Genomic DNA, 284,933 nt, shown 5'->3' with positions numbered 1-284,933 from the left:
ACTCAACATTAAAAAATGTAAACTAATGCGCATAACCCGTAAAGCAACCTTTACTGCTACTTATAATCTTAATAACACACCATTAGAACTTGTAAACGCTTACAAATATCTGGGTGTGATACTTAGCTTCGGTCTTTCCTGGAACCTGCATGTAACTTACGTGATTAGTAACGCTAACCGCATGCTTGGTTATCTTAAACGTAACTTTTTCCTGGCCCCTTCTTCGTTAAAACTATTTCTTTATAAGACATTAGTACGCTCCAAGCTTGAATGTGCAGCCTCCATCTGGGATCCCGGTACTACCTACCTTACTGACTCAATCAAATCCGTTCAGAAAAAAAAAAATCCGCACGTTTTATCTTGGCTAATTATAACCGGACCGCAAGCGTGACATCAATGAAGGTCATTTTACTCCTACCCAGCCTCGCACACCGCCGCAGAATTACTAGCATTTGTCTTTTTCACAAAATATTCCACCACAACCCGGTTCTCAGAAATCAGCTGTTCACCCCACCATCATTCCTTTCAGCTCGCGTGGATCATCAGCACAAAGCAGGCGTTCCGTCTTGCCGCTACAATAAATATCTTAACTCATTTATTTCGAGAGTCACAAAAGAATGGAATCAGTTACCTTCATCACTCGCATCAATTGTTGATTGTGCTCTGTTTCGTAAAAGTGTTAGTAACCATGTTTTCCCCATAATCCAAGTTTTGTTCTACTGTTGTTTCATGTTTTTTTTTTTTTTTGTTTCTTTCTACCACTCCCCTCTGTAATGCCCCTGGCCCTGAGAGTAAAATAAATAAATATTGCCGGCGGGTGTCCGCCCTGGCTGTACCCGTTCCTCCAGTTGACCAAAATCTTTCTAGATGCGGCTCTGGCCCACACCAGTCTGTCTATGCTGGAAAAAGCGGTGGAGAATCCTGACGTCCACGGTGGAAGGAGCCTTGTCTCCATCGCCAACAAACTACTTCGGAAGAGTACTGCACCGTGACGTGTCCGGTGACTTCGGCGAACATTAACGATTGAATTGAAACTACATCTTTTTTTTTTTTTCCTACTTGGAATTTCGGATATTGGTAAACTCGGCATGAAGGTTAAACAATACTCTTAAAAAGCCCCGAAAAAAAATGTTTTTTTTCTTGTTTTTTTTTAACTATCTCATTGGTACACGCGTGTCAAAAAAACACAAAAAATATATTTTTAGAGCAATATTGACGCCTACACATTTATTTGAAAATCTGCGCGCGAAATTAAGGACCATCTTGGGCGTGAAGGCGAAGCCGATCCACCTCCCCTCCACGCGACTGAAGTGCCGAGAGAGAAAGCTAGTGAAAAGAAGGTGACTGCCGATTAAATCGCCGCTGGCGCCGTCAATACGGCTCTATTTTTTTCACGTAAAATTACTTTTTTTTTTTTTTTGACACGCGTGTCTTGATTAGACCGTTTTTAAGAAACTTTTTTTTTCTTTCAGAGTCCCTCATGTATCTGAAACGTAGAGTCCAAAATGATTTAATTAAACACGTTTTATTGAAATTTAATGTCTCATGAAATATTTATTTTGCTTAAGTAACACAACAACTATTAGCATATATGTTCATCCATTTACTTTGCACAGGCAGGCAGTCATGGCCGACAACTCAAAGAAGCGTAAGTTGGGTACGCGCGTGTCAGTCCGTCAGATTAGCCTCCTGGTCGATTTTTTGTCCGAGAATCAAGTTCTGGTGAGGGCCGCCACTAACAGTCCTCTGACGAAGCCAGAGTGGGATGATTTATGGGTCATTATTGTGGACAAACTGAACGCTCAAGGCCCGGCCATTGAAATGCCAGCAGAATAAAAGGGGCACTGCAACACTGGTGTGTGCCAGGCTCGAGCCTGGGCCCTGGACATAGTGTGTGCTGCTCGGCAGACCAGAGGTAGCATCCATCAAGTGCCATCCCTGAACGTGGAGCATGAACGCATACTGTTCCTCGTGGGATGGGACTCGTCCCGAGGGTACGGGTTAAGAAGAATGCCCCCAGGAGCGGACGCTCCGAATCCATCGCCGCAGTCCTCCGTGGCTTCACCTGCGGTAGAATGCTTGGAGCGCGTTACCGACTGGCGTGTTTAGCGTCCTATCCCGCCCATACACCAAAAGTGGTCTTCAAGTGGCAACAAACGACGTCACACAAGCCGGAGTGTCATGCTGTAGACTGTCGCGATCCTGGCGGTTGGTTTCATTTCATTTCATTTCATTTATTGGTACCCTCAGGGCCCGAAGTCATTACAGAGGGGGTTGGATTAAAACGTAAAAGGTAATAGAACACTCCAATCACGAATCAAGTTCTACTAGTATCAATGCAGCATTTTTAAAATCAACAGGATTAACAATTGTGGCGATGGATGTGCAAAGGTGATTCCAGTCAGCTGACGTACGAGGTATGAATGATCTGTAATAGGTATTATTGTGGCACTGTGCAATTTCGACTTCATGCATGTGATCATTGCGGGATGATATGTAGGATTGCTCCAAGATTGGGTTGTAAAAAAATTTTTCTGAAATAACCTTAATCAATAAAACTTTCGGCGTAAAGAAAGAGTAGGCAAGGTTAGGCATTTTTTCATAGAGGTTACACTTGATTACGATGGTAATTAGAAAGAATGAAACGCACAGGTCTATTCAGCACAGCTTCCAAGGCGCCGACGAGGCTCCCAGTGTTAAGATCCCAAACAGCAGAAGCGTACTCAAGTCTTGGCTGGACAAGTGTTTTATAAAAAAAAGTCTCAAAGTCGAAGGAGTCTGGAAAAAAATTACGTTTTGGATAGCCAAGCATGCGGTTGGCATTGGAAATGACGTGGTGAACATGCGATTCGTATGTGAGGTTAAATGTGATGTGAACGCCCAGATATTGTTAAGTGTCAAAACGCTCTAAAGTCATATTATTAAGGATATAGAAAGGAGGATCGTTAACTCGCCTGGAAATTATCATGTGTTTACATGTGTCAACGATTAATGGCAGGTGCCAAGTGTCACACCAACTTAATATGGAATCGAGATAATTTTGAAAAAATAAGATGTCAGATCTGTTAAACATTTCGCGGCATACAACACAATCATCAAATAAACGAATAGAAAAGATGACATTCAATGGTAAGTCATAATGCAAATGAGAAAGTGAAGAAGGCCAAGCACAGATCCCTGAGTCACTCCGGACGTTACTGAAGTTTTGGACGAGTCGGTATTATTACAATTTACAAACTGTGAACGATTAGTCAGATATGAGCGAATACACGAAAGAACATGATGTTCACTGTTACGTTTGTGAAGCTTAAGAAGGTGAGGTTTATGAGAGACTCTGTCAAACGTCTTAGAGAAGTCCAAAAAAACACGGTCAATCCGTGAACCACGATCTAGAACCTGATGAAAATCATTCGATAGTCTTACAGGTTGTGTCTCGCATGAAAAATATTTCCTAAAACCGCGTTCATTAACGTTGAAGAATGAATTAAATTCAAGAAATTCAACCAGATTCGACAAATTAGATCTAAGAAACCTAACCAGACTGTAGAACTACTGGCGAAAAGCGCGAGCGAACGCGAGTGTCGCTGTCGTCACGGCGTCCCAGGCGTCCCAACTTGCTGCTGCTGCAGCTTCCGTGGACTGTCTAAGTGAAGAGTGACCTGCAGCAGAACAGGCGTCTGCCACATTCACCACAGCTGCTGAGACACCACCAGGGTCGCGACCGGCGACAGCATGACACCTCTATGACGTCATCAGGCGGAAATCTAGGGACCACTTTTTTGGACGCGGTTAACACACCACTCAGAGACGCGTTCCAGGCACCCTACTTACGGTGCCAGTGAGTACTGCAAACTCCGTTGATTCATAATAGACACAACGCTGTGTTTCGACTTACTGAACAGGAATGTATGAAGCGACGCAGCACGCGTTTGCTAAATCGTTTCCAGGAAACTCTAGGCGGATTCTAGATCAATTGATGAAGCGATTGTCATATTATTATTACCCAAGAAAACTGTCTAGTGTCGGATGCTCGCATAACACCCAGAGATAATCTGAAGGGCTGTGAAATTGTGGTGGGTGTCAACTTCTTTAATTGCATTACACAAGACTCTGCGCCTAAAGCGGAAAGTTTAACTGGTGAAGTACAAGAGAAGGCCTCTGCTCTACAGGGTGCACCTCCTCCACCCTCAAATGGTAGGAAAAAATACTAAACTCATTGATTGCAGTGTGCGTGTTAATGTTCTTTGTGTTGTTACCAACGCATCAGCAGCCAGATGCCATGCCACCCGTACAGGCAGGGCCGTGTCTGGCGCTGACACTGCGAGGGACCTGCTGTCCACCATACGGGAAGAGCTGGCTGTGCAACAAGAACTGCTGGCCACACACCACCAATAACTGGTAGTTCAGAAACAAATGCTGAACGTGCTGAAGGGTATAGATGATTCCATAAATCGAAAGACACGTGTAAGCGTTTAGAAAATTGGAGCATAATGTAATTTATTCCCAATTATTGCTCTTAGGCCGACTTTGGTGTATCCCTCAGTTACGTTGAGAAAATTTCGCAAGTCAAAACAAAAATAATTCATTAATTCATTTAAATTGTCTAACAACGGCCGCGCCCTTCCAAAAATAGTGTCTGACACTAAAGTTAATGTGTAATTTTTGGAAAAGAAAAGGTATGGTAAAGTTTGTGGTTACCATGCCAAACCAAACCTGGGGATCTTTTGACGTGCAACCGAAAGCTCGGTTGCGCGTCACCTGACACCCAAGTTTAGTCTAACATATAAGACTAAAGGCACGTTCACACTCTTGCGACCGAGTTAGACCGAGAGAGACCAGACCGATTTTTAAGCCTCTTGCGACTTCTTAGGACCAGCTCCGCCGCAACGCATCCGGTCCTAAGAAGTCGCAAAAGGCTTAAAAACCGGTCTGGTCTCTCTCGGTTGAAGTCGGTCGCAAGTGTGTGAACGGGCCTTTAAGGCCCGTTCACACACTTGCGACCGACTTCAACCGAGAGAGACCAGACCGGTTTTTAAGCCTTTTGCGACTGCTTACGTCCAGCTCCGCAGCAGCGCGTCCTGTCGAAAAAGGTTTAAAGAGACACTGACAGGGTATGTATGCTCACCAAGGATTTTATTTGTACACGATATATGAGAGCCTAAGTATCCAGAAAATTGTACGCCTCCAAATTTGTACCTTTTTTTTTTTTTTGCTTTAAAACCCCCGATTGTGAACTGGCCGGTATGAGCCGCGCTCACTCTCTTCGCCGTGGTCACACTCCGCTTTCTATAGTTCAGACTCAACCACCAAGTGTAATCGAAGTCGTGGGTCATCGAAGGCACACACCCGATATAAAAATTGAAAAGAAATATAATACCGATTCTTCTGGCTTCCAAAAAGCCGCAAATATATTGAGTAAAAAAAGGAATGTGACTCCCGCCAACATTCTTCCCTCTGAATTACTTCTTCATCCTCAGTTCAGTTTAGGTTTCTAACTGTTGTGTTTTATGGTTTTATTCAAAATATACGTGACATTGTAGCAAATAATTGATTGCGTAGTCCTCTAACACCGTTATAAAGCGGCCGACGAAAAATAAGAGGTATATTTTGGGGTAGTTAGCTTCCCTGTAAAAGTCGGTCTTGTATCGTTCCCACGTACTCGGCTGCAAGTGTGTGAACGGGTCTTAGTTTGGGTGTCACAGATTACAAACCTGCTACACTGGTTTTAGGTGTATTATAAGGCCAACTTTGTTATGTACTATTATGAAAGTTTCTGAAAATCATTTTATCGTAATGATAGTTTGCTTATTCTGCACTCCACTGTGCAACAGTGAAGGTTTGGAACTCGGGATATTATATCTAAATTTCAGTTCTACAGAAACGGTGGTTGTAAAGCACCTTGGGGAAACATGACTTCACAGCTCAAGCACCAAGCTTTGAAGAAGTGTAAAACAATACATTGGTGGATGAGCAGTCAAAAAGCAAAACTTATAATCAAGAAGAATAACCGAATAGCTAAGTTAACAGCGTACCCAGATAGTCTATACTTGTCATTTTTTTACCTTCCCTTACAGTTGATCTTCACTAGCCTTCTATCTTAATTTCTCAGCGAGTATTCATATTTTCGTGTCATTAGCTTATTTCACTTGCTGAAATCGAAACAATATGATTGAGGTGCATACTGCTGGGGGATACCCGTCTCGTTGGTTACATGCAGCACTGAGAAGGCCACAACACAAGCTTGCAACTTTGAGCAGCGTTCTCCTTTCACAAGTGCTCATATAAAGTAAACGTCTCTCCGGAGCGTTGCATCCTTGTTGCTGCCATCAGTGCACGCAAGTTATGTACGGTAATGTCTTTTTTCTCGCTCGTTTTCTCCAGGCTGTAGAGGGAGAAGCAGCTGCAAGTGCACAGCAGTCATCTACTGTTACCACAAAATTTATTTCATTTTATTTCATTTAATTTTATTTATTTACCTCAAGGGCGTCTTTGAGGGCGCATTAAATGAGGGGGTAGGGGGTGCGTGTACTTGTAACATCCTAACCACACAATTTTCTAAATACAGTCGATGATATCACAAAATTATTGCAGTCAGCCCAACACAGTTAACAAAAGAGAAGTGACATCGTACGTACAAAATAGCAATTTTCAACTGGACGTAACTACGTACAAAGCTTTTTTTTTCATATTATGGGAAAACATAACGCAACTAGGAAAACAAGAAATAAGCACATACGTGTCCTATTCATACCATAGGCGCTCGCACGTTGCTTTAAATTCAACGGGATTTGTGTTAGTAACCATCTCGTCTGGCAAGTTATTCCATTCTGTAATCGATAATATTATGGCTGAAAACAAAGGAATTTGTGTGTGACTGCTACTGCTGTACCTTACAGGAGTAATTCGTTCGATGAGAACTATAATGTGCGGAATGACAATAGCTGTTTTTATATCACAAGTTACTATAGTATAAGTCATGAAGGAAACATATGCGGTTAATTTGGTGCCGGGTCGACAATGAAGTGAGACTCAAATTTGTTTTTAAAGCTGAAATACTAGTGTGAGGCGAAAAGTCGTTTGATATGAACCGGTCTGCTTTACTTTGGACAGAATCTAATTTAGAAGAAAGCTAATTTTGATGTGGATGCAATATGATACTTGCATATCCTAGTTTTGTGAGAATAATTGTTTTATATGCTAGCAGTTTTGTTGAAGTGGGGGCCAGGTGTAGGGTGCGCTTTAAAGGGACCATGAAACGATTCTGAAATCGAATTTCACCCACCGATTGTCGTAAAAGGTGTGAAAAGGAACACAAAAACACAAAAATAGGGAGCCAAAAAAAATTCTTCGCTATAGAACGTTTAAAAGAAAACTGGACTCTTTTTCGCCTTCTTTCCTTCGAAATCTTTCTGCCATTTCACTGCGATGCATCCGCGGCACCGCAGCACGTCAGCCGAATCCACGTCGTCTATTAGGTAAGAGCCTACCTCACCAGCACCGCGATCATAAACAATAAATAGCCAGGGAACGTTTCCTAAAAGTTTTGTTAAATAATATTCACATCCACATTTTGTAGCATAATTAGAGATGCGACGAAAATTGCCAAATTTGATAATGCTGAGAGCCAAGCGTTATCTATCGTGTGGTAAACGAAGCAAAAAAAGAACCTACTGCGCTTGCACAGTAGGGCCGACAGCGTCGCTCAGTTACTAGGTCGCGACGACCAACGAACGTTTATTTTTCGACGTGTTCTTCTCGCGCGTCCCGACTTCAAACAGCAAAAAAAAAGTAAAAAGTACTTGAAGCAGACTACGACGAACAAGAACGCTGGATCCACAAACACCCGAGAAAAGCCACAACGGCCACGAATCCACCGACCCCGACCAAGCGAGCTCGGCAGAATATTGCCGCGCGCGCAGCTGGCCAAGTAGGCGGCGCGCGCGTGGCCTAACGGTTATCGCGCTTGCTTTCCAACCTGAAAGCCAGGGTTCGATTCCTGGCCGCGGAGGCACATTTTTTGTTGACTCTGTAAAGTAATGTTCTGGTAAATTCGAGAACCGTGTTGCTTGTTCGAGGTCGGAATGTTCTATACGCCGAACCTTCCACGCCGATTATTCCAGAAGCCCACACGTGTACATAAGTGGCTCCGCGTGGCGATCTGCAGTCAGTCTCGCCCCAGCGCTCGATCCTGCGGTTTCGCCGACTTCGACGCCCGCGACGCTTTGTTATTATCTTTCGCACTCTTTTATTTTCGGCACAAGTTCGCCACATTAAACGTTTATTTCTTCCTGTTCATCTATTGTTTTTGGTCAACACCCGTGACATATTGGTGGAGGTGCGGGGTAACGCATGCCCGTGCAGCGTTCCCCTCCGAGGGTTCGCAGTGCAAGTCCGACGCCAAGCCCACGAAGAACCGACGAAAGCACTACCGAGATCCGGTTCAGTCGTCGCACCCAAGGCCTACACCCGGAATTCGGACTTCTGCCGCCCAAGACCAAGCAGCCAACGAAGCCGACGATGGCCGACCAGTCGCCGACCCCCGCCGCTCCTGCCGTCGTCTACCTGCCCGCCGCTCCCCGTACGCCGACTCCCTTCCACGGCGAGATCCATGAGGATGTCGAAGACTGGATCAAGCACTACGAGCGTGTGGCGCGGCACAACGGATGGACTGCGGAGCAGTGCCTCCAGAACCTCTACTTTTCGCTGGAGGGTACTGCGAGGCATTGGTTCGAGAATCACGAGGCTTCGCTTACGTCGTGGGACATCTGTGTGGCCGAGTTGCAGCGGACGTTCGCCCCGCTACACCGACGGGAGAAGGCAGAAGATCTCCTCCGAATTCGAACGCAGGGCCCCGACGAAAGCGTCACAAGCTTCGTAGAAGATGTCCTCCGCCTGAGCGCCCGTGCCGACCCACGAGCCAGAGACGACAAGACGCTGCGGGTCCTCATGCGCGGGGTGAGAGACGACATCTTTGGAGGCCTCGTGCGCAACCCGCCGGGCACCGTCGAAGCCTTCGTCACCGAGGCGACAAACATCAAGCGCGCCCTCCAAGCGCGCGCTTCCCACTACCAGCGACATCCAAGTGTCGCTGCAACCGCGCTGCTTGGCGGCGAGAACGCTCCTGGTACGGACATCCGCGAAATTATCCGGGAGGTCGTCCGGGAGGAACTCCGCCAGTTGCTGCCTGCCGCAAGTCGTCCAGCGACACTCTCCATTGCCGAGGCTGTGCGCGAGGAAGTACAACGGGCGCTTCAACCAGAGGTTCCCGTCACCACGGTGGCACCGGAGGAACCGGCGTTGAGCTACGCTGCCATAGCCCGGCGACCGCCGCAAGCTCCCCGCCAAGCCTCGGCGCCACCCCGAAGAGACGCCCCAACGCCGCAGTATCCCCGACGACAAGAAGATCAGGGGCACGTTCACCCAGACCGACCTGCGCCGAGAAAGACAGACGTCTGGAGGACGGCCGACCGACGCCCGCTGTGTTACCACTGCGGGGAAGCTGACCATGTGTACCGCCGATGCCCATACCGACGACTCGGGCTGCGCGGATTCCACCCAAGCGACCCGCGCCCCAGGTATGGTGAACGCCCTCGGGAGATCGACGAGTACTTGCGACGACCCCAGTCCCCCGAGCCTGCGTCCCGCCGAGAGTTCCGATCGCCTTCACCACGACGTCCAGCTTCGCCGATGCACCGACCCCGACGTGAAAGCCTGTCGCCCCTCGCTCCACGCCGGGGAAACTAGGCGCGGCAACCCCTGGAGGTGGAGTTGCCGAAGACGACCGACGCCAAGATCCTCCACGAACGTCGGAGGGAACCCACTCGAGCGCCACCGGAGACCGAAACGACGCTCCTGAAACGGTGTCCAACAACCTAAACGTCATCATCGACGGCCACGACGCATCGGCACTCGTGGACACCGGAGCAGACTACTCAGTCTGGAGTGGGAGGCTCTCCCGCCGCCTTCGAAAAGTCACGACGCCGTGGGATGGACCTCAAATACGAACCGCCGGAGGACACCTCATCACACCAGTCGGGAGGTGCACTGCTCGCGTCGAGATCCACGATGAGACGTGCCCTGTGAAGTTCGTCGTTCTGCAAGACTGTTCGAGGGACGTTATCCTCGGAATGGACTTTCTCTGCGAGTATGGCGCCGTCATCGACCTCGCTGCAAACCAGTTGACGCTTCGAAAGCCCGTCGTGCCGCCGGTGGAGATCAACATGACGTCAACCGCGATCCGTGTTATCACCGATCATGTGAACCTACCGCCGCGGTCGAGTGTTTTCGTCACCGTTATAACCGACGCAGCCATGCACGGTGAAGCTCTTCTGGAAGGCAGCGTCCAACTGCTCCTCGAAAAAGGAATTGGTGTCGCAAGAGGCGTGACGGATCTCCAAGAAAGACGTACAACTGTTCTCGTGACGAACTTTCGAGAGGAGCCGCAGCATTTAACGAAGGGTACCACCGTGGGCCACATCGAGGAGCTTCAGGCGCCAGCCGTGGTCACTGCAATCTCCGAGGAAACCTCGTCGCCACAGCAGAAGAGTACGACGCCGCCGCCGCTAAACATCGACCCCGAGCTCCCAGCTCCGAAGCGCCGGCAACTGGTTGACCTCCTCGCCGAATACAATGACTGTTTTGCCACGACATCGAAAGTTCGCCAAACACCAATGGCGAAACATCGCATTATTACTGACGACGACGCACTCCCTGTCCACCAGTCGCCGTATCGAGTCTCCTTAAAGGAAAGGAAAGTGATTCAAGACCAAGTCCAGGAGATGCTCGACGACGACATCATTCAACCCTCAAGAAGTCCATGGGCGTCCCCAGTCGTCCTTGTAAAGAAGAAGGATGGGACCCTGCGGTTCTGCGTGGACTATCGTCGACTGAACGCTGTGACGAAGAAGGACGTCTATCCGCTCCCCCGCATCGACGATACGTTAGACCGACTGCGCCACTCCCAATATTTTTCGTCGATGGACCTGAAGAGTGGTTACTGGCAGATTGAAGTCGACGAAGGTGACCGGGAGAAAACTGCCTTCGTCACTCCCGACGGACTGTACGAATTCAAAGTGATGCCGTTCGGACTTTGTACAGCACCAGCCACCTTTCAGCGCGTCATGGACACCGTGCTGGCAGGTCTGAAATGGCAGACCTGCCTCGTCTACCTGGACGATGTCGTGGTACTCTCACGAGATTTCGACGAACACCTCAGACGACTTCGAGCCGTGCTTCAAGCCATCAAGACCGCCGGCCTGTCACTCAAGCCAACAAAGTGTCAGTTCGCCTATAGGGAACTAAAGTTCCTCGGCCACGTCGTGAACAACAAAGGTGTTCTACCTGACCCCGAGAAAACCCGCGCCGTAGCTGCATTTGCGCCGCCGTCTGACAAAAAGGCAGTAAGAAGATTTCTCGGACTTTGTGCCTATTACAGGCACTGACACACCTCACGAAGGACGCCGTAAAGTTCGAGTGGACAGAAGAACACCAAAGGTCATTCGACGAGCTCAAACGAAGACTCCAGACGCCCCCGATTCTTGGCCATTTCGACCAGTTTGCTGAAACCGAGATCCACACCGACGCCAGTAACACCGGACTGGGTGCGGTACTAGTCCAAGTGCAGGACGGTGCAGAGCGAGTTATCGCATACGCAAGTCGGACGCTGTCTAACGCGGAGACGAACTATTCAACGACTGAAAAGGAGTGCCTTGCTGTCGTCTGGGCAATAACAAAGTTTCGCCCATATTTGTATGGAAGTCCTTTTCGCGTGGTCACAGACCACCACTCGCTCTGCTGGCTGGCGAATCTGAAAGACCCCTCCGGACGCCTCGCTCGGTGGAGCCTACGACTGCAGGAGTTCGACATGACCGTGGTGTACAAGTCCGGCCGGAAGCACAATGATGCCGACTGCCTGTCGAGGGCCCCAGTCGAGGCCGGTCCTTCCTGCACCAAAGAGGACGACGATGAGTGTTTCCTCGGCGCTCTGGATGTCAACGACATGGCAGCACTCCAGCGAGACGACCCTGAGCTGCGAGCACTCGTCGAGCACCTGGAGGGACAAGGAAGCGCCGTTCCGCGCGGTTTTGTACGAACACTGCCAACCTTCTCCATCCGACAAGGTGTGCTCTACAAGGAGAACTTTAGCGACAACAGCACGGCGTGGCTGTTGGTGGTCCCTTCCAGTCTTCAGGAAGAAATTTTTCAAGCCTGCCACGATGACCCGACGGCGGGACACCTTGGTTACAGCAGGACTCTTGCCAGGATACGCGAAAAGTACTACTGGCCCAAGCTTGCGAAGACTGTGCACCACTACACCCGATCTTGCCACGAGTGTCAACGACGGACGCTTGCTTTCCAAGCTAAAAGCCAGGAATCGAACCCTGGCTTTCAGCTTGGAAAGCAAGCGCGATAACCGTTAGGCCACGCGCGCGCTGCCTACTTGGCCAGCTGCGCGCGCGGCAATATAGGCCTAGCAGACACTCCGACTCGGCGCAGCGTTGCTTCAACCAGCGCTGCTTCAACGGTACTTAGCCAAGACCGTCTGCCCACGACCGGCTGGCGTTCTGAATGGAATATGCTCGCGCGACCCTTGTGGACCCTTCCCGTATTTTAGTTTGATCGCTGACCTCTATTTTAGATTTAGAGATGAGGTCAATCTCTTCCCCTTGTCATCTCCTTGTTTTCCGAGGCAGTGGTGACGAACACTGTCGCCGAAAAGGGACTCTTGTCGATTCTATCTTCTTGTTTTGTGTGATATAGAGCTCAACTAAACGCCGTATGGATTACCTTCGTAACCCGGTATGTATATTTTATTATTAGTATGCCATTTTTATTCTGACACGACTGCACCTCACTGTCGAGCTATAACAGTTCGTGGGAGCTACGGGCAATGCCGGTCCAACCTTCCTTTGCGTAAAAGATCGGTCCGGAGCGCTTACCAACAGCGCGATTACAACAGTTCCATTAAACGCGTGCGTCCGCTCCGAGCGTGAATAGGTATTTACGTGGATCTCGCTGACACTGTCGTAGTTCAAACGTATCGTTTTTAACATCGGCTCGCTCCAGCATCTCCGAGGCGGCAATTTGTTTCCGTCTACGTCGCTTTGTAAACGACTGACACGGGCCGTCTCTTACCAACGATGACAGTGGGGTTGACTTTGGAGTCTGGCAGAAGTAAAAAGGTCATTTCCTGGTCTCCTTAAGAAACCTAGAGATTTAAATGAGTTGGTGACTAAGCTGTCGATATGTTGTTTCCATGAGAGAGTTTCAGAGATGTGAACTCCCAATTATGTGTATATTAAAACAAATTCAAGTTGCTTCATGAGTAATGTCACGGGTGGTGACAAAAAATAACAAATAAACAGGAAGAAATAAACGTTTAATGTGGCGAACTTGTGCCAAAAACAAAAGGGGTACAAAGAATAATAACAGAGCGTCGCGGGCGTCGAAGTCGGCGTGGTAGCACAATCGAGCGCTGGGGCGAGACTGACTCGACAAGGTCGCGGGCGGCCTCTTATCTAGAGTGCGCCGCTATCTCGAAGATTCGGCGAAAGCGGTTCGAGCGTCGCGTGATCGGGGCGAGAATGAACACGCACTTTCTAGAAAACAAAAGCAGGGGTAAATGATAGAAGTTACGTGCGGTACATGAATAAACGGGAACTTTCTGGAGGACCGTGACCGAGCGTTGCTTTCTCAGCCTTGCGCGCGGCATTACTCCCCCCTTTAAAAGTTGTGGGCAACCTGGCGATTCCAAGCGGTTGGCCCAGGCTGCCCCTCCGACAATCATAAGTGGTCATCTTGACCACGAGGGGGCCAAGGGCAACTGGCCACGCGAGCGGCGCTCCGCCGCTGATAAAAGGCCGTCGCAGCGGATGCGCGGGGGCGGTTGGGATCGCGGCGCAGGCGATAGCGGTCATTAAATGTTTACGTGTTGCTGAACTGGTGTGCTGTGTCATTCTCCGAGACGGGTAGCAGCAAGGGAAATCCCACACTGGCGCCCAGACGTGATATGCTGCTCGTCTGGGAGGATGGCAGCAAACTGGGTTCGTTCTTACGTTTTACATAGTCAATTTTGCGTTCCTGAGTTTACCCAAAGTTGAGGGGGCGTTTCTTCGCAAGCCCACGTTCATCGACCTGCGCAAGTCTCCACTACAACACGATGCCGTCTACAGAGGACGCCGACAGAAACGTGAGTGAGGACGACCTTTTGACGCTCGGTGCACTCGCGGATAACGCCACCAGTGACATAAAACCAGACGCTAAGCCTGCAGTCTCAGTCCCGGTAGACGCATCATTCGAGGGTGGTCTAGCAGAACTAAGAGTGGCCATGACCATGCTTCTTAACATACAACGAGAGCAGATGATGCGCTCAAGACCCACTCCTGCTGGAAGTACGCCCCCCAGGGACTTCCTAAGGCTCTCGCTTAGCGTTCCGGTTTTTTCGGGGTACGCAGATAGAAAGTCAGTTGCGATGTTCGTCTCGGAACTGCGGGACTACCAAGCTGCGTCGGGAATTGACGACGAAACCGTCCTCACCCGCCTTTTGCCGGTTGCACTGACAGACAGTGCAGCACTGTGGAGGCAAAGACAAACTAAATTCACAAGTATGTCAGATTTTGAGGCACGATTTAGGACGGAGTTCCTGCCTCCGGATTACAGCGTGCGGATTAAGGACGAGCTGCGCGCGCGCACACAGCACCCGGAAGAGTCACTTATTGAGTTTGTAAGGGCTCTCCAGGGCCTGTACGATATCGCCGACGCCGCGGCACCGGACGCGGAGAAAGTACAACGCGCCATCCGCCAAAGCCACCCGCGTTTCCATCCCCATCTCAGGGGACGTACCTTTACGAATTTAGACGAGATGGCACGGGGGGCGATCACTATCCAGGCCGACATCCTCGCGGAACTAAGATACCGACCCCCTCCACCGCAGAACATGACTCTGGAACCATCATTTGCGTGGTCTGGAAACGCACGTGCACATAGAGTCGAGAGAGAACAAGACGATTCCAATCAGGCGCCCGTCCCCCGAACCCCAGATTCTTGTGCATACGAATCACGAACCCTAGACCCTCGTGCATACGAATCACGGAGGTGCAGCGGTTACGAAGGCACGCAATCACAACGCTACAGCCCCTCCATTGGTCAAGATGAGTTCTTGTCCTCTGGACCGGTAACGCGGAACTTGGGAGAGGCAGAAGAGAGCGGGACACCGCACGAAGCCGACGGGCGGGTCACGCCCCGTTGTTTTCGATGCGACCAGCCAGGACACATACACCGGGACTGCAGCGAACGGCAGCGGCCGCCTCAGACACAGGGAAACGGCTACGGCCGGCGGTGGTAAGAAATTTCTACTCTCCGCCGGCCGCGTCAAAAACACAATCCACGAGATCGAGTCGCCGCAGCCGCCTCCGGGCCTCCCGGAGGCTCACACGGGCTCCGGGGACTGACGCTTTTCTATCGACCCTCGGTGGCCCTCCATCACTTTTTCTTCCTCATAACACTCCTCGTTGTGAGACTCCCGGCGTGTCCGATTTTCCATGGACACCCGGGCGCCCAGCTCGCACCGTTCGCGGTGTTGAGACTCCCGGCGTGTCTGCTCGTGCATCGACAACCGGGCGGCCAGCTCACAACACTTTCCGTCATGAGACTCCCGGCATGTCCGCGTTCGCGTCGACAACTGGGCGCCCAGCTCACACCGTTCGCGGTCTTGAGACTCCCGGCGTGTCTGCTCTCGCATCGACAACCGGGCGGCCAGCTCATAACACTTTCACTCTTCGTCGTGAGACTCCCGGCGTGTCGGCTTTCACACCGACACCCGGGCGCCCAGCTCACACCGTTCGCGGTCTTGAGACTCCCGGCGTGCCTGCTGTTGCAGTGACACCCGGGCGGCCAGCTCACAACACTCTCCGTCATGAGACTCCCGGCGTGTCGGCTTTCACACCGACACCCGGGCGCCCAGCTCACGCCGTTCGCGGTCTTGAGACTCCCGGCGTGTCTACTTTTGCACAGACACCCGGGCGGCTAGCTCATAACACTCTTCGCCGTGAGACTCCCGGCGTGTCGGCTTTCACACCGACACCCGGGCGCCCAGCTCACACCGTTCGCGGTCTTGAGACTCCCGGCGTGCCTGCTGTTGCAGTGACACCCGGGCGGCCAGCTCACAACACTCTCGGTCATGAGACTCCCGGCGTGTCGGCTTTCACACCGACACCCGGGCGCCCAGCTCACACCGTTCACGGTCTTGAGACTCCCGGCGTGTCTACTTTTGCACAGACACCCGGGCGGCTAGCTCATAACACTCTTCGCCGTGAGACTCCCGGCGTGTCGGCTTTCACACCGACACCCGGGCGCCCAGCTCACACCGTTCGCGGTCTTGAGACTCCCGGCGTGCCTGCTGTTGCAGTGACACCCGGGCGGCCAGCTCACAACACTCTCCGTCATGAGACTCCTGGCGTGTCGGCTTTCACACCGACACCCGGGCGCCCAGCTCACACCGTTCGCGGTCTTGAGACTCCCGGCGTGTCTCCTTTTGCACAGACACCCGGGCGGCTAGCTCATAACACTCTTCGCCGTGAGACTCCCGGCGTGTCGGCTTTCACACCGAGACCCGAGCGCCCAGCTCACACCGTTCGCGGTCTTGAGACTCCCGGCGTGCCTGCTGTTGCAGTGACACCCGGGCGGCCAGCTAACAACATTCTCGGTCATGAGACTCCCGGCGCGTCTGCCTTTGCACTGATCCCCGGGCGAACAGCTTCCACTGTTCCCGGTCCTACGCTACCCGAAGCAACTGCATTTGAGTTGGACCCTAATGCGATTCCCTTTCAGCCAAAGGCCGGCCCGATCCCCAGCGTCAGAGCCGCTTTGAAGTTCTCAACACCAAGGATGGTCGCTCTTGATGGCCGGCCGCTAATGGACTCGCACCAGTCGACGGAGGTAGGAACAACCTCACTAAACGAGGAACCGACAGTGCTCATCCCAGCTGTGAGTAGAATCGAATCTACACCCAAGTCTCTTGAACCTCGTATGACTGTGAATGTACTAGGTATACCAGTAGCCGCTCTTTTAGATACTGGAGCAAACATATCGCTTATTGGGGATGCTGTATTTGCGGAATGTAACAAGAGAAAGATACATCTTCGGTCAGCAAACGTGAAATTGCAAGTAGCATCGGGGTCCGTACTGCCTGCTGCCGGCGCAGTCAGGTTACGAATTTCCTTTCATGGTAGAAAACGAAGACAACGGTTCGTATACCTCCCAGAACTGCCGGTGCCCATGATCCTCGGTAGAGATTTTATTGCAGCGGAGCGGGTTTTGCTCGACTTTGCCCAGGCTGGATATTGGTTGGGTGGCGAAATGAAATTAACGCCGTTTACCAGACGGCAAGATTGTATTCGCGGCCAAGCGTTCCCGTTAAACTTTGCCGGGCAGATGCCTTTACTTCCAGACAGCGTGCTCAAAGCCGTGCAAAAGTGTTCCGGTGAAGACAAACAAAAACAGAGGAGGTCTTTGATGGTCTTCGGGGGTCCTTCCTTCTGGGTCAGCAAGGGTCTTCTCAGATGAGCGAGCACGGGTCCGACGTCAGTACTTCCGGACAGTACCGATGCAGCCATGGGGGGTGGTCTGATGATGGGAGCTGCGTCGCCGCTGTCTGGCACGAGGAACTAGAAATTAAAAACAACATGAGGCCATGGCGCGGTAGGAAAAAGTAGCCGCGCACACGAAAGATGCCTGTCCCACTGTGCATGCGGGAGCGCGGACCATTTCTCTTCCATTTTTCAACAAGGGGAGGCGAAATCTGCAGTTCAAGGTAGGAGATCTGGTACTGAGGCGAACTCATCCGCTGAGTGATGCTGCTAGAGGCTTCACGGCCTCTTTAGCAAAGAGGTGGGATGGCCCCTACCGTGTTAGTAGCAAGCTCTCCAACCTGTCTTATGAGCTGGTGCATTGTGAATCTGGTGAAGTGTGCGGGTCTATTCATGTCGCCGACCTAAAAGCTTTCTATGAACCCGAGGAGGTAGATGTGTCGCAGGTTCCAGATGATGACTATCCGGACCACCTCTCGGAAGATTCCACACCGTCTCTACCGCGGTACAACTTGAGACGGCGGTGAAGACGACCGGGAGTACGAATTCTAAGTGTATTATCTTCATGCCCTCTTCGGTGTTTTGGGGGGGAGAAGAGAAATGGTCCGCGCTCCCGCATGCACAGTGGGACAGGCATCTTTCGTGTGCGCGGCTACTTTTTCCTACCGCGCCATGGCCTCATGTTGTTTTTAATTTCTAGTTCCTCGTGCCAGACAGCGGCGACGCAGCTCCCATCATCAGACCACCCCCCATGGCTGCATCGGTACTGTCCGGAAGTACTGACGTCGGACCCGTGCTCGCTCATCTGAGAAGACCCTTGCTGACCCAGAAGGAAGGACCCCCGAAGACCATCAAAGACCTCCTCTGTTTTTGTTTTTGGAAGGGGGGAGATGTGTGGGCAACCTGGCGATTCCAAGCGGTTGGCCCAGGCTGCCCCTCCGACAATCATAAGTGGTCATCTTGACCACGAGGGGGCCAAGGGCAACTGGCCACGCGAGCGGCGCTCCGCCGCTGATAAAAGGCCGTCGCAGCGGATGCGCGGGGGCGGTTGGGATCGCGGCGCAGGCGATAGCGGTCATTAAATGTTTACGTGTTGCTGAACTGGTGTGCTGTGTCATTCTCCGAGACGGGTAGCAGCAAGGGAAATCCCACAAAGTGCATCGCCCCAATGCAGTGTAAAACGAATCAAAATAAAAAAGAACGATAAACTAAAGAGTCTTTTGGAGCACAAAAGGTCCACAGTCCTATCGAGCGTAGTACGGCTTCAGGCGCACGACGTGGACGACCTCCGGTCGTGGTGGGCGGCGTGACGATGTTCGTGTTCCGTCGGGCATCACCTCGTAGTTCAGCTCGCCGAGGCGACGAAGTACCTTGTATGGTCCAAAGTACCGTTTCAGCAGTTTCTCACTGAGGCCGCGGCGACGGATGGGCGTCCATACCCACACCCTATCTCCGGGCTGGAAGTGGACGTCCCTGCGACGAAGGTTGTAGCGGCCGGCGTCGACGCGTTGCTGGTCTTGAATCAGGAGTCGGGCGAGCTGGCGAACTTCTTCGGCGCGTTGAGCAACCGCCTGGGCGTCGTCGCTTTCGTTGTCAGATGGCTCATGGGGCAGCATGGCGTCCAGCATGGTCGTTACCTTCCGACCATGTACCAGCTGGAAAGGGGTGAATCCAGTGGTCTCTTGAACCGCCGTATTGTAGGCGAACGTGACGTAGGGCAGCACCTCGTCCCACGTCTTGTGCTCTACGTCGACGTACATAGAGATCATATCGGCGATTGTCTTGTTGAGTCGCTCCGTCAGCCCGTTTGTCTGCGGGTGGTACGCAGTTGTACGACGATGGCTGGTGTGACTGAGTCGGAGGATTTTTTGGGTCAGTTGTGCCATGAAGGATGATCCGCGATCTGTAATCAGAACTTCTGGAGCGCCGTGCCGGAGGACGATGGACTCAATGAAAAACTTGGCAACTTCCACAGCAGTCCCCGAAGGAAGAGCTTTCGTTTCGCCGTACCGGGTGAGATAATCTGTGGCGACGATGATCCAGCGGTTCCCCGACGTCGAAGGCGGAAAAGGACCAAGTAGATCCATTCCGATCTGCTGGAAGGGTGCAGTTGGAGGAGAAATAGGCTGCAGGAGTCCGGCCGGCCTCGTCGGAGGTTTCTTGCGTCGCTGGCACTCGTGGCATGATCGTGTGTACAGGTGGACGGTCTTGGGGAGCTTGGGCCAGTAATACTTTTCACGAATACGGGCCAGTGTGCGGCTGTATCCAAGGTGTCCGGACGTCGGGTCGTCGTGACATGCTTGAAAAATCTCCCCTCGAAGGTCGGTCGGGATTACCAGCAGCCACGGCGAGTTGCTGTCCCCGAAGTTCTCTTTGTAGAGTACACCTTGTCGAATGGCGAAGGTCGGCACGGCTCGTGAGAAAACACGGGGTACGGTACCGCCGCGCCCTTCCAGGTGCTCGATTAAGGCTCGCAGCTCCGGATCGTCTCGTTGACGTCGTGCCATGTCATCGGTGTTCACTGCCCCTAGAAAGCACTCGTCATCATCCTCGTCGCTGCTGTCGGAAGGTGTTTCGACGGGAGCTCTGGACAGGCAGTCAGCGTCGCTGTGCTTGCGTCCTGACTTGTAAACCACAGTCATGTTGAACTCTTGTAGCCGGAGGCTCCATCGAGCGAGGCGTCCTGACGGGTCCTTGAGGTTCGCAAGCCAGCAGAGCGAGTGGTGGTCCGTGACTACGCGGAACGGGCTTCCGTACAAGTACGGACGAAACTTCGTGATTGCCCAGACGACCGCAAGGCATTCTTTCTCAGTCGTGGAGTAATTTCTCTCTGCCTTGGACAGTGTCCGACTTGCGTAGGCGATGACTCGTTCGGTGCCTTCTTGTACTTGAACTAGTACCGCGCCAAGTCCTGCGTTACTTGCGTCAGTGTGAATCTCGGTGTCCGCATCCTGATCGAAATGTCCAAGAACCGGAGGCGTCTGGAGTCGTCGCTTCAGATCGTCGAATGCCTGCTGCTGTTCCTCGGCCCATTCGAACCTCTCGGCGTCCTTCGTGAGGTTTGTGAGTGGTGCGGAAATCCTTGCGAAATCCCGAACAAAGCGACGATAGTAGGCACAAAGTCCAAGGAATCTTCGCACGGCCTTCTTGTCTGTCGGCGCTGGAAATGACGCGACGGCGCGAGTCTTCTCTGGGTCGGGGCGAACGCCTTCGTTACTAACCACGTGACCTAGAAACTTCAGTTCGTCATAGGCGAACCGACACTTTGACGGCTTGAGGGTGAGTCCAGCGGTCCGTATGGCTTGAAGAACAGTTCGGAGTCGTCGCAAGTGCTCGTCGAAGTCGCTGGAAAACACCACGACGTCATCGAGGTAGACCAGACAGCTCTGCCACTTCAGTCCTGCCAGTACTGTGTCCATAACACGCTGGAAAGTTGCTGGCGCCGTACATAGTCCGAAGGGCATTACCTTAAACTCGTACAGCCCATCCGGCGTGACGAAAGCTGTCTTCTCTCGGTCCCGTTCGTCGACTTCGATCTGCCAGTAGCCGCTCTTCAGGTCCATCGATGAGAAGTATCGAGAGTGGCGCAGCCGGTCTAACGTGTCGTCGATTCGGGGGAGTGGGTAGACGTCTTTCTTTGTCACCGCGTTCAGCTGCCGGTAGTCCACGCAGAACCGAAGCGTTCCGTCCTTCTTCTTAACCAGTACGACTGGAGAGGCCCACGGACTGCTTGATGGCTGGATTATGTCGTCGTTCAGCATCTCTTGAACTTGCTCCTGGATCACCTCCCTTTCTTTAACGGAGACTCTGTACGGTGATCGATGCACAGGGCGCGCGTCGTCCTCGGTAATGATGCGGTGCTTCGCAACGGCTGTTTGGCGTACCTTCGACGACGTCGCAAAGCAGTCACGGTATTCGGCGAGGAGGTTAATCAGCTGCCGTCGTTTCGGGTCCGGAAGCTTAGGGTCGATGTCGAGTTGCGCTGGCGACGTACCGTCTTGCTGAGGTGGCGAGGATTCATCAGTAATGGCGGCGATTTCGGCGGAGTTTCGGAGATACTCGACGTGGCCAACGGCTGCACCTTTTGGGAGGTGTTGCGTTTCATTCCGGAAGTTCGTCACGAGGACCACAGTGCGGCCATCCTGAAGTTCAGCTACTCCTCGTGCGACGCCTATTCCTCTTTCCAGGAGCAACTGGAGGTTTCCTTCCAGAAGAACTTCGCTACGGGTAGCTGCGTTGGTCACGACGGGTACGACAACACTTGATCGCGGCGGCAGATTCACGTGGTCGGCAGCGACTCGGACTGCGGCAGACGCAGTTTGGAGTTTCTCTGAAGGCGGAACAGGTGTCCGCAGCGTCAATCTGTTTTCTCCAAGGTCGATGACGGCGCCGTATTCACACAAAAAGTCCATGCCGAGAATGACGTCTCTGGAACACTCTTGTAGAATGACGAATTTCACAGGACACGTCTCGCCGTGAATTTCGACGCGAGCGGTGCACCTTCCGACAGGCGTGATGAGGTGTCCTCCGGCGGTTCGTATCTGCGGTCCATCCCACGGCGTCGTGACTTTTCCAAGGTGGCGAGAGAGCCTCCCACTCAATACTGAGTAGTCTGCCCCGGTGTCAACGAGTGCCGATGCGTTTTGGCCATCGATAACAACGTTTAGGTTGTTGGACACCGTTGCAGGCGCGTCGATGCAGTGCGGGGCGTCGAAAGAGTGGGAGCGCTCCGGCGTTCTTGGAGTCTGTTTGCTTCCGTCGTTTTCGGCAACGTCACCTCCAGGCGTTGCCGCACTCAGTTTTCCCGACGACGCAGGGGAGACAGGCTCTCTCGGCGGGATCGTGACGCTGGGGAGGCTGAACGTCGTGGGGAAGGGGAGCGGGCTTCACGGCGGAGAGACACACTGGGGAGGGCGAACGTCGGAGGTACTCCTCGATGTCGCGAGGGCGTTCGCCGTACCTCGGGCGTGGGTCGTTCGGGTGGAACCCACGCAGGCCCATTTGCCGGTAGGGACAACGACGGTAGATATGGTCGGCCTCCCCGCAGTGGTAGCAGATGGGTCGTCGATCCGCTGTCCTCCACACGTCGGTTTTCCTTGGCGGCTGCTGTTCTCGGCGGTCGTACTGACGTACTTCGTCGTTGCGTCGGGGGTACGCCTGCGTTGATGGGTCTCGTCGTGGCGCCACCGGGTAGTGTTGAGCAGTTGGCGACGGTCCTCGGGCCACTGCGGCGTAGGTCAGCGTCGGCTCATCGCCTGCGGCCACGCTGGCAGGAGTCTCCGGTTGAATTGCGCGCTGAACTTCTTCGCGCACCACCTCGGCTATCGACAGCGAAGCCGGCTGGTTGGCAGCAGGCAGCAGCTTCCTGAGTTCTTCCCGGACGACGTCCCGGATGATGTCGCGGATGTCCGGGATGCTGCAGTTGGACGGCGAGAGGGCAGCGAAGCCGGGGAGTCTCTGGTAGTGTGAGGCCCGTGCGTGAAGGGCACGTTCGATGTTGGTGGCCTCAGTAATGAAACCCTGGACAGTCGTAGGCGGGCTCCGCACGAGGCCCCCGAAGATGTTTTCTTTGACGCCGCGCATTAGGACCCGCAACGTTTTCTCTTCGGGAGCGTTTGGGTCGGCGCGGTTCGTGAGGCGGAGAACGTCTTCGACGAAGCTTGTCACGCTCTCGTTTGGCCCTTGGTGTCTTGCTTGAAGGAGTTCTTCGGCACGCTGTCGTCGCTGCTGGTTGGCAAAGGTGCGTCGCAGCTCGGCCTGGAACTCTTCCCACGTCGAAATCGACGCTTCGTGGTTCTCGAACCAGGTTCGCGCCGTGCCTTTCAGAGCGAAGTAGACATTCTGTAGGCACTGCTCTGGTGTCCACTGGTTATGGCGGGCCACTCGTTCGTAATGCTGTAGCCAATCTTCAACGTCCTCGTGGACCTCCCCGTGGAATGGCGTCGGAGTCCGGGGTGCGACGGGAAGGTATACGACGGCGGCGGCGGACGGGTTCTGCGACGACTGGTTGTCCATCGTCGGCCTCGTTGGCTGCCTGGTCCGGGGTGGCAGAAGTCCGTGCTCCGGGGGTAGACCTTGGGTGCGGCGACTGGATCGGGTCTCAATCTGGTCTTCGCTCGGTCCTCGGGAGGCTGGGTCCGGACTTGCACTGCGGGAACTCGGTGGGGAGCGCTGCACGGGCATGCGGGTACCCCGCACCTCCACCAAAATGTCACGGGTGGTGACCAAAAATAACAAATAAACAGGAAGAAATAAACGTTTAATCTGGCGAACTTGTGCCAAAAACAAAAGGGGTACAAAGAATAATAACAGAGCGTCGCGGGCGTCGAAGACGGCGTGGTAGCACAATCGAGCGCTGGGGCGAGACTGACTCGAGAAGGTCGCGGGCGGCCTCTTATCTAGAGTGCGCCGCTATCTCGAAGATTCGGCGAAAGCGGTTCGAGCGTCGCGTGATCGGGGCGAGAATGAACACGCACTTTCTAGAAAACAAAAGCAGGGGTAAATGATAGAAGTTACGTGCGGTACATGAATAAACGGGAACTTTCTGGAGGACCGTGACCGAGCGTTGCTTTCTCAGCCTTGCGCGCGGCAATATTGGCTGTAGGATTTGTTCAAATTCGTAGTAACGGTCATTTCTTTAGATTTGTCGGGGTTAACGGTCATCTGCCATTCTGAGCACAAGGAAGATATAGCATCAAGGTCATATTGGAGGACGTTATGGTCTGTCTGGTCTTAGATTTTCCTATAAAAAAAACAATCAACTGCGAATAGGCGGATAGTTCAGGTAATCGAAAAGGGAAGATCACTAATATAAATGAGAAAAAGAGGGGGGCCGAGAACGCTACCTTGGGGGACGCCTGAAGGTATTGCGGCTGAGTTAGATGAGGAATAATTCACTGAGACTGACTGTTGTCTACTTGTTAGAAACGAGGGTATCCATTTTATTACTACATGGTTAATCTGGAGAGGAGAAAGTTTTAGGAGTAGTCGTTGGTGGGAGATGGTATTGAATGCTTTGGCAAAGTCTATAAATATAACGTCTGTTTGTAGTGAGGAATAACTATTAAAGTAAGATCCTTGACAAACTCAGACAGTTGACTAGTACATAAGTGGTGCTTTCTAAAACCGTGCTGGTTGGGAAAAAAAAGTTGCGTTGATCCAGGTATGAGATAATATTAGAATAAATAACGTGTTCCATGAGCTTACAATTTACTCTGGGGAGCGAGATAGGTCTGGAGCTCGATGGATTTGATTTGGTGCCCGACTTGAAGATTGGTTGAACTCAGGCGAATCGCCAGTCACCTGGTACATCAGCAGAACTAAGAATTTTCTGAAAAAGAGCGCTGAGTATTTTTGTGGGTGAGTGCTGTGTCAGTTTTAGTAGTTTGGCCCAGATACCATCGTTTCCAGGGGCGCTATTAGAAGACAAATTTTTAACTACCTTGTGGATTCTATCCGGGATGAATACGATTGGAGGCACGCATATTTCCCGATAAGATAAAGAGGAAGAGGGCAGTGGAAATATTTCACGTGTAAAGACGCTGGAAAAAATTAATTTAACAAATTGGCCGTCTGGTCAGCACTAAGTGCCTACCCAGTCATTTAATAACAAAGGGCTATTTTAGCTGACTCAAAGTAAACGAAATTGGTAGTTAACTACTGTAGTACAAAAAACAAGTGTAGTCAACAATTTATGTTACTCATGAAGCTATGAAACTAACTGATATTGTTGGCAGGATGATAAAAACAATTGCCTAATATCGGTGTTTATGAGGCAATGATGGATGCCCAATATTGGCTAGGAGAATGTGATCAATATAGGAAAATATTGCGGAGGTTTATGCTGCTAATATGGGCTAGAAGTGGGGAAGAAATATAGGACAATACTAGGAAAGGTGGTGTAGCCAATATTGATTGGCTAGAGTAAGTTCACCAATACCGAAGAATATTGGGAAGTGGGTGTAGCCAACATTGACAAAAAAATGAGAATTAATATTCGTTAATAATGTAAAATTCGCGTTGCCCATATTGGCTAGAAAATCTGTCACGTAAAACTCCCGATTTCTGTAAAAACGGTGTCGCGTCGCGTCGGCAAACAGCGTAGTCATAGCAACCACCGCTGACCCTCTGAAGCCTCACAACTTCGCGCGTACGTCCTAGCTTCAGCGATGGCTGCTATCTAGGCGGCCCTCGACTCGACGCGACGCTGAAGAATCGAAAATGTGATGGTGTCGTTTAGAGCAGAAACCTTGTTCGGCGTTATTCGAACTGTCGAATATATTTTTCCTTGTGTTTTAGGACTCTAGAGGCTAGTAAATTCGATCCGAAAATCCTTGTTTACACACCGCAAGAACAGGAAAAGATGTGAACACCTTAAAGGTCGGTTTACACATATACAAAGCAACGTTGAGTCATAAAACAACGCTGATGCATCATGCAGCCCTGACTTGAACGTAACTTAGCACTGGCACAGCGCTTTATCACAGTTGTATCACTGCTATAGCACAAAGTCAGAACTGCATCAGCCAGGTGAGGTCTATTTCCAGCGCTGGTTATTCCGTTGTTTTCTCCATAGTCCCCCACCTGCCTCAGGATTAGCAAAACACACCAAGAAATCTCACTGAAGTAAAAACCCAAATTTTGGGCAAAGATAAAAAAAAATTACGCGAAGATACTGATTTTACAATTTTTGCACTCACCGTGTTCTTCAAACTGAGTCTCCACTCGCAACAATAAAAATGTGACACCACCGCAAGGCAGGGGTTCACTCGTTGAACCCCTGCCTCGCGGGGTTCAACTTTGTTCTCAATCGATTACAAGCAGTTTCATGGTGTCAAAGGAAATCCCTGAAAGCTCGCTCGAGCGCCCACGCAGCAGCAAGAAACAAATGCTCGGCATAGTTCATTTTAAGACTGCACGCTCGACCTACAAGCCTGCCTTCCCCTAACGTCATGGCACTGAAAAGCGCGGGAACATTTAAATGCTGGTTTTGGAATTATATTTATTTGCCGATTTCACAATCACTACTCTGAATTTCGCGATACTAGGTATCATACCGGAAGGAGTAAAGGCCGGTGATTTCGAAAGTTTTGGTAGCTTAACAAAGCAGCGGAGTACCCATTTAAGATTGCGGAAGACGTGTTTTTTTCCTGTGTTTTCCAGTTGTTTTTTTTGGTTGTTTGCACTTTTGGACACGGACACACATAGGCGTATGTACCTAAGGGCGGAGCAACATATAATGTGTTGCCGCAAAATTTAGCGGAAACACTTTACCGCTAAACTTTGATGTTCGTGCATTTTTGTAAGGAGCATAACGCTCAAGGGTCCAAAACCAACTCTATGGCACGTTTTGCGCTACAAATGGCCGGCAGCACCGAAACAATAGCGGACGTAATTTACGATGGTCTTCCTATCAGAATTTAGTACCCGTAAAAGTTGAGTAACATGAACACATAGACAACGCAATTCCCGTGGTAGGTTCTGCCATCGACAAGGAAGCGTCTTGGTATACTCTTCCGCCCTAGATAAAAGTTAATTCGGCGGCCTCGCAAGAGCTTTGACGTCATTCTTCTATATCCTCCCAGCTTTGGCGAGGCCTCCCAGAGCCCTTGAAATTTCGCAATTTCGGCAATACCTGATTTTTTTTTTTTTTTTTTTTGCGTAAACGGTCATTTTGATTTGTACGAACCACTGAGGTATCCGAGATGTGGAAATGTGTTCCAGTTTATTGCCTTCAAAAAAGAAAAAAGAAAGAATGAGAATGAGAATATAAAAATTCCAGACGCCTTAATCCTACGTATAAACCCAATATTCCCAGGATGCTTCTTTTGTCACTCCGTGTCTAGACTTTTTTATCTCGGTACTTACCTGACCTCTGGATAGGAGGCGCTGACGTACCAGCCGCAATTGGATGGCTTCAATTTTGTTGGTTTCGGTTTCAGCGCGCTCGCGGCTGTGTTGGTGTTACGGGCTTGAGTGGAGCTAGTTTGTGCATAGGATAAGGCCAGCTTGAACTTAGTAGACAAGAGATTTCATTTAATTTTATTTCAAACTTGGTTTGTATATGATTGAATCGGGCTCTCTGGATAAGAAGAAATGAAGAAGCAGATAGGTTCAAGAAGAAAAAGAGGCTTAAGGCCATAGTTGGTAGTTCAGCAGTATACCTATCTCTGTATATTTCGTCTTCCCTTCGTTATTTTGTTCTGCCTTTTTTTTTCTTAATTGTGTGATAAAATATGTCAGTTGCACCACTCAACCAAAGGAACAATGCTACTAAGCCACTCCGTGGACTACCTGGTGTTTTCGAGTGAAAATTCAGAACCTTTCACAAACACCTCATGATAGATCTGATCATGTTCGTCGTTAATTTTGGTCATAGTGGAAAAGCAGGTCTACAACCTGTGTGAACAATGTGCTGAATTTCTAAAAGCAGATGAACTCGCAAGTTTACTGCTGCTCAATGTTTTATTTTCGCGGACACCAACTTTTTAAAAATTTAGCAGGCTCGAAACTCCCATAATAACGCAGGTAATCTAAAAAAGAGTGATATGGTTTCGCCTTGATTTTTCTAAAGAAATAAAGTGCTCGACAAATATGTCAATGTCCATCCTATGACGAGGAGGAAATCGGCCATCCTCTCGGCCCTTGTAAAGCACTGATTAACATCATTTCACAATGCTCGCCAAGTAGAAAGTAAATTCTTTGTTATACGCCCCTTTTGCTTGCTGCGTGGTCGGGATGTAAGATAAGTGGCAGGCCCGTCAAGTGAAGTCCGACATTTATCTTCTGAGAAAATTGTCGAATGAAATGAAATGGCGCAAGAGAATTGATCTCCAACGAATGCTAAGCATCACTTCATGAACTTGTGTTGGCAACTTGTTATTTACTTGGACTGGTGCGCTTTGTACATTTTGGCATCACCAACCACTGAAAGTAGATGTTTATTCGGCATCGACAACAACGCTGCACTCCGGTGATTTCAATACAGCCTTTTTTCCTTGGCGTTAAATCAGGCCCCAGGTGCATTCAATTCGTGTGTGACAGTCTCTTTGACCCGGGAAGCCCCAACTTGTACGCTCAAATTAATTACTTTAATTAGATTTTGATAACCGAAGTAATTATTTCAAGCACCTGAATATTTGTAGACATGTGACCGAACAGTGGGTGTAGTTTCTTTGAATTTACAAATATATCCATCCAGCGAACATTTCTGTCGCACAACACGAAGAACATCTAACGCATCTGGGTGTACTAATATAAACAAACACATCACGTGATGTTAAGGTTACCATTATTTCGAGCATCAGATAAAAAAAATAGAAGTTAGACACTCGTCGCCTACCTTATATGTCCTGTTTTTGTGCTTCTTTTTTTTTTATTTTAATAAAGGCAAAGCACGATGCTTTCAGAAAGCACACATAGTGCCTTCATATGACGATTATTTCAGAGCAAACCAGTGTGGTCATAAGTAATTGACCATTGATTCCCTATGTGCTGTCCTAGTCACCTACATACTCAATCTGCTCAGTACTGATTCATTGTGTGCCCCTTCTAACCTCCTCACATGTATCCGGCCCGCCGATGGTGAGCATAGTGAAAACATGTCGTAAAATTAACTGCAGAGGTTATTCACATAATATTAGAATTGAGTTAAAAATTCACTGCAGAAGTTATGCACATAATAGGGGAATGCAGTTGGGTACAAAAATATAAGCAAAAGACTACGCTTTAGAAGGTAAGCGAAGAAACGCGATGAGAAAAACGAATACAGCGGCTTCGCCATGCCACGGAGAGGAGAGCGAAGTTTTGAGTTGAGGCCACCTTATAACGGCCGCGTCACGTAATTTCAAGATGGCAGCGCCAATGCGACGGAGGGTGAAAACGTTTTTAGTATACTCTTCATACTGGGGCTTAATTTTAATTTGAACATGTTTTTCTCTTCTTAGGAGCGTTAGTAGTTGGACGGGCTCTGGCTTCACCAAGCACTCGTATTTATCAGAGTCATTGGAAATGTGATCAGAGAATAATTGTCATGGTAAGTTGACTACCTAACGCAACTTTCTTTATTCCTTTTTAATATATTGGTTTTAGGGGTCATGTTGCAATTGCAGATTGCTGTCAATTACAATCAGATGCAGACCAATTGAAACAGTTTTCAAGAACGTTATTTTTATAATAATCAAATAATTTGTGTGATTTTTTTTTTTTTTTTTTTTTTTGCTTGATTGAAACAATTGCCTTTAAGAACGTCGCAAGTCCTGCACTCATTGAAGCTTCGAAGAGTGACGTAGTCGTATTAACCATGTCGTCACTATCTTGGCAGCACATCCTATGTGGGCGCACCGATGACACAAGTGACGACGAGATTTAAACAACTATGTCACTCTCTCACGCGTCATTGTAGACAGGACTCGATGCGCTCTTTTTGGTCCCAATTTTCAAATCTGGCGAAAAACGCGACATTCGGGTCATTAGTATCTCAAAAGCCATTACCTTTTCGCAAAATCTTTAAATTTGTTTGACCTCTAAACCGTCAATATTCCAATTTGAACATGACCACTAAAACTAGCAATTAAAAAGTAAATTAACGATTTTAGTTAGTTGTCAACTTAGTATGACGATTCTCCCCTCATATAATGTCTGCTGAGCCTGATAAATGCATTGTAAAGATAGAACGCGTCGGACTCGCATCCACTTTGTATATGTTAGAATAAAAATTAAACACTGTATAGGCTGGCACAAACGAATCTGACGCTGTAAAACGAGCCGGAAATATTGGTGCCTGCACATAAAAAGCTGAAACTTTCACCGAATGTGCAAATGTGCACTGAGCAGCTCAAATATACCATGTAACATTTCAAGGCAAAGTTGTTGTTGTTGTTTTTGTTTTTTTGTTTTGTTTTTTTGTAAACAAATTGGAGCAACAAACTTGTCAAAGCTAATCTCGGACGCGTTCGCAGACAACTGAGTTAGCAACGCTGTGCGGAGCGCAAGTTTGTCTGCTTCTTGCACAGGGTTGCGATATCGTCAGAACGCCAGGCTCTAATTGGTTGATTGAAAAAATAGAATGGGCGGACATCAAGACCTCAAGGGATAGTGGGCAGACCTCATTAAGGTCTACCCACTATCCTTCCAATCAAAGCCAGTCAGACAGATAGACACACAGGCAGACAGACAGACAGACAGACAAACAGACAGGCAGACAAGTAGTCAGGCAGACATTTGTTTATTTATTTATTCACTCACTCACTCACTCACTCACTCACTCACTTTACTTACTCACTTTACTAACTCACTCACTTTACTTACTCACTCCCTTTACTTACTCACTCACTTTACTTACTTACTTATACACTCACTTTACTTACTTACTCACTCACTTTGCTCACTCACTCCCTTTAGTTACTCACTCGCTTTACTTACTCACCTTACTTACTCACTCACTTTACTTACTCACTTGCTTACTTACTCACTTACATTACTTACTCACTTACTTTACTTACTCACTTACTTTACTTACTTTACTTACTTACTTTACTTACCTATTTACCCACCTACCTACCTACCTACCTACCTACCCACCTACCCACCTACCCACCTACCCACTCACTCACTCACTCACTCACTTCCTCACTCACTCACTCACACACTCACTCACTCACTGACTCTACTTTACTTTACTTACTTTACTTACTTTACTCGCTCGCTCACTCACTCAATCACTCACTCACTCACTCACTCACGCACTCACTCACGCACTCACTCACTCACCCACTCACCCACTCACTCACCCACCCACCCACCCACTCACTCACTCACTCACTCACTCACTCACTCACTCACTCAATCACTCACTCACTCACTCACTCACTCACTCACTTACTCACTTACTCACTCACTTACTCACTTAGTCACTCACTTACTCACTTACTCACTTACTTACTTACTTACTTTACTTTACTCTACTTTACTTTACTTATTTTTTATTTATTTATTTATTTATCTCGGCTCAGGAGAGCCACGGAGCCGCAGAAAGTCAACTATCCCATACCGTGAAGGTCTGCGGCCCCGCGTCCAGCGATGATGAAATATAGTATTGTACAAATGAATTTAAAAAAACAATTGTGATGATGGTTTAAATCGAGCTTATGGACGAAGGGGTTGATTTTCCGGTTGAAAAGGTTAAAATGCCTTAGACTTAGCACCGGTCTTCGTGACGGTGGTCTTCACGGGGCCGCCATGGACTGCTGACTTCTAGCAGGCCGGTCTTGACCGCCTGGCGAGGCTCCCTTTTTGCCCGGCTTGCAGACAAGCCGGCCGAATTTCTGGCGACGCAGGGAGCCCAGCACCACTATGGTGGGGCTCCAGAGGGTGGTGCCAGGGTTGGCCGGGTGGCGATTTTCACGAAAGCGGGCCCTGAAGTCTCGCGATTCCGGTCGAGATTGCAACCGAGCAGCCTGAGCACCCTGTCTATCGAAGACATTCTGTGTCCCACTGGTCCGCTGGCTCTCTGAAGATCAAAAATACACGTATTACGCTCAGCGGGCTTCCTCTTCTTTCGCTGTTGAGCTTCCGCAACGAAGTAGAAAGCCCTCACAAGCTGCGCCTTCGCCGTCGATGTCGTCACCACTCCTCTCGTTTTCGGACGACGAACGGTCTCTCGTTTGACGTAACGGGGTGTCGACGTACGGCTCGAAACCCAGATACCGACTGTGTTCTAATAGGCGACGGTGCAGCTCAAGAAGTTCGGCCATCTAACAGTTATTTGAGCAAAATACTAGACGTCAGATGTCAGTGTCGTGTTCCAAAATATACTTGATCTTACTACAGGGTAAGGGTTTTTATACCTTGGCGTTCTAAGACCTACCCGCGTCCAGCGTTTTTCAATACGTTCAACACGACCCACCGAAGTTACTTGGATTTATTTGGGTAAGATTTGGAAAACAGACCCCTTGACTTCCGTGCGTGATGTCATTATGGCGCCGCTATTGTAGCGGTATCTAACGCTCTAGTAGCTCCCTTTGAGTCCGGTCTACGTCGCCATCTTGCGCAGACAACGAATATTCTTTACTGGTTACTTATCGCGACGTGTTTCTAGAACTCAGAGGTAAGCTCCACGAAAAACTGAAATTATCTTTATTTCGCTAGTAAATTAATCCGGACGATAAAAAATTAACGTGGGTTATATAATAAAGGACAAGGATTCCAAGAATACATATAGCTCACGATTTCCGAAAAACGTCTTACGCCCCTTTTAAGGCTTGTTCAAACATACATAGCAGCACTGAATCAAAACGGAACCAATGCAGCGCTGACTTGAACGTAACTTCACACTGATCCAGCACTCATTAATATAGCGTAAAGTAAGCGCTTTACCCTACATGGTAGAGGGCCTTAGAGCGATAGACTAGCAGCTGAAAGTGACCCCAACTGGCCGCCGCCATATTGTACATTTTTTACCACTAGACACGTGATCTTGTCGTTTTACGTCTAGAGTTTAACGACGTACCGCGCACAAATGAATGATTATCGATCTTTAATAACAGTACCGACGATATAAGCTATGTCTCGTTTGTTTTAAGACCAAAATGTGCACGACAAAACCTTGGGCAGCTAAGCAATGCCTCCGCTAGATGCCGTCCGCCGCGGTGCTGTATTTTAAGTTTTTATCGAAGCGAGACACTGATCTCTGTTGCTCACAGTATTAAAAAAATAGTGTATCGATTTTTTTACGGCGATCGCATTACAAATATGGGCTTAGTTTAGTGTAAAGGCCTCAGGATTTGGTACGGTCCCTTGTCTAATGGTCAGAATTGCACAACATGGCGGCAGCCGAATGGGGCTGCTGCCAAGTTAGCTCGTTAGCTTTACCAGCAACGTTATATCCCACACTTCCTAATAGCGCTGAATTAGGGCTGTGGTGTCTGTATAAACAGGCCATTAAACGACATTTGTCGGATGTCTATTTAGGTTCGTTCTTGAGGGGTACAATAGCGATCCCGCATTCTTGTCGTGTTCTAGAACACAATTCGCCCAGCTAGTGAACCCGGCAACTCTTGTTGCCCAACACCATTTGTGGCTTGTTTTGGTTCCCGAAATCTTTCGTAAATCTAGCCCTGTCGCTCTTTTTAATTTTGCGCCGCTGTTCCAGCAATGTGACGTGGTCATCGGAAACAAAACGAACGACCAAAATGTTGACTGACTGTTCAACATGTTTTGTGGCTATCGCCACCATGTTTCCTCAATATGACAGCGCCTTCAATCCGCAAGGAGATTCCCTTGGACTCAATAAAATTCAGGAAGGTTTAATAAATATTTATCCTCGATGCTTGTGACACTGCTGTGAAAAAGGGACTGGGGCCTTGCCTGCACCAATTGTGATGCCTGCAGATGTTGAAGCTCGTTTTCTGAATCCGCCTGTTTAGGGCATACCTTCAATATTTGGCGTAGATCAAGTGCAGCTTATCAGCAATCATAATGAACCTCAAACTTGGATGAATCAAACAACAAAACAATCACAAATAACGTTTTCAAATTATTTAAGAGTTATTTATTCGATGTTGTATAACACTTGCCTTCATATTTGTCTTTGTTACCAACCTTTGTTTCTCTGCGCTTGAAAGTCACCAAGTCCCTACAAAAAGCATATGTCTCCATTCATGCTTACCGCGGAACGTATGGTCGGGTAGTCAAAAGCTGATTCAGTTTGAACAACGTAAAAAGCTGGTTGCTTGAAGCGAGAGGAAGCAATACCATCTGGAACACACGGACTGATGCAATACTCTATTTGCGGGGGTCTTTAACCTATAATAAAGATTTTTTATTCCACTTGCAATGACGTCAGAGGAGGGAAGGCCTTGTCTTCTACATATGTAGTCACTGACAACTTACGAAACTCTAGGGGGCGTGGTGGGCGTGGCTTATGCTAATTAACTCTTCCTGCTCCGTGATTGGTTGCTCTGCGTTCTTATTGACTGATGCTGCAATCCTATTAACGGCAGAGCTATAATGAGGTGCACGAGACACGCTATGCCCTGCGTTCCTTAGACCGACGGAGACTGTAAAGCGTATTGAATTCCCCGGTGGTCTTCTTCAGACTGAGAGCCGCTGAGGACTCGATGTAGCTAAAAAGGGTGGAAGTCGCAGCAACCTGGCTTGAGTTTACGATTGCCATATTTGGACCCGCATTCCATCGGCTCAAGGGCACTTATCATGTTCAGGCACTTACCACTACAAAGTAACACAAAGCAGACCACACAACGTCTCAGCAATCTCTTTATTATAGATATATATAGATATAGATATCGTATGTATATAATATATACTGTATACGCTCTTTCTTCAGGGAGCCGAAGCTTACCCTCTCTTACACAAGAAGCATAGAGTTTGTTCGCAAAGCACCCATCATAAAGGCCGACTCAAACTGGGCCAACATGCGACCAGCCCCGTTCGCAGACTTCAGAAGAACAGCATTTTCGTTATTCGCGGTCACGTGAACAACGGAGCCACTCAAAACGTTCTGGAGCCGCCGTTCTGAGACCTTGGTATCCCTGCTAAGCACGAACTGTTTGTAGGTTATCCTAGCATTCTCTAGACTTCTTTAGGTTTTCAATGGTTCTCCTCCACCCATTTTGTTTTGTTTCTGAGAAGTCACGTAAATACACCATTTCTAAGCTTAGATATTCATGTCCCAGCGAGCGATCTCCGCAGCCTAGTGCGTGCGCGTTCGTCGCTTTGGAAAGCGAGAAAATTACGCGGGATGAGCACAAACTCTAAACATGACACTAACCAGAAGCTCCTTCTTAGGGTTGTGTGTAGCCTTATTGTAGATGTATTTGTATTTAATGTGAATACGTCAATGCGTTGTTCAAAGTGTTTAATATTAATGTCGTCCCAACATCATTGCATGGTGAAATTGTGTTTTTTTAGCGTGGCCCATTTTGAGAGCAAATGTGTGAAAACCAAATCCCGTCCAAAACCGTTATAATCCTCTAATCTACCAATAAATAATGTCCCAGATTCTTATGTTTTTATCATTCAGGGCCAGATTATGTCCCGATATCCTAATGGTGGTAAGAAACAAAAGTATTTTTTGTGTGTAAAGCAATGGTCTCTGTAAAATACCAAAACAGGTTTGTTTGCTGCTTATTAAGCAGACAAGAGGTTTGCCAAAACAGCTGGCTTTGTCGTGCTTGCGAACAGCGTTGGTCGAATCGTCGCCCAGCGAGGCCCGGCCGTAAACACCTATGGTGTCTGTAATTGCTTCAGCGGGGCGTGTCGTAAAGGAATGTGCGAAGCGGCATAGCATTGCCGAGGGTAGAGAGAACAAAACAACAATCGAAGAAGAAGGTAACGCCAAAACACCACACAACCGCTTCGTCAACGCACCAACTCGCACTCAATGCACCTCTCTGCTCAAGCGCAAACAAATTGTGGTGCCAGCCCTAGGTTTAAGCGGGTAAAGAGCGAACGCGGCGCCCTCTCACTGTTTGGGATGAAAGCGGTCGTCCTGCTGCGCCTCAGTCAACGATGAGAAGCGTACGCTATGGATCCGGACTTTTAGTTCAAACATGTAAATAATCAAATTATAATTGAGATGTTTCACCTCAAGCCCCGTCGCAAACTTGTAGACAAGGAATACTGATAACGAAAACAAATCCCAAGGTCTATGGTACGCTGCAAGTCAACGTCAGTTGAATTGTATGGAAGCATACACTTTGCAAAGATGGTTTTCTTTTTTTTTCATTGGAGTTCTTATTGTGTTTCGCGAAGTAGTGATTGTACAATCTGTTGTGACCTACATCTAATATTCCGATCAACCGGCGAAAAGGCTGGATTCAACAAATTATTTTTCTAGAGCGCTGGGTAGGCACGCTGGTACGCTTCACCTTACTGCACGAAACGACAGAGAATTCTAAGAGACCCTTAAGACGCCGCGAATTTCCTGGGTTGAGCAAAACGGTTGTGCAGTATTTGGGCGCCTTTTTACGAAACGCGAGTGCGTTTCTACCAACGTTGCTAGATCACCTCAGCTGTCAAACTTCCAAGGAGACACAAGCCGTCCCCCCTCCCCCTTTTTTTTTTCTCTTGTCCCGACTTCCATCACCGGTTGACACTATCGCCACCCGTTTGCCACAACAGCAATTCAGGGAGCAGCCGCACCGCGCGAGAAACGTGGCGCTTCAAACCGTGGTGACGAAGTTAAGCGGAGAGGGGGGGCGCAACTCCTGCAAGTGTCTTGGAAAGTTTGTCAAGTGGCAGTATTTGGTAACGTTGGTTTCTACACTCTCTCGGAACAGTTACTATCACAGCGGTGTTAGGTATTGCCTTCCGATTTCCTCAAGACCGCAATAATACAGTCGCGTCCACAGAAGATTGACTCAGTGTAGCCTCACCGGTGCGCGCGCATTAAGTGAAGATGTCTCACTACCGAGACGATAAATGGGGCAAACCGGATTAGCCTAAGTTAATATCATTGTTGATAATTCATATGTACAACAGCGTAGTCATAAAAAGTAGCAATGCACTAAAGGTAAACTAACTAGGAATGTACTTTTATTAAACGAAAAGTACATCTAAAATAAATTTCTAGTATGTTGAATACAATGGTAACTTCGTGTTAGTGTCTGCCCCATTCTCCCTCACGCTCTACAGTCCTGTATGTGTTAAACTAGCACACTTTTATCTTTTCCTCAGCATAAATACTGAAATATACTTGCAACAGCTTAGCTGTCACTGACCTAGTCTTGCCCCAAAAGTAAACTAGTACTAAATTTTACAAACTATATTTATATTTGTTTTTGTGGGTGAATAATTAGCCGACCTTTAGTGCATTGCGTTTTGTTAAAAGCGAACGCAAGGAACCAAAGCCAAAGTGTTTGTTGTTTATACAGAGAAGTTATTCTGCCTTGGAATGGCGTCAAGCTGGTGTCTCTGGTTACGCAGGAAATTTGGCCATAGCAATACAACGGCAAATTTGTGCCACTTAACATCCATAAACCCCAGCGCATTAGTAGAAGTCGCCATATTCCCGATTTTTCATTTCCACCCTTCCAATGCAGGCCGTCCCAATCGGAAATATCAATCATCTTAAAACAAGCGTCCGATTTTAAGCAATCATTTACATCCGGGCGTGTTCGCCGAATCCGCGTTTTGTCCCTTTACAAGTTCTGCGCAAGAAACTTTAGATGGTCGCTCAGTGTTAGCTAACTTTTCTATCGCTGTAAGGACTGAATGTCCATTTTAATTTCGCCCAGGTTTTTATTTATTGTGTACCAGTATTTGACAAAGCTTATCATCGAAACAGATCTGAGCTAATTTGTTCGAGCCCTTTTTCGCCATATGCCGAACAGTCGCTTCTTAACACAGCGCAGGAGAAGACTCGCTCACTAAATATCCGTACGTTATAAGGTAAACTCAATTCACTAGTGTCTAGAGTAAACTATCGAAGCAACTAAACGAGTTCTAAAAGCAGGTTCGCAAAAATTGGCGCCGCTAGCTGGACTTTCCGGAAGAGTGTAGATTAAGTATAGTGCCTGGACGAGTGGCCCACTTCAAAAAACGTGGTCAGTGTACATGTCTATATACACGAGACGCCATCGTGAAACGAAGAGCGTTTCAACGCTCATCGATGGCGATTTCTTGGGCTGTGAAAGGACTGGCTTGTGTGAAATAGCACCCGTATGGATGAATGGAAAGCTTAGTGGTCCTGTGAAAGGGACGCTCAAGTGGCATTCGAGCTTGCGGCTGACGATGAACATTTGTTCTCGGTATCCTCTCAGGGCCGCCGTCATACTCGCGCGTTTGTGTCGTGTTCCATAAAGTTTGAAACAAATGAAAGAGGTCTAACAAGTATTGGCGAGGAGATCGAACTATGAGGAAAGCTTTGTCCAGCTTGTTTTCCAAAGAGGCCGGTGTTTACTTAATGCAAGGACTCGGACTTCATTCTTTACATCATCTTCCTTGATGAGGCACGCGACACAGATTGGAGACGATTGCTGCGTCAGCGTGACTCCTGTTCAATTGATGCTACAGTATCAAGTTGAACTGGTACGTACATGTTAGGTATAAGTGTCAGCCAGAACATAAACACAAACACACAAAGGATAGAAAGCGGTGCGTTTGTCCCCTTCTAGTCTTTGTGTGTTCGTGTTTATGTTCTAGCTGAAACTTATGGCTACCAACTAGTGCTTCACTGATTGATCATGAATCTGAGGCGAACGCTGACGCAGCGATAAAGTATGTCACCTAAGAGTTGCGTCACAAGCGCCAATAAAAAATTCATGTTGTCCTCTCCATGGGTTTAGTTCCTAAACCTAGCCGCTAGGGGCGCAACGGTCCGATCTCCTCTCCGATAGACCAACACGCGGCTCTGACGTCACGAGGCTGTGGTGGCGCTGCTGTCGCTTCTGCGCATGCGCAGATGGGACAGCCTCATACAAATCGCGTTTCTGAGCGCGTGTCGTGCCCCCTGTTGGTTGTGGGCAAGCGCGGGTATGTTTGTAAACGTCGCGTTGGCGTATAGTTTACAGAACGCGTTGCACTTGTAACCGTGGAAAGCGGATGGCGACTGCGTGGGTAACGCTGTCGAAGCGTGAAGACCAAGGGGCGCAATTCAGTCATACGCAAAAAGAAGTGAGTGCAGCTTTGAGATGTGCTTTGTGCACACATACATATATATTCAAGGTGGAAGCCGGCGCTGCTTCGCTCCTTCTCCTTACAAGAGCGTTCCACAACCATCGCTCAAGGTGGGGTGATTGTTCAAGAGGTACTCGACTTCATGAAAAAGAAAACGATACGAGCCTTTTGTTTCTTTTTGTATTTTGTCATCTTGCTAATCATAAGCGCTTGTCTGAAAAAAGAAATTCGAAAACAGCAAGGGCTAGCTTTCTGATAAAAATATGTCATTAACTTCGGGGTCTCTTTAAGCTGATGTTTCACGATCGATTAATTGAAAAGACGGTGCTGGCGGAGTTGTCTGCTGACCTTGTGTAGGCACCAAAGATGCGGAAGTAGCGACCTTTATTTTTTGTATTATTCACGTCACAATCACCCAAGGAATGTTCAGTTTAAATTTCCTGTACCACAAAGTTGGATGTTGGGTCTGTAAGATATTAACCTCGCACGGTCATAGCAACGACGTGAACACCAAATAATGACAGTTGCTTGCTTTAAGTTAGGTAGTGTACCTAAGTAGCACCAATGTTCGTCTTAGGGTGGGGTTACTTTTCCTTTACAATGTGTGGAACCAACTCGCTCGCAAATCAACACATTTTGAAAATGAGACCGAAGCACCGGTCAAAGCAAAGAGCACGCCCCTGCAAAAAATTATTTTTGACTTTTTATCGAAAACATATTGACTTCTTGTTGACTCTGATTACTTCTTTTGTCAAATTCACTTCCTGTTGTCATGGTCAACAGAAAGTTTGTTGATTTTGTGTTGAAACTTTCTGAAGATTCTCTTTGGCCTGAGTTAAAAGAAAAGCTGTTGACTTTTGATTAAATTTACGTCGATTTTTTTCTGCTGACTCCCTGTTGATAGTGTCCTCAGAAAGACTGTATACGTTTTGTTTACTTTGTTTTAATAATTTTCACTTGACTATGTCAACAGAAAAGTTACGGAATTTCTGTTGACTTTCTATTGAAGATAGTACATCTTGACTAAATGTCAAAAGTCACTACGTTTCTCAATAATCACTCAGAGGGTGAGAACAGTAAGGAGGAGCTTCAGTTGTCCCGCCTCCAGCGGGAGCCTTCTACCCTTGTCAACGCTTCAGCGTCTCGCGCACCTGGAACGCGGGCGTGCAGTCAAAGCACGACGGAAGGCATGGGGCGCGTGCTGGAGGCCAAGCGTCCGAAAGACACTCCCTATCGTGCTCACTTTGTAAGCGACAGTAGTGACCTTATTGACCCTATTAAACTAATCAACTAGTAAAAACAGCAAAAAAAACTCTTTTAAAGTAAAGAAACTACATTGACTCGCTTCGTTCTGAGTGGTGCAATGCAGAGAAGCGATAACATCTCTTCTAGGAGCCGTTTTGTGTATGTTGTTTTAACGACTGCGCCGAATTATTATTAGTTGCACTAATGCTTTTGATAAGAGATAAATTCCACGAACTTCCAAACATTGTTTTCATTTTAAGAGACTCCCAAGAAGAAGATCGGGAACTTATAACTCTAATAAGTGGTGAGGTGATCACCGGCCAAATGATCACCTTCAAAATGTAGGCTTTATAATGCTCTGGAGCAGTGAACGGGAATGCGATTATGCGATTCAGTTGGTGAGTGCTTCATGGTGTTCGGGTCTAATCTGTATTTGTGAGATGTATGTAGTGCGTTCAAATACGACGGACATCATTTCCTAACAAAATTTAAAAAAAAATATGGCGTGTTTTATTTACGTTATTTTGCGGCAGCCAATTTGGAGCAGAGTGGAATCTTAGAGCCGACGGAAAGTTTCAGACTTTTTTTAATTAAAAAATGGGCCAATCTTCAAAAGAATATCAGAAGATAAGCTAGAGAAAGTCAGATAGATAGCTGGCGACATTTACTATCCTCTGATGACTTGTCTAAACAACCTGTCAACAATGAACACCACAATTTTTTTTCTTTTTTTTTTCTTTTTTTTTTTTTTTTTGTAAGGGCGAGCAACAGTTCCCATTCTCCATTCAAGCTTACGTCCGGCAGAGTGCTACTGCTGCAGCACTCGTGTCTGATCTGTTCCCAGCCCTGCCCTCTAGTAGGCAACGGCTAAAATTAAGCACTACGGCCTTGTAATTTTGGAGCCTTTGGATCGGGCCGGGAGATATCCTTTTGCACAAAGAGAACGAAGAAGCATGCCCTCAAAATGGCCGGATATCACCGCTCCAAAAGCCACGGTCGCACTGTTAATACATCACACAAAAGACAGTTTGCAGACACTGTCTGAAGCGTGTTTCTTCCTTGTTTGGCTGTCCCTTCACACTGGCCGTGCAAAAACTGTCTGCTAACACGCTGGAAACATGCGCATGTACGAAGCGAACCTGCTTAATTCGAACATGCCTGAGGCATCTCCGCAGATAATTTTGTTATCCTGTCTGCAGAGAAACTCCGTGACTTTTGCTGGGACATGGGAGCAATGGGACTACGGCTTAAGACACACGCGAGCGCATAAAGGCACCCTATACCAAGGATCGACAAGGGTTATCCGAATGTTACGATGCACGCGAACACGTTGAATTGGGATAACAATCTTGATGGTAACACTCGAAGCTCGAAGTGACGCTGTTTCCTCTTAGACCTCCTGGCGTTTGCTGTCCTGTGTCGAATGCGCCCGGGTCGAAGACACTACAGACTGCGACTGTGAAAATGAAAGTTGTTTACCGTAAGCAATTGGGTGATGCGATATTGTCTATCAATCACTCGCCCATAACAGTGTCACGTAGTTGTTTCATTGTACTACCCCGCGAATGTGGCGCTCGCCTCGCTAGAGTATTGATAGACACCTGGTCTACACCAATTCGCTGTTTCTCACCATATAATGCATATATATGTTCTTGGCTTAAAATAAAGTTATGGCCATTTTGAGTAGGTTATAGGGCTACCGAAATTCCACACGGGTATTACCAGACATCTGATGCACGCCATTTATCAAAAAAGGTCGTATTCCACCAAAAATATAATGAAGACTAACATAATGAATTACAATCAATATGCTTAGCCTCTTTATAACTAAACGAAATCGCGGTCGTTCAAGCTCAGTTAGCAGATCGGCATCGATATCACTTATGATGATTTCGTTTGGATCCATATTTGAAACTCACAACAAACAAAACAAAATTCATATATGGTCACATATACCATAACAAATGTCTCTCAAATGCCTCACGCTTTGGACTATTAAATTTACTGAAACAACCTCTTTGGTAGCTAATTATTCTATCTCTTTCTTTCGAGTCACACGTTTATTTTTAAACTTTGACAGCCCTAGGTTACCCGCAGAGTAACTTTGTAGTCTGAGTTCTAAACCTTAGCGACGTCCGCTATCTGGTGGCGAGTGCCGCCAAACAAACTTGTGGAGAGCTGAACAAGGAATTATGGGAGTTACAAATGACCGCACAATAAGCAAGTGAAACGTCAAGCTCAATTATCGGAACTTGGTGATTCGCTGGGATACTTTAACTGCTCGCCATGATTCGCTGTCTGCGTGTTCTGCAGGAAAGTCAAGTCAGACTTTTGTAGGGTGTAGATATGTTTTGGTCCAACTGACGGTCGCATAGTGTAGTCATCGTCTGAACCATAATAAATATCTGTTTAACACTTTCAGCATATACCACAACTTGTCCTTGTGGTGCAGAGTACATGACATTGGGTTGCTGCCTTGGTAAGCCTATTCGTACGTATTACACATAAACGCATTGCTCGTGTGCAGCTTCTGGATGTCCCAGTGATGCTGAGGTTTGGGCAGGCAGTCTTTCAAATAAAGATGGCTGACACCGCAATTTTGGAGCATTATTTTCTGCCACCGCGGACTATAATCCTCGCCTTTGGTGTTAGCTTAGATTTTTCTCGAATGTAGGTATCATGTGTTAGAAATTTCTCGTGCCTCAGCTGTGTTCAGATAATTCTGCTGTTGCCTAGTTGACGTAAAGAATATGCTCGGTGGCGTTTGGTTGAAATTATGAGGATGGATGAAGGATGTCAATGAATGACTACAGAATGGAGCGCGTATCTGATGCTCCGAGGTGTAGAAAAGAGGCCTACAAGTTTAGAGCTCTGAATGTCGATCAGATGAGTCTGACCGTGCTATAATTTTTTTTTCTCAACCTCAAAGCACTGCAACGGACTTTCGACAGCATAACTTAACCGTACCGCTCTTTCACAAACTGTACATTAGCAACGCGCGTGAATAAGTTAAGCCTATTTCAAGCCCTGGTGACTACCTCTTGAACTGAAAAAATAATCGAGCCTGCGATGGTGACGTCCTTGTCGGGGAGTGTTCACGCCTAGTATAGAAAAGCTTAAGTGCGTGTCCCGGAAACGGCATTAGGTTCAACTAGAGCCACAATATAAACTACGTTTAGAGTATCGTCCCTCCACCGTTGGACTGTCATCTGCGTGCCGCCATTTTGGTGCTTACGAAAGAGTGGCCGCAATGGGTAGCCATCAGTTTTGGCGGTGACGTGTTACAAGTAACGGCGTTACCGGTAACGAAGTAGCGAACACGTTACCTTTTCGGTAACGTAGTGACGCACTCGTTACTTTCTTCAAAACAGCAACGGGTAACGTGCTTACGTTACTTGTTTCAAGTAACGGGTAACGTAGTTCCATTACTCGTTACTTTTTCTTCCTAAAATCTAAAACAAGTTCCCCTATTTTTTTCCTGTTTCTATAGTTAATGTTACCTCAAGTCTAGACGCAGCCGACGGCACGATCATGGTTTTCGTCATGTTTCTGTACGTGATCTACCTTTGCTGAACAAAACATGAACAAAAAAGGTCCATTACGTTGCACTCTTGGCGATGATTGATCGATCCCATTAGCGCGTAGCGTCGGCTGCGTCTGGTTTTAAAGGGGCCATGAAACGAATTTTGTCTTTGATAAATGATTTTGAATTGGGACTTTACTAATCGCATACCGTTTAGCTGGCCAAAAGAAAGAGAGTAGAAAGTCAAAAGCCAGCTTTTCGGGACGAACATTTGAAATTATAGCGGACTATTTTGTACCTTCTTTCCTTCGAAAGCTCTCCGACTTTTCACTGTGATACATCCGCGGTTCCCAAAACGCGTCAGCGGTGCCATCCTGACGTCAGCCGAGCCCAGCTCACGCATTGGACACGAGAACAGCGTCACTCGGACGTATGCGCTCGTCAACAATCAATCCGTCGACGAATATTCGGATTCGCGTTCGTGGCCAATGAGTGCACTGACGGAACTTATCGTCACGGGGATGACAAGTTCTATGGTGTGCATAAAAAATTGAGCGCCGAATTAGAGCGCAGCTCTTGAGGAGGAGGAGGGAAGGATACTGAGAAGGTGGGTCAAGTGACCTCGGGTGGCGGGGGGGATGGTCGTGACCTTGGGGGGTCACGTGACGTCGGGGGGTCACGTGACCTGGGGGTCACGTGACTATGCCGATGACGTCATCAGTGGCGTCACTAATGACGTCAGCAGTGACGATGACGGTGCGGATACCGATGACGTCATCAGTGACGTCACTGATGACGTCATCAGTGATGATGACGATGACGATGCGGATGCCGGTGACGTCATCGGTGATGATGACGATGCGGATGCCGGTGACGCCACTGATGACGTCATCAGTGACGATGACGTGAACGGAGGGGTCACGTGACCTCGGGGGGTATCCCCAGGTCACGTGCCCCCGGGGGGTCACGTGACCTGGGTAACCATCGTGACCCTGGTGAGGGCAACCCTAGTAACCCTTGTGAGGGCAACTCTCGTGACCCTCGTGTGGGTAACTCTCGTGACCCTCGTGAGGGTAACACTCGTGACCCCCGTGACGGTAACTCTCACAACCCTCGTGAGGGTAACTCTCATAACCCTCGTGACCCTCGTGAGGGTAACTAACCCTCGTAACCCTCGTGAGGGTCACGAGGGTTAGTAACCCTCGCAGCCCTCGTGATCCTCGTGAGGGTAACCCTCGTGAGAGTAACCCTCGCAACCCTCGTAACCCTCACGGGGTTACTCGCCGTTACGCCGACGGTGACGGCGATGGCGACGGTGACGCCGCTCAAGCCGGGAACGGGCGCCTAAGAGCTAGGAGTCATCGCACCGGTGCCGAAGAATAAAGCTAAGGAGGAAGAAGTAGGAAAATTGTTTCATGACCCCTTTAAGCTGAAGCGAAGTATAGGAGCCAAGCCTATGAAGCGGTGGTTCAACAATATTTTCGCTTTTGTGTGAATAACGCTTAGAAGAAATCCCTGTTGTTTATGAACATTGAAACAGGCGTTCGTTTTTTCCTTCATACAAATATCCTCGCAAAAGAAATTAAAGAAAAAAGAGCAACCCCTCAACTCACAGCCAGAACAAGCGGCCACGACAACTGGAGCCGATTATGTGCCGCCAAGGGTGATCACAGACACGCGCAGGGGTTGTCCAAGCGCGGGACACGCGCTGAGTTCCGGACATTGTTTGGGTTCAGCTATTGTCGTGATTGCAGCGATTGGATAAGGGCCACCACCCGAATGCTTGTCGATCTACTGATTATCGCGAGCCAAAATCTAGTGCGCACGCAATGCTCGGGTTCAATCTATGAGCCGCATTTAAATACCGCAACTAGGGAACACTGCGATTCATACGCTACGTAACCAAGTTTTGCGGAGGAGAGATTGAAAGAAATCGCGAGCTTTTATCCTTGAAATTACACCGCAACAAAGAGGTTTCTTAGTCAATGGCGTTGCGTTCAAGTATACTTGGGTACCGCTAGTGCCAGCAAACTCGTGTAAAGTTAAACATATTCCAGCTGAATATCGCTGCACCGCCCCTTTAATTATTGCGCGCAAAAAGTCTCACTTTAGAAAGAAAAACGCAGCACCCACGCCCTTCATCAAATTGTCGAAAAACGCTATCGCCAAAGAATATTTTAAAAAGAACCTTGTTGCCTTCAATTTATAAAAAGTAACATAAAAGTACCGCGCGTTACTTTTTATCGGTAAAAGTAGCGGTTAACACGTTTTTTTTTTTTTTTGCGGTAACATGAGTCATGACGCTTTCCTTTATTTTGTAATTAACGAGTGAGTTATCTCATTACTTTTTTCGGTAACGCCTAAAACACTGGTTACTACGATTTGAAACTAGGTAGCGCAAAATACCTCCCGTTACAAGAAGTGAGGTCGCTAGCTTCCGTCACCTATTTAGTGCCTCTAAATAAACTACGCTTCAGAGCAACGACACTAACCCATCCTGTGGCTTAAAAGCACGGTTGTCATTTATCTGAAGCTTCATCTGAAATCATATGAAACGCTCTTCCGCCCTCCACAAATGTTTAAACAGCTCGCGACAAAGCAAAGCAACATTAAATGAGATTCCCTACACCGTATCTAATGCTGAGGAAGTCATGACGATCGACAATTCGCCTGTTTTCAGAAGCACTAAGATGACGGTGCCCACAGCAATATCGGGGACCAGAGTGCCGATACCCTAAGCGTAGCTCAATTAGTGGTTCTATGTCTATACATCCAAGGGCCGAAGTGTCGTTAGTCTGAAGCGTAGCTTATTTAGTGGGCTGTAGGTTTCAGAACGTCTGTCTCTTCTATTTTCCGCGCAAGCTAAATAAGTAGAAACCAAGAAATGGGAGAGAGACCGAACAAGGACTCCAGAGTGTCAAGCTCTAACTTGAATGATTGGTGTGTAGAGGCAAAGCTAGCCGCCCTTGTCTCCATTCACTGTTCGAACAAGTTCACGGCAGACGTTGGCGTTCGGCGTTCGGACGCGCTCTCATCTCCTCCTCTCCTCCTCTCCTGAAATTTCTACCCTCACAGGTTTCGGTCTTGAAAATTATACCGGTGTATCACGAGTTATCTTTATCATGGCGTAACTCTATGTCTTTACGTACTGTTTGCAGTGCGCGCCGCCTGGGAACGCCAATCCCGGTACTCTACGTCTACTTTTTTCCCCCTGCTTTGAGTTTGGGATTTTAGATTTAATTTAAACTATACTTCGTCTCACCTTACCATGGACTGCTGTTAGCCCTGTATGCTAAAAGCCCGAGCTACTTGCTCAGGATAAAACCTCACCGGCTGTACGAGCGCTCGTGCAGCGAGTGCTCAAGTCAAGGCAGTCAAAGCAAGTCGCTCGCGCTTGGATATAATTCGCAGTTATTCCATCCATAGCCTCCTTTATACTAACAAAGCCTGGCAGCTCGACGACGGAGCCATAGAGTGCCTGGTCGCAGATTCGGAGTGCGAGGATCTGATAGCACAGAGCATTTCTCGGTGAACCTGGAGGTCAGCGCACAGCTTTTGCAGTGGCGAAGAGCCGAAACATGGTTTTTAAACGCGACGAGAAAATGAGCGGTAGCGCGAGGAACGCGAGGAGCACGAGCAAATATTCTATCACTCGGGAGAAGTGTGTTTCGGTGTCTCGCCGCAGCGGGGCGCCCGTCACGTGGCTCTCCTCTCATCCCGTGTCTGCCGCTCTACCTTTTCAATTTCGGCGGGTGCTTCTCGTGGCGATCTCCCAGGCTTTGACAGTATAGAGAAGGTATGGTCCATGCTAAGGTGAGACGAGGTATATCGAAAGTGAACTATTTTGTTTTACGGCGCACCTCTGCAGTACTAACGTGACAAAGCGTTTTAGTAGGCATTACATTTCTAACACAGCTTCGTAGCAATGTTAGACAGTAAATCGTTGACGATTACATCTACCTGTCCTTACTCAACTCGACATTCACAGAACACCCGAAAACTTCACTTCTCTATTCGTCCCTATGTCTTACTTCTGGCTATGTAAATGAAACCCCTTGTGGACAATTTGTTTTCCCAACGATATTTCGCTGTTTCTGTTTTACCAAGTAACTCCAAGTGACCAGCGTGCATGGCTTGCACTGATGGTACATTAGCAGCCATTATGGTGCCCTTGCTGGTGAGCGCGTACATTGTGCAGCATACATTTCGTAACATCAAATTTGTTGTTTTTTTTAGAAAAAAAAAACAAGTATGAATTATCACCAGCCTGTTGCGATGACGCCACGTGCTAGTCATGTACGTGATGAACCAAAACCACCAAGAATGCAATGCCTGGAAATGACATCATCGCTAGTGAATTCATGAACTCCACGCGGCAAGCGCGCTGAAGCTGGACGGGATTACATGGGAAACCGACAGATCCGTGGGCCTTGGCGGCGCCATGTGCTGGCATCACGCTCATAGTGAGACGCTGCAATACGCGCTGCCGACGACGCTGATGCGAGCTAGGCGACATTTCGCCGGAAAAAGCGCAGGCCTGTTGTTCCCCTTCCGAAATCAAAAGCCGTTCTCGATGAGCGGTTGGGGGCTTTTCCGACCATCCACCCTTCTATGCAATTGGAGCGTTTGGGTGACAACGCGCGCCACCTAGGAGCGATGTAGGGCGGCGTCTGCCCGTTGGTGGTGGCCACGTCTGCGCGTGCCCACCGGGCCGGGGCGTCTGCGGGCAGTCGGGGATCTCGGGCGGGCGAGGCCTAGGACGTCATAGCGGACGGTGACGCGGGACCCAGGGTTAGGCACCCTTGGTGTGTGGTGGGTATGACCGATGCCCAAGGTTTCAGACCCCATAACGCTGGGCTCAGGACTAGCTGAGTTGCGATCTACACAGGCAGCACAGGTGGTGTCCCAGCTGTCCGTAGAGGCCCCCCTTGCGCCGCCACTTGAGCAGGCCCTCCTCAATCAGGGTCTTGCCTGCCGAACAAGGAAAACAACAGCCGTGACGTCACGGTGACGCGAACACGTACACCACCATGATTGTGCACCCAAGAATCAAAGAACTTTGGAGCGTTTATTTGCCAGAAAAGCATTTGAGAGAGCCAATTGCTGGTGTATGTGAAGCGAGTCTACCCCGTGACATTAAACTTAGTGAAACCTCATGCTCGGTGTCAAAACGCGCAGACTATACTTGGTTTCACCTTAAGTCCAGACGCAACCGACGCTACAAGCTGATGGGATCGATCAGATAGCGTCAAAAGCCAACCGTCATTGTGTTTTTCATGTATCGGTACGTGTTCAATCATCGCTGAAACAATCATAAGCAAAAAAGGTCCTCTGACTAGCGCTTTTTACGCCGCTTGATTGGTCCCATTACCTCGTAGTGACGGCTGCATATGAACTTAAGCTCAAACGTACTCTACATATATTTCGAGCCCCGTCCGTGTATAATAGCCACTGGCTATCCCAAGTACGTTGCGAGAAGGTAGACGCACCGGATTTCTTCGGGTGAACAATACTCTCAGCGTGATCTGTGAACACTTCTCCGGGAGAGGATTAAATAATATTTGGAACCGATCATTTCGGCATATGATGGGGATCGGGAATTTCCCGGCACCAGAATCACTAAACCTGCATCGCGCATACGTGATTTACAAAAGTCTAAAATAAATTAAGACATCTAAAAGCATTAGTTAATAGGCTGTCACTTTGTTAGATGGCCAGGTTTATTTAGAAAATTTAAAACGCAATTGAATATACAAAAACCTGATTGGTAAGCAAAAGGTATGAAAAAAGCGAGAGCTAAGCTCTAAAACGGGCTGGAAATTATGTATGTGTAGGGCTGAAAATCTTAGAATTTGCAGTAGCAAATAATGCGAAAAAAAGTCAGCCCTCTGCCACAGTGGTTACTCAACACTGAACATGATTAAAATTGCGCACAAAGAGACGAGGACTAACGAGGAAGGAACATAGAACACAGACAGGCGCGCACTCACAACTCTAGTATATTAATTGAAGAAGAGAAAGATGAAGCACTATTTTTACAGGGGACTCAATTTGGCATCCACACCCCATCGCAAATTTAAATGAGCCAATTGAGAATGACAAATTCTGGTGAACTGTAAAACGTTAAGGCATGCGTGTAGTAACCCAGATAAAACCCAAAATCAAGCAAGAGGACGTCTAAAGGGCATGCGTGTGACGTTCAAATATCAGACGTCTGTAATACTATGTGTTCCGTCAGAGAAGTATCATGAGCTGTTATATTTTCTGAGTCGAAGGAGTGATTGTACGCCTACTTTATCCTACTGTTTAACAAAGTAATCTAAACAATTAGTCACAAATGCCATAGTTGAAAATGACGTTGTGAATAAACACTCGTTTAGGCGCATGGACATTTATGATAATCTCAATCGAATTCGTTGAAGCAAGTTCAAGCTTGGCAGGTTTTCCAGAAAAGCTTTCGAATGCTCCAGTGAGACAGTGGCTCGTCATGGGGTGGCGAACATGATTACTGTATTTGCAAGCTCCTGCATTGTTAATTGCTATCCATATTGTTGTAGTATTCGTGTAAATAGAATCGCTGCTGTCCGAATACTTCAGGTTTATTGGACTGGAACTGAGCGATTTGTGGACTGTCTTGCCCCACCGGCAGCTCAAGGTACATGCGTCCTGCTCGGAGCTCACGCACTCTAGCCAAAACATCGCTCTTTTTGTTAGCTGCGCGTGTGGAGCTATGCTGTACATAACACTCCTTCCCCCTCTAGACGCTGTCCTTATGTCTTTGAGGACGCCGTCTTGGACGTTTTGGTCTAGAAGAAGTCGCTGGTAGAACCATTTTCGTATTGGGAGGGACATCAATCTGAATGTCTGGAACATCTTGTTCCTTGGTTGGCACTGGATCACCATCTATTGTAACGGCCCACTGGGCACGTAAGCCTCGTGGGTCATTATTGCTGGCGTATGCTGTTGAAGGTGGTTCAACGAACGAATGTCTCTGAGACTCTTCCTCACGGTTTCTTACATGATCCTGGTGCCGTTGTACCCTGCCTTGGGCTGTCTTAATGATCCAAGAACAACATCCGAGCATATTGTTAACTGTTCCTGAAATCCACAGCAATTAGCCCGAGAAGTTTCAAATAAAAAATGAAAGCCGTTTACAACTCCCTGCAACACCGAATTAGAGCGCAGCTCTTGTGGAGGAGGAGGAGGGAAGGGTACTGGGGGTGTGAAGTGACCTGGGGGGGTCACGTGACCTGGGGGGTCACGTGACGATGCCGATGATGTCATCAGTGACATCACTGATGACGTCATCAGTGACGATGACGATGCGGACTCCGATGACGTCATCAGCGATGATGACGATGACGATGCGTATGTCGGTGATGTCATCAGTGACGTCACTGATCGCTGATGACGTCATCGACGTCACTGATGACGTCATCAGTGATGATGACCATGACGATGCGGATGCCGGTGAGGTCATCAGTGACGTCACTGATGACGTCATCAGTGATGATGACGATGACGATGCGGATGCCGGTGACGTCATCAGTGACGATGACGTCATCGGGGAGGTCACATGACCTCTGGGGGTCACGTGACCTCGGGGGTCACGTCACTTTGGGTGTCACGTGACCTTGGGGGTTACGTGACCCTGGGGGAGGGGTCACGTGACCTCTGGGGGTCCCGTGACCTTGGGGTGACCTTGGGATAACCTTGGTTACGCCGACGCCGACGCCGCTCAAGACGGGAACGGGCCCCTAAGAGCTGCGCTCTAAAACATTTTGACCAAATGAACTCTTGCTAGGGGACGGCGCTGGTTGGGACGCTCACTTATTTCTCCCTATTTCTGCTGGCTGCAGACGAGAGATCGCCGTCGACAACTCACGACCAAACATAAGCATGGCCGGTGGTTATTGCTTTATTTTATTTTTATTTTATTTATTTTCTTATTTATTCGGGGGGGCGGTTGTGAGATTGATTGTAGTGTGTTGCTTAAAGCCGACCTGCAAAATCATTTTCCGCAAGGTAGAAAAATCCTCCTCGTCACCCTTCCCATTTGCTTCTCTCCGACTTTAACTTGACTCCTTTTGTTGTTATCTTGGGGCCGGATAAGCTGGGTGCTTATCCCGGCTCAACTAGCTCTAACAAAAAGAATCTCCCTCCGTCAAGATAGCAGATGGATAAAGGATACGTAGAAACGAAAAATTCCCCTCCTTTTTTTTTTACACTGCCCTTTGCTTGGTTTTATATGCCATTTTTTTCCGCTTCCCGTTTGTCGCTGTATAGTAGGGGCTTTACTGACGTAGCGAATGCTGTTATTCTTGAAGAATTGTTCAGTTTCGGCCGACGCCAACAATGTGTCATTCTCGCTGACAACCTTTCGCGGCATTCTGAATGTCTCAAACAAGTTGCGTAGCTCTTGAATTGGTGATGTCGAGTTGATAGTGTTCACGTGGCGCACTTCCAGCCATCTACCGAAGACATCAACCTCTATTAGTAACATTTTGTCTTCGGCGGGTGCGGCAAAGTCGACATGTAGTGTGTTCCATGGTTTGATGGTCGTTGCCATTCCGGAATGGATTCCTCGGGTGGTTCCCGTTGGTGCCGTTAGCGCGTAAAGCCTGTTCATGCGTTGACTTTGATGTCATTGTTTACCGCGGGCCACCAGACATAGCCTCAAGCAGCCGCCGTCATTGTCCCCATGCATCGATGATAACCATAAATTGGAGCACCTGAGCTCTTGCGGCACAGAGAATAATTACCCTTGTCCCTCTGGTCAAAGAGCCATTGAGAGTCGACAATTCGCTCGCAATACCTTTGTATGGCTTGCATTCGTAGTAGTTCAACTTACTCAACCTTTTGTGATGTATGGCAATGTAACCGAGTCTTAAAACTCTGTCTTGATCAGTAGTTACAAAATGCGTTCTGGAGATAGTTGAGGAAAAGGCGAGCAACCTAGCATTAGTAAATCGCCTGATACGCACCGCTCGTCGACATCAGCAGGTAGTGGCTGCCTGCTGAAAGCGCCCGCATTTTGATGTGAACGTCCTCGTGTATAGTTGTAAGCACTGAGCTTGATACACCATCTGGTCGTACGTGGAGATAAAACTTGTGGCAAGATTTTTGAGCCTCCAAGTATTCTCAAAAGACGCTGATCGTTACTGTAGATGGTCACCTGCAGTGTCGTCCAGCGTTGACCTAATGAAAGTGGCATACTACATAGACGATTGGGATTCCTTCCTTATCCAGCTGGGATTATTGTCTTTTGAAGACCCTTGTGTCCTTGACGCAAAGACGATCGGAGCCTCGCGTCTTATAGCATCCTCTTGAGCCAGGACCGCTCCTATTCCCTAAGGAGACGCGTCGCTAGAAAGCAACAGGGCCGGGTTAGTTCTCATCATAGCGTGCAAGCACCATTGATTCCTTCACCATCACCTTGAGTTTCCGATATCCTTCCTTGTGACTCTCCTTCCAAAACCACAGAACATTCTTCTCTACAAGCTTGTACAAGTCCGTTTCGGTTGTTGCTTTGTTATTGAAAAAGCGATCGTAAAACGCCAGCAATCCTAAAAAACGCTTGCAGTTTAAATTTTTCTGTAGGCTCTGGAGCGTCAAGGATCGCTTGCACCTTGTCAGCAGTTGTGTGAACTACTGAAGCGTCAGTCCTGTGTCCCAGGAATTTAGCTTCACTGACTGCGAACTTACACTTCCTTCTTTTTTTAGTTTCAGTTCGGAGGTGTCTAGTTTCAACAGTACTTAATACAAACATAGATTATGCTCACCTCTTGTAGCTCCTCTGCTAGTTATGTCGTCTAGGTAGCCGCTTATCCCTTGTATGCCAGCTAGAGCTGTTTTCATCATCCGCTGAAACATCTCTGGCGCTTCTGAGATTCCAAATAGAAGTGGTGTCACTCTATAGAATCCTTTGATGGCGTTGATAGTCAGGACCGCAGTGGCGGCTTCCGTTACCTTTAGCTGCTTGTACCCTTGGCACAGGTTCAACGTGAAAAAGATGGCACTTCTTCTGAGAGGTGAAAGTACTTCTTTCGTCGTTTGTAACTGATAGGTTTCTTTCTTCGATGTGGACTTTATCGTGCTCCCTTAGTCACCGCAGAGTCGGGTTTCCCTGCTCGTCTTTCGGACGAGAGCGAGCAGTGTAGCCCATTCATATTGCTGGACTGGCTCAAATATTCCTTGATACTCTAACTTTTGGAGCTCGTTTGTTACAGCTGACCAAAGAGCAAGAAGCACCGAGCGAGCTTGCAAACCTTTGGCGTGGCTCCCTACTCTATCTTCAAATTCACTGGAGGTCCCATGCATCCAGAGATGTCATATTAGAACACCTTGGGATATCGTTGAAGCCCTGCTTCAACCTTGGTTTGCGTGGACGGCTGCTGCACTTGGTTCATCCCTTGTACCCTGATATGAAGTGCGTCGAACTAATATTTGCCCAAAAGGCTGCAGCCAGAGCCTTTTATCAGCAGAAGTGGCAAGAAGTAATCCTTCGACTTCAAGCTCACACGAAATTCAAGTGACCCAAGAAGTTTCAGGCCTTCACCACTCCAAGTATCAAGTTCTAAATCGTTCTTCATGATCTGTGCCGGATTCTTGGGCCAGGTTGAACGAAACTTGTTTTCACTAATCAACGAACAAGCGGCGCCACATTCGACCTCGAACTGAAGTTATTTACCTTCAATTTGAAGTAGAACCTGAAACTTCAGAAAGTGACTACGTGTGGACAGCTTATTTAGTTTATAGAATAAGCACTTGGAATAACACGTTGGATTACTCGTCACTCCGTATATGCCTCAAAGTTGTGATCAGTTTTCTTTCGACTTGTTTTCTTGTGGAGTTTTCTTTTTGCGATACACGGCTTTTGGGTGAGACCATTATTTTTGCAGTATCGACATTGTATTTGAAATCGGCAGTCTTGCGGTTCATGCTGGTTCTTGCATCGGGAGCACCGACAATTTGCAAAGCAGCATCATTGCTTTTTTTTTAGAGATTTTTCTCGTTCTTTTTATGTCTTTTGGTTGTATTGAGACGCTTTCTCCTCGGTTGGCGAGGTCCAGGGCGCTGGAGAGCGTAAGGTTTTTCTATGCAAACAGGCGCTGTTAGAGAAGCTCGTCGTGGAGGCCGCAAACGAACTGGTCGCGCAGTATTACGTCAAGCGGCAGTTGGATGTGCCGCTGTGGCGCTGCTGGTTTCCCAGTCGCAGCCGCTGCACCAATTGCTTGAGATGACGCTGATTGCGCTGGTGCCGCAGTGGAAGCAGCACCGTCGATGATGCAACAGACGTAGCTGCGGAGTCATAAGATTCCGATGTTACGATTTCCAGCCAGGTGTTTGAGAGCCTCACCGTGGCCGTTCATCGACTCCTCTGATAGTTGGTCTCGCCGCTCAAACGTCTACCGGTTATACAGCTCTGAAGGTTAAGTGTCAAAGTTTCCGCGCAGGACTGTCACGAGTCCATCAAACTTAACACCGCCGGGTCCTCTGGGTGCAATTAACACCCGTGCGGTTTCGTAAGTTTCTGGACCGCAAGACATTAGTAGAAGTGCTCGCTCGTTGTCCATGGATCCGATGCCATTCGCCACGAAGTAAAAACCGAGGCGTTCTGTCGTTAAGAGATCCACGATGTCCGTGACTGGCTTGAGAAGGCTACTATTTCTTCTTGAGTAGCCATGGCTAGTTTTGGGTTGTTCCGGGCTTCGCAGGTTCTTAATTTCTCGTCACCAGTGTAGTATTCGAGTAGATAAAATCCCTACTGCCCGAATACTTCAGATTTATGAGCATGGCGCTGAGCGATTCAAGGACCGGCTAGCACGTGGTACATAAGACCCGCTCAGAGGTGACGCGCTCTCGGCAGAAAATCGATCTTCTCTTGTTAAAACTCTGCGTGTTGAGCTACGCTGGACATAACACACACACTAAGTATGACTTCCTCCAATAGACCCTTCCCGAAATTCAGTCTGGCCACTTTGATCACTATCATCATCTGTGGAACGGCATCTGTGCCATACCAATGGCGGCCTCCTAGTGACTGATAAAGGAAGACGTTGAAGATGCTCCTAAGCGGATCTTGCGAGGCCTGTACATTCGGGGTGTCAGTACGACGCGACGTCGGAATGGAACACAAGAGCTACGTAAGCGTTTATTTCTAATAACTCAGATTTAGTCAATCTGTGGGCGGCACACAATCGGCTTTAAAGCACTTTGGTGTATATAACTTTCTCGAGGCATCTGAGTTGGTTGTAGCTTTGTTCTGAATGCAGGTTTTTGGTCATCATCGAACTGAAAGTGATCGAGAAAGAACTCACACTGGACAATTCCTCGCGTGCCATTGACTTGCGAAAGTGGTGGTGCCGATACAAGTTCAGTTTCGCCATTGATATGGCAAAACCTAAACTGCTTTACAAACCACCAGATGGCACTGAATTTCGGAAAGGGTCTATTGTGGTCGTGCGTAATCTTGATATGCCTAGGTGCACACGCGAAGCGTATTAGTTAAAAAGCGGATCCGGGGTGGAGCTTTATGTGGGATTCTATGGGGTGCCCAGTCATGCTCGACAAAATCCGGAGGGAGTCGTGTTCTGTGTTGACAGCCCTTTAGGATTTCAATATCTTTAGTAAGCCCGTGTTCCATAGACTACGTCCAGAAATTCCTACATGCAACACTGCGCGCGTTGCGTTACAGGACCTCTTTGGCCATAGAGAGGAATGGCACGGTTTCGATTTCGATTGCCCCGTTGACGAAGTGGTACACCCTGACCAGTGCATAAAAATAAATTCACAACTCGCCTGCAAGGCACCCCTTCATTTTGTTAGAGCCCCCGTCGAACCACGAAACCTCTAGCGGCCGCAAGGACCTGCCTAGAATTAGCGGAGAGTAGAGGTACGGCCTGTCGCGTCCCATAACTCTCTGGCGGCTTGGCTACCATTCCAGAGTGTAGCTTGACCCTCCCGGCTAAACTGATGTCTGAGTACACTTTTTCCATGCGCCTTCGTGCACTAACTGGAACATCACGAGCACCTCCAGAAAACATGCCCCAGAGTTTTATCCGTATAGTTAGGCAAAATCTGGGGTACTATAATTTTAAGAAAAGTCACACATTCAAAACTGCAAGCAATGTACTTGGTCGTGACGGGATCTTGTGAAGCGAGGTTGACAAATCGAAACCGAAACTGCGGCCAAGGAATAGCAAAGGGGAACGGCACTACGTCGCTAGGATTGCTTGAATTTCGCAAGTGTATACGTCAAAACGAGTATTCATATTTCATAAAAGCCCAGAAAGTTAACATGAAGCAAAGGAAACAAAAGTCTTACAGTTGGTTTCGTGTGGCATGAACTCCTGCATTTCGACCAGGACCGTCTGTACATTCTCCCTGTCTCTGCATGGGAAGGAAAAAAGTAACATTTTGTCAAGGGTTATTGCTACAAGTAATTTTGCAAACTTCTATCGAACCTTCAAACTTTTGGCAAACTTTGGCGAGGTTCCACTTCTTATTCAGTGTTGTCTGACCGACAGAAACTTTTGAAAATTTCTAGGAGTATTTATTCAGTAACTTGCTTTCAATTTTACTGAATCATGATCAATGTTCGCACAATATAAATGCAGTGGTTTAAACTTTTAAATTATGTATTAATTGCGTTCAAATGCTGAGCCCCTCCTCCGTCAGCTGGTGTCAGTGCGTTTTCAATTTATCCGAATGCTCAAAATAGTCTAACTTTTGTCAAGCATTCGTTAAACATCAAGTAGAAAGTTCGAAAAAATGAAACCTCGTTGACCTCACACCTTCGCAGGTTTTTGGTGTCTCTATATTCCGTTTTATTTTATGTGAAAGCGCTGCGAACGATACTGCCTATAAGGTTAATCAAGCTTCTCGGAAATCTTTAGATGGCGACATGTTCCGTCTTTCTGCGCGTGAGTTGCTGCCAACTGATCCAACCAAGCATGAAGAATGCGTCGTGACATCGTGTTTTTCGTCTGCGCGTCTGTGTTTCTGTAGCAATGAGCTCCTGACCCGGCTCATACTTAAGGGGAAACGAAGTATAGCTGCCACACACCAATACAGAGTAACAAGCCTCCGGTAGAGCACTCTCTCAAAATGGAGACTTGGGACAAACAGTCAGGCTTAGAAAACAAAGCACTTCATAAAACCATCATCTCGTTTTAACAGTGAATGACAATACCTTTGTCATTCACTGTTTACCGAGCCTGCGCTTCTTAGGGTTTTGGGTTCGTGTGCAATTCGTGTGGTGACAAGAATGGCCAAAGACCGACAATGGTTAGAGCAACGCCCACGCTCTGAGAACACAGACACGGGTTCGGGCTTTCAAAAAAAATCAGCGACACAACACATCGACTTGCATACAGGGTCGCGTGTGCCCACAACAGGTGTTGGGCACTGCGCGTGCGATGAAACCATATTCGCTGTTGAGAAACCGTTTGCGCATGCGCAGTGCCGACAGCAGTGCATGCCACCACGGCGGCGTGACGTCAGAGCATAGAGTTATTATAATGTACGCTAGAGGTTCAACTGGCGCTAGTGTCTATGCGACTTCCGTGACGCAAATTGAAGCAGACAGCAACCAGTCTACTTTTGCGGTGCTCCTGTGCATTCCTATGGGAAAACGCGCGCGCATTTTGTCTCTTCGCCGGAAAATAACACAAAACACTTTGGTTATTTGGGTTGTACCGAATAGTATGTACCTTGATTAACATTGTAAAAGTGTAATTACTTTAGTTAGCGCATTTGTCTTCATTAGTGAACGATGTTTAACTTCGCTACATTTCAGTCTCGAACGTGTGTTCCACAGCACGTATGTAAAAACAAGCGACGATTCAAAGCAAAATTACAATGGAAAGGAATATAGAGTGTGTTCAAGGCTCGCCAGCATTCCGGTGACGCTTACATATTGATAATATGCCACTCCTGTCACTATATGAAAATGACCCCGTCGTGCATGAGCAGATAAAAACATTAAAAACGTAGAGAATAAAGTCCGTGGGATATGAAAGGTGTCTCTTTGTGTTGTTTTCTCTGCCGGGCAGCTTTTATCGGGCACTTGTTCTCCAAGATTTCGATCGTGCTGGTGATATTTTGAAAGTAGAAGTTCGCACAGAGCAGAAAGAATAAAGCGGTATTTCCTTATTTAAAATCGGAATATATTACGTGGCCTTCCATTTATTTTGATTGTACATGCACTGGTACTTACTGATCCAGTGTTACTGAGTAGTTATTGCCGTCTCTTTTGGCTTTCCAGATGTCCTTCGTTCGTCTGGCACGTAAATCCCCCACGCTGAAAAGCGCCGACGTCGTGTTCGCGCTAACAGTGTCCGACAGTGCACATAAATACACGTACGAAACCGTCTTAGCGCCGTTTTTAATGCAACGAACTTCAAAGAAAAACGCAGAAACTGACCTATTATTTCATCGGCCTGATTGAGGAAGGTTCCAAGCTGCCTAGTACGTACGAATTATTCGGGATGTTTGCTTTTATGATTGAGCGCAGGGAGAAAATGCACTCACTTTTTCCCATAGAAATGCATTACCGGAAGTCAGTTTTCGACTGGTTGCTGTCTGCTTCAATTTGCGTCAGCACACTAGCGCCACTTGAACCTCTAGCGTACATTATAATAACTCTATGCGTCAGAGAGTTGAGTTTGTGTATACTCCACGTGTCGTGTAACCTGACATCACGTGACGTCAGGTCACGTGACGTCTATTTCCCCCGCGAAAATTAGACGGAAGCTGAATTGCTCTCAAGGAAACAAGACGTGAATTGTTTCTGTTTCGCTAAATTTAGCGGATAAATAAATTGGTCTATACGTCACGTGATGTCAATTTCGCGCTAAATTTAGCGGGGAAACGGATTTGACGTTTCGGACCCAATGCGTGAACTTTTCCGCTAAATTTAGTGGGGAAACTCAGTTGACGTATAGACCTTTTTCTCTTACTCTCGTCCCCAGCCACCTAATAGGAGTATCCGGTATGGGCGAGCAAGAAATAATAAAACGTTTCATCCTGCGAATAGTAAAAATACAGAGGGGAGGCAAGAAGAGAATGCGTGACGGTTACAATTATATCCTACATGTCCTCTATTGGCATAGCAACGGCAAAACAACGTTTTCGCCCATACTCGAAGTGACAATATTTTGAGATAGCGACGCCCTTGTGACCAAAGTTTATACGTCACGTGGCGTAAATTTTCCCAAAGTATTCGGGTCATGTTACGTCAAGTGACGTTACGTGACACCCCTACGCTCCCAAATTTAGCGGGAAAACTGAATCGATGTATAGGTTACGTCACGTCAATTTTTCCGCCAAATTTAGGAGGGGAACTGAATTGGTCTCTACGTCCCGTGACGTAAGATCACGTGACATCAATTTTCTGGCTAAATTTAGCCGAGAAACCGAATTTTTGTATCGGTTTCGTGGTATCAGTTTTCCCGCTAAATTTAGCTGAAAATGCACGCACGGACGGACACATTTTTTGAAGGGGGGTAGCGCTAAAAAAAAATTTTATGCTTTAAAAAACGCATTATGTAGGCCTTTCTCCGTCAGGCACGTCGGCAACAGCTGCTCGCTTTTGTTACCTACAAGTCACCTACAAGGCGACTTGTGCAAAGTGACTTGTACAAGCCACCTACAAGGTGATAGTGACAGGCTGAGAACGGCAGTGGGGAGCTTCGGTTGTCCCGCGTCCTGCGCGAGCTTCGCACCTTCGGCAACGCCTCGGCGTCTGGCGCACCTCGAGCGCGCACACGCAGCGAAAGTACGACCGAAGGCCGAGAGCACGTGCTGGAGGCCGAACGTTCTAAAGACACGCCCTGACGTTCTCACTTTTGCTTCGCTCGATTTTTCTGCACCTCCTGCCCCGGTGCAGAAAAGTGTAGGGCAGTGTGCATCCCGCACGACCGGAAGCGCACCGCCCTACACCTTTCTGGCACCGGTGCCTCAGGAGGTGCGGGTAAATTGAACGAAGCTTTTGTCGATGACTATAGTAGCATGGATCTTACGGAACAAAGCGCTAGAAGTTGCGTTCGATCCGGTCTGAAGTTCCGGGAGTCGAATCGTACCTGTCGATGGCTCGCAGCTCTTCCACGTGGTAGTCTTTCGGAGGCGGTCGCCAGAGCACCAGTTTGTCCAGCACCGTAACTCCTGAACCTGCGGGTTCTGCGCAAGCGCAGATGGTGCAACGGAGAAGATGAGCAATTATTATGCGCGAACACATAATTCGATGGGCGGTGCAATGATAATCAGTTAAAACTTTTTTTTTGCACTGGCATCACGTGAGACTTCAATATATTCGCACACGACGCCACTGACCAAGAAACTTTTTTGTTGTGTAAGTGCAAGAAAAATAGCGGGCGTTATTTTAAGAGCCCAGCTCTTAGGCACCCGTTTCCGCGTTGAGCGGTGTCGGCGTCGGTGTCGCCGTCGGCGTAACCGCGCGCGTTGCATTATGAAACGTCACAGCTTCCCCGCAAAAATTTAGCGGGAAAACTGAATTGGTGTTGAGGTCATGTGACGACAGCTTACCGCTGAATTCAGCGGAGAAACTAAATGCGCAGTTTAATTATAATGCAATTAAATGCAAAGGTGCAAGCGAGCTGGACAAGAAGGACGAAAATAATCCCTGGAGAAGGGGAACAAGAGGTACAAAGGACAAACAGAAATCTCCAAACACAGCTAGGTGACTGGTGCGCGACCGAAAAAATCCACCTGGTCCGGGTGTCAAACCCGGGACCACTTTCGGTCGCGCACCAGTCACCTAGCTGTGTTTGGAGATTTGTTTGTCCTTTGTCCCTCTTGTTCCCCTTCTCCAGGGATTATTTTCGTCATAAATGCGCAGTGTTGCATTATGGGACGTCACAGACCTAGGGTGCCTACATGTTTCCGCCGCTCCGCTGTTTAGGGTGGCGACAACGTTTGTGATACCTATTGCCGACAAACAAGTGTTGTCTACCTCGTCGCCATGGCAACCTCCGCTGTTTTCGTCGACCATTTTGTCACACCCGCCGGTAGTGCACTCGGACTACGACGCTAGTCCTTGTTAGGGCTAGGGAGCGCTCACCGCTCTCGTTCCGACGGCGACGTTTCGGTGTTCAATGCCGGTCTGTTGCGTTCCATTTTGTCGCGGGAACTCGCGTTTCGATAAAACCAACGCACACTTCCTGCTCGCAACTTCAATATATGAAACACCCGAATAAAGAGAACGGCAGCCATGACGACCGCCATCCCGCTGAGCCTCCGACTCCTCTTATGAACGGAAACGGAAGTGGCCTCACAGTGTTGCCGATGTGTCGAGACTACAGAAACTCAATGTTCTTTACGTTTAGCGAAATAATAAGTGGGAAAAAATTTTGGTGGGAGAGGATCTGGGAAAGGGTAACAAGAAGTTGTCGCCACCCTATAGCGGAGCGGAAACATTAGGCACCCTACACACACCTACACATCAATTCAGTTTCCCTGCTAAATTTAGTGGTGAAATTGAATTTGTGTTAAGGTCACCTGGCGTCATTTTTCCAGCTAAATTTAGCGGGAAGCTGTGGGAGGAGGGGAGGGTATGGCGGAGGAGGAGGAGAGGGTACGGAGGAGGGGAGGGTACGAAAGAGGAGGAGAGTGCAGAACCAGAATGTGAGGATAGTGACCTATATGTGTACACTCATATATATTACTTTCTCAAATTGTTTAGCCCGGTATATCGCAAAACCAAAATACCTAAAGAGCTGCGCTCTAATTTCGCATTACAGAGATCAGTAAACGTATTTAATTTTTAGAGCGCAGCTCTTAGGTGCCCATTTCCGGCTTGAGCGGCGTCGTCGGCGTCGCCGTCAGCATAACATGCGCGTTGCATTATAGGATGTTTCCCATAATGAGGTCCCACGTGACGTCATGTGTGACGTCACGAGGGTTGCCCTCGTGAGGATTAGGAGGAATATTTTCACGAGGGTTACGAGTTTAACGTCATGACGTTACTCCCGTGACATCATTATAAGAGACACGTGATGTATAACATGACATGTGACGTCACACGCATTTAAAATTGCCGATATTCCTGTTAAATTTAATGGAGAAATTTGTACGCTAAATTTGGAGGCAAAATATTCACGCTAATTTTACCCTCATGACGTCACGTGTAACTTGACGCTGAATTCTCCCGCTAAAATTAGCGGGAAAGAAAAAGGGGCATACCCTCCCCCCGTATCCTTCCCTACTCCTCCTCAAGAGCTGTGCTCTAATTCGGCGTTGCAGAAAACTGTAAACGTCTTGATTACAATGCTATTAAAGGCAAAGGTGCAAGCAAGCTGGACAATAATGACGAAAATTATTCCTGGAGGAGGGGAACAAGAGGGACAAAGGACAACTGCGAATCTCTACACACAGCTAGGTGACTGGTGCGCGACTGAAAAAGTGCGCCTGGTCCGGGTATCGAACGGGGACCTCTTCATTTGCAGTGGAGCTCTCTACCAACTGAACTAACCAGGGGTTGGACGTCAGTAGAGCAAACGGCTTTTATCAGCTGCCACCTGTCTAACACAAAGAAGGGTGAAAGCTTTGTTTCGCAAAACTTGACGTAGCTCGGAGGTCGCAGCGTTAGCATAGGCCGTCGATTGAAGATGTTTGAATGTGGCTCATTGATTGAACCCGAGCATTGCGCATGCAGCCGATTTCGACTCGTGACAAGCACTTGGATAACGGCTCGTGTCCAACCGCTGCAATGGCGACAATTGCCGAACCCTAACAATCTGTAGAACTCAGTGCGTGCCTTGTGCTTTGCCAACCTCAGCGCGGGGCAATGATAAACCCTAGCTTAGTTGGATTTGCATGCACCTCATGCACCGATGCAGAAAACTGTAGGGCAGTGTGCTTTCGTTGTCTGTATTGAGATATGACTGGAAGTAGACCATCCTACACTTCTATGCACCGGTGCAGAACAGCAGGTAAATTGAACGAAGCTATTGGCGGCATACAATTTGTTCATATCACGTGGCCGCGTGCTCTGGCTGCGAAATTAGAGGGGTAGAGCGCTGCTTGGTTTTCATTACCTTTTTTGCGACTGCAATTTTGTAAAGAGAAAAGCTAACATGGGGTACATATGGTATAAATGTCAGGGATTCACTCAAATTAATTGTGTAGTATGCATGCTTAAGCAGCTGGAAGAGTCCTTCTTAATATTCGTCTGGTGCCTTAGCTGTAGATAAGAACTTTAGCCAATGCAGTACAACTACTAGCCAACACTCTAAAAAAGGGTGTAGTCTTACACCCACCAAAACTTAAGTCCGACGTACAGTGCACTGTCGTGGAACTGGCGGGTCGATATTTTACAAGGGGCGTTATAAAAGTGCGATAAAACTTTAAAAAAATCTAAATCTCCAAAGACTACGAAAATAACACTGAGGGTTTGCAGTAAAGCCAAGAAAATTTCGATCATTTTTTAGTCAGTAACACATATATTAGCTATTTTATTTAAGTGGTATCATTCATCTATCAAGCCGCTCGAGAAAGTTACTACAGTCGGTTCGACATCAGTGCACTGAATGTCGAACTGAAGTTTTGGCGTGTATTATTTGGGACAAAGAGCGTAAGACTAGCCTTTTTCTTCTGAATGTTGAGTCTTTAACGTGCACCACACAGTAGGGATACACGAGCACTATAAGCGTTATTTGCGCAAAGTACAAAATCATTGCACTGCCCCTTTAACGAACGCATCTCCGCAGTGTCTGCGGGAAGGGTCCCTTCATTACAAAGATGGGAAAAGTTGGACCACCTCCACTAGTGGTCGTCCTTGTTTCTGAAAACCATATATGTGAAAGTTTCCGGCCAAAGGGTAAGACATTGTCACCACGAGAAAGGGTATAGCGGAAGGCACCCAAACATAGGCCTCTCTATGCAATTCACAAATAAAATGAAGCTAACGGCAAAGAGGCCAAATATATACCTACTATTCCTACACAAAACTTACAAAGGTTTATACCTATATTGTTTAAACTAATATTTCTGCCCCCCCCCCTATTTTTATGGTGTACCGTAACAAATCATATCTCTTCTTCTGTAATTTTTGGCATTTTTTAAAATAAATTAAACCACATCAAACTACATATTTTTCAAAGTTTTTGGGCGTGATGACATCCATAACTCTGTCACCCTAAGATGATCTAAGCTCCCCAAAACTAACCATGTTTCTTTTCTGCTTTGCCTCAAACAATTGTCACAGCACTTAGTTCACCTTGCGCTCCATCCTAAATGCATCTCTCTCTCGGAAGGAAGAGGTCGATTTTTGCTTCTTCTCTTTACGCGACCTAAAACTTTCCCGCGTCCCGATAAAGCAACGCCCCGTGGGGACCATCGAGCGCAGAGCATATTGCCACCATTAGTAACCTTGCGGCGGCGTCACTATAACGACCAGAAGAAAGACGCGTTCATCCTTTCGACAAAAGATCCATTAGCTGTATATATCGCTGGCGCTCTTCCTGAGCGGAAACGCCAAGGTAATGCCCCGCATATCAACGAAGAACAATAACAAACAAAAAAGCGCCCCCTGAAACACGGAGGCGCCACTCCGCTTAGCACCGGTGTACGGCGGCAAAGCGCCGAACGCAGAGGTGCTTTCCCACGTAGCGCCGGAGTAAAACGGAAAAGCACCCGCTGATACGCGGAGGCGCTTTTCTGCGTAGCGCAGCGGTATGGTGGCAAAGCACCCGCAAAATCGCAAAGGTGCTTTTTCCATGGCATGCGTGTAAGGCGTCAAAGCACCTAGTTTTATTTCGGAGGAAGATACAACGCCTCGTATGGGCTTTTCACTTTCGCGTTTCTCTCTTTCTCCCTCTCTCTTTCTTTCTTTCTCTCTTCCTTTCTCTCTTGCTGTTCGCGACATCGATCGTGCTTGAGAGTGTTGTGGTGGTTGTGGCCCGCATTTCGGAGTGCTCGCCATGCAGGTTGCCGGGATGAAAAACGCACCGAACCGTGTAGCCTAACCAGGGTAAAGCTTGGCATCGACCGTGCCCGCTCCCCGGTCCGTGCTACGGAACTTCTGGAGCCACTACTGGCACCACAATGAGCAGGTGTGGTGGAGACAGAACTGTACTCTGTTTGATTACGCGCTATCTTGCCGAACCGGAACGGTCTGTTGACGATGATTGCCGACGAACAAATGACCTCAATTTCGCGAAACCGCTAATGATTATGTTCTCGGACTCGCTTTTAATAATCACCCAACATCACAAAAACACCGCTTTCAGAAAAGTTTGCTTGAATTTAAAGAAACACAGAGGCGATTTCAAGACTTTATGACTGCGAGAGGAATCAGAAAACGATGCTGTTTCTTCTCAGATCTTTAGGCGATTATTGTTTTTCTGTCCAAAGGTTGCTTTGAAGGACCAAAATGCGCATAAAAAATGGCAAGCATGTTGTCCCGTCTGGTTCTACGTGCATACAAGCACGTGCGAGATACTCGTGAAGGTATTGGGGCCGCAGTACACCGTTTTCAAAATCCATCAAGCAACATTGGTGATCGCCATTGCTTGGAAACGAAGCACGTGATTACACCCGAGTCTTCGCCAAACGCTGGCGTCACCCTCGTGTCCAATAGAAGTGTAGAGTATGTGATCAAGCGATGGCGGACAGGCGTTAGCGCGAATATTTGGAAAGGGCCTGTGGCACGTTCATAATCATACGGGTAGAGAAATGGCGGCGGCCAGAAGACTCTCTTGAATTCATCTGTAGAGACAAATTATCTCCATATTTTCTTTCTTTGAATTTCTTCAAGTGATCCGAACTAGTATCTCGATTCCGACGACACGGCCAAGTGATCGTCCTAGAACCGGATGTAGGCGAAAAAAGTAAGAAGAAGCAAGTCATTAATCGTGGACAAACACTTCTCAAACCTTTAGGATTGTGCAGTTCGTGCATTCGAAACAATTGTGTCAGAGCTATCCTCCTTTCGTGATTCTCATTTCGTTTACATCGCCGCGGCAGTTTCCACCTCAGTTTCAAGTCTAGGGGGCGATGCCGCAGGTGCCGCACGTGTTGATTCTGTTTTTATTGATCTCTGAGTCTGAGACTCGTACCGAGCACAGAGAGCTATTATCAGCGTCAGTGAGCGGGTGTCGTCCACAAGTAGCCGTCATCAAGTAGAAAATCGTTGGACCTCAGGGTCTATTCAGCGTGAATATCGGTCGACCCAGATACTGCAAGACCCTTCTACATGTTCATTGATTTGTAGTGATTGACTCAAATTTGTTCATCTATTTGTTTATTTCTTCCCTGCAGTTGATGGTGTTTTTAAATGAGATTAGTTTGCAGTTATTGACTAAGATTAATTTATGATTATTTATTTAGATTTAAGCTGGGTGAATATATTAGCCTTTTTTTTTGATTGATTCAAATAATTACATTACTGCTTGACTCGTTACTGATCAATTGATGTTGATTTATATGAATTCATTTACTCATCGATTTATTCACATATTCATTGATAGAATAATTGATATATGGGCTTTGGTTGGCTGGTTGCTTTGTTGATTAATTGATTTATTCATAGAAATTGTACTTACTGAGAGATTCTTTAGTTTCTTGATTAAGATCGATTTGCATTGACTGATTGATCAAGGTTTGATTTCCCGATTGATAGCTTTATTCACTGATTCAATTATGAATAGATTAACCGGTTGAGCCTCCTATTGACTGATTTATTGATGAATTGGTTGTCTGATAATTGTGTATTCGTCCTTTAATGAACGGTCCCATCCGCAGAGTGCCGGGAGGAAGAACCCACCGGCGAAGTCCCGCATCTCCATGCGGTTGGCGACGAGCAGCGCCCGACACTTGACCAGTTCGCGGAGCAGCATCTGAGTGCAGCACACCAAGTTCACCAGCTGCTGGGAGTCCACGGGGATGCCGTCTGACACGGCGCTGTGGAAAGCAGAAAAATGTGGCGGCGCCGAAACGAAAACAAAAAATGACTTGGAGATTATATATGACCGCTGATTGGCGTACATGCTTGACGCCGTCGAGACAACAGAAATTCGACTGGATCAGGTGTTTACTCAGATGCAATGGATGTGTGACAGCACTTTGCGGGTTTTTTTCTTTTAGCGATCAGCAGTTGCAGTGGAAATAATATGTAATGTGACACGTGGTGAAGGAATAGACCCATCTCACAGTCAGTTTAGTTCCGCCACCGCTGCAGCCATTCATCGTGGGAACTATAGTTTTTTTACTGCGTGAGCGATAACCCTGCTGCAGTGAATACTCCCTATACCAAATTAATAAAGGACCTTTCTTCGCTCTTGTACGAGTCGTCCTCCTTAAAGGCATTACATCAGTCTCTCCGAAATTGCGCCTTGCGTACAAATCTACCCTTGATGTTCCTGCGGGCACACCACCTTACTCGTGGCAGTTCGTGCCCTAGTAGGCTGCCCCCGTTTCTACGCAGCGGACAGGGAGAAAATGGGAGTGCGTCGCTTACGCCCCCCCCCCCCCTATTGTACACGGTACTAAAGAAAGTAATCATGCACTTACAATGACAACTGGTTAAAAAGTATTCAGTTACATTACTGGGTTACTTGACAGGAAAAGTAATCGACCGTCACTTAAAATGCAACCGTTACTTTTCCGATTGCTTTTGATTATTAAAACGACCGATGTTTCTACCGGTTTGAAAACGGTGCCTTTTGTAGATTTTGTTATTGAAATAGAATCAATGGATTACAAAATTAGTCATATTCTCATTACGAAACTGGACGAGCTGTCTCGTGAACTAGCGCCTGCCTTCTTTGAACTTTAGTTATGGCGGTGTCAAGCATGCGTGGTACGCTTAGTGAGATCAGTCTATAGACGCTTTGCACACGCGCCAAATTACAGCCGCCATAGCTGACCTTCTCTTGTCTCATTAAGATGCCCAGCAACTGAAACGGTAGTTGACGATCCTGTACAAAGGCCGATGCTTTAGAAAAGGAAACATTTGAATCTAATATGGCAATAACCTGGCCTGCTATGGTAATGATGAAGTGAAATAAACGTAATAAGAGGAAACAAAAACTGAAGGTCAGTTATGGCGGCGTCCATGCACAGCTGCTGCAAAGCGTCTATAGGAAGTATTCACTGGCGGCCATAGCTGTGTGCGCGACTGCTGAGCGCGTGCTGATGGCGAGCTTCCACGGTTCTTTTGTAACGTGCATTCCGCACCCTCAAGATTGCCGATCTTAGCAGCCTATTAATGTGGGCTCGTTCTGAGCACGCGCTCTTGATAGCACCCACAAATATGGCGCCCAGTGAATACTCCTTATAGCACGGTGTAGTCTATAAGGACTATTCACTGGCGGCCATAGCTGTGTGCGCGAATGCTGAGCGCATGCTGATGGCGAGCTTCCACGGTTCTTTTGTAACGTGCATTCCGCACCCTCAAGATTGCCGGTCTTAGCAGCCTATTAATGTGGGCTCGTTCTGAGCATGCGCTCTTGATAGCACCCACAAATATGGCGCCCAGTGAATACTCCTTATAGCACGGTGTAGTCTATAGGGACTATTCACTGGCGGCCATAGCTGTGTGCGCGAATGCTGAGCGCATGCTGATGGCGAGCTTCCACGGTTCTTTTGTAACGTGCATTCCGCACCCTCAAGATTGCCGGTCTTAGCAGCCTATTAATGTGGGCTCGTTCTGAGCATGCGCTCTTGATAGCACCCACAAATATGGCGCCCAGTGAATACTCCTTATAGCACGGTGTATTCTATAGGGACTATTCACTGGCGGCCATAGCTGTGTGCGCGAATGCTGAGCGCGTGCTGATGGCGAGCTTCCACAGTTTTTTTGCAACGTGCATTCCGCACCATAATGAAAGGGCGGTCTTAGCAGCCTATTGATGTGAGCTCGTTCTGAGCATGCGCTCTAAACAGCACCCACAAATATGCCGTGCAGTGAATACTCCCTATACCAAATTAATAAAGGACCTTTCTTCGCTCTTGTACGAGTCGTCCTCCTTAAAGGCATTACATCAGTCTCTCCGAAATTGCGCCTTGCGTACAAATCTACCCTTGATGTTCCTGCGGGCACACCACCTTACTCGTGGCAGTTCGTGCCCTAGTAGGCTGCCCCCGTTTCTACGCAGCGGACAGGGAGAAAATGGGAGTGCGTCGCTTACGCCCCCCCCCCCCCCCCTATTGTACACGGTACTAAAGAAAGTAATCATGCACTTACAATGACAACTGGTTAAAAAGTATTCAGTTACATTACTGGGTTACTTGACAGGAAAAGTAATCGACCGTCACTTAAAATGCAACCGTTACTTTTCCGATTGCTTTTGATTATTAAAACGACCGATGTTTCTACCGGTTTGAAAACGGTGCCTTTTGTAGATTTTGTTATTGAAATAGAATCAATGGATTACAAAATTAGTCATATTCTCATTACACCAATTTTGGGAGATCATCATTCCGTTGTAGACTCGGTTCGAGGATTCCTTGGTGGGAAACTTGTAGAAATAATCGGCGCCGGGGGAGAGAAAAAAATAGTACCGGTTGCAAGTAATCTTAATACTTTCAAAAGCAATCAGAGAACTATTAGACAGTTTTAGTGGACCGTACGCTATAGCTTTGCGTACGCAAGGAGATTGCGGGTCGTGAGTGCGCATGCGCAAAACGCAATGGAAGGGCTAGCGTATCGCGTACGCACGCAACGATGGGGATTTTGCGTTGCTGTCTAGCGGGCCTTGCGGGACGCTCTCGAGAGATCTCGGACCCAACGAGAGCGCCAGTTTCAAGATGGCGGTTGCCTCGACTGGCGCAGCAAGGGCGACGTGGTGTTTTCGAAGTTCTGTGTTGCGTGAAATTGCGTGGTGTTCAGCTCGACGGTTCTTTCTGGGGCCTACCGCGGTCGAATCAGATAGCCCTGCAGCTGAAGGAGTGCACAGAGGAAATGTTCGCCGCTCGCAGTGTGTGTCAACGCTGCGATCTGTTCAACGCTAAGCCTATTTCCACAGTTCATCGCCGACGGACGAACGTCTCTAAAAGAAATCGTCGAAGTTCTCGCTATGCACTGGACATTAGGGTCATGGATTTCATTCCGCGATAGCATTGATAAAAGGTGCCGTTTCCACGGGATGACTGACGGAAGCTCCGTGATCGAATTTGGCTACGCACTCGTACTCGTAGCCTCTGTACCCCGCAGAAAAACGCGCTTGACGAGGCAGCTGTGGTTTGGTTTAATCTGAAATAAAATGATGGGACACTTTTTCTTTTTCAATATTTCTTTCCAGGAGCATGGTGCGCTATAAGCGCGCGGGATTCTACGACTCTAACAAATTTAACCAAGATCATGCGCGGTGTTCACTGGAAAACGTAACGCACAACTAAATTCGGTCCGAGCAGGTCATTTTTAGCGTACGCTATACTATTGCGTATTGCGTACGTAAGATCCAGCAACGCTATACTAAAACTGTCTATTGTTATTACTTCTTAAAAATTCATCTGTACTCCCTTGCCGACACTCTCTCCCATGGCCTTGCTGTGATGCGACCAACACTGACAGGAGCAAACAATGTCCATGCAAGATTCCCACATAGGGTTGTTGCTTTTAAAAGCGCCCGTGCTCTTCTCCCCAAACGCGAAACGTCAGCGGAGTTTACCCGACGTCATATCAACGCTGTCCGCTGATTAGACTATAGCATCGAATGGAGGATGACGTGGTGCTGGTGTGACCCAATCAGCATCAAGTCAACCTTGCGTTACCTAGCAGGTGTTTGGAAATGTGTACTAAACAAATCACGGATTGCCCCAATGCTTTTGTTTGTTGCTAATCGCATTTTTCTTTTTGGCAACAAACTCAGTGGCGCCATTTTCTAATGTTTTATTCATTATTTTTTACCATAAAAGTGAAGTAATTCTTCCAGAAAATAACGTGTATTTATTTGGTTTCGCGAATACTGCGAAACCCGCCGTCTAGTCCATAACCGGAAGTGGTCTGGGGCTGTTTGCACGCTGGCGCCACCACGCTCTAACTCACACGCGAAAGATCGATTACTAGATTTTCTAAATAAGCGTTCCCCGATCTTCTTGTGGACGCCGCCATTTTGGTACTTAGTAAAGAGCGGCCGCCATTGGTGATAATTCCGTTTCGAAAATGCGACATCCTGAGCTTTGGACGCGGTGTCAGAAAGAACGCGTGATATCGTTTTGCTTTGTTACCGACTGTTTTAGCATTTTTAACGATGGAAAAGCACTTCCTGCCCTTTACGAATAAACTATTCCTGAACTGGCTACTGTGATTTTAAGCAACAGGGGAGTAAGATTCACTTAGAAGGGCGAGGATTGAGAATTGTACTTTTGGATTCTTGGCTAGGGGGCGCTAGGTGGCGCAAGTCACCGCCGTTAATAACAGGTGAATCCGAATATAAAAAGTGAATGAGGGGTCTTTATTTCGAAGAAAAGCTTATTTGGGGGTTTTGGAGCGTAGTAAAGAAAGCACGAGTTGGCCAGTTTCTATTGTTTGTTGTTTACAAACACGCCGATTACGCACTGTTTACAAACAAATTCGCGTTTGCCCACACCAATCATAACCACTGCGCGCGCACGCGAACCAGATCCGTGTGTGATTAAGCACGTGTGCGTGCGCAGGACCGACAGTAGTGCCACCGCTGCGGCAAGACGTCAAAGCCGTGTGTTGGCGTGCAGCGCGTGCTTAGTGAAGCGCACCTTCGTATGTGAGGAAGCAGCAAGTGCGACGCATCCACGCAGGCGGCCACGCAGCGTTGCCTCAGGGTTCGAATCCGCTGTCTCAGCTCGGGCCCGTCTTGGGCACTGCTCACGCTCAGCAGGACGTCTCGGAACAGGGCCACGCCGACGTTCAGCTCTTCGATCAACTGAGAGAAGCGAGAGAAGCGAAAAGAGCCTTAGACGTGCTCAGGGCTTGTCCGAGGGTTGGCGCTGAATGCTATAATGTTCAAGGGGAGCAGGACGCCGCCATATTCAAGGAGTTTCAGTCTACGTTAAGTCAGTGTTGACTGAAGCCATGATAGCCATGCCTCCAGTCCACGTTACTAGATCGACTCAGTTGTGGAACGGTCCATAGACGCTGCTTCCACGCACGTGCCCCCCTCTATCCAAAAGATTCGCTTCCCGTCGTTGGAAGCGCCGCGATTTGGGAGACGGCCAGTGGCATACCAACTTGCTTTAGAGTAGGGGGCAAAAATCAGACCCCCTCCCCTCGCAACCCCCTCCCCCCCCCCCCCCCTCCCCAGGGCCGGGGGGCGGTGCCCTTGGAATCCCTTGGGCGCCGCCGAATATTGTTTGGCCTGCCCAGTGGCGGTTGTTTCAGGGAGGGGCAAACCAGATGTCTTGCCCCCCACTCTGAAAACTGGGCGGGCAAGCACCCCTTGCCCCCCCCCCCCCCCAGTTGGTACGCCCATGGAGACGGCTGTTATGGTAACTACAGTTTATGCTTTAGAATAGGCAGGTTTTGAAGTACAATGTCTAGATGGCGCTTCACCCTAGCTGCTCTAACAATGAGGTTTTGAAACACAGCCTGTAGATGGCGCCTCAAACAACAGGTGGCGGCTTTGGGAGAGAGAGGGAGGGGGTTGGGGTCCGCTTCTCCGAGTGAGTTCCGCAACTGAGTTGATCTAGTGTCGCTAAATTAAGTTATCATAGACATGGCGATCATAACCATCATATGCGTCATTCGAAACCTCTTAAAGGATTTAAGAAATTAATTTTGGGCTAGCATAAATTATTTTAAATTCTGACTTTTCTAATCGCATATCGTTTAGTGGGCCAAAAGAACGAGGGTAGAGTCAGAAGCCAGCTTTTCGGTACGAACATTAAAAAATATAGCGGACTATTTCGTACCCCCTTGCCTTCGAAAACTCTCCGCCTTTTCACGATGATACATCCGCGGTACCCAAAGAATGTCAGCCGGCCCCAGCTAACGTATTCGACACAAGAACTGAGTCACTCGGACGTTTGCGATTGTCAACAAAAAATTCGACAACGAACATTTGGATTCGCATTCGTGGCCAATGAGTGCCCTTACAGAACGTATAGCTTGCAAATAGAACGCTCTATGGAGCGCTTACAATACGATAACTCGGTGCGATAACTCCAAGCTTGCGCATGGTGCGAGCTTGGAGTTATCGCACCGGTGCCCAAGCATGTCACGACCACGTGATTTCTTAATTCGAGCTGAGGAACAAAGCTAATAAGGAATCTGGAGTTGGGCAATTTGGTACATCTTAGAATCGAAAAGCGCCAGAAAACAAGGACAATAGTCCTTGTTGTCCTTGTTTCCTGGCGCTTTTCGAATCTAATAAGGAAAAAGTTGAAAACCCATTTCACTCCGTTTCAGCATAGTCTGGAAAAGCGCGAAGGTTACGGTGCCAGTGCGTCCGAAGATTGTAATGCATCTCCACGAGTGCAGTGCACCTGGACCCGTACCTGACGTCAGTTTCAGGTCTGACGTCAGATACAGGTACGTCGGTTACAGGTGCGTCAGACCCGTATTAGACACAAGTCTGATGTACCTGCATCTCATGATACAGGTGCGTCGTCACGTGCTTCGCACCGAAGCTCTGATTGACTTTCTGGGGCCATAGCTTTTATGGTTCGCCAAATATGCTAAAAAAAAAGTATTGTAAGGGCTGTTCACACGGGGGAGAAATTCCTCGCTTTACTCTCGGGATGCGCATCACGTGGTAACAACGTCACGCTCGTGCGAGGAGCCGCGCTAACGTAGACATCTCAGGGGGTATGGGAAAGCTTTTGCTCGGGCCTCACAAATGCTCCCCGCCGTGGCGTGAGATCTCTTTGCGATTGAAGGTATTTTACTCGCGTGTTTGGCAACTTTACAGATTTTGCTCATCAAGATGCCGGCGGTCATGGGCGTACCAACCGCGGGCTTGGGGGGGGGGGGGGGGGGGGGGCGGGGGAGGCGGGGGGGGGGGTTCCTTTTTACTCAAGAGCAAGTTGGTACACCACTGCCGGCGGCGGCATCCGAAACGCCTAACTTGTGACTCGCGCTATTGCGCATGTCGCCCGAGGCACCCGAAGGCGTCTTCGATATTCATCACTGCCGTCCTCAAGCCGCTCATCATGCAACTGGTTTTTGATTCCACGTCCTTTGTGTTGCATCCACTTACTCAAGAAGCATCTTTCATTTAGCAGGAAGCAGTTCGTCGCACTCTAAATCTCACAGCGTTGCTGCCCTAATCGCTTATCGCCCCCCATTTCATGCCCCCCTCCTTTTCTCTACCCTTGTCAGAACGCACCGAGCCCGTCTGTTTAGACTGCGACCGCTAAATGCGTCTGATAACACTGACATCACTCTCGGCTAGGTCGCGCAAGCTGCCACCCGTTACAAAGGGTATAGCCGATACCATCCATCCGTCCATCCATCCATTCGGCCGTTCGTGTGAATGCTTGAGTCTGAAAGGGAGTCCTGCTAGTTCCGCCGATCACTGACGTCACGCACATCACTTCCCCGAAAGGCACCCCTCGTATGAATATCTCTCTATGGCGACATACATAATGAGGATCGATTGAGGGTGATTTTGGGGCCATGGGCACCGAGAGATTTGAGATATTCGTTAGAGAGACTTGATTACGGAGAGTTTTCAACCGTTCAATCAAGGTCACGTGGTTTATGGACTGGTCGCGTTTGCCAAACGAGCTGCGAAGAAGTTACAAAACCGTTGATAGTCTCCAAACGTCTCCGCCTTTCTGCCTGCTTTCTCCCTCGTTACACGAAAACGCAGCACCTGCGCAGTTGCGACCAATCTCGGCAGGAGGCGTAGGCCATTAAATTGCAAACGCTCCCCGTGATTTGAGATGGACCCTCTTTGTGATCTAGGCTCTCTAATACTTGTACATGACCGGCGGATATGGAAAATGAAAAGAAGCTAACCATTCACCGCATATATAAACCACAGAACGCTAGACACTAAGTCTCCGCCCAAATGTGTCACTAGCGTTTGCAACCTTGACGCCATGAAGTTGCAGAACTTACCGACGTCTCATTCGAAAGTTAAGAGTCATTTCATAAAATTTCTTCAACAAGGAAATTGTAAATTTTTCAGACGGCGCGCCATTTATCTCCTCCTATTCGCAGGCGTCGTGGGACAGCCATTTATGAAAGTGTCAGAAAACCGTTCACATCTTTTGACTTAAAAAGTTATAATTTCTGAAACTTTGGCATAATCTTCCAAGCGATGGCAGGAGAGACATCTGGTCGAAAACTGAACGTTGGGAGACACCTTGTTTATTTCTGCAGTGAGGAAACTAAATGGTTTTATTTTCTCTCAAACGCTCGTTATAGAGCTAAATATCATAAAACGGAGACAGTGCGTTTAACAAAAAAGGATAAGCCCGATGAGAACCTATATCAATACTGTGAAGGTCCTAATGTAGCCGAAACAATTTCGGTGCTCTTTGTTGTTGTTCTCGTAGCTGTTGTTGTTGTTTCTTGTTCCTTGTTCGTCGTTCTTGCTGTTGTTGTCCTTTGTAATTAGCAAGCACCCATGTTTAACGTCAGATGTTTGGGGCAAATGTTCCTGCTGTACTGATTCGTGCCTGCGGCGTGTGAACGATTTCTCTCGAAAATATCGTATTTCTTCTTCAATAGGGCAGATTTGTATTCTCTGATAGATTACTTCGTGCCACCAGTTGATGAGTTTAAAATCGAACGCGTTGCCCGGGAAACGTTCACATACTTTAATCTTGAAGCGTCGCGTCCCTTCACGTGAACCGGTACCAGTCGACGACATTTCGCACTCGGTAGATGGCACAAGCAGGCGCCTGGCGCTATCCGCCGTTTACTCTTTTACATCCAGGTCGACCACGCTGGACGCGGCCGCCCATCCGACCCAATTGACAACAGGGAAGCGCGTCCACGCGATTTCATTCCCAGCGTCTCGCGGCGCCTGGCATTCAAAGTCACGTGTCACCCTCCCGCTTTCCGATTGGCCCGGGAAACATGGCAGCATTCACAGCGGTCTACTCTGAGGTGAAGCCAAGCATACATCGTATCGACCGGCGCCTGAACACGAAGTTATTACTCCTCTGGGCGTGACACCAGAGAAACCCGCGACTGTACCATTGTTATCTTTATTTTCTTTCATTTCATCTTGTTTTGTGTGCGCGTGTTTTTCTTTTTAATGGACAGGAGCCGTGCTCCGGCCATTGATCTTGCCCCAGAGAAGTGATATAAGCAAACACGCGTTCGCAGGTCGCCAGCCTCGACGTTTTTATTGTCGTATAGACGCACGTCTCGAGACACCTTTGGCTTCATAATTAAACCGGTATGGACCATTTGAGAAATCGTCTTCTGCGCGCTGCCATCTCTGTCTTCGGGGCTCTCGAGCGGGTTCTCGGCCTCTGCAGTAGCTCTCTTCTGCGGAGCAGCAGACGCGTGCGCCCATTGCCCAGTGACACGCCATTCTTTCCCTGGTGGTAACAAGTCGCAGTCTCGACAAGACTGCGCACAGTCGCAGACGCAGTCGCAGGCGCCACTGTGACTGCGCACAGTCACAGTCGCGCACAGTCGCAGGCGCGACAAGAAACTGCGACTGTCCGCGCCATAGAAAGTTTCGAGGATGGTATTCAACTATGCAGCTACCTAAGGGAATCCCTATTCAATAAAGAAGATAGCATTCAAGTGGTCGTCTTCTGCCGGTTCAATGCAATTGTTGACATAACTTTGCGTGCGTGTGCGTGCTTGCGTGTGTGTGAGTGTCTCTGTGTGTGTGTCTGTGTGTGTGTGTAACTGCCTTCAGATACTATGAATATAATGATAACTTGTATGGTCAAAATAATATCACGTCTTGTGTTTTTACCAGCCGAAACTTATTTCAGGGTGTTTATTGCCGAATCCGAACAACGCCTTGGAAATGCTTAAACAAATTAACCCACCCGTACGAAATGCTCTCGGATAGAGTCACTAAATAAAGCTACGCTTTCAGAGTACAGAAACTCCCAAACTACGCGTCTGAAGCGCGTCAGGCGCCGCCATCTTGGGTTCACGCGCAGATTAAAAAGTGACTCTAGCTGAGCCAAGCCGAGCTGTAGCCGTCGCCTGCGCTAGCTGCCACAGCCGCAGCTGTGGCTGCGAATCAAGGTCGCGTTCTTCGTATTTCGACATAAGAAAGGAAAGGTGCGTGCTGAGCGACGGTCTTCAGCGTGCGCGCGCAGTAAACAACAAACAGCAGCAGGCAGAGGACCGCTGGACGCAAAATGGTGGCGTTGAGAAAACGCGATGATGATAATAGCGAATCACGGGACTGCCGCTGTCCAGTGATGCCGCAGCGAACCAGGATATTGTTGGATAGAGCGACTGTACTGTCGGTAAAATGCCAAAGAAAAGAAATGCGGTACTCTGAAAGCGTAGCTCCTTTAGTGACCCTAGTCCCGGACAGATTTCCGCACCGAGATGAATCTTAGAGGCTATTCCCGGCGAGAAGTTTGGGTATCGCCACCCGGTAAAATTTTTTCTCAAAACCCAGAGTGCGGATACTTTAACCTCCTCTGCTGGTGCAAGCACGGGCAACGTCAAGGTTCTGTGCACTTTAAGAATCAAAACAACCGCGTGGATAGCACGTGCACCGCCCATAGTGAGGAAAACTGAAGCGCCCCTAGCTAGCTTCTCAAAGCGAAGGGTTGTGATCCCGCCATCATTCCACCGGGTCGTAAAACTTCATCCTGCACGTGACTGCTGTTGCCAGTTTAAAAAAAAAACAGAACAAAATTGATATCGATGCTATTCTTCTTTTCAGCTTAAGTCCAGGTGCAGCCGAAGTTAGGGCAACAATCATGTACTTGCACGTTGCCTTGCACTGCACGAGCCCGGAGCTCGCGCGTGTAACATCGCCTGCTTCCGGACTTAAAGGGGTCATGAAACGATTTTCCTACTTCTTCCTCCTTAGCTTTAATCCTTAACTCAAATGCGAATTGTGAAATCACGTGGTCGTGACATTCCTTCGATCGGCACCGGTGCGATGACTCCTAGCTTCCACTGTGCTTTTTATGCACACCATAGAACTTGTCATTCCCCAGTGACGATAATTTCCTCAAGGGCACTCATCGGCCACGAACGCGAATCCAAATATTCGTTGACGGATTGATTGTTGACGAGCGCATACATCCGAGTGACGCAGTTCTCGTGTCCAATGCGTGTGCTGGGTTCTGCTGACGTCAGTTTGGCGCCGGTGACGCGTTTTTGGAACCGCGGATGTATCATAGTGAAAAGGCGGAGAGCTTTCGAAGGCAAGAAGGTACAAAATAGTCCGCTATATTTTCAAATGTTCGTACCGAAAAGCTGGCTTTTGACTTTCTAGCCTCTTTCTTTTGGCCAACTAAACAATATGCGATTGGTAAAGTCCCAATTTAAAATTGTTCATCCCAACCCAAAATTCGTTTCATGGCCCCTTTAAGTTGAAACGAGACCCGTTCATCGGCCCCGATAACGCTCGCGATAAAGTTGAGCGCTCCCGTGTCGCGCTCTAATCGCACGCGCTTTCGTGTTATTGCGGGCTCGTGTCGCTCCGCTCTCGGGTCGCGGTCTCTCCAGTTGGCAGTCTCGCTTCGTGAGCTGTCAAGGCGCTCTCCCGTTGCATGCCTGGGTTTCGATTTTGGTCAATGCGAGAACGAGAGCTTTCTCGGCCTCTGCATGGACATGGCGCCGCAGTCTGCGCGCAATCAACCTATGAGACCTCTTGGACCCTTTGGCGATATCAAAATCAGACAAAAGTTTGGTTAGAACGTCTCACCAGCTATACCAACTAGCGAGCAAGCTGTCGTGGCCTCTGATGTGCGTGTCGTTAATACTCCTTCATGTACCGGTCGATGTCAGCTTGTGTATAAAAGGAGAACAACTTGAGGTTTGCAAAAGAAGCACAAGTTCTGAATGACTTCCAACGTGAAATAGCAGACATTAACAATTTCGGCCCGCGTCAGATGTAACTCCGCCGCGGCGCTCAATTCGTAACAGATAATCGACTTGTTTTTTTTTTTTTTCAGCCTATTAGCAGACGGCGTACGCTGACTTCTTGTTTTATTTTCGTGTCCCAACGGCCCTTCGTAGCAGACGAACTGGGTTATAAAACGCTTACGAACGCCATCTTCGCGCTCACAACGAGAGCCAAAATATTAGATCTCGCTCTAGCTCTCGCGGTGTCCGTAATCGGACCCCTGGCACCGCATTTTGCCTAATATTTGATTCGCTGTCACGAAGAAACCAGCATGATACTCTCAAGCCACGGTCTGCGCCTCTGAAGCTGTTGGCGACTACGTACGCATAGCCCCCCCCCTCAGGGCAATGAACGGGCGGCGCCTCGGTCCGCTGCTGGTCAGCGCGACCGGTGGTCAAGATGGGCAACTTTGGGACGGCTTAACCACCGAACGATTGGTTACAAGCGCCGCGTCAGAGTTGAGCAGGGCACTCGGCGATTCCGAGCTCGAAATCGGGGTCGATGATTGCGACCGCATGTCGTCTCAATGTTGCAACACTTATCCATGAGGTGGCGCCACCCTCCAAACTAAACTTCATTGCCAAATTTCCAAAGTTCCGCCAATACTGCTTGTCTACGCCACCTCCCAAAAGCTTGTTAGAGCGTACAGAATTTTGCAGCACCAGGAGCAAACGCTTCGCCCTGCAGAAAACCTGCAGGAATTCTGGGGTCAATGCCCAACCCTTGGGGTCAATGCCCGACCTGACCTGTGGCCGCGTAAACACCCGAATATGGTTCCCATTAAAGATCTCAGTTTAGTAGTCGTGTTACATCAATCTCCGCCGAATTTCGGAGATCGCTTGACGTTTGGATGTCGATCTGCGCCTAAGCCCGCCCTAAAGCTGCGGTCTCACTGTCAATGCAATGTACAAGGGACAGTGTGCAGCCAGTGTACGAGGCGTGTTTCTTTATTGTATGACGGTAACATTGGTCATACAAAAACTGTCTGCAGACGTGTTCGTAGCATATGTATGAAGCAAAGCGTGCTTCGGACATTTCTGAGCCTTGTGCGCAGATAATTCCGTCGTCATGCCCGCAGAGAAACTTCGTCTGTTTTGTGCGATGTGTTGCCAGTGGGACTGCGGCCTTGGGGAGCTATAGTTCACACTAGGGTGTCTTCATGTGCGCTTCGAATAGGGTGATGCAAACTGCCTGTTTCCCTTTCCCATACCCTCTCCAAGCGCCATTCTTGTTCTCAATTGTTTCGCCGTGCGCTGGAAAGTGGCCTTTGTGTCCATCTGTCCTCCCATCTGAAGGGGAAAACGCTAATCCTCCCTACGTGGGCTCCACAACACTGCTCCGAACTTGTGAGATAAGGTGCTTGTTTCCGGGAGGGTTATAGACCGACGCGCGGAGCGGCTCTGTTTACCAACACGACCGGAAGGCCGCGCATGCGCGGTAGCTATGTGGGCAAAAGCAGCCCGGAACTCTGTGTTTTCGCCATTGCGTTCTATGGCGTGCGCTCGTTGTTGACGTTGTGGGGACGCTTTTAGCTTTATTTGTGCGTCGTATTTCCTCACAACGTATGTCGTATGCTATGCCCAACTATTTGAGCTCGTTGCCGAGCCTGAACGGCAGCGGTATCGAAACAAACTGTGAGTGGACGGCGTGGCCTGCGAGGATTCGTACGCCGTAAACAATTGGCCTGCTGGACTTTCGACGTAAAGTTGCTGCCACGGAAGTCGACGGCTCACGTCGTTGTTTATTTTGTTTTTTCGCCAAGCCAGTTCACGGCCGGCACGGTGCAGGCGTACAAGTCTCTCGAGGTCTACGATTACTTCGAGTCGGTTTCCATACTGCCGGCGGGATCAGCAGACTGTGGGTCTGCCGAAATGTGTGTATTCAATAATTGATTAAATACACAGAGCGTCTTCAAGTAAAGGTATGATATTTTTCCTACCCTCATGACTACAAGACATGACAAGCAGTAACGCTTTGTCCGTTCTGCAGTCTTGGCGGAAACAGGTTACAAGCAACGGCGTTGTTGGTAACGCGTTACTTTTTTCAGTAACGTAGTAACCGACCCGTTACAATTTCGACACAGTAACGGGTAACGTACTTACCTATGTTACTATTTCAAGTAACGTAGTTACGTTACTCGTTACTACTTCACAAGTCTTAAAGAAATTACACTTCAATTTTTTCCGTGTTTTAAACGTCAAGCCATGTTTTTCTTTGCGTTCTTTCTAGTAAGTATTTAGGTGAAGCCGTAAAAAGAGATAAAGTAATTATGTTCAGTCTCTGTATGAACATAATGTTTCTTGATATATGAGCTGTACCGTCAAAACCGTAAAATGTGTTAAATCATAATTTAAAAAAGTAACGCAGGAGTAACGTGCGTTACTTTTTATCGGTAGCGGTAACGCGTTCCTTTTATTTTTAGGTAACGTAGCTAAGTAACGCGTACCTTTCATTTGCAAGTAACGAGTAACGTATTTCGTTACTTTTTTTCGGTAACGCCTACCACACTGCCGTTCTTTCGCCGATCCCCTTCTGCTGGGTAGCGCGTGCGTAGCGAGCCTCCGACGAGCGCTTGGAAGGTGCTTTGTGCACGAACACAGTGGGAACAAAATCCGGGTGGTCTCGATCAGACGACGGTTTTTCTGCGCATAAGCAAGCCTCGGGACGGAGATTGAAATGAAAGCCACACTTGCCTTCAAGAAAGTGTTTGCCGCACAAGCGGTCGTTCGCGCGAGGCGACCATTCTTTTCGATCCACGGATATTATCCGCCTCCTATGCCTTTCATAGTCTGCCGGGAACTTGTGGAAACTCACTCCGCTGCTTTTCTTGTACATTTCGGTGCACATAACGGCAACACAGCTTCGCGGCAAGCTGAAATGCTATGACGCCCATGCGAAACGTGCGCGCTTTTGCCCACACCCCCCGGCTCCGGCGCGATCGCAGCGCCGCCGCAGCTCCATGACGTCAAGCCCGCGTGTCGGTGTATAGGCCCCACGGATCATCGCCGAGACCAAGATGGCTGCTGGTCTGTCGGCGAGTGCTATTACAAAAAAGGGCATCACCCTAGCAAAGCGCACATGAAGGCTCCCTAGTTCACGCATTCGAGTTTGTGTGTGATCGACTGCGTGGGAACCACTTGCAGCCACTTAAAAATAAGTTAGAGAGTGGAAGTTATGGAGAGGAAAGGCAAACCAAGTTTGCTTGGCTAGAGTCATCTTATCTTGCGGGCATGGGAGGTGGGAGCTCCGATCATCGATGGGAGAGAAAGCAGTCAAAAAAAATATATTATTTTTTAATCAAAAAATTTATATTATATTTATTGAAATTAGAGTTATTTTATATAAATCCGGGTTTTATTATTTAAATCAAAGGTACTTGATTTCAATCAGTTATTTTATCTAAATCAGAGTCATTGGGTTTAAATCAAAGTTATTTCGTTTAAATCAGATTAATTCGGTTTAAATGAGTGGTGATTTTTACAACTAGATTTATCTTATAACAAGCCAGTTCTATTGATTAATTCGCCCTTTCACTGGCAACAACGCGGAAGGAAGAAAACATAGAAATTTTAAGTACAGCTTAATTAACAACTTTTTATTGATCTAATTCCCGCCCTATTAAAGCAAACACAGCTTGAACATTTTTTTTTTTTTACTTATTGAGAAAGCTTTAGTTGTTCTTGTTTTTTCTTCAATCTGACTTTATTTCAATAGGATATTACTTTTCTAGTTTTTGTTTCTTAATTTTGCGTTTTGATCTTGTTGCATAGGCCGTTACGTCACTGACAACCGAAGGAATTGGAAGATCAAACACAACGATCCGATTGGCTCAGGATTTGTATTTGATCTTGATTTTTGTCGTGTTTAGTTATATAGAACTATTTCTTGCTCGATGATTCTTTCATTTGAATACAAAACAAATACACATAAAAACCATCAAATGATAGACAAATCGGAAATAAATACGATACCGAACTCGTTGTTGTTGCTACGCTAATTCTCGACGAAATGTATTAGAATTTCGCGCAGGAGTTTCAACTTAACGAAGAACGGGAATTCTGACCTGGCCACGGTCCGCGTACTGTTGCCTCCAGAGAGCCAGTTTGTTCTCCCAGGCGTCGGCGGTTTCAGATGCAGCCCCCCAGAGCTCCCGCGATTGCCGCCTACGGTCATCACACCATTGTCTTCGAAGAGCTCATTTTCTCTCCAGGGTTGTCGGCGGTTTCGCGCAAACGGCTTCGTCGCTGGACCTCGGTTTGACCTTGCCGCGAACGTTGTACGTACTGGGGAATCGAACCCAAGCGCTGGAGACTGAGTTCTATCGTAAGAAGAATGCGCGTCAACAGTAGCACCTTCTTGGAAGCCTGCTAGAAGACTCTTCCGCCCTATACGTTAAAGACCGACGACCAGTTCGCGCTTTCCACTTTTCACCCGCTTCCTCCTCTCCCCCCTTCCACCCTGTCCACCGTTGCCTGTTTTCTCCTCCACCGCGGTGAGGAGGACCTTCTGCCTTGCAGAATCTCGCGTCTGGTCGTCGGCCTTTAAGAGAGGAACTGGAAGTAACGAGCGAACGAACGCAGAGAAAAAGCACGGCAGGAACCGCGCAGCGGCCTTATCGCACCAGTCAAGTCTAGTCCATACCACGACCGTCCGAACGAAAGACGTCTGCATGTACCGGAGCAAAAACTGCTAACGCAATAAAAAAATAAGAATGCGCTACTTAAAGGGCAACTCCGGCCAAAACTCAAAATGAATTAAATTACAGATATCGCTTTAGTGACACAAAATACGACCCCAGCCAAAATTTCACGTCCGTGGGACGCCGCATTCTCAACTAATGCCGAGAATAAAAACGCGACCCGCCGCGAGCCGCTGCTCCTTAGCGGGCGGCCAGCGGGTTGCCGATCGCTAAAGCAACATTGGGCCGTGATGTCAACATCGTTCTCCTTTTTTCCTCCGTTCCGGACGGGCGCACGGCGCAGCCGTCGCGCGCGCTTCTTTGTGCCGCTATCACCGCTACTTCGGCTTGTAATTGCATGTTTAGCCGTTGCTTTTACCTGTAGCCCGTGTAGCTTCGGTATAGCCTTTTGTTTATTTGTTTGTGAGGACTCCTAGACTCGTTTTAGCGAGCAACTCGGTGCGCCCAAGACTGCCCAGCTGTTCCTCGAAAGGTGCCGAGTACAACTTAAAGCGCTGTGGGCTGCTCAAACAAGCCGCTGCGCAACCCGGAGGTGCTCTTTCACAAGTTTCCAACGGATCGGAAATTGTAGAAGGTCTGGGTGAACGCTGTTCGACGAGTGGACTTTGGAAAGCCTTGGACGTCGACCCCCAGAACGAAGCTCTGCTCCGATCATTTTTCGCCGGAGAGTTACGAACGAAACCTACAGGTGTTGGTTGCTTGTGGCTTGTCAGCGAAGGGGTCGAGGCTTAAAAGGATGCCGTGCCGTCGCTCTTTGCCCATCGTACATGTACAGAAAGGTAAACATGATAAAACTATCCTGATCAATAAATAAGACAGTCATTGTCAAGTTCAGTGTTGAAGATTGAGCATTCACGCTCCATTGAACGTCTGTTGGATGGGGAATGGTGGGCATGTAGAGTACAACCACTAACTAGCTCCAAACACTGAAGTTTGTAATGAAAACGAAAACAATGTTCCGCTTTGCGTCACTGCTTGTTTACTACGCAATCTCGTGCGTAGTATTCAGGTCCGTAACAACTACTAGCGAACAGCCGGCGCGTGAAGCTCATGCGATATAAACATTCGCCTCCCAATCGTTCGAACCCGTTACGCAGCAATATTAATTAACATTGCGCTTGTGAATACCACAAGGGACTTTAAAGAAATCGCGAAAGTTCGGATTTGTAAGTTACAACTCTCTAATTTGCCCGAGTTCGGCTGGAGGTAAATATAATATTTAAAAATGAAAAAAAAAAAAAAAACACTTTCCTTAGTCGAAAGTTACGAAGGAAAACTTAAAATCCTATGTATTCTAATAAAAAAAATGAAAGCCGTTTACAATTATCTGTAACGCCGGTTAGAGCGCAGCTTTTGAGGAGGAAGATGGAAGCTTACTGAGGGATAGGTGACTCCTTGAGGTCACGTGACCTCAAGGGGGTCACGTGACTTCAGGGGGGTCACGTGACCTCATGGGGTCACGTGACCTAAAGGGGTCACATGACCTTAGGGGGGGTTACATGACCTCAGGGGGTCATGTGACCTCGGGGGTCACGGGACCTAGATGTGTCACGTGACCTGGGTGGGTCACGTGACCCCCGAGGTCACGTGACCCCCAGAAGTCACGTGACCAGGGGGTCACGTGACCTCGCGGTTACGCCGACGCCGACGGCGACGCCAACGGCGACGCCGACGCCGACACCGCTCAAGCCGGAAGCGGGCCCCTAAGAGCTGCGCTCTAAAAACAATGTTGTGTGTGGGGGTGGGAATGCGGAAGGGAAAGAAAGTGTTCTCACCTTGCTAACGTTCTCTGTCTTCCTTTATCACCCACAAAAACTTTTGCTAGCTTTGAGAAGAAAATGACTGCCCAAAGAACTTTTTTTTTTTTAGTGCGGCAAGTTTTTTTTTTTTATTTGTACAAAGATTCACTACCTGGACGAACTTATGTGGTGAATTAGTGTCGTAGCTTACAAATTCGGCTTTTACGCGCCTGAGGAAAAAATAACGAAAAAACAGACGTCTACAGCTTGACACACGTCTGTTCGGTTGTCGCGGAACGCGCCGGAGAGCCTCAAAGCTTCGTGTCTGGGACTGACCCGCAGCGCGAAAGCGCCAGCACTGTGCGTCACTGGGAGCGCGGCGTAGAGCAACGCCGCTCCATCGACGGAGCCCCGATGACAATTTAGGCCTAGCGACGAGTGCGGGAGACCGCACGCACTCCGACAGCTGCCGAGTACGGCACCGAACGAGTTCACCCGTTTTCCAGTCGCTAGCTTTTTGGTATACAAGCAACGAGTACGGCACGGCATAGCGCACGCGCGGCGGCGGCCGCCGAGTACGCCACCGAACGAGTTGACGGGTTTTGGAGTCGCTCGCTTTTGGGTATACGCACTAACTCTTGCTACATATGCTGGATAACTACCACGTATACAGAATTAAAACAAAATGAGCTTACCTTCTATCTCTAGACGGCTAGCGCAACAGAGGTAGGTGCCGCTTGGACTGCGTACTCGCTGAACGAGAACGATCTTGGCGTCACGTCCACATAGCGGCTGATTTCCAGTGTTGCCGGAACCTCGAGCGGCTTATTTTCGGTTTTGTCGGCCGCGCCCCAAACAAAACTTTGAGACGTCGATATCTTTAAAACTACGCACAATAACGAGAAAAAAATTACACCTTGCAATTCAGCGGCGCTAACTGCACTAAAAACAGCCATAATCCCAAAATCGAAAGTATCGACCGGAGTTGCCCTTTAAGAGGAGGCGTAAAGAAAAAAGATTGAAATTTCTATATATGATTATCAATGACTTATTGCAAATAGACAAAACCGCCTACCTAGTTCCTGACAAGTCGAGAATAACTCGGAACAAGCACAGTCGCGCACTTCATCAGCCCCGCGGGTTCTTCGAGGACTGTTTCAGATACTCGTACTTTCCACAAACCATAAGTGACTGAAATCTTCTTTCGGAGAAAGCTGGTGTATGCCAATCATTTGAAGCTTTTTTCTTCTTAAATAGCATCATGTAAAATGTGAAATAAAATGTTTTTGTGTGTCTGTTTTTTATGTCTGTTGTTTTTCGTCAAAACATTTTAGGCCATGACGAATCTTATTTTTATTTTTATAATCAAATCATTTTTGTGATTATTTGGCGATATCTTTTATAGTACTATTTCAAGTGTGTGATGCTCTTGCTGTTGTTGTTTTCTTTGTACACTTTGTAAACCCACCCTATCATAGTGTCAACAGAGACTGATAGTATTTTCAGATAAAATAAATAAAAAATCAAATATTTTTGGGATTATTGGAGCGGGAAACGTTTCATCGAAACCATCATAGTAAAACTGGTCTGATTTCAACCACGATTTACATCATATTCATTTTAATTCTCCATCCTGTTGGAGAAGTGATCGAGATTAGGTATGTTGTGTAAGGTTCGCTGACTTCGAGTAGTCAGAATAGAAGTCCGTGATTTGATTTTTCCTTTTTTTTCGTAGTTGTGGCTTGAAGGTCACCCAGTCTTGGCAAAGCATGAGTGGTAAATCTTGTACGATGAGAATCGAAACGAGATAACACACTAACGAAATCCTGTAACAGTTGCGATACGCCTATGTTTTCGAGTTTTTCTTACGCATCATTCCTTCTTCGTGGGCGTGAAATAATGCTGGCAATGATGTTATCAGCGACAATTTCTTACAGAGAGTGCGTAGATTTGATTTTCGAAAATACTGCGAAACCTTCAGTCTCTGACGTCACGGCACTGCGATGGCGCTGCTGTTGGCACTGCGCATGCGCGGACTCCTCTCTTTTCCCGCACCTTGTTTTTGCGCACGCTCAGTGCCCACACTGGTTCGCTGGCGCCATCTATGAGGCGACCCTGGAACTTTATTTCGCTAGAAAGAAAAGGTTTTGCGGTACGTGAGGGATATGACGTACGTACTATCTATGAGAAGTCGTCGCTTATAACAGTGTCGAAATGTGTTTTTTTTTTCTTTTCGAGCCCAAAAAGAATGAGGCTCCAAAGGATATAATATCTGCAGACAGTGAAAGTGTTTCACGGCTACCCGACAGATGGCGCCAGTCTGTTCTTTCGTCATAACAGATCGCAAGGAGTCGGTCCTAAGCACGCGAATGCGTGTTCAAGCTTTACGAAATGCGCTGTTCCCTTATTCTCCTTCACCAGAATCAAGCGGCCGTGCCAGTGTGTTAAAGGATAACACCGGTCAAACGTTGAACCAAAGTAAGTGACTGGTCTTAGTTTATGGAGATTTATACCCCTGTCAGACGGGCTAGTTTAGTGTCACTACAAGCGAGTGCACTTCGCCCGTAGTGTCATTTCTGTAGTGCGCCACACGGCTCCTTCCTGAGGAACACACTTCGCTTGGAGTGAGTTTGACGAACTCACTTCGCTCGATCGAGCGCGTGGAATCAGTAGGAGTGTTTCAACAGTAAAACATAACAACACAGAAACCAAAAGCGTGGCGTAAGTTTTATTTTATAAAGAAAAAGAAATTAGTGAAAGCGACATGTAAGAGAGTGACATTGCAAAAACAAAATAGTGGGGTGGACTTGGAGTTTAGGCTGATCTGAATCAAGATTAGCGGAGCGCTGAATTGATAAAAGACGACGACAAAGTCAGTCATTCATGGCTATCTTGGTTCGCAGAGAATGATAGAGCCTACTTTTGTTTCAGCATGTCACTATTCAAGACAACACGATAATTATGATCTGATTAGGCAGTGTCAGGGCCTCCTCGTAGACTTCCGTGGAACGAAGCGGAACGCCAAAGTTGGATATGCTTCGTTCTTTATTTTGGCTTGCGATGATCGATCAGAATCATCCAATTTGCATAAAAATCGTTCATTAATGTAACGTTGTTTTAGTGCACAGCTCCTAGGCACCCATTTCTGGGTTGAGCGGCGTCGGCGTAACCGCGCGTTGCATTAAGGGCCGTTTCCCAAAATGACGTCACACGTGACGTCACGCGTGTCGTCACGTGTGACTTCACGAGGGTAAAATTTTTCCGCTAAAATTTGCGGTAAAAGATTTTGCTAAGTTTGGCGGAAATTTTTTCCGCTAAATTTAGAGGGAAAATTTTACCCGTGTGACGTCACGTGACGTCACACTTAAAATTTCAGTTGACCTGTCATCTAAAATTTTCCCGCTAAATTTTGCGGTAAAAGTTTTTGCTAAGTTTGGCGGAAAATTTTTCCGCTAAATTTAGAGGAAACATTTTACCCGTGTGACGTCACGTGACGTAACACTTAAAATTTCAGATGACGTGTCATGTGATGTCACACGTCAATTCAGTGGGAAAATTTCCCCACTAAATTTAGCGGTAAATTTAGCGAAATTTTTAGCTAAGTGGGATGGGAACAGGAGAGGAGGATGGGAGGGTACGGAGGGGGAGCAGCTGGCATACCCTCCCCTTCGTACCCTTCCTCCCTCCTCCTCAAGAGCTTCACTCCAATTCGGCATTTCAGAGAATTGTAAACGTCAATTTTTTTAACGTGTCTTTATTAAGGGGTATCGAAGCCGAGTGGGCTAGCACCCACCTGATCGGAGTACGTGGAGAGGGAGCTCGCGCTGGAGAAGGAGAACCCAGTGATCCTGAGCTCAATCCCCAGCCCTGCCCGAAGAACACACTTCCAACGAAGTGAGTTCGGGGAGCACACTACGCTCGCTCCGGTAGACCAAGTGTGTAATCTCGATAGCAGTGTTCAATGAGGTAAAATAATAGAAAAAATTAACGCTGAGGTAAAATTAGTATTATTTTGATAGGACTAATATTAGATGCGCACTTGTTTTCTGTTGGCAAGAACGTAGTGCATTGTAGAAAAACAAGCGGCTAATCTAGTTTCCAGCCTTGGCCCCTGCGCGACGGCCGACGAAGGCCAAGAGGCACCTGCACGACTCCACCAGGAATCTGAAGGTGGCAGGAGAGACGCGAAAGGCTTTCTTGAAGTAGAACTCGCCGAAATGGGGCAAGGTGTCTTCGAACCACCGTTTGTTCCTCTGGAAAGTCCACCATTGTCGACTGATCACGGGTAGGTTGTCGGTCATGAGAGCGGCTATGGTGAAGGCATTGATTGGCCTGCAGCTGCTGATCGATGTCACTTGAAATTCTTGCCTGTGCGTCGGCATCCAGGTCCAGCTGCCTCTTATTTGAAAGGCGTTGGGCTCTCACAGAGAAAAGTGCCCCAAACATGCGCTTCCCCTGTCCAACATCGCGGATATTGCCCTCCAGCTCGTCCTCCACACACTCCATGATGTTTCATTGTGGCGAGTGGCGAGTGGCCGAGTGGGCTCGCGCACACCAGCTCGGAGCACGCGGAGCGAAGGGTCGCGCTGTAGAACCCAGGAATCCTGGGTTCACTTCCTACTTCTGCTCGTTTCGATCTGTACTCCGATTCACCTTATGTTGTACCGCAGACAAGTCTAGAAGCGCGAGCTCATAGCGTTGGGAGCTACTCTTAACGCACGAGAGCTTGTGCCGCCGAGATGTGCCCTGAGCAAGGAGCTCGCGCTTGTAGCCTTTTCTGCGGTACATCATAAGGTGAAACAGAGTATCGTACCGGCGTGCGGACGTGTATCACTGGCTTGTAATGGCTGATCGTAATGATGAAATTGGATTTAAATTTGGATTAAAACTGTGACTTAGCGCAACAATGTGTGGTAACGTGTTTCTAATAAGACGACGAAGTTATTTATAAAAAAATGCGTATGCACTTTAATATGTTGCGTGCCCATTACTTACCCATCGTTATTGCCATCATTTTGGAGTGACACTAAGTTTTCCCGTGTAGCACCAACACACTTGGAGTCTGTTTCGACGGGTTGAAGTGCACTCGCTTGTAGTGACACTAAACTAGCCCGTCTGACAGGGGTATAAATATGAGCGCTACCAAAATATTACACTAATGTTAAACCGCGATTCACTCTAAAACCGATAATAAAAATGCTGCCACCAGCTTCTCAGCGGGCATTTAGAGGGTTGGCTGTTTGTCAAGCCAAATTGTTTCCTGATGTCATCTTCGTGTTCAAGGAGGTTCCCTGTTTGTAATGCCACTTCTTTCGCCGAGTTTTTTTGCTGCGTTGTAAAGGGATACTTCAAAGAACTTTGAAATATACCCGTCGTGTTCAGAAATAGGCTGAATATGATCCACAATATCCCTAAATGACAATCGCACGTTTCTATTTTGAGCCTGATGGCTGTATTTTTCGTTATAAACGGCCCACTCTGGCAAACGCTTGGAGTGCAACCAGCTGAGGGCACGTCACATCCGGCGCAATCGTGACGTAGTTTGTCTCGGGATGAGCAAAGCTGCGACGAGGCTGACGTCGTCAGGATGCCCTAGCCGTTCCAGCCACCGAAGTGGTCGAGGCACGCCAGCGATCGGGCTACCGCAACTAATCGCAAAGCTGCTTTTGTGTGAATTTAGAGCACCGAGTTAATCTTCTATAATGTTGTAGAGGGAGAATCGCAACGTCTGGCAAACATAAAAGAAAGTCCCGTTGAGAGGGGAGTTCCTCCATCCCCTCTTCTCTTGTGCTGGCCGTAGAGCTGTTGAGATGATGTCAGGTTCAAATCATGTATAGGTCTAGGCGAGACAGTTATCGTCACTACCTGTCAAGATTTCTAGACGGGCATTACAAACGAGGATTTAGCGACATCCCCCAGGTGGTCTTTGCTACTCGTTTATTCGTTTTAAAATTTCTTTTTGTGTCGTTTTAAGAAGATATTGGCGCGTCCGATGTCATATGCTCCTTTGAACACGTATAAACCAAAAAATAAGCGCCGAAATTGCGTTGTAGTGTCCTTTTTAGCAGTCCCATTCGACGGTTTCTGCTTGTTAGGTTATGTTGTAGCGGCTGTAGTTTGTAAGTTCTCTCAGCGATCGCGCACAAACAATAGATGCGTTCGATTGACTTACACCTCCTGCACCAGTGCAGAAAAGTGTAGGGTGGAGTTCTTCCGGTATGGGTATTGAGATACGACCCGAAGTAGACCGCCTACACTTTCCTGCACCGGTGCAGGAGGTGTAAGTAAATCGAACGTAGCTATTATTGACAGTCTGCTCGTTCAAGCGCTTCGTGATGCCGAACGTGGCCTCGCACTATTTCTGGCTGAAGGGCTAAACTTTTAATTTTGTCTTTTTTTTTTCTGTGTTCCGCTGAAGAACAGAAAAAGCACCTTTGGGCGTCCGACATCGGCTAGATTAAACGCCACAAGACAATCGAAAGTGCCAGATTCATGCCACCATTTATTATGACAGGGTGGTGGTGGTGGCACGCATTTATTATGACTGGGTGGTGACGTCAGAACATCTGGCGTCACGACGCTTTTAATAACATATATATATATATATATATATATATTTTTTTTTTTTACCTTGGAACGCGTGAAACGGCATGAGCGTAGCAAGCGCGGCGTAGCACTGCGTACACAGATACTGACTCGTCGCAGATATCGAGTTGCTGCCCGCCGGCCAATGAAACGCGCGCGTTCTTCGCTATGCTACGTTCCCTGCGCCCAACATCAGAGTATATAACAGAGCGTTTAGTATATAAGCTTCAACCTATGCTTCGACGGCGGTCGAATTTTGTTGTTTCTTTGTATTTTCCTCGTGATTACGCGTTCAGAACCAGAGAAGACATGTTTCCCTATGTGTGACATTTTGAGACGCTCAAGTTTGTACTGCCCAAAACAAGTCCAAGCAAGTTCCTTTTCGTGGCGCCCCCTGGGCAACGCAGGAGACCTATAGTGAAACGCTTAGCGAGATCGGTGAAGTAAAAGGGAGTATACGCGCTTATTGGACCACTTTTGGCATCGGCTGTTGACCACCGCCTGTTCGCTCTTTCTCGCGTGAGTTGTAACATACACCATGTTTCAACTCACGCGAGAAAAAGTGAACAGGCGGTGGTCAACAACCGATGCCAAAAGTGGTCCAATAAGCGCGTATACTCTGTTTTACTCCGTTTCGCCAGCGTCCGGTTCTGACCTTGACGGCGGGTTTTACGGTATTTGCGAAGTCAAATATTCATGTTGTCTTCTGGAAATAGCCGCTTACAGCACACTCAGCCATAATTCACTCTTATGATAAAAGAATCGTGAGTAAAAAATATCGAAATATACGTTAACCGGAAGTGTGGTGGGCTACCCAATACTGTGTTGTCAAACAAAAAAGGGGCGAATAATATACGGCTCGTTCATTGAATGTTACGCCCGATAACATTTTATTACTCGTGCATACCGCTCTTGTTTACATTCTGTATCGCCCGTTCCGTACTATCCTGACTGGAACAAAACTAAAAAAAAGTGCGTATGCTACGTTTCCCAAAGGTTTTTTTTTTGTTTTTTTTTATGTACGATTGCATTTGCAAAATATGATTCCGCACCGTTCTTTTCTTATGTAATCTGGCAGGACGCCACATCCGGGAAGTACGTTATAAATATTAAGATTGTTTTTACTGCACACGCGCGTTGAATCAAGTATTGATCTTATTTCAAAACCCAACCGGCCGTTTTCTGCATGCGCTTTGAGTATTGAGCGTAAAGCAATCACTTTGCCGTGCTATTGGAGAGCAGACTGCGCTTAAATTATGGATAAACCTTATCGCAGTCCCAGGCTTCCGTTCCACCGCTCGCTTATTCAGAGGTTTGACTTCCAGGAGAGTAAGGAAGGAGGAGGAGCGAAGATGTTAGCGAACCGCTGATCTGCGCTGGTGAACCCCAGGATCGTGGGCGAGGATGTATCAAATGGGCGAGTCTTACCAACTCCTCATACATAAGGCCGTAATGCTGGGCCTTCTACGTAACTCGACGTAGATCCCCGGACTTGCACGGTACTCAACACAAGTAATCAATTAGTTGTGTTGAGTACCGTGCAATCAATTACTTGTGTGTCCCAAAAGATTAATCAATCGATTAATCTTTTGGGAAACGTGGATAAAGGAAAGCAATATGGACGCCGGAAAGCATGAGGACGGGACAGAGCAGAACAAATCGTAACTTTACTAGCACGCTCCAGTTTGTAAAGCTCTTTTTAATAAGTTTGAATGTATTTGATTACATTTATTATGGGCTCATCGCAGGAGTAACCAGAGTATTTTCGGAAATACTAAAATTACTTGCAACCATTACTGTTTTTCGTAGGTTTAATATAATATTCTAGAGGGAAAGGTCCATGTATCGTGTCCGCTTGGGAACGGCGAGGTATCGACGCGAACATTGGCGGTCTCAGCTGGCGGTCCAGATGGGCTCTTAGCGAAACATCACCTGTAAGGTCTGTACCTTGTTGTCTTCTACAGATTACTTTAAAGAAAACAAAAATAGGCTGTGGCTATGTTTATACAGCGTGAACTTAGTCTGCCTTCAACGGACGACTTGCCTCCCAGCTGTAGATTAGTAATTTAGCCAGAGAAGTAAAACGTCTAGCCTGGGGTCTTTAACGTGCACCACGCAGTAGTGATACACGACCGCACGCCTGTACGATGCTCATCCAGATCGAAACGGGCAGGGGTGGGAATAGGCCAGTGGCGATAATACCCAAGCATCAAGAAGAATGCAGGGAATGGTGTTTCACGCGCCACACGCGCACGCGTTCCTCATATAAGATGTTTGCAGTAAATAACCAAAATTAATCGTTGACTAACGCGCTTGCAAGATGCAATTTGTTTTATAGGCATTTGCTTTAGAAAGGTCACTACTGCTGACGCCAGCAAGTGCGGGGTGCTGAACACCAATCCCTGCATTCTCCTTGATGCTTGGGTAATTTAGCAATAGGTCCATTAAAGGAGCGGTGCAACGATATTCAATTGGAATATTTTTCACTTTACACGAGCTTACTGGCACTAGTGGGACTCAAAGGTACTCGCACGCAACGCCACTGGCCAAGAAACTCCTTTGTTGCGGCATAATTTCAAAGACAAAGCAATCATTTTCGTTCAGTCTCTCCTTTGCAAAATTTGATGACGTAACTTGGGGATCGCAGTACACCCCAATGACGATATTTGAATGCGGTTCATAGATTGGACCCGAGCATTTCGTGGGCACTCGATTTGGGTTCGTGACAATTACTAGCTCGCAAAGCATTCGGGTAGTGCCCCGTGTCCAATCGCTGCAAGGACGACAATAGCCGAGCCATAACAATGTCTGGAACTCAGCGCGTGTCCTGTGCTTTGCCAACCCCAGCGCGTGGCTATGATCAACATTGGCGGCCTATAATCGGCTCCAGATCACGTGGCCGCTTGTTCTGGCTGCGAGTTGAGGGAGTGAACGCTGCTCGTTTTTCTTTAATTATTTTCTGGGACTTCTCTTGCGTGGGGTGAAAAACGAACGTGTGTTTCATATGTCATTAACGTCAGGGGCCCGTTTTAAGCGGCATTTGCGCAAAGTACAAAAATTGTTGCATCGCCCCTTTAAACTCAGGATCCCTGGGTTCTGCAGCGCGAGCTTTCGCTCCAAGTGCTCCGAGCTAGTGTGCGCGCGACCACTCAGCTACCAATTCCCCCCCCCCCCCCTCCCCCGATTAATTTAAAGGGAAACATCGCAATGGCGCATTGCATAAAAATAAATCAAGTTGAAAAGCTCTCGAGCAACTTCAACTCGTCGCGGCAAAACGAGCACGCCTAACGTTTCGCCTGCATTCTTTTTCCGTTCTTCTGTCGTTCTCTTTCTTGATCTATTTCTCGGAACTGCCGATGTCAGCGCCCAAGATTGTCCGCGTTCTGCTCCAGCCTTTACCAAACCTCTGCTATTTTTTCAACGGAGCTGTTAAGGGCTAGTTTCCCCAGTATCCTGTCCGTCAGCAAACAAATGATGACACGAAACTTTGGACAGCTACCGCCATTTATGAGCGACGGCGGCAACAAGACAACCAGCTTGTTGGTTGTCTGGTTGTCGCTGTCGCTCATAGATGGCGACAACTTTTCCAGCCTTTTCACTCTGGATTGCCGACTTGCGGCCGGCCATGATTTCATTCCCACCATAGTACAGCTTCGCTGATCTTCATTCTTCACCAGAGTGGAATGGCTGAAAGTTTATTTTCCTCCGCTTTCTATTGGCGGATTTTGTCTGTACAAGTTTCCTTCCAAGGGAATGAAGAAATCAAAGGAGTCGTCCAACTATGTCTCCGTCAGGACGTTGGTCTAACAAAATTGGTGGATGATGAAGATGAGTATTTTATAGTTCAGTGATTTTAATCCAATAACGGACAGTACGAAAGGCTTATTTTCAAGCCGGCAGGAAAGACCTGTTGTTCTGAAAGTCCGAAGTAATCGCAAAACTAACGGCTACCTTCTCAATTAACGGTCGCTTACTTTTCTTCTTAAGTATTCAAGTATTCTAATCGAATACTTTTAACCTAGTGTAATTATAATTGATATCGATTAATTGTTTTAGTAACGTCTACAGACTGGCTAGAACCTCATAACCTATAGTCGGTGAAAGGCTAAAGCGTGAAACATATGTGAGAAAAACTCGCATTGCATCGCACCGTTGCGCGGCTTAACTATCTAGAAACCCCCATGACGGCAATGGTTGCCATGGTTACGCCACTCCGCGGCGCGAAGTGACGCAATTTTTTCCTTTCATGTGTTTCACCATAGCCCCCTTTACACTGACAAAGCCTGGCAGATCGCCACGAGAAGCGGCCGCCGAAATAGAAAAGGTGGAGCGGAAGAAAACAGGTGAGAGGAGAGCCACGTGACTGGCGCCCTGTTGCGGCGAGACGCTGAAACACTCCTCTCCCGAGCGAACAAGTGTGTTTCGGGTCCTGGCCGCTGCAAAAGCTGTGCGCTGACGTCCAGGTTCCCCGAGAAATAGCTTTTTGATGCTCTGTGCTACCAGGTCCTCGCCCTCCAAATCTGAGACCGGGCACTGCCTGGCTCCGCCGTCGAACTATCAGGTATTGTGGGTATCTAGAAGACTATGGTTTAGCATCCTGTACCGTCCATGCATCAAAAAAATGGTTTCGACGTCGCAACAAATGACGCCAATAAAACAATCCGGTAAACACACTAGTCGGAGACGCGATCCCGGCAATCTTAGTCAAACGCTATCGTGCGAATGGGCTTTTAGTATTGATGGCATTCACACGTCAAGCCCCTTGATGTTTGTGTTACAAGTAGAGTCAAACCAGCCCCTCCTAGATAAGAGAGCCTAAGTGCTTAATTTTGCGGCGTCACTAAAGAGGGCCACCCCATAGGGCAGAGTATAGACGCGACTACGGCGTCGGTATTCCGCTAGGAGTCGTGTCCAATCTAGAGTGTCTTCATACACACACGCGCTTTTGCTTGAGTGGTGACATCTCGGCCATTTTTCTGCGCAATCGTTTTTTATGCCTTTTAAACTGCGCGCAATCCGGTGTCACTCAGCTCGAGCGCGTAGCTTTGGCTAATGCATAGACGCCATTTTACCGCCCAAGTCACGCACCAAGTGCGCGAGAGCATCACGCGCCGACATATTCAGGGCAACAACGGATGTCTTCACCCTGAGACAGGCAGACATGTAGGCACCCTAGTCCAATCAGCGAGAGCATGACACCTAGCCGAAAACTGACGCCCTAGTCGTGTCCGATCTCGGCGGGGGGATCGGTGGCCGAGTAGACTAGGGCACACCAGCTCGAAGCACTTGGAGCGAAAGCTCGCGCTGCAGAACCCAGAGATCCTGGGCTCAATCCCCACCCCTTGCCCGTTTCGATCTGGATGAGCGTCGTACCGGCGTGTGGTCGTGTGTGACTACTGCGTGGTGCATATTGTCACGGGTGGTGACCAAAAATAACAAATAAACAGGTAGAAATAAACGTTTAATGTGGCGAACTTGTGCCAAAAATAAAAGAGTACAAAAGATAATAATAGAGCGTCGCGGGCGTCGAAGTCGGCGTGGCAGCAGAGTCGAACGCTGAAGCGAAACTGACTCGACAAGGTAGCGGGCGGCCTCTTATCTAGAGTGTGTCACTATCTCGAAGATTCGGCGAAAGCGGCTCGAGCGTCGCGTGATCGGGCGAGAATGAACACGCACTTTCTAGAAAACAAAAGCAGGAATAAATGATAGAAGTTATGTGCGGTACATGAATAGACAAGAACTTTCTGGGGGTCCGTGACCGAGCGTTGCTTTCTCAGCCCTGCGAGCGGCATTATCCCCCCCTTTAAAAGTGCATCGTCCCGATGCAGCACAAAAACGGAAAACAAAAAAACAAAAGGACAGCAGAATTGCTAGCCGGAGTTCACAGTCCACAGTTCACTCGTCGACGAGAGTGGAGAGTCCTATCGTTCGTAATACGGCTTCAGCCGGACGACATGCACCACCTCGGGTCGCGGCTGACGTCTTGCAGATGGGCGCGTTCCGTCGGGTAGAACTTCGTAGTTCAGATCGCCGAGGCGTCGGATGATCTTGTAGGGCCCAAAGTAGCGCTTCAGCAATTTCTCACTGAGGCCGCGGCGACGGATGGGCGTCCATACCCACACCCTATCTCCGGGCTGGAAGTGGACGTCCCTGCGACGAAGGTTGTAGCGGCCGGCGTCGACGCGTTGCTGGTCTTGAATCAGGAGTCGGGCGAGCTGGCGAACTTCTTCGGCGCGTTGAGCAACCGCCTGGGCGTCGTCGCTCTCGTTGTCAGATGGCTCATGGGGCAGCATGGCGTCCAGCATGGTCGTTACCTTCCGACCATGTACCAGCTGGAAAGGGGTGAATCCAGTGGTCTCTTGAACCGCCGTATTGTAGGCGAACGTGACGTAGGGCAGCACCTCGTCCCACGTCTTGTGCTCTACGTCGACGTACATAGAGATCATATCGGCGATTGTCTTGTTGAGTCGCTCCGTCAGCCCGTTGGTCTGCGGGTGGTACGCAGTTGTACGACGATGGCTGGTATGACTGAGTCGGAGGATTTCTAGGGTCAGTTGTGCCATGAACGATGATCCGCGATCTGTAATCACAACTTCTGGAGCGCCGTGCCGGAGGACGATGGACTCAATGAAAAACTTGGCAACTTCCACAGCAGTCCCCGAAGGAAGAGCTTTCGTTTCGGCGTACCGTGTGAGATAATCTGTGGCGACGATGATCCAGCGGTTCCCCGACGTCGAAGGCGGAAAAGGACCAAGTAGATCCATTCCGATCTGCTGGAAGGGTGCAGTTGGAGGAGAAATAGGCTGCAGGAGTCCGGCCGGCCTCGTCGGAGGTTTCTTGCGTCGCTGGCACTCGTGGCATGATCGTGTGTACAGGTGGACGGTCTTGGGGAGCTTGGGCCAGTAATACTTTTCACGAATACGGGCCAGTGTCCGGCTGTATCCAAGGTGTCCGGATGTCGGGTCGTCGTGACATGCTTGAAAGATGTCCCCTCGAAGGTCGGTCGGGATTACCAGCAGCCACGGCGAGTTGTTGTCCCCGAAGTTCTCTTTGTAGAGTACACCTTGTCGAATGGCGAAGGTCGACACGGCTCGTGAGAAGACACGGGGTACGGTACCGCCGCGCCCTTCTAGGTGCTCGATTAAGGCTCGCAGCTCCGGATCGTCTCGTTGACGTCGTGCCATGTCATCGGTGTTCACTGCCCCTAGAAAGCACTCGTCATCATCGTCGTCGCTGCTGCCGGAAGGTGTTTCGACAGGGGCCCTGGACAGGCAGTCAGCGTCGCTGTGCTTGTGTCCTGACTTGTAAACCACAGTCATGTTGAACTCTTGTAGCCGGAGGCTCCATCGAGCGAGGCGTCCTGACGGGTCCTTGAGGTTCGCAAGCCAGCAGAGCGAGTGGTGGTCCGTGACTACGCGGAACGGGCTTCCGTACAAGTACGGACGAAACTTCGTGATTGCCCAGACGACCGCAAGGCATTCTTTCTCAGTCGTGGAGTAATTTCTCTCTGCCTTGGACAATGTCCGACTTGCGTAGGCGATGACTCGTTCGGTGCCTTCTTGTACTTGAACTAGTACCCCGCCAAGTCCTGCGTTACTTGCGTCAGTGTGAATCTCGGTGTCCGCATCCTGATCGAAATGTCCAAGAACCGGAGGCGTCTGGAGTCGTCGCTTCAGCTCGTCGAATGCCTGCTGCTGTTCCTCGGTCCATTCGAACCTCTCGGCGTCCTTCGTGAGGTTTGTGAGCGGTGCGGAAATCCGTGCGAAATCCCGAACGAAGCGGCGATAGTAGGCGCAAAGTCCAAGGAATCTTCGCACGGCCTTTTTGTCTGTCGGCGCTGGAAATGACGCGACGGCGCGAGACTTCTCAGGGTCTGGGCGCACGCCTTCGTTGCTAACCACGTGACCTAGAAACTTCAGTTCGTCATACGCGAACCGACACTTTGACGGTTTGAGGGTGAGTCCAGCGGTCCGTATGGCTTGAAGAACAGCTCGGAGTCGTCGTAAGTGCTCGTCGAAGTCGCTGGAAAACACCACGACGTCATCGAGGTAGACCAGACAGCTCTGCCACTTCAGTCCTGCCAGTACGGTGTCCATAACACGCTGGAAAGTTGCTGGAGCCGTGCACAGTCCGAAGGGCATCACCTTGAATTCGTACAGCCCATCTGGCGTGACGAAAGCTGTCTTCTCTCGGTCCCGTTCGTCGACTTCGATCTGCCAGTAGCCGCTCTTCAGGTCCATCGATGAGAAGTATCGAGAGTGGCGCAGCCGGTCTAACGTGTCGTCGATTCGGGGGAGTGGGTAGACGTCTTTCTTCGTCACCGCGTTCAGCTGCCGGTAGTCCACGCAGAACCGAAGCGTTCCGTTCTTCTTCTTAACCAGTACGACTGGAGAGGCCCACGGACTGCTTGATGGCTGGATTATGTCGTCGTTCAGCATCTCTTGAACTTGCTCCTGGATCACCTCCCTTTCTTTAACGGAGACTCTGTACGGTGATCTATGCACAGGGCGCGCGTCGTCCTCGGTAATGATACGGTGCTTCGCAACGGCTGTTTGGCGTACCTTCGACGACGTCGCAAAGCAGTCACGGTATTCGGCGAGGAGGTTAATCAGCTGCCGTCGTTTCGGGTCCGGAAGCTTAGGGTCGATGTCGAGTTGCGCTGGCGACGTACCGTCTTGCTGAGGTGGCGAGGATTCATCAGTAATGGCGGCGATTTCGGCGGAGTTTCGGAGATCCTCGACGTGGCCAACGGCTGCACCTTTTGTGAGGTGTTGCGTTTCATTCCGGAAGTTCGTCACGAGGACCACAGTGCGGCCATCCTGAAGTTCGGCTACTCCTCGTGCGACGCCTATTCCTCTTCCCAGGAGCAACTGGAGGTTGCCTTCCAGAAGAACTTCGCTACGGGTAGCTGCATCGGTCACGACCGGTACGACAACACTTGATCGCGGCGGGAGATTCACGTGGTCCGCAGCGACTCGGACGGCGGCTGACGCAGTTTGGAGTTTCTCTGAAGGCGGAACAGGTGTCCGCAGCGTCAATCTGTTTTCTCCAAGGTCGATGACGGCGCCGTATTCACACAGAAAGTCCATGCCGAGAATGACGTCTCTGGAACAGTCTTGTAGAATGACGAATTTCACAGGACAAGTCTCGCCGTGAATTTCGACGCGAGCGGTGCACCTTCCAACAGGCGTGATGAGGTGTCCTCCGGCGGTTCGTATCTGCGGTCCATCCCACGGCGTCGTGACTTTTCGAAGGTGGCGGGAGAGCCTCCCACTCAAGACTGAGTAGTCTGCTCCGGTGTCCACCAGTGCCGATGCGTCGTGGCCGTCGATGATGACGTTTAGGTTGTTGGACACCGTTTCAGGAGCGTCGTTTCGGTCTCCGGTAGCGTTCGAGTGGGGGCCCTCCGACGTTCGTGGAGGATCTTGGCGTCGGTCGTCTTCGGCAACTCCACCTCCAGGGGTTGCCGCGCCTAGTTTCCCCGGCGTGGAGCGAGGGGCGACAGGCTTTCACGTCGGGGTCGGTGCATCGGCGAAGCTGGACGTCGTGGTGAAGGCGATCGGAACTCTCGGCGGGACGCAGGCTCGGGGGACTGGGGTCGTCGCAGATACTCGTCGATCTCCCGGGGGCGTTCACCATACCGGGGGCGCGGGTCGTTTGGGTGGAATCCGCGCAGCCCGAGTCGTCGGTATGGGCATCGGCGGTACACATGGTCAGCTTCCCCGCAGTGGTAACACAGCGGGCGTCGGTCGGCCGTCCTCCAGACGTCTGTCTTCCTCGGCGCAGGTTGCTCTGGGTGAACGTGCCCTTGATCTTCCTGTCGTCGGGGGTAATGCGGCGTTGGGGCGTCTCTTCGGGGTGGCGACGTGGCTTGGCGGGGGGCTTGCGGCGGTCGTCGGGCCATCGCGGCGTAGCTCAACATGGGTTCCTCCGGTGCCACCGTGGTGACGGGAACCTCAGGTTGGAGCGCCCGATGCACTTCTTCTCGGACAGCCTCGGCGATGGAAAGGGCTGGCGGACGGTTGGTAGTTGGCAGCAACTTTCGCAGTTCCTCCCGGACAACCTCTCGGATCATTTCCCGGATGTCCGGTGTATCCGGAGTGTTTTCGCCGTTAAGCGGTGCGGGTGCAGCGACGCCTGGATGTCGCTGGAAGTGGGAAGCTCGTGCCTGAAGCGCGCGCTCGATGTTGGTTGCTTCGGCGATGAAAGCTTCGACGGTGGTAGGCGGGCTCCGCACAAGGCCACCGAAGATGTTCTCCTTGACGCCGCGCATCAAGACTCGCAGCTTTTTCTCTTCAGGAGCGATTGGGTCGGCGCGATTCATGAGGTGGAGAACGTCTTCGACGAAGCTTGTGACGCTCTCGGTCGGCCCTTGGGTTCTCGCTCGCAGGAGTTCTTCGGCACGCTGCCGTCGGTGCTGGTTGGCAAAGGTCCGTCGCAGCTCGGCCTGGAATTCTTCCCACGACGCAATGGACGCTTCGTGGTTCTCGAACCAGGTGCGTGCCGTGCCTTCCAGAGCAAAGTAGACGTTCTGAAGGCACTGCTCCGGTGTCCATCGGTTATGGCGGGCCACTCTTTCGTAACGTTGTAGCCAATCTTCAACGTCCTCGTGGATCTCCCCGGTGAAAGGCGTCGGAGTCCGGGGTGCGACGGGCAAGTATACGACGGCAGAAGCGGCCGGGATCTCCGACTGGTTGGCCATCGCCGTCGTCTTGGGCCTCGGCTTGTCCGGCAGCAGACCGTACTCAGGATCCTCTCCCTTTATGCGGCGGCTGGTCCGAGGTTCAGGTTCCGCGGTGAATGGTCTTCTCACCAAGCCGGGAATCGGACTTGTGCTGCGGGCCCTTGGAGGGGAACGCTGCACGGGCATGCGGTACCCAGCACCTCCACCAAAATGTCACGGGTGGTGACCAAAAATAACAAATAAACAGGTAGAAATAAACGTTTAATGTGGCGAACTTGTGCCAAAAATAAAAGAGTACAAAAGATAATAATAGAGCGTCGCGGGCGTCGAAGTCGGCGTGGCAGCAGAGTCGAACGCTGAAGCGAAACTGACTCGACAAGGTAGCGGGCGGCCTCTTATCTAGAGTGTGTCACTATCTCGAAGATTCGGCGAAAGCGGCTCGAGCGTCGCGTGATCGGGCGAGAATGAACACGCACTTTCTAGAAAACAAAAGCAGGAATAAATGATAGAAGTTATGTGCGGTACATGAATAGACAAGAACTTTCTGGGGGTCCGTGACCGAGCGTTGCTTTCTCAGCCCTGCGAGCGGCAATATTAAAGACACCAGGCTAGCGGTTGTACTGCACTGGCTTAATTGCTCGTCTACAGCGAGTGACTCGTCGCAACTTTGAAATGGCTGACCAACTACACGCTGTCTAAGTATCCACACAACCCCAATTATTATTCCTATCTCGGCCGTAGGGTGGCCCTCCTCGGTGACGCAAAATAATTCAGCATTTGGTATTTTTAATCTAGGAGGTGTTGGTCAAATCTTCCAATACACGAGGTGCACACCTCGTGCGGCCCTTGAAAGAACATTACTGTGCAGTTACGGGCTTGAGTTGAGCTAGTTGATGCATCACTAGGATAGAGCCAGCTTGAACTTGGGAGACGCGAGACCGTTTTTACGTCTCCCAAGTTCAAGCTGGCCCTATTCTAGTAATGACTGTGCAGCACTGAAATGTCCGGCTTTAGGAAGTGAATGGTTGCTGAGCACCCCGTCGTGGCAGGTGTCCTGCGCGTTCGCAGATGAATGATTTACCGTAACTTTTAAACAAAGCAAAGCGTGAATTTGGTCAAGGGGCTCTAATCCACAAGGTGCGCGCGGTGCTAGAGTGCCTCAATATTCTTTTTCTTTTTCTTTTTCTTTTTTTTTTTTTGAGGATGATGAAGTCCTTCGTTGTACCTAGAGCCACTCGATATGGCAGCGTAGCTGCCAGAGTAGCGCCACGCTTTTCCCTGTGCCGCCTCTCACCGCGATTGGTCACAAGCGGTACCATAGCAACGGGCTGAGCTGGCTCGGTTTCCGTAACAACCGAGTGACGACTCGTCACGTGATCTCTCAAGAGCCGTGATGCCATCGGTAAGATGGCAGCGCCCAGAGCTGGTGGATGCGAGTTTGTTCGGGACCCTTAGTCGTGATGTGCCGCAGCTTGTCGACGATTTAGGGCTTCTTCGTGCTTTCTGACGTAGGTATAACGTGAAGATCTGAAAGAATTATACTTTATACCCTTTCTGTGCAAGATCGCTCTGGATATTAGCACCTGTGTGACAGCATCATTAATATCGCCTTAGCGGTGCTCGGGTTTCCGGATGTGTTTGAGGATCGATAAGACATTTAGCATGCAATTTTTGCATTCTCTTAGCTTTATTTGAACGGTGGAGCGTCTGAGAATCCATGCGAAATCTATGCGTCGCATGTTGGGCCTTGGGGAATTTGTTTTTGCCCCAGGTAACCGTATGATCACCAACTTTTAGCGAGAAAGCTTTTGCGATGTTTACATTTTGTACTAATGAACCAGGGAACCTGGGTTCAATCCCCACCCCTGCCCGTTTCGATCTGGATGAGCATCATACCGGCGTGCGGTTGTGTGTCACTACTGCGTGGTGCACGTTAAAGACCTATAGACCCGGCCAGGCTAGCGGTTATACTGCATTGGCTAAATTGCTCATCTACAGCGAGTGACTCGTCGCAACTTTGAAGTGGCTGACCAACTACACGCTGTATAAATATTCACACAACTCCCAAGTATACTAATCAACGATTTTATGATATGCGCAGCGCAAGTTCGTCTGCTTCCTTTAGTAGGGGTTATGGTGACGTCAGAACGCCGAGCTCTGATTGGTTCTGAATAAAGAATAGTGGGTAGACGTCAAGGCAGCTTGCTTTTAGGTCTGCCCACTCTCCTTCAATCGGAGCCACTCAGATCTCGGCGTACTGACGTCACCACAACCCCTGCAAAAAGAAGCAGACGAACTTGCGCTCCACATAGCTTTTGGGATAAGATTTTCGCATTTTTCTAGCTTCCTTTGAAAGTCTGAATTTCTGAGAATCATAACGAAAGGTATACGGCGCGTTTAGGGCCTAGGGAAAATTGTTTCAGCCCTGGGTCACCGAATAATCACAGCATTTCTTAGCGAGGAAGCTCCTGCGATCTTTAACCTTTTTTACTAATCGCCAATTTTACGAAGTGGCAGTTCTGAAGCTTTTGATATAACTTGCTTTCGTTGCAATAGCTTGCATATGATCGCAGTGCTTTTTGGTTTGTTTTTCAAGTGAAAAACTGGCGTTTGCTCAAGTGACGTGTATGAAATGTCCTGCTATATGACAATGCATCAACACATACTATTAAACTTAGATGCTCAGAGGTGTATTCGTCTTTTGTAATTAAGAAGTTACAGACGTATTTCTTTCTTACGAGTGTAATATTTATTTCCTGTAGCAGGGCCCGTTTTGTGCTCCTTAATGTCAGTGCGCTATGACGTTATCATCATGTGTGTATGGTTCTAAATATCCTCTTTACAATGCCTACAAAGGCCGAAATGACGTCAGCCGACCCCAACTCACGCATTGGACACGAAAAATGCGTCGCTCGGATGTATGCGCTCGTCACCAATCAATTCGTCCATGAATATTTGAATTCGCGTTCCTGGCGAATAAGTGTTCTGACGGAACTTATCATTACTTGCGAATGCCAAGTTCTACGGTGTGCTTAAAAAGCACGGTAAAAGCTTGGGGTCATCGCACCGGTGTCCTAGCATGTCACGACTGCGTGATTTCACAGTTCTCTTCTTAATTGAGGATTACAGGTAAGGAAGAATAAGTTTAAAAATAATTTCGTGGCCCCTTTAACACGGATATGTGTGCTACACCAGATAAAAATATTGTCTTTTTGAATGCCGGTAAACTTCCGAAGACCATTTGGCCTGTCGGCAAGAACACCTCATATCCGGCGTCCGTCTCTTTTGATAGCGTCAACAGTTCTCTAGAGACCACCATGCCGACCTTCTTGGTTGAACCCCGTCGACGTCGCTCTTCACCGGTCGGTGAGAAAATCTCATCTTGAAGGGATGATCGGGTCTTGAAGAAGTATGATGCTAAACATATCTACTCGCTCACTATGGGGCAGTCGAGCAACAGTCATGTTCCGAGCGAATCGTCCTGTCGTGGCCGGCGCAATCGGATTTTGTTCCATCGAAGCGAAGTCTGAAAGTACTAGGATGGTGCGTTCGTCCCACGAAGCGGCCGCCATCCCGGCGGCGCCGAAAACCGCTCGCCTTGTCTGTCCACGTACGATGCCATAGCAGCTCTCGTCGCCCGACAGTCTCCGGGCTGCAAATCGTCTCACTTTTCAGAAAAAAACAGGCACCGTTCCTCCAGAGGTTCTTGCCGTACCGCGATGCCAAGCGTCTTATACCACTTTTCAATGAACGAATGGAGATATCAACTAGACTACAAAGGTTGCCACCCGGCGTCGCTAGAAGCACGGTTACCATGGCAACCTCCCAGGCCCAAAATGGAGATCACTATCAGCGCTTCTGACGTCGTGCATCTAGATAATTTTGCGTCGTGTCGCTACTCTGGCAGCTACGCTGCCATATAGAGTGGCTCTAGTTGTACCTAATGCCGACAGCCCGCGCTCGCAGAGAAAATACGAATGAATCGACGAGGACAAAATGTCACTGTAGCACAGTCAACGCCAAGAGCGCCTGCAGGGAGACACTCCTTTACGTGCTTTAGAATAGTGCGAAATTCACGTTGCAAAAGAACTGCCGAAGCTTGCTGTAAGCACACCCTCATCAGTGGCGCACACAGCTATGGCCGCCAGTGAGTTCTTCCTATAGACGTTTTCTGTTTCCTGTCGATCTTAGACACATGTGTTCCGTATCTGGTATGTGGAACGAAAAAATAATAAAACGTTTCAACCTAAAATAAAGGAGAAAATATAAGTGAGGCAAAATAAGAATGTACGACAATCACGCATTTTTCGTAAACACTAGAGTCACTAAATGAGCTGCGCTTAGAGTATCGGCACTCCGTTCCCCGACATTGTTGAGGCCGCCACCATTTTGATGCTTGTGCAGAGCAGACGCAACTGCCGATCATCATGATTCAAAAGCGAGGGTTTCTAAGTATTAGGTTCGGTGTTAGGAAGCTCATGTAATATTGCTTTGCTCTGTCACGAACTGTTTAGACATTTGAGGAGGGCGGAAAAACGTTTCCTGGGATATCAGATAAAGCTATAGATAACTGGCACCCATGACTTTAAACCACAATATAGCCAAGTGTTGTTACTCTGAAGCGTAGCTTATCTAGTGGCACTAGTAAACACCTTCGAGTGGCGTGGTGGGATCAAAACGATGTTTTACCGCATACCAGAAGGGACAACATTCAAGACCCGGGGTCCGAATGCCGGGGCCTCCGATGATTTTGTCTTTCGACAGCTTCGTAGAATTTATTTGATTCGATAAAATAAGGTTGGTTCATCTGAATATCTTCGAAACTACAGCCTTCCGAGACCCGATTCGATGTCGGACCTGCTATCCACCATAGATGAGTGCAACGTTAGCTGTGCGCTTGGTGATAGCGCAGAATCACGCGGAGGCGAATTTCTACCTGCCCTTCTTGGTGTGTTTCACGTGGTGTTCTCGTAGTTCAGTTTCTTGTTCTCAACTTTCTGTGCTGGTTTGCGTGGGATCAATAGTCACTGCGTGTGTTCGACTGAGCGAACGTGCAAGAGGAAGTCTCTCCAAAGACGCGCACCTTCAAGAAACTTCGCAGTGGCAACTAACCGAACCAGTACCACCCAGAAGACGTTGCGTTTTTATTGTTTTGTTCTTTAATGGAGGGGGAGGGTAAACCTCCAGTGTATGCATGGAAATACGGCAGTAGCCATATACATTCAAAAAGAAACCTAATCCCGAAATGTTACGACACAAGCTAAACACATCTTCAGAATAACCATGGGTTTTACTCTTTCCAGCATGGTATTTATTATCTCTAAATGAAAAAAAAAGATAGCTATAAAGAAAACGGCAAATGAAGAGTGATGCCAAAACCAGCAGTCAAATTTTCCCAAGCTCTCCATTTGGGTGGCGTCAAATGCTGTATAGACCGTTCCATTAGGGTCATAGCAGAGAGGGTAAAAAGAGAAAAAAATGCCCTCCCCCTCTCGCCCGTGTGTCGTCCGCTCCGCCGAGTGGGCAGTACCTAGCATCCGGCTAGCGTACAAACTCTGTTTAAAATCGCGTCATTTTGGGAATTTCAAGCGCAGATGCGCAGATTTTGGTATGCCAGTTAACGTGTATTACTATTCTAGATAAAAAAGACTAACAGAGTCCAATTGCGCTGTTATCTGCATGCAAATAACAAAAAAATAGGGAAAACTTTGTCAGACTGGCCGGTCTCTCCGGCGAAAAGTAAATGCGGTGGCTGTACCTTTTTTACTATACAAAGTTCGTACTGCTGTAGGCCTTTAGCGACCGTGAATGGATGTCTGAAATAATAAATAAAAACGTGCTCTCCAGCCGGAATACACGCAGTAGTTGAGGGTAGTACTGCCGGCTGACTCAATTGCTATTTAAGTAACGGAAAAAAGATATGTCAGTTGATATTTTACCGAAGTAGAACAACAGAGAGCTCTAGGCTGATTTTGGAGTAGCCATAACTATTCTAAGAACGCGAACCACTTCACAACGGCAGCCACGAGCGAGAGTTCGATGTTCCGTACAGCCCGCCGATACAGCCCAAAGATGGAGAATGGCAACCTCCCGTTTTGTCGTCTGCTAGCGGAGTCTGGCGCGTGCCCTCTCTCTCGTTTTACCCCGCCGAACCCGCTGAATTTCCCGGATGTATGGAGAGGGCGCAGCTGTCGAACAAAATGGTGCCGCCCAGAGAGCGCTAAATGGAATGGTCTATACCTGGTACCTCAGTTGTGGAACTCCCGCGGAGGGGAGTACCCTACCTCACTCACTCCAGTCCGCCTCCCGTAAAGCCCCTCTATCCTGGGAAAAGAGGCGCCACTCATCGTTGCGGAAATGCTCGAGACACGTGCCGCGTGCCACTTCAGTGAAAAGCATGGCGTCAGAAATCTAGCTCAATACTACAGTTACAGTGTTCTAGAGAGTTGCAGTGGCAAAAGCGGCGGCCGACGCGTGGAGATAGTGCCTGTAGACGCCACCGTAGCGCTGCTGTTCTCAGCCCTAGGAACGTGCACCCGTCAGCCTCGTCGTCGGCGCTGCTCGGCGTGTACTACTGTGGTTCGACTGGAGCTTTTCGCGAAGCAGAACAATTGCTAGTGTAGAAAATTGTAGGCTTTCCTTTGCACTAATTCCTCTAGAGTGTGTGCGATCCTCTACTTTTAATATTCGCGTTTTTTTGACAGAGATCATTTGATTAATATCGACCGCCCCCGCCCCCCCCCCCTCCTTTCCCAGTAGTGACAGGTCGTTCAGCAACGCTATCACTTGGGTTGCACGATCAATAGCTGCGAAAGAAACCACGCGATAGTGATATAACAAGGAAATATAGACGAATAAATCTCAACAAATCTTTCACTTTTTTAATGGTGAGAGGAACAGTAAACTGATATATTGTTTTCTGTCATCGTGTTGCTGATGCGGGGACCAGCGTTATGTAAGTTTCAAGGCCGAGCGCGTTTGGGAATGGCACGAAGCAGTGTGTCTCCGTCTTTTTCCTTGCATTTATGACCGAGACGGCAACGGAACGGGGAAGACTCCCCACCACTACACCACAAAAAAATAGTGCTACGGTGCTACGTTCCGGAGAAGCGTACCGCCTCAGCTTCGTCGTCTTCTTCGCTCATCGCACATCTGCCATCTGCCACAAATTCTCCTAGGGCTCGGAACTCCAGCGCCACTCGCGGCATCTACGTTGGCCGTCTTCGCGCGGCCCATTGTAAGCGGGCGCCGCTTACAATGAAGGCGCGTGTATTGACAGTTTGTGGCGGCGCTGTAGTCGAGTTAGCCGGAAAATATCGTGCAGCCCACCACGTTCAGGGAAAAACGCGTTTAAAATCAAGAACGCTCTTTTCTTTTTTCTTTTTTCTTTTTTTTTTTTTTTTTTGTGCAGTGCGCGAGTCGGTAAGCCGACCACGATTTCATTGTTTCGTGTGTTCGATCGAAATATGTTTCGAATCTTGTTTGTTCTGATTTTGCGGATGGTGAACCCGTAAGGGTAGCGCCGAAATGCCGTCGGCGAAACGGCAAAAGAACACTTGCAGCGCACCTGGTTCCCAGACAAGCCACATCCGAGTGAAAACCGTGAAAACGGCGTTCCTTTTTGGCGTTCCAAAGGACAGAGCCACAAGGGATTTTTGGGGAAAGAATCTGCAACGATCGGACAAGCGTCTTGGAGAAACAAGTGCTGTCATAAACAGCAGCCTCTATAAACAGTTTCGTAACTGAGCTAATCTAATAACGCTGGTATAGTCCAGAAAAACAAACTATTTTGCGCTTATTATGGCTTTGCTGGCGTGAGCTTAACTAGCACACATTTCACACCTTCAAACTTCTGTTCACCCGTCGGGAACGAGCTGTGCTGCTCCCATATTCCTCATATTACAACATCGATAAATGGATGAATGCTAATGGCTGTACCTTTCATAACGGGTGGTAGCTTGTGCCACCTAGCCCAGAAACCAAAAGTATGTTTGCTACCGCCCCCCCCCCCCCCCCCCTCCCCCGCATTTTTCTTCACATCCGATGTCAAGTTTTCGGTGTTGCCAGTAGATTTTCCAAACCTATCAGACCAACTTTAACAACTTCAAAGAATTTGCGAATCATGACAAAATTGTTGCGACTTGTCCTTTTTATAGGGACTGACAGTTCAGATGTGTCTATTAAAGTTAGGAACCGATTTTGAGGCGATTTTGAGGCAGGGGAGATGCTACGGCGAACCGAAAGCTCGCCGTAGCATCTCCCCTTTCAAATACGCTTCACTTTCAAGCTCGTGACGTCGTCCTCTCGCTTTGATGACCAATTTGTAAGCGATTACTGACCTAAAACACGAGCCACGAGAATCATGCTTGGCTATCTGTGAGAAGCATGGTTGCTTGTGGGGGACACCCAAGTGAACTGAGTGCCTCGCGTTTGTCGGTGTCACTCGGCGGCTTAGCCACAGCCTCTCGGCCCAACGACCGGCGAATAGATTTATATTTGGTATATCTTCCGCTGAGCACGTATGACCCTCGTGCACTCCCGCCCGCCTCCTCTTAAATAAATACTGCGGCCGTTTTTTTTTTTTGTGTGTGTGTGTTTTTTTTTTTTTAGCTACCCAAGCAAATTGCATTTTCCGACTACCCGGACTTTAGTCTTCACGGTATGCTATTCATTTTATTGAAGTTCAAAATAGCAATTGACAAACCGTAAATAAATATGATGCCGAAACCAGCATTCAAATTAACCGCGCGCTCTCAGTGTAGTGACGTCACAAATGGTACAGACATCCAGGTCGTACAGGTAGTCTTAAGCAGAGTATGTCGAGGTTTTTTTTTGCGTGCTTCTCACTGAATCAGCTGCCAAGCATTCTTTCCCCACTATCAAACGTCTTGTAATCAGTTGGGAAAATTGCTTACTGCAAAATTTGTACCATTTCTGTCGTCCCACTTCATTGTTGCCAGTACGTTCTCCCGGTTTGAGAAACACGATGAAAACGAAATTTGAAAATTCGATAGCTTCGCGAAATGTTTTTATTTTCACACAATACTTGGATAACTGCTACAGCCGTGTTTATCGCTGGGTTCAGCCAATTTCGAAGCAAATCAGCGAATATGAAAAAATCGCCGGAGTACCCACTTAGCTAAAGTTATGGCGGTCTCACGCATTCGTCAAAAGGTTGGTGAGATCGACCATTTGGGCTCCTCCTCGCTTATTTTTGTGGATGACGTAAAACGAAGGCATTTTGCAGAAATGCCTTCGCTATACTGTGTTATGGTTATTAAACGGGTGCGGATACGGAATTCCAGCGCTCATTTTTTAGCTTTAATGCGTTGCATGTTGCAGCATAACCTCAAAAATGCAGGTCTTCCATCGAAAGGTACAAGAAAACTAATTTTAAAGCGAGTTAAACGACCGTTTCTAGGCTTTCTTTTTTTTTTCAATACTTCTCCCTCTCTCTCTCTCTTAAACGATATTTGAATACATGGGTTGCACGTGATGTCATTTAAGGAACGCTCCAATGACCACCAGAGAAGAGGGGAAGAAGGAGCTCCCCTCTTACCAGGATTCTGTTTTTTCCCCCGGATTTGCACAGACGTCGCTATTCTCCTCCCAGAAGATTATAGAAGATTGACCCGTCACTCAAAATTCTTTAAAAAAGCAGCTTCCCTCTCCTTCATTTACATGGTGGTCCAAAGTATACGATGGGACGTCAGTGCAACCCATGTATGTGCACCTCGTGGATGCAGGTCGAGCCCATTTCAGACGTAATCTAGCAACGTTGCGGAATTCGCTACGTAGACATGACGTAGCAAGTTCCATCGGAGCAGCGCCGCTCTTTGGGATTCAACATTTGCCTTCATAGCGTTCCTCCTCAACCCACAAATCGCGCACAGTGCAGAACAGTTCAAGAAGACGGACCCTCGTTTGTGTACCCGGACACAGCCAATCTCCTCCTAGCAGGTAAGCCCGTCACTCAAAATTTTGAAAAAATGTTGCTTTCCCCACCCCATTCACCCCTAAGCTGACAGTGTTGTGGAAGCTACGTGCTCCTTGAGCCAGCCACACGCTCGTCACCCCACGGGTACTTCGAACGTCTCGGCGGTTGTAACGCGTTGACGCTATTGACACCACCACAACGCTGAGAACGCCACCAAGAGCAAAGCTCATAACCACGCCAGCCTTGCGACGTCACGAATGCGGGGAATCTTTTCTTTCTGTTTTTGTTTGGGCCGGATATCCCATGACGCATCGCGCTCTCCGTTCGCTTCTCTTCGAGCGCTTGCTCGAGTGCACCGTTTGGAACGAAAAATATAGCCAGTCGTTCAAAATACAAACGTGCGATTAACATTTACGATTATTATCCGTCATGCTCGACTCATTTCCGAACGAAATTTGAATATTTCGATTTTCGTTTCCGTACTCCCTTAGGGACAATAATCAAATATGTTTCTTTGCAACCATTGCAAACGAGCCACGCCGCTTAGTTAAAAATATAAAAACTTGGACCTCAGAGGTGTTATACTAATAAAACAACGACCGCCCCCTTTTTTTTTTTTTTTTTTTTTTTTTTTGTAATATGGCGACGTGTAAAGGCTGTGTTGAAAGCGTTGAGAAGAAGGAGAATAATTGCAAAGTCAATAACGGCTCAGGCGAGCTTTTTCTTTTTCTTCTTTTTTCTTTTCTTTTTTTTTTTTTTTTTTCTTTAAGGGCGAAGGAGTTCTTTTGACTTCGAAAGAGCAATTGTTTGGCGATCAAGAATATTGGGTCAGCCATCGCATCACTCACAAAATTCTGCAACAAGTCATATTCCTCTGTACATATTTCAAATAATGTTTGAGACCAAATAAAGAAAACCATAGAGTTATTATAATGCACGCTAGAGATTCAAATGGCGCTAACGTGCTGCGGAAAATTAAAGCAGTTTGAAACCAGTCGAAAATTGGCATCCAGTGACGCAAATCTGTGGGAAAAAGGGAGTGCATTTTCTCCTTGCGCTCATTTATAAGAGCAAACTATACAAAATAATTCGTACCTACTAGGTAGCTTGGAAAATTTCTCAGTCAGGCAGACGAAATAATCGGTCAGTTACGGCATTTTTCTTTCCAAATCATCGCATTCAATGCGGTGCTAAAACGGCTTCGTACCTGTATTTATCTGCGCTGTCGGACACGGGCCAAACGAACAAAGGACATGTGCGAAACCAAGCAAGAACAACGCTGTAACACTGGATCAGTAACCCCCGTGCATGTACAATGAAAATAAATTGATGGTCATGAAATATAGTTCGATTTTCAATACGTAAGTGCTTCTTCATTCTTTCTGCTCTGTGCGAAGATGCTTGTTCTACATTCAAAACATCACTCGCACGCTCGATATCCTTGAGAACAAGTGCCTCATAAAAGCTGGCCAGCATAGAAAATAATAAAAAAAGAGACGTCTCACTGTCCAAGTACTTTGCTCTTTGCGCTTTGAGGTTTTTAACCGCTCGTAAAGATGCAAGACGGGGTCATTTTCATATAGTGAGAGGACTGGCATATTCGCAATATATAAGCGTCACCGGAATTATGGTGAGCCTTGAACACGCTCTATATTCTGTTTGATTGTTATTTTGCTTAAAACCGTCGCTTGTTTTTACGCACCTGCTGTGCAACAGAGGTTTGGGGCCTGAAATATAGCGAAGTTAAATATCGTTCAATTGTGAAGAACAATGCGCTAACTAAAGCAATTACACTTTTCCTATTAATAAAACTACATACTATTGGGTACGACCCAAATAACAAGTGCGTTTTATGCTATCTTCCCGCGAATAGACAAAATGCGCTCACGTTTTCCCATGGGAATGCACAGGAGCACCGCAAAAGTAGACTGATCGCTGTCTGCTTTAATTTGCTTCCGGAAGTCGCATAAACGCCAGCGCCAGTTGAGCCTCTAGCGTACATTATAATAACGCTGTGAATAAAACGCTGCTAAGAAAAAAAAATCTAACTGAAAAGTGGCGCGTCGTCTACGTGCGAGTGAGCAGAGAAATGAGAGTGCGAATGGCCGGTTGGCAGACGCGAGGTCCCGTAATTGCCGTGACTGATATGAGGGAAAGAGAGAAAGCTAAGTGACACTTTTCGGTTTGAAGTAATCCAGAAAGGCAAATAGTACAGGATGTCGCAATCTCTACGTCATTATTTCGAACGGCGGTTTCAATACTGCCTTTTTAATTTTTTTTTTTCTGCGAATACATTTGTCCAAGCCTTTTAGGACGGTACAATGAATTTTATCAGACGTTTGCTTTAATAAAAAAAACTTCGACGCTAGTTACAAGAAACTATAGTCCCAGCCGAATCAATCACGTAAGCCACTCTGCAACGACCTTGGAAAGCAAGCTAATACCCCATCTACACGATCGGCCTTGACCACAGTTAAGTGGGACCTCAGTCACGCCAAAAATGGAGTTAAAGGCCGACGTACACTTCGCGCCTTCCACTTTTGCCCTCCTCCTTTTTTGCTATATCTCTTCTACTTTTTACCTTGCTCCTTGGGTGAGGTTTGAACCCAGGATCCCTGGGCTCGCGCTGCAGAACCCAGGGATCCTGGGTTCAATCCCCACTTCTGCCTGTTCCTATCTGAATGAGCATCGTACCGGGGTGCGGTCGTGTATCACTACTGCGTGGTGGACGTTAAAGACCTCAGGCTAGCGGTTGGACCGCACTGGCTAAATTGCTCATCTACAGCTGAGACACCAGTCGCCCACCGAGGCAGACTAAGTTCCGGCTGAATAAACATGCACCCAACAATTTTTGTTTTTACCTTGCTCCTATACTTGCCTCACCTCATAGCTTAGGAGAAAGGAAGAGCTAAGATGATTATCTTCCCTGCAGAAATACGAAGTTGTACGTCGTTTTTAAGGATGTTTATCCAACTAGGACATAAGTCGCATATGTTAAACTTGGTTTGACCAGAGCGTTAAGTATTATACATTACAAACAGTTAAATGAGGCGGGCCATTTTCGGTGGAAGGAATCAATCCTTGGCATGAACGGCCTCTCTGCGCGATACAGCCTCGACAGCAGGTGCATGCGTTGTCACGCCACCTAGCGTGCATTTGTACATGGGAGCTAAATAGCGCTGTCACCGCAGTCTTCATTTGTCTGCTGCTTTTTTTTTTTATTATTACTGAAGACACACGAAATAATAGATCCCGGGACCGGAATAACCCTTTGTCTTCCGTTTCGTAAGAGTGTTCTTTGAAGACGTTTCGTAAGAAAATGCTTCAATAAAAAAATCTAAAAAAAAAAAAGATAAGTCGCAGCGGGATACTACTGGCCCAATAAAAATAGCTAGCAGTTGAGATAACTAGAACATCCGCATAAGCGGCTACTGACCCGCAAGGTAAATATTCCATGTTGTACCAAGTCAGCGTAATTAATTTTTAACGCATACAAACAAAATTAAAAATGCAAATAAAGGTACATCCTTAGTATAGAAACAATACGTAGTGGGGCGTGTAATAATCGAAGTTTTCAAGTAATGGCTCTTTTTCTTTAATAAATCCGCAAACAACAGGGTAGCTACGGCTGTCTGAAGTATGTTTCTTTTCTTAATGAGGGTTATCAGGATACCAACTTCAAACAGATGATCGTCGGTAAATGGGATGTGAATAATAGCAGAATTTTGGAGCAGGATTAAAATAAGTAATTTTATAGAAGTTAGTTTGACGCTCATGATAGAGGAATATAGATATACTCATTGCCACATCAAAAAAAAAAAGAAGTTGCGCATTATGCAACCACTGTGCGAAGCGGTTTTCACACGATATGTTTACCAAGGGAAGAAGCGATGCTTTTGGCGTTTGAAACGCGTACGTCTTAATAAAATGATATGAACCTAATATGGGATGCGCCTACATATATCCCAACGCATTACATGAAGGGGGAGAAGTGTGTGTGTGTGTGTGTGGGGGGGGGGGGGGGATTAATAACGTTCTGCGACCAGCGTGTTTTTTTTTTTGCTACTTTCTTAAGGTGAACACGATAATGGTTCAGTACCAGTGCTGGCCCAGTATAGTCGTGCACGACAGCATGCCGGTACAATCAGCATTGATCCCTGAAGGCGTATCTTCCAATTCTGCATCTCGTGGGGATCGTTGAGCCATCCTTGTGTGTCGCGTGTCTTATATGAGACGAAAGCTCGACAAGGAATTGTGTACTATCTGCGCACATGGTTGTTCAAATGGTGACCCTTCGAATAATCACCCCTTGTGTGCTGTCGTCCTTGTTTACTTGGCTGTGAAACTGTTCCTGAGCATGTCCATGCACTGGTGAAGGCGAACGGGTTGAAAGAATAAAACACGGAGGACAGGTACAGGATAAGTGGTTGTCCTTTGCCTGTGCTCCGGGTTTTATTCTTTCAATTTTATGGATGTCCATGCAGTAGCTCTCGTTCGCGGAACACCCTTCGACGAGCACGCGACCACGGCCCAATGACTCGGCATCTCTCGCTTGGGTGATAACCGCTGGGAACTTATGTACACCACCTGATGTTTCTGGTGTAATTGTCGCTCGTGCCCATCACACTTGATGCTAAAAGGTCAAGAAAAATTCATTGGTGGATCCTTCGGGAATCCGTTAGCATGACACTTTGGAAACGCCACACACATCCCCCTCTGGGAGACGCTAACGTTAACCCCTTCACTTTTCTGTTTGTTCTTTCTCTTTTGGTCTTTTGGCTTTCTCCATTTGTTGACTGCGTCACGGTGTCAGTGGTAATGTTTCCCAAAAAGGGGACGTGCGTGGCGTTCCCCAAGGGCCATGATACCGCGTTCCCTAAAGATCCACCAATGGATCTTCGTTTAATTTTTAGCGCCTACTTTGACCAGCGCTATTTACTTGGTTCACACTCCATTTTGAGCACAAACCAAGGCATATCCGCTCCGCACATCTGCAAGTTTAGACTCGACCACGGTGTGAGATATGTACTCTTTCTTATACCTTGGACTCGACCCAGCATCTGCGCGCGCATTGGCTTCCTCCCCGTGACGTCACCTCTCTCTCGTCTTTGGCTATGTTCCAACTCTCACGCGAGTAACTTGTCTCCTACGTCAGCGGCTAATGACGCGTAACATCGCGAGTAAACGATCCGCGACTCGATTTTGGAATGGCCGGGATAATCATATGGATAGTACACAGGCAAAAGAAAACACAGCAGCGATGGTTGAAAATAACAGACGCTCTCTTGATCATAAAAAAAGCACTCGAAGAGACGATAATATGAATCACTTCGAAGGTTTTCTTGGACAGTGACAACTAGGCGTTTCCTGAGGTGGCTTCATCAGCCCCTTTTGCTCACCTTCCTTCTGGGCTGTATATTGAGATCAAAATTACTTACTCCTTTCAGTTAGATATCAAAAATGTTTTTTTTTATTAATTATCGATTGCTGTAAGTTTGGTCCAGGTGCCCTAAACGCATACGTTCCACACATCGTAATTTGCACCGATTGCGCTTGGCGTAAATTGCTTCAGCAAGGTGTAGCAGTACAGCGCAGGGGGCTTTCTCAACAGTGATATAATATAACTTACGTTCGCTTTGACGGTAATATGATTACAAGATCACAGAGAGAGCTTCGAATTTCTTCGGGAAAAAAAAGTGGTGTGACTAATCGTATACATAAAATCTTCGATGTCTTTACTGCTTTACAAGCATTATCCTCTCATTACACACACTCTGGGGAGAGGGAAAAAATATTTTCACATCAGCTACTGCGTTCGAGCGTTTTCACCCTTTATTGTAAGAACGCGGAGTTCCCTCCAACGCTGAGTACGAGGATGCGGAAATGCTCCTGTTTACGCTCGCACTCTGATAACAAGTATACCTTCCGGTATACTTGTATACTTGACCTAGCAGCAGCGACGACTCGGAACGCCCCGGCTTACAGCTAGCCACTTTTGCAGGTGTGTGTGTGCACTGTTCTCTATGCAAACTCTACCGAAATTTCTCGTCGCTGCTGCCAAAAGTGCTTTTAAAGTTGTGGCACCTGATTTTTTTTAAATATTATTATTCTTTTGCTTTTTTAGTTTCTTACTCTGATGACGAAAGAAGTTTTACAACTATTAAATGCATTTGAAGATTGATAAATGCACGAATTTAAACATTCCGCGAAGACATGGAAAGAGACTTTCGTACCGGCATTTGTGAATTTCGGGCACAAGTAAAATCTGTACAAGAAAGTGTGACCTTCATGAATATGACCTTTGAAGATATCAGGGGGAACTTTAAATCAGCCATGGAGGAAAACGTGCAACTAAAAAAAGAAAACGAGAATCTTCGCTTGACGGGTGATACAAGAGAAAGAAGCCTAAAGGAATGTCAGGAGCGACTGACAAGCTGCAAACAGTTCTCTAGAGAGGCGAACTTAAAAGTAAAGGGCGTCGAAAAACGCGAGCATAAAAGACTTCCTGATTTGCTCTGCAAATAGGAGAGGCGATCGACGAGCCGATTAGCTCCACTAATTTTGCAATTTGTAATCGCGTCCCAACACGAGACTCTGAAAAGACCAACATCATCGTCCAACTTGTATGCCGGAAAAAACGTGATAAGGCACTACAAAAAGAAAAAAAAGCGCCTTGTAAACGCAGACTTGGGGATCAATTCACAGGCACCCGTCTTTGTGAACAAACATCTTTGCACGTCGTTGAAACGAATTCTCAGACTCGCAGTTGCGAAAAAACGACAGTTCAACTGGAAGTTTGTCTGCGTGCAAAACGGAAAAATCTTCACACGACAGTCCGAAGATTCACCTGTCTTACATAACTCTAACGCCGGTGACCTTGACAAAATTTGTTAGTAAAACCTTTTTTAGAAGTCAGGTGACTTTTTTTCTCTCTCTTTTTAGAGATACGTAGAATACGTTTTGCCAAAAAAAAAGAGCATCGTTTGTTGCAACCGCGTACGACGGTTTCTCATTTGAATGTGCGCTCTGTAAAAAAAATTAACTTGATCAACTTTTATCTCCTTTTGATGAATTTCAGATTTCATTTGATATAATCATATTTTCTGAAACATGGTTTCAGCAAGACGCCGACGTGCTAAATTTAGCAGGTTAATAACTTTTTTTTTTTAAATCACGCAGATAAACGCGGCGGAAATGACTTGATTCATGTAAGACAAAATAATACTAATGTACTAGTACTCCAAAATTACAAACGATTATGAGATACTGACCTTAAAACGTGCAAACAACGCTATATCGGTTTTATACCGCCCACCATCAGGAAAATTATATAACTTCATTGCTTTCCTTGAACCGTTTTTAAAATATGTTTCTATAAATAAGTAGAATTTATTCCTGGGAGGTGACTTTAACATAAACATACTTGAAGACTCATTTCAAAGTTTAGTACTGGCAGCAACACTAAATTGTGCTGGCTTTGAAAACATCACGTCCCCCACAAGGGTTACCTGATCTACATCAAATGCAATCGGTATTTTTATCAGGAATATGAACGCCAAGGTTGAAATTGCTGGAACAATCAGCTGTGATATCAACGATGACAATCCCATATTTGCGTCTTTTAAAAACCGAAACCAAAAAATCAGGCCTACAAAATACTGATTACTTTCTAAAATATGTCCAGGGCTAACCTTAATGCATTAAGAAACGCTGTTGCAAATTATAATTGGGAATTCTTATTCTCACGCTTAGATGTAAATGATGCATGTACCAAATTCATAAAACATTTAAAACATTTTAAAATATTTATTCCCCCAAAATAAGTTTCAGCTTTAAAACAATCAGAAGACCTTGGATTACCCCAATGCATGTGAAAATGATGCAGAAAAGAGATCGTTTATACAGGACTTTTTTGACGTCAGGGGATCGAAGTAAACTTTCCATTTTTAAGAAAGTTCGTAATGAATTAACTGCCAAGCTCAAGCGAGCAAAAATCATTATATTACAATCAAACACTTCGTGAGGCTGATCGACTACGCCCTGATAATATATTTGTAATAAATGTTATAAAGCCCTAAATCGCAACAAAGTGTCCAGAAATATAGGTAAACTAAGTATAAACAACCAACTTGTGTCTGAATCCCGACTTGCAGAATATTTTATCGAATATTCTGTAAGTGCACTAGCTAGGCCTCGCCATGAAAGCGCTTTATGCCTTGTTCGTCATATAAGCAACAGCGTCTGTCTAGAACCTACAGATGAGCAAGAGGTATTTAACATTTTTATGGGACTTATAAATAGCAATTGCTGTGACATTAACCAATTTTAAGTTCGTTACAGTCATTATTGAACCGTGCTTAGTACATATATTTAACTTACTCTTATTATGTGGTAAATATCCCGAAAATATAAAGTGAGCTAAAGTATCAGTTCTCCTTAAAGGAGGGGGAAAAAAAATATGTTTAACAATTATATACCTATATCTGTTCTTCCCATTTTCTCAGAGAGACTCGGAAAACTTATTTTTAAACGTCTCGAAAGCATATTGTAAAGCATTCTTTCAATTCAATTTCAACTTTCAATTTGGTCTCCAAAGAGGTAAATCTACAGAACCGGCTTTATTACTACAAGAAGAAATTATATTGCGAACTATTGAAAGAAAACTTTTAACACTTGGTGCTTTCTTTGATTTTAGTAAAGCTTTTGACCGCCTTATTCACGAAACCTTGCTTGCGAAACTGAATAAATAGGGCGTTTGCGGCACACCATTTACGCTGTTAAAATAGTATTTGTATAATCGCCAGGAGTGTGTAAATATTGACAGTCACCAATCCTCGTTTTCGAACATTGTATGTAGTGTTCCGCAAGGAAGCATCCTTGGACCTTTATTATTTAATGTTTACATAAACGACATTGTTAATATTGGTAATCAAACTCAGTTTGTAATTTATGCGGACGATATCAGCTTTGTTTCTTACTGTTGGCGATGCTGATATTCTTATTAAGGTGGCAGATATAGTTTTAAACACTTCCTTTTTTGGTCAGAAGTAAATGGATTAAAAATAAACACATTAAAGTCCAAAGCAATTTTATTCAAACCAGTAAATAAGTTAATCACTATATCTTGTCCCATAAAACTCGGAGCGACGGAAATTGAATTTGTCCCTCAACAAAAGACACTAGGTGTATATTTTTCTGAGGATATTTCATAGAAATTTCATATTAAATATTTAATTTAAAAAGTCCCAGGTCACTGGTGTGATCTCCAGGTCCTGAAATTTCTTACCAGCCAATATTAAAATGACGATATACTACGCCTTGTTTAACTCCCACTTAAATTACTGTCCTTTGGTTTGGGGAATCACTACTAAAACAAACTTGCATAAAATTCTTTTCCGTCAAAAAAAGATTTTGCGTTACGTTGCAAACGTCCCGTATAATTACTCCTCAGAACCTTTATTTTCTAAATATAAAGTAATTCACATCGAAACATGTATAGATATCGTTTACTTTATTCCATTCGTTTTTCATCTAAACCATTTATAGATTTCTTGTAGAGTATTTCCGAAATAACAAGGCATGAATGTATTATCAGTGCTCGTCACCCGGAGAGATGGATGGTCCCCCGAAGCCGTACAAATTATAATTTACAATACCATCATTATAACCTCTCGACAGTTCTAAATGAACGAGCTTATAATAAAGGTCATGTATTTGCACTTTCAAAAGCTGATCTACGCGAGCATTTCATGTGTTGAACTACTTGTGTTTTGTACAATGTGTAACTACAGTCGGTGACAAGTCAAGAACCAAGTGGAAGCTCCTCCCACCTCTTTCCACTTTAGTAGTGCGAACGCTGGAGAGGAGGTGACCTCCTTCACACCGTTCGCTCCGCTGAAGTGAAAAGGGGTGGGAGGAGCTTCCACTTCGTTCTTGACCTGTACTCTCACCCCGGACCGCCAAGTAGGCATTTCGGTATGGGCGACGAAAAAATATTAAAACATTTCAATCTGCAAATAGTAAAAAATAGAGGGGAGACAAAACTATAGTCCGTTGCAACCTAAGAACGAAGGGCGAGGGTAAGACGGGCAGGAGAGGAGGAAGCAGACGGAACGCTAAAGACAGAAGGCGGTTTCCCCCTCTCTTCTCCAGCGTTCCGTCTGCTTCCTCCTCCCCGGCCCATTCTTACCCTCGCTCTTCGTTCTTAGGTTGCAACGGACTATAGAATGGGTGACGGTTATGCTTATATCCTAAATGCATTGTATTGGCACGGTGACGGCAAAGGAATGTTTTCGCCCATACTGGAAGTGACGATATTTCAAGATGGCGGCGCCCTTGTGAAAAAGGTCTGTAAACACCTTTTTGTGGTTATATTAGATACTCCTTTGATGTATCGTTTTTTTTTTTATATATCTTAAGATAGCTACTCTTTGTTGTAGTTAATATAAAATGTAAACTGGCATATCGAGGCTGTTGTCTCTGTAACGGGTTCTCAGACCCCGTGAAGCTGCTATTAACAGCTTTTTGTCTGAGAGTCCCTCCAGTTTCTGGAAAATAAACTAAAACGAAAATATACATTGCGGTAGAGGGTGCAGGGTTTGAATGTAGTGAAGTCAATTCCTGTGTTAAAAACAGCCAAATCCCAATAACCACACCTCATTCCACGTTATTTCGAGCGTCTGCCGCCAAGCCAACAAAGCAAACGAGCTTTGAAGGCTTTCAGCGCGGAAAGCAGACGACGAACAGACCACGTGAAGTATTTACTCGATTTGATCCGATGTTACACCCCGATCGACGAAGGTAGCGTGAGTAATTATTCCGGAGTAAACAATCCGCATCTGGAACGCGAGTTTTTAGATCATTGGGTAAGCGCGAGTTTAAGTTTTGAAACGCCACGGTCCGAAACCTTTACTCCGAAGTTGGATCGAGTAAATTTTGGAATATAGACTTTGTCCTTCACTGCTCTCCTCCTTTCTACCATGGCGCGCTTCCCTTTCCACTGTTTAGTCCAGAGACGGACGCCGTCAGCTTTCCTTGACATGTGGGTTCTAATGCTGACGCATTGAAGGGACCACGAAATGATTTTTCAACTTCTTCCTCCTTGGCTTTAATACTCATCTCAAAAGCGAAATGAGCAATCACGTGGTCGCGACGAGCTTGGGCACCGGAGGTGATGACTCCAAGCTTCGATCGTGCTTTTTTAAGCACAATATGGAACTTGCCATACTTATATGATGATAAGTGCCGTCACGGCACTCATTGGCTACGAACGCGAATTCGAGTATTCGTCGACAAATTGATTTTTGACGAGCGCACACGTCCGAGTGACGCAGTGCTCGTCTCCAATGAGTGGGCTTGGTTCGGCTGACGTGCTTGGTCACCGCGGATGCATCACAACAAAAAGCCGGAGAGCTTTCGAAGGAAAGGGGGTGCAAAATAGTCCGCTATAATTTTTTCACAATTTTCGTACCGAAAAGCAGGCTTTAGGTTTTCTACGCTCGTGCGCTAGTTTTGTTTTGGCGGACTAAACAATATGCGATTAGTAAAATCACAATTTATCTCAGCCGAAAATTCCTTTCATGGCCCTTTTAATAAACGTGCCTTCCGTTTCGTGCATGTTTTAGGACCATAGTCTCCTATAAACTGACAAAGCCTGGCAGATCGCCACGAGAAGCTGCCGCCGAAGTTGAAAAGGTGGAGCGGGAGACAACGGATCAGAGGAGAGCCACGTGGCTGGCGCCCTGCTGCGGCGAGACACCGAAACACACTTCTCCCGAGTGTGTGTTTCGGGTCCTCGCCGCTGCAAAAGCTGTGCGCTGACTTTCAGGTTCCCCGAGAAATGGCTCTTTGATGCTCTGTGCTACCAGATCCCCGCGCTCCAAATCCGCGACCGGGCGCTCTATGGCTCCGTCGTCGAACTGTCAGGATTTGTGAGTATAGAGGAGGCCATGAAAAAACAGTCTGTAAACACGGGTCGCCGAAATGTCCATGGCTCGAATGTAGAGTGCCAAGTTCTCTCTTGAACTCATTACCATGCTGAATTCGAAGCACTGATATTGCGGCACCCGTGTTTGCCAACTGTCATTTGTATGAAGTATGAGCAGCGAGACCCCGGCTTAAAAAAACATGGCGAGCACCATGGAGGCGCGCTTTTGACGATGCCTGATTGTTCCCGTCAACTCGTAGCGTCGGCTCCGTCTGGACTTAAGGTCAAACGAAGTGTAAAAGAATCGCCATCCCAGAACTTTAGCAATGACTATGCACTTGGTGCTCTACGCATCAGCTGCCCCTATATCCTACACACCAGCGCTAAAGCCAATCCAAATCCAACCCCGATCATGACGTCACGCCGGCGAGCGGCCCAATGCGCAAGTGCGAATTTGCTCGAAAAGCGGATTTCTTCGCACGCGCGGTATCTCCACAGCTCCTCCCATGTGCAGACGAGCTTGTTTACAAACACCGAAGTGATGCGTCAACTCCCTGTTTATCAACGAACTCGCGTTTGTTCTGCGCGCGCGCAGGACCGAGCTTTGACGTCACGCAGCGGCGTAACGTCGGAGCCGCGTGTTGGTCCGTCACCGGGCATTCTGTCGACCTTGGCGCCGAGCGCGTGCCTCCTGCAGCAAGCATTTCGCACCGTCGAAATTTATTTCTCTGGGCAAGAACACGCAGGGATGAACGCCAGGAGGATGAGATCAAGTCACCAGCAGGATGCGATGGCGTCACGTGCAAGCCACGTAGAGTATACACCTTTCCAGCACGAACCAGGAAGACAGAAAATGCTGAATCACTGGGATGTGGGTGTATAGACCTTTTTCGTGTACTCTCGCCACTTCATAGGCGTATCCGGTATGGGCGACAAAAAAATAATAAAACGTTTTAACCTTTAAGTAGTAAAAAAATAGAGCGGAGGCTAAAAGAGAATGTGTGACGGTTACGCTTATATCCTAAATGTATTTTATTGGCGTGGGAACGGCAAAACAATGTTTTTGTTCATACCGGAAGTGACGACAATTCAAGATGGCAGCCCCCTCGTGAAAAAGGTATACACGCGGCCGTGTGCTCTTCCGGGGAAGAAGGCTACTAAGCATTATCAGAACGCGTTCCGCAGCCTTGCAGACCGAGATGGCGGCACGCGGAAGGCAGTTATTGAAACTTTGCCTTGTGTATGCTCGCACGTCGCATACACAAGGCAGTCTGCCAACACGAGACACCGCAAAATTTCTGCTTTGAAGGCCGCGTGCTAAGCTTCCTCCCTGAACTCATTGCCACGCGGCATAACAAGCACGGATCTCACGCTGACTCGCGTTCTAACCTCTATGCAGACTGCCTTTTGTAGGATGTATCAGAGCTGCGCGACCACGAGCTAAGTTTTTTCGATAATAAAAGACAAAGCGAGTGAAGGCCAACCGGCGTCCATGCGTGAGTTTACCTTGTGGAGATCTTTCGACGTCGTCATCGCGCAGGAGTCCGCGCGCGTGGACTGACCGCTAGCAGACGACGACCCGGCGTCTAGGAAACGGCCGGTCACGTGGTACATCGACGCGTTGCCCCTCCCCTAGCCCCTCTTTTTCTTTTTCTTTTTTTGGATCTCGCCTACCGCGTTGTTGGCTCGCCCGTTCCGGAACCCCTCGTCACTCTAGAGTTTCGGCCCTGCGCGGTCGAATAATTAAGGTTCGTGTGTCTCGTTAGATGGTAATTTACGGAGAAACTTTTCTTTCTTTCTTTTTGCGGGATTGATGTGGCGCCGCGAATTAATGGCGATGTGAGGTGGACTCGTTATTGTCTAGGGTTCCCTGTTTCCAAAGTCTATTAATTGCGATGCCCATTTCATTTTGTCATCCTTCCACAGATAAATTAACATCTGCAACACGAAACACATGCGCATTCGCGAAAAAACAAAAAAAAAAGAAATAAACTGAAAAAAAAGTTTTTTGCTGACTGTTTAGACGCAGGAAGTCTAGCGCACGTTACTAGAAAAAGTAATTATTACAATGGCAATTGCTCTCGGTTCAAAGTGTATATTTAGATTGCTTGATTGCTTGAGGACGAATGCGTTTGGCCGTTGCTTGGAAAAGAGACCGTTACTTGTCCGATTAATTTTTGAAATTTTCAGAGGGACACATTTTTGTGCCGGTTTGAAAACGGGTTTTCCGCCCTGCCCATTATTGTATTAGGGTCATCGAATTATAAACTTCTGATCTTCTTATTCCGGCGATTTTGGTAAGCCATCCACCTGTCCGAGACTCGGTTCGAGTCATTTTAGTAGTTACTTCAAAAAGTAATATGCTTACTCTTGTCTTACTCCCTAATAATTGTACTCAAATGATTATAAAATTACTCCGAAAAGCTATTGATTAGAAGTAATTTGATCACTTGCTGTGGGCACCGTAGAAGTCTGGCCCCCACCATATATAGTTATTATAATGTACGCTAGGGGTTCAACTGGCGCTAGTGAGCTGAGGCAAATTGAAGCAGACAGCAACCAGTCGGCAATTGGCTTCCGGTAATGCACCTCTATGGGCAAACGTTAGTGCATTTTCTCGCTGCGCTTGATTATAAGAGCAATTATTTATTAATGATTTGAGCTCAACTGTTTGCAATTCGGTCATCTTTCAATATGCAGATGCAAGTTGTTTTGGCAGATCATATCCTTAGAAGACTGTGAAAAACTTATGGAGGATGTTAGGCGTGTGTGCAAATATGTGTCGTCAGAACATGCTAACGCTAAATCCCTCTAAAACCGTTATTATGTCTTTGTCTAGAAGGGTAGAAAAATAAACTTGTGTTACCAGATTGGCAATGATACGCTACGAAGAGTTGAGTGCAGGCGTGATCTGGGTGTATACATAGACACTTCATCATACTTCACTGTACATGTTAACAAATTCATAAATGACTCTCTGCGTAAGCTGGGAGTAATATCTGGAATCACGTGTGAGTTCTCCACGTGAACCTTTATTCTACGGTTATATTTCTCGTTAATCTGGTCCAAGTTGGGGTTTTCCTCTGCAGTCTGGAGTCATATTAGATTTATGAGCCAAAAGATAATTGAAAATGTTCAAAAGTGTTTTTTTTAATTGTCTATGATCGTTATATTGGTCCTACTGTTTATTATTCTTATGCGAGACTGTTGGAACCATGCAAATGCCCTACTTTGAGTTCTAGACGACGTGCGCGCGATCTCGTTTTGCTGTATAAACGTATTTATGTATCAATTGCTACGTGGTACACGCCACGCCATGCCACTTGGCACATCTCGTTTTATAAATATCTCGGCATTCATACAGCCTACGACATCTCCTGGAATATCCACGTCCAATATGTCACTAACAGTGCAAATCGACTTTTGGGCTATCTCAAAAACTGTTCGCTTGCTCCCCTTTCGTCAAAACTTCTTCTCTTTAAAACTCTAGTTCATCCTAAACTTGAATATTCAGCTTCTATTTGGAACCCCGGTATCACCCTTGCATCAGCTGTCGAATCCATTCGGAATCGTTCTGCCCGTTTCATACTTTCGAACTATCATCGCACAGCCAGTGTAACTTCCATAAAAACGTCCCTCTCCTTGCCTGATCTCTCTTTCTGAAGAAAAATATCTCGTCTGTGTTTATTTCACAAGATTTGTCACTCTAACCCCGCTCTCTGTCAAGCATTGTTTGTAGAATCATCGTACATATCGTCACGTGTAGACCATGAACTAAAGGTAGGGATTTCCCATCGCAGCACTTTTAATGTCTCTTTTCCACTTTTAATGTCTCTTTTCTACCCCAGACCTCCATTGATTGGAATCACCTTCCCGCACATATACTCTCAATAACTAACACTGTTGATTTTAAAAATGTTGTTACCAACTTTTTAACTAATCTCGCGTAGCGCGTGTTTCTTTTGTGTGTTTTTTTTTCTTGTTGTTGTTGTTCTTTTTACGCACTCAACTATGTTATTTTTGTGTGTTTTGATTAATCGTCCACTCCCCTCTGTGATGCCTTCGGGCCCTTGGAATAATAAATGAAATGAAATGAAATTCATTGCTCGGATCTCACATCTGCTATTAATACTCACGTTCCGAGTCGAGTTTTGCGGGTTTCTTCAACTTTCCATGTTAATCACACCATTCCAACTAGGCCATGACCCGTATTCAACACTTCTACAATACCCTCAGTGGAGTAGATATTTACGTTTTTAATCCAAATTTCGTAGCTTTTTAAAACTTTTGTAACTAACCTGTGAACATTTTGTTGTGCATCAATATCAAGGCGTCAAGCTGTTCATGAGTACAGATAATAAACAAATGAATGAATCAATGAATCTCAAATAATTCGTACTTACAGGTAGATTAGAACATTTATCAGTCAGGCAGACGAAATAACTGGTCAATTACAGCATTTTTATTTTAAATTCGTAGCATGAAAAACGGTGCCGAATTCGCGTCGTACATGTATTTATGTACATTGTCGGACACTGTTTGCGCGAACACGGCGTCGGTGCTTTCCAGTGTGTGGGATATAGATACCACACGTACGAAGGACATGTGTAAAACCAAGAGAGACGGCAAGAACTTCGCCGTAACACTGGATAAGCAACTCCTTCTGCATGCCAACGATAAAAATAAATTGAAATCCACGTAATATAACTTAATTTGCGATACATAATTACTGCTTCATTCTTTCTTCACACGATTATGTGGGGTGTGCTCTGCGTTCAAGACATAACCCACACGCTCGAAATCTTTGAAAATGGGGAGAAGCCAGAAAGCAGTTTTCGGGAAAAGCTGTCGGACATAGTAAATAATAAGAAGACACAGTTTTCATAACCCATGTACTTCATTTTTTTACGTTTCGAATGTCTGTTTAACCACTCGTAAAGATGTACGACAAAGTCATGTTTATATAGTGAGAGGACTGGCATATTAGCAATATATAAGCACCATCGGAATGCTGGCGAACCTCTAACACTCTCTTCATACCTTTCGATTGTTATTTTGCTTAGAATCGTCGCTCCTTTTGACATAACTGCGATGGAACAGAGGTTTGGGCTTGAAATCCGTGTTTTCGGAGTTTATTTTTCATGAAATGCGAAGGGTGTTTTTTGTAGTTTATTTTTTAGCGAAAATTTGGTGTTTATCGGAGTTTATTTTTTATAAATCCCAAATTCTTCGGAACTTGGAGATGAATTTCGCAGTGTTTCTTATTAAAAATCATAAATAATAAGCGGATGCAAACGTATGCCAGATAAAAAATAAAACGCGCTTGTACCAATTAAGATTTCTTCAGTTGAATTTGGCGTTGGTGTCATTGGTAACTCTAATTTGTCCCACGATAAAAGTCGCACACAAGTGTGGCTTCGATAAACGTCGATACCTTAAAATCAATAAACTACCGGAGTTAGCCGCAAGGCAGCTCGTAGTCATCCCATCAATCTATCCCGCGGCCGCGCGAGGTGGAGTGGTTATAGATGTAATAGAGAAGTTTCAACTGCCCCTCTTCCCTATTTTATACAATCTCTATAGTCCATAGCTTTCACTGTTACCCCCAGAAACATACCCACTCCTTTCTCTAAATCCCAAATCCCATGGCCCAAACTGGACACCAAAAGGGTGGCTTTTGTCGTGATACGAATGGTACGATGACCTGTTTCCCTGAACCAACCTTGACGAGACAAGCAGTGAGACCCCCTTTTGGCAACGGTCCGAGGCTTGAAAGATAATTATGGTGTCTTTTTCCCAAGACCATTGAACCTGCGCTGCTCAAATTGTAAAAAAAACAAAGGAAACACTTTTTTTTTTTTTTGTTGATGAAAAGGGGGGGGGGGGGGTGGCATGGGCACATAACAATTCGGAGTTTATCGGATAAATCCGAATTGACAAAAATTTTACCGGTGGGTGTTTTTCAGAGTTTTTCGGATTAATCCGAAAACACGGAGCCCTAAATATAGCTAAGTTTCACATCATTCAGTGGCACTAAAAATTCTTTAACTAAAGTAATCACACTTTCCCTCTGTTAATAAAGGTACATACTACTATTCGGTACAACCCAATTAACAACAGTTATCTATATTATTTTCCGTCGGAGATACAAAATGCACGCGCGTTTTCCCATAGGAACACACAGGAGCACCGCAAAAGTAGACTGATTGCTGTCTGCTTCAATTTGCCTCCCGGAAGTCGCATAGACACGAGCGCCAGTTTAACCCCTAGTGTACATTATAATACCTTTATGGCCCCCACAAGGCGTCTGGGCCGGCTTGCTAGAATTAAAGTCACTGCATTCTGGGAAAGTAGCGCCATTGCCTTTCCTACCTGCTACATATAGTTATTATAATGTACGCTAGAGGTTCAACTGGCGCTAGTGTCTGTGCGACTTCCGTGACGCAAATTGAAGCAGACAGCAACCAGTCTACTTTTGTGCTGCTCCTGGGCATCCCTATGGGAAAATGCGCGTGCATTTTGCCTCTTCGCCGAAAAATAACACGGAACACTTTGGTTATTTGGGTAGTATCAAATAGTATGTAGCTTTATTAACATTGTAAAAATGTAATTGCTTTAGTTAGCGCGTTTTTCTTCATCAGTGAACGATGTTTAACTTCGCTACATTTCAGTTCCAAACATGTGTTCCCCAGCAGGTGTGTAAAAACAAGCGACGATTCAAAGCAAAATTACAATCGAAAGGAATATAGAGTGAGTTCAAGGTTCGCCAGCATTCCGGTGACGCTTATATATTGCTAATATGCCAGTCCTCTCACTATATGAAAATAACCCCGTCGTGCATGAGCGGATAAATACATTCAAAACGTAAACAATAAAGTACGTGGGCTGTGAAAGATGTCTTTTCTCATTGTTCTTTTTTTTTTTTTTTTTGCCGGGCATCTTTAAGCATGCATGCAGACACTTGTTCTCAAAGATTTCGAGCGTGCGGGTGATTTTTTGAACGTACAACAAGCATTTTTGCACAGAGCAGAAAGAATAAAGCGGTATTTCCTTATTTAAAATAGGAATATATTACATAGCCTTCCATTTATTTTGATTGTACATGCACTGGTACTTACTGATCCAGTGTTACTGAGTAGTTATTGCCGTCTCTTTTGGCTTTCCAGATTTCCTTCGTTCGTCTGGCACGTATATCCCTCATGTTGAAAAGCGCCGACGTCGTGTTCGCGCTAACAGTGTCCGACAGTGCACATAAATACACGTACGAAACCGTCTTAGCACCGTTTTTAATGCAACGAACTTGAAAGAAAACCGCAGAAACTGACCTATTATTTCATCGGCCTGACTGAGGAAGGTTCCAAGCCGCCTAGTACGTACGAATTATTCGGGATATTTGCTTTTATGATTGAGCGCAGGGAGAAAATGCACTCACTTTTTCCCATAGAAATGCATTACCGGAAGTCAGTTTTTGACTGGTTGCTGTCTGCTACAATTTACGTCAGCACACTAGTACCACTTGAACCTCTAGCGTACATTTTAATAACTTTATGACCTGCTAGCCGGACACAAACGGATATTTACATACAGACGACCAAAATCTCGCAAGGCGGTTGGCTAATCTGTCTACGTTCCCATGGAAATCGCCATCTCGGTCGATTTAAATCTTCGAAGCTTCCAGAGAGTCGTTCTAAACTAGTCGCGCCAAGATTACCATGGAGCATCAATACTGGAAGCGTTCATCAACAATATAAGCCTCTTTGGCACTGCGCATGCAATCAACTAATCAATCATGCCCATCTTCACAGATCGCTTACAATTATATTGTTCTCCTTCCGTATTTCAAATAGTAAACTTATTTTTCAGTGCCTCCAAGCACCGACACATCATGTGGTTTTTGTACGAAGATGTACGCTTGTTTCGCCGGTGTGTGAATAGCAAACTCTCGGTATACAAGAAACGTCTCCATAAAGCTACCCGCCACCAGCGAATTTAGATCGGCGCACCAAGAACGGAGGGGTCAAGGAGAAATTGCTTGTTTCCCGGGCTAAAATGGCGACCATACGTCGAGCTTGGCACTACTTTTCCAGGATCCAGTGACTTTAGCTAAAATCAGCCTCTTAGCAGAGGACCGTGTGAAAGAAAGTACTGCCCACGTGGTACTGCCCAAGCTAGCACACGAGCGGAGTGGCACGTGAAGCCGAGTCTTAAGCGCTCGCGCGTCCCAATGCTTGGCAGGCTTTCTTTCACGAATTCAAAGATAAGAAGCTGATTCTAGCTAGAGCCACTAAATGAGCTGCGCTTACAGTATCGGCACTCTGTTCCCCGGCACTGTTGTGGGCGCCGCCATTTTGCTGCTTGTGCAGAGCAGACGGAACCGGCGATCGCCATGATTCATAAGTTCGACTTCCTCAGCATTAGATTCGGTGTTAGGAAGCTCTTGGAATATTGTTTTGCTCTGTCGGAAACTGTTTAAACATTTGTGGAGGGTGGAAGAGCGTTTTGGGGGATTTCAGATAAAGCTTCCGATAACTGGCATCCATGATTTTATGTCACAACATGGCTAAGTGTCGTTACTCTGAAGCGTAGCTTATTTAGTGGCACTAGTTCTAGTAAGCCGGCCCATGCTATCTGTACTAGCCTAAATCAAAACGAACAGGGATGTGGGTTGAGCCCGTGGGATCCCTGCAGGTTCTGCAGCGCATGGTTTCGCTTTAGGTGGTCCACGCTATTCGGCGATTTCTTGCAAAACGATTTCGATATTCGATAGACCCCCTTTCGAAAGATTACCCACCGTTGGTAGATGCGGAATCCCTGCGAAATGGCGGATCGAAACCACAATGTCACGGCACACTTTGTAAATTTTGGTTGGAGTAGAAGACAAAATCCAACGAGGCAGAGGGCCTTAGCGCAAGAAACTGGCAGCTGAAAGTTACCCCCAAATGGCTGCCGCCATGTTGCACACTTTTGACCACTAGACACGTGACCTTATAGTTGACGTCTAGATTTTAACGAAGTGCCGCGCACAAATAATTCCTTATTGATCTTTTATAACAGTACCAACGATATAAGTTATGTTTCGTTTGTTTTAAGTCGAAATCGTGCTTTTACGACAAAAACTCGGGCAGCTTTGTAATGCCTCCGCTAGATACCGTCAGCCGCGGTGCTGTCGGAGCTAGACACTGATCTCTGGGGCTAACAATATTGAAAAATAGTTTATTATGTTTTCTTTACAGCGATAGCAATACAAATCTCAGCTCAGTTCTGAGTAAAAGCCTAAGAGTTTGGTACGGTCACCTGTCTAGCGGTCAAAAATATACAACATGGCGCCAGCCAAGTGGGGGCCACTTTTGACTGGTGAACGAGATACAAGTTTATCGCTCTAAACCCCTCTACCTCGTTGACAAAAACACACGCACAGAAAAAGGTGTTCCGCGCAGTGACGTTGCACTTCCGTAGCTTTCTGATTGGCTCGTTGACTCCCAGCCCTGGCCACGCTCCGACGTTCGCTATCTTATGGAATGACTTGAACGTCTCACGATGTCAGTCGTTCCGCCATTGTGCAGTGGCTCTGACCTCCTATAATAATCTCCACGTGACTTTCGAAAGGGGTCAATCGCTTGCCATTCGGCAACCTCCCCGAGAACACTTTCATTTCTAACACGAAGCGCATGCGCGTGACAGTAATGAATTAAGTAACAAGAACGAAATTCTAAACGTCGCTCGAAGTGAATCCCCCAAGGTTTTGAACTCAACTCTCAGCCACTACGCCTTCTTTTTTCTTTTTTTTTCCTTTTTTGTAAACTTTTTTGTTTTAATTTACTTAAAGCATATAATTTATGGATGATGAAAAACGCGCTGTAGCACAAGCAGCGCTCAGCATACCGATATGACACATTCGTCACTCGCACAACTTTCACGCTCAACCTCTGTGCTGAGGGGAGGGGGGGGGGGGGGGGGGTGCTTGCACGAACAGCACCCCCCCCCCCCCTCCCTCACTCACCATGATTCGCCTCCCGTCTTTCGACGCGCCGGACGACTTCTATGATAACTGCAGTGTGTTCTATGGAACACGTACACCCGTGAGCGATATGAGGGTGAACAGCCCTCTTCTTGTTTTTGACGCTCCTGCAAGTTTTGGAACAAGCTCTGTTCCAGAAGAGGGCTAGAACGCAAAGTTCAGACCCCCAAGCCACGTACCATTTGAGACGTTGAGAAACTTAATATAGCTTTAGGGAGCCGTAAAACAGGCAAGAAACCAGGTAACGTGTTCACCTTCATATTGACTGCGGGTGTACGTTTCGAAGCACAGCGTCTAGCTTGCGTTCCACCGTACTTTATGAAACGCACAGTTACGAAAAGAAAATCTAGACGGCGCTTCAAACAACGGGAGGCGGACTGAAGTGACTGAGGGGGGTACAACTGAGGTAGTCTATAGTAACGTTGGCCAAGGGGGAGATTCGTAAAGCGGTAGTTGTTATGCGCCGTTCTCCTCTCCTTATCGCTTGCATGGAAGTCTCGCGAGACGAGGCGCTCTCTGGATAGGGAGTTTTCGTAGATCGTTTCTGCTGTCCCGCAACGGTTCTCCGCAACCTGCTACGAGATTCGGGACTCTGCAGGCAAAGCTAGCGTCGCGCATGCGCAGTTGTGGCATCTGCGTTCCGGAGAACGCAGCGGAGATGGGAAGACAGACTACGAAAACTCCCTAATGTCTCGCAAGAGGAAGGAGCGGACCGAAGAGGACATGGCTGAGGAGAAGCGACGACGCGCTGAGCATGATCATGCGTATTTATCGAATGAAGATGTGCGGACATTTGATGTTTACAGTTAGCCGCTGCAGGTCTCGTTCGAAGTGTAACAGCAAAATATAGCCTCCGCAGAAGACAAGCAAAGTTATCGAATGTCGACGTGGTCTGGAGTCAGGTGCCGCAGAAACAGAGGTCTGTTATTTTCTTCGAGTTTGGGGGTGTTCCGGAAAAGTTTTGTATTTATCTCCACAATCAAACCTAAAAGCACGAAGAAGGTATAGCGGGATAATAATTATTGACCGCGTTTCTGCGTATTCTATCTCGCGTTTAATATACGCCTTATTTCGAGTACTGAGCCCCACAACGGATGTCTCAGAAATGTTTTAAAAAGAGCGGAATATTAAACAAAAGGGCACTGATCTACCGCATCCGTGGAAACATTCATTAAAAAGTTAACGAATTAGACTTAATTACGAATCAGAGCACAGGAAGAAAGATACTCGACAATCCAAACACACAAATTATGCACTCACACAGCGCTGAACTATCAACTCATCTATATTTCAAACTTCCAGTTTTAAATAAAGATGAGTTGATAGTTCAGCGCTGTGTGAGTGTATTTTTTGTGTGGATTTTCGAGTAACTGTCTACCCGTGCGCTGGTTCGTAATTATGCCTTACACACTCGCCCAATCTGCAGTATTAACAGAATATTAATTTTTTTTGTCACATATTGTAACATATAGCAAGTCACAATATGTAAAATACTATGAGCGATAGTACGACAATCCGTCGACTTTAAAGAAACTGTCGAAATATTGCTGTAATAGGTTGTTTGACCGCACAAAGCGCTAGCCAGCATGCTCTTGGAAGACACGCGTGGACCGAGTTTGAACATGTCCTTTTTCTTCACCAGAGCTCTGGTTTCCACATTTCGACTGTGCCGCCACAATCACAAGTAAACGGAGGAAGGAATTCGGAAGAATAACCTTTGAGTTCAATCCCTGTACTTCGTCGTTTCATATAAGCAACAAAAAAATTACACTTTTTTTTTTTTTGTGTGTGTGTGTGTTCTTTTTTTTTTTTTTTTTTTTTTTACTGTGGGTAGCCCAGCCCGTCTTGGAAGCATTATTATAAAAATTTAGTCGATCGTTCCAGTAGCTCCGGAAACAATACCCGATAACTAAAATTTTATGCTTCGCAGTAGTTCATTCCTCGTGAACTTCGGAGGGTGTATTTCGGCGTTTATTTTTGTTCGATTCCCAATTCTTTGAAATTCGGAGTTAATGTATTGTGCTCTTGTATCTTAAAAATTCAAAAACCAAATAAATAAGATTTCTGTACCACGACCTGTTGTTCTGAAGAAACCTCAACGTGCTAAAGGGCAAACCCCATTTACCAGTAGTTATGGATTTCAAAGGAAACTGAAGTGACATCGCAAGACCACTGACCCTGTGCTCTTATGCAGTTTATTTGTTAAACTACCGTCACTTTTTTTTTGTATTTTGTCGCTGTGACCTCGAAATTCAATGTTTTTCAGATAAATGGAAATTTAAAAAAAATGACCGGCAAGTTTGTTTCTTTTTCGAATTTATTCGAAAACACGGAACCCTACCAATAACGACACCATGCATGCGCAAAAGGCAGCCGCGGGATATCGGGTGTCATCGTTATTGAATTTGTCGGAATAATGTACCAAAACAATTCCTGCTGTATCAGAGAATACTGATAAGAAATATCCGTCGCCACAGCCGCGAACTTAAAAATCATGTCACCGAATTTGTCCCTGTTTGTTCTATTTGTTCAAACAAAAAATCTGGTGAGAAAAAAAAGGGAGTTGGGCCGTGTAGTGAGCCCTCTGGGGACAAAGATAAGCCTACCTTTGCGGTGACGCAGTAGTCTGACGCGTCGTGCACGGATCCCCTGGAGAGGCGGCGAGAGATGGCCTCCCTGAGGCCTCCGGGCCCCCGCCGGGTCCCGATCCTCCTCACGTCGGGCAGGGCCACACCGACGCCTGCGGCACAAACAAGGCCACATTGTAATCTGCCGTGACGTAAGGTCTGCAGAAAGCCTTTGTCCAAAATACAAGCAAGGCTCCGCTTACATAAAAGAGGGCTGCTGAGCCAGTCTACTGTGCAAGAAAAGCGCCTCCAACCATAGCTTCTTCTATACCCACAAAGCCTGGCAGTTCGACGACGGAGCCATAGAGTGCCCGGTCGCAGATTGGGAGCTCGAGGATCCGGTAGCACAGAGCATCAAAGGGTTATTTCTCGAGGAACCTGGACGTCAGCGCACAACGTTTGCAGCGGCGAGGACCCGAAACACACCTGTTCAATCGGGAAAAGTGTGTTTCGGCGTCTCGCCGTAGCGGGGCGCCAGTCACGTGGCTCTCCTCTCAGCCATTGTCTGCCGCTCCACTTTTTTCATTTCGGCGGGCGCTCCTCGGGGCGATCTGCCAGGCTTTGTCAGTATTTACAAGGCTATGCTCCAACTGGTGTGTTTAGCGTCCCATTCCGCCCGTGCATCGAAAGTGGTTCCGAAGTGATCAGAAATGACTTCACAAAAGCCGGAGTACCGTGCTGTCAGATGTCGCGATCCTCGTGGTTGGCCTTAAAAGCTGCGGTAAGAAAGACCCAACAAACGCGAGTGTCGCTGTCGTCGCAGCGTTCCCAATCCGTCCCAACTCCCGGCTGCCGAAGTTTCTGTGGACTGTCAAGCTGGAGAGGAACCTGTAGCAGAACATGCATCTGGCACATTTACCATGACTGTTGCCACGCCGCCAGGATCGCAACCGGCGACAGCACGATACTTCAATGACGTCATGGAGCGATAATGGAGAGATCACTGTTTCGACGTGCTAAACACACAAGCCGGAGTCAGGTTTCAGGCACCATAGAGCCAGTGGCCTGCTTCTGGTAAAGCTCTGCTCAATGGCAGGTGCTTTAGTCATCCATATGAGAGATCATCCTCGATCATCATCTCATCGCCACATAGAAACGAAGATGCCGGATCTGGAGGCCAACGTATCGCTAGAGTGAAGACATCCCTGTTCTTATCTCGGGTCATTTCTGTTTAATAAAGATTCCTTCAAACTCTAACTGACAGGATAAGGAAGGCAGGTATACCTCTGAGTTGTCCTGCCTCCAGCGCGAGCATCTATAGACCATTTTTATGGCAAACGCCACCAGATGGTGCTCTAGTTTTTGACGTCCCAGAGAACTTCAGGTTTATAAAAAAAAAGTATGAACAAAGGCCACCTTACCATCGCTGCTTGAAATGTAGACGAAACGTTTAGCCACCACTTTTTCGGGTGAGCGCCAAAAGAGGGAAGGAGTGCGAGACCTCTTAAAATGTTTCGAGTATTCTTGTAAACCGACTTGCCTACTCCAATATGTTATATGGTTCAGCCAAACGCCATCGTGAAATCTCCAACTTTGTTTACCGTGTAGCATTCGCGCTTTTTAGCAATGGCGACATGAGCGAGCTCAACACGCTTGCAAAGACGGTACGACCGGAAGTCGCTCGCGAGCCTCGAGCGTGCAAACGCAGCCAACGCACGGAGGAAGGCAACGAGAGATTAACTGGGCAAGCTCAGAACTTGCTTTCCAGCCTGCAGACTAGGAAGGCAGCGCGCAGAAGGCGATTATTAAAATTATCTCTAGAAAGTAAAGACGATTTATGGATCATTTCAGGAAAGAACTTCTGGCTGACGCCATTTTTAGTGTTCGTGCGTATGGTACGCGATTTGCTCACTTTCAGAAGCGACGAACATGCGTGTGCTGGGACGTGAATAGACATTCTGCTAAATTGTCTAAGCACCAAGGGGCATGCTGCGAGTGTAGTTACACGCGCTGCACGTGCTGGCGTCAGGAGTAGTAACTTTTCTAAAACAAATTACTAAAACAAATTGCATCTTGTGCGCGCGTTCATCAACTCTTTATTTTGATGTTTTACTTTGAATCTTTGATACGGGGAAGGCGAGCACGTGTGGAGCGTGTATGCATGCATTACCAGCATTCTCCTCGATACTTGGGTTATTTAGCAATAGGTCTATTTCGCGCGCTGGTCCGCAATCTTGTAAACATGGGAACGGTTCATAAGACCGGTTTAAAGCATCTCTGATTCGACAGGTCCGCGGACCTATTTCGTAGCGCTTGTCCCCGTGAGACTACGAAAGATGTCTCAGGTCCGCGGACACGATCATAAGTTTTGCCAGACGTCTGACCCAATAACATAAAAAAGTTAGAATTCGAGAAGCAGTGGCGTCACTGTTTCCGTAGGAATTTGTCCGCGGACAAAGTCCGTCGTGTGAATACATTGGGTTCAGTTTCTCTTACAGGCCCGCCGCACTCACAATACGCACTTGTGAATTGTGGGCACACAATAAACGTCCTATTCAAGATAACGTGCTTAGAATAACAAAAGCAAGCTGACATGTGTTCCAAAATTCGTCTTCGGCGTATTGGAACTCAAAGAGGCGCACGCCAACTAAACGGCAACAAAAAACGCGCAGGAAAGGCGCAATTTTCCTCGTCAAAGCGTCTGCAATAAACCACAAATGGGAGAGTTTTGCTATAGAATTGATCATGAAGCTATCGCAAGCGAGGTCTAGATCGCAAATCGCCGCCGCTTTCTTTTTCCAGCAATAGCTAAATATTTGCTTTGTAAATATTTATTTGACTGCCAATTGCATGACTGTTACCTTATTTGGGGAATAAAATATTTCTGTTACAAAATATAATATTGGGAAGCGTAATGTGACCGCTGAATTCCTTACTGCTGAATTACTTAAGATTATTTTTAGATAATTATTATTTACAACGTATATCAATATCGTGTGCATTCAAATATTTTGTTCGTTTGTTTGTTTTTTAACGTTGCGTCATTAAAGAAAATTTTAAAAAGAAAAGAAACGTTAGTGCAAGTCACGCCTACGTTGCTTGCATTGACGTTTCGTTAGCTGCTATTTTTGGTGGCCCTGTTTCTGAACGTGCACATCTTGAAGCATCCATTTTTCTTTTCCAATTCTATGTTTCTCGGCAAGAATAGGTAAAAAATGACCAGCAGCATGGAGTGCAAGACGTCACGTGCAAGACCTGCGTGTGATGTCCGAAACAAAGCAGCAGAGTCTTTAGTCATCCCTGTCTGTTCATCACGACGAGCACCCCTTAAACTTCGTTTCACCGCTGATGGCACAAACCGCCATCATGGTGATCGTCATACTTCTTTACGTGTTCAATCATCGCTGAAACAATCATAAACAAAAAAGATCTCATGACTTTCACTTTCGACGGTACTTGCTTGTTCCCACTAGCTCGTAGCGTCGGCCACGTCTGGACTTAAGAAAAAAATAAGTAAACCATAATCAAAGCCCGTCCACAAGGCTTTTAACGTCAGGTATAGTGAGATCGAGCGCAGTCACAAATTAAACACAAGCGCCGTGTCAGCGTTCGGCTCGACGTCTTGTCCAATCAACGCGTCGAACGACGCTAAGTGCCAGGCTCGGGTCCAATCGCTGAGTGGACAGTATCCTGGTGTGATTGTGTTCCAAGGTAGGGGAGGTTTTTTTCAGGCCTTGATTACACCACGTTCACTGATAACCTGAGAAACGTAGAGCGCGGAGGTTTTCGAGCATCTTATCGCTCCTTGGGCATTGCAGCAATAGCAAGAACGCCAGAGAACGAGCTAGAAGCTTTAGCATATAAGGACACACCCCACGTTTATCAAACTGTCCGCGAACACAGTTGGTGTTGATAACCTCTCTGAGGCGTCCCATGTTCTTTGTTCGTTGTGACAGTGAAATTGAATGCGTTTCTTGTTGCACTAAAACGGGTGTCCACGAACCACGTGACCGTAGTTTCCATGTGTACGCGTTGAGGTTAAAAACGCAATCCCCATTGCACCTAAACTCAAAAACGGGTGGGTTCACTTACAGTCACCGGGAACATGAGAGTGCGAGCTTCCTACCTTCGACACAACCCCCGATTTCCGCCCTATAACGTCATACAGGTGCCATGCTGCCGCCGGCAGCGATCCTGGCGGCGTCGACTGTAGAGACACGGTGTACGAGGCAGGCGCCTGCTCCGTTGCAGGTCGCTTTCCATTTTAACAAACCACGGAAGCTTTGGCCGCCATGAGTTTGGTGCGCCGCGACGACAGCGACACTCGCGTTGGCTCGCGCTCTTTTGCCGGAAATTATACGACCAACCGCCAGGATCGCGACGTCCGACAACGTGGCACTCCGGCTGTTGTGACGTCATTTGTCGCCACTTTCGGAATCACTCTCGGTGCATAGGCAGAAAAGGACGCTAGACACACCAGTCGGAGTCGAGCTCCGGGTACCGTTGAAATCTCGTGAGCTTCGAGCATTCACGCAAAGCCAAAGTTCGACGGAGGACAACAAGCCCGTGCTATAGAGACCAGGAATCCGAAAAAGACGCCCTTCCGTTTTAATCCTGTTAGTGACAATAACCTTCAATGAATTGTCAAGCGGGAAGAACCGTCCAAGAGCACTTCTGACCAACGAGCTGACGAGGCAACAAGGCAAAAATCTACACGCATCTTTCTCGGATTCCAGCAAGGGCCGTCGCTTCGACCTGAACGAGCGTCGTACCGGCGCCGTTCGCGTAATCAACGCTAAAGACCCCAGGCAAGCAGTAGTACCAAATACGATATACCTTCGCCAATACTGGAAACTCCTCCGAAAACCTATGGGAGCGGCGGCGAACGTGACAGTGGCGCCTCTAGCGGACTCGGAGTCTACGGAAGCACACGACGAAATGGAAACGTATAGGCTCCGCGACGTCCTCGAGCTTTGCGAGCCCCGTTTCTTCACCCCAAAAGCCGAAACAATTCATTACGGTCAACCCGTTTGCAAAGCGGAATCCACCGATTGCAACTGCAACGACAAACAAATAACAACGCGCGCATAAACGAAGATAGAGCAGTTTATTTAGAGGTCTCAAACGCCACTTATGGTATCACACGAGTTTGGAGCGCAACTGGGAAGCGGAAAAAAGGCGTTTAGCCACTCGAACTACGTCGTAAGAAGTTACTGTTTACCGTTACAAACTGCTTTGTCACAATTTCTTACCTGAATAGGTGATTATTAAAACGTGCGCAAACAATGTTAAAATTACCAGAGCAAGCGCACCAGCCTCTGCAGCATTACAAAAACAAAAAGTAACGACAAAAATGACCGTGCAAACACTTTCCGAACTTTGCAGAAAAGATGGGGTCTCCATACCAGACGAAAATAAAAAGAAATGGAGAACAGTCGCGAACAACGGCCAGCGATGGCAACGAAGGAGCTAGCAGACGGTACAAAAATACAAATCACCCAGCAAAGACTTCCTTCAACGACGACGATCGCACGGGGCGTCGGTTTAAAATTAGCAGGTGGTGCTCGCCCTCGGTGTTGAGTCCACAACAAACAAAGCGGAAGCAACATGTCAAAACTATTTTTAAAAAAAAATCTTCACTTTTTTTTTTTTTTTAGTTGCACGTTACACGTTTGTTTATTTGCTTTCGCGGCGTTGGTAGGAACTAAGAACAAAAGAGGCTGCAATCTGCTACGTGCTAGCAGTGTGTGACCTTTTTTGCTTTCGTATTTCTTTTCCCAGTGAATTTGGCAGGTTGCTTGTTTGCTCACTTGGCGCAGCAGTTCAAAAGTACATTCCAGTATACTTGTTGGCGTACATGTCCAGGCAATCCTTGCACACCGTGCCTTTGTTTTGAGTGTCGATCAGCGGCCTCAAGTGCGTTTTCAGCTGAACTTTTGTTTGGTAAAATATTCGCCTGTTAAGGTGTCAGTGGCGATTTTGAAGCCAGACTTGGATAGCTGCTCCAGTTTAATTTGAAGTAACTTAATGACTTGCGTTTGTTCGTTCTTCGGGAAGCGGAAGAAGGATTTTCCACCACATCAGAAAAACTTGTTTTCGCAGTGGAGATGGCAGGCACATGGCATGTCAGCCATCTCCAAGTATGCGCTGGTGTATGCCCGAAAGCGGCCGGTTGCTCAACCAACTATGACTCATAGCAGACGTGACTACGTACTCAAATAAAATCCAAATAGAAATATATAACGAGCTTACACTTCTTAATATATTTATTAAGTATCAAAAAGTACATATGAATATTTCAGATCAGAAACTCAATCGAAGGCGAACATATGAGGTTATCATAGACGACAGTGGAAAAACAACAACAACAAAGTTGCAGACGGCCCTCCAAATGTCCGGGCATAGCGTAGCAGACGAACCGGTGGTAGTAAGCGACGAAGCGAAGGAAATAAAGTAAAAACTAAGCCAAACAAGGCAAAGCAAAATACGCGATGGTTCGAACGTCAAGTAAGCACAAGAAAGAAAAAAGCAAACAAAAAACATAAACGCAGAAGGAAGAAAGACAACGGCGGTGTAGCGTCGTCTCAAACATAAAAAGAAAGTAGACTTTGAAAAATGGGAGGAGATGCACGACCGTCCGCTTTTATTAGTTTCAGTAATAGCGTCAGATTTGCATGTGCACAGTCGTCTTTTTCCAGAGCATACTGACATCGCAGTAAGGCACGTGGTTCGAAATTGCCTTTTGCGTCTTCATCCGGAGAGCTCGCCTATTCGAGCTCGCCTATTCGACGAAACGGTTTTAAGCAATACGATCATGAGAAATTGAAATTGCAACAACAAAAAGAACTGATCGATATGCACAGTAAAGTTGAAACCTAGCAATGTTCTAAAACATTTTTTACATTGCCCTTTTCAAAGAAACAGGGCGAAGGTACATTCGTGTCTTGCCTGGCGGACATAAGTTCTGAGTCTTCTGACGGAATGTTTTCTTCGGGAGAGCCCGAAAATTGCACCCTACAAGCTCTAACATCTTTCCCGCGTGAAGAAAATGTCCTTGACTCATGAGGTGGAACCTACTTTTTAACATTCAAAGCAGCGAATACTCGTGAAATTTTTTTTTTCATTACTCACCTCGCACGGAGATAGGTAAAACCAATGCATTGTGGAGAATTCGTCTGCTAGTGGAGACTGCGAGCTCGCCAGGGGCGCTGCGATCACTTTTCGCCACCAGAACATACAGAGTGAAGTACCAGGAAATTGATACAGTGTGCACTGCTTGTGGAGAGGAGGACGAGACGGCTGAGCACTTGATACTCTACTGTAAAGGGCTTCACCCTATGCCTACCGAAGACAACATAGATTTAATAAAGTCATTGGGTTTTAGAGACAGCGAAGGGAGAGTGGATTTCAAGACGGTAGAGATTACCAAGCAAAGATTAAGTGAATGGTGGCAGAAATCGAGAGAAAACTAGGTATTTTCTTAATCACTGATGGCAAGGGGGTTTCATAGCCTCACTTTATTTGCACTGCGGAGTGAATATAGATTTCACATTTAAATATTCTAAGCTTAAATGGTAAAACAAAATGGCTAGGTGGCGTAAGCTACCGCCCGATCCAAAGGGCTCAGCCGTATTCATCCATCCATCCATCCAGCCCGCGATCCGCGGGAGTTGCGAGTATTGGCTTACATGGTATTTGGTAGCACTGCACTGACCAAAGTGTTTGTATAGAGCGAACTCAAAGACATCGAACGCCCCTTGAGGCGAACTAGTATCGCTCTCTAAACACATCCGCAACAAAATTATTATCAACTAGAAACCAAACTTTATTTCTAGAATGCCCCGTAGAGAGAATCCCCTCCAAACGTTTCACCTGGTTTGTGGTTCACCAGAGGTGTCCAATTGTAGTAACCTCTCTTTTACTTCACCAGAAAGAAAGAAAAGCATAATCGTTAGATGTTTAGACAGTTTTAAGCTAGTCTGTAAGAATTTTGGAAAACATCGTCTCACGCTCTAGGTGAGGAATGCAGCCAGTGCTTTTCTGGTAGCCCGGGGTCTTCAACGTGCGTCGCGAAGTAGGGATACACAAGCGCACACCGGTACGATGCTCGTCCAAATGAAAAATGGCAGGGGTGAGGATTGAGCCCAGAATTTATCCTTCGCCTTTTCATCGGGAAAGTATGAATACAAAATGACAACCAAAGAAGATGGTAACTTCCTACGTCTCGTGCATCCTCTCGCGCATCCGGAGGATGATCGAATATTTAGGAAAACATTTCAAGAAGGCTTTAAACTCCTTCGTCCACCCTTTCTTTCTACCTACAGTCCCACAGCTGCGCCTCCAACAGCGCTGCATATAACACCTGACACGAGGCACAAAGGTTACGAGCAAGCGTGAGAAGCCACGACCGCCAGCGCGCGGTTTTATACACCTGACAGGCCAGCAAGCGCTAAAGGCGAAATCTACTTCGCGGTCCTTAAAGCACGCATCGAAGCCACGGCATGTGCCTACAGCTTTAGCTTCTCTGTAAACGAAAAACGGAACGGAGTAGAGAAACAGCCTTCCTCAGGGAGCGAGCGATGTTGATAAAAACAAAAGCTTCGCTCTTCCTCGCACTCCTGCTTTTGGCGGCACTGCGCACAATTTAAATGCTACGCGAGATGAACAAATCGTCGGCACCTTACAACCGTCATATCTTCAATTGCACTATACCGAACCTGGAGCAACGGCAGCAATAAAAGAAAAACACCCGAAGCCAATAACGTCAATTGGCGCGGTTCCGGCCTTGACCCAAAGCTTCCCGGCAAAACGTGCGCGAGATACTTTTTGTTTTGTTTTTTATTCCCTGGAAACGCCGTTTCTCCGCAACAGCCCCAAATCGGCGCACCGACCGATAGCAAACGACAGGTGCTCTCGGTCTCTCGAGCGACTCTAGTCTCACTACGAGACCATCGACTAAAGAAACAAGGGTGAGCATGCAGGAAAGTTAGAGAATACTTGACAGGACTGAATTCGAGACCTAGGAGAGAAAAAGGAAGACACGTTAGACGAGGGACAACAGAGACGGTGTGCGTTGTCCCTCTTGTTTTTGCGTGTCTGCCTTTTTCTTCCCCGTCTCGGGTTCAGTAACGTTCAAAAACCGTTGTCCAACCCGAGCTCGAATCAAACGCGTGATCTGAAAGTGTGAGCACACACTCACGGGAGCCCTGGGGTCGTGGTGTGTGGCCGTCGGTCGGTCGCCCCTTGCTCTCGTCGGAGGGTTCTGATCCGGAACCGGGAGTCTCGCAGCCCGAGGTCCGGAGATGGTCGTCATGGCAACTCCTCCTTCGTCGCCATATTGATCTCCGGGTCGAGAGCGCGGAAAGCCGTTCGCACGCGGGAATCGAGAGCGCGGGCGGCGTCAACCGACACCCGAGGCCTAGAAGACGGCGGCTTGCGCGTGACGTCACCGCTGGTGGATCGGCGATCCGCCCCCTAGCGGCGATTACTCCGAAGCTCTACGAGAGTACGCGGTAGAGCGGCAGGCGTGCGAGACGCACTCGAGGCAACGCGAACGCCAACTATAGGTTTTCCCGCTTATTTTAAATGGTGGTAAATTTAATTCAAGTCCTATTTAATTTAATTCAAGCGCCATTCCATTTAATCCCAGCGCTACCCGATTTAATCCTGGTGTCGGTCAGTTTAATCCATAATATCTACATGGCCGCTTTTGTCTTCGGTGGTTGTGTTTTGCTTACACTCCTGATAAATTCGAGTAGTTATTTACACAATTAGGTCTGTTGGAGACGACTAATATATTGGTCACCATTTCGATCACTTGGAGTTACTAGTCGCACGATGGGCATGTGGATTACTCTTTTGGGTAACCCCGAGTTATTAGTGGCGCACTCGACTTTAGCTGAATTGGCGTTTAGTTAACTTTTTTCATTGCTTCGACATAATATTCGTACAGTTCAGGTGATCAAAGTACAATTGCAATTTGCGATTACTCTTTTTATTACTTGTCAGTATTATGGACAGCGCTGACCGAAAATCGCTTCTACCTCTAATTGCTTAGACCAATTAATAACAGAATTTAAATAATAAAAGTTCAACAAACATTTTTATTCCTCTCTGGATTGCTCGAGGAATTATAGACAAAAAATATAAGTTCGTAGAAACTCATGTGACATTCTGATTACTCTGTGGTTATATAGCTATTATTGACATAAAAGCTTTACAGAAGCAAATATTTCCTAATGTAATCGATCACTTTGAGTTAATATTGATCAAGGAGATTTCATGTATGTTCAGCAAAGAGTTTGGTCACTCCTTTGATTAATCCATGTTACTCAATCACTTTGTTGTTACCTTTTATCCTTCCCTGATATATTAGTCACATAACTGAGTTCATACCAGCCTTATTTGACATCTTGACAACTTTTAGTAACTATAGTGACCTATTTGACTCTATATTGGTCTAACTGACATAACCCTCACCTTTCATTATTACTTTCAGCTTTTATACTACCGAGTGATTTATCATCAGCTCAGTTCCCATTTTGATCACTCTTTTGATTACTTCGATTTACTATTGACCGAATGGAGTTTGATTCAGCCTAATTGAAGTCATGATTACTTGAGAGTACTTTGAGCAAATTGTAGACTAACCGATTTATTATTAGCACGAGCCACATTATGATCACTCTTTTGATTACTCCGAGTTACTATTGACTCAATGGATGCATGTCAATTTGCCCTAATTGACATCTAGATGACTTGATTATCTTGACAACAAATCAACCAATTGATTTATTATGAGTATGCAAGACATTATGATTCCTCTTTTGATTACTTCAGGTTACATTGACCCAATTTACTTTAATTCCGCCTATTCGGCGATTTCGTGACTCTTTTTGTTACTTCGCGTTATTATACCACCAGTTAATATATTTTGAGCTCAATTCACATTATTATTACATCTGACTACTTCGAGTTTCTTTTGAACCATAAATTTTAATACGGCCTAAAGGACATTATGAGAAATATTTCGATTACTTTAAGGTAAAATTTTACCAAATTATTTACTATGAGCTCAATTAACATTATGATCAACTCTTTTAATTAATCTGAGTTACTATATTTACCCTATTAACTTTAATTCGGCTTGATTGACATTTTGAGGACTCTTGATTTGTGATGACTGTTTTATTACTTTGAATTAATATTCAACCAAATGAATTATTATGAGCCCAATAGACCTGATGATTACTCTTTTCATTACTTCAAGTTACTTTTCACCCAATGAACTTTAGTTCGCCTTGCATGACTTTGTGATTAATTTTTATTACTTTGAGCTAATATTCAACCAACTTTTGACCCACAGATTTTAATACGGCCTACTTGACATTACGACGACTCTGTTGATTACTTCAAGGTAATATTCAGCCAAATTATTTATTATGAACTCAATTGACATTATCATTACCCTGTTTATTAATTTGAGTTACTATTGACCCAATTGACTTTAATTCGGCCTAATTGGCATTTTGGAAACTCACTTGATTACCCGAGTTACTATACCAGCAGTTCATCTATTACAAGTTAAAGCTACATTTTTTTACTTTTGATTACTTCAAGTTAGTTTTGACGCAGTCGGCCTAATTCACATTGTGATGACCGTTTTGATTACTTTGAGCCAATATTTCACTAATTGATTTATTATAAGCCTAGTTGTCATTATAAATACTATTTGGATTAAGTTGAGTTACTATTAGCACAGTTGACTTTACTCCGGCCTAATAAACATTGTGATGACCGTTTCAACTACTTTGTGCTAATATTGAAATATTTGATTTATTTTGAGAGTAATAGACATGATGATTACTCTTTTGATAACTTCAAGTTATTTTTGACCAAATGGACTTTAATTCGGCCTACATGTCATTTTGGTGACCCATTTGATTCCTTTGATGTATTATTCAACTAATTGACTTAACATAAGCCTAGTTTACATTATGATTACTCTTTCAATTCCTTTGAGTTTCCATTGAGCCAGTTGACTTTAATTCGGCCTAATTGACATTGTTATGACAGCTTTGATTACTTTGATCTAATATTCAACCGATTGATTTATTACAAGCCCAAATGACAAGATTACTCTTTTGATTACTTTGAGTTACTATTGACACAATTCATTTTGCTTTGACATAATTGACATTTTGGGGACTCTCCAGAGTAATTAGAGTCATTACAGCACCAATTGATCTATTATGTGCAGATTATTATTAGTCTTGATTATTTCGAGTTACTTTTGGCGCACTGAACTATAATTTGGCTCAATTAACATTTCAATGACTCGTGATTACTTTCAGTAGTAAATAGCTAATTAGTTGAATATTAGCTCGAAGTAATCAATAAGTGATTGTAGCGTCAATTAGGCAAACAGTAAATCGAAGTAATCAAAAGAGAAATGAGAAAGTGATTTCAGCTTCTAGGAGATTAATTGGTAACTCAAAGTAATCAAAAGATTTACCAAAATGTCAATTATGTCGAATTAAAGTCTATTGGGACAGCACTCATTTAAAGTAATAAAAAGAGTAATTATAATGTCAAAAAAGCCTCATAATAAATCAATTGGTTGAATATTAGAACAAAACAATCAAGAGTCAACAAAATGTAACGCAGGTCGCATTAAAGTCAATTGAGTCAAAAGTAAGTCGAGGTAATCAAAATAGTTGCTAAAATGTGCAATGGGCCGACTTAAAGTTCATTGGGTCAAAAGTAACTCAAAGCAACCAGAAGAGTTATCATAATGTCAACTAGGCTGATAATAAATCAAATGGTCGAATATTAGCTCAAAGTAATCAAAAGAGCCATCAAAATGTAACGTAGGCCGAATTAAAGTTCGTTCTCTTAGAAGTAACACGAAGTAATCACGAGTAATATTAAAGTGATTTGAGCTCATAATAGATCCACTGATGATATAATAACTCTAAGTAATCAGGAGAGTCACCAAAATGCCAATTATGCCAAATTAATATCCATTGGGTCAATAGTAACTCAAAGTAATCGAGAGAAATTATCATGTCTATTGGGTCCACAATAAATCAATTATTTGAATATTAACTCCAAGTAATCAAAATAGTAATAAGAATGTAATTTGAGCTCATAATAGATCAGTTGGTTACTCGAAGCAACCAAGATTTGCCAAAATGTTAATTATGCCGATTTAAAGTCTATTGGGTCATTTAAAACTTAAAGTAATAAAAAGAGTAATCATATAGTCAACTAGGCTTATAATAAATCAGTTGGTTGAATATTAGCTCAAAGTGATAAAAATTAATCACAAAGTCATGCAAGGCGAACTAAAGTTCATTGGGTGAAAAGTAACTTGAAGTAATGAAAAGAGTAATCATCATGTCTATTGGGCTCATAATAATTCATTTGGTTGAATATTAATTCAAAGTAATAAAACAGTCATCACAAATGAAAAGTCCTCAAAATGTCAATTAAGCCGAATTAAAGTTAATAGGGTAAATATAGTAACTCAAATTAATTAAAAGAGTTGATCATAATGTTAATTGAGCTCATAGTAAATAATTTGGTAAAATTTTACCTTAAAGTAGTCGAAATAATTCTCATAATGTCCTTTAGGCCGTATTAAAATCTATGGTTCAAAAGAAACTCGAAGTAGTCAAATGTAATAATAATGTGAATTGAGCTGAAAATATATTAACTGGTGGTATAATAACTCGAAGTAACAAAAAGAGTCACGAAATTGCCGAATAGGCGGAATTAAAGTAAATTGGGTCAATGTAACCTGAAGTAATCAAAAGAGGAATCATGATGTCTTGTATACTCATAATAAATCAATTGGTTGATTTGTTCTCAAGATAATCAAGTCATCTAGATGTCAATTAGGGCAAATCGACATGCATCCATTGAGTCAATAGTAACTCGGAGTAATCAAAAGAGTGATCATAATGTGGCTCGTGCTAATAATAAATCGGTTAGTCTACAATTTGCTCAAAGTACTCTCAAGTAATCATGGCTTCAATTAGGCTGAATCAAACTCCATTGGGTCAATAGTAAATCGAAGTAATCGAAAGAGTGAACAAGATGGTAACAAAGCTGATAATAAATCACTCGGTTATATAAAAGCTCAAACGGTAATATGAGTGGGAAGATTATGTCAGTTGGACCAGTACAAAGTCAAATAGGTCACTATATTTACTCAAAGTTATCATGATGTAAATAAGACTGATAATAATTCAGTTATCTGACTAATATATCGGGGAAGGATAAAAAGTAACCACTAAGTTAATTGAGTTAATTTAAAGTAACTTGGGTGGCTAGTAACATGGAGTAACCAAAGTAGAAATCCGAATCTTAACTGAACTTTTACGTAGTCGCAATTTTCAATTATATTTCGAAGTAATCGACTCAGTAATAAAAATTTTGCTTGCATAAACTTATTTGTATAAATGATACCTCCATGACCAAAAAGTAATCAGAACGTCAAATGAGCTTCTACCAAGTTATATTTCTTTCAATAATTCAACGAAGTAATCGAGAGAGTAATCCAATATATTTGCGCAACTTTTATCTTGTAATTCGTGTTATGAATGGGGCGAAGTAATTAGAATTGCAAGCCGTACCTCCAATAAGCTTTAAATAATGTCAGACGCGTCGATAATAACGCAAAGTAATCAAAAGAGTAATCACAAACTGCAATTGCCCTTTTATCATCTGAATTATATCATTAGTAAGTCGAACTAATAAGACAGAGTAAACAAAACGTCAATTGAGGCTAAATTAAAGCCGAGTGCGCCACTAACAACTCGAGGCTACCAAAAGAGTAATCAACATGTCAATTAAACTACGTCAATCGTGCGACTAGTAACTCCAAGTAATCGAAAAAGTGATCAAAATATCAGTTGTCCCAAACAGAATCGAATTCCATAAACAATTACCCCAGTTATCAAAGGTGTAAGCGAGACGCGACCGCTAAAGACAATTAAGCACGTGCATATAGTGTGGATTAAATTTACTGACGCCGGGACGAAATTTGGTAGCACTGGGTGCCGCTCGAATTAAATTGGATGGCACTTGGATTAAATTGATCGTTGTTTGGAATCAAATGAGCGGGAAAACCGGTCGTCGGCGCTGCGTGTCTTCACGAATTATGACCTTGGAGTAGGAAAGGCGTAGGCCTCCTCGTTTGCTAATCTGTATTGCGTCAACCAATACCATCCAGAATACGGGGGTCTGCGTCGGTTGTTTTCCTTTGACGTCATCACCGAGTTGTCCGCGCAGCGCCACGTAGGCTCTCCGCATCGCCGTGACGGCGTCTTCCAGCGTTTCACATAGGGATGCCGCGAACTTTTGTCGAACCGGATTTTTAGGTCGAACTTTCGGGGTTCGACTCGTTGGACAAACCTTCGAACTTTTAACCAGTTTCGACTGGTTCGACTTTGTGAACAGTGTGGCCAGACCTTGATACAAGCGTGTCTTTGTTTGGATCATTTTGTTTTATGCAAAGGGTTCTTTTTATGAACAGTTGCAATTAACAGAAACTAATTGTAATCAATAAAATAGAGTTAATAACTTAATTTTTTGGTACTGTATTAACTGAAATAACCAATGAATGCTGCCCTTACTTCATCCCTTAGCCATCCCCATCCAATCCGAACCCAACTGGCCATCCTGTCGCGCATGTGCATAGCAGTCGAACCTGAGTCGAACCTTTGTCGAACTTTTCCCAAGAAGGTCGAAGAAGTCGAACCTGGTCAAACTCAAACCTCGACCAGTTCGCGACATCCCTAGTCTCACATCTCACAACGGCGACACCAAAGGCAGAAACTTTCCGCTTTGCTAGGCACTCTCGTGGAAAGTTGAGCGCGTTTGCCGCTAGAGGCGGGTCGAAGATCCACCGACTGTGACGTAATGTAATAACGCCTTGTCTTCTGCAGGGCGCTAACCGAGTTGTCGGAAAGGGCGCCACATATCTACGGAGTTTCGTGGAATCATCGGAGGTTTGATGCGCCCTTTCCACTCCCCCTCTTTCTTCCCAATTATCTCTCTGACGTATCGAGATTTTGGCGCCGCTGCGATCATTTGTGCTGCGCCAGAATTACTTCACTATCTATATATAGTCATCAATGAGATTGCAGCAGCGGCCGATAAGAACAACGAAGAACAAATCATTACGCAAGAAGCGCTAACGGTTTCCTGGAAGAGTGAAGTTGGTTTTGCTTTATTCTTTGATCTACACACACTACGTTTAGTGCCATCCAGTTCAAGGCATAACGACAAAGCAAACCCAAGGTTATTCTTTTTTATTTGCATTCGTTTGGAGAATTTAAAAAGAACGCAAAGTTACGACAATCATTTATAAAACTATCGTTTGATGGCAGTATACAATATTACTATAAAACAAAACGATTTTTTTTTTTCCAGGTTTAGTAAGAATAAATTTCCGTACGTTCCGTTCAAAGTGGCGAGAATTCGTGCTTCTCCGCTTCCCGCGCTAATTATGGATTAGCATCTTTAAAATACAGATTGACATCACTCCTAAATGACCTCGAAAGTAGAGATATAAACCTTACTAGCAAATCAAAGTGGGATACGAGATATTCTACTGGATGCAGCTGTATACGAACATGCTTCTATGGTGTTTTGTTTGGAAACCTGATTTGTCATTGTTGTCTGTATTTGTAAATTAACATATTGTCCTGATTCAGTTTTATCTGAAAGCCTGTATATATATAATATATATATTTATATATATTATAATATATATATATATATAACTAAAATTTCTCGTTTATTTAGTTCTCAATTTTGTTTTCGTTGCTTTCTGCTATAGAGCAATGAAAGGAAATTAAAGAAATTTCCATTTCATTTGATTTATCAATACTGGCAGCCCTTCTAGTGCCATTACAGGGAGGAAAAATACACAATCAAGCACATACAAGGTCTCTGGTACAAACTAACAAGTTGCAATTTGCTGCAAATAGTTGCAGTTTTTAACCTTGCGTTGCTGTTTGTTTGTGAGGCAAAGAAAATAAAGATTGTTAACAAGTCCTTCGTTTCTTAATTAAGCTGTACGTGACTGCAGTTTTGTAATGTTGGTTTTCTTTTTGTTGTTTTTGTTGTTGTTGTTGTTGTTGTTGTTGTTGCTTGTTTGCTTTGTGTTTATTTTTGCGAGCAGAGCCGCTAAAATTTCAAGGAGGGGGGAGGGGGGCGGAGTAATACGGCAGCACCGCATAGACTATACCTGTAGTAAAAGCAAGTTCACTTTCCTCCCTTTTTTGTACGAAACGTCATCATACTACGACGGTTCCAGCTCAGCGATTGGACCCCGAACACGACGCCGAGCATTCGTCAACCATTGATTGGGCACGAGTGAACGCCGAGCGCTGACGCGGCATTCGGGCCCGATCTGCAGCCCCACTCGGTCGCAGTGTGTGCGGGAAGAGACAAGTCAAGTGATGAGAGGGAGGTGGCTGATTGATCCGGCAGGCACATATTGCCACGCGCGTCGCCGAGCGAGCGAGCGCGTGGCTGACCGGTTAGCGCGCTTGACTGTCACGCGGAAGGTCCAGGTTCAGTTCCAGCGAGCGGAATGTCTTTTTATTGATTCTTTCAACTTGGCGTTCTCGTAGGTCCGAGAGCTTTCCCGTCTGATCGAGTTCCGAATGTTCTACGCGCCGAAAGTTCTACGCCGAATGTCCCAGAAACCCACGAGGGTGCATAAGGGACTCCGCGTGGCGAGCGGAGTCAGTCTCGCCCCAGCGTTCGACTCTGCTGCTTGACGACTTCGACGCCTGCGACGCTCTGCTGTTATCTTCTGTTTCCTTTTAACTTTTGGGCACAAGTTGACCCCATTAAACATTTAGTTTCTTTAGTTATCAACACCTCATCATTTACCCTTCGTGACAATATAGCTGCCACCGTGGTCGTCCAGGTCCGGCAGGCCTCCGGGTCGTCCCACCGCATCCCCGACAAGAGAAGGATATGTTCTTGGTCCTCCCGCGTCCCCGGGCAGGTCCAGATTAGATGACGGACATCCACCTGGTCCGCCCGAGCAGAGCAATGAAGACAGGCGAGAAGGATGCGATTGTAGTCTCCTCGCTAGGAATGAGAAGACTGCCGGGGGGATTGTGCATACGGTGCGATGGATGAATGGATGCATGGCCGCTATGCTCTTTGAATCAAGCAGTGGCTTGCGCCCCCTATTTAAGTACCGTTTTAGATCTACACCGAACTTCGACTAAGCCAATTTAATCAAACTTGATGCGCTGGAGCAGCCCTCCCTGGTGCGTGGAAAGACCACAAGGGGTACATGGGCGGCTCACGGTGGTATCAAGGCTCACGTGCTTGTCCGAATCCTGGTCTTAGTGGTCTGGAGTGCTGCCACAAGGCCCGTAGGGAGGGTACGACTCTGCAGGTCCCCTGACTGGGGCACCGATTTTGCTGCCTCGTGAGCGGCCATGTTGCCCTGTGCAGGGGCGTGGCCCTGCACCCAGTCGATGGCAACCGTGCCAGCGAAGGGATTCAGTATTATGTAGATTTTCTAAACGATGGGCATGGCTTGTCTAGCCTGTTTTAGTTGCCCAATGGCTCGAGTGGATTCGGATGGTATAGTGACGTGAGCAATAAAGGGATCCTTAAAGGCTGCCAGAAAGGCCTCATGTATAGCTTGCAGCTCCAGCAGCAAAGAAGACGGGTCGGATACGGAAAACTTCTTCTGGTCGCTGCGAGGTGGGGATCGATGGGTGTGACTGACAACTGCCGGAGCTCCTCCGTCATACATACAGTTAGAACTAGCTCCTCAGTCATGCACACAGCTAGAAGTAAAAAGAAACATCAAATATTGTTTTCGTAAGTTTAGGGGTGTGCGAATACCGGTTTGAAACCAATACCACTGCGTGTATACGACGAGGTCGGGTTCCAACATGCATCTTTGACGCATCCAAACGCCAGGAGAGGCGTGCCAATCAAATGACGACAGATAATGCGTAGGGAACGCACGATAACGAGACAGCACAGCGCGGGCCGTCATTGGTTAAGGTCGGGAGTAAACAATGACACGTGGACGCATTTGCAGGTAAACAAACCCCCGAGGGGCGCAAGAAGCAGACGAATTTGCACTCCGTATTTAATACAGATCCATTGGCCCACTACGACAGAACGCAGCGGCCCAAACCTTATGGTGTCCCTTGAGGCACAAAATGTCTCTAAATACTCTTCACCTCAAAAATAGTTTTTTTTTCTGTTAAGATTACATTTGACAGACTTACGAAAGTTCAGTAAACCCATTATATGTATGTGCTTCTTTCACTTTCGGCAGCAATTATTTTATCTATTTATAAAACACTCAAAAGTCTCAAATATTGCTTCTGAACTTCACTTCGCCTACGACATCAAGCTCTACATTCTGAAAATCCATTGTGTCTGCTTTCCCACAAAGACCCTTGGGAGAGCCAATCGCTGCTAGGTACGGATGGCGCTCAGCCAAACATGAGGCTGAACATACGTATAGACCCAGAAAAAAAAAAAAAAAAGATTAAAGACGTTTACAAATTTCTGTAACGCGAAATTAGAAAGCAGCTCATGAGGAGGACGAGGGGAAGGTACGGAGGGGAGGGTATGCCGCTCCTCCTCATCCGTACCCTCTCCTCCTCCCCTCCGCTTCTTTCATCCTTTTCTCCCCTACTCCTTTATTCCTCCTCCTCTCCCCTCCTCCTCCTTTCCTTCTCCTCCGTACCTTCCCCTCCTCCTTTACATGTGACGTCAATTCCCCGCTAAATATAGCGGAGGATCTGAATTTTTCATACGTGACATGACACCAAGTCATGTGACGTAATTTTCCCCGCTAGATTTAGCGGGGAAACTGAATTGGTTTTGAGGTAACGTGACGTCAATTTTCCCGCTAAATTTAGCGGGGAATCGAATTGCTGTTGAGGTCGCGTGACGTCAATTTTCCCGCTGAATCCAGCGGAGAAACTGAATTTTTTTATACATGACGTGACACCAAGTCATGTGCCGTCATTTTTCCCGCTAAATATAGCGGAGAAACTGAATTCCTGTTGATGTCACGGGACGTCAATGTTCCCGCTAAATCTAGCGGAGAAACTGAATTGATTCATAGGTGACGTGACACCAAGTCACGTGACGTTCTTTTTCCCGCTAAATTTAGTGGGGAATTGATTTGTTGTTGAGGTCACGTGACGTCAATTTTCCCGCTAAATTTAGCGTGGTTACGTCGACGCCGCGAAACTCGGAAACGGGCGCCTAAGAGCTGCGCTCTAAAAAGTCTGCGCTGCGGCATTGAGCATGACGTAGGTACGTGACGTATCACGTGCCTGCGTAAACTTAACGATTGGTTAGCCCGGGTGTTTTGCGGCAAAGTCGACGCATTGAATTTCCTGGAGTCTACGCTTGGTGTCAAGCCCGAGCCTAGACGCGAAGCATTAAAGCGTGTTCAGACTCAAAATCAAGCTGCATTCTCGGTAAGACCTAGACGCCCATGCTAGGTGTAAAATCTCAGAGTTAACCAACACCACGTAGAATAATAACCAATAGCCTGTGAACATCCTCTTCCACCTCCACTAACGCTATCACACCCCGATGACGTTAACTCGACAATTGGACCCGGGCCCGACTTGAACCGTCCTGATTCACATTAAGTGAACCCTATAGGCCGAACAGAACGCCGACACCTCTCTACTGGCACCCCCCCCCCCCCCCCCTCTTTGGTACTACGCTACTGGGAGGAGGCATTATAGAGGGGTGCGAATATTATTGTTATTTTTCTTTTTTTTTAATGAGTACTAATATTAAATTCTTACTGTGGATCAAATTCAATATTTTTAAGATACGAATATGTTATTTCTAGAAAGCATACTCGTTAAAAGGAGAAGTTTTATTTATAAAAAAAAAACATTTATACACTTGTTAAAAAAAAAAGGTCATGTTAAGATGAGTTCGGGAAAACAAAATGTATGATGGCAAGCGGAGCTATTACTGCCTGATTTATTTTCATATAGCATAACTTTGTCTTTTCCGGTACAGTGCTTTACAATCATAGGTGTAACCACTATCAAGGAAGGGCTTGCAATAGCGAGAAAAATTTCCCAGACCATGGGGCCAGCCTATGTGCCGTGGCGCGTCAGCCGTTTCTCCCAGCACGCCGGTGCGAAGCGGGGAAGCAAGACGCCAGAGCAATGGTGAGAAGCAGGGAAGCTTGACGCGAGAAATTGGAGTGTGGATGTTTGGGGGTTTCTTTTTGTCCCTTGTCCCCCTCGTCGTCTGACGTCTCTATTCGTAATTTCCGGATATCTGAAAGACTTAAATACTTCATACAGAAAAAGTGAGCTGCCAATCGAATCGAGCAGCAAACACTATTCGTTAATTATTCGAAATTTTAAATATTTACGCACCTCTACCGAGGTTTCCGAGTCTGGCGGGAGCCTTCAAAGTGACCGGTTAAATCAGCTTGGTAATGTATCGTACTGCGATTAACCACAGAAGAGGTGAATGAAGGTGGTAGAAGCATCGCATCAAAATTTAAAAAAGGAAAAGCTTAGCTGAGTAAAAGGTTTAAAAAAAAACTGGTTTTCCCTACTTACGACGCCCATCTGCTAACCGCTCACTCTACGACAGGCGCAGCAACCGACACATGGTGGCATTGGTTCCCTTTTAAGCAGCGATCATTCTTTATTCATCTGTAAAAATTTAAAAAAAACTAAGAAATAAGCCTTTCTGTTTTCTAACAAAACAATACTTTGGATGCGGAAAAGAGCCGTGCAATTTATTGTACGGATTCGAAATGCCCCTACATAATGGCGCTACACGTGGTGCTGAATTTCGACGGGAATAGCGGTATAGTGAGAATTCATATTGAGGCAAGAGGCTGGATTGTGAAGAGTGATGTTATTTTGGAGATAGTAGCAGAAAGCGAAGTTTGATCAGATGACTGAGTACAGAGCCGTGGACGCTTAAATTAACGAGAAGCGTTGTCAGTGGGATGACGCGTCACCGTGGTCTACTGAAGGCTCGTTCGAATTGGGTTCGAAATTTCGATCCCACTTTCTGGCCAAACTTTCACTGGTGCTCGCTAGATATTGGTGGCTCTCAGCCCCCTTGTCGACGCTAGTGCCACGCGTGGTCGCGTACTAAGCTCTCTCATAGCGTTACGAACAAGTTTTGTGACCAGTAGCGTATTGAAGGACAATGGGAACCCTGCATATACGTTGGTTCCTCTTGTTGGTGTTGGTCGCAGCTGCCAGACTTGGGCCTATTTCAAACACTCTACTCAAGATACTGTATTTCAAATACTTCCTAAGTATCTTGGTATCTTGCAAAATCTTTTAAGCAAGAGTATTTGATACTGTATTTTAATTACATTTCCGAGTATCTTGTACTCATTATCCCAAATACATTTTTGACATTCCGCCATTTTCCGAGTTTTTTTGTATGAAGTGGCGTGGGCGTGGCACGAGCAAACGTGAACATTCTTTCGAGCAACCAAATCCTGTTGCTAGCTCCGTTAAGCTACGGTGACTTAGATTGAGCTCCAGAAAACATCGCTTTTGTGCCGACTGGGACTCATATTTCACCCCCAGGTTCGTACAATGAAGGTTTTCCCCTCGCCTTCCCAAAGGCGCCTTTCGATTCCTAGGGTTTCCCCGAAAAAATCCTCGAACAAAAGGGGTGGCTTCACGGAAGTAAAGATTGCCACACTGAGGCGCAACGCAGACCGGGAAACGACCCACGACAACATTGCAGACATCAGTGTTAAAAAGATAACTAATAAAAGAAAGGGAGAAGTGGGCACAAAAAGAAGGCACTTTTTTTTGCTTGCTGTATATTTGACCCCGCTACGGCAAAACGTCGAGGTTTGTTTTGTTTATTTTCTTTTTTTGTCGTCAGTCCGGCACCTTTTGCTCTCGCGAAGACTGTATGTAAGCGAACATTGATAAGAAAAGAACAGGACAGGAAATGAACTACGAGCGGGATGACCTCTCAAAATGCCAGCAAAGCGTCCACCAACGTTGAGTAAAATGAATAGGTGGGCTAGATGCTATGTTGAGTATCTTTCTGAACGCGGCCTACATGAAGAAAGTGCGATCAGTGTCGTGGCTACTATATGTGCTCTCTTTGTTATCCCTTCAATCATTTCCGTATCCCAAGCTCGTTTATAGTGAACTCCCCTTGGGCGAAACAGCGCGCATGATTTACACACAGAAGACAGGTACACAAAAAAAAAACGTACACAGCGCTGACTAACAGCACAGGTTTGTATTTCTTCTTTCTATGATCATCTTCTTCCTCTCTCAAGTTAAACGAAATATTAAGGAAATTTATGCAGTGGGTATTTAGGTGAAAGTTAATGAAAGATTAAAATAAGAAATAAAAACGAAGAAAAATAATAAGAAATACTACGTTTAAAATAAACAAACTAAAATAAAATAAAATAAAAATGTCGTTCCTTTCATCTTGTCGAGAGATGTGTACAGTGTTCTAGAAGCTGTAGTGGCAAGAGCGGCGCCAGCTTACAAAGGGCCGCGTGAAGACGGTCGACGTAGATGGCCACGAGTGGCTCTCTTGTTCCGGGCCCTAGGAGAGTTGGCGGCAGATGGCATATGTGGGATGAGCGAAGAAAAAAGCGAGGCTGAGGCGGTACGCTTCTCCCAAACGTTGCACCGTAGCACTTTTCTTTGTGGTGTAGTGGTGGGGGGTGTTCACCGTTCCGTTGCCGTCTCGGTCATGAATGCAAGGAAAAAGACGGACACTTCGCGTCGGGACCATGGATGCAAGTCGGGCTACCCGGACAACAAGAGCAGCCGGAGCACCAGCGATCGTAAGCCGTCGCTGTTTCGTGAGTCAAATGAGGAGTCGCACAGACCACAATGGGAACAAAATCTTGAACGAGAAGATAAACGCCTCGACGAGACATCAGCGGTGTGCGAGGGACATTTTAAAGCGTGCCTTATCCTTCGAGACTCTGTGCACATCGTCAATGGAGAAGAGGTTAGGATTCTGTGCCGCAATAGAGTATGACTATTTATTTGGTAGTCTTTTTGCGTAGTATGTTGCTGGGTATCTGTCATGTGCTTGCTGTGTATGTCGATGAAGTGTATTACCACTTTTGAGAAGTCATAAGCTTGTGCGTTGAGAATAAATACATTTTATATTAGGGTTGTTGAAGTTTGTGTTCATTATATATTTTAATGCTTCATATACTCCCAATCGAGCTTTTTTTTTTTTCATGGACTGCCTTCTACAAAAGACAATTTGTTATATGTTCGCCAGTTGCAGTGCAACTTGGCCGTTCCCAAACGCGCTCGGCCTTGCACCTTCCACAACGCGATGAAAAACAAAAGGAACACGAGATTTATTGAGATTTATTAGTATATTTTTTCTTGCTATATCAGTATCGCGTGGTTCCTTGCACAGCTATTAAGCCTGCAGCCCAAATGATAGCGTTGCTGAACGATCTGTCAGTACTGGGGTAAGGGGGGGGGGGGGGGGGGGGATTGATATTAATTAAATAATCTCCCTCAAAACACGCGAATATTTCAAGTAGAGGATAGCATACATTCTAAAGGCATTAATTTAAAGGCAGTACTACAATTTTTCACATTCGCAATTGTTTCGCGTCGCGAAAAGCTCCAGTCAAACCACAGTATTGTTGAATTAACAGCGCAAATACGAGAGGAAGGAGAGATAAGGGAGACAGGATAGAGCGCTGAACTAACAACTGACGTTTAATAAAAAGAGAAAGAGGAAGAAGAACCGAAGTATTGCTTTTAAAACATACATAATGAAAACCCGCAAAAACATATGCTATAGCTTGAGTTGCCTGAAAATGAATTGCTAAGAATACCAAGCTTTAAGCTGGTCGCTTAAATGACTTGTTGAAATCGATTGAGTCCTAGGACGACGTGAATAGAAATTCCGGTAGAAAAAAGAAAGAGGAAGTTTACGTTTAAAATATTCACCTAATCTAAGGACCGTTAAAGATCGCGACTTAAAAAGTAAAGTTCTTTTTGTGACAAGGTCACGGACGGCGCGCTTACGCAGGCATCCCCACAGGACAGAATAACCTGTGCCTCGTAGAGCTCGCGAGTTCGTCGTTCCCCTAAACGTTTCAGGATTTTTGTTTTCCTGAACAAGGCGGAGCACTGGCAGTCCCTGACATGTATGGCAAAGTGGCCTGATGGCGACGACTTTAGTGACACGGCATGTTCTCTTAGACGATCGTTGACACACCTTCCTGTCTGACCCCCATACACTTTCCCACAAGTAAACGGTATTTCGTAAACGACCGCACATTGGCATTCGACGTATCTTTGTTGATGTTGAACTCCGCACCCATCCTGCTGCTGCTGCTTGTTGTTAATTTTCGGACACAACTTCTTTAGTTTGTCCGGTGCAGACAACACGACTTTGACGTTATACTTCGATGCAATCTTCTTAGGGTTGTGGGAAATGCGGTGAATGTATGGAAGCACAGCCGGTCGGATATTTGTGTCCCTTTGTATCGTCTGTCGTCCCCGTGTGGTGATAATAGACTCGGCGACGTCATACAAGATGGAACTTGGATAGCCAGAATCTTGAAGACGCTGCACTTGATCATGAAAGCTTTCCCCCGATGAATGTACACAGGATTTCTTTAGCGCCGCATTTAGGGAGTTTTTTACAATTCCTCTCTTAATAATCTTCGAATGTGCCGAATCGTATTGCAGGAGGCCTTTCTTGGACCTTGGGGAGTACTTCCAACAAGTATGATGTTCAAAGAAAGACAGTCGTAGATCCAAGAATTGAAGGACGGTGTTAACAGGTAACTCATGTGTGAACTTGAGCCCTTGTCCTTTTTCAAAGAAGGTGGATTGTATGGTGTCAAATATTTGTAATTCGTTGTCTGCCGGACGTTGTGTGAGGAGAACCAGGTAGTCGTCCACGTACCTAAAAGTACGGGAAACTTGGCCGATGGGGAGGGCATTAGCAATTGCCCGATCACACTGCGATAGAAAAATATCGCAGAGGACCGGAGCCACGCACGACCCTATACATATTCCTTTCTTTTGCAGGTAAGTCTTGCCCTCAAACGCAACGACCGTGGCAGAAAGGTAGAACTGCAAAAGTCCAAGAAATGATTCTTCTGCAATTCCACAGTCGTTTTGAAAGGACGTGGTTCCCTTTGCCTCAATAGACTCTCTGACGGCTGCAAATAATTTTGAATGCGGGATCGAATAAAACAGGTCTTCAACATCGAGCGAAAATCCGTACCTGACTGTCGACGTATCCTGCTGAAGGTACTGTATAACCTCCTCGGAGTTTGGTATCAGAAATGGATCATTCAGTACGAGGTTAGAAAGGTGACGAAGTAAGAAGCGTGACATGAACCCTTGCCATCAACCCTTTTCAGTGACAACGACCCGAAAAGGACAACCGTCCTTGTGGGTTTTGGCTGTAAAAAACATGTCTAAATTATCTTTTTTGGTAGTCGATATCAGCTTCTTCATTTGCATCAACTCAAGCCTGGTGTACAGTTGGAGCGCCATGGCCTTCACCTTTTTGGTTTTGACTTCTAGATGGTTAAAGTTCTTGTCTATGGCTACTCCTGCCTTTTCCAGGTAGTTTGTCCTCGATATAACCACAAAGCCCCCTTCCTTATCAGACACCAGCAGGTTTAAGTCGTTTGCGATGAAGTATTCAACTAAACGAGACATGTTCATCTTCTTTCGACTGCTATCTGGCATAGATCGTAAGAGCACGTCGACACTGTCCTCAATACATCGGGTTCTTTCACTTTCGTGAGCCTTATTAGCTATGTCATGGATGTTAGACAACAGCTGAACTCTCTGGCGTTTTGGGGCTGTGCAAAACTTCGGTCCTTTTTCAAGTATCTTGCTTAATTCTACGGGTAGAATGGTGTCTCCCACCAAGGTCACTCTTTCTCCTTTCCGTTCTGAACAGCGCTGACGATGGAACCGACGGGAGCGCGCTCCTAGGGCGCAGAACAGCAGCGCCACGGTGTCGTCTACGCGCAAAATCTTCACATAGCGGCCGCCGCTCACTCTCTAGAACACAGTACTTCTGGGATAATAAATGGACTATCTCGCGACAAGATGAAAGGAACGGCGGCTTTATTTTTATTTTTTGTATTTTAGTTGTTTTATGTAGTATTTCTTATTATTTTTATTTTTTTATATCTTACTTTTTATTTTTCAATAACTTTCATTTCAATCCTCATCGTATGAATTTATTTAATGTTTCGTTAAACTGAGAGAGGAAGAAGACGATCAGAGAAAGAAGAAATACAAACCTGAGTTGTTCGTCAAAACTCTGTACGTGTGTTCTTTTTTTTTTTTTTTTTTGTGCCTGTCTTTTGTAAATTAATCTTGTGCGCCGTTTCATCCAAGCATGAACAACCAACTCGCCCAAGCCTCCGTCTTCTAAAGTGAACTCCCCATATAGAGAATATGGATTGTAGTTAAACGATGCGTTTAAGGCGCGCCGCAGGACGAGGTATTCAGCCATGTCACACTGAAGCGACATTTTTGTTTTTTGTCCCAGAAATGTTTTGAAACATGTATCAGTGATATCCAGCTTCTTATAGTTGGACTGCATGTAATAGCCCTACAATGTTTTTTTTATGCTGTTGCGTGCTAATAAACCATTCTGGTAAACCAGATTTGCGCAACTGTATATTTGTGGTTGTCACTGACGTCCATACAAACTACGCAATGCGGAAAAATATTCAAAAGTAATTGAACTTCACTTCTAAGTATTTGTACTCTACTCAAAATACTTCACAGTGGAAGTAACTTGACCTGTATTTTCAATACTTTATGAAGCAGGTATTTAGTAACTTAAATACTTTTATCGAGTATTTTGTCCAACACTGGTCGCACCGCAGTAAGCCCGCAGTAATTGAGCGCTTCGTTTTACTTCATACCACGCACGACCAACGGCGTTGCGACATGCGGCACAAATGGGACCGGGGGGGGGGGGGGGGGGGGCAGTTTTGTGGTGCTGTAAACTTTTTCCTTCCACCCCCTTTTCTGCTGCGTAAGAGCGGGGGCTGGTAGTAGGGTAGGAACTACGTATTAGTGCTATCGTACGATACTTCATTGCATTTGACGAAATGTCCCTCAAGGCAATTTTTCACTGTCCTCTTTGGGCATGAGCTATCTTCTTTAATTTATGCAGCACCAAAGACTCAGATCCTATTGCCCACAAAACAATTGCCTTATTCGCATCAAATTATGTTTGAGCTACACTTCACATAAAGAAGTTCGTTAATCTTTTTTTTTTTTTTTTTTGACAGATGCTTTTGAGCCAAATGGATCTCTTGCACCGCAACGCATTTCTCAACACGAGGAAGCTGGGCTGTGCTTATCATATATGGGTCAAAGCAAGAAGATCATAGCTTAGCCAGAAACTTCGTCGCGGTGGCTGTGATGTACAGAATAAAATATTGTTTCAATGCCTTAGGGTTGTTTGCTTTTTCAAATGATTTTAAGCAAACGCGTTTCTTGACTATGTTAAGAAATTTGAACTCATTGAATATTCGAAATGTTTTCCCGCTGCTGCACATGTAACGAGCTTCCGACCCCGTCAAGAGAATGTACTTCAAACAAGATGGCTTTAGGGAATCCATTGAGTGTCGCCAGACGCAAACGCTTTTCTGTTGCCGACGATATCCTCCTACTAAGAAATGTACGCGTCCTGAAATCCTTTGCAGCAAAACGAATGGGCTCACAGTAGTCTGAACTGTTCAACAGGGGTATTCTAAACAATTTCGAACAAGCGCTAACAAAGAACGCTTGGACCTGCTGAGGACGTATGTTAGGGTGAGACTATTTTGCCGGCAGCTGGCAAAATAGCCCGGGGAGAAAAATGCCGGCAGTTTCGGACGGCGCATGTATCACTGGGGAGCTCGTTAACACATCCCCCCGCCTGCGTTCACGCCGCTTCGCGGCGACAGTCTGCGGCTGCTCATTAGAAAAATATTCACCCATTGGCCTACCAGTACACGCCGCTTTGCGGCGGCGCGCCGGCGGCCCAAGCCTCGCTGTCCTCCATTCACCCCCGGAAAGGGAGGCCATAGCGAAGTTTCGTTGACAACATTCGTTTTATTTATTTACTTTTTTTTCAGCGTTAATGCTAAAAAAGAAGATATGTCGTAAATATCGCCAAATGCCTCTACAAAACAAAACAAATTTTCAACAACAAAAAAAAAAAGAGGACACGGTGGATTGAACTGGGGGTCCTGGTGCGTACGAGGCAAGCACCTTACCACTGAGCTACTCTGCACCTTCAAACAGCCGTGTTCACAATTCGTTTTGCACGAGACCCAATGGGGCACAACTGCCGGCACTTTTTTTCCCCGGGCTATTGTGCCCGCTGCCGGCAGAATATCCACTTCCCGTATTTTCTTGGTGGACAATGCTGCACTTCAGAAGTAAAGTAATTTTTGCCTTTCAATCGCCACGTTTATGCTTTTGCTTCTTTCTAATCGGGTTTTTGAATCCCCCAAAAATTCTATGGGAGCAAAATTGACAACTTCCCATCACGTTTTTCATCTAGCTCTCTAAAGACAAAGCTCGAGTCTCGCATGGGACGCCGCATCGCCGCCCGTGGCCAGCGCCAGCGAAGCACTTACTATTGCGAAGATTGGAGGAGGTACCTAGAAAGTATCGTAGCAGTAAACATTGTCGGAAGAGGTAGGATTCGGGACCAGAGCTGCCGCTAGAATGGTCATGGCACGTCGCGGAAGCCTAAGGGCCTAAGCTCGGCGAGGGAGACCATTGTGAAGTCGGTGCCGATAAGACTTTCGTTGCGCCTCTCTTGCTTGAATTCGTGTGAAACGTTTCGATTATCGTTCCTTTACTCTAAAAACAAACAAAAAAGTTAATTGTTTTTAAACGTTTATATTGATTGAAAACTGGGCATACGATTCATTTTCATCGCTTCTTTTTTTAAAGGTAATGGGACATCAGTTTTGGTTTTGTTTCGGTTTCAATTGTGCCCTTTAACGCGCATGCATGTCAACTAGGGTTCTTAGACCTATGTACCGTGTAACACCGGACATCTTAGTTGAGCTAGTTGAGCTCAATAACATTTGGGAGATGTCAACTATCGTTAGCTTAATGCCAGTTGAGAGCGCTAGTGTAACTCGGGATTAAGTATGAAACGCGGGTATTTACTAGAATGAGGATGGCTAGTTGGGCTAGTTGGTTTTGCATCATGGTGTAATACGCCAAAACAACAGGGACAGACAAAACGAAGGTAGAACTAGACAGGACGCGGCGTAACTTTCAACTGAATTGTTTATTTAGAAGACAGAATTTAGGAAAAATATAATATAAAAGCAGGCACACGTGGCAGAACAACAGATAAGGTCCAAAAACACACCCCCCTCAAATGCCAGCGTCATTGGTTCTTCAAATAGTAGAATTCTTTATCAGTCAATGACAAAGAGGGAGCGCTTATGCAAGTATTGTCGTGGTGGGACCTAATCAGGAAAGCTTCATGAATTTCTCTTGCCGTTTTTGTTTTATAATGGCCCATGACACAGGTGTCACCAAAGATGGGGCTGCACTTTTCAGAGTTGGGCCCGCAATCGCAACGGTCACAATGAACCGCTAAGTGGCCAGACGGGGACTGTCTGATCGCCAACGCATGCTCTCTGACCCTATCATTAATGCATCTCCCCGTCTGGCCAACGTACACCTTACCACATGACAAGGGGATTTTATACGTGACACTGGTAGCGCACTCGCGGAACTTGGTGACATGTCGTTTTTTGCATGACTCTCGTGTCACATCCGATTCGTCTCCTAATCGGCTTATCCTCTTACAGAGCGAAGAAAGTTTGTTCGGTGCTGAAAAAACGACTGGTACGTCAAAGCGATGGGCCACCTTCTTCAGATTGTGGGACATCTTATGTATGTACGGTAGGACAACAGGCCTACCTACTCTCTTAGGAGCCCTTTCGCACACTGCGCTGTTGTCTTTTCTCATCTTTTTTGCTAAGGTCTCTGAAACATCCCGAAGAACATGACGGGGGTACCCTGCCGCTTCAAGTCTGCTGAGTTGAGAATGAAAACTGTTGTTCATCCTGTGGGGGCATGATTTCTTTAGCGCAGCCCTTAGGCAAGATGAAGCAATGCCCCTCTTCACTAACTTGGAATGCGCCGAGCTGAATGGAAGCATTCCTTTCTTGGAACGGGGCTCATACGCCCAGCAGGTGTGCTCCGCTCCGAAATATATCCCAAGATCCAAAAACTGCAGCCGACCACAGACCGACGTCTCGTGGGTGAATTTTAAGCCGAAAGCGCAGCTTGCGAACAATTTTAAGAAACCGGTGATTGCTTGATCATCCGCAATTACAGGGCGGGAAACACACACCAAATAATCGTCTACGTAACGAAAAATTTTTACATGTTCCTTTTGCTGAATTTTTTCAGAGATACGCTTGTCGCAATTTGCAAGAAAAATGTCACACAGTACCGGTGCTACAGCGGAACCGATGCAGATACCACGTTTCTGCACAAACAGCTCTCCCTCGAAGGAAACAACAGTGGAGTTGAGGTAGTGGTTCAGCAGCTCCAAAAAACCTTCGACTGTGAGACCACACGCATTGCGAAATGGGACTTCTCCATTTTCCTCAATACAAAGTCTAACAGCCTCAAAAAGGTGTTCATGGGGGACCGAATAAAAAAGGTCTTCCACGTCAATTGAGAAGCCTGTTGTCCCCTTAAGGACTCCTCCCTGTAGGAACTCTAAAATTTCTTCAGAATTCCTGACCAGGAAAGGATCCCCCAGCTCCAACGCAGACAAGTGTTTACGTAGAAAACCCCCCACTTCCACCTGCCACGAATCCCTCTCCGTAACTATAGCCCTGAACGGACACCCACTCTTGTGGGTTTTTGCTGTGAAAAAAACTTCCAAGTTAACATTTTTTGACGATTGCACTTTCTTTTCTAAGCAGGACAGATCCAACTTCTGACATAAGGCTCTGGTTTGTGATTTTACCCTGTTCAGTGAAACATCCTTAACAGGTTTGAAGTGTTTTTCTATGGCCTCACGTGACTTGTCTTTGAACAGCTTTTCTTCCGCTACCACAAAGCCGCCCTCCTTGTCAGCTACTAGTAGACGGAGGTTATTTTCCTTGAAGTGTGAAACAACATGCCTCAAATTGAAGCCTGCTTGACCAAGTCCTGACGTGCGCATAATAACATCTACACCTTCAGATATGCACCTGTCCCTATCCTCCTGTGCCGCCTTATCCGCCAGCGTTCGCACCAATCCAAGCTTGTCCACAGGCAAGTGGTTGCTCTGCCACGAGTCCACGTCCACCGAAAGAGAGGCCTGCAGAAAGTATGGAGAGCACCTTCGACTTGCTTCCAAGGTCACAGAATTCCTTTGGGACAGGCTCCGATCGTCGCTGCCGAAAAAGAAGAGAAGATTTGTTTCGCCGGACTGTGTCACCTTTCTGGGAGATGCTTCTGCACCGCCAGATGTCACCCGTATCTTGGAAAAAGGACCCAAGTACAGCCTGGCGCCCAGGATGAAGCCTGTGGATAAGCTTGGATTGGTGCGAACTCTGGCGGATAAGGCGGCACAGGAGGATAGGGACAGGTGCATATCTGAAGGTGTAGATGTTATTATGCGCACGTCAGGACTTGGTCAAGCAGGCTTCAATTTGAGGCATGTTGTTTCACACTTCAAGGAAAATAACCTCCGTCTACTAGTAGCTGACAAGGAGGGCAGCTTTGTGGTAGCGGAAGAAAAGCTGTTCAAAGACAAGTCACGTGAGGCCATAGAAAAACACTTCAAACCTGTTAAGGATGTTTCACTGAACAGGGTAAAATCACAAACCAGAGCCTTATGTCAGAAGTTGGATCTGTCCAGCTTAGAAAAGAAAGTGCAATCGTCAAAAAATGTTAACTTGGAAGTTTTTTTCACAGCAAAAACCCACAAGAGTGGGTGTCCGTTCAGGGCTATAGTTACGGAGAGGGATTCGTGGCAGGTGGAAGTGGGGGGTTTTCTACGTAAACACTTGTCTGCGTTGGAGCTGGGGGATCCTTTCCTGGTCAGGAATTCTGAAGAAATTTTAGAGTTCCTACAGGGAGGAGTCCTTAAGGGGACAACAGGCTTCTCAATTGACGTGGAAGACCTTTTTTATTCGGTCCCCCATGAACACCTTTTTGAGGCTGTTAGACTTTGTATTGAGGAAAATGGAGAAGTCCCATTTCGCAATGCGTGTGGTCTCACAGTCGAAGGTTTTTTGGAGCTGCTGAACCACTACCTCAACTCCACTGTTGTTTCCTTCGAGGGAGAGCTGTTTGTGCAGAAACGTGGTATCTGCATCGGTTCCGCTGTAGCACCGGTACTGTGTGACATTTTTCTTGCAAATTGCGACAAGCGTATCTCTGAAAAAATTCAGCAAAAGGAACATGTAAAAATTTTTCGTTACGTAGACGATTATTTGGTGTGTGTTTCCCGCCCTGTAATTGCGGATGATCAAGCAATCACCGGTTTCTTAAAATTGTTCGCAAGCTGCGCTTTCGGCTTAAAATTCACCCACGAGACGTCGGTCTGTGGTCGGCTGCAGTTTTTGGATCTTGGGATATATTTCGGAGCGGAGCACACCTGCTGGGCGTATGAGCCCCGTTCCAAGAAAGGAATGCTTCCATTCAGCTCGGCGCATTCCAAGTTAGTGAAGAGGGGCATTGCTTCATCTTGCCTAAGGGCTGCGCTAAAGAAATCATGCCCCCACAGGATGAACAACAGTTTTCATTCTCAACTCAGCAGACTTGAAGCGGCAGGGTACCCCCGTCATGTTCTTCGGGATGTTTCAGAGACCTTAGCAAAAAAGATGAGAAAAGACAACAGCGCAGTGTGCGAAAGGGCTCCTAAGAGAGTAGGTAGGCCTGTTGTCCTACCGTACATACATAAGATGTCCCACAATCTGAAGAAGGTGGCCCATCGCTTTGACGTACCAGTCGTTTTTTCAGCACCGAACAAACTTTCTTCGCTCTGTAAGAGGATAAGCCGATTAGGAGACGAATCGGATGTGACACGAGAGTCATGCAAAAAACGACATGTCACCAAGTTCCGCGAGTGCGCTACCAGTGTCACGTATAAAATCCCCTTGTCATGTGGTAAGGTGTACGTTGGCCAGACGGGGAGATGCATTAATGATAGGGTCAGAGAGCATGCGTTGGCGATCAGACAGTCCCCGTCTGGCCACTTAGCGGTTCATTGTGACCGTTGTGATTGCGGGCCCAACTCTGAAAAGTGCAGCCCCATCTTTGGTGACACCTGTGTCATGGGCCATTATAAAACAAAAACGGCAAGAGAAATTCATGAAGCTTTCCTGATTAGGTCCCACCACGACAATACTTGCATAAGCGCTCCCTCTTTGTCATTGACTGATAAAGAATTCTACTATTTGAAGAACCAATGACGCTGGCATTTGAGGGGGGTGTGTTTTTGGACCTTATCTGTTGTTCTGCCACGTGTGCCTGCTTTTATATTATATTTTTCCTAAATTCTGTCTTTTAAATAAACAATTCAGTTGAAAGTTACGCCGCGTCCTGTCTAGTTCTACCTTCGTTTTGTCTGTCCCTGTTGTTTTGGAGTATTACACCATGATATTTACTAGACGCCATATTTGAGGGCGCTGTTCAGAGTGCATGCTCAGAACGAGCCCCCATCAATAGGCTGCTAAGACCGGCCATTTTGACGGTGTGGAATGCACGTTGCAAAAGAACCCTGGCAGTTAGCCATCAGCACGCGCTCAGCAGTCGCGCACATAGCTATGGCCGCCAGTGAATACTTTCTATAGGGACGCCATATTTGAGGGCGCTGTTTAGAGCGCACGCTCAGAACGAGGTCACGTTTAATAGGCTGCTAATACCGACACTCTTGATGGTGTGGAATGCGCGTTGCAAAAGAACTGTGAAAGCCCACCATCAGCATGCGGGCTCACCAGACGCGCACACAGCCATGGTGACTAGTGAATAAAACGCATGGTAACGTTCACCATCGCCATCATGTTGTACGTGCTTGAACAGAATAAACACCGTGGCTGCATTTGTTTCGGCACAATGCAAAACACGTGGCGGTACGATTGAGAGCTCATTGGGGCTACGCGTGCTCATCATCGAACCTAGCTCGTTGCCTGAACTTTTTAAATGTTTACAAGAGGTTGTTTTGCCGATTCTACCGGCGTAATTTATATATTTATTTATTTATTTATTTATTTTAAATACTATCGGTCCTACACAGAACCAAGATAGGAGTAGATTTGCACAACCCAGAAACGCGCGCTCAAAATGCACAGATCAATAACACGTATTCAACACAGCGATGAAATGACAACTCTAGGTACCGTTGGCAAAAATGTCTGAAACAAGGGAGCTTAACTCTTCTCGAGTTCCAGTGGTCACGATATGTGCTGGGAGCTCGTTCCATTCTTGTGCAGTTTGCAAAAAGAACGAGTGCCTAAGACAGTCTTTGGAAAACTTCCGCTCTTCCACATACCAAGTATGCTTGTTACGAATTTTACGCGTCAGGCTCTCATTGATATTATGTTGCTTATTTACAAGAACCAGGTTATTTATCATGTTATAAAAGAGATTAAACCGCTTCTGCTTCCTCCGCCTTTTCCATGTGCAGTCCATACCTGTGTGGCGTCGACCGAGGCAGCCAACGGAGCCGAGGCGCAGCTAATGACGTGTGGTCCGCAGAAGCCAATGGCGGCTTTGTCTTCGTTCTCTCCGGGTTACAGAAGCATAACCGAAAAGTGAAGAAAGTTATCCCAGAAATGCTATCGCATTTAAAAGTTAATTAGCCAATCTTAGTTTATTAAGCCAGTAATAGTTTCTTTACGCCCATGCCCTGGCGTCAGAAGCAGTCGGTAAAGTTTTTCTGCAAGAATAACTTCTTTGTTTCAAGCCCCCCCCCCCCCCCCCCCCTACATTTTAAATTTTCGCCGTCCTAGAGAAAAACGAGCCTGTATATTGTGATGTGTTTCACCGCAATAATAAAAAAGTTAGACAACTGAATAACAGGCTGAAGTTGAGCTAGTTGGTTTTTAATGCAAAAGTAGACGGTCGGCTAGAACGATAGGGACAAAACAAAGACAGGGAGAGACAGTACGTGTTTCTCCGTCTTTGTGTTTTGTCCCTATCGTTGTAGCTGACCGTTTACTTCTACAACTGACCAGCGTCATGCCTGCCTCCAGGAAATGCACCAAGAAAAATACATACCATCTTATTCGGGCGCATCACCGACTAATACTTCGCCGCACGTTGCCGTTTGTTACCAAAAAAAACTCTGCTTCCGGAAGGGGCTGCAGATGAGTCAGGCGGTTCCATCAATGAACCCCCAACAGTTCTGCAGCGGTGCTTGTTTTGCTGCGACGGACTGTTGACGTCATGAAAAATAAGAATTTGGGATACGTTAGACTTTATTAACAGGTTACTTATGGGTCGTTCCATTTTTTGTCGTACAAAATCTTGTTTTTATGCATTGTTTGGTTTTGCTTCTAGTAATCTTTTCATTATGTTTGTCTTGACCTCTTCACAAGCGGTCGGCACTTTTCAGCAATAAAAAAAAATTAATAAAATTTTAAACCGAACACACTGGTCGGGATGGGTATTTGGATTTCTCTCAAATAAATATGTATATATATATATATATATATATATATATATATATATATATATATATCAGGGTGTCGAACCGGAACCGAAAACCGGAACCGAACCGGTTTTTTTTCCGGAACTGAACCCGAACCCGAACCGTTATATTGTTATGCGATGAACCCGAACCGGAACTGAACCGGAAAGAAAATAACGGTTACCGGCTCATTTCAAAACGGTTCGGCCACGCGCTGTTGACAATGAATGTGCTATCAATGCCATTAGTTTTCTAAGTGCCGCCAACTGACACACACCTCGCTTACATATTTTTCTTCTCCACTCAGTCTTAGGAATATAAACGCTGCATTCATGAATCTTGACAAACGCTGCATCCATGAATCTTGACATAGGAATCAGTATTGCGCTGGTCGCGGCTTGCACGGAAAAAGAATTAAAAGGCTGTGCAAAAAAAAAAGAAAATCGCGTCACGGGATTTTATTTTCCTACAATCTCGTAAATCCTAAATGCTGCTGTGTGCTCATTTCATAACACGTTTCTAGAACGCGCCAGTTCTTGAAGCTTGCTTCCATCGGAATGAGAAAAGAAAAGGCTGTGGAGTTTGATAATAATGCATCCGGTTTCGTATAGGCACTTAGAAGCTAACATATTTGTGAGACAGCGAACTCTTCTATTTTAATATTTATCCTATTACGCCCTTCTGGCGTTGCGTTCGGTGAAGCGTTTTTCATATTCCGTATCTTGTTTAATGAAAACTTCTTTAAGGGTCTAATTTGAGTTACCGAAGGCTAGTTCAAATAAAAAAAGCTGTATTTTCGCCCCACTGTTCCTCAATTGCTTACACGCCGAGGTGGCGGGATAGTTAGCGAGTTCTACTTGTAAGTGGGTTTGTAAGGAGGTCGCGGATTTTACAGCTACTGCGTCGGACCCAATTAGAGGAAGTCCGAATGCGTAAACGTCGGTGAGGTAACCTTTGAGTGCACATAAAGAAACCATTCCTGGTAGAAATCCCTGAGCCTTACACTACGATGTATCCTGTTTCGTATGTGCTGATTTCAGATGTTTTATTTGTAATTTATTTTGATGTTGCAATTTGTCATTTATAATTTCCGAACCGGTTCGCGAACCGGTTCAGCGCCCCGAAGCGGTTCGCGGATCGAATTAATCGAACCGGAACTGCACCGGAACAAAATAAATTTACCTGAACCTGAACCGTAACCGAACCCGAATTTTTTTCGGTTCGACACACTGATATTTATATATATAGGGTGTTTCAGAGAACGCAGGCCCAAATCGCTCCTGTGAAAGCTACTTATCGCAAAAAAAGGCTTGTGGCGTTTTGGTCCTGGGCCAGGGGCCCACTTAGGAAAATTATTAAAGTCCGGGATAATTAAGTTGTTAATTATATTTTTGTGTAATTAACTTTTTTAATATTGTGTTTAAGGGCATGGTTTAAATTAGAAAATTGCTCAGCATCATTGAAAAACACCATAGGTCAACAAATTGCAGAACGAAAGAAGGCACGCGAAGCGTTTTAAGGCTTTGTGAAAAACCGCACAAAATCGACGGGTTTATAAGTTTCGGTTTGCTATCAGAGCGCAACTCAGCCCCGGCGGCACCGCGCCCCGTGGAGGGATTGTGCAACCAACCTTTAGCTGCTGCCCCGTCATCGCGCGACGCAGCAGAGGCTGGTTGCACTATCCCTTCCCGGGACGCGGTGCCGCCGGGGCTGAGTTGCGCTCTGATAGCAAACCGAAACTTATAAACCCGTCGATTTTGTGCGGTTTTTCACAAAGCCGTAAAACGCTTCGCGTGCCTTCTATCGTTCTGCAATTTGTTGACCTATGGTGTTTTTCAATGATGCTGAGCAATTTTCTAATTTAAACCATGCCCTTAAACACAATATTAAAAAAGTTAATTACACAAAAATATAATTAACAACTTAATTATCCCGGACTTTAATAATTCTCCTAAGTGGGCCCCTGGCCCAGGACCAATACGCCACAAGCCTTTTTTTGCGGTAAGTAGCTTTCACAGGAGCTTTGAAACAAAGAAGTTATTCTTGCAGAAAAACTTTACCGACTGCGACTGACGCCAGGGCATTGGCGTAAAGAAACCATTACTCGCTTAATAAACTAAGATTGGCTAATTAACTTTTAAATGCGATAGCATTTTTGGGATAACTTTCTTCACTTTTCGGTTATGCTTCTGTAACCCGGAGAGAACGAAGACAAAGCCGCCATTGGCTTCTGCGGACCACACGTCATTAGCTGCGCCTCGGCTCCGTTGGCTGCCTCGGTCGACGCCACACAGGTATGGACTGCACTTGGAAAAGGCGGAGGAAGCAGAAGCGGTTTAATCTCTTTTATAACATGATAAATAACCTGGTTCTTGTAAATAAGCAACATAATATCAATGAGAGCCTGACGCGTAAAATTCGTAACAAGCATACTTGGTATGTGGAAGAGCGGAAGTTTTCCAAAGACTGTCTTATACCTGATTCACATGGTGCGAATTTGCCTGCGATTTCGCAATTGCGACGTCGTTCTTGCGGCACAACGCAGTTGCGGTGCGAATTCGACTAAATCGCAACTCCGTATTTTGCCAAACTTTCCTTGCGAACGGCCGCACTTGCGAAGGGGACGGACAGCCAATCAAACGCGGCTCGTGAAAGACGTCACGGTGGTCATAGCAACGTGGGAATCAAAGATACGAAAAATGCGTCACCTACGTCGTCGTCTTCGAAATTCGCTGCTGGGGTGGGGCAGCGGATGTGCTTCTTCCAAGTGAATATTTTTCGCCGGGGGATGTAAGCTTGAGTTCGGCATTAAAACAAACTGGCGTTTGCGTACCACGCGAGGGTTGTGGTTGCTTCCTTTGTAAAATTGCAGGCGATAACAATTGACGCTTCTGTTCGATCACTTTGCGTAAGGGACTCGTTGCATAGTAGAAATATCCTTTCTTGAAATCTGCTTGCAGATGACGCAAAGGTCTGTCTAGAATTCGAGAAATGCTGAACAGCACCTTGTTATTAAAGCCATTTGATAAAAATCGAGCTTCACATTTTTACGAAGTGCCAACAACTATTATGCAAACGCGCTGGACGCGTGCTACGCGAGTGACACGCGTGTAAAATGGCTTTAATTACAAGGTGCCAATCAGCGATTCTCGGTTTCTGGACAGACCTTCGTGTCAGATCTGCAAAGAGATTTCGAGGAAGGGTCTTTCTACTATTCAATGAATCCCCTACGCAAATGTCACACGTGCCACGCGTGACATTTGTCATTGAAATCCTGTGACAATTTGGTTTCGTGCACAGTTTGCAATTATTTCACCAACATGATTGTTTTGGCTTTTTTTGCATCTGGAAACCCGTGTTTTTTTGTTTTTTTTTTTTTATTTATGTCCTTTTCTTTATCTTCAGTGTTTTTGTCATGTTCGCAATCGCTAATATTGTTTTGAATTTAAAAAAAAAGCTAAACATTTACGTAAGCTTGTTCATGCTGACCTACAGTGAGGAAGTATAGAATGTTTTGCACGTTCACACACACACACACGTTGTGTGTGTGGTCCAGCGTGTCGTTCATTTCATGAAAATCGGCCGATAAAGCGCATTTTGTGTTAAGTAAACAACCGATTGGGCACCGTAGGTTTAACGAAAACAGTAGAATAGCACCTCACCCTGTGGGGAATCAGCCGGTACTGTGTCGATCTACTTTGGGCTATACCTGCCACAAAAAGTGTCCGCCAGTTTGTCCGTAAAAGAGGCAAAGACCAGAACCATTTTCTACAAAAAAAATTGACTGATTTGCAGGCAATAGGTCCGGAGTGGAAATGAACTAGGGAGGTTACATGAGGCAGGGGTGATCCAGGAATAAATTTTTTATTACTCGCTTTAAATGTTGAAAGATAACAGCTAACAAAAGACAAAAGAAAGTTGCAATTACAAAAAAAAAAATCAAGTACAGGCTCACCTTTTTGGCAGACATCAAATATGAATAAAGAGAAACATAACACGTTGCTGGACTTATGGGGTGCACCGGCGCCAAAAGGCAAATATTTCCATTGTGCGCCGGTGCTGCAAGGCCGCCCACTCATCTACACACGCCGCTGACGATCCGAGTACCCCTTGTCAATGGCCAGACGAAATCGACCCCTACGTGACCCGGAAGCTACAACGCAAGGCACGACGAGAAGGAAACTCTCCGTGCCTTGTATTATAGTTTCGTCATAATCACATAACCCCCTACAGCCCGCCCCACACTGCAGAGAGGGCAGATGCTACGCTTCTTCGGCGTGTACAAACACACTCCCTCTCAACACTACACTACCTCCAGCACGTTGCAGATCTACTTCGGAGACTACTCAAATAACTATCACACACCAAGTTAAAGGGAAGCTGAAGCGGTTTTGTATTTGAGGAAACACACTTAAATCGTCTTCATTTCACCTCCAGGATCTCGAATATCGAAATTATTTCTTTTATAATTTGGTGCGTGGAGGTTGCAGAAAATCATTTTCAAAGTACCGCCGAAGGCCCACCTTCCAGGAGCGTGACGTCACAAAAGGAGTTTTTGGAATCTTCCTTCCAGCAGCGTCCATCAAAGCTATGCATGCGTACTCTTGCTAATTCTTTTTAAGAAGGGCAGAAAAAGATGTTAACACTTGGGCCAGTACGGGGGAATACACCTGGCAAGCTAGGGATTGCATGCGAGGCCTTCGAGCGACAGGAGCTTTGCGGCCGAAAGACCCTCTTATGACGCCACGACGGGTCGGGTTTTTTTTTTTTTTTGTTTTTTTTTTCTTGTTTTCTCGCGTTTAGTTACATCTTCGGGGGAAACGAACGCGATATTCATATCCACGGGATAAAACTACGCTAGAATCAAGCTCTATCTCATTTTTTTTTTAAAGAAGTGTTCCGGCTTCCCTTTAAGGACTGCTCGTCAGTTCAGGATCTTGCACAACGTACACTGAAAACACTCGTCCGACTTATCCAACCAAGGATCTGAGAGGACTGGGTCACTCCTCCACGGGCGGCAGAGTATAAATTACGTCCACTCCTAGTTAAGCGTATTAAGACCGTACATGAACAGGGAGAGTCCCTAATTTCATCCCCCTCCAGTAGCACCGGTCTTGGTACAATACAGATGTTTCACTTTCTCTGTTCAAAGTCCTAGTGGGCCTCACACAAAAGCCGACTCACACCAGAGCGCCCGTTCAGAAGTAGCTAACTCGCAGCGGCAGAATATTGTTGTAATGGTGGCCTCAGCTCCCTGTTCCACCGAAAATAGGTCAGACGATCCTCACTCACAAAAACTTGAAAACTTAGTGATTTGTCACCATACCACTGACACTACTTAGGATTTCAGTCCAGCGTGGTTCCTTTGCCATGACATTGCAGCTTCCTTTACAAAGTACCTGCAGTGTAGGTCTCTCACTGCGGTGGCCATTGTGTTGCATTTTCGGGCAGATTGGTCGACGTGCCGCGATCTCAGCCTCAGTAGGTGGAGCAACGCGTTTGTCTGTTGAGAGACCTCCTTGCGCCACTGGCCATCAACGATGTTGCCGAAGTGGTCGACTTCAATCAGCATAGGCATTTAGCATGTGCAACTTGTCGTCTTGTAGGTAGTTGTGCAGTACACAAGCTGCGCGGACGACTCCAGTGGCGTGGTCTGGGAGGAGGTCGATTGGCCTGCGGAAGATGCAAAATCTAGTAGCCAAAATTTCGAATGCGTTCTCGACGCGCCTTCTGGAAATGGGACAAAGACAACACTGTGATTTTTGTTATTATAATGCAAGTGCAACAACTCTAAAGGTTACCTCCCTCTACACAGTCAATATTTGAATATTTTTAGATAATCGCTGAGGTATCAACCAGGACAGGGCCTCAGAAAGTCCGGCCTCAGTTGAAATGCCTCGTCTCCAACGAAGACGTACGCGGCGATAACATGGGAAGATGGCAGCAAATTTGGTGGTGGACAATTCAAGGCACCTTGACTGAGACACTGTCCTATCCTTGATGCCTTGAAGACGCCACCATCACTTTGGTGACCATACGCTCCAGCGTCTGTGACCACAAACCTCGACTTGCTGTCCATGACGGCCATCAGCACTATAGAGTAGGTTACCCTGAAAAGCCGAATGTTACGTCACTTCATGCGCTCTTGCAAAACATGATATATGTTAAAGTAAATTTGTAGACCCATATACAGCACCTTGTAGTTATAGTACAGGCTTCCACAATCGGCAAGGGCTTCGGTATGTACGTGTTTTCCGTCTACGGCCCCCACACAATGAGGAAAATTCCGCCCGGTCTCAAAGCCCTCGGCAATTTCTCCCAGTCTGTGATTCTTGATAGGAGCTAGAAGTACAGCACAAAGTTCACACATGGTTTTACGTTGTTATTTAAAAGCCGTTCATGTAATCTTACTTTACCTATAGTAATACTGGCAATAAATGCATCCTCAAATATGAGAAATACTTGTTAACGCGTAACGATTGCGAATACTTTTGTAAATGAATCTGGAAAGCTGTGTGTCTGTTTTTTTTTTCTCCCTCGCTCCGTTTTTTCTATGTTCAGCTGGAAACTTTTAGAAGCATGTTCAACCAACTAGGCCGGCTCCAGGCACTCACAACTTACTTTTGGAAGCTATCATATTATGCCCAAGTCAGACCGGTGTCAGACTGCTTATACAAAAGACAAAAACCAGTCTGCAGACATCGATCGGACGCGACTCACTGACGCATCCGTGTTTCATAAGCCGCGTGCCAGGCTGCTCCTTTCATTGGTTGCCATGCGACATACAAAACAGGGATGCTGCGGTGCCTCGAATTCCTATTTGTCTGCAAACTGTATTCGTAGGATGCGTAATGTGTGACCCTGTCTTTCGAAGGTGGCGCAGTAATAGCATTGGGGCCCTCAACATCCTCAGGTCTGCAGCCCTCCCTTCCCAAGTTCGTCCCTATGATCATAAATCAATGGCTCTCTGTTGTGTAAACTTTTTGCGAAACCATTTTTGACAGTACAGCGTTCAACATGATTCATTTAGATATTTCGGCTGCGCATATAAACCCATCGAACCGCAGGATTTGCCTCAATGTTTGCGATCCCGTCTAGTTAGGAGCAGCTGCAAAGGACGAGTTTGCGGCAGTGATTTGTCCACCCGACTCCCATAATTATCTCCAGGTTGGGTGTGACACCCCCCCCCCCCCCCCCCCCCCCCCAGGATATCTTAAGCAATGTATATAAACTTAAGGCCAGCCCCTTCCAACACCCCTCTATTTATCTCCAGGTTGGGGGCGACACCCCCCAGAATTTCTTGACCAATGCATCTAGAGCTAAGGCCACCCCCTCCCAACAGCCCCCCCCCCCCCCCCCCCGAATAATTGCAACACACCCTGATTTAGAATTCTGGATGATTCCGTGGTTTGGTAGTGTGTGGAAAGAGTACACCGGGGCAGGGGGAGAGAGACTTGAATTCATCACTTTCCCAACACCACCACTGTGAGTCTTGGTGTTCGTAATGATTTACATCTTTAAAGGTGGTGTTTAGTGGACGCCGTATTGGCGCGCATTGTTCGCAGCTAGAGCTCAAAAAGAACTGCTACGTACTGCTGGCGAAGATAAACAATCTTGACGGTGTGAAATATGCATCGCAGAAGCGTTGTTCAAATTCACTAACAGCACGTGCTCTCAACAGCAACCAGCGCAAGCTATGGCCCCCAGTGAATACCACACGACTGGAATATCACCTCTATTTGAAAAAAAATTTTCATTACGAGACGCCAGCGACTCTTTCACAGCATGCATGCGACACTAAGGATATGGTTGGTTTTGGATGAGGCACGTTTTTATTGGCTGTCTTTGCGTACCGTCGCAGCGGCGCTGGAGATGTCACGAAAGATGTTTGACAATTGACGCAGCTCCGATTATTTCATAATCGCATTGAACCTGCCTGTTTGCCGCAACAGCGCCGTCGCAACTGCGAAATCGCAACTAAAATCGCTCCATCTGAAACCGTCCTCTTTTCCACAAGTTACCAAAAACGAAATCAGATTTCTTTGCTTACCTTCACATGTTTTGGGCGAAGAACCTTCCATATATGCTGACATCTCTCATGCACGATGGATGCCACTGTTGACACTCCAACCTTGAATTGCAGTGCAAGGTCCTGTATTGACGTTGTCGATGACAGGTACCTGAATAAAAACAAAACATTGCTGTGTATATTAATGTCTGGAAGCCGAGAAACTAGTAATGAGTTCGCCATATAAACCAGTTTAATTGCACGTCGTATCCACTCCAAACAGTGCAGTTTAAAGGGATACTACAACGAAATTTCGGCGCTCATTTTTTGGTCTATATGTGTTCAAAAGAGCAGTATCACATGGAACATACCAATATCCTGTTAAAAAAGTCTCGAAAAGGAATTTTAAAACGAATTAAATGATTAGCAAAGAGCACCTGGTGGATGTCGCTAACGCCTCGTTTGTAATGCTCGTCTAGGAACCTTGACAGCTAGTGACGGGGGTTGTCTCGTCTCCGGCCATGACGAGAGAAGGGGGGAAGGAGGAACTCCCCTCTTCCCGTGAATCCCTTTTGTGTGTCGCGGAAGTCGCTATTGTCCCCCTAGAAGATTATAGAAGATTAACCCGTCACTCAAAATTCGTACAAAAGCAGCCGCTTCGGTGGCTGGAACGACTAGGCCATCCTCTCGACGTCAGCCTCGCCGTAGCTTTGCTCATTTTGAGACGACCTACGTCCCGATTGCGTTGAATGTCACGTGCTCTAAGCTGGGCCTTCTCCGAGCGCTTGCCAGAGTGGGCCGTTTATAACGAAAAATACAGCCACCAGGATCAAAATACAAACGTGCGATTGTCATTTACGGATATTGTGGATCATATTCAACCTATTTTTGAACACGACGGGAATATTTCAAATTTCGTTAAAGTATCCCTTTAAAGAGAATACCATTTTACCTCAAAGTGATATCAAGCCGCACCCGCGACGAAATGCGCTCTCGGACGACATATTGCTTCGTAAGCTTTGTTTCCAGGCCAGCCTGGAGTCTTTCAAAAGTGTTCGGCATTATCTGGTAATATCTTCAAAACTGATCCGGGTCCCTGTGGAGCATAAAGAGGGTCTGCAGAGAAAAAGTATTCCAGAAACCTTCTCGCAGAAAAGCACAAGTCAACTTACCGATGAGAAAGACTCCGATTCTTTGGCTCTGTTTTGCCAGCACGGCCTGATCCAAAATCACGGCGGGCTTCCGTCTGGGAGCAGCAGTTTTTTTGTTGTTGTTGTTTTTTCCGCAGAAGTAGGTATTCCTTTTTACAGAGCAGTCTGAACTCGTCGTCATCTAGAGTAGCGGCCATCATGCTCTATGAAAGTCAGGACGCGCTGCCACTTGTCCTCTTTCAATATGGAACATCATCCACGTGACGAAGCCACCGAGACAACTGTTCGCCTTGCGCGACATGCAAAGCAACGCAACAACTAGCTTGCTCAAGCAGTTATGAGCTGTGCTCTCCCGGTGTCTTTGTCGCACTCGTCGTATTCGTTGTTTTCGTTGATGCGAATGCAGTCGATGCAAACGTCTGAATCGGCCCTAAATATAAGTATACCGCGTACTTTTTACCAGAAGCTAATAAATAAATCTGAAAACTTTATAATTTTGTTAAATATCGAAATTAGTATCCTCAAACGAATTCAAGGGTTGCAACCATGTGCTTCGCAAGTGCGGAAAATCACATATGTTCTCAATCAATGTGAAAGGGAACGCAAAATTTCGCATGTGCGGTTCGTCGCTTCACCGATTTCGCAGAAGAAAATCGCACCATGTGAATCAGGCTTTAGGCACTCGTTCTTTTTGCAAACTGCACAAGAATGGAACGAGCTCCCAGCACATATCGTGACCACCGGAATTCGAGAAGAGTTAAGCTCCCTTGTTTCAGACATTTTTGCCAACGGTACCTAGAGTTGTCATGTGTGTGTGTGTGTGTGTGTGTGTGTGTGTGTGTGTGTGTGTGTGTGTGTGCGCGTGCGTGCGTGCGTGTGTGTGCGTGCGTGCGTGCGTGCGTGCGTGCGTGCGTGCGTGCGTGCGTGCGCGTGTGCGTGTGCGTGTGTGTGTGTGTGCGTGTGTGTGTGTGTCAGAAGACATCAAACACACAGCAACACGCCCGAATCGGCAAAACGGTAGTTTCCGCAAGTTGGTTTCGTTGCAACCTTTTAGTTTTTAGCCTGAAAGACTGCAGGTTGGTGCCGCTTTAATTAGAAGAGTCATTTTGGGGAATATTGATATTCGACTCAATTAAAAAGATGCTGAACCGAAATTCGGATTTCACAAAATACGCTTGCAGAAGTGTTCAGCAGGGCGCCCATAAACTACGAAACATCACTCACATACCCATATCTCGAGCGGATGGCCGTATTTCTAAGAAAATAAAGGAGCGAAGGAGGGAGAATGTTGACGTCATCTTATCGCAGCAGAGTTGAGAAGGAGGAGAAATGGCCTCGGCTCCCCTCCCTCTCCGCGCCCTCGCGGAGTCAAAGCGAAAAGAAGAGGAAATGAGAATCGCGAGGTCACGCGTCTTTTCGGCCTTGTGCGAGAGCCGCTCTTTTTTTTTTCGGAATTACGGCGATCCGTTGAAGATACCGCGTTATGAGTGATATTTTGGGATTTATAGCGATTCTGCGTTGTTTTCTGAAATTCAATGTTCGGGTCAGCATCCCTTTAAAGTTGGGATTTATAGCGATTCTGCGTTGTTTTCTGAAATTCAATGTTCGGGTCAGCATCCCTTTAAAGGAGGATATTATATATAATGTATTAAAACATGTTTGAGCTGAAATTTCTTTTAAATACTAGTATCAAAACGCAAAGCCGAGGTTTATAAGTATGATTCTGTTTTTTGAGCGAATTCGAAAGGTGTTTAGAGGAGTTTATTTTCTAAAACAAAATCTGAGTTTTTTTTCGGAAATTCCTTTTATGGTACACAAAAATACGAAGTTTTCGGCTTTTATCTGCACGAATAAAAGTCAGAAAAGAGCAGTTTAAAAATTCTGACCAACAATTTTTTTTTTATTATTATACATGAGACTATATTCAATTATTGCCGTAGAGATTTGATGACGCATTTCGTTGACAGGAAGCCAAAAGTCATTTTTTGTGGAGCTTACGCACAAAAGTTAAAACAAAAAAAGAAAAGAAGCGCCAAGTTGTTCAGAAAAAAATATATATAAGAAAAAAAAATAAAACAATGAAGTTCATAGAACTGGCAGTCTTGAAATTCGAAGCTTTTCGGATAAACCCGAATCGCCTAATTTTTTACCGGCAAGTGTTTTTCGGAGTTCATCGAATTTATCCGAGAACGCAGAGCCCTACTATAAGGAGAGCAAAAGCAAATTGAATGCATGACTGGGCATAGAGAGATATCTTAAACTTGTTCTACATTTGTACACTTGTGGGTCCCAGAATTAAATCTAGGATCGGAAACAAGAAAGGTTTATTAATTGACCATTAGAAACAATAATTGGTCAATAGGAACTGAAAATTCTAAACGAGATATGTCATAAATGCCTATTATAAGTTTTCACATAAAACAAGAGCACTATATTACGGAACACCTGTCGTTTATTTGAATAAGTTAAGACATATAATTAAATAGACTGGTTAGACACATTTCACAGCGGACTTTCACCGTCCATGTGAAGCGCAATAGTGCGTGCATATTGCAACCCCAAGATTCTGGAACACGATCTACTTGCGCCCTCTCTTGTTAGGTGTGCAATATCGCTGAAAAACAGTCAAATCTAGCGATCCGAATAAAATCACGCAAAGTTCCCCCGGGATTATTGATATCATTGTGATTGATAACTTCAGGAAAATTTTCACCACTTCGTCACTCTTTCTCTAGGTTTCCAGGAAATAAGAGTGATATCCCCATAGACTGCCATTGAAATCTCGCTTTATTTTTCACGTTCAGTGAGTTAATAAAGCAACCCCTCAATATTTCAATAAGTTCCCTCAGGTATATATTCTAGAAGATTTATGCTATCGAAATATTCAAGCAGTTTTCATGTATATTAATTATCCCAGGTTCCCAGCGAGATAATTAATTACACCTGTAGCTTCCGCCGCGTAAAGGCATCTTTCCAACAAGAAGAGGAGTGCTACGGGAAAGACTACTTTACACTCGTCAGCAAAGGCGCACTCTTTGGTGATGTGCGCCTTTGCTGGGAACCTACAGAAAATACCTCAGACGTTTGAAAGTTCTTAAAACGTATACCCTGGTAACTGTTCAATATGATTCCCGGGGAACTTTGCGAGATACATCTTGGTTGCCGAGATACGCAGCGCTGAAATAGGCTCCTTTGACAAGATCTCTCCCCGAAGCAGTGAACCGCGCATTTTTTGGCAAAGTGCGCCTCCGCTGGGAACCTACAGACAGCGCCTCAGACGTCTGAAAATTCTTAAAACATGTACCCTGGTAACTGTTCAATATAATTCCCTGGGAACTTTCGGAGGTACGTCTTGGTTGCCGAGATACGTAGCGCTGAAGTAGGCTCCTTCGACAAGATCTCTCCCCGAAGCAGTGAACCGCGTATTTTTGGCGAAGTGCGTCTCCACTGGGAACCTACAGAGAACGGCTCAAACGTCTGAAAATTCTTAAAACATGTACCCTGGTAACTGTTCAATACGATTCCCGGGGAACTTTGCGAGATACGTCTTGGTTGCCGAGATACGTAGCGCTGAAGTAGGCTCCTTTGACAAGATCTCTCCCCGAAGCAGTGAACCGTGTATTTTTGGCGGAGTGCGCCTCCGCTGGGAACCTACAGAGAACACCTCAGACGACTGAAAATTCTTAAAACATGTACCCTGGTAACTGTTCAATATGATTCCCGGGGAACTTCGCGAGATACGTCTAGATTGCCGAGATACGTAGCGCTGAAGTAGGCTCCTACGCGCATGGAAACACCAGGGCTTGCACATTTGAATTTTGACACCATCATACTACAACCGGGCTAACGCACAGATTGAACAGGAGTGCTCAGCGTTGTGTATGGCTAGGTTGGGACTCGTGCTCAGTCACTGCGCAGACGTCAGAGTCGGACTGAGTCGCTAAGTTGATAACGTTGGAGTGTGGTGACTTCCATTAACAAAGAGGGGACAGTTAACAGGCTTTGATTAGAGCCTAGGTGGTGTTTGCTCGACGCGCTATCTATAGACCTTTCCAATAAACGCCGTCTGCGAGCTGCCATTTTTCTTTGCTGGGCTCTGGAACGCCTTCCGAGCACGCGCAATAGCTCCCTTTGCGAAATATCATACGCTACGCCTGCGTCCACAGCCCAGTGACTCGGCCTTTTTCACCCGGGTGATAAGCGATGGAAAGGTGTATACTCTGTATCACTAAAACCATGCAGTGACGCCAAAGCTACAGCCCCGTATGCCAACCAGAAAATCAAACGGCACTCTGCACTATCACTCTGCGGCGCATGAATCCGCGTTGGCGGTGTCCGCTCACTTGAGCAAAAAGCAGACGATGTTCGATCTTCTGATTCGCTTACGACGGCTGTAACTTTGGCTGTATTCGCGGGTTTAGTGACACGGAGTACAGTTATATAACAGCTGAATTATGGAACTGATAGCGCATGCACGATATTTTTGATGGCCGTTAATTTCTCGTCGCTTCCCTCTGGACCAATCTTTGCTGAGTCGGCGTTGTTATGGACGATGAGTTTAGATTACGCTTTAGGGTGACCATATTTCTCAAGGTAGAAAACGGGACATCCCAACGGGGGGGGGGGGGGGGGGGGGGGGGGGAGTGAGTAATAAAGATTGAGTTTGGGAGAAAACATTTAATGAAATAACTGCTCACAGTTCAGTTGCATGCACTCATGCACTCATTTGGAAGGTCCTGCTTCGGGTCCTTCGTTGGTGTGGGCGTATTTTGCCAACGACTGAAGTTTCCTAAGCAGGACTTTATCCTGCAAGACTCGGTTATAAAAGTCTGCGCACTTATATGGGAAGTTCAACCGCACAAGTAGCATTGCTCGCAACGTTGAGACAAGAAGACGAGACTTCTCGCTTGTCCACATGGAGTTCATAATTGAAAAGACGCGCTCCACTGGAGCCGTCGTTCCAGGGAAGCACAGAGCCAGTTCCACAACCCGGGAAATCTCGGCGCAGCATACATTCTCTGTTTTCATCTCTTTAAAGACTTCCACCCATCTCTCAGAGACTGTAATACCTGAAGAGTTCCAATCTTCTAGTTTCTTTTCAATGCTTTTCTTGACAATGGTCCACTGGTGAAATAGTGCCTCTTCAAAGTCTTCTTTTGTTGTAAGCTCAAGGAATGACAGCAATTCTTCGAGGCTGCTTTGAATTTCTTGCCATTCTGGCATTTTTCGCAGCAGTACCCATTTCAGGTTTGCAGTAGCTCCATAGCTATCTTGCCATTTCTCGAGGTATTCTATGCAGGTTCCATAGAAGTCACACACCACTTTCATGAAATCATTTTCTTTGATGCTACCAGCTTCAACAAGCTCTTGGAGATGACGTTTAACATCCGTTGTCACGAACAGCTCTTGTTTTCTGGCCACAAGCACATCTCTTAGAGTGGCTATGTGCAAGGCTGCATCCATTTTTTCAAGTAAGGCCACTGCTTTTTGGAACATGTTTGTCTGAATCTTTGCAAATAGAAGCCACAACTCAGTGCATGGGTGTTCAAAATGTGCTTTCAACACCGCCGGGCACTTTTCCTGCGAGAGAAAATAGGAGCGCAGCCCTTCAAATATTTTCAGAATTCGCTCAAGTGCTGGACCGAGTGACAGGAAACGCGTGCTTCCATGTTCCAGAAGTTTGGCATACTCTATGCCAGCAAACGCACAAAACTCCTTGAGCTCTGCCACTCTCACTGTGTATATGTGGAAGTACTTGTAAACCTTTACGGCGAAGCTCTCCACGTCAAAGGGCAAGCAATCGACTCCTGACTGCAGGCAGTTGTGCACGATGTGGGCACCACAGCCAATGCCAATAACGTTCCTCCCCAGAGCTTTCTGCAGCTTTCGCCACACATTGTTCTGCCCCAATCGCTTGGCGCCACCGAAGTTTGTGTTCGTGTTGTCTGCTCAAAGACCCACGACCTTGGTCTGCAGGGAATACTTATCAATGACCGTATTGAGATACGAAGTTTGGAGGTTGGATGTTTCGCCACTGAGAGAAGAGAACTCCAACACTTTTGTTTGTACCCCGCTTCTTGGATCAAAGTATCTCACCAGGACAGGAAACATCTTTTGCTCTTTCCTGTTCGACGCATCTACACTCAGCGTGACGTAGGAGCAGTTGTTGAGACTTGCTGTCAGTTCTTCCAACGACAAGGGTGCCAAGACATTGCAGATTATTACTTCGCACTTTGTACGCGCACTACAGTACTTGGGCTGGAAGAGTTTTTTAATCAGTTGCGACGTAGAGTCATTAGACCGAAATGTCTGCCCGTGTCTGATGGTGTGGTAGGCGAACAACGCCTATGCAGCGGCCACTTTGTCAGCATCAGAGTTTTGAAGGAAAAACGAAGACACGCTGGCACTCACGGACCTGGCCTTCTCCGCGTTCTTGTGCTTCTGACTTCTGATGTGCTGGCTGATGTCGCTACGGCCTCCATGCGCAAGGGAAAACACGTTCCACAGGTTCGACAAAGAACTCTGCTGTTACAGTATGTTGGGCTAAGAAACGTATACTCATTGCGAAGATCTTCATTGAAAACACACGTGCGTTTCTTCGCCATTTTTGAAAAATAGTGTAGTGTTGCCAACCGAGATTCTACATGCGTGCTATATCCAATAACTCAAAAGAATATTTCTACACACGCGTCGAGAAAAAGTGTTTGTGGGCAACAACAGTTATAGGTCTTACTCTCTGGGTAAATATTTTAAAGTACCTACGGTTATTTTTGTAAAATACCCTTTTAACGAGCAGGCATAGTTTCGGTTTGCTTCAGCTCGCTTGGTGCCAATTTCGAAACTATGCGCCTCTGCGAAAACGGGACATGATTCTTTATTGGGTCAAAAAGACGGGACGGCAAAAACGGACCTCGAGAACGGGACTGTCCCGGCCAAAACGGGACGTATGGTCACCCTATTAAGCTGGCAGCTTTCCGGCACAAAAGGCTGGAGCGATCGCGGCTAATACAATCGGGTCTTCAATGCTTGTGCATTCGGAGACAAGGTCGCGGGGCATAATCCGGACTTCAGTGAATTTTTATGAAGCGGTATGATGGCATAACCAGTTTGTGCCCATGAGCTATGCTAAAAATATTACTTTCCTTAGAACGAAGAGTTCGAGCAGTTTGTATTCCCATTGACAGAAATTGACAATTCCGACGTTTTTTTTTTTTTTTCTTTGTGTCATGTTTGAGAAAATGCCTAATCCATAAATTACGCTGGCGCATTCGCAGTCAATACACTCCACAATAGAGACAACCTCCATCGGTTTAACTATTTAACTAGCATTTTGATTAAGGCCTCCCCAATTAGCGTCGAAATTGTCGTTGACTGAGTCATAGTAGGGAATCCGGGTTTAGAGCTGGCTGAAAAAAAAATAGATCAGCCGCTGGAATGCCGGTCGCACAGACATAATCTTATTGCGGCTGTGAGTTTTTTCTGTTTAGACACGATAGGCGCCTTTAAACCCACGTACTCGCTGTGTTTGTATCGTCCCTCGTTTTTTCCCCAGTCTCGGGGTTTTGTCTAAAATGTTACTCGCTTAGTTTCATTATATTGCTCGCGATTACACCGTAGTTACTTTACTACTGCTTCGATATTTATATAGTGAAATATCTTGAATTTTAATGAATAAAAGCCTCATTTACAACTCTGTGTTGATCTTCTATTCCAAAAAAATAGCTACTTCCAGTAGTTACATGTCAAATGAAGATTGGTTAGGCACGCGCCCTTTTTTCGAGATATGTTTTTCGAGGTTACATATGTTTGCTCAACGTATTAACATAAATATGTATATTCTTTTACGTTGTGTTGTCGCACGCAGTTCCAGTATTTGTGGTACAATGGTAAAATTTGCGGAGTAGCAACACCTAAAAACACAGACATAGTATTTTTACATATACTTTCATGCTGGCAGTAATCCAGGCACAGATTAAGCAAGAATGAATACAGTCGTGCATGTAACATAGTACGCTGGATGGGATACATGGAAAGGAGAACGACATAGATGGGGCGCTTTTTCGAGTTTGTTGTCCATCTGTGTTTGTTTTGAGATAAGTCGTAGTACAAAATGCATTTACTGTTTCCCTGTAGTAGTAGTAGTACAATATGTATGTATCGCTTCTCAGAAAACGATTCATGTCATCTTTTCTTGGTTAACGCCAACTGGGGTGAAAGGGAAGGAAGGGGGAGGAAAAAAGGTAGCCACATATGCTTCGCCAGCCCTCATAGACGAAGAAACTCTAATAGATTCCACTATGTGTTTTCTATGAGAGTTTCCCATATTCGGGAGGGCCCATCCTTCGTATGATGAGGGCCTCGTTTCCTCTTCGGGAGAGCTTATGCCACGCTTCGCGATATCGCGATACCCCGGCCCATTCCCTTACGAAGTGCGAACATATCGCCAGGGCCCTAGAGTGTTCAATGTTGGGGGCGATTCATAGGTCGTCTGGGTCCGTAGGTCTGCAAAACCTTGTCTGCCAGAAAGGAGTGATTATGGGTGATAGCCGTCTTGGTCTGATGCCACCTGAGAATCACCTGTTCCCACCGGCTCTAGCCCGGTGAAATTGGGTGAGAATCTGGTGGCAGGAGGGAGATGAGCCTGAGTTTGCAGGCTAACAGATCATCTCTCTATGCCTCGTCTAAGACCGTGCTATGCCGGGCCTATCTTCTCGCGGTTCGAGGAACCGCGAGCGAGTGGGTGCATCCGTACTGCTGCGCAATCGCGGTGTTGTTCAACCTTTTGTTTCCCGGATTGCCTTCGTCACCCGAGATCCAGTCTATGACGACTCGGTTATTTCACGAAGCTTCGAATTGAAGTGTGACGCCGCCCTGCCAATAGAAAAGTGTGCATTTTCTGAAGGCTTCTGGCGAATCGGTGCACATGAGTGATTTGGGTCGCTGGTGACTGTTTGTGGCTTCCCTGGCCACCTGTAATATGGCCAGCCGCTTTGCCGTCTTCGGGATGCTCGCCTTGTGTGTTTCTCCTCTCCTCGTTTGACCGCGGGTAGGATGGTCCCGACTCTCAAGGGATGCACGTTCAGGCTCGTTTGTGTCCGCGTCGGTTTAAGGGACGTCAGTGTCATCTTTGACTTGATGAAGCTTCTTTATGTGATCCTCGCTACTGTATAGGCGCTCCTTTCTCTGGTCTTTGCCTTGGTTCGTGGAGATCGGCTTGCTTGTAGAGACGTCCCTCGTTTTCCATGGCGACAGTTGCGTCACCACGATTGTCCTTTTCAATTTTACGCAGGATAAGAACAATGGTTGCGGTACACACAACAAAAAAATTAAAACCACATTCCACTGTGTGGACTCGAGCTCCAACCCCTATTTTGGTCACGCAAAAACTTGGACGCACGTCCTTTCAGTTGCGCGCCAGCACGCTACTCACTACGCCACGTAAGGCAGCTTGCACGGCTTGGGAACGAAGAGTGTTGTGTCATGAGAACTAGGTCGTTGTGTGACTCAAGAGCATGAGAAGCGAATGAGAAGGCGATGCGAACGGGGCCCGATAACGCAATCGCGTTCCACTCTTAAAGGCGAAGCTTAAGCGTCCTCCAAGTTTCTCTTTTTTGCGTCATTGCCCTGCAACCTTAAGCAGAACGCGACATTCTACATGCTTTAAAAAGAAAAAGATAAAGATTAGTTTTGTCTTTTGGTGGAATGAGTTATCTGCAAACTAGCAAGGTCCCAGGCCCCAACGGGGCGTGTGTTTGTGAACTAGTCTTCTTACGCTGTGCTGGGCTTTCTAGAGCGGCGTGTCAGTCTTGTACCTGGTCTGAGGTGCGAATAACGATTCGTAGCCTTGTTCGCATGATAGACCCTCATTACAAATCGGACCGCCAGGCGTTCAGTTTTTCCACTGAACTATTCAAATTTTACACTGTGCATCGACATGCTTATACATCATATAAAGGGCAGTTTGACACTCTCGACATCCATTCCACGATGTTCTGTGCCTCTTGACAACCCTCTTCGTCCAATTTCCCAATATATTCAAAATGGTGTTTTAAATCATGTGCGTGGAAGTTCCACTAGTAAAACAAATAGAATTGGCGAATTTTCTTAAAAACCATTTTGAATAGTGTTACTTACAGCCAGCGCCAACATAGATTAAAGGGGCACTAAAGTGAATTCTTAGTTTGCAGTTGACGATGGATATTTTTTGTGAGCATCTTGCCAGAAGCACTGATTTCAATCATGCGTCTAGGACGGACTTCTATTCTCTAGTTCGTCGTCACAGCGGAAGAACATATCAAATGGGTTCAGCAATATAACATCAACCGTGAGGCTGAACACATGTAAGCTACTTTTCTAATATTGATTGAAAGGTCAAGGAGTTAACAGACATTTCGAAAAATTACCCAATCATCAAGAAGTATGTTGTGTTTGTAGGTACACGCGCTCTGCATGCTGCCGTCTGGAGCGGTAATTTTGAAACCAAAAGTTTTAAGCAAATGGCACGTTGCCCGCGCGTCCATCAGTGTGTGCCCGTCAGAACGCACTGATGCATGTCGCGTCAAATTACACTGTAGTATGCTCCTTTGGCTTGGATAATTCAAAAAAACACCTATACTTTGTTTCACGTTATCTGCGAGCGAAGCCAAAGGTACAAGTACAAGCAGGCTGCCTTGAATAATGCTTGCAATCCACAGGCACACGTGCGAAACAGGAACACTCAGAGCGCTAGGCTCGCACTTCTAGCTTTGACTTCGCTCGCGCATAAGGCGATACGAAATATATTTGCAACTTGTGGACGGCCTTGAGACACACGACTGAGGTGTTTGGTAGGCTTAGGGTTCCTAGGTAGGCTTTGCTTGCTTATTTTTTTTCCGTCCTAAAAAGAACGCACGCGAAATATAAAAGTACCACGAGACAACGCGCCCTCGTGCCGCGATTGGTGGGCGCGTTGTCACGTGGTCGAGCGTCCGACACTTTTTCGCTAGAATAATCTAGTGTGGGTTCGCGTATCGTACCAGCTGAGGTGAATACAGCACTGACTCTACAATAGCAGGTAAGACTTCCCCCCCAACCTCGCTTTTCCCCGACCGATAGGCTTCTACGCCTGTGACACGTGATGAAGCGTTTTCTTCCAAAATGCGGTCGCTGGGTAAAAAGATGAAAGGGTGTGAGGGGGAACGAGCTATAAGAGAGGAGGTTAAGATAGCGGTGGACCGACGCACCGGCGTTTCAGAGTCCGTTCAAGGTTGATACGCCACGTGGCGTGAAAGTCAGGAACTAGGCCGGCATGTCCCAGAAAGCTGGCCACGGGTTCATCCAGTTCGCGAACAAGGCATTACTTACCAGACAACGATAGCAGTCGCATATTCACTCATTTTCCTTCTTTCTTGTACTCTTAGTCACGCCGGGCTCAGGGAAGAGACGGAACACTTCGAACCAATGTCACCTTAGGTTTTTGACTAGGGACTTACATTTTGGACCAAACATGTGAAGAGCGTATCCCTTTGTGAGCACCTAGGGATCTCCACTGTTCTTTCTTGTATTGCATAAATGTCTGCAATGTCTTCTTTTGGTAAGTTCAAAAGAACGGCGTTTTTTGTTTGTGTCTGGATTTCTTCGACGAACCCCTGCGACGTCCTTATTAAGACCTACTCTCGGTAATAAAAGTGTGCGCTTTGGCGAGGTGCTTGAGTAAGCCACCAACACCGCCGCGTGAGTTCCTGCCATGGCCGAACGACGAGAACAACCATTTCGCTTTATCGGAGCCGCCGTGCTTGAACTCGAAGAGCTGGTATAGGTTTTTAAATTGGGATGCAGCTCCATCAGAAACATAGGTGACGCTTGAATAAACCGGAACGTTGTCTTCCAGCTATTCTTCAATCCTTCGAATTGCAAGCAGTGCGTGGGATGAATCGTGGCAGAGATCTTCAGACACGACGCCGAAACTCCGCATGGGGCCCTTTAGCTGTTGACGCAACGCAAGTGAAAATCTAAATCTGGTGTTTCTGCCAATGGTACCCTTGAGCTTCACTCGGTAGTGAAAGGGTCCAGCAAAATCAAAATGAAGCACCACGCGCTTCATAGTTACTTCGCTTTTCACGAGCCGAATTTCATCCTTTTGAAGTTTCCGAATGTAATCATGCGTAATGAACCGAATGATCCAATTTGAATTTCTTTTAGAAAGACATATAGTTGAGTTTTCTTCTCGGTTAGATCTCCCTTCTCCCACACGCAGAATGTTACTTGCTCCTCGTCAACATTTTCTAAAAGTTCTAACGTAAGCTAGATTACGAGTGTTCGGGCATTCCTTGCATTTGCATCCCAAACAAGTGTATGTCGAATCCGAACAAAGGCACATAGACATGAGCTCCTTCTTTGTGATGGCTTTTTCGCGAAAAGAGATCCAGGGCGGAAAATGAAGTTCAAAATTCGTGCCGCACGCGCCGGCGCATAATGTTTGTTTCGGACTCACCTTCACGCACTTCGACGGAGCAAGTAAAATTTCGTTATCCCTAATTTAATCTCTGGGTTGACTTTCTTGAGCATTAGGTACGTCTCCCGAATATACCTTTTCATGAATCTTCTAATTAGTCCTTCGCTCTTGCCATCCTTCATGACGTTTATAGCATCTTTTTTCTTCGGACTTTGAATGGAACAATCAAGATAACTGTTGGTATAATACTCAGTCACCACGCGTAGTACATCGTCAATGATCTTGTGGCCACTGTATGAATCTTACGATTCCCAGACACCACAGTCAGCCTGCACTTGGTTCGACTTGCGCAGCAGGTATTTCTATGCTTCTGAAATTAATTTCCTTGTTCCAATAAAAGTAATGCTGGCAGGAATAAGTTTCAAAAGCTGGCACCTCTCCACGTTCGTCAGCGTCTTGACAAAAGCTAGGCGGATATTTAGTCACCGCCAGTCGCCGCAAGTGAGGCAAGAACTATATATCTGTTGAGGGACTCAAGCTGCTCGGTTCTGTGCCGTAGGCATTAGCCAAGTTTTTTAGACATTTCTACTGAAAGCCACTTCTATTTCGCCTTGCTTTCTTTTCCCATAGGAATTTGAGTATTTCGGATTGATTGCCGACGGCACCCTCAGAAGAGTTAGTCTCCAGTCCGCGGTCAAAAATCTATTCATTCATGTCTCTCAGTAACTCATGCTTAGAGACACAGCTTGGGCATGAACTTGGGCTTGCTTCACAAGCGCGGGACACAAAACGTTTCTCACCCAGACGTGTGAAGCAATTCTAGCACAACATGTCAGTATCCCTCACTGCTGGAATGCTGTGTGTGTGTGTGTGTGTGTGTGAGGGGGGGGGGGGTGCTGATTTCAGCAGATTCATGTTCAGGTCCTTCACAGAGCGAAAACGTTCATTCCAATATATCTTTCTATGGCAACCATTGTAGTCAGCGCAGGACACTCGACTAGAACTGTGAAAGTCGGCAATTGACCAAACCGGACAGGATCAACCGCGAATGTAAAAGGTTGGAGCGGGAAACGTTAATGCTAGCTGCGTCGCTGTGACACCAGGACAACTCGGGTCTTTCTAAATATTCTAAATATTGCGGCGCCAAGATGCATCTAGGTACCATAGGGGGGCAAAGAAAAAGGGCTAGCTGTCATTTTACATTGGGATTTTACTAATAGCACATCGTTCAGTGGGCCAAAAGAAAAAGGTAGAAAGTTAAAAGCCTGACTTTTAGTGCGAAAATTTGAAAACACTGCGGACTATTTCGTACCTCCTCCCCTTCGTAAGCCTTTCCACTGTGATACATCCGCGGTCCCAAAACCGCGTCATCGAGTTCAAACGCAAGTCACATGAAATCGGACCTCACTTATTCCCTTCACCTCTAAGCTGACAATGTGGTGGAAGCTACGCGCTTGCCAGACCAATCAGCCTCCTCCCCTTTATCACCTGCCGTCATTCTCCACGCGTGGGTATGCACGAAGGAGCGCGATCACGTGGCAAGTGTGGCTGGCCCAAGGAGCACGTAGGTTCCACAGCACTGTCAGCTTCGGGGGGAACGGGTTGGGGAAAGTAACTTTTGTCTGAATTTTGAGCGACGGGCTAATCTTCCAGGGGGACAAGTCCGGGTACACAAACCAGATTCCGAGCCAAGAGGGGCCTTCCCTCTTTTCGTCTTCTTGAACTGTTTAGTGGAATGCGTGATTTATGAGTTGAGAAGGAAAGCTAAACAGGAAAGAGCCGTAAAAGCGTTTCACGACCTCTTTAACCCTGGAAACAAGAAAAAAAAACGCTTCAGGGAAAGTCCAACCCGCTTGCGCATGACCAGACAGGAACAGCCGTCCGCGCACGGCAGGAACGCAAGGAGCAATGGCTGCCGAGCAAATGGCAATGCAATCGGAGGCAAGACCTAAGCAACCATAGGTTGATTGCTGCCTGCCTCCGTCCACGCAGGAAGTGACGTAGTGCGTTTATGGAGCCTTATATCTCCCGACGTGGCTACGTCCCCGCGCGTGGATGTAGACACTCCCAATTGGAAAAGCTTTGCCGAAAGTATTAATTTGTAGATTATTTGTATTGTTATTTACCTAATGATGTACAGGGGGAACAGCGCACCCGCAGAACAGTCATTCAAATCAACATACACACAAAAGAAAGAAACACTTACTCAGCGCTGTGTGTATGTTGATTGTGTGTATGTTGATTTGAATGACTGTTCTGCGGGTGCGCTGTTCCCCCTGTACATCATGAGCAACCAACTCGCCCGAACCTCTGTGTTATTTACCTAATACTACGCTGAAATGTTACTCAGCGGACATAAAACAAAAACGCTCGGTGTTCTAAGTGTCTAAGCCTTTTCATTAGAGATGCCACGAAAGTTTTGCCAACCTGAGGTTCGAAGACCACACCAAGGGGTTCGGAAGGATCGCAAAGGTTCGGAAAGTCGAACGTATGACATACAAAATTCGTCGATTTTCGAAGTTCCGAATTTGTGGAACTGAGAAATTTGATTGTTTTCAAACTTCCGATTTTTCACGCTATGAAATTCGACATCTTCGAACTTATTGCGCCAACAAATTCGACGATTTTTGATCTTTCGACCCGGCTCAGTTCAAAAGTTCGACGAACTTCGAACTTCATAACAAGAATTCACCCCCAACTTATGGGGGTGAACCAAGTTCGCCCCCATAGGTTTCAGGCAACAAATATAAATAACGCAAGATGTCAATGTGTGAAGTGGAGTTGAAATTGCACTCAGAGTCTTAGCGTTAGCTGATCGTGCCACAAACAACGCGCTTGTAAAGTGCTGAATGATCGCTTTCGGGTGGCCTCGTAGCTCACACCTTTTTCTTTCGACTCATGCACAGAGCCTCCCCTGCGCACAACTTCGTACGTTGCCCCGGGGTAACCTGTAGGCCAACAGATCCCTGGTCTGGAGGCTTGAAATTCAACCGAGGCGCTTCGCTGGGAGCGTCCTTCGTGAGTTGTTATTGAACGCAAGTCCCTCGATTTCCTCGCGTCATGGAGAGGCGCGCGCGCGGAGTGCGACGGTGATGCGGTACAGCGAATGCTGAATCGACGCTTACTTGATTATCTTTAGTAACCGACTCCATTAGCGGCCAATATCTTTATTCGTCGAAGAAGAAAAGTTCCAGGCAGCGGCAATATCGTTAGCCCGATAACAACCGTGACCTGATCAGTTGTATTAGGCCGGGTGGTCTCCTAATTTAGCGTTGCATACTCCTCAACCCTCACTTGTGTCGGGTGCTGTGCCTTTGTTCAGTGTTTTCTCCATACCACGGGTCATCCCGCCGAAAATAACCGCTCAGAGCAACTAAAATATTATCGGAAGACTGGATGTCTTTGTGCGCATGCGCTGTCCTGCATATTTAGTTGTCTTATGCCAGCATTGCATTTAGGACGTTTGATCGGATTGCTACTAGTTCGCAAGTAAGCAGGAAGTACGTTCGCCTGATCGCCTCAGGGCTTTTCGATGAACCGTTCACCCAGTTCAACCCTTGTTTCATAAGTTGCGAAAAATAAAGAGTATTGCAGGTATACCGTCATTAGCATAACACTGAGAAGGAAAGAGTATAGACCATTCCATTTAGCGCTCTCTGGGCGGCACCATTTTGTTCGACCGCAGCGCCCTCTCCACACATCCGGGAAGTTCAGCGAATTCGGCGGGGTAAAACGAGAGAGAGGGCACGCGTCCGACTCCGCTAGCAGACGACAAACCGGGAGGTTGCCGTTCTCCATCTTTGAGCTGTATCGGCGGGCTCTACCGAACACCGAACTCTCGCTCGTGGCTGCCGTTGTGAAGTGGTTCGCGTTCTTAGAATAGTTGTGGCTACTCCAAAATCAGCCTATAGCTCTCTGTTGTTCTATTTTGCTAAATGATCAACTAGCATATCTTTTTTTTTTCCTTACTTAAATAGCAGTTGAGTCAACCGGCAGTACTACCCTCAACTACTGCGTGTATTGCGGCAGGAGAGCACGTTTTTATTTATTATTTCAGACTTCCACTCATGGTCGCTAAAGGCCTACACCAGTACGAACTTTTGTATAGTAAAAAAGGTACAGCAACCGGATTTTCTTTTCGCCAAAGAGACCGGCCAATCTGACACAGTTTTCCCTATTTTTGTTTTTTATTTGCACGTAGGTAATAGTGCAATTGGACCCTGTGAGTCTTTTTATCTAGTATAGTATTACACGATAACTGGCATACCAAAATCTGCGCATCTGCGCTTGAAAGTTCCAAAATGACGCGATTTTAAATAGAGTTCGCACGCCAGCCGGACGCTAGCTACAGCCCACTCGGCGGAGCGGACGGCACAAGGGGGAGAGGGAGAGTGCTTTTTTTTTTTTCTCTTTTACCCTCTCTGCTATGACCCTAATGGAACGGTCTATATTCACGGCGGAAAAGAAATGGGCAACGTTTTTAGTAAAATTTGTAACACATTTCGCAATCTCTCTTTTTTTTTTAATGAATTTATGAATACTTAGTTTGAAACTGCGGAGCTTGATTTCCATCCGCGAAATTCAGACCTGGAACTTAAAGGAGCTGTGCAACAATTTCAGGGATTCGCTTAAATTATTGTGGAAGTTGATGCCTGACACTTCTGAAGTGAACTACAGAAAACATATTTTGCCTGGATACCCTAGTTTTTATTTTAAAAATAATGAAAAATATCCAGGTTTTTGCCGCCTCTCAACTCGTACGTCGTCTTCCGGGTCACGTGCGCAGTGACGTTGATGGGGTATGCGCGGGGTTCCGGAAAAGTTCTCTCTTTAGAGCCATCAGTGAGCAGCGAGAACTCATCCGCTCGCGACCGCGTGACCACGTGCTGGCGGGCGCCGCGCGAACAATTTGGTGAAAAGAGGAAAGTCTCATCCGGGTCCGGCCATACCCGTCCGGCCCTGTCCCCCTCCGGCTTCTGGCGGCCGTTCGACGGTTTTGTGGACCTAGGATAGATGGCGCCACTAAAACTCCGTATAATGAAAGTTTTGTCGATGATACCAGGTTTTTGACGCATTTATATATATGTTGGAACGACAAGATTTATAGAAAAGTTACCTTTTATAGAGCAGGCATTCGTACAACATTGCTATCTTGCTTGAAGATTCCCCATTGACGTCACACCGCGTGTTTCTCATGGCCGCCGCTCGCGGCTGCAGGTCGGGGAATATTCTAAGTTTTGCCTCGCTATTACGCGCCGGAATCGCAACATTCCGATGAAAGGAGGTGTGTTTTCTGTCATTTGTGACAAGGTGAACAACATCAAAAGCAGAAGATGCCAATTCTTTCAACGTTAAAATCGTTGCACAGCTCCTTTAAAATCGAAACTTTCGAACTTGTATTTCGATAAACTTCGAATATTCAATTTTTCCAACTTGGATCTTAAAGAAATTTTAAATGTTCGAATTTTTCGAATAATGTAAAACAAAATTCGATATCTTCAACCTCGGCCTGTCAGAAACCTTAGCGAGGTTCGAAAATGTGTAAACCTTTCGATCTCGAACTTTGAGAGGTTCGTTGCATCCCTACTTTTAACCGTGGGCAATAGCAAGATAGAAAACGGAATAAAACATCATAAGAGCACTCTCTAGTAGGAACCTGAGCTGACAGTATAATATTGCTTTTAGACAACACGCTTGTGTTTTTTTTTTTTTTTTTTTGATTTGTTTTTGTCGCAAAAGTTGTCAGCCACTGATCTTTCAGGAAAAATACAAAGAATGGCAGGCCGAAAATAACGAACATTGTCAAACAAGGCAATTATTATGACTTAAACGAAAGAAACACACAAGAAGACGAAACAGACGACACGAAGGCTGAGTGGTCTATTTCGTCCTCTAGTGTGTTTCTTTGGTTTAGGTCAATTTAGATCACCAACACGCTCAAGTCTTTCATAAAGACAATTATAAAGCCAAACTTATATTTTATTTCGCTGAATGTTAAGACAATACGTTAAGAAATCACGCTGTCATGCTGTCGTGCTGTCATGAAATCACGAAGGAGCTCTTGATCCCCCTCAGGCGGTTCTGCAGCGGAATTTTCCTTAAATAATTACCGTCTAATCTCGTACAGGGTTCACCTTTTGACCGATTGATTGCTTAAATTATTAATTGGAAGTGGGCGCATTAATCGAGTAATCGGTGGTTACTCGGTTAATTTCACAACTGTAGTGTGTAGCCATTTCCATTTATGCACATGGGGAGGAGCGGTCGTACTGCTCCGGTAAACTTTTTTCCCCACTTTATGTAAACGCTGGCTGTAATGGTATTTTCTTGTTCTTATTAGGCACGCATTGTAAATCGTACGGAGCAGCCGGTCCAGGGCTGGGCTGAGCGCGCGGTTCACAGTAACCGGCGAAACGGCAAGGCGCGCCGCTTATAAGCACACACAACAAAACGCACGTGGGAAGAGGAGGGCGGAATGCACGTGCGCAAGTGGGTGGGGGACGGGGTGTTTCCCTCTAACTGCCCCCCGCGCTTCCCGCGCTTTTGTTTGTTTTTGTTGGCAGTGGTATTTTTGGCCCGCTACTCGCCCAAAAAAAAACATTAAAAAAATAAAAAGAAGAAAAATAAGAAGGATGGGCGTTGGGTTGGTGCAAGAGGGAGAGTGTCTCTAGCTCAACCGCCCGGACGACCCGGGGGCGTTAACCTTCTTTCCTACCGCCCCCCTACGGCGGTGTCAATAGACTCCCAAGAGCGAGCTGGCAAAGGGTCCTAGTAGCCGTCTAAGTAGCCGTACAGATAAACCGGAAGCGTGTGGTGGTACCGTCTGCTTGCTGCGGTCCTTTGTCGTCTGCAATCAGCTCCTACACGGCGGCCGATTATACTATCTAGCAAGCGATGTGAAAAACATATAAATGGTAGGGTGCAAATATATATATATATATATATATATATATATATATATATATATATATATATATATATATATCAGTTAGTGTTTTGGTAGCCCAGACGCCGCCGTCTCTTCTAGGTTGTTGTTTTCGTCGTTTTATTTGCTCTTTCTTTCTCTTCATCACTACTGTTCACCGACGAGGCCAATGGCCTCCAAACACTTCTTTTGCTTTCCCTTCTGAAATACTTTCACTTACTGCTCATCGCGCAACAATGTGAAACAAAAAGAAGTATATCTACGCAAAAAACACGCGCACACACTTCGAGGAAATAAAGTGCTACGGTCTTCGCTTTTTCATAAGCAGAAAATGGAGCTCTGAACGACGTTGTAGGACTTTTGGTAAATTTTGATGCTCGCCAATACCATTTCGACGTAAAACAAAACAAAACAAAAGTTGTTTTTAAGTTAATAGTGTCGCGAAGTGTACGTTGTTTCACGTGCAGTGCCAGTACTCCACTTTGGCGCAATCATAAATAACCTAACTGCACGTAAGCAAAAACAAAAAAAAAAAAACGATGGGAGAAAATTATTCTGCTCCCGTTCGTAGCAGTCAAAGTGGCCAGCCACATTGCCTGCTAGCCCGCTGGCTCCCAGACATCGACAGAAAGAAAGGTACAAAGAAGGCGAAACAACCAAATAAAACGCACAGCGAAATTCGAAGGAGAGAGAACGAAACCGTAGGCAGGCGGCAGTGCGTTTTGTGTGTTTGCGCTACGGCGGTCGAGGGTTCGGTCGGTCCCCAAGGGCGGGGTAGACAGCGCTGCGGCGCTGCTGGCGCCCGCCCTGCCATTATTTGGCCACCCATATTTTGCGAGCAGATGTTGCGAGCGCCGAGCACGCGCTCGCAAACTCACCCCTTGTTCATGATTTTTGTTTGTTTGTTCTTTATTTAAGCATTTGTCGTCGTCATAGGCTGCTCGTTGGTAGTGTGGAACTGTAGAGCTTTCTAGGTCGCTTACAGTTGCAACTCGCACGTGTCTAACGATCTCTATGTCATTAAAATTGGCTTGAAAAAAAGAGAACATAAGTGGTGTTTGTAAGTCGTAGAAAACGCAGATCGAAGCTGTCGGACTAGTGCGGTGCTTGCGCAACACGCTTTGGGCAGCTGATTTCGGAAGCCTGTGAAGTTCGTCCTGTCGACCAGCTGCTGTTTCTTATTTTTATTAACCGCTTTGCATAAAACTGTAAACGATCGGCGAGAACGGTCCGACAAAACAATGCTGCGCCAGTCGCCAGGGTTGGGTCTGGTTCTATTGTTCCCGACACTTGACTGGGTTCGTCGACTGGTAAACATTGAGCGAGCGCATAGATATATATACGCTACATACGATTGCAAACACTGCGCGTTAGAGAGAAAGAAAACAAAATCCGGTATCATTTTTATTGCTTTCTCCAACGTGTGGCGCGTGGCGGCAACAGCGGGCTCAATTTTCGTGCCGCCAACCACCCCGGAGTGTTTGTACTACTCGGTACTTTTATTTCCTCCCCAGCGCACGCTCCCGCGCCACCCCCGAAATCCACCAACACCGAGGCGACGCGATTTCTCTTACGGGTGGGTGTTGTTCAAACTACCCGAGCTGTCCCATTGTCCCATCAGTCCCGCCTGTGAGGAACGCCTACCAAGCAACCAGCACCGCCATATTGAACACGCCTTACGCCCGCTCAGCATTTCGTATCCTTCCGCCGTGCAACGCGACCCTGCCGGTCTACCCCAATCCTCCGACAAAACACTCACTCGCATTACCTAAAACACCCGGAATTATCTGTAAATTTGTTTTTTAAAGATCACGGTAAAATATTAGTTTCATTCTTGTACGATAGTGAGTTCAATAGGGTGAGTTTGGAATGAACTACTTGCGCGAGGCGGCCGGTTCACGCCCGTACGCTTCCGCAGAGGCAGGCGGCACGGGAGGCCGCGCCGCGCTTCGCCCCTATGAAAATTGCGTGTCCCATATGGATGGCAACCCATCGCGTTGGCCCAACGAGCCCGAGTCCCTTCGGGGCTCGGCGTAAGATTCACGTGAACCCGGCTCAGGATGAGCACAGGCGCCGACCGGAGTCAGGAATCGGAATACGTCGTGCCCGCCAATAACTCGCAGGTGAGTGAAAGCAGACGACCGCTCGTCTGCAAGATTTCGGGCTGGACCAAGATGGCGGTCGGATGACCTGCCCCTCGTCGCTGACCCCGCCTATGAGCGCGCGAGCGTGTGCGGTCGTGCTCGTGTGCCTAGCCGGAGTATTTTTTTTTTTTTTTTTTTTTCCTCGGGCGTGATCGAGGGTGGGGGTGGCATGCCCCCCCAAGGATCGACACCCATCCTTGGCGGCTTCTCGGCTAAAACTCCTTCTCAAAGCGGCCCAAGACGCCGCTGCGGTATCATCGCATTTTCTGCGTCGCGCTGATCCTTCATTTTTCTCATTTTTTTTTGTTTGTTTGTTTTTTTGTTAAAATTGCACTGACTCTTGACTGGTGGTCGTTCTATCCGTTAATTGAGTTAACGTCTCGTTTGTGTTTGTTTTGTTGGATGCTCATTGTTCTAAATCAGGGCACCGCGATTCGATTTTGCACTTCGTTGTTTAACCCTTGATAGAGCGTTGCTACAGTGCGCGTTCCGGCCTCTGGCATTTCGTTTCCCTTGGGCTCGCTCCACGTAGTACATCTTTGCCTGTTGTACTGTTTCCCTGTTCGAAAAAAAAAAAAAATTAGGAAGGCCAGTTGCACTTTACATTTGGTGTTGCGCTTGGTTAGCTCGTGCAAGTCGGGGATGTCGCTGCGTTCAAGTGTGCGAGGAGAAAGAACCCAAGCTGTTATGTCGTGACATTTCGTCAATAAGATTTAAGTTGTGCGTTTTTTTTTTTATCCAACAAATCCCAAGTCTTTTTATTGTGTTATTTTCTGAGTTAAGTCAGACCTCTTAAAATGATAACTGCCAAGTGACCTAACTCTTCGCGGTTAACGGTTTCTGGGCATGAGAGAGATGTTGTTTCCGACGTGACTATGTCGTGTCTACTGTCTGATTTGTCACTTCTGCTTGTGTGTCCTGATAACAAACATGTCTGTGCCCGTTCAACCACACGAGTCTGGCTTTTAAGGTAGCTTGCACGCTCATCCTCGAAAAACGCGTACCTTGCCATTATTTGCCCTTCTCGCACCAACAAGTTTTGAGTTATTTTGATTATAATAGGTGAAAAAGGCTGAGTACCCTCTCTCTTTGTTGGTGAAGCAGTTGGAATAGATCAAGGCAGAGCGCAAGTTCCTATGCAGGGGTTATGGAGACATCAGAACGCCGGGCTCTGAATGAAGTATAGTGGGCAGACCTCAAGGCATCCTTGAGCTCTGCCCACTAATCAGCCAATCAGAGCTCGGGTTTCTGACATCGCCACAACCCCTGCAAAAGAAGCATACATACCGGGCCGACCGGTCGATCAATTAAGTTTGATTCAACAGGTAGCGCCATCTTGTCCAGAATTTTTTTTAGCTATGAGGCAAACTGCAGCCGCAATCGCTGGAACCGAGCTTCAACATCGGACAGCTCTGCCGAACTGTGACCTAGCGCTCGTGCCCAATCACTTGGTGGCATGGCCCAACATTCTTAGACCCAACACTGTTTTTGCGCAAACTTTATGTTCTCCATAAAAGCCACAAGAGGATCACTTTCTAGTGCAGGCAATCTGCACCCAACATTCCACCGCCTTTCCTGTCCACACGGGCGAGCCGATAGTGTAGCAAGCACCGCCGAGCGGATTGTGCCACGAAAATGCACCAGGCGTTCTAGGAACCTTGTCAACTGACATTGATAGAGTAACCTCGGCATGGCCTGCTCAGAGTTGCCCTTTTTGACCACCAGCTGTGCTGGCTAGCAGCCGAACGGGCGTTAAGTGGCCCCCAAAGGGTGTTTAACGTAAAGTCAGCAAGGGCCATGGTCTGGTTTAGCAACTATTGCCACGGCTTGGCAGCGACGCGAGAGATTTTTCTCAATCGTGCTACAGATGCGACGGCCGGAGAGAGCTTGGATACCACGCATGTCACGAAGCGCTTATTCCATTCGCAACGGCCTTCACTTCTTTCGTATGGTACAGTCTCCGGCAATATGAAAGACCCACTGGGAGCACGTGGCCGAGGCGGTGGCTGGCGGGGGCGCTGCGAGCGCTCCGGGTGATTCCATTCTGCTTCGAGGAAAGGACGCTCAATTGGGGCTCAGCTAAAGCGAAACGCGCTTATCAGATTGTGCTGAGCCCCGAGTGAGCGTCCTCCCTCGAAGCAGAATGGAATAGACCCTTTCCGAAATTCAGTGCCATCTGGTGGCTGAAATGGTGGTTTAACTTTTGCCATACGAATGGCGGCAATGAACCCGTAGCCTGCAGTATTTTATCGGGCACCGTCACTTTTGCATGTCAACGGCAGACGAGAATAAACTTTTCGCTATACAGGTTTTTCTGGATCATCTTTTCCAGTGCCGATTCACACAACGATGCAACCAGTCAGAACGAAGCGCCAACCCATACAGACGCCTTGATAAAGTTCTATAAGTCAAGGGCTTTCGGAGTCGATTTTGTGCCACTAACAGGTTCACTGGGCTCAAATTAGAGAAATGAACACTTACGCAACGCTTGCATTCAATTCCGGTTTCGCAACGTGCTAACGTCTAGAATGAATAGGCCTCGAATCCTCAGCTATGCCTCAGCTTAAAAGTATCTTCAACATGTTCCTTCATCAGTAAATAGAAAGCCGCCGTTGGTATGGCACATATGCCATTTTTCAGATAGTGATGATAGTGATCAAAGTGGCCAGACTGAATTTTGGAAAGGGTCTATTGCCCGTAGCGCTCGCAGCGCGCCGTCGGCGACCGCCTCGGCCACGCGCTCCCAGTGGGTCTTTCATATTGCCGGAGACTGTACCTTTAATCCTTGCTGGGCTTCATTATTCTGTTATGTATGAGTGATATGGATGCACACTCGAGAAGAACTGCAGACTTCACAATGCCACCTGTTGTTCCATCTTTCGGCGTTGCCACTTCTTTCTTGTCGCATACCTTCACACTAATACCCTGGTTTCGGTTCGACATTGTTTTTCTTGGTAAACATGGGACTCTGCAGCGCATAATTGACTGGATGGTGTCCTGACGTTACACTCCAGCACTTTAAGCTAAAATAATTAATTATATTTTCGGTTTGTCAAGTGCCCTTTAATTGCCATAATTAAAGTTTTGGGTTCAGACACGCCTTATTTTATTTATTTGTAAGGGCCTACTGGCCGTTAGGGGGTGGGTTTTCGGCTAGCATATACACATTCTGTATATACACATCCAGAAGCAATTATAATGCACAAAACATGTTGGCGTACGAACATGGATAACCTTGAATAAAAAAAAACAAATAACAAACGAGGAACTTTTCAAACAATATTTTGTTCACCCAACTTTTTCAGTTTGGATCCAAAACCTGCAAGGATATTACATTCAAAAACACTTTGCAGCAGACTGTTCCATTCAGTTATGTATTGTGGAAATCAATGCAGACTTTCAGTGGCATGATCATTTCAAAGATAAGGAGGGTTGTTTGATAAAGCTACCTTTTTTTTTTCTTCAAAAGTCTGCTATTACACTCTGTATTGCTTTCTATGACCTCAAATTGTTTACACTCTGGTTCATAGCCATTGCATTGCTGATGTATTGCGGAGTTTGTCAGCTTGCCAGTGTTTTTCCTCTTTATTGTTAGTTTACGAGTTTTTGGATTCAACTTTGCATGGTTTTGTCTCCACTTGGCTACATCTTTTGGAAAAAGGGAAGCTCCACAGCCTCCCGTGTCGGCTTTTTACATTTTCTACACTCAATATTTTGTAACATTTCTCGAAACTTTATTCTTGGCATTCCTTCTTGAGTTTGGGGATCAGGTCCAATGCTATGCTGTTTAAGGTGTCCTTATTATTGAGGTTCATTAATTAGCAGTAAGCTATGCAGTGTGCTAATGACAGCCATTTTGCTTGCCAAAAGAAGACTAATCAGTGAAGACATATGACGCTTTCAGCACGTTTTCGAAATGCGATCGTGGCGTGTTCAAGCTTGCTAAAATTATGTGTTATATATCATCTTGTAGTGTACAACATTATCTTTTATCTGATGTAGGATTTGTTTTCCTAGTGCAAAAAGCTAATTCAGAGGGCACCCGCGAACATTGACCTTTTCGGCAAAACATGGTTTCGTAGTACAGTGGTACAGGGTGCACTATTGGAGCAATTTCTTTCTAATTTTAGAATGTTATAGAAGAAGAGTGCGTTCATTGTCAACGGAGGCGCTTTTTTCGTTTTTTATTTTATTTTGACAGATATTTACTTTAGAAAAATTGACTTTGCGGAAGCACTTCAGTCGCGAAGTTTTGGGCGCCTACTCGGTCATTTTATTTGAAACTTTTTACATCAGTTTGTAATTATGGTCGAAAGAGTTACGCTAAATTTCATTGTAATATGGCTTAAACTTTTTCCGGAATGCTCACGTGAAAAGTGACAAAAACCGTTAATTTTGGCAAACTTCATTTGGTAGTACAGTGGTACAGCGCTTAGGGATTGGCACACATGAATAAAATTGTAGGCCCGCAAAGAAAAACATATTCCACTTTGCAAAGCGAGGCCCTTTTTCTAAATTTCACTTTTGATTTTCCATAAAAAAAGTTTGAATATAGGTGAAATCACGTATTTGTTGATAGTCAAAAACGAGTATTTTGACCCCTTTTGGCAGACATTTAGGCCGATATTTTTAGTATTAAATGGAGATTACTGTTCCAGGTCCTGATTATTAGCGCACATTTTCACTAATCGAGCCTATTTATTAAAAAGAATCATAAAACACACAGAAAACACAAATTGGATGTCTGGTTGCGCCCTCTATGTGGCGGTGGCTGAAATGTGACTACGCGAGGTTCAGGAAACTGCCGAGGATGGCGCTGATTCCAGCTGTGGTTGCCAGCTTCGGAAACTGGTTGTACACTTGGCTTCTTCCGTTTCTTGCAAAATAACGTGCTGGAAAACTTGGTCGAAACTCGTGAGGTCCTTTATAACACGGTACTTTCTGCTAATATAGCTTTTAGGAAGAATTTCAGTCGCTTTCATATTGTTAAACGATTTTTTTTATGCGAGGCTCCACCGGTTCAGTTTGCTGAATAAATTGTTCACGGAATCGATATCGAAGTTTCAAATTACCGAAATGCCAAAATCGCCAGTTCTGCGTAGATACGCAGCGTGACGCACGTGCTTCTGGTGCGTGTGCACGTACGTGTTTGCTGCGCAGTTCTTCGGTTGCTGCGAGTTTTCGCGTATTTATTGTGCACTGCTTACCTCCGTCTGCGCACGCATCTCATCATTGTAACTACCCCTGCTCTGTTTGCCTAGAGTGACGTTTGTGTCTGTCTTTTCGTTCGCTGACTAAGCTCGTGTCGGTGTCCTTCCTACTGGCTGCTGTTCGTGTTTGCGTACCGTGTGTGTCGCTTTGATTACTAGGTCCCCTGCTTATGGGGTGGAGCAAGCGGTGGGCGTCGCGCCAGGGGTGGGTCGTGATTGGGGAAACAGCTTAGCAGCCGACGCCGACTTCGGCGCGTTTCTTCTGCGCACGCGCGTACTGTCATTGATATCGCTACTTCGCGCCGTGACGATGCGCTGATCTACAGGCCGGTCGGCGCTCGCGTGATATTGTTGAAAATTCCCGAGCGTGTATTTACGTTTCGAAAGCCATAATAGAATTAAAGTGGACATTTGGCCGGCAGCCGGCATACCGTGGCTCTGAAAACAGATTGTTAGGAGTGCCCTCTCATTCGCTGGTTCCACGCTGGGTGCGCGCAGTCCGTGCTTCTGGCCTCCCCGGCCGCCCAAATGCGTTTTTCTGATGCTTGTTTTGTTTTCAGTAAACAGACAATAGATTCCTGCTGATATTCTCCTTTATAATCTTCACTCTTGACAACTCTTTAGTGTTGGAAGGAACTCCGTCAAATTTGACGATAATGCATATGTAAGTACAACTGGAACCTCATAGTTGCAAGAATACTTTTCCTGGATTGTCCGCATTAGAGTGCCTCCATGTGCGCTTCGCGCACATGAAGGCTCCCTAGTCTGCACCTTTCTGATAATATGATCGGTCTCCATAGATTGCACTTCCCCGCTTCGGGAGCACGGCCAGCGGTGGTTCTCTGTCGGTCATCGAACCTCACACACGTGAAGCGTTGTCAAAGCTGTGATATACCGGGCGTTTTATTATTCTGTTTTGTTTTGTTTTGTTTTTTTTTTTGCTGAAAGAAATTATACTTTTGGTATTCCCGGGGATAACATTATCGGCTGCGGCGGACGTAAAGGAACGAGCGTAAATTGACAGTTAGTGGCCTAATAAACTAATATTTGCCATTTGCGAACGCTGGAGAGGGGGCGACCTCCTCTCCCCCGTTCGCTCCGCTGAAGTGGAACAGGGTGGGAGGAGCTCCCACTTCGTTCTTGACCTGTCACCGACTACAGTTGCGAATTCCACTTGTCATTTTGGAGCGATGACGAGATAGAGCTGAGTCATGTATTGCGTTCTCTGAGATGAAGAACGCAATGCGCGCGGAGTTGCTCCACGTATGCACCAGTCACCAGTAAAAACGACCTGTCCTCCGAGGAGGTCGAGCGAGACGCCGGCTGACATGGGGGTCCGTCACCTCACCGTCACCACCGTCTACCGTGCCTTCAAAAACACGGGGCGCAATGTGTTTCTGCAGTATAACAAAAAAATTGAACAAACAAGGTGCAAACTTTCATTTTTTTCCCAAGTGTGGTTTGCAGGGCTGAACCGAATTACGCCGTGCTGGGATGACGTCGACTACAATGGTACACGATCATAACAAGAGCACAAATCCTGCCACGTTATTTTGCTACAGTGATAAGAGCATATATATCTTTGTCTGCGATGCGGCAACAGAGACATTATTTCCAAATTAGAGTTCGAAGTTAGCCTTCGATGCTAGCACTGACCAACTCGCTTCACTCACAGGGTGAAAACGTGAAACTTTGTATCATTCGGACAGAGATCGAAAAATAACACGCACCGCTTCAACTTGGACACCTCAAAATAATTAACTGTAGTGGATCGCACGCAAAAGCTTCGCGTACGCAATAAAATTGCCGGTCAGAAGTACGGTTCCGCAAACAAAATCAACATATGAGTCATCAAATTATGAAGAAAAACCAGGTGTGAGCGTGCCAAAAATATTCGACAATTATTGTTGTCAATATTTGTTTTTCTATCCACGTGCTTATGTCGCAGTGGAAAGCCGTGAAACTCCCTATAAAATTATTTTGGGCAGTGTTTCCGACGGTGCTCGCTCGACCGTAAAATGTCGCTTTGTTGCTACTTTGGCGAATCAAACAAGGAAGCCACGTTCACCTACAATGCCCTGTCCACAAGAAAGGAAATCGAAATTTTCGCTTCGTTTTCTTTTTTTTTATATTCTTCTCTTCTGCACGATATAGGGTATGAATTATTATCCTTCCCTGTACTCTCGCTGCGACGAACAGTCCGATAAACGAGTCACCCTATGGCAAAGATGGGGGTCCCGAAAATCTCCTAAAATCATGTTTGTTCTCAGAGACACATCCGTGTGTAAGAAAAACCGCGGCCCTCTCCACGAAGTACGGACATATTTGATAAATAGCGTTGACTTGAGGTTGAACTTTTCATTTGCTTTGTAAACACAAGCGTGACGTCACGTGCGCATCCCACGCGACCCGACTGAAGTCTGAACTGGTGTACTCTGTGTAGACAATAGGGCATTATTTTGACTTCCCGGCCGCGACGACCTTGGCGAGGGAGGACAGATGGGGGTTCCGAAAATCCTAGAATCGTGGTTTGTTCGCAGGGACACACACATCCGTGTGTAACAAAAAACGCGGCCCTCTCCACGAAGCTTACACAGGCATTGTTGTGTGACTACTGAAGATGCCTCCCGCAAGGGAGGCGAAACTGGTCAGAACTTCAGCTTGGGCGAGTTGGTTATTCATGATTCATGGAGGCGTTTATTCATGGAGGCGTTTATTCATGGAGGCGAAACGTCTAGTGAAATTGTTTTTTCCTGTTCTGTGAAGTCGGTGCTTTTATTTTAATTATGTTACCAGTCGGCCTGTGTGACCAGTGCTCATTTGAAGAATCGCCTTTGTCTTTTTTGAACCCTAACAAAAACACCCTCATAACATTTTTTTTACTGTTCGGCTACGTTGGCATAGCCTATAATCGACATAATTTTTGCGAAAGCCTACTTTTATTTTATAATTATCTGTAACCATTTCTAATTGAAGAAGTGACAAGTATAATAGTTATATTATGATTTCATATCAAAATTCGACGAACCGGGAGATGCGAAATTCGGTGAAACAGCTTTTCAAAAAAATATCCGGTGCCCGAAACTTGCTTATATTAAAATGTCTAACATGTGTATGTGTTCTAATACAGAAGATGAGTGCAATGTGGAAACTGAATGGCCTCACAAACAATTGTCAACGAGTTGGAATTTTTGATGAATTACCCTTTGTCGAGTCATCCTACTACCGATTGGCCTCTTCAATCAATTGCCCGTCGACAAAGATTGTTGTTGGTTTATTTGCCATCTGCTGTAAGGGGAGAGTGTGGGGCTCGTCAAGCCGACATCTGCCAGCATTTTCATCACGCCTCCAGCGCCTGTACCGACTGACGCCGACGAGTTGGCCTAGAAATAAATACCCACGGGCTATACTATAGCCGCTAAATATCTCTACGCGAACATGATTTGTTTTCAAAGGGGCACCCGCCTGTCGGTGCTTCTTTGAATTATACATACGTCACGGTCAAAACGTTCCGCAGCTAATGAGTGAAGGCCGACCAACCTATTTTGTCCAAATGTCCGTGTATGGGAGATGAGAATGCCACTGCGTCAAAGGCAAGACGTGTGCGAGCGTCGCTAAAAATAGAGACCACTACCGATGTTTTAGTAGGGATGAGGACGATTGGTCACATGCGCACTCGTCGCAGGACGATTTGTCATAGGACGATTCGTCACATAGGAACATTCGTCACAGGATGACTCGTAATGCGGGCAACTGGTCACATCGATCGGGCAGGGGACGATAGAAAATTGTAAATTTGAACAACTGCCCACATTCTCCGATGAGGAGTTTCACGACTTCCCAATGTGACATAAACTAGTGGTTAGAAAAACTAATCTTACAATACTCATCCGCTTTTCCTTTCATAATATTGCGACTTTTCAACAGGCTGATCTAAGTTGCAGGCACGAGCAATAATCCGACTGGCAGCCAAATCAGTTTTTACTTTGCCTTGCATACACCTCTTCGAGAAAACCAGTAAGTATCGGAATTCTTTCTGCTGCATATGTACGAGCACCCCTCGTGCACCTGCATGGCTCCACCTCTCTCTTTTGCGATCACCTCCATCCTTTTGAATGTAGTCCGAGTTCAAAAATAGTCGCTCTTATATGACCTCCGCATTCACCGTTCGGGACGGACCCAGAAGCTAAACGTCTGCTACAAATTCTTTGACCTTGAGAAGTGAAAGACATATGCTAAGATAAGAGGTGACCCACTTTGTCAGGCCAAACCAACATTCAATGTTCGGGACCGAACCAGAAGATAAAACGTTTGTTACAAATTCTTTGCCTTTCAGAAGCCACAGACATACTAAAATATGAGGTGAGCCACTTCGTCCGCTGGAACCAAATTGAACGACACATTTTGGGGGGACGAACTATTGTAGGACCGGTTGGCCGCGTGACGAGTCATCCTATGACGAATGTTCCTGTGTGACGAATCGTCCTGTGACCAATCGTCCTGTGACGAGTGCGCATGTGACGAATGGACCGTATCCCGTTTTAGTATACATGGTTTCATTCTTAGTCAGAGCGCAAACAGAGGTTAGATGTCACAAAAACACATACACAAAGACAAAAAGCACTTTATCACGGCGCATTGTATGAGTTGTTACATTAGTGGGTGGAATCACCCAAACAAAGATAGTGAACGCCGTGGCGTTTAGGTGTTGAGCTGTTGGTGATGCTTGATCGGCGCAATGTGTCAGTCGAGCTCCAACTGAGGGTGATATGAGGCGGGGCAGCTCTGTGGTTTTACTTGTTGTGTTGCATAGTTAGTTTCGGCCGTCAGCAAATAGTGAAAAATATCTATCTATCTATCTATCTATCTATCTATCTATCTATCTATCTATCTATCTATCTATCTATCTATCTATCTATCTATCTATCTATCTCTCTATCTCTCTATCTCTCTATCTCTCTATCTCTCTATCTCTCTCTCTCTCTCTCTCTCTCTCTCTCTCTATATATATATATATATATATATATATATATATATATATATATACAAAGGCAAAAATGCGTACTGTCAGAGTTACTAATTCGAACTTTACTACGACGTTTCGAGCGGGGACGACTCTTCATCACCTAATGAAGAACGGTCCCCGCTCGAAACGTCGGAATGAACTTCGAATTAATAACTCCGACAGTACGCATTTGTGACTTTTTTTATATATATATATATATATATATATATATATATATATATATATATATATATATATATATATATATACATTTTACTAATACAATGTCTGGACATTTACACTTACCAAGTAACCATTTTCAGCTGTGATTTGAGACTGTTGCGCTTATCCCGCTCTTATTTATTTATTTTTTGTTTCTCTTGTTTCTGGCCTTTTTAGTATAGGCTTCCACCAGCTCGCTTGCGCGTGTACTCTAATTTCAAGTGAAACAAGTTTGTAAATTAGGGCGACACTATATAGGTTTGAAATCCTATACCAATTTTATTGCCATTTGGTGAGCCACGTACGAATTTTTAAATATATCTTTTCATCCAAATAATCGATTAGGAAATCGAATAGCGATTCGGACGAATTTACTACGGCGGGAAGAACGAATTTGCAAATCTCATGGCAATTAGGAAATTTCAGATATCCTTGGTTTCCGATTGGTCGCGCTCAGTAGCGGCTCCCTCCGCACAGAGTAGCCTCGAGTCAGAATTCGCGGAGTCTCTACTGACCGGCCAAAAAAGTGCGGCGCTTCAACTGCTCCCGCCCAGACGACTTGATGTATTTGTATACGCCCATGACATCGGCCGCGATCGGCGATTGAGGTTCCGCTAGCCGACGCAAGCGTCAGCGGACGTCTCATATTTCCATACTCTCACTACAGAAACAAAAACAACAACAAAAAAATCATCCAGTTCATGCTCACTATGTTCACCACTGACAAGATAGTTGGTAGTTTACGAGTTTCCGTGCAAAGCCGATCAAAACGAGGCACCAGATCAACTTTTACGGCTGCCATCAGGAAAGATCTGGCTTGTCGCGTGCCCTCAACGTCACTCCGAATATTTTTTGTGCCCCACGCACCATCCTCTTGTAGCAATATGTTTATTGTCCCCATGTGATTTCTTTTTTATGTTCTTACTGGTGTTTGATCATAATTCGGTCATTGAAATAGTTTTTGCTGCCGACCCTACCATTATTTTGACCCTCTGGCAGCAAAGGAATATTATGCCGGCATTACACACGAAATAAGAATGTAGACACTCCGTCCCATATCTCAAATTACATCACAACGTGTTTACACAACTGTAGTGCAGAGGTACGATGAGCAGGGTCTGAGAAAATATTAGTTTCAGTATTTTCAAAAGAGCGACGAAACAAAATAAAGAAAGAACCGCCAATCGGCAGCGCGTGCAAGCAGAGGCAGTAGTGACAGGAAGCGCGAGGTGTGTCTTTCGTACGGCCGGCATCAACTCACGCACTGTCCGAAGATGTACTCTGTTTTACTCGTAGGATTGCAACGCTGCGGAATGTAGGCGTGTGATTTCAGAAAGCGCGTCCTACCATTTCTACGCGCGAGTGCTCCTGCAACCCAAGCATTGTATACAGTTACGTCCTCGCGCCCGTGCCTTGGCCAGCCCCGTACACAACTAATGCAGTATCGAAAAGGCATAGTTCAAAATTGACGGTCCCACTTTTCCATACCGCTTCAAAACCCCATCTCGCTCAAATCACTTGGCAGCCGGACAATTTTGGCAGGGGGCCTCAAGTTGGGGATTATCCGGTACATTGTCCTCCCAACAATGAACGTGGGCGCGACGCGCCAGAGGGTGAACACGTGAAAGGAGGGGCGTAAGAGTGGAGAAGGAAACTCAAGGTCGCAAGCGACGGGAAAAAGGGTTTCGAAATTGGCGCGCAGGTTTTGCAGCATTTGCTCATACGGACAGCCAACGCCGCCCTGGTGGTTCAACTAATGTTTTGTTCAAGATGGCCGCCGTGGTACCGCAGCCTTAAGTGTTGGTGAAACTATCTTGCATAAAATAATGGCGTATTAATGGAGAGTGGCTGTTATATGTGCATGCTCCCCGAAGTAAAGAGGTGTCGATAAAGTTTATTATAGACTGTTTGTGGGGCTCTCAAAGTAAGTAAGTGAATGAATGAAAGTACCCGTTTCCTCTTTCTCCTTTCCCGTTTTCTTTTCCGTTTTCGGGAAAACTGGTTCTGCACCTTTGTAAGAATAACCTCTGCCCTCTACTTTATGGTATCCTCGTTCTCTTTATTTCTTCATTCTTATCCATTACACCCTTGTGCCTCCTTTGGTTCTGCTAACAAACTGTTTTTGGGTGTGACTCATCTCCGGATAAACAATAGGGAAAAATAATGGAGAAAGAAAGGATGTGGAGAAATGGATGCAAGTTAAGAATGGGGGAAAGTAGTGACCCTGAGCTATAGGGACATTTGGCCACGGCACAAGACCGCATTCACGAAGCGCTTCCTGGGTTCTCTGTCTCCTCAAACATTCGTATCTCCCAGTTGGATGCCGTGGTGCTAAGAGTCGCCCAAGAGCTCCCTTTGGGCTATCGAAATATTTGGTCTGCCTTGTGCAATGCCATTAATGTCTCGTGGTGTCGTGTCTGTTTTGCCGAGGTCTGCGTGTGTGCCATTGACTACAGTCAAAGGCTCTTTTAGGTTTATGTGCGGCCTTAGGAGGCTCTGGCAATATTTGGTCTGCTTACAAACTGTTGTAGCAAGAAGGTCAACAGAAAGTGCATCCTCTGTGACTAGACTCACCATTGAAAGCTGCTGTCAACTGGCAGCTCTTTGCCCAACAGTGGGGCTGCAGTGACATTTCTCTGGAGCGTAGCAGTGCATAGTGCCTCAAATGTGCATGTACGACTTGTTTACTGCATTATATTGATTTATTTATTTATTCAGAATACCTCACATCACCTTAAAGAGCCACTGAGAAGAAAAGATGTTCTTTTTAAAACAGTCTGGTTGGGATACGTGTGTCAAAAAATAAAATTTACGCAAAACAAAAAAAAAAAATTTTTTTTGAGCAGTATTGATGGCGCGAGACACAATTTAGTTGGTAGTCACCTCCTTTCCACTTGTTTTCTCTCTGCATTTCGTGCGCGTGGAGAAGAGGTGGATCGGCTTGGCCATTCCAGGCCAAGCCGATCCAGGTGGAGAGAGTGTATGACCATCTCGTTGAGGTGGAAAGAGCGTATGACCATTCCGTGACGTCATGGACTTTGCGCGCAAAATTTAAAATAAATCTTTTCCCGTAAAATTTATTTCTTGATATGTGTGTCCCAATCAAACTATTTAAAAAAACGTAAAATTTTATTTTTGGTGGTTTTTAAAGGAGGCAATATTGCAAGGGAGGGGTACAAATACATTTGAGAAAAATACAAAATGCAAATCCTTGAGAAGTGAGAACGCAAAAAAGAACAAAAATCTGGAAATGCAAGAGGGGTGCACAGCTGCTCGAATGTGGAAAGCAATAGCATCAATTTTATAAATTATTATTTAACACATTGTTGAAGAACAAGGTGGCAGGTGTTGTGTCGATTATTTCTTCAGGCAGTGAGTTCCAGGTTCTACATTTGTACTCCAGCACTTTTTTTTAGTGATCACGCCTTCCTGATGAGTAGAAGGGAGACAGCATGTATGTGGTTCTGTCAATACCGAGGTCGTTATTTTCTTTACTCGTCCACAAGTTCCGCTTGGTTACGTCACACTTTTGTGTGCGATCCTTGGCAGTTTCCAGCAGTCATGGGTTGCAATTACCTCGGAAAGAGTGATTCTTGAGTCTGCTCGTCTTCTTTGCTAGCACTTCTACATCCGTCTGCCAGGGCCACGACCACCCATAGCATTACAAGGCGGCTGTTGGGATATATTGTTTCGTGACAGTGATGAGTGTCACAGGAGACTAACGTCACTTTGATGTAGCTTTTGTGACGTGGCATGTCAGAAGGGCATGTGTTTCAAGATGACACTCTGATGCTGCTCTTAATGACAATGCAGCTCTTGTGGTACTGATGCCCTGGATGAAAAGGGTGCTAATCACATCATTCAAAGACATGTTCAAAACACAGCATAGCTAAGTTGGTAGGTTTTCTACAGAACATAGTGGGAAGCCACATCTTTCCTAGTGCTGCAAAAGAAGTAGTTATGAAGTGGAAAGAAAGGGAAGACATATTCCGCCGTCTTTCTTTGCCCTTAACTTGCGTAAGCATTGCTGGCACTAGGCTAGCCTCGCCAGTGTTGCACGGGAAAGTTCGCTCGGAGTATAGTGGATGCCTTGTCGGACGCACGCCCAACGTCTGCTTCTCCCTCAGGAAGTGCAGCCCTCCCCCTTGGCCCTGCTTGCGGCCACGTGCAGCAAGATCGGCTCCCCGACGGACTCTCCGGCGGACGAAAGCAGCGGCGGCGACGGTGGCAATGGCGACGCAGGCAACGGCGCCACCTCGCCTGCCAAGGCCACCACCGCCACGGTGCTGCCCTCTGGAGAACTGGTGGCACAGTACGTCCAGGCGGCCCCACAGACCGTGGGCATCCTCAACCAGGACGGCACCGTCACACAGGTGGGTTTGCCACGCGGCTGGCAGGCTGGCCAAAACGAATAATTATAATAAAATTAATGATTTGCTCTAATAATAATATTAATTATCGAGAATAGAGTGTCCAGGAATAACCACATGGCCTTCGTGCTGGTGCAGTGAAACGTACACACACTACAAATTATGCACGAAAGTTGAAAACGCAAAACAAAAATGTTCAATAATGATAATAATGAACACTTAGTAGTTATAGTAATAATATTACTATAACAATATGACGTGACAATGACATGACATGACTAGGACAGTATAGAGATATAGTAATAATAATAATCTGCTGTACTCGCCCACAGAATGAGAACAGCGAGAGTCTTAGCTTTTATAACACTTTGGCCTCTCACGAGCTTTGAGCGAGCGCGCAGAGCCAGAGCACGACGGAGGGCAACAAGCGCGGGCTCGGGGCATTTGGAAGAGACTTCTAGCCATTCTAATCTTGTCCACAGCTGTAGCAGAGGGTGCAGCATCTCTTTTGTGCTCGCGTAAGGTTGTCAACTCTTTCCTTGAGCGCCCAACAGGATCGGTCGTCCCCGGTTGACGATTTGCAAGCCCCGTTGCGAGGCCTCTTAATCGTTTCTGAACATCCGGTGGCTAGGATAGACACCTGAGTTTCAGGTTCTGCATAGTTCTTCCTTTTCCCACAAGACGGAAATTAGTTGTAACCAAGCACGCAGCAAATGAAGAGCGCTCCTCGGTGCAAACACGTCTTCCTTGCGTGGCGCGCCTCCTCGGAAGCCGTTTGAAGTATCGCGTTTTGAGAGACAGTGCGGTCGATTTTGTTCCCAGTCCTAGCACCAGTGAGTGGCAAGATGACGTCGGGTGATCCGGTTTCAGTTAGGACAGCGGTGATCTGCCAAATAAATTCTGCGCAAAAGTCTGAGCGATCTGTCCTTGTTGTCAATGTAACCGGTGGTTGGATTCGACAATCTAGTTTCAGTTTCTGTATGGTTCCTTTTTGATCCCACGAGATGACGATTTGTCGTAATCACCCTCGGTCGCAGCACCCCCGACCGAGAGCAACTGGTCCATCGTTCGATCGCGTGAGATCCGTTTCAGACCGTAGAGGAGTCTTGCCAACGATTCGGCCGCCTTCCTCGACAGGTGTCGACGACGTCTCAAGCCGTCAAGGCGGCGCAGCAGGCGGTGTTCTCCCCCGGGACGCAGCTGGTGGCCCAGATGACCCCAAGCGGGCAGATCACGTACAACGCCATGCCCCAGATCCAGAACATCCAGATCGACGGCCAGGAAGCCATCTTCATCCCCGCGTCCTTTACGGGAGGACACCAGCAGGCAAGCGGCGTCTGTCTCTCGAGCGTACCCTCGGCGCAAATGCACCGTCGCACGAGGCGAGCCGAACGACATTACCGCATGTATGGCCGAGAGGGAACGCTACTCCATACGGAAGATTTGCGTTTAGTCTTACCCCAAAAGTTTGCCGCTGAAACATTCCTAGAATGTTTGAGATTGAGTGTAATAGATATGGAGACCAACATGACCTTGCCAAGTCACTCTCCTGAGTGTTTGACGCTTGAACGTTCTGGGCCGAATATTTGAGACCTGATTTTCTAGGCCGAATATTTGAGACCTCATTTTCTAGGCCGAATATTTGAGACCTCGAGTGTGCAGATAAGGAGCCCAGCGTGACCTTGCTGGCTCACTCTCGTGTAGGGATGTCGCGAACCACCCTAGATTCGATTTCGAAAGGTTTCGATATTTGCGAAGCGAACTGAGGTTCGATTTCGAAAATTTCGATATTTTCGTACCGACCGAGGTTCAAATTCGAAAAATTCGCAACTTTTGTCCACAGCGGAGTTTCGAAATCGAAAAGTTCAAAGCTTTCACGGTTTCTAAAATTTCGAATTCGAATATTTCGAATATTTTTTTACTTCAGGTTCGATCAATTCGAAGATTTCGAAATTCTTTGTAAAAAAAATTCGAAAACTTCGAACGCTCCGAATTTTTATAGACATGAAGTTCGAACAATTCGAAGATTTCGAATTTCTTTTTGCATAAAGTTCGAAGGTTTCGATTCTCTTTTAACGCTAAATTCAAAAAAAAACAACTTCGAAGATTTTGAATTTTTTTTAATCCAAGTTTTCAAAGTTCGAAGTCCGATTTTCAAGTTTTTCCACAGTTTCAGTTTCAAATAACGTTTTCACGACTCACTGGTTTTCACAAAATCAAGTTTAGAAAAGTTAGGGTGTGATATCTAGATTCTGCGAAGTTGGTCAGGCAATTGAATGAGACGACGAGTGTCCCGGACGTGCTAGAATATTTGCCAGTGCAGAATTGTGACCGCCAGCCCCGGAGGGGGGGGGGGGGGTTTAACCTGCATCACGCAGTAGTGATTGCACGAACACACTGTTTTACTAGACTCTTCCAGTTCGAAACGGCCAGGGGGGAGCAGGAGGTTGAGGCTCAGAAAAACCGTGAAGCGACCTGGCAAACTAGCTCGCCACCCCTTGCACGCTGGTAGTAATCCGATCCGGTGAAGTTTATAATTGTCCTGGAGGTTTATTTTCTGGGACGGAGGAATCGCCTCGCAAAAAGCGCAAAAGCCGACACAACTCGAGGTCGAGGAGCGTTCTACCATACAAGTGGCGTCGGAAGAGGAAAAACGGGGGGAAGGAGGGTAGCGGGGGGGGGGGGGGGGGGGGGGGGGGGGGGGGGGCTTCAGCCTCTTTCTCCCCCTTGCAGGTATTTCCGACTGTTAAAGAAAACAATACGGGGAAAGAGGGCGTGGTCGAGCTTATTTTAATCTGAAATTATTTATGCATATGTATAGCTAATGTCGCTCTTCACTGCATAAAAGGTTGCGTAGATGGTCATTGTTAGAAACTCGTTGTCAGAAGGCACTGCTCGTCACATGCTTAGTGGTTCGGAAGTTCAAAGCTGTCTTTTCGACCTAAACACCTGTGCCGATAGTAACATAAGAAAAAAAAAAAAAAAAAAAGAATAAATGCGGGAATAAAAAGCAGGAGAAAAAAAAACTATCAAGAATTCGTCGGAAGTGTTCTATTCTTGCATATTCAGAGGTTCAGAGCTTCGAAACAAGTTTCTTTTACCAAAATGTGTACAGGCTAAAAGAAACACGTTTCAGGAACGTGAAGCGAAAAAAAAAAGTTTTCTTTTAATGACGTGCTGAACTTAAACACTACTAGAAATCTTCTCCCATGAGTTAATTTATTCCTTAACGTGAAAAAACAATAAATATATTATTTTGTATTCTGCAGATGGCAGTGATATGTACTGTCTGTGGTGTTAATTTAAATGCGATACCTCAAACAACTTAGACGAAAATAAATATCAAGTTTAGGTCATAATTGCATGCAGATACATGTTTGGACATTTCTTCGAAACTCGCGTTGGATAACAATAATCACATCTTAAGACGGCACTTACCTAGGCTATACATAGATCATTCTTAAAAAAGTATAACTTATCTACCATGAATAGCTCCGGCTGCAGCGTCCTTCAAATCTGGCACAAACGATAATCGTCAAAAACCCGTCGTCCTTCCTCGCCCCTTCGGGGATTTATTTCTTTAAACCTAAGCATGCCAGAACATTGAAATAAACGACATTGTCTTTCGTAAGGAACGCAGCACCGCGTGTAAAAGTTCGAGAAAAAAAAATTACGAATGTACCCCACTACTTGAAATCAAATGAAACCGTGTCCGGTCTTTCGAAGTTCGACGAACGTCGAACTTTTACTCAAAAGTTCGAAGTTCGTCGAACTTCTGACTTTTCAGAATTCGAAAGTTCGAAACGTTTAGAATTCTCTTGATGAATAAGTTCGAAAGTTCGAAATTCATCGAATTTTTTGGTCAGTCAAGTTCGAAAGTTCGACAAGCATTGAACCTTGCAACGCAATAAATTAGAAAGTTCAAAAAAGATCGAACTTTTTAGCGTAATAAGTTCGACGGTTCGAAAAGCGTCGAACTTCTTAGCTTAACAAGTTCGAAAATTCGACCTCCGTCGAATTTTACGATATAGACAATTCGAAAAATCGAAATCTTTCGAACCTTTCGAACCGCTTGATTCGATCATCGAAACTTCGATTCGAAAAAAGTTTGCGGCATCCCTACTCTCGTGCAGCTGTCATGCCGACACCTCGACACTTGCTACCAACGCTCGTTGCTGCTTTCTTGACGCTCATTCTTTTGTTTCTGGCACAAATTTCCCGATTAAGCCTGTATTTTCTGATATATGTTGGCCCATCCTTTACAATATGTGGTGCAGTTAAACCCTTAAACTTTTGACGGTCAAGTTTTTCTTCCCAAAAAATGTTTCCCTATTGTCGAGCTTTTTTTTTTTTTTTTTTTCAAGATGTTTTTTTATTGTTGCATTTTGTTTCTAAAGAAATAGTATAAAGAAGGGGTCAATGCAGGGGTGTTCCTTAATTTTCTAGCGGGAGCACGTACAGTGCTTTCAAGCTGTTCAGGTTCGGAAGCACCAAATGAAAATATTGAAGGGGAAAAGCGTTGTGTTTCAACCATCTGGTTTCATTTTAGCGCGTCTGTTTCGGCGACATTCTGCTGCTTTCAGATTAAAAACTGGAGGTACTTCGCAATGCTTGTTCACTGGGTGGCAAGTCCTCATCCTTTGAACTAAATACTGAGAAGCGTTAAAAGTCTGCATCGGGAGACCCGACACTCCAATTGCCACTGCTGCCGGCAAAACGTGATTCTGCAAATGTAACGTTTATGGTTTGCGAATGACATTGCAAATAGCAACGCCTCTCACGGTGCGTGCAGTTTTTGTTTAGGCAGGCACTTTCCAACGTGCAATCGCTGCCGCACATATATGGCGGCGTCAGTTAAAGGGTTAAAAAAAGAAAAAGTTGAAATCATCTAAATGGAGGCCACAATGGTCAACCATTCTCTGATTGTGCAGACTTTCCGAATTAAGCCGCCACCCCTTTTTCCTTGTTGCCCACAGGCGATCCAGCTGACGGGGGCGGGGCCCACCCTGCTGGCCAATCAGGGCTTCCTGAGGCCTCAGGCTACGGGCTTCACCCAGAACGTGGCCATCCGCCAGGGGAACATGGTGCAGACGCTGCAGCTTCCCATCGCAGCTGCGGCGCCCATGCAGCAGACCATACCCATTCAGGTAAGGTTTTTTTTGTTTTGAGAGGCCACTTTCGTCGGAGTCGCGTCTATTTGGGCACTTCGCTTCCCTATCCTGAACACGTGTTCCATGTTAATTTTAAATGCGTTAACATTTATTGCCCGGGTGCATGCAGCCCCGTCTTCGGTTTAGTCGCGACCAGTCTCGCGAGGTTGGGGCGCGGTCCCCGCAGTGCTCCTTCGCTCCGTTCGTTTGCCCGTTACGTCTGCTTTTCCTCTTGCGTACAAAAGAGAAAAAGTCTTCTCGCACCTTTTCAATTACGCACGCTGTCGTGTTGACGCACACTTCTCTTACGACAGCACCGGGGCAGAAGGCACATGGTTTCGTTTCCCCAGCATGTGGCAACGTAAGCGACAATGTAACACCGAGGCGCAGCAACGACGCCATTTGCGCGAAGCCGCCGACACCCGGGAGGAAAGGCTGGCTTTTCGAAGACGACAGTAGGCGGACCGTGGGCAGCGATCGAGGGAAGCTGTAGCGGCTGCTTTCGAAATCGCCGATGCCCGGGAGAACGGACCGGCTCTCCGAAGACAACGAAGCGTAGCGACAACGGCGATTTCAGCATTATTTTTTATGTCGAGAAGCATAGTTGGCAAGATTGGCAGCTCTATTTTCGTCTGTCAATGAAACCATTCCAGAACTGTCGCTCTGTGTTGAAACGTCCCCGGGTCGTCCCTCTTAATTCCGCCTTGTGTTTTTGTGACGATGCAAAGAATCAACGGGCACACTGGCTGAGGCCAGCGATCGTCCCGCAAAGTTACTTGCGGCCCCCCGTTTGACAAGCGACGTGTGCGAATAGGAGCGGTTGGTTGGCGGCATGGGTGTTTGGCGGGCAGCCTACTCTGCTGCCCTCTGCGCGGACAGAAAATCCAAGTTAGCTTTGGTGAGAACAAAATTCGGCTTTAAAGGCAGCCTACCCTTTGCTGTACCAGCGTGGCAAAGGCAGTAGTAAAGGAGAATGTTATGCGTTAGTATAAAGACACTGTGTGCAACTGCGGAGGCTGGACGTTGCAAAGCAGCCCCATATTGTGCGAGGTAAGCGCGTGAGCGCTCCGTCGATGCATAATGGCGGGCGCCGTCTTCCGCAGTCGCGGTGTAAATGCAACTTTCTCGACTTGTTGGGGCGTGAGATACAGTAGACAGAGCATGAGGCTTCCGTTGCTGGCACCTAACCGCATATGGCTGTGCTCCGTGTCACTAGTTGCGTGCAGTACAACCGAAGGCAACACCAGGCGGGGGGAGGAAGGCCAAGCACTAGGAAGACTGGGGAGGAGGAGAGAAACCTCCTCTCCTCAAACATTCCTAGTGCTCTGTTTCTCCCATTGCCCTCCTCCCATCCCGCCTTCCTTGTGCTCGCCCTTTCTCTCTTCGCCCGGTGAGGCCTTCGCCTTAACTGCACACTAGTGACACAGAGCATAGCTGCCAGCGACATAATACATTCCGCATTAAAAATTCTCTTTGCCTCGGCTGTATTTAGGTCGCGCAATACCTCGCTCACTGTTTCTCTTTCTTAGGAGTTGCTTGAGGAGATATTGGTTACAGTTCCCTGTAATGCACTTCCCGTTATGAAAGAGTGTTGCTTAAAAATTGATTGGTTACGAGAGCCGCCTGCCGACGCAGCTCTTGTGGCCAATCTCTGCTCGTAGGTCGCCTCCAGTAGGGGACATAGAGAATCTGGCACTACAGCCTTTGTTTATTTTATTATTTATTACATGTACCCCACAGCGCCCGTGAAGGCATTATAGTGGGGGAGGGGCAAAAAGAAGAAAAACAAAGGGCGTCACAGAACATTAAGTAAAAGCACTCGCAGCCTGCAGCAAGGCATAGAACAACATGAAACCAGCCCTGCGAAAATGTAACGCAGAGAAACGCGCTCATTGATGCACCAATATACACGTAGCAAGGAATAACACATAACGATGACAGCATACATTGAGTGCTAAAGGCACTCAGTGTTATCTAAAATGTGTCGAACGAGCCTGCTCTCACGTATCGTGGAAAAGTGTGCTGCCAATGAAGAATTGCTCAAGTGCTAACAAACGGGGAAGACGAAGGAAAAGGTTGACAAGCGTCGGTACGCTGTCTGGAACTTGACTTCCGACTGATACGTTTACTGCGTCCCCAAAAGCGCTCCCTCCATTTCCGCCCGACGACGACGTAAAACTGTTACGCCGCCGCCGGATGCGATTCTGGCTGCGGCGCAGCAGCGGTGGTGGCCAAGCCCGTTCATCGACTACGGATTGGATTCCACCTAGATTGACGTTGCTCCTGTTTTGTGCAGGTCCCGATCTCTACGGGCAACGGGCAGACGGTGTACCAGACGATCCACGTGCCCGTGCAGACGATGCAGGCAATGGCACCCCAGGGCAACGTCTTGACGGCGCAGGGGCAACAGTTGGCCACTGCGCAGGTGGTGCAGCAGTTGGCGCAGATGCAGCCCCAGATGGCACAGGTGAACACGGTGCCTTCACCTTTGACGCGGAATGCGTTTCATTGGCTTAGCTATGTATATAGCTTAATTGTCTCAAATTTTCTAAGAAATGGATTCGGGAATATCTTGTTACCCTGTGGTAATGAATACGTAGTGTACCACTCTCGGTAGTGAAAGTTTGGGCCCAGATTTGGCATAATCAGCAAAATGTCTAGCCCGCGAAAATAAAGTCGTTCAACATGATGAAAAATCGCTCGCGAAGGGACAAGGACAAAAGGGGAAGGAACACGGACAGTTGCTTGCATTAGTCACAACTCTGGTTGAGTGTTTAAGTTAAGGAAGGAAAGATGAAGCAAGATTCATACATGACAGGGGACACCAACACCAGCAGGGATACAGTTCAGTCAGAGCCAAGTGGTCGCAAAAGGACAACTTCATTTTCACTCAAAGCAACCGACGGCCGACTAAAGCAGCAATCGGCCAAACCAGAGAGGGTAAACATCTCAAGCACCTCGCTCGTTTGTTTTTCTTTCAACGGCCATCAATTGCATTGAGTGAAAAAGAGGTTGGCTTTTTGCGATCATTTGGCTGAGACCGAGCTGTACTCCTGGTGCCGCTGTCCCCTGTCATGACTGAATCCTCCTTCATCTTTTCTTATTTAAGTTAATATACCAGAGTTGTGAGTATGTGCCTGTATGTGTTCTGCGTTCCTTCCTCTTTTGTCCTTGTCTCTTTGTGCGCAATTTTTCATCATGTGCAACATTTACTAACTCGCCCAGCTTACCACTTTACTGAAGTCTATTACTGTAATTATTTTTCCGGAGTAACCTTGACAGCTCTCTTGCCATGTGCTGGTGATGTATGCTGTTTGTGGCTTTGGTGCCTTGTTTATATGTTTATTTATATATTTAGAACATATATTGGCAAGCCATTTGACTAACCCCTTGCGGGTGTGGGGTACAAAATTGCGAAAGAATAACTGCTGGGACTGCATAAAAAGATCTCATTCACTGTTTTGCATCTCGGTGAACTGGCACAAGAAATGTTAAATACAAACAACAATACAAATACGTTGTAACCATGAACAATTGTCAGTCTGTTAATTGTACTGCATCGTCACAATCAGAAGGGCATTTACAAAACAAGACAGAACGCCAGAAACGAATGGCCTTTAGAATGTGTGATTATCCCGGAAAGCTTCGAATAATTGCCGCGAAAAATATCACGGCGAAGGGCATTTTAATCAAATATATAGTCTGTGGCAAGGAAGAATACTAGAAAATGTTAGTTCTAGCGAACATTGGCTCTGGAGTATAGTGATAATGGTGTCTAGTGTTGCTAAATTCGCTACTTTCATGGAATAGTCGGTGTGATTATTAAACACATCCTCTTGCTATTGTGCTTTGGTGCTCGTAAAATTTTGCGAATAAATGATGAATATACACCGTGCATTCCTGAGAAAAGCTGCAACTCTGTGAGAATGTGATGCCAGGGGTTGGGATAAAACACAAAAGTTTGAGAACATGATGTTGCGTGGATCAAGGTGGTAAAAAACTTTACCGCATTTCCACGTGGTCAATGATGTTGATTGGGGCAAAGCTCTGGTGGTGCTTGTCTGCGTAGACGGTGAGCCGCAGCATGCCGAGCCCTTCGTTCGTTTTCATCCATGTCAGAAAGAGAATGTGTGGTATGGAACGTGGTTATATACGCTTTTGAGCATTTGACCGCAGTACCCTCTCGTCTATAAACGTTGAGCCAATGCATGCAAAGTTTAACGCGATTATATACGCATTTGACCGCAGCGCCCTCTCCTGTTTAGACGTTGAGCGGCCACATGCAACGTTTCATCCACGACAGAAACCCCAGCTCTTGCGTTACTACCACATCTCAGAGCCCCCTACTCGTCCCGCAGTCGTGGCTGAGTGGTTAAGGCGATGGACTAGAAATCCATTGGGGTCCCCCTGCACAAGTTTGAATCCTGTCGACTGCGGAAAAATTTTTTCTTTTCATCTTTTCTTTTTTTTTGCTTTACACAAGCACGTGAGCTCACGAGCACGAGCAAGATCGATGTGAACACGGACGCCGGACGGACAAGGCTATACTTCGTCTCACCTTTGTATGGACTATTGTTGACCGCGCGTGCTAAAAGCGCGAGCTAGTTGCTTCGAATGAAGCCTCGGCGGCTGAACGAGTGCTCCAGTCAAGGAAGCCAAGGGCAGCCGCTCGCGCTAGCACAGCATTCGCAGTTAGTCCATGCTAAGGTGAGACGAAGTATAGACCCTGAGGAGCTTTACCCCTAAAAAAAGGAAGACGAAGTTTCTCTGTCGGCCGACGTCCACCTGAGCCTAATATCGTCGAAACGAGATTGTAAGTTACTGCGGGATCTATTCCAGAAAAAACGAAAACTTGTCAGCAAGAGAGGCTGACAAGTGTCTTTCTTTAATATACAAAATGTCCTCCCCAAAAAAGTTTTTTTTTAAGTACAAAACGAGCGTGTTGGTAACGGTAATTAGACATGAGGAAGATACATAGAAAGGGGGGACGGACAACGAAGACTTCCAACTAGCAACAACATTTATTGACCCGAAGTTTGCATATATATAGGACACTCATCTTCCGCTCAAATGTAGCACTGGATGTCCGAACCAGATGCCAAAGTTTCAGCCCTAACCATTGTCTGAGTCAAAAGGTATAAGTGACTTTCTTAAAATTTCAATGGGAAAACGGGGCCCATTTTTGCCTGTTTTTGGTATCTAATCCCATAGGTCTCCCTATATTGTAAGAGGTCCATTGGCCGCCATTTTCCCATTGAAAATTAAAAAAAGATTGTATGTGACTTTTGAATGAGATGAAGGTTGGTTCCGAAATTGTGCCATCTGGTTCGGAGCTCTAGCGCCTTACATTTGGGTGGAGAATGAACATTTGGCGATGCATAGCTTTTTTTCTTGCGGCAAAGAAAAACATTGTAAGTGCGACGTGCAGCAGAAAAAAAATCCCACATGCCACGTGCATCCACAATCTTGGTACTCGTTTCGACGATATTGGGCTTAGGTGGACGTCAGCTCGCGCCGAAATTTCATCTTTTCCGATCACCTTTCGATCTGGGTAACGCCGCATTCTCCCAACTTTTCCGCGCTATCCTAACCGCTAATGCGCCACATTCTCGCAAAGTGTGACCTTCCCGCAACGCGCAGTTAATTCGCGCGGGCCAAAGAACGGCGTTCCTTTCTCGCGAGGAGCGCCCGACGCTCCTCCACGCACGAAGACCCGACTCACCCGAGATGCCTCGTAGTCTTGTCGTTCCTGTTTTCCGATGGCATCGTGGCCCGACTTTGCGCAGCTCACGGCACAAGGTCAGCTTCAGCAGATCCAAGTAACAGCCACGCCCACGGCCGCCCAGCAGCAGCAGGTGGTTCAGCGACAGCAGCAGCAGCAGGCCACCCCAGTGTCCTGGGCCGGCACCCAGATGGTGATGACCTCCGGGGACACGACCATCACCACGACGAGCGGGCAGCAGCAGGGCGCCACCACGGTGCAGAGCAACAGCGGGCAGCAGCAGCAGCAGCAGGCGGCGGCGGCTGCCGTGGCCCAAGCTCAGGCGCAGGCTCAGGCACAAGCGCAGGCCCAGGCCCAGGCCCAGGCACAGGCTCAGGCGCAAGCTCAAGTGCAGGTAATTGTGAAATTAAAAAGGACACGTAGCAAATTGCCGGGCAATTGCGTTGCATGTGTCTGCACTCTTTGTCGGTTAGTTTAGCGACTGACTTAACGTGTGGCATGTACATTCTATGGCAATTCCTGGAATGGAGATACTGGCACTAACCCGGGTTTTTGAAAAGGTGTGAGAGCGTTTCATGTTCAGATCTTCCGGACACAGAGCGGATGCCTTGCCGGGCTTTCCTGTCAGACGGCTCCTCAGTGCACGGTGATGCATCGTGACGATGCTTGAAAGACGCTCGCTTAATAGAGGGTTTTAGTAGATTGTTCGGGTGAATCCGGTAACGATACCGGATACTCCACCGCCGCCTTTGCGCATGCATCGTATCGTTATCGGAGGTATCGGAACAATCTACTGATTTTCTAATAATCTAAATGGTCCGGGTTCGATTTCCGCCTGCCACAAATACTTTTTTAATGCAGTGGCCTCTTCCCCACTCCCCCCCAACTGTCATTCCAACAGTGTCGAGCCTCGCAGTCACGCTTTTAACCAGGCTTCACGAAAAGACCAAAGCCTAGCCAATGAATGTTTTGCATTAAAACAGCGCGACGAAGGGCCACTGGTTGCGCGCGGACGGGAGTGGCATTCAGCCGGTTGGGCCCCGTGGAGTGCCGGGTTTTCTTTTCCCACAAGCCGGGTCGCAAGTTTCGGTTTCAGTAACACCATAGCGTGCTCCGTGAAGGGTGTTTATTTATGAAAGACTCACCGCTTTATTCATGGGCAGGGGGGGGGGGGGGGGGGGTTAAATGTCCCCAGGCCTCCAACTCTCGACATACTTCTCGTTTTGCGCTTTTCAAGACGCAGCGCCGTGTAGTGGCACCTGGAGGTCGCTCTTTTGAGCGACCTGACTCGGCCTTTGTTCGGAACTGTAACTTTCTTGTTTTTGCGGTGTTTGAGCACAGGGTACATTAGCGATTTTTAATCTCGGTGTTTGCCACGAAGCGCGAGGTTGAACGACGTATGGATTCGCCATTCTGTAACAGTGAAGGGCCATACCGAAATTCAAGACGCCTAAACAAAACAAAAATTGACATCAAAAAGTGGCTTCACGAGGTAAAATATTGTTTTCGTCGATTGCTTATACATTTAATTACATTTTTAAAAAAAGAAAAAAGGTCAGGTCAGGTCAGGGGGGGGGGGGAAGGGAGCGAACCGAAACTGAAGCCACATGGGAACGCGCTTAAGGGGGGACACGGCCGTGAAAATCTAATTTTTTTTTTAAAAAGTCAATTTTGAAAAATTCCATTTTTAGGCTCACAAACTTCTGCAGAGTATCTCCACGAAGTTTCATTCGTGTCCGCTGCGTAGTTATTTTTCTACGTGATATTTTAGACGCGCCGATAACGCGGGAGGATGCGAAGCGGCGCCCCGCGCACAGAGCGCTGCAATGTTTACGTTTTTCACCACGGAGGTGCTCCGCGCACACTAGGCCTTACGAGAAGATCATACCCTCGTTGGAAAGCTTATCTCTTCTATTTTCTGCACCGATAGTAATCGTCGTTCAAAAGTAAATAAGCGCCCTGGGAGACGTCCGTGAACCCCGTCGGAATGTACGTGTTTTCACGCTAAAAGACGCTATGCGAACTCTTATTGGCCGAACTAATGAATTGTTGGCTCCTATTGGTCTCTGTACGTCACATGCTCTCTAGCTTGGCTAGCTCGCTCATTGTCTGCTAGTTCTTGTTTAGAAGCCTACTCTATCACTTCGTCGGTCTCTACTTTGTGAACTTTTCAGCGAGTTTTCTTCGATTTCCTTTCGGCGATAGTTTTGAGGAGATGCCGCTGATGAAGCCGCGAATGCGGCAAAGCTTCGGTCGCCGCTCGCGATTTAGAAAACCGTGAGGACGCAATGCCGCAACGCGCGCACCCGCCGCTGATGACAACGATCTCGTGTCTTCAAGATCATCGCCCGTTCCATCCGAGGCCGCAGCAGCAGTGGCGGCGGCAGTACCCGAAAGTGCTACGCTCTGTGAGTCGGACTTGCTCACCGCTTTTGAGTGGAAGATAAGGTTCCTGGAGGAGGCAAGCCGAAGCGACGGGAGCACCGAAGATGCCGAGAGTTCTGGAGAGCCTTGCGGGGATGATGCGGCCAGCTACCGTTTGGTGGATGTGGCTTGTCTGCGAAGCTTGGTGAAAGTTCTGCTGTGCCCGACTTGCCATGGTGGTGATTTGGAACTTCAAGAACATGGCAGCGGAGCTCATCTGATGTTCGTCGTCGAGTGCCCCACTTGTAAAGCAATTGTTTCGGCGCCGCTCTCGTCGACCATTGACAGCACTAGACAAACCGAACTTCCTGCGCGCCTCGTAATTGCTGCGCGCAATTGCGGGATCGGTTTCACAAAGCTTACCGAATTTTTTACGGAACTGAATGCCCCTCTGCCAATGCACCTCAAATCGTACCAAAAGATCGCGACGAAGGTCCATGACGCGACCACGCGAGCGTCAGCTAACGCGATGGCAGAGGCTGCGGAGACGGTGCGGAAGGTGTTGGGAACGTCGGATGACGAGGAGCAGGTGCAAGATGTCTGCGTCAGTTATGACGGGACGTGGCACAAGCGAGGCCATACGTCTCATTTTGGCGTTGGTGCTGTTATTGAACTTGACACCGGTCTAGTTCTAGACTACGCGGTGGTCAGCAACTACTGCCACGGTTGCAGCCTTGGACCGAAGGAGGGCTCCGAAGGGTACAAAGAGTGGCTACAAGAACATGAGTCCAAATGCCAGAAGAATTTCAACGGATCTGCCAATGCCATGGAGGTGCACGCAGCAGAGTTGATCTTCAGCCGGTCGGTGGAACTACACAAGCTGCAGTATGTGACCGTGCTTTGTGACGGCGACTCCAAAGCCTTCAACCGTGTTTCTGCACTGCACCTCTATGACAAGGATATGAGCAAAGAAGATTGCATCAACCATGTCGTAAAGAGGCTCTATGCGGGAATGGAGAAACTGAGGAAAGGGAAGAAAGGGCTGGGAGGACGGGGAAAGCTGACGAACGTCATAATGAAAAAAATGACAAATTACTATGCAAGTGCCCTCAAGGAGAATGCCCCAGATGTGACAGCAATGCAGCGGGGGGTCTTTGCAACCCTGCTGCATATGTATTCCACCGATGAAGAGCCCAGACACATGGCGTGCCCCAAAGGGGAAGAGTCGTGGTGCCACCACAACCGCCACCTCGCACTCCAAGCAGCTGGAAAGCCGTCAGTTGCCAAACCTCACCGGCCGGCCTTCTCCAAAGGAGTGGCCAAGGAACTTGTGCCGGTGTACAATCGCTTGGCACAGAAGGACTTGTTGGCCAGATGCTCACGCATGAAGACACAGAATGCCAACGAGTCCTTCAACGCTCTCATCTGGAAGAGGTGTCCGAAGACGGAGTTTGCTTCTCTCCAGACAGTAGAGACTGCAGTAGCCCTTGCAGTCCTAGAGTATAATCTAGGACCAAAGGGCTTTGAAAGGGCCCTGCTTGAAATGAAGATGGAGGCCGGAAGTCACCACAAGTCCCAGGCAGGCAAGGCAACTCTGCACCGACTTGCCAGGTCCCGAGCAAGCGCGCTGGAGTCGTCGAAAGTTGCCCACAAGCGACGCAAGATGGAAGCAGTAGCCTCCGAACAGAAGCGCCTCCGAGAGGAGGGTCCTACCTACGCTGCTGGACAGTTTTAGTGATTTCTCAGAGCCGCTGAAGAAACAACAGTGATGTGGAAACTTCAAACGCTTTTTTCTCCGTTCCCTTTTTTCTGTATAAATTCTGTTTTAGTCAGCCTATCATTTCGTAATAAGACGAAAGGGAAAGCTCGTTCTTCGCTTTTCTTGACTGAAATTTAATAAGGAATGCGGCCATTGAATTTTTTTTTTACTTTTGAAAATATTTTAGAAAATATTTTAATGTTTTGTCGAAGACATGGAAGGCCAGAAATTAAATTAATTTTTCAGAAGATAATTTTTATAAAAATAAATTACTTTTTGCAAAAAAATTTTTATGGCCGCACTCCACAGGCGTTTGACTACATATATTGCGAAAACAAATGTTGGAGATTGCATTAGTTATCCAACGATAGGAAAACTAAACAATGATGGGATGCTGCTGATACAAACCACTGTAACTTGCTTCACAATTCATCTACAGGGCTGAAACTTTGCATAGCATCCTTTATTGTGACCAGTAGTGTACCCTGTAAATTTTATTCATTTTAAGCAAAGGGTTCAAAAGTTGACTATTCTGGGTAGTGTCTCCCCTTAAGGGGAGACGCGGGTCTTAAAATGGTAAAAAAACGCGAAATTTCACGTTTTTCAAAATTCACATATTTGGATTAATTGTAGTCTAAGGTACCTGCCTGCAAAGTTTCAATGTCGAATTCAATGTCTAAGCATGAAAAAAATGATATTTACGATGTCCCCGCAGAGCCCTAACACAGCGAGTTCAATGAAAACAAGTGGAACTTCGCGCCCCGCGCGTTTCGCGATCGCTCGTCGGATCGCGGCCATCTTGGTCTTGTTGGAAAGCCGCTTATTTTCCCCACGTCCCCATGCCATTCGTTATCGCGACAACATCGGGAAACGTCCGCATTCCGCAGGTTTCGAAGGCCCCAATTGCGATCGCTCATTGGCCGGCTAGCAAGGTGCCCGTACGTCAGAGCACGCGCGGCGCTTAGCGCCCCTGCTATTGGCCTAAACGCGCCCCTCCGCTCTTTTTCTCCTTTCCTCCTTTCCGTTCCCGCGCTGGCGAGAGGTGCGTCGTCTGCTCCTGGGCCCATCTCCGCCCGTCTAGGCCTGTCTGCTTTGTTTCTTCCGTTATCGAGCGCACGTTTTAGTTCCCGTTTGCGCGCTTGCGTTGAACATTGTTGGTTCGCTTTCCTACGAAGTCGCGCGTGTTTTGTTTTGTTTCGCTTCGAGTTCTCGAGATGCCGGACGACGCTCGGTTGAAATCGAGCACGCGGCAAGCGTTCGGAAGGAAGAGGAAGCGACCGTGGAACAAGAAGCCGAAGCTGTCTGCTGCAAGTGCGCCACCGCGATCGGCACCGCCGGATGCCTTGGATCCTCCGGAAACATCAGCCGGAGACATCGCGACTCCATGCAGCAGCGGCAGTTTGTCGAGCTTTGCGAGCGCGGTTCGTGTCGACACCGCATACTACTCCACGGCCGAGCAGGCGCAACGAGTCGCACGATCGGACGAATGCAAGCGTGCGCTATCGGAAAAGTCGGCGACCCAGCGCAAATTCGACCTTCTCGGCGTCACCACAGGAGGCCAGACACGCGACGCTGGGACACAGTTCATTGTAGTGGACATGAAAGCTCTCAACGACCTCTTCGCGCAGGCGAAGTGCGGAAGCTGCGGTGCGGGAACCCTGACACTTAGCAAGGCCACGGACAAAGAGTATGGCTTGGCAGTCAAGCTTCTGCTCGTCTGTGCCACATGCGAGTTCGAGAAGAAGCAGTTTTCTTCACCAAGAGTTGCCGGAACGGCAAAGATCACTCCTTTCGAAGTGAACATGAGGGCAATGAAGGGAATTCAGTCAATTGGGAAAGGAGTCACTGCCCTCGCAGACTTCTGTGCGTCCATGAACTTGTCACACCGCGGCCTGCATCACAAGACCTTCCAGGGACACCTGAAGACCCATGTGCAAGCCTGCGAAAAGTCAGCAAGCGCAAGTGAAGCTGCCAGCTCAGAAGTTGTCAAGAGACTGTATGCAGACTTCTTGAACCCTGTCGGCAACATCGACGTGATCTTTGACGGATCTTGGATGACGAGAGGATGCAGCTCCCACATTGGTGTGGGCTGCATTGTCGAGCTGTATTCCGGCCTAGTTCTTGACCATGTGGTGTACTCCAACTTTTGCCTTGGGTGTGCCCTGGGACCGGAGCCGGAGGAAGAGGGGTACGGCGACTGGTATGCAGCCCACGAGTGCCAGAGGAACATAGATTGCAATTCAGGTCGGATGGAAGTGGAGGCTGCATTGACCATGTTTCAAAGATCCCTGGCCAAGCACGGACTGAGGTACACCACAGTTCTCTCGGATGGAGATAGCCGAACCTTTCATGCGTTGACCGAGGCAAAAGTCTACGGCTTCGTCAAGGTCGAGAAAAAGGACTGCATCAATCATGTGCACAAGCGGATGGGGGCTGCGTTGCGTAACCTCCTTGAGAAAAAGAAGGCCCAGGGTGAAGCACTCGGCGGAAAGGGCAGACTGACGCAGGACCGAATCAAGAAGATTCAAAACTACTACAGCTATGCCCTTAGGAGCAACAGTAACGATGTGCTAGGGATGAAGAGGGCAGTGGAAGCCACCCTCTTGCACATGACGTCTACGGACAGTGCCCCAGACCACAGCAAGTGCCCCGACGGAGCTGAGTCGTGGTGCAAATTCAACAGAGCCCTGGCAAATGGCGAGTGTCCACCTGCGCACAAGAACCCTCTTCCAGATTGTGTGCGGTCCGCCCTCGAGCCAGTGTTTGCAAGGCTCAGTGATGAAAACCTGCTGGCACGGTGCAGCGAAGGCAAGACGCAAAATGCCAGCGAGAGCCTGCATTCGGTCATCTGGTCGCAAACCTCGAAGAACGCCAATGCCTCCCTGGACAGCGTCAAGAGGGCTGCTGCCGAAGCTGTTGCCGTCTACAATCAGGGCAGGCGGGCAATGAGCGAGTCCGTTGCTGCGAGCCTGGGCTATGCTGCCGGTGACTGCCTCGTACGCCGCAGCATGGAGAAGGACAATCTGCGTTTGCGTAAGGCCAACGCTGCCCACCAGAGCAGCAGCAATGCAAAACAGAGGTTCTCCAGGCAACACCGGACTGGAACAGCTGGGGACTACAGTCCTGGACAGCTGTGAGGGGGCTCCCCTTTCGAGTGCTACATGAACAAAGGCCCTTTTCAGGGCCAAACAAAATCTGCTTTTGGAACGTGCAACCCTTAGTGCCTCCTCCCGTTGTCCCTTATAGAGTCTACTCATTCTTTTATAACTTTATTTTACATTGCAGACATTATTTCTCAGTTTTATATTATTTTTTAAAGGTTCTTGTGAACGGATCGCAGAATTTTTCATCTCAATTTGTTCAGATAGAACTATGCTTCATATAGCTGAACATTATTGCATGGGATCCCTTACTCAATTTTATGCAATGAGTGTCAAAACTTCAACTGCAATTTTCTCAGCTTCGCATTTTTCGTCTACATGCCTAGCCTTACGGTTGTTTTCATGAGATTATTCTTCAAGGATTTCTATAAACTTTATACCGTTATATTCAGAAAGAAGTGAACTGCAGGGTGATGCTATTTTTGTATGACAGTATGGGCCCGAAATTTTATTATTAGTGATAATGTGACCTCGTTAGGCTTTGTAAATAGTGTACTTGACCTAATTAGACTAGTTTTATACAATGATCTATCTTTACAAAAATATAAATAGCATCATCTTGCATGGCAGGTCTTTAGCTACAAATCCATATCACTTATGAAAAAAAATTTGTATTAGAAAGTTCCTTAATGAGTCGTAAGAAATGACCTAATTAGGCTTCATTATTTTCTTCGTAACTCAAAAAGTAATTGAGATATTGCAGAACTAATTGAATATTTGAAAAGAGGAAGCCAAAACATATATACACACTGATTTTCATTATAATCCATTAATAAACAAAAAAGTCGATTTTAGAACCAGTGTCTTGCCTTAAGTTTGCTCAAGCGTGGCACTAAAATTCTTTTTTAAAACACTAAAACTTAAAAAAAAAAAAATTCTAAAGTGTTTCCATGGGACACATATTTCACAAAACAAGATTTTACGCAACGAATGCGCATCACGAGGCGCAACATAGGCCTTGCCATTAGCAGGCCTTGTCCATTAGCGAAAGGCGCCGAAATTTGACCAAAATTGAATTCTCCAACCCCACACTTTGGTTTACTGCTTGACGTGCTGCGGCGGATGCTACGAGCCGCCAAAGCAAATCTATGGTTCAAAGAATGGGACGTGACCCTTCGGTTGGTCGGGCGCAACCCGCGGAGCGTGAAGTTGCGCGTGGGGGGCACTGCATTGCCCAGGGCGAGTCGTAATGTTAGAACGCCGTCACGGATATGGAGGCCGATCAAAGAAGAGTTGTAGGGTTAATAAATACCAAATACGTACAGTAGACTCTCATTAATTCAAACTCCAGGAAGTCACAGATTTTCGTTTGAATTATCAGAAATTCATCTAAATATGATCCTAGACAACGTTATGATTTGTTACATGGATAGCTAATCATACAAAGCAGATTTTTGCCAGTTTCCTCTACATAGGCCTAATTATAAGCAAGAACAAGCATAACACATTGATGAAAGGACTGCGACGTTAAGTGTATTCGTCCGGCAAAAAAGTTGTTGCTTGTGAACTGTTTAGTCAGCACATGAGATCTCGAAACAAAATTTTCAATGCCAATCAATGCAAGTAGCTCTTTACGGGACTCTTCCTTTGCAGACAGAAACTGAGCAATGTGCTCAAAGGCCTCTGCGGCTGTGACAGTTGATAGTGGGTCATCCCTTTCTTCATCGTCATCTTCACTCTCACTGCTGCACTGTGCTGGCATTACTTCCTGTGATATGTCCTCTAATGAGTCATCACGACAAACACACACATCGTCATCAAGACTAGCATATTCCGCCAGCTCGGCATTCACATTATGTGCTTCAAGGCCAGAAAGCATGATGCCAGTGAGCTGGTTCTCATCCTCGATGTCGTCTTGGTCATCATTGCTAGTCTTGAAGCACATAATCTGAATGCAGTTTTCCGCTAATGTGTACCCATTGAGCCCCGTTGAGTGCACTTCTTTCCGAGCACCGGTGCGCTGCGGAGAAGCAACACTCGCGAAAGCAAGCTCTGCAGGTATTGCTTCTCTGCGGTGCACCGGTGCTTGAAAAGAAGCGCACTCAACGGGGCCGCGAGAAGAAAAAAGTATGAAATAAGCGAAAACGCCGTTCGAATTAAGTGGCTCATAAATACATTAAAAACATAGCGGGACAACAAAAATTTTCATATCTGTTTGAATTAACCGGAAGTACGAAATATCCAAGTTTGAATTATTGCGAGCCTACTGTAATGCCTGCCAGAAAAAACAGCTGGGCGTGCCACAAGGATGGGGGCACAGATTTTGCATGCCTTCTTGGTCATTTTCCTGGATTGTGCTAACTGTAGGTGAAACGGAGTCATTATAAGTAGGGTTCCGTGTTTTCAGAGTTTACTTCTCGGGAAATTTGGAGGGCGTTTTTCGGAGTTTATTTTTTGTTGAAAATTCGGGGTTTATCGAAGTTTATTTTTGTTAGATTCACGATTTTCTGAAATTCTGAGTTTATTTTACTCTGTTGCCAATTTTTTAAAACTCGAAAACAAAAGAAAAGTTTTGATATCGTGGCCCGTTTTCTTGAGGGAACCTTGAGGTGCTAAACAGCAAACCCCCTTTTGTCAGTAGTTCAAGATTTCAAGGGAAACAAGTAGCATCTCCTTGGGAACACGGACCTCTGTGGTCTTATAAAGTTTATTTGTAAAACACTTTCTCTTTTACTTTTTTTATTTTATCGTGACCTCGTAATTCAGAGTTTTTTTGGATAAACCCAAATCGGCCGAAAATTTACTGCAAGTGTTTTTCAGTTTTTTTTTTTTTTTTTTTTAGATTTATCCCAAAACATTAAACCCTAATATAAGGTACCTACAAAAAAAATGTCACAACCTTTTCTAAAAAAAAAAAGAAGAGCTATTTAGCATAGATTTCTTTTGTGTTTTTTATTGAGCAGTTAGCCCAAAGTTGAATTGTTTTTTGTTTGTTTTTTACACACCAAACGAATTAGGCACATCTGACTTGCCCCAGTGGTGAACTGAGCATTAATTTAGACGACCCAGGGAACCTTTTGGCGTCGAACCGAAATCTCGGTTGCACAGTGCCTTCCCCGCAATAAGCCCGCTCCAGATTGCGGGTGCCTCGACCTACAGCCACTGTGGCGGCGAGTAGCCAGCCCAAACTCGGCAAGACTTTTGCGGGTTTCATGGAGCCCTCCCGCGTTTGGCGAGGGTAACGCCGTGTTGCCGTGTTCCGACACTGGGGTCACCGCCCTCTCTCGTCTGGCTTGCAGGCGCAGACGCTGGCGGTGCAGCTGCCCTCTGGCCAGGTGGTCCAGGGCCAAGTGGGCCAGCTGCTGGCTGGGGGGGCGACAGCCTGGTGGCCCATGGGGGCCATCAACATGTCCGGGCTGGCTGGGCTTAGGTCGCCCAACATTATACAGGTGAGGCCAGGGGAGCACTCCCACCGACGCTGTCCCCCGCTACAACCGCGCTTCAGAGCCACGTGCGAGGCGGCGCGGCATGGGACAATCGGCATAGAGTCCCATTGCTGAGTAAGCTCCGTCCAGCAGTGATGACGTTCCATGGGGGAAGAGGGGAATGGTCACAGGCCTCGATTATTCCACTGGGCAGAGACGCTCGAGAAAGTATTCTGGAATGCCAATAAATGTGCTTCAAGGTCAAAATACAGCTACTGAGATACATTTGTTTTTTATGTAGCGAGATATCCACAAGGTACTTCCTCAAAAGTGCCAAAGAAAGGTGTTTCGAAATAGACATGGACAAGTACAGAAATACATTTTTCCTGAACAGTGGTAGACGCAGAGGGAGCGGTTCGTGGCGAACGCAAATATGGCAGTGCTGGCATTTTTGTGACTGTTTGCGATATATCGGTCGTTCATTTCGGATTTTTCCCCCTCTAGATGGAATTCACAAATTTGTTTTTTTATTGAAAATAATATAATTTCGGTAATTTCTTTTCATAGCCACATGACACGGGTGTTACCAAAAGAGCTGGCCATAATCATTAACTTTTCTAAGCAATAGTTTTCCCCAGGTGGCGCAGTGTTTATTCTATGTACTTTCACATAACTCTTATAAGGATAAATTTACAAACTTTAAACTGTGCACGTCATCCTCTTTCCCTGCTATGAATATGCCTTGCAAATTTGGTATGATTAAAACGGTTAAAAAGATTGCCTTCCTGCGTAGTGTCCTTGTTCAGACATATTCATGTTTGTTAGTGCTCCTCCTTTTGGATCCTGGAAAATCCCACGTGTTTTTGCATTTGGTTATGTGGAACCAAACAGTTAGCATAAAGCATAGTCACGCTTCGTTGGGACACTGAAGGCTCTGTTGGCTGGGAACTAAAGGAGTCTGATCCAAAAGTTTACCACACTCCGCTTATCTTAAAACTCCTCTTGGCCACATTGTCCTATCGGCACGTTTTGTGCGAGGTCGCTGCAGTCACTGCTGTCTAGGTTTAAATTAAACGTGTCAGTTCAGTTGGGAGCAAGGTGCAAGGAACAGCGGCTGCCCCTCACACGATATGCACAAGTGGGGGAGCCACTGTTTTTATATACAAAGGGTGCGCCTCGTGACAGTATCTCTTCACAGCCTAAAGGAAGTGCTTCTTCGCAAAGCAGTGCATTTAAATGAATATGGAAGTTTAAGGAAGGACGCACAAATGTCAGCTGTAAATAATCAGCCGAACACACCCTTCCATCCACGTCTACGACTGATAACAACACTTAACATGCACGTGAACCGATTCTATCGGATAAAGAGGTGACAGTCGACAACGTGACTAATCATTTGCAAATCGGCCGAGGCCTTGCCAACACAATAACCCATGACAGGCTCGGGTTTGGAAAGGTTTCGAATGAAACAAATTCTACGGCCAGTGTGCTATAAATATTTTAATCGCCCCGGTATTCGGACGCTGGCGAACTCCCGCCAAAGTCCGCTTCACCTCGTGCCGCGTCGGGATGCTAAAGTCCCACTCACGGCGCGCTTGCTCCGACGCCGCGCAGGTGCAGAGCTTGCCCGCCGCCATGGCGGCGGCGACGGGGCTGCAGATGCAAGGGGCGGCGCAGCAGCAGGGGGCGGCGCAGCAGCACCTCCTGGGGGGCGCCATCCAGGCGCTGGGCATCACCCCGCAGGGCAACGTGATAACCTCTCCGCTTCAGGGGCCCCTCAGCCCCTTGCAGACGGTCCAGGCGGCCCTGGCCAACGGCCAGCTGGTCGGTGAGTAACGCCTTGTACCGGTTCCCTATGGAGAACGTCTTAAGAGTGCATTTTTGGATAGCCGTTGAAAGTATGTACTGTACTCTGGTTCTCCTTAGAGGGACCCACTGAAATGCTTTTTGCAGAAGCTTGTTTTTGATGGCGCATTGTTTGTTCAGCTTTAGTCAATAAAAATGACCAGTTGGAGACGGCAAGACGTCCTAATTAAACTGACAGCAGTAGACATATACGGGCAATATTTTCCCGTTTGGGGGGGGTCACTGGCACTCCGTGCTCCGAGTCGCCGGCACATCTGTGCTCCACATTCCACGTGCCAAGCTGCTCTTCTATCTGGTTGCGACGCTTTGTACGAAGCACGGATGTCCCGGTGATTTGCGGTCGTATCTCAGCGTCAACGTGTGCAAGCTTTGTAACGTGAGAGACAATGTTGTGCAAACTGGACGTGACGGTGGCGAAGTTAGACATTGAGTCGCGATGCAGTGTGGCGCCGCGTCACGTGACCACGTCGGCCTCACATCCTGGGGTGCGGGTCCTGTTCCCGTCGCGTGCCATGCAGCGCAGCAGTTTCAGCAGGACCCCAACGATCCCACCAAGTGGCAGATGGTGGCAGCGCAACCCATGGGGACTTCCGTGTCCAGCGCCACCCAGCAGCACCTGCAGGCTGGACAACAGGTGGGGCCGGCCTAAGCACAGCGTCTTTGTGCACAACCTCCAAAAAAAAAAAAAAAAAGAAGAAAAAAAAATCCTAGCTTAGACGTTTTGTTGAATGCGATGGCACTCTATGGGGTTCTGAACAAGCAGCAACTCGTATCGGTATGTAACGAAGGCATTTCCCCGCTAAATTTGGCGGGGATACTGTGAAGTAGCGTCCCGTGACGTTACGTAGCACCGTGACGTGCCACATTTTGTCAAATGCGGTGGAGGTGCGACAGCACTTGTGAGGATATTTAAACGAGCAGCACATTCTATCGGTGTATAAAAGAGATGTTTTCCTGCCAAATGCAGCGGGGATATTGTGTCACGTGGCATGGTGTTACCGGGACTTTATGTGACGCCGTGTGTGACCGAGATATTTCCTTGCTCGCACGACCCTCTTCTTGTTGAAACTTCTTGCGTGCAATTGACGACGGGAACCCTGATCTTGAGGCAGTTCTCATAAAAGAAGTCTCTTATCTTTAAATATTGTCTCGTAAACAAAGTAAAATGGGTCTGTGGATATTTTTTGCTATTTTTTTTGAATGAACAAACTATTTACACACTGCTTTTTCCTATCTCCTCTGGCACATGTCCACTCTTCGTAATCTTTTCCTTCTGTGGTAGGCGTAGGTGTATAACAAAGGCAATAAGGGGTGTAAATTATTAAATATGGTATATCAGGCTCTTTTTATGTGCCTTTCAGGTATCCTGCAACAAATCAATTTGAAACCGGAAAATTCAGGTGTCATAAAAAGCCTATAAATCAGCCTAGAGCTCCACAGACAAAATTTTAGTTCACTGAATTATGTGTATTTTGTGATTTCAATTTGTCTTAAGGGGGGACATGGGCCTAAATTTTAAATTTTTTTGAAAAAATTCATTTTTTAATTTTGAGGTTTTCAGTTTTAGAAACTAATTATACACCCTTACACCAAATTTGATAACCGTACGCCAAATAGTTATGTTGATATAAAATATTTTCAACACATTGTGAGGCAGTAACGAAGTAAAGGAGTTCAATGTTTGAATGCATTTTTCTCAGTTCCACTTTTTGCTGCAAATTTCATACGAAGGAATCTTTTGTTCGAAGGTGAAAGTATTCTGATACCACAATCAAGATGTTTCTGAACACAAATTTACTCAGGAATCGGGCTATCTACTTTATTTGTTCTAAGGTTGAAGTCCTCAGTGATAAAAAACTAAGTTTTTAAAAATTGACAGAGGACAGATGTGCATCTCATAGTTTGAGGTAATAACTCTTCCCGAAATATTTATATTTAAGTTATTAAAACTAGATGGCCCGAGGTCCCATATACCACACTTTATATTCAAGTAGTAAAAAATGATGCTTAATAGCTTGATTTGCATATCATAGATTTCTTAATGAAAAGTGACACATCATCTTATGCAGGTATGTAAATTCGTCCTAGAGAGCTGAAAGTTTGCACAGTATACACCTACATCTGAAGCTAAATCTCCCCTGCAAATTTCATTCCGATCACTTGAGTAGTTCAAAAGTTTGACCTCTAGCCAGTGTCCCCCCTTAACCTTTTCCATAATCTTTGCAAGTGAAGTTTTCAATATTAACAAAACTAATTAGGTTACATCAAAACCAAGTACATATTGGTTTTGATGTAATGGCAGATAAGCTATGTAACCTTAGTTTGAATTGAATCGAAAGTTATACAAGAAAAGCTAGTGAAGCGGTGTTGCCCCTTTAGGCGAAAACTGCTCCATTTTTATTTTTCCGAATCGCTTCTCGGTCCCAGGTCCACCTGGTGCAGGCCCAGGCGTCGGGTCTGAACCCCGGTCAGAGCTCGGCGACGCCCAGTGAGGGGGGCTTGGAGTCCCCCGACCTGGCGGAGGGGGGCTCGCCGGGGGGAGACAGCGGAGGGGCCACGCCGGGCAACAACGCTGGGCTCAGGAGGCTCCGCAGAGTTGCATGCACCTGCCCAAACTGCAGGGAGGGGGAGGGGAGGTGAGGGGACCCTTTTTTCTCCGAGAGGACCTCGCACCCTTTCGAGAAGTGCCATCTCCTTCGAGAGTTCCCACCTTTCAGTGGGAACACTAAAGTTATGGAGAGGGAAACGGCGTAAAAAGTAGGGAGGACAAAAAACGAGGGACCCTCGCTCTTTTTCCTTCATACTTTTGGCGCTGTTTCCCTCTTGATAATTATGCATAACCAACTCGCCCAACTTTCAACGGAACGCTAAATTGTTTCCTGAACAGAACACTAAAGTGTTTCCTGAGTTAATTTTTTTTTTTTATAGATACTGTAAGTTATTATTTGGTTGCCAAGGCAGGGAGGGGCAAGCGTACCAGAAGGAAGGCAAAGGAAAACAGGAAGCGAAAGAGCAAGATCTTTTATGACATGGAGCAATAGATGAAAAACGATATGGTCGCAACCTAATCTACGGCTTCTCAGCATTCTAAAAAACCCAAGATTGAATTGATATGCGATCGATTTCTCCACTAAAAACGAGATCAACGACGGCGACACTCATTTTTTTCTGGGATTCGGTGCAAAAACCAGAGGGCGCCCTCGAACGTGCGACGGCCATTCACGAGCCATCGCTCACTCCGTGCGAATCGCGCACATTAGAAAAACCAGTCCACCATTGTTTGGCACCCTCATCCGCAAGAGGCAATCGCTCGCGATTGACCGTCGTGCCTCCGACAGCGCCAACGGGGAAGTTGGACGCGAATGCGTCGAATTTTGGTGTTTTCTAGATTGCTTAGAGTGCCTAGGGCTGAGTTACGAATGTACAGTCAAACCCACTTGTAACGATCCCACATATTGTGATCGTTATAACCTATCGGTTATAACGACCAGCTTTCAGGAAATATATGAATTCGAGGCTCTACCCACTAAAATTGGTCCATATAAAACGACCGTTTTCAAAACATCGTACTCTAAAACAAAAACAAAATCCGCTTTCGAAAAAAAACAAAAAACGAAAGAATAAAAGAATTACATTTTGAATGCGGCACTCCGGGAGACACTCAAGGTCATTTCCACGGTTGCGCGGCCGGGGAGGAAACAAAACTACAAGAGCAAAAACGCCCTCCCGGGCCGCGTGGTCCGCAGATTGCGCTTGTGCGGGAAGGAGAAGAGGAGGAGAAGGCGGAAGTCAACTCTCACGCTGTGCTGCATTCGTTCGTTCTGTTTGCAAACTCTGTATTCAACTCACGAAAAACTCGATGCTCGTAATAAGTTCGCTGGCCTCATCGCCATCGTGACCGTTTGTTTACATTCGCCATTTTGGTATCCGTATCACGCACATTCTCTTGTGTCTACGGACTCGTGTCTGTCGTTTTAAACGGGGGAAAGAAGAAAATCCACTAGGAGGTTTTATTTAAACAAAAGGGAATCACGGTGGCGGAGCAGCACCGCGTGGCCTGGCAATCCCAGCCGCCCGACGAGCTCGCAAAGTGTCGTTTGAAAGACGGCCCTGCCAGAGGCGACGGCCGCGCACTCGTACGTGCGCAGGAAGCGCGGCACTTGAAACGCTTTAGACCAAGGCAAGTATTAATTACCCCTGCGGGCAGTGAAGAACCATTGTCGGACTAGTGCACGGCATTTATTTTTGTGTTGGCGTGCGTTTCATAAAATCTGTTCTATGAGGTATCTGGTCAATCCATTATTTTACTGGCGCAGTAGAATCGGCAGCAATTCACTTTTTTGATTATCTGAAAGGTAAATCTGCCTTTGCGTTAGAATTGGGGCCGCGTTAGAATCGTGCAAACAGTTTCTTTAAATAAAGAGCTTGGCAGAGTGAAACTACCAATACCAGCTTCATTATCCTTATTTATAATCTTTAAGAGGTAATCCCAGATATAACAAACTACTGATAAAACGACCACTTTTCACGGAATTATGACGTTCGTTATAAGTGGGTTTGACTGTAAATGGGCGATCTCGGTAATCGCTCTGGCACCCTGGGGTACTCTAGCGATTTTCAGAGTTGCAGAAAACACAGAATGAGAACGAATTGGGCGTGTCTACCAAATGTCCGCCTCTACCACGTGCTCCCCCTACCTTTCTCATTCTGTCGGTAACCGTCGCATCGGTGGCGAACGGCGTCGTGAGCCTTTCCCCCCTCCTTGCCCTTGCAGGAGTAGCGAGAACAAGCGTCGGCAGCACGTGTGCCACATAGCGGGCTGCCACAAGGTATATGGGAAGACGTCGCACCTGCGGGCCCACCTGCGCTGGCACACCGGCGAGCGGCCCTTCGTTTGCGAGTGGCTCTTCTGTGGAAAGCGCTTCACCCGCTCCGACGAGCTCCAGCGACACAAACGCACCCACACGGGTGAGTGGGGCTGGCCGACCACCCGCGTGCCGCAAAACATAGACCCTTTTCGAAATTGGGTCTGGCAACTTTGGTCACCGTCGTCATCTCAGTGTATCCCCCACGTGCCGCGAAATTCAGTCTGGTTGCTTTGATCATCTTCTCAGTGTATGGCATCTGTGCTAAACTAGTGGTGGCTTTCTTGAGGCCGACGAAGGAAGAAGTCGAAAGATACCGCTGAGCAGATATACAAAGCCTGTACGTCTTAGACGTCGCCATAACACGAAGCATGAATTAGATACGACGATTGCGTAGGCATTTATTTCAGAGTGCGGTCCAATCGATCTCTTGCCACAAGTTCGGCTCTAACGCCTTTTGATGGTGGAGATTTAATTGAGGCACTTAAGGGTTGCCGCTTGGTACTACCGTAAAGTTCCAAAAGAACGCCCACCCAGTAGGAAGAGATAAATGGTGAAAAACGTGGGGTGGGCTGTCTTTGGGGATACCACAGCAAAACTTGATCAAAATTTAATGCTAAACGCCCCGGCACCGGCTGCGAACCACGTGACGCAGGGACTGATACCGCAGATCACGGACACTGCGGATTGCGGACTTTGCCAGTTCGCGTTTCACGACGCGATATGCATGAAAGAATTTGCTATGAACTCTTGTGTCGCAGGAAAGGTTACCGCGGGTTGCGGAGGCAGCAGATTCGCCTTTCACGGTGCGAAGGATCTGCGGAAATTTGCCAAGAACTCTCGTCTCATGGGAACAAATAGTGCAAATCGCTGACGCAGCAGATTCAAGTTTTAGTGTGCAATTAACACACGGGAACACGCTACGGACTTGCCTGTTACGGGAATGTATGTCTCAGACATAGCGCAGCAATCCGCTAAAACTTGTATGTTACAGGAACAAATATCGCAGATCGCGAATGCAGCAGAATCATATTTTACGATCCAATATACACGTGGGACCAACTCGCGTGGAATCGAGATCTTGGACAAAAATGCAGGAATCCGTTACAAACTTTGTCACTGGAACGGATACTGCAGCTTGCGGACACAGCAGGTTTGCATTTCACGGTGCAACATACACGCGATAACAACTCTCATGTTACGGGAGCCAATATTGCGCACGCAGATCAGGGACAAAAACGCGGGAACCCGCTATGAACTCGCTTATCAGATGTGTTGGTATAGCAAAGTGCGCGGTTGATGCGATTCCCATTGAACATCTCGGTGATGTCCGACGGGAATCGGGGGCTGGGTGATGTTTTGAAATTTTTATGTTGGAGATATTTAGCCAGAGAAACGGGATGGGCGAATCTCGGGGGGCGGACATTTTTTTGGAAGTTTACGGTAGTCGGTTGTTATGTGCTCACCATCTAGTCAAAAACAAGAAAGAAGTATGAGGTAATCGAAGAACCAAATCTCATCCGTCATTGATGCACGAAAATGACGGTGCCAAGCCTAACGAAATAGTTTTCATGACCGCCATTAGTTTGGCAAAAGCAAAACTGCTGGGTCTACACGAGCTGAAACAGTCCTGCATGCTCATTCGCCGTACCGGCCAGGTTAAGAAAAAGCCGCAGTCCAGTGTGGGACGCGAAATGCAAAGTTGAGGTCCCATATTTCGAAATTCCCGAGAGATTGAGAGATAATATGGCTCGTGGGCACCCACAGGTGTGGAGAAAGGCCGAACGGGGCGTTTAGGCTCACGTCGTCTGCGGGGGTGCACCTCTTGCAGGCTGTTCTCGAGCGCCCCTCGGTCGAAAAAAAGAGACGCTATAAACGAGCTAGCGGATGGAATGCAAGAAAATTTTTTTCACAAAGGTGTCTCTAGGTGTTGGATGATGCTGCTTTTGATGCTGCTTGATTCCTCTTGTTACCCCGTAGCGTCAGCTGCAACGAGGTGTAGTCCCAGCCAGATATTGACGGAGCACTCGCGTCCAACCTATGCCCTGTGCTGGCCGCCCATGGCTGACGTAGGAAGCCTGGCACCGTGACCTTGTTATCGAGGAGACGTTGCAAACCCAACTGGTAGCTCGGTGCTCCCTAAACTCTGCCACGGCGCGGCCCCTCAGAACTATAGAGCAATGTGCCGCAACCCCTTCCTTACATGCCTTGTGCGCAGAAGCTAACTCCAGCTCCCTGGAAAGTGCCCTTAAAATGCGAAGCTATAGAGCAATCGTCAGTAGCCAATGGAATAGTACGTTCAAGTATGAGCTGCTCAAAAATTGATGATCTCCCCACCCCCCCAAACGCACGGCTAAAGCTTGCCGCCCCGTCTCATGCAGGTGAGAAGCGCTTCCAGTGCGCAGAGTGTCTGAAGCGCTTCATGCGCAGCGACCACCTGTCGAAGCACCTGAAGACCCACCTGAGCAAGAAGGGCGCGGTCCCCGGCGGGAGCGCAGACGCCGCAGCGACGCAGCAGGACGAGTTTGCCCCGGACTCGTGCGACCTCGAGATGTCGGTGGACGTGTCCGACCATGACCTGTCCATCAACGAGTCGGCCGTGGCGGACAACAACAACGCCGCCGCTGCAACTCACATCCTCCCGGCGTGATCGCGGGGGGACGCCATCCGGCGTCTCCGAAACCGACCCGCCTTCCAGACGGCGGCAGCGTAGTGCCGGATTTTTCCGTCGGGAAATTCCCTGGGTGGACTGGCGCGTCCACTGGGCTACGAGGTACCAGAGCTTGAACCTTTGGTGCGGTAAATGCAAGCGCGCGCTTGAACGCGCGAGACACCAGCACAAAAGCGGTCAAGAGCTGCTCCAGATCCACCGGGGGAATTGCCCTAGAACACTTGCTGGAGGCGGCGTAGATAATCCGGCAGTGCGACCCTGCCGTTTAGGAGGTCTTCGAATCGCTTTCTCGAAGCTGGCGCTACCCTCTCCTCCCCGTTCCAATGCCATCAAGTGACACCGGAGAACCGTAGTCTCAAAACCGACATCTGCTGGCACCGTCGCTGCTGTACGAACCGGCCTATACGGCGCTATAATCGGACGAAACGGCAAACGTCGCCTTTCTCGAACGTTAAAGCCGTTGTATCCCATCAATCTTGGGAAGAAACCTTTCCGGCGCCAAGTTCTTGTGGGCGGTGTCAATAGAGTTAGTCAAGGAGTTCCATCAAAATCTTCAAAGCGATGTCGCCATTTATTTATATTTTGTTTTTTCTTTCGTTGATGCCAACTTTATTGAGGAGGTGGAGGAGAGGAAAGGCGTTCGCGGTTTTGACGCATTCTTCTTGAAACACGCCTGCAGATGCACAACCATAAATTGGGAACGGCGCAGGTGGCTGGCGGAAACTTCGTCGAGATTGGTGAGAGGTACTGCTTGCAAGCGAGTCTGTGCACATGAAAGGAACGGATACTTTCCTCGACATTAACAAATTAATCGGTCGGAAAACTTTTATTTTGTGTGAAAATGAGGTTTCTCATCTATGGGTTGTGTGTTTGTAAGGTGGGGTGAATGAATCCCGGACTTTCCGATGAACTCCCCTGGGGAATCCAGGATTTCCTTTCGGTGGCGTTCTTCGCCTCTCTAGTGAGCCCAGGCATCTGGACTTGGTCTGCATTGTGGTTTTTAGTCCCCATCCGTCGGCGCACCTGGAAAAAAAGATGGCACTGGAACGTCAAAAACGGCGACATTCGCGTGGCTTTCTAAAGTGACCGAAAGACATTCAAGCCCGTCGGGAGAGCTAATCCATTTGTTTAGTAGGGTACGTTGTTGGGCTAGTTGGTTCATCTTAGTTAAGCACATAAAATAGTGCTGATTTCACTATTTTATATGTTTAACTAATCCATTTGTACTTTGAGTGAAGGATCTCCGACGAGACAATAATGCGCACGCAAATGTTTACAGAAACGTCACCTACGAGAGCCCTACTATCGAGGAAACAGGTTGAAGGTTCGAAATCTACTTGTTTTTTTAACTTGAAAACATTAACTGTCCCATGGAGCGAACCGGTGTCATCAGCTTTTGAAGCCTCGCAATCGACACCTAAACTTCCCTGTCCCATGGAGCGAAGCCTGTAGTCTGTAGCAGCGAATTGATAGATTAGATAAATTCCCATTGGCTGCCACACTTCATCGTTTAACTGTCCCATAGCGAACCGGTGTCATCAGCTTCTGAAGCCTCGCAAACGACACCTAAACTTCCCTGTCCCATGGAGCGAAGCCTGTAGTCTGTAGCAGCGAATTGATAGATTAGATAAATTCCCATTGGCTGCCACACTTCATAGTTTAACTGTCCCATAGCGAACCGGTGTCATCAGCTTTTGAAGCCTCGCCAAACGGCACCTAAACTTCCCTGTCCCATGGAGCGAAGCTTGTAGTAGCGAATTGATAGATTAGATAAATTCCTATTGGCTGCCGCACTTCATAGTTTCAAGGAATGCCACCCCACAGAGAAACCCTCTCAAATGGCGCTGGGGTGCCGAGGATGGCACGCGCTCGGCCGCCACTCTCGTGTCAGGCGTCGCCAGAGAGGGGGGCTGCCACTTCTGCTCCTTTCGACGCTGAGGAACATGGCTGTACTCGAAGCATCTATATTGTCGGCGGCCTCGACCTCGGCAGTAGCGAAACGTGGCCGTCCATGCCAGTACACCGCAGACGAACTAAGGGAGCGGAAGGACGAGAACTCGTAAGAACTGTCTGTTTGTTCTCCCACTGAAAACCACTAGTCATGGCTGCCTCTCCTTTTTTTTTCTAAACTTGAGGAAATGAGTTGAGAGGCCGGGCCGTTGTAGGCCGAGCCGAGCCAATCCTTGGAGTCTCTTTCTTGCCATTTCGATTTCGACCAATGGGAGCAGAGTTGCACAGACGACTTGCAAGCCGTACCGTCCAATGTGGAGCCCTGGTGTTTGGAGAAGTTGTCGTCTGCACGTATTCTTATTATCTCTTTTGCTCTTGCCGCGGTTGGTCGGGCCCCGTCGCCGTCTCTTCTGAGAAAGCGAGAATATTTTTGTTGCACGATTTGCATTGGTCAGAAGACGACGACGACAAAGCTCTGCCGCCCAAGGCTTGCGGCACTGAGGAGGTTCTTGTGCCGCATTGTTTACTTTCTACGCAACTTTATGCTTGTCGAGAATGAAGGATTGCCCCAATTGTGCTAGTACTACCTAATATATAAGTGAGGAGATTAACCTCTAGCCCTCTTTTTGATGGTCGTGGTTTGCGAATGATGCGGAGCGTTAAACAAGCGCTTCTCTTTGGGTGTTTTTTGTTTACATCTTTGTGCGCGTAACTCTGTGCCAGCAATTGCAGTGTCGCGAGCAATCCTTGTTGCATCGGGGTTTATTGACACCAAGATTCTCATCAAATATCGTACACTTCACAAAGAATAAAAAAAAAAAAAAGCTTCCTCACTAGAAGGTTTAGTTACACGAAAGACATTGAGCCTTCAAACGTTTTTCACTGTTGACGCGAAAGCACGTTTGACGGGCGTCTTTTGCACGAGCAGCGAGCGATCAGCACGAAATGTATATAAGCCCAGACTCTATTAAGACTGTATCAATGAAGCAGTGACCTGATGGCCGGCAGAAGTCGGTCAACATTGTTCCAAATGCCACCAACCTCACAAAGCTCGTTTATGAAGAAGTTGTGCTCGCGTACGAGTGACATTGCGCATTGTTCCGAGCACGCTTGTGCAAAGGAAGAAAATCACTTGATCTGTGTGTGTGTGTGTGTCATTTTAGCGCCAAGCAAAGCGTTTCTTTGTTTCTTCCATCCACATACGAGGACGTTGTCCATTCTCAGCGAGATCACCGGCATAAGCGTGCATGTCCACCCTTTTCATCGGATTCAAGCTGGCACTGTTTGGCATGTTGCCATCTAGATCCGACTTGTTGCAGAGCACTTTTATATATCTGAGCAGGGAGAAGTGTGCCTCGCTTCGGCGTGGCACAGTGTCGCGAACTCAGAATAAAGAAAAGAATGTTGAAACTCTCGAGTGTGTGGTGGAAGTTTTTCTTGTACAGTTTCCACCAATATGATGAGATCGCGTGAGCACTGGACCCAGATGGTCAAAGCACGCCCTTAACAGCATAAGATGCACACCATCCGGGCCTGCACTTTGGGAGGGTTTCAGGTGCCTCGGGGCCTCATGAACATCTACTTCTATGTCCGTGTGTCCGAGCGGCACAACGTTTGAGGAGGGAGGAATGTCTGGGGGGTGTCGGGGAGAGTCTATGAGGAGAAGTGGGCGCATAAAAGTTCAGCAATGGCTTGGGGATTCTGCAAGGTGACCACCAACTGTAGCAAGGTAGACCAATTGTGGACAGTGGTCGTCCTGCGGTTTGATATTGGAGGGTGTTCTGGAGAGGTTGAATGATTGTTACATCATCAGTATACAGGAGGGCGTGCAATGCATGTAGGATGTGATATGTCATTAATGAATGTACTAAAGGGGGTGGGTCCCAGGATTGGAGGAATGAATATGGCTCGAAGAAAACCTGTGAGCATTGGTGTTACTTGTAGTGCAAAATGCATGAACTTGAGTGCATTAAAGCTACACTTTTCTGTTTGCCTCACATTTAAAGCCCCTGCAAGTGGCACGGCTAAAACAGGAAACATGAGTGACAATAACGGGCGCCGCGAGGCAGTTTCCATGGCAACTTGTGCGCACGCTGTGACGGCGGCTTGGCATAGGTCCACGTCACCGCGTCCTGGGTTGTTGCTATGGGAATCAGCGCGCGGCGCTTTTTGTTCCACATGCGCTTTGAAGCGTTCGGTAGGAACTAGGGTAGCTCTGTATGGTGTACGCTACAGGCCCATGTTTCGAGGAGCGCACATCAGCAAACAAAACGGCTCCTTGGTATATCGCCCACGGATACAATGGTCATTGATAGGTTATATATAAAAGTAGAAGCGCCGATTGAACCTCTAACGTACGAATTAGAGCTAAGGTTATGAGCTCCACAAGTGCGTCGCTCGCTACACTAAAAGGTTTAGCACTTCTATCTGAAATTTGAACCAAACAAAAAAATGGCGCCTTGTGGAAATGACACAACGCCAGCCCGCGGACGCCGGAAACAAAACTTCTGCGTGAAATCGGAGCCAGCGCAGGCGAGTAGCAGTTAGAACGTTCCAGTATTCTGCAATCAAAATAACCGAAGCAACACGCAGCACCAAAAGCGAAAATGGCGGCCCAAGATCGACTTCGCTAGCCCCCTGGCGGTGCCGAGGCTCTTTGAGTCGTCATTGGTCCGGGAGGATCACGTGCTGTCTAAAATTACCCAGGGAAGCGCAAAAGCGGTTGGCATCCATCTTGGCATCGTCGTTCGCGTAGTCCGCGTAACGAAATGGTGAATACGTGCTGCATTCGGAATTGCAAAACGAACAAAATTAAGTCGAGTGAAATCTCCTTCTTCAAGTTTCCGACGTCCGAGAGACTCCGGAAGGTATGGGAGGACCGTGTGGGCCCCAAGGGCTTCAAAGCGGACGCCAATACGCTTCTGTGCTCCCGACATTTTGTCAAGGGTCGTGTTCACACTTTGGGAGATCGTCGGGTCCTCCTGAAAAATTCGATACCTACGCAATGTCTAGGCAACGGAGACGTCGAAATGGACGCGTGTGTTGCAGGTAAGTCCTAAAATATGTAAGTATGTAAGCGACCTGGGTGGTAGCTTTCGGTTGTCTCCGCGCCCATACTCATACGGATTTCTTTTCCTTCTCTCCCCTATGGCGCACAGACACCGAGGAGCCTAAGGACACCGGAAAAAGTACGGTATTACTACTAAAATTGATTACTGCAGCTTCTTTCTTTTTTGCATTTTTTTTTTTAAATTTTTAAACGAACAGTTTTTGATGTATTCCTTCGAATATACCAGGGGTGGCCAAGCTGGGGCTTTCTTCTCTTCGCGTATTAAAGTGCGATGATAAGTTTCTTAACTTATCACGCTGGCATTTATTACTACAAAGGTGCTCGAAAGTGGTGCATTCATTAATTGAGAGTATAACTACATAAGAAAAAAGTAAAAAAAAAACTGCTCTTGTTTGTAAAAAAAGGTATCGCCAAGCCTTTTTCTCAAAATCATCAGTAAATTGTTGTGGACTATTCTGGCATTTATTACAACCAAAAAATTGATAAAATAGGAAACAAAAAAAACGGCATACCTATTTTTCACTTTATTTGGCCCAAAGGAGTGCCACAGTGACACAAAATATTTAAGTATACATGCTAAGTATACACGCACTCATCTCTGTTACATCACGGCGCGGTGGTGGCGCGTCTGTCGCACTTCCGATCTGGGGCTGTGGGCAGAAGTCCCCATGTGAGACCTGTATTCCTGCGTTGTTTTAAAAGGAACCAGACAAAAACCTGCCTTCTCGTCAAAACGCCGCGATGGGGCTGTACCAAAAGTGTCGAGAAAGGTTTGAGGGCCAGTTTTCATGTGCTTGGTTCGAACCAGACGCCGTCGGATCACACTTGCTTGGGCGGGAGGCACTTTAGGGTTGAATTCACGGATACTTGTGGTCATCAGATTTCTTTGTTTTGTTCTAACATGAACGCCGGAAAACCGCCAAGTTGTACAGACCACCTGCGGATTACGTTCAGTGTGTCTTCAAGTTCAAACGGCCGCCTGATCGTTCGAACTGTCGTCTGCTCTTTCAAACGTTTCTGCTTGTCGTCTGCTCTTTCAGACGACACCGGCCCTAAGACCAAACATTGGCCCGGTAATTGCGATAAGAAGAAAGTGCAGGCCTCAAAAGACTTCAAAGTTTGAAGGTTGGTAAGGAGGCTCGGTGTAAACAGTAGATACAATGGTATATTGATAATTGTTACCAGTGGCCATCACCGACTTGTTATGCCTGATTCACTTGGTCCGATTCTGCTTGAGATTTTCAGTATTGACGTCGACCATCTCAGCTACGGTTCATGCTTTTGAAGCCCGAGCGACGAGGCGACTGAAAATTGCGAGCGAAATCTGATCATGCGAATCAGGCTTTCTCCGCATGTCACATTATTCACGCGAAGTTTTGCGGTGTAACAAGCCTCGTTAATTTTGCTGAGGTAGCTGAAGTAGTCAGGCATTGCCAGGAAGACGTAGAATCAACAATTCGAACACGAAAAAGGGCAGGGGGGACTCAGCGACGCCGACAGCATCTCATTTCAATGGTTTGTTTATGGGCGACGGCAAGCTTCTTGACCACACCCCCATCGCGCATGCGCGCCGCCGGTGGCGTCCACTAGAGGCGCTCCGGTTTGTTTGTAAACATGAGCTGGTGTATAGAGAAAACGGTTTTTGGTTTTTCATGATTTACTTGGGTGAGCAAATGCTTCCACAATTTTAGCGAATGCTTCCACCACCTTCGGGCACCTCTTTTATTTATTTATTTATTTATTTGAAATACTATCGGTCCTACACAGGACCAAGATAGGAGTGGATTTTGCACAACACAAAAAAATACACGCGCTCAAAATGCAAATCGTAGCGTGATAGATTAAGAAACCGATTTATGTCGTCCCTTCTAGCAGCCATCGATCCCTCTGACTCGCGCAGTAAAGGTAGCGCAAGTTGCCATTCGATTGAAAGATTTCAGCCGTACGCATCCATCAATACAACACTGCTTCTTCAGCCGCCACGGAGGCTCGGAGGCAAAACGCCGGCCCGCGGATTCCCACGTGGCGGTTTCAAATCCGACGAAGGTTTATTACAGAGAAGGCCGTGCAACCGAGCTCTCGGTTGCATGTCAAAAGATTCTCCAGGCGGTCGAAATTAATCTTCGGTCCTTCGCCGGGGCGTGCCGACGGCCTTCGTCGGTTTGGCTTGTAAGAGTCGCCCAAATTCAATTCAAACACCGCTCGTCCCCCACTGTTCCAAAGTCTGTGTCGGACGGCAAAAACAAAATGCGAAAGCACCGTCGCCGGGTGGGTCGTGCACTCACTGCGCACATTTCTCTTGGCTCCTCCGCAGAGAGCGGGTACAAGTGCCTCGTCTGCCACGAGATGGTGCACCGCATGTACGAGTTCCTCACGGATGCCCACGCGCACCGCTGCTTCTCGCAGCGCCAGCTCATCTGCGGCCACTGCCTGGTCGGGTTCCCCAACTTCAGCGACCTCATGTCCCACGTTACGCAGATCGGAGCGGATCGCCGCTACGTGCCCGAGGCTTCCGCGTCGCCCGGCGTCAAGATCTCGAATTACACCCGCTTTCCGTGCTCCCTCTGCTCCGCCTACTTCACCTCTAGCTCCGCGCGAGACGTCCACGAGGCGCGTCACGCGAGGAAGAACGTGCCCGTGCCGGTGCCGACTCCGCAGTCCTTGGAAGTTCGGAGTGCGGAAGGGGCCAGAGCGCAGGCAGGTGGAGAGCAGACAACGCAGAACGGCGCCCAGCGGAAGCCGCCCGGCATTGCACCCAGCAGGAGGGAGCTCTCTCATTACGCCACGACAGTCGTCTGCAGCCTGTGTAATTATTCGTTCGTGAACCTGCGCAGGCTGGACGAACACTACCGGTCGTGTCACGGGGCCGCGCCACTTCCGTTGGACCTCGTCTTTGAGGAAGACTTCGAGTACACCCTGCGGCCAGAGACGCTGTGTTCGGTGTGCGTTAAGCGGAGATCCTGCGTCGACACGATTCAGCGGTTGCTGGAGGAGGCGACCAAGGACGGCATCTGATGTGGCGAGACCTTTTCCGCAACAGTTTTTTTGTGCGTGCTAAAGGACACCTTGTAGTGAATCCTTCCATTCATGGGCCGTTTCCCAGCGTCTGAAAGTCTATGTGTCTAGCGTCTTTATACTTGGCATCAACTCTTGTGTGCCACATTGTGGAGGCTGGCATAGCTTCTGCAGCGCTTTGACCCCACACTGCTGCGAGAGCATGTGTTTTCGTGTTCTTTCTCATTTGCAGCTGAGAGTGACTGTTGGACTACTGCGTAAGGTATGCTAGCCTTGGCAACGTAGTGTAAAAGAGTTGACACCGAGTATGGTTCTCGGAAGAAATTAAGTCACTGCCAAACATTGGCCATAACCTGGTGTAAAAAGATATACATATCGAGGAAGCGCAGTGTTGTTGGTCTGCATAGCGATGGTACTGAGGAAAAACGGAACTAAGCGGTCTTGCAGTTCTTTTCGCGATTCTTTTGGAGACATTTATGAAAAATCACGGTTTGCTTTTAAATTTTTATTTGATGGCCAACCTTTTCGTCCTAGAATTGGGCATGCAGTTATTGTGCATAACATTTGATTCCTTGCACAATTTCAGAGGTGTGAAGATCGCTGAATTTTTAGGGTGTGGCACATTGTTTCGGTGGTTGCGGATCCGCAGTCAAAAACTGCTTGGCGGAAGCACTGATCCGGTTGTGGAACATTGCTAGCTGCTCGCAGCTATTCGACACCAAGCGTTGCAGAAGTGTGTGTTGAAACAACGCACGGTGCTTGTCAGAGAAGTATGCTGTGGCTTGTGCGAGCAAACAGATTTTTGCACTGTGATCTAGGATGCTTCCGGAATGAGGATTAAAATGACAACGCCCCACCAACATGCTGGCATTTTTAATAGAACAAGTACACTGTCATTCCCGTTGCCCAATTCCCCCAGGAATTAACCAAGTTCAACATGTCTCTAAAAACAATCAGTTAATATGACGATTTTATTACAACACTTCGGCAAATACTTGTCTTTTAATGGTGATATCTTTTTGAAGCCGAGAATCCCGAGCTCGGAGCTTTATCTTTGGCAGTTGCTCCTGCTCATCGAGAGTTCGCAGAGCCGAAATGCATCCTTCAGCATATGGCTTGCGCTTGCAGCCTAGTAGCATAATTGTTGCTCATTACAAAAAGCTGGGAAGCAAAATATAAAGTGAAACAAAGTGCAAATGAACACAGATAGTGTAAACTATCTGTCTTCATTTGCAGGGCTACTTTTTGAGCGAAAAGTAATCGACGAGATGAGATCACGATGGTGCGTGCCATCTTTAGCGCTGAAGACACGGTAACTGGGACTCGTAGCCGGTTGCCTCCGGGACGCATACCAGCGAGTTACGGGCCGCATGTTTGAGACCCCTGGTGTAGGCAAACGGGTCTTTCATGTTGTGGGAGACTTAAGTGTCGTGAGCGTATCGTCGAGCCACCCCGCAAGCATTTTGATTGGGTAAGCCGTGTACCATAGTTACGACGGCGATTGCAGTTGCAACGACGGATTCGCTCAATCAGATTGGCATCTCGCAACGCCTGTACTGTTGTGAAGCATCATCACAGGTATAAAACTTCATAACACGCACCTCTCGGATCTGTATTTGACACCCTCACATGCGACTGTAAATAAATCCCCTTGCGTGCAAGTACAAAATATGTTGCTTTCCTCCTTAATCGTGGCAAAGGTCGTGGGAAGAATGTATTCTGCGTTGCTTCGCGCTGTTGTTGCGAAAAGGAACTTTGCATGCATTTCCTGTCTCGGCGGTATAAAGCCTCCAAGAGAAAGCCCTGTTAAAGCTAGCACCCCAGCAAGAGTGGAATGCAAAGTTTGAATTTCTTGCAGTCATACACTCAGGCTTTGACGCTGCTATTTGGTTTCTCACTGTGTCCTCAAGGCGTGGGCTTGTTGTCTTCTCCCTCGTCTCCTGCATAGTTGCACCAGATGCGCCGGCCTGCTCACCAGTACGTACAGTCTGTCCCAAACAAAAATTTTACAAAGTTCCTTTTTTTACTACAAAAATCAACGACGCATTGCCGAAGGCTCATTCTCCGCCCAAAATATAGCACTAGCAATCCGAATCGGATGTTAGTTTCGGAACTAACCGTTATATTGTTAAAAAGTTGTAAGCGATTTTCTGAAGTTTTCAATGGGAAAATGGCGGTCGATGGAGACCTCGAATGCACGGAGCCAAACTGCCAGGAACTGGCCACATCTTCCCATTGAAATTTTCAGAAACTATCTTACCTTTTGGCTAAGATTACGTATGAAACTTTGGCATCTGGTTTGAACTGCTGGCGCCATTATTTGGGCAAAAAATGAGCGTTCGGTGATGCATAGTTCATTTTTGTGGTGGAAAAAACCCGGTAAATATCTTTTTTGTGGGACGCGCTGTAGATAAGGCCACGGGAGGTCGGTGCCAAGCACGGATTGTGCGCGAGTGCTGCACCAACATTCTTCGCTCGTATTTAATCGGCGACGACACGAGGTTCAGTTAAATGCCGACACAGCACTCGCATTAGATCTGCGCCCTTTGCAACTCTCTTCTGTCGCAGGAAGTGGCTTGGAGTCGGCCATGTAATGGGGAATTCTCAGGTGGATTTGGGGCAATCCAAAAGCGCGAGCTCATTTATTTATGTTGGAATCTTGATCTACAGGCTGTAAGCAACCTAAAGAAACTTTGAAATTACTTGTGGGTGCCAATTTCCCAATTAAAACGAAGATTGCGACATGCATCTCTTTCTGTGCCCCGGAGCAGACACCAGGGGGCGTCGTCAGACAGTTTTCTAGCAGTAATCGCTGTATTGCATCTCCTACACCGAAAGATTTGAAGTTTTTGTCGAAGTGCAATACACAAAACGCACCTAAAGAGAGTAATAATAGTAAGGTTCGGAATCTCCACGCAACTAACTATTTTTGTCGGCCAAACTTTATGGAGTTGGGGGAGACCTAATGAGCACCTCCCCCCCCCCTCAAGAGAAAATATCTAGTGCCCGTGTATTTCTACTGCTGCAAGTTTGTTTACAAGGATGTCCTGCCATCTAGAACCGGTCATTTTTATTGACTAAGATCCAAGGAACAACGCGTCGTCAAAAAATTACAGGAGGACACTAGAGACTGCTTACATGTAGGAAGGCGAAAGCATTATAGTCCCGCGGGTGAAATGTTTTCGACTTATGTTTCTACACATATTGAAGTTTAGGACGACGTCCTAGAGATTTTGACGCCACATACGGCGTCTACGGTGACGTCAAGGGCGGCGTTGAGAACAACGCTTAGAGTAAGGACACTTAGGGAAGCTGTGGCGTACTTGCGTGGGCGGCCAAGTTTGCCTGCAGAAGCCGCCGTAGTTGTAGACGCGGTCCCCTCACAGTCCATCGCATGAAGCACACAACGAGCACAGATGAAGTCTGGAGCGCACCTTTTGCACACGGCGCTCCGGCGGTGACATCATGCTTACGCACTTGAGCGCGAGCAGTGCGCATACCTTGGCAAACCTCACTCATGATAGCCCTCATTCACCCTCACTCACCCTCATTTTCACAGGTGAGGTGAGGGTGAGTGATGTTCATGAGGGGTGTGAGGGTGCAAAGGCTGTAAGGACTGAGTGTGCAAGGGGTGGTGAGGGCTATAAGGCAAGTGAGAACCGTGAAGGGTTCGAGGCTAGTGAGGGCGGGCGGGTGTTGGAAAGACCATAAGTGTGTGAGGGGTGTAAAGGCCGTGAGGGGAGTAGGGGCATCAGTTTGTGAGGGATCTGAGCTCAATTGAAGCGTTTGCGTGTGGGGCTTGTGCGAGACTGAGTTCTCAGTGAGGCCTGATTTCGCTTGAAGGCGTAGAAAATTTGTGAGGAGATGCGCGGGTATTGTAAAGCCCCTCTATCTTGGGAAAAGTGGCCCCATTCATTGTTGTGGAAATGCTCGAGACATGTGCCGTGTGCCATTTCTGGGAAGAACATGGCGTCTGAAATCTACCTCAATGCTGCGCTGTGCCGCCATGATCGTCCCAAGGCTGCACTGCACGTTGCATCTGCCTCTTGCACAGATGCACCTTCTGCTACTTTTAAAACGTGAAGGGGCTTTAGGGTATTGTGACCTCTCGTGGCATCTCCCGGGAAATTGGGCCGATGCTCGCTTCGCAACAAGTTTGCCGTGCAGATGCTTGGTGGGATTTGATTATTGGGTGTGGGCATACCTGGGCAAACCTCTCATAAGGGCCCTCATTACCCTCACTTACCCTCAGCTTCACAGGTGAGGTGAGGGTGAGAGGTTCTGAACCCTGAACATTCATGACTGCGAGCACTGTGAGGACCATGAGAGCAGCGAGTGTGCAAGTGGTGTGAGGTTGAGCGAGCGAGGATGAATGAGGAACTGCGGTGAGGGTGGCTGTGAGGGTGAAGGAGGGCAACCTAAAATGTCATCAAGCACGTGCTTGATGACATATTTTGATGGCCATCTTTCGGACACGACACCACTTTTTCGCATAATCAGGGAAGTAAGGTCATCCTAGAGGTCCAGGGCAACGCCAAGGACAGCGTCGTCCTTGAGCATACGATTGAGCGGCGCAGGCCGCTCAATCCTTTTCATGGCCGTATATGCCGCTTTTTCGCTCAATGGGACAAGTAAAGGCTCGTTCACACTCTTGCAACCGAGTACGACCGAGAGAGACCAGACCGGTTTTTAATCCCCTTGCGACTTCTTAGGACCAGCTCCGCAGCAGCGCGCCCGGTCCTAGGATGTCTCAAGAGGATTAAAAACCGGTCTGGTCTCTCTCAGTCGTACTCGGTTGCAAGAGTGTGAACGAGCCTTAAGGCTTTCGCCTTCAAAGCAAGCTTCTACGAAAAGCACTTGAGTGCCACTTTAAAACGTTGGAATGCATGGTGTCCGGGACAGGTTCCCAGCTGGAGTGCTTAGTGCCCCATGCCACTGATGAACTGGACTATGCAAAATGCCAACAAACTGTCCGAGGAGCCAGCAAATAACGCTACACACCGCGATTCCGGTCGTGGAAGTGACTGCATACAGAGCAGGCAAATGGCCGTTGGCATCTCTGCAGCCAAATTCATGGCTAGCAAAGTTTGTCGACCGACCTGCTACAGAGCGGGCAACAAAGGAACAGGCATCGATAATAATGGTACTTTGCATCGTCAATACATTCGCGTAGCTGTACTGCAAGACCATATTTTCAAAGAAGGAACAGTCTTTATTTGGCTTACTTTGGGGAGCTGAGGGGGGGGAATCCAGTAACTTTCGTAAAATAATCTTGCGCTGGACACGCAATGGGAGTATTGAGGTCTGAAGAAAAAAATAAAAAGTCCCAAAGAGAATAGTACGAGTCAATCTTTGGTTGTTTGGTTAAAGTCCTTTCGGCTAAATCTGCTTTTCGTTGTTTCTGTTATTTTTTTTTTCCGTGCCGTTTCTTGTTTTTGTCGTTTTCTTTCTAGAAGAGTCCCACTTTCTTCTTGAGGTCCAGCTTCTTCCACTTGGGGAGTCCCTCAAACTCCTCGTATGCCATGGAAAAGATCCGCAGGAATTCTTCGTCGTTGAGGTACAGCTGCAATTTTTCAAACAAACATGTTTCTGTCACAATAAGTCCTACAGTCGGTGACGGGTTCAGAATTCGGTAGATGCTCCTCGCCTCTGTAGCGACATTTGTGCCTTTGATAACGCTCTGCGTGCTCGGCTAAAGTTAGTGAGAACGTTTTGTTTTACAATTGGCGACGAGAATTTGAAGTGCTGCGAGAATGATTAACTGGACCAATGATATTAAAGACTAAAAAAGTGGTTACCTTTACAATAAAGGAATGAGCTATATGTTGTTGGGGTTAGCCTCACAGGCAAATTCTTTGTGTAGGTTTGGTGTTGCTGACTTGCCCAATGAAAAGTGCCCCCCCCCCCCCCCCCCTTCTACATTCTTCATTGTTTGTTAATAGGGCATTAAAGGGAAGGTGAAGAGGTTCTTCAGATTTGTAACCTATGAATCTTAATATCACGTTCGTTTTCCCCAAAAGCGTACCTAAACACGTAAACCTCTGACCAGTCGTTACGTCATACCTCGATCTTTCGGCAGCCAAGCGAGTGTCACTCGTGTGGGCGGCATGTGCAATTGAAAGCTTGTCAGGTATATCCCCTTGCACTGACACCATCCGTGACGTCTTTTTTTTTTTTTTTTTTACCTTCTTGAAAAAAGCAAAAGCGTACGTGCATAGCTTTGATGGACACCGAAGAAGTGCGAGCGGAGATTCCGAAAACTCTAGATACGACGTCACGCTTGAGGAAGGAGGGGCTTCGGCGGTACTTTGAAAATGATTTTCCGCAGCCTCTGTGCACCAAATTGAAAAAAATAATCCTGATATTCGTGATCCTAGAGACCTAATGAAGACGATTTATGTGTTTTTCCTCAAATACAGAACCGCTTCAGCTTCTTCTTAAACAATTCCTTTACAATAACTATCCGGGGATTGCAATAAACTCACAACGTTCGTAGCGACTTAAAGTTACGCTAAGTGTGTTAACACACCGCGGTTCGGAGCACGTGGAAAAACCCTCATTGCAGAACCCATTGATCCTGGGTTAAAGGAGCTGTGCAACAATTTCAGGGCTTTGCTTAAGTATTGTGGAAGTTGATGCCTGGCACTTCTGAAGTGAACTACAGAAAACGGATTTTGCCTAGATACCCTAGTTTTTATTTAAAAAAATGAAAAAAATCCAAGTTTTTGCCGCCTCTCAACTCGTCCGTCGTCTTCCGGGTCACGTGCGCAGTGACGTTGATGGGGTAGGCGCGGGGTTTCGGAAAATTTATCTTTTTAGAGCCATCAGTGAGCAGCGAGAACTCATCCGCTCGCAACCGCGTGACCATGTGCTGGCGGGCGCCGCGCGAACAATATGGTGAAAGGAGGAAAGTCTCATCCGGGTCCGGCCCTGTCCCCCTACCCCTTTGGCTCCTGGTGGCTGTTCGCGGTAGCAGAGAGAGCTGACGGTTTTATGGACCTAGGATAGATGGCGCCACTAAAACTCCGTATAATGAAAGTTTTGTCGATGATACCAGGTTTTTGTCGCATTTATATATATGTTGGAACGACAAGATTTACAGAAAAGTTACCTTTTATCGAGCAGGTATTCGCACAACTTGCTATCTTTCTCGAAGATTCCCCATTGACGTCACACCGCGTGTTTCTCATGGCCGCCGCTCGCGACTGCAGGTCGGAGAATATTCTAAGTTTTGCCTCGCTATTGCACGGCGGAATCGCAACATTTCGATGAAAGGAGGTGTTTTCTGTCATTTGTGACAAGGTGAAGAATATCAAAAGCAGAAGATGCCAATTCCTTCAACGTTAAAATCATTGCACAGCTCCTTTAAATCCCCCTCCTTGCCTGTTTCAATATGGACGAGCGTCGTGTCGATGGGCAGTTGTGCATTGCTACTGCGAGATGCACGTTAAAGGCCTGGGCCGGCGGTGGTATTGCACCGGCTAAATCTCTCGTCTACAGCAGAGGCCAGACACACATTGGGGCCGACCTCTGTATAGTGCCAGCTGAACATAAAGCAAGGATTAGAGGAAGAGAGAGATAGAAAAGGCATACACACCACTGGTGTGTATGCCTTTTCTCTCTATAATCCTTCATTTATGTTCAGCTGGCACTGTATACAGCAATGAACCAACTAGCTCAGCTTCAAGCCGTCAAACGCTTACTCACCTCTTTGTTCGCAGGATCGACGCAGGTTGGGAGCTGGTCCGGGTTCTTGACGTTGAGCGCGTCGAATGTAAACTTCTCGACCTCGGACCTCGAGTTCCGGTACAGCGCCGCTTGTTGCTGCGGAGGTAGAGGGCAATGTCGTTAGGGCGGAAGTTCTAGAATTGCAAGATCCCATGGCACGACGCTCTGGTTTTTGTGCCGTCATTGGCTGCTGCTTTGGGGCGGCCACTTTCGACGCGTTGAAGGGAACGGGATGCTAAGCGCAACAATCGGAGGCGCACCCCACGCACCATACGGGGTGGAACTACGGTGCGAGATGGCGAAACGCAGCTTTCCTTTATACCTGCATCCCGACAGTGGCCATGAGATTACGGCGCCGAATTCGACTTCCCCTCGTCGAACGAAAAAAATGCGGCCCAGTGCATGAATCTAGAACTGACGGTCCTTTCCTCCACAGCATTCTGAGAGCCCGTCGTTGTTAAGTGCTCGGCTCTGCAAAAGATGTTCCCACCCAAAAAATGTGAAAGTCTGCCATCTGAAGAAATGCAACGTTATATGTGCTCGCACCGTGCCCATTTTCATGTTGCAGACTTTGTTTTTGGGTCGAGAGCGTTTTTCAACCTTGTTGTTTTCCAAACTTGCACTGCAGATTGCCCTGCAGCAAACTAGATGCATCGGAATTTCTTTTTACAACGTATGGGCGCTACCTTATTTACTAAAAAAACAGATCGACTTCCTCACAAAAGACCTTGCAAAAACTCTCGCAATCCCCAACAGAATTGTGAATCGTTGCGATTTACAGAATAATAAAGCACTGATGACACCCGGGCTCAGAAATGACATCTCCACTGATAATCTAAGCACGTGAATGTAATACGACCTGCACTGGGACACCGACCGTGTCCCAGTGCAGACCATGTTTCTGAACCCGAACATTACCTCTGCTTCTGCACTCTTAAACGCCCCTCTACGCACTTGCGACTTTTTAGAACCGAGTGTTTTGAAACCTCTTAAAATCTCTTTTGACGATGGGACACACTGGTACCGCCTACCGGGGGTAGCAGTCGAAAGAACACTTGGCAGTCCCGTATATTTCCTTTTTCTTTCGCGCATAATTCATTCTTTCTTGCCTTGAAAAACTTCTGTCAACGTTACAAACAAACGTTTTTCAGTAGTACATACATTTGACCTCGCAAATAGCGCCAAACCTTTGCTCTTGTGAAATGCAGTTCCAGGGTCACCACATAGATGGCGCCAGTGTGTTCTCTCGTCGTAAGAGATTTAAAGAGCTTTTAAGGCACTCAGTTCTAAGGAACCTCACAAATGTGAACGGACCTGCTCAAGTCACGTAAGTTTTGATGGATGGCTCTGCAGGAGTGTAGACACTTCACAAAAACTTTGACTTACTTTCAAGCGAATATGGTAGCACCTTCGAAAATCCGACATCTACGATAAAGTGGTTCTTACTATAGGGTATTTGCTATGCGAAAAAGGCTCGAATTGGCAGTTTTTCCGGGGGTTAATATGTCTTTATACCCAGAAAATTAAAAAGGGATGAGTTAAAAGTAGACTGGCATTGTTTGTTTCCCCAGAAAAAAGATAAGACATGTTTTTAGCCCCTACTCCTGATTTGAAAAAAATGTTGAATTCTTAATACAGTTGAACCTCGATGTAACGAAGTCGGTAAAATTCGCAATTTACTTCGTTACATTGAAATTTCGCTAAATCAAAATTTGGCTTTAGCATGCGAAAAAAAAAAAAAATTCCGAAACATTTTACGGGTATGAAAACTCACCGAAAATGACATTTATTTAGGGGCAAAGTAGTCCGCGAGTTTTGCTTGCGCCTTGTCCGACAGTAGCAGCGGCGTCGGCGGCGTCATACGGCGTTCGAGCGCCCAGAGCGCTTGCACGGCATCTTGCTACCCATGCGACGCCGTGTACCTCCTCAGTACGTCCATTGCGTCGACCACTTCCCGAGTGCTCGTGATCTCGGCAGTTTCTTCAAGATGGCATCCAAAACGTTTGCTTTCTCATCCAAAGAAAGAACTTTACGTTTCCCTATGGCAGCAAGCACGTAAGTGAACCGCCCGGTTAAAAAATAAAGCTGTTTAGTTTAGGCGGTGCCAATGTTTCCAACCTACACAGCACTCTTGACCGCACAGTTTACTTGCCCCCTTGCGCCCACAGTGTGCTTGCCAGTGCTTGCGCCTTTGCTTTACATCACGCTCGCAAGACGATAATCGGTCTTTTCGGTCTTCTCCTAGATGGCACTGCCCGTGCGGTCGCGCGGTCGCGCCATCACGTCGCTCCCCCGCTGAAGTTGGCTCCCGCGCTACCCGCGGTACAGTGGACTATGATGATCAGTGAATGTCAGTGGTGATGCTGTTATGCCGTGTTAACTTTTTGCTCGGCATTTGCTGGCCAGCCTCGCGGAATCCGCTTTGCCGCACGCCTCGCCGGCGCTACCAGCGCCGCATCCTCGGGCAGCCTAGGAACGTTGGAAGGCCTGTCCCCGTGAAGTAACCTATCAAGCGCTCGCGTTTGCGCATAATTTTTTTTTTTTTTAACCACAATTTTTTTGCGAAGTTGTTTTTTAGAGTTGATTTATTTATTGCCTTCTATGGCAATGGCGCTTCGTTATATTGAAATAGCAGCAAAATAGACTTCGTTCTATAGGGACTAAAAATACATGGGGTCTATGGGCAAGAAATTATGAAAAATTAAATACTTCGTTAAATCGAGGATTTCGTTACATTGAAGTTCGTTATATCGAGGTTCGACTGTACTATGTAATCGTTAGGGAGTTTTTACCAAAAAGGAAACGTTGGAGGAAAACGAGCGTGGTTCACCTGCATTGCAAGCAGAGTTTGGTTGCTGTCCTCGATCTCATTCTTGATGCTTTCATAGGTCGGCAGAGTCTGCAAAAGGTGTCGGTTGCAGGGGTCAACAGTTAGACCTTGGAGAATCACACTAATCACCCACACGATGCAGCTAAACCAGTGCAGTCTTGTTTGACGCAAGGTCAACAAATGGAAATTCGGTTCATTTAGTTTTTAGTAATAGATGAACAAAGCTGGAAAAATTTTTAAAAAGCTGCAGCGGGATTGTTCAAAGGATACTAACATAGCAGCCAACTACTTACTAAACTAAAAAACATTTTTGCTGAGAGGAACTCCACAATAACGTAGAACACATAAGCCTTACAACCGAGAGAAAGATACTACATGTGCCGCTATCGCAGCAGGGTTCCGCTGCGGGTGGCACCTCGCTCCCATTGGCCGGCGTAACTGATCATGTGCCATAGCAACAACCAATAGCATTCATGTCGGAAGTCACGGTACGACTCTTGGTACATCGACGACTGCAGGGAGATTCACTAACCTACAGGGTGATCAAGGAGAGGCCAGGCTCTTTAAATTGACCGCAAAATTCGGTTTCTTAACCTATCGCGCTACAGTTTTGTGCAGCGTTGCCCACAGATGGTGCTTTTTTTTTTAAAATTTGCAAAGAGCGAACTTACCTGAGGAAAAAGTAAAGAAAAAAGAAAAGGCTTAGCTCCTATGGAAATGCAGCGAAGCCACCGGTCTTCAAACAACACGGCGCCGTTTTGCACGGGAGACAAAAGATGGTGCTAGCGGTCACGATGCCAACTGCCGCCAACGAACGAGCATACGACGCCGAGACCCAGCATCTTTAGCAGACAAGGAACTGCAGTCCCTTGTTGTTTCGCCGCCTGCGGAACGCGTGCCGCTTTTGAGTCGAAAAGATTGTCTGCTAAAGACGCCGGCTCTCAGTTCCGTATGCTCGTTCGTTGGCGGCGTTCGTTGCGCCATCTCTTGTCTCCCGTGCGAAACGGCGCCGTGTTGTTTGAAGACCGGTGGCGTCGCTGCGTTTCCATAGGAGCTAAGCCTTTTCCTTTCTTTACTTTTTCCTCAGGTAAGTTCGCTCCTTGCAAATTTTACCAAAATAAATGCACCATCTGTGGGCAACGCTGCACTAAGTTGTAGCGCGATAGATTAAGAAACCGAATTTTGCAGTCGATTTAAAGATCCTGGCCTCTCCTTGAATCACCCTGTAGAAACATATTTTACGTATGACAATCTTGTCAGACGTGACCAAAGTACTCTTTCACAAATTTTTACACTAACATCAAAATACAGGCAAATATTATAAATAAGTGCTGAAGCCAAACACATACGCCACAACAACAAAAAAAAGAAGCTTTTACTAAAAATGAAGTTGTTTTTGTACAGTTTCTACAATTTGATAACCTTGGGGGTGCACTGAACTTGTTGCAAATGAGCTGGGCACATGCCGGGTGCGCGAAGTTGCAACACGTTCGGATGTTGCGATGACACGTCATATTGCGATGTGATGCAGTCGCGTCTCATTAATATGAACGCCGTTAATATGGATATAGACCTTTTAAGGTGCTGACTGGGCAAACTCGTGCATTTTTGTCTCATTACTAAAGGGGCACTCAAATGGATTCTGAGATTGTCTATTTATGGTGATAACTCAATTTACGGGCTCTAAGCATCCTAAGACAAAGGAAATTACACCTGTGGCTGGCCGATTTCCTCATTAGAAATCTAATCAAAGATCGTAACAAGCCCCTCTTTCTGCGGCTTGGAGCAGACACCAGAAGACCGCCGTCGGACGACGTTTTCAAACAATAATTGCTGTAATACGTCTCCTATACCCAAAGATTTGATGTTTTTGTCAAAATATAACGTGCAGTGCGCCTAAAAAGAGCAATAATAGTGACGTTGGGAATATCCACGCAATCAACAATTTTCGCTACTCAAATTTTACCGAGGTGGGGGGACCCAAGAGAAAATAGTGTCCGTGCATTTCTACTGTCGCAAGTTTACTGGACGTCTTGCAGTTTAGAAATGGTTATTTTTATTGACCAAAGCCCAACAAACAATATGTATTCAAACACAAGCTTCTACAAAAAGCACTCGAGCGCCCCTTTTCAGGACGACTCGCATTGTGGGTGCGTTTCGGAGGAAACGGAGCTGTCCGTATTAGAGAGACATCACCACTTGACACCTTGACCCGTGTGTGGGTTTAGCGCAACATGTCGCTTTTTTCTTGAAACCCGGCCTTGCGACGCATTTCGTGTTAAAACTTGTATCTTTCTAACGTTTTTTTTCTTTTTTCTTTTTTAGCAGTCTTTTTGCAAAAATGTCGAAGGGGGTGGCAGGGGGACTTCACCTTCCAAAATTCGTTGTCCCAGGAGGTGAAGAAGCCCGTAAAGTTTGGCGGCTCGAGTCCCTGCTTGACCCAGATCACCGGCGTCCCCAAGTCCCTGCAACTGGGGTCGTCCTGAAGGTAATCCTGAAGGGACGTGCAAGCAAGCCTGAGCAGTCGTTGAAATTTCTGACACGTGATTTAGACTGGTATGTAGTAAGGCTGCGAGTTTCGTGATCTCATAGTAGACCAATTTGACTCGTACAGAGCATTTCCAGTAACTGTATCACTCAAAAGCCTAGGGAGGCACAATTTACCTCTACAAGATAGAAGACAAAAAGACATTGACAAAGTGTTTGCGTGCCCTTCACCTACGCGGAGTTTGTCGAACCCTGCATAGTTGCGAGTAAACGCGACCGGTAAACTCTGCCAGTTTCAAGCGAGCTCGCGTTTGTCTCGTACAATTCTGCGCTTCAGCTCGCTTTTTGCGTGTTTTTTTATCAAATATTTTTGATGCTGCGCCAACTGCCCCAACTTTCCGCCCCCATCCCGAGCTATCGACGGGAAAGCTTGGCCACGGCGATGCTGTCGGTCGTGCACATTGGCAATAGCAGTGATACAGCGCCGAATCTGTGCTACACCGGTGCCAGCTCAGCACCAAGCTGCACTGAGAACCGGCCTGGCCCCTTCGCACATGCAGCAGAGCACTGTGCCTCAGCTTCTAGTGCTGAAGAGAATGATAACTTTATGCCGATGCAGCACCGACTTTGTGCTGTACTATATCGGTGCAAGAACTACTCAGCAATCGTACATCGGAGTGAGGTAGTGTCCGGTGTGTGTTGGTATTCTGTGCACCATAAACTTCTGATCTTAATCTTGTCGGTTCACCAGCACATCGAGGAACGGCAAGGTGTCATCCATCTCACATTCCACAGTCAACTGTTTAGGGGTTAAAAGAGCTAAAAACGACGGACGAGTAGGAGAGACACACACCACAGAGAGCTTTTAACCCCTAAACATGTTCAACCAACTAGCCCAAATCCAAACCCTTACTTACACAGTCAACTGAACTGCCAAATCAATAAAATTAAAATGTACAAAAAAAAAAAAAAGCGAGATGGATGGCGTTTTGCATTTTCTCGATGGGTGAACCAGCGAAGGCAAGATAGGAAGTTTATCGTGTACAGAAAACAAACACACACCAGATGCTACCTCGATTTTGACTCCAACGACCCAACAAGTCGTAAGGCGTCAGTGGTTTTGACACTCCTGCGTAGGGCAACAACCATCTGCTCGTTGGAAACCATTAAAAGGAAGGAGAAAGAGACCATAATTGTAGACCTTGAGAAAAATGGCAACTCTAGTAGCTTCATCGAACGCATCGCCAGATGCCAAGGTCTCGCCAGACAAAAGCAGAAGCCACTAGAAGGAAGGCAGCCCTATCAAGTCGTGCACATCAGCGTCCCCTACGTAAAGGGGACCGGCGAAGCGCTGGCACGAATACTGGGAAAAGGAGGAATTCTGGTGGCCCACAAGCCTGCGATTACACTGAAAAGGTTCGGGCCAAGACCCAAAGATTGTCTACCAAAGGAAAGAGCACAGGGTGCGGTTCACACCATTCCGCGTGAAGAGTGCCCCGCAACCTACATCGGCGAGACAAAGAACTTTCCGGAGTGACTCCGCCAACACAAGAACGACGCGCAGAAGTTCGACAGTGAGCATAGCACCACTGTCGAACGTTGCGATACCTTAGGCCATCGCACTGAATTTGCGAACGCGCACGTGATTGATGCCAAGCCAAATATCCGAAGAAGACTTATCTTGGAGTCATGGCAAATCCAGCATACACCAGGAAACCTAAACAGGTCTCTGGGCGCCTTGCCCTCTTTGCACACGCATGACCTCCGTGACCTGATAAGGAATCTATAGAGATGATTGTCTCCATAACCAAAAAGCTGATTTTTAAATTTTTTGCAATTTTTAGTTTTTGTTTTGAAGACGAAGAGGTTAGGAGCTGCTGCTGCTCCACGTGCTTTCAGTCACCGTTGAAGAAGGAACTAACCTGGTTTCGAAACATCGGGTTTCCTTTCGAGATTTGGTTAGAGCTACTTTTTTTGGACTTTAGGTAATTCTCACTGAACCAGGCAGATTTTTGCCGCATGTGTTTACCTTCAAATCCAAAGTAGGAAGCCCGCACTGGAGGCTTGACAGCAGAAACTTCCGTTCTCATCTTGTCAGTGCCTATAGTGTTGAGTCAGTGCCTCGCTTCACGCGAGGAGTGGCCGTTAGCCCTTTGACAGTCCCTGCCGTACGTGTACGGCTGCGTTTACGTATTTGGAAGTGCCAGCCTGAATGCGAAAACCGTGTGCACTGCGGGAGGTATTGCTATTTGTTACATGTCTCTGGCAAACTATAGACGTCGTATCTGCACGTTTCACTTTGCTGGGGCCACTTAGGTAATAGTTTTAAAGTTGGACGGGGCAATCTATAGTTTCGAAATTAGATGCTCCGCGCAAGTCACACACTCGAGATGGTCGCTTCGCGTGTTGGCTGCTCCGGTGGTAGTGGCAATTGGAGCACCTGCTCTTACAATTCAGATTTTAAACATTTTTCGGAAACAAATTTGCAGAGGGCTACTTGCCGAAACGATACCAATTAGAAGAAAAGGGGCAACTTTTCGCCTTCGATATTTCCATATGACGCTTCTAAAGCTGAACGGCTTGCAAAAATTTAGACAACTGAGAAAAGTCCCGTGCATTGACCCTTTCTTTCTACCATTCCCCTAGAAGCGGACCCGACCGCCGTACAACACACTTTTGTAGAAAAAACTTGACCGTCAAGGGCAGGCACGTAGCCAGGATTTTGTTTCGGGGAGGCGCGGGGGGGGGGGGGGGGGGGGGGGGGGGGGGGGGGGGGGGGGGGCACCCATGACAAAATGCTGTATGAGGGGGAGGGGGGAGAGGAGGTCCCATGGGCCACCCCCCCTGGCTACGTGCCTGGTCAAGGGGGTCACTGAAACATGCCCTACCTCTGCGGCGTGGTTGGCAAGCTTGGCGAGCTCCTTGCCGGCATCCTTTCCGATCCAAAGGAAGATGGAGTGCCAGGCGTCCAGCAGCATCACCTCGTCCTCCACCAGGTCGCACTGGTTAAAGTCCACCACCTCCCGGGGTGCCAGGCGCCCCACGCGGTCGCGCAGGTGGAACAGGCGGGCTGCGCGCGTGCCAGTGTCTTCCTGCAACCAGCGATTGGGAGTGGGGGGTTCTGGTCGGGGTGCTCAAAAACTTAATGACCCTCAAAGAGACACTCAACTCCAAACATACAATTCTTTTTAAGCGCCTGAGTTACAGTAATAATCGTACAGATAGAAGTTGGGGGGAGAGGATTCTGTCCGTATAATTGTAATATTAATTTACAAAGATTTTTCCAAAAGGACATGTATGTCGCAAAGATTGTATGGCAAATTGCTGGGCAATTGTGTTGCATACGTACGTACAATGTTCTAGCATCACAAATGTTTTTATCGTCATTTGGCAGCATGTCTAGTGTGTTCAGCCAGACGCCTACGTTCGCGCCGCTCTTCATCGGATAATTTAAACGGGTCATGAAACGATTTTCCAACTTTTTTCTGTTTAGCTTTCCTCCTCAACTCACCAATCGTGCATTGTACCAAACAGTTCAAGAAAACGGAAAGGAGGTAGTCCCTCTTGCTCGGACCCTCGTTTGTGTACCCGGACACAGCCATTCTCCTCCTAGAAGATTAACCCGTTGCTCAAAACTCAAACAAAAGTTGCTTTCCCCACTATGTTCACCATGAAGCTGACAGTGCTGTGGAAGCTATGCGCTTGTTGGGCCAGCCACACTTTTGCCACGTGATCACGCTCCCTCGCGCGTACAAACGCGCATCGAATGAGGTCAGGTGATGAAAGGGAGGTGGCTGATGCACCCCTAAGCTTCCACCACACTGTCAGCTTAGGGGTGAAGGGAAAAAATGGGGTCGGGTGTCGTGCGACGCGCGTTTGGGCCAGGTGTCGCACTTTGGGTACCGCGGATGTATCAATGTGAAAAGGCAGGGAGGGAGCTTTCGAAGGGAAGGAGGTACGAAATAGTCCGCTGCGTTTTCAAATTTCCCTTTGATGCGTGGTATGTGTACACTTGAAATGATAAACCTGGTGATCTTCCAGAACTTTCTCACCCACTACCCCCCTCCCCACGCGACCCCTGCTCACATGACATCCCCGTTAACCAATCACCATTGAGCACTTCACTCCTCCTCTCCCACCCAACAACCCATCAGTGTCGAGCCTTGCGACCACGCTTTTATCCAGGCTTTACTTTTGGGCCTCACGAAATGCCGAACACCTAGCCAAAAAATGCTTTGCGTTGTTAAATGCACTGCACTATTACAGCAAAGCTGTTAAGGGCTATACTCCGTTTCAAACATAGCGTGCAATGTAGTCAAAGCTAGCGCGCCGGTTCGCACAGCCGACCGCGACTACGTTCGCTCCACAAAATAGTGCGGCCCCTGAAAAAGAAAAAAAAGTCGAAAAGTGTACATCTTTGGAGCTAGTAACTAATAGTGGCGTTATGATTTCGAGGGAACACCAATTCTTTTTCAATAAAAAGGATAATATAATGTAAACTACTCCAAATTATTTTCCGTTTTCGTTCGTGCGGCACTCGCACTCGCTTCGGGTTTTCGGGTTGTGCGGCTGCCCCTGCCTCGCCGGTTTCGTGAAGATGGCGTCTTACGCGGGAAGCTTTCTTTTCCTGCTCGGATATTTTCGAAGATTCGTTGTGTGAAGATCTCGCAAAAGTGCAAGCAGGTGATCGCCAACGTGTACGCGAGTTCAAGAACGTGTTTCCCGGAGACGTCGGTCCGTGAGGTCCTGGAGACGGTCAGTAACGACACCGGAGTGTCTGGCAAGGTGGCGTCCCCGAAGCGAAGACCTCGCAACCTGAAAGTTCCGAGCACGCGGACAGTGTTGTGAACTGCCACCTGTTATTTCTGGTGTTGAAATCGGCCTTATGGCTTCAAAGTGAAACAAGCCTCAAGAAGGAACTGTGTCGGTGATGAATCGTGCCTACGGCTCCGTCTGCTTGCGGTACCTTACAGCAGGCGGTGCCCGTGATTGCATTCCGAAGTGTCTGGGTTCTTCTGCCTGCGGGACCGTAACCATGGTCGGCTCCGTCTGCCTGAGGCACCTTAACCTTGGTCGGCTAAGTAAACGACGCACATGCCCGTGCCTGTATTCCGAGGCCCCTGCTTTCCTCGAAAAGGAAACAACACTCGATCCTGATCTCGAGTGCCGTGTGTTGTGTACGCGTCTATTGTGAATCACTCCCGGTTCATGTGGGCGCCGGCACCAGAGCACCGAGATACTGCCGTCTGGATGACTTCTTTCATACACCGGCGAGTATTCTGACTCTGAAGGAAACTTCCATGAAGTCACATCACGTGAGGGAATGCCAAGCCGTCTGAACAATGGCAGTGCGGTCCCCTAATCACAATATTCGTTATATAAAGGACCGTCCACCACACTCTCAAGGTACTCTCTGATTTTCACGCTACCATGTAAATAAACGGCTTTAAATAGAGACGCCCTGGATCTCGACCGTTCTTCCGTTTTGACGAGGCCGGCGCAAGTTTGAGCGGAACACCAGCCCCTAGTCTACCTTCTTATAAATAAAAATCAACAAGAAAAGAGGAATTGAAATATGCACTTCCGCAATACGCACAATCTTGCACAAAAAATCGGTCGAAAAGAAAAAAAACCTTTGCGCCCTTAGTGGATTCGAACCACCGCCATCGAGATGTCGGCATCGCCGGCATCGCCGGAGCAGCGCCTCGTACCGCTCGTCCACGAAATCTCGCGGAGTAACACAATTTTGTGTGTTTTTTCATGCGCACTACTTCAGTAGCTTTCCCAGCGTTGCACGCGATGTTTGAAACGGAGTATAGGTTCCCCAGGATCGTGTCCGGTATGTCGACACAAACCTACCTAGACAGCCACCGCCATCTCTAAGCGATGGCGGCAAGCACACAACCAGTATGGTTTCCGCCGTCGCTCGTAGATGGCGCCAACCTTTCCAGCTATAATAGAAGAATGGATAGTTGGGCGCGTTGGTGGGAATTCATCGTAGGAAACTGCGCGAAAAACAGACGACGATGAAGAAGAGGCACACAGTGTATCGAGTAGAGCTCCGCTGGTCTTCCTTCTTCACGAGAGTGGAAAGGCCGTTTTTTTAGAAAACGTATGATATAAATCATCACAGTAAAACTAGAGTACTTCGAATCACGATGTAAATTCTGCTTAAAACCACAATTAAAACTATTTACATTGTGAGACACATTTTTAGTTTCAGGCGATTTCAACATCCTTTTACGCAAGCTGTTTTTTTTTTAGGTTTTAATAAATGAGACAAGAGTGATGAAAAATCTTTTAGTAAATATACATAGTACTCCAGCTAATTCTCTTCGTAATCATCACAAAGATTTAGGTAGTAATGTATTTATGGCACAAGCTTTTGAATGCACCTCCCAAAGAAAATTGCCGCTCGGGTTCTCAGTCACTCATCACGCATCGAAAAGACTGTCAGTCACCACAGACATCCTTTCCTGACCCCCATCATCAAGGACATCTCTCCGTCCTTTCATAAGATTCATGCAGTTTCCTTCATACACACTGCACAAACGTGAGGAGCAACGGTCTGACTGATGCACAATGGAATGACTAAGAACCCCGGCAGGAACCCTATTTGGGGAGGGCATGTAAAAGTTTGTGTCACATCACAATAAGTGCCTTTGTAATTGAAAGGTTTTTTAACACTTTCATCAGATTGAAATACAGTCTAAGCTTATTACAACAGACCTCGTTACAACAGACATTTGCATATAACATACCGATTTGTGAAGTTCGGTTAGTTTTCCTCTATGTACCATTGACTCAACTTCATATCTGGATACAACATACTCCTTTTACAACAGACCGAAATCTTGGTCAAAATCAAGGTCTGTTATAACGAGCGTTTTTCATCCCTTTCTTTTTTGTACCTGCAGTTCATCAGAACTTAAAAAAAAAAAAAACTTCTTTCTATACATGCATTCTGAGCTATAGAAGCATATTTTGGAATGGCTCACATGACTCTTGTCAGTGGTTCTAATAATGGCTTTGACAGATGCTATGGAATAACTTTAGACACAAAGAAAAAAAAGCTTAGTAGCACTTCGACTAGGTCTGCCATGTGACTTGTTCTATTACTCCCAAATTACCCTCGGGGGTGTACGCTTAGAGGGACACTGACAGGGTATTTATGCTCGCCGAGGTTTTTAGTTGTACGTGACATATGAGAGCTCAGCTACCCAGAACAGAATTTGCGGCTCGAAATTCGGTTTCTTTCCGCCCGAAAACCACCGATCAAGAACTGGTCGGTTCGAGTCTCGCTCACTCTATTTTTCGCGGTCACGGGCCGTTTTCAAAGGTATCAATGCGACCACCAAATTTAATCAAAGTCGTGGGTCACTGAAGGCACACACTCAATATTAAAAATAGAAAAAAATATGAAACCCATTTTTTGTGGCTTCTAAAAAGCTGTAAATACGTTGATTGAAAAAAAAAGTTCCACAGAGAACCGGAAGCATTCTGTGCGTTCGTCGTTTCGCGTATCGTGGGACTCGCGGGGACGGCGATGGCAGCGGACGGCGGGCGTGGGACCTCTATTTCAGAACTGTCGTTCGCGGTACTGGCGAATTCTGTCTACCGTTAAAAGAGAAATGTGGGACTGATCAAAAGAATTGGTATTCATCCCGTACGACACGCCCGGCCACCAAGCCGATTTGCACGAAGACGTCACCGAGCCGTCGCTCCCTTCTCGTGGCTGAAGACATCGTTCGCGCAAACGTCAAGCACGACGTGTCTACTTCGAGTGGAATATGCACGCGTACGATTTCTTTACTAGGTGCGAATGTCCCCAAAGCGTGGTGCTTCCCGACCTTGACCCGGGAGTGCTTTTGCTAGAGAAAAATCGACAGCAAACTTTCCAACTTACAGTTTGCCGGCTGAATTATTACTAAGGAAAGAGATCCGCCAGACAAGTGATGCCCCAGTAGCTCAGTGGGAAAGACGTCCGGTTCAGACGCGGTAGGACCAGGTTCGATCCCCCGTGAAACTTTATTTTTTTTTTTTAAACATTTTCCGATGTTTACATATCTTTTTCTTTTTTTTTTTACAATCATCACTGAAGAAACAAACAAAAAAATAAGAAACAAATGTTGTGGACGATACTTCGCTGAATTAAATGGTATGGAATTTCCGTTTTGACACCTGCGAACTCAATGTAATCACTTTCCACAAAATGCAAGGAGCATATAAATCAGGCATCGTCCGCTTTCCGAGGTGCCCGTATATGTTCTACAGGAATCGCAGCCAGCCATTGGTCCCGATCCCGTTGATCTTTCGGAAACTCTGTCGCACAATGCCACTTTTTTTCGGATGCAGGAAATGTGAGCCAGCTCTTCACGCAACATCTTGGGTGTATTCTTTTCGGAGCCGATCATGGAAATTCACCACGGGCACTTACTACCCATCTCCAACTCCTCAATGTACAAAACAACTCATCTTGGAGTACAGAACAACGAGCGGAACAAACATAACTGCAAAAGAATCGCGCGGCGGGCAGTTCCCGCACGCCGCATCGCACGCCGCATGTCGTGTTGTCTGCTACAAAAAGGAAAAAAAAAAAAAAAAAAACGCGCGGTCGGGTGTAGCCACGTGACTTCCGCCACTCACTCTCTTCTCTCCACTTCTCCGACCTCCGTCGGGTTTCGGTTTCGAGCAGTTGCGTCTTTTGGCTTTATTAAAAAAATATGCTACTCTGTTGCAAAATATTAATTGGGTAGTCCTCCGATACCATAATGAAGCACCTGGCAAAAAATAAAAAAAATATTTTGGGGGGTGTCAGTGTCCCTTTAAAGGGACACTGACACCCCAAAGGTTGTATTTATTTGTTTTGTTGTCTAAAACGATGCAAGTTACAGTCATGGACACGCAAAAAAATACCCCAATGCCAAAACAATTTCCCAAGCGTGCACGTGCCTTTTTATTTTTGGTGCCCTTCTCTCCCACCCCTCATCTCCTCGCTTCTTTTGATTTGTGGCCTCAAATATTATGAAATTTAGAAGCTTTGTAAGCGACATTTTTATAACATTTATTGACGGCATTCAGAAAACAGTTTCTTAACGCAATTGCGAACGCACTTTGACCCTTCTTTTTAACGTACCGAAAATCGCGAGTCCAATGTGATGTCGCCTCCTGGCTTTTTATCCTCCCTCGGAAAACATGGCGGCGTTTGACGCATGTAGCAGAGGATAATCGGTGAGTCGGGGAATCGGAAGAAGTGGTCATTTTAGGTGCTTGACGACCTCTCAGACTTTGAAAAGAAAATCATACTAAACGGTCAAAACAACTGGGTGTGTGGTGTCTGTGCGTCGTAGTTTCAACTGGGACTCTGCCGAGGCAGCCATTCACGCAGAACCGGCGCGACCTCACACCGTTTCAAAGAATTTGAGATCGCTGAGAGGGCCCTAAAAGAACTTCCAACTTGAAAGGCAAGCATCGTCTGCTTGCAGCTATAGGCGGGACGCACGGAGAAAGCCGGTTGTTCGCGGAACGCCGGCAAACGCGACACTTCGGCTTGCAGCGCCAGCGGCAGTTCGGTGGCGTCAGAGCATGGTCAGAGAAACTTGACTCGCAGGACGGCTCAATATTTGACGTCACTGCACTGGTGCAGATCGCGCGGGAACTTCAAATTACGAATTTCGAAAATTGTTTTTTTACTTCACAAATACTGAATTCCCAAGTTTCGCATTTTAAGGATAATGTCCAGGCATTGTTTTGAATTGTTTCGAATAATAAAAAAAAAATGTTTCGATGTGTGAGTGCCCCTTTAAAGTAGCTAAGGGACTTGCCTGTATCTGTTTTTCGTTGGTGTAGTCTAGCCGACCTCCAATGGCGTTCCAAAACTCCTGCTTCTCCTGGCCCTCAGAAACCAGGACCATCTCCCTGAAAGTATATTGAAAAAGAGACGGCAAACATAATAGTTTTCTCCGGTCACAAGTTAACTCTGGTATATTCTGTTTTGTTCAATCAGTGCATTGTTATACAATCACTAATAATTTCTTCAATAGCTTTATACAATCACTAATAATTTCTTCAATAGCTAAGGGCCAACCCCCCACCCCAAAACGTTTTCTTTTTCCAGGTATGCTGGATCAGTGTCGTGATGTAGGCGAGTTGGTTCATGGTAACGGAAATAAACAGCACGCAAAGAATACACAAGGACGAAAGGAAGGTGCGAACGACACAAGCGCTGAACTCACAACTAAACATTCATTGAAAAAACACCAACGAAGTAAACCGCACTATCGCTTCAGCACGTGTCAAGATAGGCAATTTCTTTTTTGTGAAGAAAAACCGATGTTTGGCTGACGCATGCATCTTGCCCCTCTTTTGTTATTGCATACGCTTCCAATAATTCCCTGGTAGTTTTATCTGTGCCCCTCCTGATGGTGGTGATGTTATTGAATTGGGGCTGGCATTTACAGGCAGCACAATGCAGAGGCAAGTGACCCCCAGTGGTCGACCGGAGTGTCCAGTCATGCTCACGTGCCCTGTCATTAATGCATCGGCCAGTTTGGCCGATGTACACTCTTCCGCAACTTAGTGGTATCTTGTAAACCACCCCCACCACACAATCCACATACTTGTTCCTGTGCCTTACAGCACATTGGCTCCTGCCCCTAGCCTTATCCGCAATTCTAGGGCAGAGTTGCGCCAACTTTCGTGGCACCGAAAAAACAACAGGGACGTCAAACCGCCCAGCTACCTTTTTCAAATTGTGCGAGAGTTTGTGCATGTAGGGGAGTACCTGGGGTCTGGTTGCGGGTCTCTCTTTTTTCTGACTTGACCCTCCCTTAATCTTTTTAGCAACGTCTGCGCCAGTGCCAGAATAACCGACTGGATCATTATAAACACCAATTTTGCTCCTCTAGAAATACATCTGCGAACTTCTTAAAATCTTAGCATTGCCCATTTAAAAACGGATTTGTTTTTATGGCCGCCGCATGACACAAACACACATTCTGGAAATCGTCGCCCTCACCCGTTGTCACAAAAAAAAAGCATCAGCCAATGAGTTTTACTACACCCTTTTTATTGCGTAACCCGAACAACTGCAATCTGCCACTGGCGCACGTACATGTTAGTTTCTGGCCGATGGCTGGCACTCGAGCGCAAAGAGGGGCTCAAAACATGACGCATTTCACACACTTCTCCGGGATTCTAGGCACCACAACTATGGTGCCTGGAATGCGTCTCCTATTCGTGCGTCTACGTCTTCCGCAAAAGTGGTCCCTCCATCTTCACCGGATGGTGTCGTACTCGTGTCGTACTGCTGCCCGCCGCGACACCTGCAGCGGCACGATGGCAGAGCTGGATATAGCAGATACATGTTCTGCTGTAGGTTGCTCTCTACGGAAACTTGGGGCAATCACGAGTTGAGACGCCGCATCGACGGCGACACTTGTCATCGCTTGTACCGTTCGTCACAACTTCTACAACCAATCGCCGGGACCGCAACGTCTGACAGCATGACACATTGGCTTCAAGACTACTTTAGACGCACGGCTAGCTCGGGACGCCAAATGCACCGGGGGAAGACATGTCCCGTACTCAGAGACGACGTCTTCTGGCGTCTGAGAAGGGCAGACCGTGCATGCAGAGCTGCGATCGGCGCTCAAGGAGCGCAAGCGTGCGGGTTGTTGGTCCCCGAGTATATAAAACCGAGTTGACGCCGCTAATACACTGTACCAAAGACAGTCTGCAGATGCAGTCTGAGGCGTGCTTCTTCCTCGTACGACAGTCCCGTGACGCTGGTCACGCAAAAGCCGTCTGCAGACACGTTCGAAGCAGACGTGCTTTGGACGTGCTCGAGGGGCATTTGCGGCGGACTTAACGTCCTATTCTGCCCGTGCATTTAAAGTGGCAAAAAATTACATCCCAAAAGCCAGATTTGTTCCGCCGTCGGACGTCACAATCCCGGCAGTTGGGCGTAGAAGTTCTGGAAAAAAAAAAGCGGGAAACAACGCAAAGCGGTGATTGCACGTCGGGGATGCATTGCAGGAACCGTACCCGAGCTAACCTACAACCGTGACGGAACCACGTCGACTTACATTCCCGACCCGGTGGCGATCTTCTTGGCCATCTCGCGCTCGTCGCCGGTGCTCTTGCGGCCCGCCCAGACGTAGACGACTCCTCCACCGCTGGACAACAGGAACACGTCGCCCGAGTTGAGGGAGGCGGCGGTGCACGGCACCTGCACCGCCTTGGTGTTGTGCTGGGTGGTGCCGTGCACTCGCAGGAGGTACACGCGCGGGAAGTTGTGAACGCCCCCGCCGTGGTCCGCGGCGATGCCGTTGCCGTTGGTCACCGCGCTGCCGCCGTTGATGCCTTCGTCCGCCGCCTGCCGTCCGCCACGTCACGGGAAAGGGGCAGGGACGCCGTTTGTAAAGCAATGTGGAGTCCAGGTTCATCAGCTTTCTTTGCGGGGGTTGCGGCGACGTCAAAACGCCGGGCTCGGATTGGCTAGGATCAAAGGACAGTGGGTAGACCTCGAGGCAGTTTGGTTCTAGGTCTACCTACTGTCCTTCGATCAGAGCCCATCGGAGCTTGGCATTCCGATGGCGATGTCAAACCACAACCCCCCCCACCTCCAAAAGAAGCGGACGAACATGTGCCTTGCATTGTTCTCT

General features: G+C 46.8%; 4 protein-coding genes across 4 annotated transcripts in view; 2 read left to right on the top strand and 2 right to left on the bottom strand.

Moving 5' to 3' along the window:
• Positions 1 to 48,853: 48,853 nt before the first annotated feature.
• Positions 48,854 to 189,452, bottom strand: LOC121832984. The gene is made up of 6 exons (XM_042289023.1): positions 188,970 to 189,452; positions 72,688 to 72,854; positions 67,775 to 67,911; positions 61,074 to 61,170; positions 57,317 to 57,381; positions 48,854 to 48,960 (listed from the first exon to the last, which is right to left on the bottom strand). Exons 1-6 carry the CDS (start codon positions 189,450 to 189,452, stop codon positions 48,854 to 48,856), a joined length of 1,056 nt encoding a protein of 351 aa, XP_042144957.1.
• A 15,767-nt stretch (positions 189,453 to 205,219) lies between these two features.
• On the top strand, positions 205,220 to 254,552 carry LOC8034331 (transcription factor Sp4). Its single transcript, XM_029990850.4, has 12 exons — positions 205,220 to 205,437; positions 220,023 to 220,268; positions 221,403 to 221,591; positions 225,242 to 225,412; positions 227,712 to 227,882; positions 231,202 to 231,531; positions 241,661 to 241,810; positions 243,401 to 243,614; positions 244,171 to 244,286; positions 246,080 to 246,288; positions 248,427 to 248,620; positions 250,899 to 254,552. The coding sequence occupies exons 1-12, from the start codon at positions 205,375 to 205,377 to the stop codon at positions 251,165 to 251,167; spliced, it is 2,322 nt and encodes a 773-aa protein (XP_029846710.3). The 5' UTR covers positions 205,220 to 205,374; the 3' UTR covers positions 251,168 to 254,552.
• Positions 254,553 to 255,844: 1,292 nt separating this feature from the next.
• On the top strand, positions 255,845 to 260,892 carry LOC8034326. The gene is made up of 3 exons (XM_029990849.4): positions 255,845 to 256,186; positions 256,297 to 256,326; positions 258,523 to 260,892. Exons 1-3 carry the CDS (start codon positions 255,907 to 255,909, stop codon positions 259,221 to 259,223), a joined length of 1,011 nt encoding a protein of 336 aa, XP_029846709.2. The 5' UTR covers positions 255,845 to 255,906; the 3' UTR covers positions 259,224 to 260,892.
• A 3,749-nt stretch (positions 260,893 to 264,641) lies between these two features.
• The window catches only part of LOC121835088 (villin-1-like), a 55,236-nt gene continuing 34,944 nt past the window's right edge, over positions 264,642 to 284,933 (bottom strand). The window contains exons 13-19 of the mRNA XM_042289022.1: positions 284,355 to 284,644; positions 282,093 to 282,186; positions 275,157 to 275,360; positions 272,153 to 272,275; positions 269,782 to 269,850; positions 266,931 to 267,047; positions 264,642 to 264,786 (exon numbers count right to left, since the gene is read on the bottom strand). Of these exons, the coding sequence (XP_042144956.1) occupies positions 264,673 to 264,786; positions 266,931 to 267,047; positions 269,782 to 269,850; positions 272,153 to 272,275; positions 275,157 to 275,360; positions 282,093 to 282,186; positions 284,355 to 284,644 (1,011 nt within the window). The 3' untranslated portion in view covers positions 264,642 to 264,672. The remainder of the gene's footprint in view (positions 264,787 to 266,930; positions 267,048 to 269,781; positions 269,851 to 272,152; positions 272,276 to 275,156; positions 275,361 to 282,092; positions 282,187 to 284,354; positions 284,645 to 284,933) is intronic.

This window comes from Ixodes scapularis, unplaced genomic scaffold, assembly GCF_016920785.2.
Source record: "Ixodes scapularis isolate PalLabHiFi unplaced genomic scaffold, ASM1692078v2 PGA_scaffold11__112_contigs__length_91849675, whole genome shotgun sequence".
NCBI lineage: Eukaryota > Metazoa > Arthropoda > Arachnida > Ixodida > Ixodidae > Ixodes > Ixodes scapularis.
This window is presented reverse-complemented; position numbering and strand designations above follow the sequence as displayed.

Coding starts and splice junctions, on each gene's coding strand:
- LOC121832984 (XM_042289023.1), bottom strand. CDS start 189,452: ATGTTCCAAAAAGCAGTGGCCTTACTTGAAAAAATGGATGCAGCCTTG. Junction 67,912..72,687: donor CTGCTTCCTCACATACGAAG/GTGCGCTTCACT, acceptor TGCTTTCCACAG/CGCCGTGTCAGACGGCATCC. Junction 57,382..61,073: donor GAGCTGCGAGCCATCGACAG/GTACGATTCGAC, acceptor CTTCCCATGCAG/AGACAGGGAGAATGTACAGA.
- LOC8034331 (XM_029990850.4), top strand. CDS start 205,375: ATGAGCACAGGCGCCGACCGGAGTCAGGAATCGGAATACGTCGTGCCC. Junction 205,438..220,022: donor TGCCCGCCAATAACTCGCAG/GTGAGTGAAAGC, acceptor CTTCTCCCTCAG/GAAGTGCAGCCCTCCCCCTT. Junction 244,287..246,079: donor ACCTGCAGGCTGGACAACAG/GTGGGGCCGGCC, acceptor TCTCGGTCCCAG/GTCCACCTGGTGCAGGCCCA.
- LOC8034326 (XM_029990849.4), top strand. CDS start 255,907: ATGGTGAATACGTGCTGCATTCGGAATTGCAAAACGAACAAAATTAAG. Junction 256,187..256,296: donor AATGGACGCGTGTGTTGCAG/GTAAGTCCTAAA, acceptor TATGGCGCACAG/ACACCGAGGAGCCTAAGGAC. Junction 256,327..258,522: donor GCCTAAGGACACCGGAAAAA/GTACGGTATTAC, acceptor GCTCCTCCGCAG/AGAGCGGGTACAAGTGCCTC.